The sequence below is a fragment of the Mastigoproctus giganteus genome, chromosome 3 (assembly GCF_048544385.1).
Source record: "Mastigoproctus giganteus isolate SK-2022 chromosome 3, ASM4854438v1, whole genome shotgun sequence".
NCBI lineage: Eukaryota > Metazoa > Arthropoda > Arachnida > Uropygi > Thelyphonidae > Mastigoproctus > Mastigoproctus giganteus.
Genome location: NC_143577.1, coordinates 39,648,657 through 39,937,014, shown reverse-complemented (window position 1 = coordinate 39,937,014; position 288,358 = coordinate 39,648,657). Strand labels below are relative to the sequence as shown.

The 288,358-nt window shown below is 37.1% G+C and overlaps 2 protein-coding genes across 4 annotated transcripts; both read right to left on the bottom strand.

Moving 5' to 3' along the window:
• Positions 1–129,463: 129,463 nt before the first annotated feature.
• On the bottom strand, positions 129,464–131,553 carry Prp3 (pre-mRNA processing factor 3). The gene has a single exon (XM_090369257.1). It carries the CDS (start codon positions 131,457–131,459, stop codon positions 129,516–129,518), a length of 1,944 nt encoding a protein of 647 aa, XP_090225383.1. The 5' UTR covers positions 131,460–131,553; the 3' UTR covers positions 129,464–129,515.
• Urm1 (Ubiquitin-related modifier 1) lies at positions 131,434–265,498 on the bottom strand. 3 transcript variants are annotated; one of them, XM_090369258.1, is made up of 5 exons: positions 265,376–265,498; positions 259,358–259,500; positions 154,767–154,848; positions 140,628–140,676; positions 131,434–131,618 (listed from the first exon to the last, which is right to left on the bottom strand). In XM_090369258.1, the coding sequence occupies exons 1-5, from the start codon at positions 265,396–265,398 to the stop codon at positions 131,550–131,552; spliced, it is 366 nt and encodes a 121-aa protein (XP_090225384.1). In that variant the 5' UTR covers positions 265,399–265,498; the 3' UTR covers positions 131,434–131,549. The 3 variants fall into 3 exon arrangements, with proteins under 3 accessions (XP_090225384.1, XP_090225385.1, XP_090225386.1); XM_090369259.1 differs by lacking the exon at positions 259,358–259,500 and adding an exon at positions 240,092–240,162 and having other exon boundaries at positions 131,440–131,618; XM_090369260.1 differs by lacking the exons at positions 131,434–131,618; positions 140,628–140,676 and adding an exon at positions 240,092–240,162 and having other exon boundaries at positions 154,807–154,848.
• Positions 265,499–288,358: the final 22,860 nt, after the last annotated feature.

Here is a 288,358-nt window from a genome sequence, read left to right as displayed (position 1 = left end):
GTGGCGTTACAGATTTCTCAAAGGACACGAGAAGAGAATTGTGATCTCCTCCTTGTGCAGGAGCCCTATACTGTTGGTGGGGTTGTTAAAGGCTACCCAATGAGTTACCGGATTGCGCAGAATGGAAATTGTAAGGCAGCGGTGATTATGTGCAACCCTGACTTAGTAATAACTCAGATGCAAGGTTTGTCCTTTACACATGGAGTATGTGTGAAAGTAATCGGCCGTATAGGGCGATTGTACCTAGGCAGTATGTATTGCCAGTTCGGTGAGACCTTAGACGTGTATTTACGATATGTGGATATGGTCACCAGCGAGTTTGGAGGAAAACCCTGGGTGCTGGGTGTAGACTCGAATGCAAATTCCAAGCTGTGGTTTAGCTCTGAGACTGATGTTAAGGGAATTCAGTTTGAGGATTGTCTCATCAGTAATGGTCTGGAGATTGCGAATCGTCCGCGTAACCCGAGCACCTTCTCCACTGTAAATGGAGAAGCCAACATTGATATTACTATATGTAGTTCTTCTGCCATTGATACAGTTAAGGAGTGGTGTGTGAGGGAAGGGTGGACGACAAGTGATCACCGGGCTATAACATTCTATATAGAGGGCAGATCCCGGAGTCAGATTACAGAGGCACCCAGCAGGTTAGTACGAAGGTCAGTGAACTGGCAACGATTTCAAACCTGTATCCACGAACGATTGCAGGCAGGGCAAAACGCACTTTTATATGGTGATGCAGTGCTTAAGGCACAGGTGTTGACAAAGGTCTTGAGAGGGGCCTCGTGCAGGTCAATGACCAGAAGACAGAAGTATGCCCGATCGGTCCCCTGGTGGAGCGAGGAACTTAGTCGGTTACGGCGAATGGTGAATGCTGCCAGACGAAAGTGGAGCAGGGCCAGAAGATTGGGATATGGAGATGAACTGATATACGAGAGAACCTATAAGAATATCAAAAATGGTTATGTAGGGAAGATCCGGGAATTGAAGAAGAAGTCCTGGGAAGATTTTGTCCGGACAGAAGGAGGACGAGACCCTTGGGGTCTTCCCTATAAAATGGTGATGGAGCGGCTCAAAGTAGAATCAGTTTCATTTTCCATTCGTGTTGCCGATGTGATGACTAAGACTTGGGAACAATCGGTAAGCGCAATACTGGATTCCCTGTTCCCACTGGATGATAAGCTTGAAGACACAGCTTTCCAGGCCGAGGTCCGAGAAGGTAATAGGGGTTATGATTGTCCTGAGATTGAGGAAGCGTTCACTCTAGGTGAGTTGGGAGTGGCTATTAAGGAGACGAAGAGCAATAAGGCACCAGGTGAGGATGAGATTTTTGCTGAGGTTGTAAAGGTGTTTTTCAAGCACCATAGTCAAGTGTTGATAACAACATACAACTCTTGTTTAAGTGAGGGAGTTTTCCCGGACTGTTGGAAGACTGCGCTATTGCGAATCCTATTGAAGCACAGGGATAAGGATGTTACTGACCCAAGGTCGTATAGGCCCATTGCATTATTGTCAGTGTTGGGAAAGATACTTGAGAGGCTGATAATAGCTCGAATTGAAATCAGGTATGCGGCCTTGGGGCTTGCTTCGCCAAGACAATTTGGTTTTCGGAAAGGAAAATCTACAGAGGATGCCATCTCTGAAGCCTTATGTAGAGTACGCCAAAGTGCAAGGAAATATGTGCTAGGTGTGTTTGTGGACTTCAGGGGGGCCTTCGACTCTCTCTGGTGGGATAGCATATTGGCAAGATTGAGGAAGATGAGATGCCCACAGAATCTCTATAAGCTGATGCAAAGCTATTTTAATGGCAGAAAGGTTATTGTCAAGACCAAATACGCCTCCGTAGAACGGGAGGTTCAAAGAGGAGCACCGCAGGGTTCGATTTTTGGCCCTGTGGTGTGGAATATGGTTCTGGACGATATCCTTAATGAAGATTGGGAAGACACATTGATACTAGCTTATGCAGATGATGTGCTCATAATGATAGAAGGAGACTCCAGACTTGAGCTGGAGAGAAAAGCAGAAAGAGCAATAGAGAAGTTGAGTCTGTGGGCAGATGGCAACAAGTTGAGTATCTCAACAAGTAAAACAGTTTTGATGTTGCTAAAAGGTAGGCTGAGTGCCAATAGAAATCCCGTCGTGAGGTTGAGGGGAAATACCCTGAAGTACCGGACACAAGTAAAGTATTTGGGAGTACTCTTGGATGAAAGGTTGAGCTTCGTACCACATGCCAAATATATCAGGGATAAAGTTAAGAAAGTATATGGACGAATAAGACGAGTGGTTCGACATGAGTGGGGTCTGAGGGGTAAAGCTCTCAGGCTCCTGTACCATTGCGTGTTTATTCCAATAGTGACATATGGCTGTGGTGCGTGGGGCGGAGCTATAGCACGTTGTTTTGTGCGAAGGCATTTATTTGCAGCTCAGAGATCGGCTATCCTAGCCCTATCGAGAGCATGTAGAACAGTGTCCAGTGATGCCCTGCAGGTGTTATCAGGGAAGATTCCCATAGATCTGGTGGTGGCGAAGCAACATTTATTGTATAAGACAAAGAATAATCAGCCTGCAGAGCTTTTTGGATTGAGATCTTGTCTTGATGTTGCTTATGAATATAGCAAAGTAGATGTGAAGAAAGAAGGGCGAAGACTTGCTGAAGAGATAACCCAGATCTGGCAGGATCGCTGGACGCATTCTGAAGCGGGGCGAGTGACTTATGGATTTATCCCAAGTGTTACGACACGTAGTAAACAGGAATCATGGCCAATGTTGGGAGTTCACCAGACAATGTTGGTAACAGGTCATGGTCTTAGGGTTCGATTGCGACAGTTTGGGTTGGCTGATAATGAATATTGTGCTTGTGGAGCCTCAGAAGATGTTGATCATGTTCTCTTGGTTTGCTCTTTGTATGATGGTCCTAGAAGTGAACTCAGGGCAAAGATGGGTGGAACTATTGACCGGCACGAGGTCTTTCGAGACTTGATGATGTATAAAGTATTTTTAAAATTTGTTGATGAAGTTTTTAGAATTAGAAATGTCTAGTTGGTAGTAGTGATTTTAAAAGATTTTATTGGCTTTATGGCTGAAATGATGTATATTTTTATTATTATTGTACATAGGTTAGATAGTAGAGGATCCACCTCCACGTGGTAGGGGTGGAAACCCCTATTACAAAGGCTAACTGTGTTAGCTAGTATAGGGGGCTAAGTGGTCCAAAAGATTGTAAAGTAAAAATAAGATTATTATGTTGATGAGCTTTTGCTCAAAAAACATTTTAGATTATATGATGATGATGATGATGATGAATGGTAGGGTAGTGTACACTTATCCCTTTAAATTTAGAAACTGTTTATATCTTAAGAAATCTATAACCATTTTTGGTTTCTTGCAAGGTAGAACGGATACAAAGATTTATAACTATTTAGACTAGATTGTGCGCAATTTTCTTTTAGCCAGTGAGATGCTATATGTACTAGTAGCACAAATTAAATAAAAATCAATAACAAAAACATTTTTTGAGTCCTTGAGATCCCGTTGTGGACTAGTGTTAAAATAATTAATTTCTCTCCACCTGAAATACTTTCCCACTCATACACTTCACCTCCAAAATGCAAGGAGGGTTAGATAAAAATTTTAACAACAGTTTAAAGATTCATCAGTGTACGTAGTCAAAAGCTGACCAAGTTTGCTATAATTAAATAAATAGCAATAAATAGAAAAATCATGTTTATATGAAGTGCATGACTGGGATTACTCGTAATGACTTGCTTTATAGCACGAGACTGTTGCAGCAAACTTAGTTTGCTTTAGGTTACTTACATAGATTAAATTTTCTTTACAAATTTCCAAAGTCTTTTAATAGGCCTTTATGTCAAAGAATTACTTCGATAATTGCAACAAATGCTACCATAAGTCTGAGTGCTAATTATATGTGCATAAATATGTATGCTTTTCGTTTGATACAACTGAATTTCATAATTATAAATTATAATCCGTACAATTTCTGTTATACGGATTATAATTATTTCAGCAAATCAAAGCTTCTAGCAATTGAGATTAAATGTCCGTTTTGCATAATCCATCACAATCACAGTTGCCACAACTCCTTGCCTACATCTAGCTAACAGCTTTCCTATGCACAATGAATTATCACCCAGTATGATCAGAATGAGGCATTATGAGAGTACAATGCAGGGATGGTAATCTATCTTAATACCGCCTTATAGATGGAATGGTACTGTGCGTTCATAGAAAATCAAAAGAAAAGAAAAGAGAAGGGAAAAAAAGCCGCAATAAAGAATACCGTGCTAAGGTAATGACCAGAACTGTTCCATCAACATCTCTATCTATCATTCAGTGAGTTATAAATCACCCTGACAGTATAGCCAGCTGCACATCTAAGCAACAACATTACTGTGTACATTAATTTAGATTTAGCTAACCACATTCTAGAAAAAAAAATTGACAAACACGACTGCTTTATCAGATGAAGCCCATTCCCACAATCTCTCTCCACTTTAGAATGTAGAATTAGAAGATTAGTGAGGAAATGATGTTATTTTCTATTTCTATCAAAAGGAAGGAAATTCTGTGGGTGGTGGGGAGATTGAGTTTGATCTTTAACTGCAAACATATGAAAGGAACTCAAAATGTACGCGATTTTATTGATGTTCATAAAAGAATGACTAGAAGATTATTTTAAACAATCTAAATCATAACAAGCGACAGGATTTCAAAGAAATATCTCATGAAGGAAGTGTGATTAAGCGCTTGTATCACTCAAATCAAATATTAGAATAGAATCAGATATCCTTATCGGTTTGGATCAGATATCATAAACTTGCACTTCAAATAAACAACTGTTCATTAAATATAATAATAATAAAAATATATAATAATGATAATTGCAGTCCCAGTGCTAACATACTCCTTCGGGATCATAGATTGGACTCACATCGAGCTGGAGGATATCGTGAGAAAGAAAAGGACAGTAACGACCAAGAGCCGCCAGCACCACTCGAAGTCACCCATGGAGAGACTGACAATATTTCTTCAACTTTTTTTTTTTTTACCTCAGCGCTTTATGCAATTTGAAACAAGGCTGACATAATATTCCTCTTTTACTATTGTTTTAGGTGCAAAGGTAATCTGTTAACAATAATCCTTTTGTGTCCCAACTCTTTTCCAGCTGATGGTTGGGTTCGAAACTTTTTTGGGGTTGGAGATCCCTTGTGGTTCCATTGCATACTTTCTGATTTGGACTCTAGATTACAAATTATAGCCAAGTTTCATCACCAGTCACCAAACGGGTAAAAATATGTGTGGATTAGCAAGAATGAATTAATTTTAAGTTCTCTTTTGATGACTTCGACCTCTGTTTTCCATGAATGGAAATGTTTCTGGGAGTCCATCTTGCACAAACTTTGGACATTCCCAAATGCTCATATATTATTGTTAAAATGTTTTCATGGACAATATTAAATACTTTTTCAAGTTCAGGTCCTTTTCAATATTCAACTTCAGGAGAATACATTGAAAAATAACAACAACAACAACAACAAATTTTGTATCTATGCCTTGTATGCTCTGTTCTCAGAACTTTTTAACAGCCTGTCGTACTTACCCCTTTATCCATGAATTAAATAATTTATTCCTTCTCCAATTTGCTAATGATTGCATTTTAAGTGCTGTGTAAAAGAAATATTTCATTACAAAATTATAGAGTTGGAAAGACTATTCAAGCAAATTAACTCCTTTTATGTACGCTCTCCTAGTTGAATGACATTTGGATCTTTTTTTTATATTTCAGCATTTATTCAGCTCTGATAGTCATTCTTAATTTTCTCAGCTCTTTATGCATTCAATTGCAATTTAAAATAATTCCAGAAAAGTTAATTAAATCTGTCTTCTACTGTCACGGAAATTTCAGGGTGCCATTTACACCTGGTTGATTAGCGACATCTGCGGACCAAAATGTGTAACTACATGGTCGTTTTGAGTTCAAATTAATCATTTAAATCATGCAGGGCTCATCGCCTAAGAAAAAAATGCAGAAATAAGAATGACATTTGTTTGTAAGTTTATCTAAATATTTATGTTCATAATTGAAGAAAATTTTCCATAGAATTTTATATAAATATTTATTTAAATAGATATTTTAGTGTGATATAATGTTTATTATTTATTATTTTTTTAGAGTATGTACTGCATTTGAAACACCGATCCGTTTTATAGCTTGACTTTTTCTGTGAGCACGAAATAAAGCATGGATATTTCATTGGAGAAGTACAAGATTTCTTCTTGACGAAAAGAAGCATGAATATCAGCTTCCTTTGGCAGATCATGATCTGCCTACAACAAATAGCTATTAACAAAAACATGCACACACATACACCAAGAATAGTGAAATAGAAATCGAAAAATTAAAGCAAGAATTTGAAAAAGAAAGAAGGGAAGAAAGAGCTTTTCTTATCGTAATTCAAAGTATTATTGCGCGTCACCATCTACTAGACAGCTCCCCAAAATTCTATCATTGAAAAACTCTTTTGTATTGTTCGCATCAATAAAAGTTGTTTACGTCAGAAATGTTTCTGACAAAATTGTAGTCCATGATGTTCTATATCATTTAATAAAGTGGTGTCAACAAACTCCATTATTTAGAGGAATAAAAGTTTCTTTGTTTAGAGTTTTAATATTTTATTTATTTGACTGAATGTTAATTGTGCTCTGCTCTCCTTCACTATCACTTCATGATTGCAAGAAATTTATGCTAAATATTTTCAAAATATTTAAAAAAAAATTAAAAACAAAAATATACAAAAAACAACAAATTTTCCTTCACATTTATTGATTATGGAGTGAATAAAGCAAAAAACCATGTATTTAATGTATAAGTAAACCACAAAAGTCTCTAGATAATAACTTTCTGGTACTCTTCAGTAGGAGAAGAGTTTGGTATTCTGGTATTGTTTAAACGTCAAGAAAAACTTTTAGAAATTCTAAATGCAAGAAGTGTTCTCAGCTAATGCCTGGAGGAATTTTTTACTTTTTGAAACCTGACTCTCCTTTCTGACCAAATTTAGCTGGGAATTGTTTTTAACTGCTGCTAGCAGAACTTCCCTATAATAAAAGTCAACTGAAGTCGTTTTGCTTTGTTTATAAAAGACAGTATGTGTCAAAGGCATTATCTATTTAATCCCACGATAGCAATAATTAGCTATTTTAAATTCATTGTGTGTAAAGTGATCTCATTTTCATGTTTATTCGTTTCAAAGTTTCATGAATCTTAGGGGGAAACTGCTTTGTTTCTGCGCCGTTCGCTCTTCTATGGCATATTAATGCCAATTTAAAATCCCACGAATAACTTTAATTTCTCTCTGTGTTCTAGAGAAAAAAAAGGCTTATCTCTTGCTGGCTTGCTCTGCTGTCTTCCACGACCAGTTCTATTTGCATAGCAAACTAAAACCTTTCCTTTAATTTATCATTAGAAACACTTAACAAAATGTGAGTATATTTTAGTTTCTTAAAAGGCGCGTATCACACCGGGGATTTCTTGTTTTTCGATCAAAGATGATAGTTAAGAGCTAAATTTTCTTAATGGTGGCGAAAATTGTTTGCTGGCTGTTTTTTTTAAATTTTCCATTTAACTTCTCTGAAGATTACAGCAGATAATCCATAGTAACGTATCAGACAATAGAGAAAACTTTGCAATAAAAATAGTCATGTAATCAAATAAGACCAGGGAATTATGGTGTTACAAATGACAGTCAGAAAAGAGAAGAGTGTAATATCACCATTAACCGGTTGGTTAGTTTTTATTTCTCCCATAAGCTTTAGACAATTGGTTTTAGGATGAAAACAGAAGTTGTTTTGAGAAAAATTTCCTTCACATAATTAAATAATCGGCTTACAGTAGACATTAATCTCCCAGAAACTATTTAGTCTTTTTTTAAATGCATTTCCTGGTGATTATTTACGTAAAAGAAATTTCAAAAACAGTCTTTGTGATAACCAACGAAAGTAACGAGCAATGATCGCTATAAATTCCATTAATAATATCAATAATTTTGTAGCTTTCTATCGACATAATAATAATGAATTTGTTTTCGGAGAAAATACCAATAAAAAGTAATTTGTTTTTATAGAAAACACAAAGTGGATGTTAAACTTTAAGAGAACTCGCGTAATAAACTTATTCTGAGAAACAAGATGAAAATTCGTCATTATTTATAAAGAAATCTTTCTAACTTTTGGGTCTATAATAATCCATAAAAAGGCTCATTAGTAGGCGTGAATAAATGAGAATTCTTACTTTATTTATAGTTAACTTTTATGGAATTTGATTTATAATAATAAAAAAGTATGGCTTTATAAATATATAAATAAAATAAATTAAAATATATATAGTATATGTAGTATATACTTTATATATATTGTACTATATATATAGTGTAATATATATAAAGAATTAAATATAAACATTAGAAGAATATAGTACATAATTTATTTTAGGTTTACGAATTAATTTTAAAAATTTTGGTTAAAATTTAATGCGTAGGTTGACCCGTTAACGTCTGGTTTTAAAAGATAATAATTACAAACTTCCATGAGCTTAAATATTACCAAAAAATTGTGGTAAAATTATTACAAGCTACCCATAGAAAAGCTCTTAGCGTTGTATGCTTAAAATTATTGAAAAATTATGACACGCTCCCATAATAAATCGAAAAAAATTATTAAAGCTGTCATGAGTTGAAAAAAATTGTTACAAGCGACCCATACAAATGCAATCATAATTTTGCTGCATAAGAAAGGAGATAAATCAGAAATTGGAAATTATAGATCAATTAGCTTGTTGTCCCACATCTACAAGTTGTTCACGGGTCATCACTAACAGATTAGAAAGAATACTTGATGAGAATCAACCGAGAGTAAGCTGGCTTTATGACAGGATTCTCAACTATGGATCACCGTCACGTAATACACTGGTGTGCAGAATTTAAGGACCAGTCAGGTTTTCACCTGTAGCTTTTCATAGGAGTAGCCTGGATATGGGAAAAGCATACCAAAGGAACCTCGTGAGGTACAGAAATCATGAAGGAAACAACACCGACACAACAACGGAAACAAAACGGTACAGAAGGACTTTATTCAAAAATGGCAACATAGCACTGGCTGCCATGATACAGATGCATCACTGCCAAAGATGGAATAAAGGGAAGAGGTGGTCCTCAGTAGGAGATATGGCCACCCCTAATGTCGATGCAGGCTTTGCACCGCCTGTCCATACTTAGAACAACGTTGTTGATAAGTTCTTGCGGTAAAATCATCCATTCCTCTGTCAGCGCCATATTCAGCTACTGAACATTTTCCGGTGGGTGTGAACGTGCCGCTAGGGGACTCCCCAGAGCGTCCCATATGTGTTCGATGGGATTTAGATCGGCGCGGAACGGGCAGGCCAACCCGTACGAACAATGTCCTCACTTTCCAAAAGCATATCAACAGCTGCAGTGCGATGGGGTGTGGCGTTATCATCCATAAACACGAACTCGAGGCCAAGCACCTCGGAACAGACGCACATGGGGAAGGATTACCTCAGTACAGTAGCGTGCACCGGTTACAGTACCGCCTTCCAGTATCTGGGGTTGTGTACGTATATCCAAGATAACGCCTTCCCAGACGAGAACACCTCGACCACCATATCGATCCCTTTCAGTGATGTTTGCGGGGTGATACCGTGTGCCAACCTTTCGCCAGATTAGCTGACGTCCAGAATCGCTGCTGAGGCCGAATCTACTCTCATCAGTAAAGAGTATCTTACCCCATTGCGCTACTGTCCAGTCCTTGTGTTCTATGCACCACAGTAAACGGCGTCTCCGATGGCCAGGTGTTAAAGGGACACCGGGTACTGGCCGTCAGGCAAACAGTCCACCTTTGTGGATTCGCTTGGCCACGATAAACCGCGATATCCTACGTCCTGTGCTCCTGTACAGCTGGTTTGCAACGGATCTCGCTGTCTGTTGTCGGTCCCTCTTGGCCTGTAGGAGTATATAGCGGGGTAATCATTGGGCGTGGTTTTTCGTGGACAACCACCACTGGTCCTTCGGACAGCTGTACCTGTCGTTCTGAAGGTTGACCACGCACGTGAGACGATGCTATGGGCGATACCGAACTCTGCAGCCCACTGCTAGCACTTCGACCTTCCTCGAGCTTCCCAATTATTCGACCCCAGGTAAGGTCGTCCAGATGTTGTCTACTGGCATTTCGTTGTCTGTAGCACTGTATGAAACCAATCGAACGTCTGTAACAATCGTGCTCACCATTCGGTAATTTGTATATAACTGCTGAACTGCTGCTTTTATTTGTTTATGTGAGCCCTCTCATTACAATTCAAATTTTTGCACGTACACCAGTTTTCTACTGAACGGCAACAGTTATGCAAATCGCCACAGGCTGTTTCGTTTGATTTTGTGGTTGTAAAATTTAGAAATAGTGTTGGTTCTTAAGTTTTGCACACTAGTGTATCACAGCTAATGGTGAAAGCAAATGAATATAAAACACCATTATGCCTGGAATTTGTGGATTATGAAAAGTCCTTTGATTCCATACATCATAAAAAGTAATGTTTCGAGCACTGGAAAGACAAGGCATGGACACCCCATACATTATGGTTTTGAAGAAACTATATGAGAACGCTACCTCCTTTATTAGATTAGACAAAGACAAAGCAAATTTGAAATTGAGAAGGGAGTTCGACAAGTAGACAATATCTCCGAAATTGTATACTGCTGCCCTTGAGAAAGCTTTCAGAAGATTGGACTGGTCGTAGAAAGGAGTCAATGTGAATGGAGAGTACCTAAACCATTGACGATTTGCAGATGACATTGTGACCATAAGCCGTGATCCCGAAGAATTAGAGGAAAATCTAAATCAGCTATGCAGAGTTAGAAAGGATTATGGACTAAAGATGAATATGGCTAAAACAAAAGTAATGATGAACAAGTATGCCACACGAAGGGATATAATCATTGATGGGACAGAAATTGAAAAGGTGGATTCATATACTTATCTTGGACAAGTCATTAGCTGTAATAATAATAAATGGCTGGAGTCAAGAGAAGAATAAATTTCGGATGGGCAGCATTCAGGAAATATAGTCACATACTGAGGAGCAATATCCCAATTTGATTGAAACGTAAAATAATGAACCAATGTATTATTCTTTTGGAGAGTGTCCAAGTTTTACTTTCATGACTTATGGAAGCAAAACTTGGACACTCTCCAAAAGAATGGAAGAGTAGCTGAAAACTACAAAGGGAAAAATGGAACGAATTATATCAGGAATCAGACTATTGGTTAAGAAGAGAAACACATGTATTAGGCAGAAAACAAACTCAAGTAAAGGACATTCTTATCAAAACTAAAGAACTGAAATGGACTTGGGCAGGACACAGCTCGAAGACATGATGACAGATGGACTAAGAAAATAACAGAATGGTACCCAAGAGGAGCTAGAAGAAAACCTGGAAGACAACAACGGAGATGGACAGATGAAATTCAAGAGTTCGTGGGCAGTAAATGGATGGCCATTACACAAAACAAAAGGAACCAGAAAGTTGCTGGAGAGGCATTCATCCTGCAGTGGATTGAAAATGACTGATGATGATAATGATAACCCGTACAAAGGTTCTAAACATTGTACGCTTAAAGTCATCGACATGAATATTGCTAGGATCAAAAATTTGTTTTTAAATAAGCAAATTCAGACGAGACCTTGTTTTTAATTACGGAAACTGCCGAAGATAACGCCATGGCAGAGAACAGGATCACTTCTTAGATTAGGCCGAAAACTACAAAGAAAATATTCATGTTGCTTTTTGATTTATTTATGGACTTTATTCACGTAAACTTAGAAATAAAACTGCATTATTATTGACTCAACTAAATAATTATTGACTCTACTTATAGTTATATCTGGAACAATGTTGCAAAGTACTTTATATGGGTTTATTGATTCATTTATTAAATAACACAAAGACAATTGATAGTTGTAAAGCAGGACTTTAAATGGAAAATTCTGAGAAAACGGAACGCTTGTTGTATAAATCGATGTGTAGGACGAATAGGACCGGCGTTTCGGGGTGTACCTTTCAATTTGGAATCTTGAGTGGACAAAAATAGATCGAAAATCTAAAGGCCATTTCTAAATAATGGAAACAAGCTGCTAAGGCAGCATATTAGAATTTTGTCGATGATATAACTTTATCATAGAGATAAAAGAGTGATTATTCCATTATGTAAATGGTATGTGAAGCATTATATAAAGCAATGCATACGGGCTTGGAGATACCACTTTAAGAAAGATGTGAGCTTTTTGGATAAGGTGCAGAAAAGAGCGACGAGATTGGTTAAGGGCGAAAAGGGGTATTTTTGTGAAACGGGAGTTGAGTTTTGTAAATCGGTGTTTAAGACCTTAAAAGGGTTTGAGAAAAACTAAATTCTGAGCGAATTTTTAAGCTCAGTCACGTGACATACCATTAGCTTCTAAAGGTCTTCTGAACAAGCGCTCCTCTTGTAGATTATCGACTATTTGTTGAAATTGGATAGCCCGTTTTCCCTCTGCCTGTTCAGTGTGGGCGATGGTAAATGGCGCTCTGTCTTTTAACTTCTCCAATAATCCTCGTGTGCCCAGGTTCAGTTCTTTCTCCTACTCTTTTCTTCTTGTATAATAATGGCCTTCTTCTACTGACTAGAAATCCTGGTTCTGCCGATGAACTACGCTACATTCCACTTCTTGTCCAACGTAAACAGCTTCCACTTCCAACAGCAATTCCTTATCAGATCCAGATAATTCGCCAATGGGGCGAGCGAAGTCAGGATAAAACAGGTGTGTTAACAGCATCTGACAAAACCACAAGAAAGCCATCGGAATATCCATATTTTATTAATAGGGTTACTTTGAAAATATATTACATTTTTTAATTAATTTGTTTTTAAAAAGAAAAATATATTTATCTATAACAAAAAATTATGGTAAGATTGTTGATCTGGAGGTATGATCCGCGTTGTTGTAATGAGGGGTAACGCATTTAAATCGAGACGAATCTACGTTTAGTTTTTTCCTTTTTTTAACATCATGTCTAGAATTTTCAGTTTTTGGAGAATTTATCTACTACAATAAACAAAAAATTTCTAAAAAACATTAAAATGGTATTTCTGATTAAATATTTTGAACAGCTTCCATTTCTTCAGGCCACGGAAATTTCCAAATATTCACCTCGATCATCCACCCGCCTCTGCTATGTTCCTATATTCGAGCTTTAATCATCCCTGTGACGCATCATTTTTAAATTTTTATCTCACTTTCTTTTTTTTTCCCCGTTCTCTGTTCTTCCCCTTTTTATGTAGTACAGATCACTTGACCAACGCTTTTATCTTCCCGCTATATGTCTCTGTGCTCCTCAATTACGTTATCCTTCCGACTGGCAGGAGTTAATTGGACTAGACTGTCCTCTTTTTTTGCTTCTGTATCCGCCTGTCGAAGTCTCTCATCACTTCTCATCATTTACCCATTTCTCGCCTGGCTAAAGCTACTGCATCAAATGCCTTGATGGCGAGGTCACGTTTGGCTATCTTCAGCTGGATATCTGAAGACCTGGCGGTAATAGAAGGCCATTGGTTTTTCGATTCCTGATGATAAACAGCCGTCTCATCAACTGCGTTGATTAGTTGAAGATATTAGTAAAAATATGTAGGAATTGTTCTGGTGGTTTCTCTAAAGAAGAAAAATGTTTAATAATTTTATGTGACAGAATCACTTTTGCCTTGTTCAAATAAAAATAAACATTAAGGGTATTTCAAGAGAACCTGCGATATAATTAAGTGGATTGATAAGTGTGTCTCATTAAATAATCATCATCTCAAAGAAGTTTGTAATTAGTGGCTGTTCGTGGAAGAAATTAATTGTACAATATTTTCCAAACGTGACGTTTATTCGTAATGATTATTTCGACTAATATCCATTTTATTTGGAATTAAATTAAGAAAATAAGAACATTATATGCATTAGGTTTTAAGCAAATATATGAGATGTCAAATGATTAGACATTACCAACGTGAACTGAGTGACTGTTGCGTCACCAGAGGGAGTCATATGCAAGTACAAGGTGTTACAAAAGTCGCTGTAAGAATATTTATTTACAGTTTAATAATTACAGTACTTATAATAGATTTTAACTTCATTATTTGTCATCTTTTACCCATTTTTCGTACGTCTGAGCTAAGAATTACTCTCTGATATTCCTTTGCAAAATTTTCTATATTTTGTTGTGATGTTATTTTTCGACTTGTTGATTTTCAGAGGCCTTTTTGTGATTTTAAATATCTCAATACCAAGAAATGGACAGGTGACAAATCGGGGGCCTCAGGGTGACTACTGAGCTTTACACTATATTGCCAAAAGTAACCGGACACTTACATGTTTCAAAGAGCTTTTTGTTGAGATAATATTTAATAAGCTACAGGCCCATCTTTGACATATGCGCTGTATCCTGTTCGTTACCAGAACCAACAGAAATGCGTTGTTTAGGTCCATTCCTGTTCAACACAGCAGTCAATTCAGCTACTGATTGTGGGCGTGATAGCCTGGCCCGAAGCGATGGTTAATTCATCTCCCAAAGGTGTCAAGAATGTCAATGTACCGCATGGTATTCATTGTTCCAGGAACAATGACCAAAGGTCCAAGCGCAAACCACGATAAGCAACCCCAGCACCACCGAAAAACTTTACAATTAGGACGATAGAATCTGGTAAATGAAGTACTTCGAGTATCCGCTAGACCCAAACACCCACCAGATCAGAAAACTGTGTACGCTTATTAATTACCCCATGGCACAGATTTCTAGAAAACAATTATGACGGGTTGTGCACCAGACAAGTCGAAGTCATGCATTGCATGCTGTTAAGTTTGGTTTGTGTGTGGCAGCAATCACTAAATTCCAGTACCATAGAGCTCCCTGTGCATTGTTCTTGTACTAATATAAATTCCTGTGCCCTTTCCGAATTCCTGGTTGATAGCATTCGATGAGAGAGAGATGATGGAATTTGCGTATCAAAGGTTTTAGATATCTTTCAAGAGACCAAATGTCATGTCCGGTGACAATAAGCCCACAGAAAATTCAGTAGGACGGTGAAAATTTCCGTAACGTAACCATTTAGTTGGAGGAAATAAGTCATGGTACCATTAACATACTACCAAAACTAAGTGCACGAACGCTCAATGGAAATATTGCCTCTATCCACTACAAATGATACCGCAGTCCATGCCAGGTGGCAAACAAAAACAATACAACGACAACCACTCCGACAGCAGTGGCTGTCAGTCTCAAAAACAAAGGTATCTTTATAAACTTGAATTTATTATCTTTTTTATTCTTCCAATCAGAGCACGGCGACAAAAAATACGATATATGGATAGCCTATGTGATATATATGAAGTAATCATTATTATTATTATAATCGGATTTCTATTGGTCTGATTTTAATGATATTTGGGAAAGATCTATAAATCGTTCTAAAAGTAACAAATATAAAATTTCATGAAAATTCATCCACAAGGAGCCGAGTCATTACATGCGTCTGGACGAACAGACACAATGAAGCTAACAGGCACATCATACGTATATGCTAACGTTCCTAAAAAAAGATATGCCTTTTATTTTTTGCATTTTTTCACAACGTGGCCCAGTTAGTCGGTCTCTGTCGAAGTGTCATGGTTTTTATTTCCAGGAAATTTGATTTTTTCTCGTTCAGAAGGCAAAATAAATCAACCGAACGATATACGTAATTATTGACTTAACACACACACACACACCTATCATAGAATAAATAAATGATATATGCGTCTTCGTTAGTTAACTGCTAGGCCTTTAAGGAACTGCATTATTAATTTCGAGATTTTAAAAGAAAAGTTATAGTTGTGGAACTTAATATAGTTAACTATTTATCTCTCTATCTAAGCACGAATGCGCATGGGATGCAAAGTATAAAAAAAGCATTCATCTACATATATTTAAGCAATGATCAGCTGGATCGTTGGTCTGTAAGTCTCAGTAGGCTACATCAAAGGACCACAAACTTTCCAAAAGGTTCTGCGTACATGAAACATTCACGGTAATTCTATTTAAGATCAATTTTGACATAAGTTGCTGGTGCACTTGATGCGCACGCTTTTATGGGTCATGAAGACTTTAAGAAATGAAAGAAAGTAATAAAACACTTGAAAGCGTTCTTGTAATCTATACTTCCCCTTTGCCGTAAGCCTAAATAAAACAGTAAAGCTTCTTCAAATGTTTCCGTAGTTTCTTAAGGGAAATTGAGCCAGTTTTCTCTAGATTAGCTGAAATGGCAAAAGGAACTGCTAGCTTTCTTCACGTCTTTTTTTACTACCTATAATGGTCTCGAGCTATACAGAAATTCCATATTAATTGTTCCTCTGAGGCTTGGAGTATGTTATTCAGTAACGAAAACTCAATCTTCAAAAAAAAAATGGCGCACTGTAAGTTGACTTTTTAAGCCTAACTTAACGAGATGGTGGTAATCATGTGAGTACGAAGCTGGCTCATTTTACTGAAAGAGGAAATATTTCATAATAAAAATAATGATAGAGTTTAGTGTTGTTATGCCTTTAGTGGTAAGAATAGAAGCATGGTTGTCCTGTGGTAGAGTGATGAAGTTAGGTTAGCTACGACTTGAGGTACACGTTTTTAATGAACTGAACAGTAGCAAAACTAGTTGATATCATCGAGGGATCACAAACATTATAACAATTTCCATATTCCAATTATTTTCATTTGGAAAAAACTACATAATTCATGCAATTAGCTAGTAAGTAATCAAACTAATCACTTTACAAGTAATGTTTCTGAAGGCAACTCGCGGTTAAGGAAGATGTATCTTAGAATCTTAAGGCTGCAGCGTTTAAGGCAAAGTAGTCCTCAATTTACTGGCTGACATCGCATTTTGTGTTATTTATATGAAAATTGTTATAATAGGGATTATGATTCCATAGCCCTCCACCTGCATCTCACATTACAGCCCCTTTTTCCATTTTTCAATATTTCTAATCTATCTCTTTCCTCTGTTTCTGTTCATTATTCAGAAAATTCAAATTTTTATATTTTTCTCCATCACACCACGATCACACCCTTAACGACAAAACCACATTTCTTTTTTTCCCTGTCTCTCACAATCCCGTATTAAATTTTTTATATTTTATTTTAAATAACCCCCCTCTCACTCCACAACCTTCAATACCACCACACCGCTTCATACAATCTGTCACTTCATGTTGCAACTGTATTAACTGCTTAGTTCCATGAATACAGACATATACCACCCTACCATTAATATCTGGATATCAAATAACTTTTATTTACAGGAAAACTAATAAAGTGTGGTGAAACCTTTAGCCTTTATGGCAGCCTTTCGTCTCCATAGAACACTTTCCACCAGTTTTTTTGTAAATGTCTTCCCATATTTTCCGTCACTTGGCCTTCAAAGCAGTTCATGGTTTCGTCCATATCAATAAGAGTTAAAGTTAACTGGTAAACCATGTAAAACAAGTCCGGACCATCACGCTGCCACCTTCAGATTTCATTGTCGGGACGATACTCTCCGGCAGGTAACTTTCTCCTTTCATCTAGTATACCCAAGCACGACCGTCGGACTGGTACACCACTTACACCATCACTAGCCATTCCAAAGCACAGCTTTCCATTGGCCTACAGTCCACGTACGGCGGGCCTTACACCAAGCTAGACGGCATCTGACATTAGTTGGGGGTGATCAGTGCTTGTAGACTGTTGCACGACCATTGTAATTCATACCATGCACCATCTAGCGCATTGCACTGGCACCGACATGTGCCCAATTGTCTTAATAAGGCAGTGTAGATACGCCTTACCATTTTTTCATGTGTGCGGATTACTTCTGGATTGGCCTTCGTGGGTAGCACAGTTGTCATGATCATCGTTCTCCCCCACACCGGGTGGAAAGCAGTTGAGTTGAAATTTTATGGATCTCTCAACGTGGCTGAGTTATTCGGTCATGGTACAGCAAATAGCAAATCGACCACAGAACACACGCAGTTTACAGACGCATTATATACGGCGCAATATAGCCTAAGTTGCTGATGTGCCTAAAACATTAAGACAATCAACCAGCTTCTGGCTTATGAGGAGTTCACCTAGTGTCTATTTATTCACTGCAAAGATCTTCACTACTGCAAATTACCACAATTGACAGATAACAAAATCCTTGCTCTTCGCTTCGTAAAAGTAAGAATTTTGAGATTTATATATGCAATTTATTTATTTCTGAGAAATTGAGCTGATTCTGCTGTTTGAAATCAAGGACAGAGAGATCATGGTCTAATGTGAAGATTCTAATAATGCTTAGGTTATTTTTAATTCACTGATAACATTAACAGAAATTTCCAAAGAGTATCCGATGAATATTTTGGACTTCCCGCAAATCAAGATGGCAAATGGAATCAATGGTGTCACAGTTGATACACATTATAGTAGGATAACGAGTGTGGTATTCATTTTGACACATCCTCTAATATTATGAAAACTAATTGAAATATATTTCGGTAAGTTAATATCAAAATATGTGGTATAATGTAAAATACCCCAAAATGCACGAATAAGGAAGTTTTTTTCAGCTTTGTTCCACTGTTACGATTTCTCAAAATATAAAGCTATCCTTCACCTTGCGTTAAGAGTGATTATCATTAAGCTTTGGATTTCTTGCTGTTGTCTTCCAGACATTTGTAATTGATGGTTGCTAGAAGAAACACAGAGACAGATAAAGGTAATTATAGTGATAGAAGACAACTCTCAGACAGCGACAATTGATAACTGATAACGCCATACTGAAGCAAATGTAATTTTTTTTAAAAAGAAAAAAAAATCATTAACTTTGCATTGTATTTTTTATTTTTTGATAAACTAAGATTGGGACCATCTTAGCCATTTATTTCACCATTATCCGAGCGGTACACTAGACATAAAAAAAAAAAAAAACTCCCTTAAACCTTCCCCATTTAGTTAAAAACATATACTGTACATAAACACCCAGTGATTCTGAGTTTCTTGCGCTATACAATAAATAAATTAATCATTAAATTCGAAAAAATCAGCCGTCTGGGGGCGCTGTTGTCCCTCCAGTGATGTCATCCGATTAAAAAATGATATTAGCTACTTCAGGTTGACTACGTGGATATATAGAATTAATATTACTACACTTTATGGAAAGGATTTTAATACAATGAATTAATTAAATAGTTTTATAAATCGAAATAATATTTTTAAATGGTTAAATATGCATCTTGTTTTCTTCTCTGTGCTATTTATACAGTATATAAAATGAAATGCAATTAAATAAAGATGTGAATACAGTCTTAAAATCCATAGGTTTAACTTTTAGTTCTACGCATGCGTGAAAATGACGTAATAGACATTGTGAACGCATGCGCACGTAATTTAGTGGTTTTTTTCCCTTAGACGTGTTGATATCCAACATTTCATTCAGAGCTGGTGTGCTAATGGATGCTATGACAAGATAAATGCTCGTATATATTCATAAATATATTTCATAGTGAAGCTTTAATTTTGTTATATATGCAGTAATGATAAAGTTGAAGCTTTATATCCATCCTAGCTTTAGCTGTGGCAGAAAATATGGCTATTTGAAACATCACACCACACTCTTGCTTTTATAGATATCTGCAAATATGTCCATCCAAAATTCTCTGATAATCAAACGCAAATATTTCGCACAGATTGACTACATTAAACATCTGGTGGAAGAAAGCTGTGATAAGGGATGGTGATGCTCATTCCTGGCAAATATAATAAAGAATGATAAAGTGTTTTGTATGCTAATGTATTCTCATTTTCACATCTTCAGCGCGAGTGTGTGGACACAGTCATGATTTAAAACGCACTGTCTACAGTCCTGTTTGTCTTCACCAAGTTGAATTCCTCTGTGTGTGTGTGTGTGTGTGTGTGTGTGTGTGTGTGTGTGTGTGTGTGTGTGTGTGTGTGTGTGTGTGTGTGTGTGTGCACAAACTCTTGCATCTCACATCATCTCCGTTGTTGATTTAAAGATCGCATTAAATGCTGGTGGCTCTACAAGAGCCAGGTAGCTATAGGACTAAGATTTATCATACTTATTATTCCGTTCTCACAACCGAGGATTTTTGTGTGTTGGAAGAAGGAAGAAGATATCGGCTAATCATGCCGGCTATAGATCGACACGTGTATGGCCTTCTACCTATCTTCTGGAGTTTTCTTTTGACACGTAAATGATGTTGTGATTCTCGAGAATATGGTTGATATGTGTTTTCGAAATAGCTTCAAATATTTCTCCTATGACTAACGTAGACGAAAAATAAGGCAAAATGACCAAAGTTTTCTTACTTTAGCATCTGTTACTGCTGATCTATTGAACAAACTCAAGTAGAGAAGACAGATTCCATACATTAATGTCTGAAGAATCACGGAGAAAGAAATCAATGATGAATACTGCAAAAGTTTTTTGCCCTCTGACATATATCAACGTTATATATATAGTAACAGAGTAAGAAAATAATTTTTAAATTGTTTCTTTTAGGTCGTTTAAGTCAGAAGGTTCACTACCATTAATATCTAACTATTTGAAGGAATAAAGAGATGTCAAATACTGGAATAAAAGAATTGTATGATAGATTATAAAGGGAAAAAGCTATGCTAGCGTTGCAATAGCAATAGATTTAAAGTCAGGCAATTTGAATTTTAATTGTTTGTGGAATAGGGGACCTCTCTCAGTGTCCAAAAGGAATTTCTCTATCCAGTAATGCTTGTTAGCATTTTCGTTTTGGAAATTAAGCAGTTTGATTCATTGTCTCAGAATAAACACCTCTAAACCACATATGAAGATTTTATACCTAGATGTCATTTTTGTTTTAAAGGTAGAATTGCACTTTGGATGGGCAACTGAAACAGATAAATGGATTTCTCAGGTATTTAATATTTAAAAAGATACATCTAGATGCAAATACTGTAGCTTCATATATACTGAGTGATCACTGAATTATGACCACCTACCTAATACTTCGTAGGTCCTCTTCTTGCACTCAGTACAGCAGCTATCCGACGTAGCATTGATTCAACAAGATGTCGGAAGCGTTTGGGAGGTATGGCCAACTAAGCTGTGTGTAATGCGGTCAGCAATACAGGTATGGAGGTGATTGGTGTATCCAGATGCCTGATATGCCTTTCCATAGTGTTACACAAGTGCTCTATGGGATTGATATCGGAGGAGTTCGAAGGCCAAACGATATGCTGAAAGTCAGAACTGTGTTCCTCAAACCATTCCTGCACAACAAGTGCCCGATGGCTCGGCGCATTGTCATCATAGAAGACACCATCGCCATTCGGGAAAGAGTGTAACATAGCGGGGTGTACACAGTCAGCAAGCAGTTGACGATAGCGGAGACCACTGATACGTTGTTCCACATCCACCAGGGGTACACGTTCCTGCCAGTGAAACATGCCCCACACCATACAACCGCCTCCACCGGCCTGCACTTTGATACCATGCATGATGGGTCAAGAGCCTCATGTTGTTGACGCCAAATCCGTCCACGACCATCCACGGTGTGGAGTAAATAACGTAACGTGACGAGTAAATACGTAGTTCTACATCCACCAGGGGTCCACGTTCCTGCCAGTGAAACATGCCCCAATCCATACAATCGCCTCCACCGGCCTGCACTTTTGATACCATGCATGATGGACGAAGGGCCTCATGTTGTTGACGCCAAATCCGTACATGGCCATCCACGGTGGGGAGTAAATAACGTGACTCATCCGACCAGTACACCTTCTTCCAGTCTTCTAACGTCCAATTTACATGCTCTTTGCACCAGTCTTTTACGCCGATGAACCTTGGTTAGGAGAGGATGCCGTAGGAGTCATCTGCTGGTATAGCCCATACGTGCGAGCGTGCGACGCATGGTCATGCCACATATTTCCTGGTTGGCCCATTTTGTATTGGGTAGTCAACTCTTCAACAGTGCTGCATCTGTTCGCCTATAAAAGTCGTCTATCAACCTTTCGCTAACCTTTGTAGTTTTGCCGTCGGGTCGTTGTTTGACCATTTTAACGCCAGTCCTGGTACACTTTAACTACGTAGGCTCTCGAACACCCCACCAGTTCCGCTGTTTGGGAAATTGAGGCACCAGCTTGTTGAGCACCCACAATCTATCCTTTATCAAAGTCCGATAAATCCTTCCTTTTACCCATCACGCTCGGAATTTTACTACCTACTGAACTACTGACACCTTTTTAATGCTACGTATTAGCATTAGCATTAGTAGAGGCATATGATGCAAGAAAGCAAGCCTATGCAGCATCAGTCAAAAAAAAAACCCGCTCCCATTTCACCCCTCCATTCGTTCCAAATACCTGTCCAGCTCAGCCTTAAATTTATTTTCGCTATCGACTTCCACAACAAAGGATGGAAGTCTGTTCCACCAACCAACTACTCGCTGGCTAAAGGCAAACTTCCGCACATCTGTCTTACAACTGTCTTTCCTCAATTTGAATCTATGGCCCCTCGCATTCTTAATCTGAGCAAGAGGAAGGATCCCATCAGCATTGAGCATGCTCAAACCATTCAAAGCTTTATACACCTCAATCAGATCACCTCGCAGGTGCCTAGTCTCCAGACACAGTAATTTGAAAAACTTAAGCCTTTCTTCGTAAGAGCAACCCTTTGTTCCATTCACCAATATTGTTGCCCTTCTCTGTACTCGTTCCAGCAGCTCTACATCCTTCTTGAAATGAGGCCTCCAGACCTGCATACAGTACTCAAGGTGTGGCCTGACCATTGCCTTATATAAGGGGATAATCACCTCCTTATCCCTGCTAGAAAAATTCCTGTATATCATAGACAAGACACCATGAGCTACTCTTGCAGACCGTCTAACTCCGCAGAGTTAGTCGACGTAGGTGGACGAGACTAACTCTGCACTCTCGTACCTCACGTGGTCAACGGGTCGCATTCAGTTTTTATAGGGATGGCCATAATTCAGTGATCACTCAGTGTACAGTGGTATGGTAGAATGTATAGTTCCGTAGACAGGATTTGGTGGTGCTCATGATCTTTGTTTTGGAGAGGACGTTGGTTGAACAACAGTACTTTTTAAGAAAATGGAGGTTTATTAAGGAAATTAATATGTATAGCCTACCTCTGACCTCAGCGAAAGTCATAACCCTTCCGGGAATATTTTCCATAATTTTTCATGATATTTTGCTTCGTTGTTCCTTTGAGACAATCATAAATTGGACATTCGAAGAGAGTTGTTGTTGTGGGGTTTTTTGGAGCATTAGCTCCAAAGACCATATTTCTCCGTATATACAGTCTGTAAATTGCGTGTGTTGTGTGGTCGATTTTCTTTTTATGGATGAAAAACCCGAGTTTCGGGGAGTAAAAACCATGCCACCCTCGCCTGAGACCGACTAAACAGCCACGTTCTGAAAAAGACCTATAAAAATTCCTCACGTCATCGACGGGACTCGAACTCAAGGTCTTTTCCACCCGGTGTGGGGAGGACGGCGATTCTACCAACTGTCCTACCCGCATTCGAAGATAGCATATGTTAGCTGATGCGAAGCTTCGGCTTTCCAAAAAGATTTTCGGAATGTAGGTCGCAATACTGTATTGATCTTCAATTTTGAAACGTGTTCTCCTTAAATAAAGTTCTTACATTTGATTATGCTGTAAAATAAAATTTCTTACCTAAATGTTTGATTACCAACAGTTGAAAGAAGCAATAAAACAATTAGAAGCCACACATTATTAGAAATAAAATGATTTTTATTATAGTTTTGTAGAAATTTAATTACATTTTTAACTTAAATTCTACTTTTTTACTCGGAGTTTAATTATTTATCTTTCTTTTTTTAATATTTTCATATCTCATTCCTGGTCTTATTTAAAAATTCACACTAATCGCTTATAGACTAAAAACACGGGTGGTATCCAGATAATGGCGATTTTTAAAACCAGCATTATTTTGAGTGAAAATAAATATTATTAACAATTTATAAACAAAAATTCTCTATAATGAAAAAGCAATAAAAATAACACGAGGTGTGGCAATAAAGTTCCCGGACTGATGTTTTTGGAGTCATGTTCAATGAGTTTCAAAATAAACGGAATTGGTATGTTGTAGTTCAAACTTCCTCAACAGATGGTGATACACAGATTGTCCAGTAGGCTTGATAGGTTGCTAGTAACAACCACATTAATGTGTTGTTAATTTTTGAACCGAAATACTATGGTAGGAATCATGTAACCAGTTTACCTTTTGGACTCTTACCAAACAAATCAAATCAAAATAAAATATCAACAATATTAAAGCATTTTTTATAACGATGTCAACAAAGGCAGAAATTCTAATCATGATTGTACATCGCTAGCCTCCTCATATTCTCCAAACTCAATTCCTTGCTAAAATCTTTAGAGGTTCCCCTAAAAATCAAAGAAATACAAATTTGTATCATCGCTAACCCTTCTCTAAGGTACCGAATTCCCACCAAAATATCTTCTACCCTACTTCGTCGGGACGTATTCCTCGAAGTCTCATTTGGTTCATCCCTGGTGAGCACAGGGGTGACATCTACTGGCAAGCCCTACTCACTCACAGATAGCCGATCAGTCTCTGGGAGCTATCATCTCCGTCTACGATCCCGCACTAACGGCGTCTGCATGCCGCCACCATGACGTCTTCGCATAGTTCAAGACAAATCTCGTGCTGCTAGGCTTCATCTCAAGTCAGCACATTTACTTGGAGGACAGGAAGCCACTCGCGTCACGTATATCCAGAGATGAGGATGCGATCTGGATGAAAGGTGATGGAAAGGTGGAAGAACGGGGCATTATGTTGTCAGTATTTCCTGTTTCTCTGGCGATAGATGGATAACGGTGACTGTTTTACTCTGTACTTTCTAAGTTTCTTTTTTTCGGATAGAGGGAATTTTTTAGACCAATGAAGTCCTTTTACGTCACTATTAGCTTCTGTCCTCATAAGTTTATAACAATTTCTTTTCGATCGTGTATTCATTGGAAATCTGGCATGCTAGCAACTTCTATCTGTCATCAGAAAGAGTGGACAGTATGGACAATGAGGATTCTACAAATTTACACATCACTCATGATTTAATAAACCGCATTCCGGAAGCTGACACCATCATTATGGTTTCCACCAAAACCTCACTGCCACAACAATTTCTAGCATTCCCAGAAACCTGCGAATACGAGAATTTTCATTAATCATAATTTAATAAATCTGTTGTGATTGATTTATTTTACTGCAGCGGGGAAAGTGAACGAACAACGCCACTAACTTATCCATTTAATGAAGAACCTTGTTAATGTTTCATAACTCTACCCAAATACGCAATTCGAAATGCTAAGCGAACATTTCACAGGTTTTAATGCAAATAAATGAGCATTTGGATATGGCGAGGACTGCAATCTACAGAGGTTTATGAAGCTGGAAGTAATTTAATTCCTTTATAAACATGTGTACCAGTTAGCATACGCCACTAACGGATTGAGGGATTATAAGTAGCTATAAAGCAGAACGCCGAAGCACTCTTATCATTATTACCAAACTAATAGAGTTTCCCTAAGCCTACCTTAACTTTGGTAACCGTAGATGTGATGAGAATTCTGCAAGTATCCATGAACTAGAAATTATTTTTAGGAAGACAACAGCTTCCATCAATGACCTTGAATGATTATGTTGCAAACAAATCACGTATAAGTACTGCCATAACAAAAGTACCAGACACTCTTTTTGAGAAGTACTACTGCAGGGTGATTCAAAATTTGCGCAACCCAAATAGCAATTAAACTTTATTCTTTTATTATCATATAATAAGCACTGAAAATGTCCACTTTCTTCTTGAATGCATGCATGGAGTCTATTCTTTTCATCATTTTGGACACCTCGGTTGAACCTGCTTTCTTAATTTCATTCTGTATATTGGCTTTCGGTTCCTCCAAAGTTTGGGGATTATTTATAAACGACCTTTTACCTTTCAAAATGCTTTACAAATAATAAGTAGGGGATCCTAAACTTTGGGGACCAGACAGAGAATACATTATAATGGCTTTGTCACGAACAAAAGATCTGGATGAGGATGTGGTTTAGTAAGAATTGCGTATGGGTCCTAAAATGAGACAGATCCTTCATTTTGGGTTGCGCAACTTTTGAATCATTAGAAAATGTTTTATACATAAACAGCAGAGTAATTACATCAGAGATTGAAGCAGAATTGCCATATTAATACTTCTTCTTCTTTATATTCAATTGTCAGTACACACGGCCATAAGACCCGACCCCCTCGCTTGATTCAAGTCACACAGAAAATACATCCAGCATCCCTGGCGTTAAACAGATCAATACCGCTTCACCGCTGCCGCTGCACTACTCCCTCTGTCCGCTTCTCCCTGATGCAGTTAGGATCCATTCTGATTGACAAGTTCCGGTTTGTCACCTAGTGGAACTGGCGCAGTCTTCCTCATTTGATCAGCCGGGGAACAGCTATAAGCACGCCTAGACGAAAAATAAACAAGATTGGTCTCTTTTTATCTCGTTCGATTTTTTTTTTTAAATGGTCTTTAAGAGTCTTAGTAAGGTTTCCATTGCTTCCAGAAAGTCTTTGAATCTTTATTTTGTAGATTTTTTTGTGTAATAAGAAAAAATCTCAGCGGTTTCCTTTCTGACGGGCGCTAATTAAAATCTCAAAAGATTTTCGCGGATTCTTATTTCACCAGAGTGAGCACAAGAAGCTAAAAATATCCTGTAACGTTGATATTTCTATTAAAAAAAAGTGTCTCGAGGGTGGGGGAGGGGATAAAGGGAAAATTAAAGTCTTTTAAAGATCAGTTGGTAGAACTTGCCGATGTTTTATGTTTTCCAAGAGATCACGATCCATATATGGATAAGTGCTGCCATCTACTTTTCGTGCATATTGACAAAAACTACAAAATATTGCTGACAAAAATAGAAATGGGTTTATCGGATCGGTTGTTGAATTTATGCATCGAAAGGGTATTACGCCACTGAATAAAGAAAAAAGGGAGTGATCCGATGGAGGCCAGTGGACAGTTGATTATTTCCTCTACTACAGCGCCCGTTATTTTTAATACTCGCAAGTATTGAGTTGGATCAATAGCAGTCCCTTTAACACCAGTGTACTGACAACAGAGCTGCCAATCCTAAGGAAGGTAAACTCTCAAAAAAAAGAAGAAAAGTTTAGAAATCATTTCAAGGAAATTTAATTTTCGGTACAGTTGTGAGTGACGCATATAATAAAAAGTCTATTTCTATGTTAAACAAGAGTTCCCACTGTGCGAGGAGATCGTTGTAGGAGCATCAAGGGCCGGCAAGACGTAGGAGAATTACACGCGGTCTATTATTACGAATTTTATGAGATCGTTTGGCATAGAAAGTGCTGACGTCTTATTATTCTACGTGGAAATAACTTCGAGAATTTTTAAGAACATTATGTCTTACGGAATTTATATGACACTGCGTGTATATTTTATAAAGTCGTTTCTCAGTGTGAATTTTCAAGTTTCTAGCAAAGCATGGGCGTTGGGTCTATTGCAACGGTTGCGTGAACAGCCCGGATGACCTTCGAGAAGTAAATAAGAAGTCTATCTTACTTAGGACTTTGATGAACATTTTATGAAGAGTTTATTCTTAGCAGACGAGAACTGGGTGATCAATCCAATTATGAATAACCACGAGATAATTACTGAGAACATTAAATTGAATCATCCATAATAATCATGGATTTAGAAAGTTTACAAGGTTTATAAGGCATTGAGAATATATTCTAATGTACGAAGTACGTAGTCTGTTAGTTAAGTACACAGAAGACACTTAATTCGCGGAATGGCAGCGCCACTGTACAACCTGTCGGGTTTTAGCAAACTGCTGATAGATGTCAGGAGAACGAATGTCCAACTGACACAGTTTATGCTTCTGTATGAGACTGACATGCTGCTCCTGCTTAGCAGAAGAAGTGTGACTCTCCTATCTTCATCTGGAACTTTCTAGACCTTTGCAATTTACTCTGGAGTGGTGGAAGTCCTCTGCGAGTCATCAGCCACTTCTCGACCTTTTTAATGGGCCTATGCCACTGTAAAAATTTCAGTTTTCTTCAACACATCTCTCTAAATCTCTGACATTTCTCTCTGTATCTGTAACACTCATACTAAGTAGAAATAGCGTACAAAAATCAATTTTCAATTATTCCATTATGCATTTCACAACCTTAATAGCACCTTAAAGCCACTTCGCATCTACCAGACAGCAATCAGAATAGTGTCAGTGTATTCTTGGATATATACTCTCCTGCTATCTACTGGTAGTTCGCTGAACCTTGAGTGGTTTTACGATGGCGCTGACATTCTGCGAAATGAATGATAAAACTGTGCATCTAAAAATAAGTTGCGCTCTGTTTCGATGTCTTTGAATACCCTTAGTGGGTGGAACTTAATATACTTTATTTTTCGATCACTTATGCTTAAAACATTGTTCAGTTGAAGACAGTTTATGTGTATGTATAAAAAGTTAAATAAAAATTAATCTTTCTGATCTGTTTTTAAAGAATCAGAAAACCATTAGATTTTAGGAAGTATCACACTAAAGGAGGAAAGCAAGAGGAAACCAAGATGAATGAAAAGGAATTTCAGGGAGTTTGATAGAACAGAATAATGCAGTTCTCTAAAGAATTGCCTTATTCTGCAGTCCTTATTAACTACATTTCTTCTGCAATTCTTATTAACCGGAAATGGTGGCGCTACACCTGTGAGGTCTATCGCGAAAATAACGAGCCCGCGTTAATTGGTGGTTGGTGATAAAAATCTATAATTTCTCTAGCTTTCTAAATATAGACACATTTTTAGTGAGTATATCTTTTGAACTGTTTTTATCGTTTGCTCAGAGTTAAAGATTTTTTTTTTACCCCCAACAGGTACAGCGCCACCGTTCTTGTTATAGTTTTTCACTGGAATACGAAATATTTCTCGCGTTTATTGCTGACTATTTGCGTTATTCTCTGTCTAGCTATAATGATGTTTATGTAAAATAATGATTTTTCAATTTTTCGTAATTTACTCTCGAGACATTTTTTTTTTCCTTTTGCAATCACAACTTTCTTTTTCACAGCGGGTTGGATGCTTTATCTTGTTCTTTCGGTTTCACGTTTACTTTGCTTCAGGCATTCATTTCAGACGGCTAGACGTTTCTCTAATGTAAATTAGAGTCTGTGTTTTCTTTTCTCCTTTATGATTATTATTATTTATGTATTTGAAAAATAAAATATGTATTACTTTTGGATGATCACTCAGTCACAGTGTGTGAGTACATTAGAGCATCATAGCCTAGAAGGAATCAAGTTAAGCAATAATCAAAAATTAGATATACACTATAAAACTAGAAAAATGGGAGAACCTATCAATTTCGTCTTTATATTTTATGTCTATAACGTTTTTTCTTTAATTTTCAACAGAATTAATACTTTCTTGTTTTTTTTTAAATAAAAGGTATAGAAAAGCGCATTTCTTTAAATGTTTAAATTTTTTAGTAACAACTAGAAAAATCATGCAATAAGTATTGTAATCCATTAAGGAAATATGATATTGGAAACTCCAAGCACAATTTTAAAAGTTTATAAACTTTTTTTTTCAGTCACCCCTAATTGTTACAAAACAATTGCAACAAAGGGGCGCAGGGGTGGCGCCACTAATAGTTACAAAAACTGCAACAATTAGGGGTATAACAATTAGTTATGACCCTAATTGTTGCAGAAGCCCCTAATTGTTACAAAAACGGCACCTAACAATTAGGGGCTTCTGCTCGTGACAAATAGCATAATCGTGGATAATCTAGCATATATCACTCGTGAGCTGAATAGATACTTTGTATTGATTTCAGAAAATGTCCCTTTTGGGATGGGAAATATTGTGCTAATACACCTGAGCACTGTTGGACATTTACCTTTACATTTATATTTCAAGTGAGCTTGCATCCTAGCTGCTCCCCCCCTAGGGGCTTTTGCCTATATGCAGCTGGTGACTCTCATCTGTTCATAACTCAGAACTTATCGGTCGGGTTAATTAATTCAACGCAAAACAGAGACCCCGTGTTCAACTTAAAATGCAAACATATATGTAATATGTCAAGCGACTTAAACAAGCAGTGACAGTTTGCCTCGTGGCTGGGAAGGTCCATCACACCCCACCGCAAGTTGATAAAGAGGAGGTTGGTCTCATTGCTGCTCTACTGTTAAAAATCACCCTTACAAAGCGACTAAAACATCCCAAATCACCCCCAATTTCTTTTAGCAATTAATTTACTACCTTTGTGTTTAGGGAGAAAGCGGTTATTATTCTTCCCTTAAGTGAATTGTGAAACCGTATTCGAAGTCTTACGTATCCACTAGAATTTTTACTAGAAGAAACTACTAACTTGTGAGTTATGGAGTTTTGAAACGATGCCACTCTGGGGAAAGGAGGAATCTGATAGAGATGTATAAGGCACTGAGGGAAAAGAGGAATACAAAATGAAGGTGGAATTTTCACATTGAAATGGGACACAAAACCAAGGAACATGATGCAAACTAAACCAATAAACTGGACTTCAACAAGTTATATTTGATCAGCATTTTTTCCACTAATGGAATAAATTGCTTTCCTGGGTTGACATTTTGTTAAAGTTTAATGGGTTGCTGTTTTTTGGTACCTGATCCAACAAAAAACTAGCGTCCTTTACTCTTTACTAATACCAATAACTAACAACTTGGTAATATAAATACGAGGAGGTGATCATTTAATTCGCGGACTGGCGCAAGATTTTATGTTTACCTCGTAATCTTTCTATAACTGCCACTACAGGCGCTCTCCCTGATCGCTACTGAGCAGACTTTGTGTGCGTGAAGAGAGTTTTTTTTAGCCCCGTGTCACTGGCAATCGTTTTGAGCAAGTATCATGTCGGACATACAGATTGAACAGCGATATGTGATTCGTTATTGTTTCATACGGGGCTTAAATGCATAGGAAACAGTTAAAGAAATGAATGAAGAGTATGGCAATGAGTGTCTTGGTAGGATGGCCATATTCCGGAGTCATTTGGGGAACTTTCCGGTGTGAATTGGCTTCTCCATCTGAAAATGCTAGTGAGCACTGCCATAAGTGTCGACGTTCTGCCACATCCCCCTTATTTATCGGATTTAGCCCCGTGTGATTTCTTCCTGTTTCCACGTTTGAAGAAAGCTCTGAAAGGCAAGCCTTTTGCATCCCACACAACGATGCTCGCAGAGTCACAACGGAAGCACTTTGCAGTCTTTTGAAAAATGGCTTGCAAGAAGCATTTAATGCGTGGGTACGACGGTGGCGAAAGGGTGTAAAGTTCAAGGGAGAGTATTTCGAGAAGGAGAAATCCACAGAAGATTCAGATGATGACAATAAAGATCTGCGAATTAAATGATTATCCCTCGTAGTATGCGTAACACCCTACAGTTGTAATCCTCCTACAAAATTGGAGTCTAAATCTTGGTCTTAGAAGTACGAGATTTAGGGAATATGCCAAGCAGACACAAATACAGTACCGCATATTTAGAAAGCTTCTATAACTAAGATTGTATGCCAGAATAGAAACTATCCATAATCGCTGGATTCTCATAGTGATTTTCTCACAGTTTTTAATATTAATGCTAAATTTCTTTAACCAGTATAACGCCATGTTTCTCTCTTTCAATGATTTTAACTTGCTGATGGCAGAATCTTGTTCACTTGTATTTACACCTGTAATAACATATTGTGCAATGAATTGCGCAATGTCCAACAACAAGTCTTCCCGATTTTAACTGTTTAATGATGCAGCTACCAATCGTGCGTAAAACATGGGCCAGACGTTCCTAAAAACGGAAGTTGTCCTTAAATTCCCCTTCACTCTTAAATTCCGTGGCACTTTTAAGATATAGTTGTACAGTGCTCATTCAGTATATAATGAACATCCAATGAGATAGAGAAACGTTTGATTTGTTCTGCATATTGGAAGGTATTAAGGCTGAGTTGATATGGAGTTTTTGTAGAATACGCCGTAATTTTATGCATATCACTAAACTTCAATAAAAAAGGCTGGCATCAATTTTTAAAAAATCGTTATATTCATCTATTTTTTCAAAAGATTTTCTGCATCATTCCTATTTGGAATTCTCATTTATCTTCGCTATCCTTTTAGAATCTCATGAACATTCCCGCATGACTTATGTAGTCGTCCTCCCGCTGCTAATGTCTCATTTGTTTTTACATCTTAACCGGCGGCATTACAAAAGTTTTCCTTTTACCAACGTAATCACTTCCAGGAGCCTCATAGTCGTAACTGGCAGTTTCGAAAATTCCTCGTGAATTCCCCGCCGACTGCTTGGCGTGTCATTAAGGCGCACGCGCTAATAATGACTTCTTAATTCTCCTTAATGGCTAGCCAAAGTTGTGCACCGAATTAATCAGATGCAAATGTAATGAGGATACAGCAATCAGAGGAGACAGAAAAATCGGGCAACAGTTGAAGAGATGTAATGGAACACGGGGATACCATGAGGTGAATAGGGGAAAGAATGGTTTGCCTGAAGTATTCTGTTGATTTAATAAGCACCCCAAGACCTTAGTAGACTATTTAAAGTAACTTCCTTTCGCTGCCATAGCATGATTAAATTGGGTATCATCTGATTTTGTGGCAAGGTAGTTTTTTTCTCCCGTCTCCAATGGTTTCAAACAGATCTAGACAGAGTTTTCTTTCAAGATTTTGTGTATTTATTTCCGAAAGAGTTTACTCAAAATACTGTCTTATACGGGATCATCAAGAGTCTCGGTTTTTAAGGATTTTTTTGCCGTTTTCATTATTTTATCCCGGTATTCCAAAATTTTAAAGGTAATCTCTCAAACTCAGAGTTTTCATCAATCCTACTTGCAGGATCTCATTCTCAATCTTAAACTATATCTGCTAAGTTCAACAAGAGTTGATTCCAAGGAAATAACAATAATAGCTGGATATATACTTTCCACCTTCCCTTCTATAGTCTTGATGGTGGATTTTGCATGTGACTGCTGTGCCATCCTTCAGAGAGTATCCATCCACGGGCTAAAATGCGAAGTTCAATGTGAACAGCAGTCAGAAAGTTTGGTCTGTGGTAGACCTTGCAACCTCCATTGATCTGGTTCAAGGATTCGATGTTATTTTCATTTCCAGTTCATCGGAATTTGTAATTTTGAGAATTTTATTTTTAGAAGTATGGTTTAATAAGTTAGTGAGCAATCCATGGAATATTAAAAATGTTCGATGTACTGAAGGTATTTTTTCTTGAAGAAGAAAAGCCTCCGTAAATTATTGTAAAGTTTTTTCAATTACCATTAAATGCAGCATACCTTTATGTTATGATAGAAGTACATTTTATAAACTTAAAAATTTTATGCATAACATGGAAATACGCTTCGAAATACATTTTAAAAACTTTGAACTTGAACTTTTTAGGTTTTAATTAAAAATTATTGAATGCGTACATACTTAGCATATTGAAAAGAAATTACTATAAACTGAACGATCCGGAAATTGCATAATAGAGGTCATGAGTTACTCGCATCGGACGATCGAAATTCTTAAATTACGCATCAAAGAATAATTTCTTCCCTTAATTGCTTGCGAAATTTTAATTTATCACAAATTGATCATCAAGCAACGCAGCGGCAACCCCCAAAGCAGAATACTCTGATCCCAAAGGAACTATTAGTTTTCGGTGGCTATATTGTCAAGAAAACGGGAAATATATTGTACAAAGGGGATAGGTGGAATAGGATCAGGGTATGTCTGCCAGGGGACAAAAGTTGATTTATGGATATTATCTTTTAAGGGCACAAAACGTGATATCGTTGCACATATTGGCACTGAATGCCACTAATGACATTAAGATTAGGAGAGCTGGGAACTTATTTAACAAGTACAGGCCAATGTTGAAAAAAAGGCAGGAGTTAGGGTTAAATTTGAAAGTGTCTGCAATTCTAGCCAGACACCATAGGAGGGGGTATATGATGAGAGCCTTGTCAATCAGTTCGGCCCTGAAGAGAGTGTACAAGGATCATGTGGTAGAGGTTTTCAAAGTGCCGAAGTGAGTACAGTCAGTAAGATATATTCTAGACTTTGATGGTTCACTAGTATCTCAAATTCTTAGCTCTGAATGCCACCGTCCTCCCAATACTGGGTAGAAAAGACCTGAGTTCCAATGCGGTCAATGCCGTGAGGAAAAATAAGCGATATAATTATCTGAGAGAAGCGTTTCATAGGAAAGCTATTGAGGTTAAAAGAGGACAAGACTCCACGGAAGGATGGTATATGTTTAGTTATACTTAAAATGCTGCATGTTAGTGTATGGTAATGTTGGAAATGTTGAGGGAGACGTGTTAATGTCTCCCCATTCAAAAGATAATACTAAAGAGGCGTTGAGTACCAATAGGCCAGTGAGTTTGACTTCTGTGGTAGAACAGATAACGTAGTCTGTGGCTAAGGAGGCCATTCAGGACCACTTCGACAAGAATGGTATCGTGATTAGATTCCAGCATGGGTTCATGCCTGGTCAATATGGTAAATTACTATGATGTAGTCATTAAGCAGTTGGAAATGCAGCTAACAGCCTTGACATTATATACCTAGACTTTAATAAAGTTGGTGATAGAGTCCCTGATGTAAGGCTGCTAGAAAAACAGGAATAAGTTGGAGTTACTGACGAAATCTTACGCTGGATTGCAAATGGCTAAAAAATAGGAGCCACGGGTTATAAATGCTTAGCCTTCAGCATAGACCAGTGTAATAATAGGTGGAAGTCCATTAGGGAACAATTTTGATTCCCTTCCCGTATAATTTTCATAAATGATGTTAACGAGGGCATCCGAGATAACCTGCCAAAGTTTGCTGATGATTTGAAGGTTGAAGAAGTGGTCCAAGCTAGGCCATGATGCATCAAAAACACTTCGATCGATTGTATATGGTCCCAAATATGGCAACTAAAGGTTAATGATTCTAAATTTGTTTAGAGAAAATGTTTAGAGAAAAAAAAATCCTAGAGTCACGTATAAGCTAGGAGTATGGGAGCTAAAAGTGGTTCACCACAAAAAAAAATATATATATATATTTATACTTAGGTGTTAATATTCAATCTGACATGATATTTTCCATTCAGTGTGAACAGGCGGTTAGGTAGGAACGCGATGTCCTATCCATCATATATAGGACCTTTGCTAGTGGAGAAAAACATATGAGGGTGTCATTATCCCTCGGTATAAGACGATATTGTATTCATGTTTGGAGACTGCAGTTGAAAAGAGAAGTAGAACTTCCGAAGAAGGTTCAAAGGAGGGCGAAGTTCTTTGAGCACTGCAAAGCATGAAGAATGGCTTAGAAAGTTTGACAACTGGACATCTAAAAAGTTGGTTGTTGTTGTAGGCATGTCAGCAACATAGGCCATGTTACACCGTGTATATAATGTCTGTAAATTGCGTGTATTCTTTCGTCGATTTGCCGTTTGCTGGACGAGAACCCGAATTTTCTGGAGAAAAACTATACTACCCTCTCATGAAATCGACTAACTCAGCTGCTTTGTGAAAAAGACTCAAAAAAAATTCCTCGCGTCACTGATGAGATTTGAATTCAGGTCTTCGGCAGCCAGAGTGAAGAGGACGGTGGTTCTACCAACTGTGCTACCCCACGAAGACATACCTAAGGCTGATCTAATTGAACTGGATCTCAGTTCACCTACGAGTAGTAGATTGCCAAACAGCGTAATAAGTTGCCTCCCAATGTGGTAGATGCAGTGACTCTGACTAAATTCAAGGCTCAATTGGATGGTTGGCTTATGGGACAGGGAATAGCATAAATATTGTATTTTGTTGATGCAGAAAAAGTCGGCTCTTGTATCATTTGACCTGACTAACACTAATACAGTATTAAATAGCAAACACGATCAATTTAAGAACAGGGATATTCATTTTTTTTCCCCTTTTGGTGTAATATGAAAATAGCGTTCATTTGGCACATTTGTTGTCATAATTCTCAAAGAATTTTTCCCAGTGAAGAACCTTCTTTCTGGGTTTGAATTTACTTATGCTGCGAAGTTTACGAAATTGTCAAAGTGTAAAGTGTTTTCGTGTCTAACGGCATCAGGGGTTTCCTCAATCTCCACTGCTAAATTGTCAAAATGGGTCACATCCTTAAAAAAAGGTTGAAAAGCGTTGGCATAAACGCTCTCTGTCTCAAATTTAATCTCCGAATAGGCAATGGTTCGCCACCTACAGGCAGCCAAAAATAAATAAATACAATATATACATATTTTATTTTAACATATCAATATAAAAGTCATATAACTTTAAAACTTTATTTCTTTCATGTCTCCTGCTTCTTTCACGCTGGTACTCTTTTGTGGAATCGAAATTTTTACAAGTACTCTTCTCATGCCGTAGCTCCACCATGGAAAGTGTAACCCAGATTGCCTTGAGATCACTAACCTGATTGCGTGGCCACTGGTAAGCAATCCTTAAGTAAAAGCACGATATTTGCATGTGCTTTTCGAAGGAAAATTTGTAATTTAATGACCAGATTTAACTTAAATTTAAATCGGGGCATTTTATAGCTTTGTTTTCCAAGATAGGCGTTTATCAGTCACTATCTGTGATGTGCTACTCCCACCGAAAATTCCAAAGAAAATAGTCTTGTGCACTAGACTTATCTCCTTATGTCATTATAATTCTTCTTTTTCTCTTCGTCCTTTTAGGAAGCACCAGTGGTGCATTTCCCTTTTTTATGTTGATACTTAACCAAAACGATTCTTAATCAAATCTTTTCTATTGCTAGCAGTAAAGTTTTTTATTGTACCTATTTTTATCATTTTTTGGTCACAGCAGTGCTTTCATTTTCATACATATGCATTTGTATTTTGCATATGCATTTTATCATTAAAACTACACCATTCGTATACAAGGTAATTCGAAAATAACTTCACTATTTCTAAGCCAATAACGTCTTATAATTTGAAATTAATAAAACTTACCAAGCACTGAGTGAAAGCAGTGTCTTTATTGGCCACCATAACATCATCTCAACATGACTTCCATCGCACATTATCATTAAGTCTAACAAAAGTCAATGTCAAACTTAAACCCCTCTGCCAACCTCCATCTACTGTTCTTTTCAAGCTTTAATCGTTTCCGATTTTGATCATGATTTTTGTCACGAGTAATGATGGAAGGAACAAACTGTGGGTCAGCAACATCATGTCGAAGATTCTGACACGAGAGAACTCGTCGCTCTCTGTGATCATCGGTAACCAAACATGTTGCGATTTGTCGCAACAATTCGACACTGAATGCAAACGTTAACCATATTTAGCAGTCACACGAACTCGAACTGGTTCATTCATCAAATTCGCTTGTTAATGCAGCCTTGCTCTTGACCACCCGACTATGTCGGGACTGTTTTCTTCGGAATCGAAAACCATTTGGAACGGCCAGAACGAGCAATGGTTTCGAACCCAATCTTCAAATCCCCTGGGGTATCGCAGGACAGCACAAAAGCACAAAGCATTGAGTTTGACATGAAGAAGAGAACAAAGCTTATTTTCACAAGTATGACGGTAGAGGAATAGCAAACGATTATGGTCGTTCAAAACGGGTTTTGTATTAGAGTAACCTTGGCCATGAGGTGTCATCATATTTTGTCTCTATGCGCCTATTCTCTGGTGAGTTCGTTTATTTCCTGCTGCTAACTATTGACGAATACCGAAACTGGATTTGCAATTCCACTTTTTGTCATTTATTTGGAAATTCGAAAATGATCAGCCATGAGAAGCTTGTATTCATTTAGTTAAAAAGAGCATATCGATTATGTACAACGCATAATTGTGGCACCTTTATTTTCAGACTGGAAAACAAGTACAATATACAGTACACTTGGTGGGGTTGAATTAAAAATGGAGGAGTAATGGAGAAGGAAAGGGATCTCGGAGTTACAATAAGGACAGATATGAAGTTTTCTGAACAGTGCAAACAGGCAGCCAGGAAAGCCCATGGTGTCCTGTTGATGATTTATCGAACGTTATGCTGTAGAGATAGGGAGGTCATAATCCCACTGTGTAAGGCAATTGTAAGAACATATTTGGAATACTGTGTTCAAATATGGGGACCTCATCTGAAAAAAGACATTGAGCTTCTTTAAAGCGCCCAAACATGGGCAACTCGAATAGTGAGATCAGCAGGACGACCGTACGAGGAAAGACTCCAAGTATGTGGGCCATAGGGCTTGGCAATCAGGCATCTCGGAGGTGACCGAGGCTTTGAGAGGGATTAGTAAAACGAACGAAGGTGGAATCCTCACTGTTACAAAGAATTCCAGAACTCATCAGCCATTTTCAATCCACTGCAGGATGAAGGCCTCTTCAGCAACTTTCCAGTTCCTTCTGTTTTGTGCAATGGCCAATTCCAGAACTAGGTATCATAAATTCAAATTACAGGGCTGGAGATTTAGATTAGATTGTAGGAAGTTTTATTTTAGCCAGTGAGTTGTTGATTGCTGGAACAACTTTCCCCTCGTACTGGTAGGTAGTTGAGGCTGACACTTTGAATAAATTCAAAGGTCAACTGGATAGTTACTTGTGTGAGAATGGAAGCATATAATTTATGTTTTTTAATCTACTTGGTGTTTTTTTTTTTTTTTTTTGTCAATGCAGCAAAAACCTGTGGCTTCCTTGCATTATATAGCGAATACTACACTACTCGACAAAATGAACAGAACACTTGATGTAACTCGTGCAGCTTGCAATGAAGCGGACAAAATTTGGTATGACGGTGTACCACAGAATAACGATGAAATGAGGAGACAGCGAGAAACTTCGGACAGGTATAAGGGACTTTTATAGGGGCTGGATACGAATTACCAAGAAGGCCGCATTACAGAAATCGATACAAGATGCTCGCAAATATGGTCACATGACATCAGTACTGCGTGTGATTCCCTCCAATGGCTAAACAGGCCTGATAGCGGTGAACCCTACTCGATACAAGGGTGTCTATAAGAGTCTGTGGCAACAAATCCCATTCTCCCACCAACGCACACTTCAGCTCACCAAGTAACCGAGCAGTTGGCTGTCGGCGTGCAATGCGACGCCCAAGGTCGATTGGATTTAAGTCTGATGATCGTGCTGGCCACGGCAGTCGTTGGATATCTTAAGTTTCAAGATATTCCTCCACCACTTGAGCTCTATGTACAGTGGCGTTGTCGTGCATGAAAAGAAAATCTGGGCCAACCACACTCCTAAAAAGTCGCGCAGGATCTGGTCTCGGTATCTTTGAGCAGTTACAGTATCCATATGGAAAACATGAAGAGAGGATACGGTCATTGATCATTATTCTGCCTCACACGAGAATACAGCAAGTGTCCCTTTTTCTGATGTTGGAGGGGTGGTAGCGCATTCCTCGTTGTCTCCAGATGAAATAACGTCTAGAATCTGTTTGTAGGCTAAAATGGGACTCATCAGAGAACAAAACTGTACCTCATTTGTCAGGGTCCCAAGTTACATGTTCCTGGGATCAGTTTCGACGAGCTCTGCGGTGGTTTGGGGATTAATGGGATTCATACCATTGGCTTCCTTGCGTAGAGTCCACTTAGTCCATTGAGCCTCCTTAATACAATCCGGTTTGAAGCGTTTTCACCCGTGGCTGTAGCAACCTGAAGAGACAGTTGATGACAGGACATCGTAGGTTCAGCCTTTCTGTTAGAGCCAGATAATGGCTGACAATGAAAACGTTAAACAAAAATTTTCTACTGGATCTATTACAATTTATTTTTCATCATTTTTAAGAATTGGTGCAACTTTAGCAGTCGCTAAACACTTTAGAATTTTTTTAAAATTTATGTAATTTATAAAATAATTTAGAACTTTTAACAATACAAACTATTGTATTTCATTTTAGAGCAAATATTTTTTCCATCCTCTGTATCGTATTTGTATCCAACCATCTCTGATATTCTTTTTCCTTCTTTTGGATTTGGGAATGAGTAATGGAAAATCCAATATTTCTCTCGTCTTGCTTTTAACACATTTATTTTACAAATGTTTTCTCTCGCCATTTTTTATTAACTAAAAAGCATTTGCAGAACTTGTTTGTCTTTCTTTAATTTGATTTTCTTTTCTTTCTTAAAATCTTCGCTAATTTATATAAATTATTTTGTCACAAAGTGCACAATTTTTATTTTTACCCGACAATGTTTCTAATTTCTTTTCAATGTTTTGTATGTTCTTCTTACTTAAGAGAAGTTGCTCTTAATAGTTATGTTTAACTTGTCTAACTGCTTTATTTATTACATTTATAATAATTCGTTTTAAGATGGGACAGTTTTTATAAATTATTTTATTTCATTAGTCGTCCAAACTTTACCACAGAAATGTTAATTGACAGTATTTTTTTCTTTTAATTTTTTTCCTGTAAAAAGCTAATATAAAACATTTACTTTAGAATTGGTATTCCTCTTTCTGTTAAATTTTTATTTCAGCTCTGAAAGCATTGACTCTAAAAGTAATCCAACTCTTTTTGTATAACGTTAACTTAACTTTGTACAAAAACTTAACGTTGTACACAAACGCTGAAAGGACAGAATTCATGGGATACCTGGTTCTTGGGCAACGCGACGCTGTCACCCCTCTCGCTAGTGGACAAACCCAACGCTTGGCAGGTATATAGGTTCACTGCATTAATGTAGATGGTAATTCGATGTCATTACGGATAAACGTCGTGAGTTCAACTGGTACACGTTTCGACCTCTGGTACGTCTAGACGCATCTCTGAACGATCCAGGTTACGTGTCCATCCTTGCAGACCATTGCATCCCTTCATGGTCATCGTACACCTACAGGGCAATGGACTTTTTCAGCAGGGAAATGCGCCTCCCACAGAGCCGTGGTGACTAGAATGGCTCGAAGAGCATTGCGCAGATTTTACCACCATGAAATGGCCTCCCCGTTCACCGGACATGAACCGTGTAGAGCATCTTTGGGATGCTGTGGAAGGGTCCTTTCGAACTTTGGATCCTCCACCCAGGAATGCGAAGGAATTATGGACAGCGTTGCAGCAAGCATGGATGGAAATACCTGTGGAACGCTTTCGTGAACTAGTGGACTCAATGCCTCGCCGTGTGACTGCCCTTATCCGGGCGAAAGGTGGGCCTACCCGTTACTAGGTAGGTATCCCATGATTTCTGTCCACTCAGCGTACTTTATTGTAAATCAAATGGAGCAAACAAAGAAATTAAGAAGGTGAATTTAATATTTCTAACACCAAAGAATTTCTTCATTTTAGAGACATCTCAAAGTGGAACTTCTTAAATGCTTTCTACTGTATAATCTTATTTAAGACTTTTGAAAGGACAATTAGACAGGCATTCTAACTCAGTACAGGGGAACAAGAACAACTTTTTTTTCTTGCGCGAGATATAATTTTATATTAATTTTTCCTAATTGTTTTTCATCCCGAGACTAACTGAGATTACATTTCAGAAAAGTCAAACGAACTTTGAGATGTTTAAGGCTAACAGAAGGCTAAATAAACGTTGATGTCTATGATAAATGTTGCTGGGATTTTAACAGCCGCTTTTGATTTTTGGATGCTGTGGTTGTGAAGGGAAAACGGATGACTGCGGCAAGTAATTTGATATCCTTCTTTTTTTCTTTTCTTTGACGGAAATAGAAATATTGTCATCTCTGAAAGGGCAAGAACAAGAAGAACTAAAAAAATAATAATAATCTATCGAAAAACAAACAACCTATCATAAAAACAGCGATTGCAGGAAAAGTGACATTTACAGTTGGTCCGGCTTCATTTAGAGCCAAGTTGTCTCTTAACTGTATCTGCTCAGAGTTACCGATGTGTGAGGATCGATCTGTTTGTCTTCTGTGATGGATTTTCCGCACCAGTTGTTTCTTTAAAGCTGTCGTTAGATGAGAGGCTTGCCCTAGCAACTACTCGACTCTGATACCCAGTTGTATAAGGCGTGTTTTCTTAAGGAATCTCATTATTTAACAAAGTGGTGGTGGTGGTACGTTTAAAAGTCTTGCCATTCCAAGACGGGGAGAAAAAAGAAAAGAAAAAAAGTAAAATAAACAAACATGGAAGCTGAGAACAGTTGATCGCACTCCGGAAATTAAGCGTTGAAAGAAAGTTGTCTTGTAAATTGTTCTGTTAACACTGAAAATAAAATAAAAATAGCAATCGTAGCTTAGAAATTGCAAGTTGGGTAGCAAAATTCGGACAGTGGCCAAAGCGCAATCTCCTTGAGATATTACTTCCATCTGGAGCAATTGTCGCCCATTAAGAACAGGGATTTAAGCCTTTACATCGATATCCAACTTAAACTGTTTACTAAGTCAATGTCCTCTTTTCTTCAACTGAATCTATGGTATAAAAATCACGAAAACTATTTGAATTTATATTTCGAAATGTTTCTCTTTATTTCACACCGTGGTTGAATTAATCGTTATCGGATAAGGGTTCTATGCTTTTATTTCTCGGTGATTTGGTTTTGATATTCCACAAAATGCAAACCTACCAGAGAAAACAATATACACTGAATTGGCTTTGCAGCAACACCTGCAGATTATCTCGTAAGGCTGGCTACCTTTTGTCCTCAAAACAGCCCATACACGTCTTGGCATGGACTCCACAAGGTGTTTCAGGGTGTCCTGTAGCAGTTCTATCTACGTGTTGCACAATGTGTCCAGTAATGCCTGTACCTTGTCAGGTGGATGGCGTAGCATCGAATGTCCTTTTCCAGCAGGTCCCAAACATGCTCAATTGAGATCGGCTGAGTTGGGAGGCCATGAGAGAACGAAGACTTCATTGTCATGTTCCTAAAACTAGTTACCAACATGCCGGCCTTGAGATATGGCGTGTTGTCTTGTTCATAGATGCAGGAATTGTCTGGATACACTGTCATCATGAAGGGATGTTTGGTTGTTCAGCGAAGACAGAAAAGTAGACTTTCCATCTAGCAGTTGATTGACGGTGATCAGAGGACCCAGAACACAAAAAGAGTTCCCAAACTATAACATCCTCCTTCTAGCCTGCAGAACACCAACGATACATCCAAGTACCAGGGCCTCACGTTGCTTTTTTCCAAATGCAGATAAGCTCATCAGCAAGATAGAGTTGGAAACAGGATTCATCAGACCAGGTGACAGATTTCCACATGTCAATGATCGAGTGTTGCTGCTGACGTTTCTTAAGTCTCGTAGTGAGCATAGGTACCTGTAACGGCCGTCAACTGCCATAGCCTATACGAGCTAAAACGGCTTATAGTCCATTATCTTACAAAGCGATTTAAATGCTTCCACTTCGGTCACACATCACATAAAATTATGTAACCCTAAGGACAGTACATGCAGATATTGCGCTGTCAGACGCCACGACCACTCAAAGTGCAAAAATAGATATACAGAGCTAACGTGTGCTAACTGCAAGTCGACGAGGCTGAAATTTCAACACTGTAAGAGGTTTCAAATTCACTGTATACCATGGGACAGTTAATCAAATATAAGGCAAAATTGAATTATTGCCCACAACCGTTTGCAGGGTAGCACAGTGGCATCGTCACCGTCCTTCCAACAACGGGTGGAAAAGGCCTGAATTCGAATCCCTCAATGACACGAGGAACTTTTATGGCTTTTTTCACTCCGTGGCTCAGTTAGTCAGTCAAATGCATAGAGAGCAAGGTTTCTGATTTTTCGTCCTGCAAAACAGGCAAATCGTCCAGAGAACACATGTAGTTAACGAACATAATACACATGGGTAGTTGAACTAATGTTCCGGGTGACTCTAATGTGACATTATTATTTATTATGGCCCACCACCATAATAGGGACAGGTGCCATGCTTTAAAGTTCGTTCAGATAACGCTCAGAGAACGTGTGCCGTTATCGACGAAATAAAACTCAAAATGGAGGAAGAGCATGGTGACATGCTAACTGTTCAAGAGTTTACAGTCCTATAGATGCAGCGTTACCCTTGAATCCTAACCCCGTGGGTGTAAGGCTCTTGAACAGTTAGTATGTCAATATGCTCTTCCTCCATTTTGATTTTTATTTGGTCGACGACGGCGCGCGTTCTCTGAACAAACTTTTAAGTTAGTTTAGTTATTCCTGTTAAATATGGCTGCACCCGCATAGCCATAGTTAACAGGTGCCATGGCGTGATGTGGGGTTGCTGACAGTGGCTCATGCCAGTGTAAGATAAAAACGGACCGGATGGACTGCTGACTCGATGTGGAATTGTTGTTGCTGACGCTGGCCACAGGGCCACTGTTGGATTGCCATTTGGCAAATGCTCACGATTGTTGCAAAGGGCAGAGCCCCCACCTGCTATCACCAGATCGTCGCTGCTAAACAGCACCCACCGATAATGACAGATGATAACACATTTGGTCTTCTTACCGCCTGGAGTGGGATTGTTGACGCTGGTCCCGTGAGACTGGTGTGGGAATTCTGAAACCGTGTTCCACCAATAACACCTTTCTAAAAATCGGAGAGATCACCTGTCTTCCCCATGACCAGATCAACCAAGAATCCCTAGGAAAAGCGTCTAGTATTTATCTGATACCACGGAACTTGTGGTAATACCACGTTGCAACTTTCATTTGCATGCAGTACGTTCAATTAACTGTTGATGCAAACTGCAAAAGTTTCTAATTATTTTGGCCAGTGTATGTACTTTTATTATTATACCTGCATGGTTTTGCTCTTCTTCTATTCTTATGACAATCCAACACGAATTGTTGAAATCTATAGTATCAAGGTACCATAGATGATGGCTTGAAGATTACCTTAGTCATATCTCAAACGGATTTAGATATTTGTCAGCGGTTGAGGAAAGGATAGAAATTTTAGAAAATAATTACTTCATCCCCACCTTCAATGTCGTGTACCCTCCATAATTGGACTCTTTATTCTCAATTCCAATATAAAAGAACCTTAATTCCGTTACGTTCCAGTATGCAGCTGAGGAAGTGGATTAAATTTCTATTTAGGAGTTGCACTTTAATGTCGTATAAAGTTCCAAAAGTTATTTTGCATCATAAAAGACAGATTTAAATGAGAAAAGAATTGATCTTCTTATCTGAGTTGTCTTTGATGATGTCTTTATGCGATCCGAGGTAGTTTTAAAAAACTACATCACTTTAAATGCATTGTTGATGGTTAGCGTGGAGTCGTTCACCAAATAAACTGGGTGACTACACAAAGGTCTGTTAATGGTGCCATGTTTCATCAAACATGATCTATATTTCCGGGCTTCTCAAAGAAAGCCACAAGAGATCACATTGCACAGTTTGTATTAAGAAAAAGATAGAGAGAAGAAAGTAAAACGATTTGGTGTGACAAATGTGTCATCAGTTTCTAAGTTACACACATATACTGCTACCCTCAGTGGCGAAAAAAGAAAAAGAAAAAGAAAACACTGACTGGACCATTTCCCTTTTATAGACTATAGGAACAAGTTATCAGTTAAGACCACAACGTACAGTTGGTCTTGCTTCGGTTATTTTAACTGCTGCAATTTATTATTTAACCACTTTTCCGAGCCAACTTGTAGAGGTGATGATTGAAAAAGAGAATAAATGGGCTCTTAAAAGGAAAATAAAAGTTATCGCTGAATACCGCCAGTAATTTGTAGTCTGGGTGCCTTCCTCAAACTCAGATGCACTCATAGAAAGTAGATGGTAATAAATGAGATGATTATTGAGTATTCTCAATTAATTGCAATTACACTGGTGCTCAAAATATAAGGAATAAACACAAAAACGCGAATACATTTTTAGGTAAAAATAGATATTGAGCTGGCCCTGTGCCACCGCCACTCAAGATGGCGGTCACACCGGGCTAGCTAGATTATGTACAGTATTTCAAAAGTAAATTTAAATAAAGTAGTGCATTTAAAAGAATGATATATACATCTGTATATAAATACAAGGTGTGGTTATTAAACAGCGAGACTGCAAGGTCAGCCACTATACATCAAGCTCCAACAAAGGCACAGAAATTGACCTTGAAGCTTTCTCTAATTGTCTACCAAGTTATGTTCCAACATGCTCATTCACTTTGCAGTGAGACAAGTTTTCATTACCTTGTGTTTTTGCAGTTTGCCAGAAAAATGATAGGCAAAAGAATCGAACAACGAATCAACGTCAAAAGTTTAACAAAATTTAAGAATCACCAACTGAGAGTTATGAGTTGTTACATCAAGTTTATGAGGAAGATACTGTTAAGAGCTCGAGCACTTGAAATCCATAAAAGAAGGAAGAGAGAATGTGGAAGATGATAATCGACCAGGCCGTTTGGCATCCATGAAAATGTGGACGGGATAAGGACATTGATTAGAAGTGATCGTCGTTTAAGCATTAGAATGGTTGCATGAGAACTCAGTATGGACAAAGAAACAGTTAGATAATTTTTAACAGAAAATTTAGGCATGAGAAAAGTGTGTGCCTAGATAGTGTCAAAAATTTTGAATGAGATCAAAGAATGAGAAAGACTCTGAGTTCGTGAAGACGTTTTGAAAAAAAATTGAAGATCCAAACTTTCTGAGTACGGTAATTACTTGCGATGAAAGCTGGCTGTTCCAGTATTACCCAGAAACTAAAATACCGTCAATACGATGAAAAACAAAACAGTCATCTATACCAAAAAAAGCAAGAATGTCAAAGCCAAAAATTAAAACCATGCTTCTTGTTTTCTTCGATATTAAAGGAATTATTATCTCTGAATACGTCTCACCAAATCAGATTGTTAATCCACCATACTAATTTGAAGTTCTGTCAAGGCTGCGTGAAAAAATTCGAAGGAAGATATCTGAGTTATGGAAGGATGGTTGGATGCTCCATCAAGCCAATGCTCCAACATACAAGGCGCTCTCTGTTCGCCAGTTTCTGGCCAAAAAACAAATTTCTGCATGTAAACTGCACCCTACTCGTCAAGCCATAGCCCCTTATTACTTTTTTACCTTCCCTAAATTGAAAAATGTACTTAAAAGAACCCATTTTCAGTCCACTGAAGACATTCACAAAAAAATGACCGAAGGGCTTACAGACGATGAGTTCTAGAAATGTTTCTGTGTTTGGAAGAAACGTATGGAACAGTGTGTGCAAGCCCAAGATAATTATTTTGATAACTTGTAAGGTACAAAATGTTTCATTCTATTTATTTTCTTTCAATGGTCTCATTATTTAATAGCCACATTGTACAGTCCTCCCAGTTTTGCCAATTGACGCACTCCAAGGATGTAGGTGACCTCGTTGGTCTGTCAAGAATGCTCATACACACCAAAGAAATTATCTCCCAACCAATCCAGAATTAAGCTGCAGTTCACGTGCTCTGGATAATGGGATTAAACCCAAACACCGCCATATGGAGACGTGGGCAATGAAAGTAATTATTGAGGTAGGGGAAAACACCCACTGAACAAAGAATAAGTAATAAAATCTGACCGCAAGTGTTAAGATTTTCGCCATGGACGAAACCTGCTCAAGCCAATCTTACGCTACGAAAGTGTCCACGTACGCTTCAGATTAATGCGTGTCCGTGAGCAGTTTTCGGATTATTTTTTGAGTGTATGGTCGGAATACCACCAACACTAATTAACAGTCTCCTCAGCATGAGGAGTTTATGTATTGTAATCTTTCCACGAATTATCAAAATGTTATTTTGATATACTGATTTGCATACAGTTGTAGCACTGCATAAGATAAAAGGAGCACACTTTGAGAAGAGAGGGTTTTCATCCTGATTGTTAGCGAGTATTCATTATTAATAAATAAATACTCCCTTTGGTTGAAATAATCATACCTTTCTAATTAATTGCCACATCTCCTGATTCAGTGGCAGTAAGGTGTAAGGTGTATTTAGTGTCAGACGGCACTAGGGGTTTCCCCCATCTTTCGCGTAGTTTTCATTGTGGGTGTACCAGTTCACTGGAAATGTCAGAGATTTAAAAGTGTATGGATATTGTATATGTGTAGTGCCGTGTACCGTTGTTCATTTGGTCGTTTAGCTGCTGGACCCCTGCTGAGGCCCAACCTTGCCCCACCTTCGCCCCGTGGAGGCAGACCAGGAACCCAGTAGACTTAAGTTACTCTGGCAGGTCCTGCCACCTAATTTCCTGAGATTTCAGTGGCCTGGACCTTAAAAAAAAAAAGAAAGTAAATAAAATAAAAATAAAAAAGATAAATAAATAAAATAATAATAAAAAAATAATAATTCTTATATTGTATTTATATTGCATGTATGTATGTGTGTATACAAGTACATGTATACACACAAATGTGCATACACATACCAGCGTCAATCGTGGGGTTGACGTCGCTTGAGTTGGGCTGGGACGTGGGCGAAGATATTTTGGATGTGTTCAAATTTAGGTGTGTGGGGCTTCGCTAGCATTAAGATAGAGAGGGGGGGGACAGAAGTATGGGGCCAATAGGGAAGACAGCCCCAAGTTTCAGTGTGGCATGCCCATGCCCCACCAGAGTAGAAATGAGGGTGTGGGACGAGAGAATCGTTTCCCCAGGGGAGTAGGGTTTAAAGGTGAAGGGGGCTAGGGTGCCCTCTTCAGGCTGCCGTGAGGCTTTGGGAGCTAGGCTGCAGTTTGTTGTCTCTATTCTTGTCCACTTGATTCAGGTTGGGACACTCATGGGGCAGATCCCTGTCCTTTTTTTTTTTTTTTTCGTTCATTCTCTTTTCTTCTTCTTTTCTTTATTCCTTTCTTTTCCGTTCATTTTCTTTTCTTCCACAGTTTTCTTTTCCAGGAGTTGTCTCTGTCTCGTGCGATTTGTTTATGTTACTGTGCTATCAGTCTCGATGTATGGCAATTAACACCCTTCTCCTTGCGAAGAGGTCCTGTACATACTGGGAAAGCGCGTACCCCTTTTCCGTGTCAATGAAGTGATGTTCAAGTCCTTTGGGGAGGTAATGGATTTTCGTGATGCGGGTGCATCTGAGATCTTCCTATTGTGGGCAGTTGTAAAGCAGGTGGTCCCAGCTTTCGACCTCCCCGCACGTGCAATTTCGATCATCGGCGAGGCCGAAGCCGAACAGTTTCTGGTTGTAGGGTCCATGTTCTGTGAGTAACGAGGTCAGGTGCAAGCCCGGGAAGAACCAGCCCGGTTGCCTTGGGTATAATTTGTTCAGTTCTGGAAAGAATTTACGAGTGATCTCGCCCTTTGTCGTCTCTGTCCATCTTTGCTGCCACTCCTGAAGGAGGTAGGTCTGTAGTCGGGCTTTTCCGTTTTTTGATTGCTTGCTGGGTTGACTGTGAAGTCCTGATGATTTGCGGGCACTCCCTTTGAGTACAGGTAGAGCAGTCCTGCTTTCACAGCTTCTAAATCCAGGGGTAGCGCTCCAGCAAGCACCTGCAGTGCACGTGTGCTTACCGTGCGGCAAGCTCGTGTGGTTGTCAATAGGATGGTCCTATGTGTCATGTCCAGGATTTTCTTGTTGGTTACCAGTGATGTTTTTGTGTACCATACTGCAGTTGCGTAGATTATTGCTGGGTTGAAGATTGACTTATAATATAGTATTAGGGTTCGTTTTTTCAATCCCCAATCCTTCCTCTTAATCCTAGCCACTAAGGCTGAGTATCTTCTTATTTTCATTCTTATGTGTTTTATGTGTGGTATAAGGTTGTCACCTAACTTTAAGGCGTAATATTTTATTTAGAGTAATAGGTGTAATCAGTTTTTGCCATTCAAATTAAATAACCGCTGTAATGTATTTTTTAAAAATTATCTCAGTGTTTATGCTTAAGTAAAATAAACTACGAAGAATATTTGAATTATCTAAGACTGTCACGCGTTGTGGATAAATCATTATAACGGCCTGCCCTCCCCTCGATAACTGTTAGTTTTTACCAGATATCAGGTCCCCTCAGGTGAGGGAGATTAGATTTCCCTAGATTAGTACGTAAGGAAATTATCTTGAGAGCATCCTAGGATTCAGGGGAGGTCCTCTGAATCCAAGGATGCACTGTAGATGTGCATATGTGCCCCAAATTCACAAAGGAGGTGGGGGGGGGTTCAAAGAGTAACATGAGTCTTCCATACATTTCTACCAAACATACACTTCTGTTCCGGTGAAAATAATGGAGTCACTGATTAAAGAAGCATTGCAGGATCATCTAGACAAGACTGCAGTAACGGTTCAGACACAGCATGGGTTTGTTAAGGGCAGATCTTGTCTGACCAATTTTATTAGATACTATGATGTGGTCACAAAGGAACTGGATATAAAAAATAATTTTGATATCATATTCTTGGATTTCAGGAAATATTTTGACACTGTTGCACATGGAAGACTGCTGTACAAATTGGAGAGGTATGGCATTAAGGGTAAGTTGCTACAATGGATAAAAGGGTGATTGAGTGGGAGACGACAGAGAGGGGTAATCAATGGACACTGCTCTTCATGGACTAATGTTATTAGTGGAATCCCCCAGGATTAGGTGCTGGGCCCATTGTTGTTTTGCGTATTTATCAATGATATTGATGAAGGTATATCAGGCTTAATGTCCAAGTTTTCAGATGATACAAAGGTTGGCAGGGTTGTTAATGACAGCAAAAGCAGTACGCTACTGCAACACGATCTAGAAATGTTGGGTAGATGGGCTGAGAAGTGGCAGCTCAGCCCATCTGCAACTACAGATGAGCTGAGAAGTAGCAACGTTGACAAATGCAAATTACTGCATAATGAAAGCAGAAACCGCAGAGTAATGTACCAATAGTATGGCACTACAATCGGGGAAGTAAGGAATTAAAAAGACCTGGGGGTAATTGTGCAGTCAGACATAAAGTTCTCTGAGCAGTGCAGACGGGCTCCCAGAGCAGGTCAAGGTGTATTGTCAATGATATATAGGAATTTTGCTAGCTGGGATAAGGAGGTGATTATCTCTTTGTATAATTGAGGTAAACTCTTCTTATTAATTTACTAATACTCTTTGTATAATGCAATGGTCAGGCTACGACTTGAGTACTGTACACAGATCTGGAGGCCTCATTTTTAAAAGGATGTAGAGTTGTCAGAACGAGTACAAAGAAGGGCAACAAGACTCGTGAGGGGAGAAAAGGGGGTGCTCTTACTAAGAAAGGCTTCAGTTCTGCAAATTGCGGCGTCTGGAGACTAGGAACCTGCGAGGTGATCTGATTGGGGCGTATAAGGCTTTGAATGGGTTGAACAAGCTCAGTGCTGATAGGATTCTTCCTCTTGCTCAGATTACGAACCTGAAGGGGCATAGATTCAAATTGAAGAAAAATAGTTGTAGGATAGATGTGCGGCAGTTTGCCTTTACCCAGCGGGTAGTTGATTGCTGGAACAAACTTCAATCTGTCGTTGTGGAAGTTGATAGCTTAGCCAAACATTTGGAGTGAATAGATGGGTGGGTAGGGTTTCTTTTGGCTGATGTTACATAAGCTTGCTTTCTTGCTTCAACTAATGCTAATGCTAATCTACCATGGTTTTCCAAAAGTGCAAAATACGGCACTAATCCTCTCTTCTCTAAGTTACTAAAAGTGAAGGAAAGGCAAAGTCTATTTCATTGACTAAGTTTCTACTGATTTAATCCAAGTTTTAACCACTAGACATTAAAATTCCGAAACTTTCCAGCTTAAACTTCACTTAGATACCGTCAAAGTTTTTCTGACTTCGTCCTTGATTATTTGGATGGTTTATTTTCCAACGGGGAATTCCACAACTGATAACTTCCAACTAGGCCGGAAATGCCGAATTAAGACACAGAGGATGTAATCATGCTCTACTTGCCAATAGCAGAAACTCTTCCGCTTAGTCACTGAAGTGCAAATATCCACTTAACTCGTGCAGAATATGTTAATAAAGGCCACGGAGTTAGTCGTATCTATAACGAAATGTTTCTACGCTCGCGATTCTGCTTCAGATATCAAAAGAGAAAACCTTTTCCATGATCATTAAAGTAAATCATTTAAACACTCGAGTAGGTACTTTGAAGCGATGGCTTTCTCCCTTTCTACTTCTCCTCCTGTCACGAGCTTGTGGAAGCAGAATGGATATACACAAACGGAAATTCCAGACACTAATGGTAGACCTCTGAAAAATCTTTCAGTTAAATCTGATCGTTGAATGTTCTATTCATTGTACATACAATCCTTCGATAGGCTTCTCATAGGTCTTTGAATTTCTCTTTATTTAAATTTAGGCACAAATGAGCAATTTATATAACGCGGTTCAGAAGGCTCTACAGTTAATTCTCAACCGATTAATAAATCCAAGAAGGCATTTCAGATTAAAAATATTGAAAGGAAAAGCCTCAGAATGCTAGGTTGTAATTTTGATTCGATTAGTCTGGAACTCTGCTTAAAATCGAGGTTTACTTAAAATTGAGATTTGATCCCGTTCTTTATAAAACGGTTGGTAAATGACAGATCGAATTCCCTCTACATCTTTTCCATTAATTTCTAACTCTCATTTGTTTGGAACTACAAAAATGAACTAATTTTTTAAAAAAATGCAAAGAGAGGTATGGAGAAAGGACGTGGTACAGCGCACTTTTTTGTTAGATTTTTGTAAACCTGCATTCGCATCGAGCATCGTGTTATGCAAACGCAAGAGTAGCAAATCGATGCAGTTTACCCGACTAGCGTTTTTTAATATGTTCCTCGCACGTACAAGTTCCCCCTGTTAGAATACACAAGCGTGTCCTTGTAATCCTCTTTCCTTTTCATTTTCTCTCCGTTTTCTTCCTGGCTGTCACCTCTTATAATTTCATTAATATTCTTCGCTCGTGTTGTGTAAGATATACGTAACCACGACAACATATAATCATAACTGTGTGTATGTGTGTGTGTGTGTGTGTTGCTCACGTCGATCCCTACAAGGTTAGGAACTCCATAAAGTAGGTCGACGTAGCGTCAGGGGACACAGACACAGAGCATACCAACAACCGATCTTTCTATTTAACAATCTGCGAAGGTTTCCTACTTTAGACACAAGTTTCTGACTTCTGATATACGTAGGCGTCGCCAGTCTGACACCGTCTTCACACTTTTCACATCTAATCTTCAGGAATAAGGAAGAGAGGTTTAAAAAATATATATATAAATTCCTTTGTTGTAAAAGTTAGGAGTAACATCTTTCGTCTTTTATTATTTATTAGAGGTGTCAGGCAGGAATTACTGGCTAATTGGAACTATCAAAAGAACAAAATACTTTAAATTAAAATACATTACATTAATCACGTTGGTAACTCAATTATAAATACGTCGTGAGCTCATGTTTCTAGTGATTCCATTTATTATAAGCGTTGCAATAGAAGTAAAACAACCATATTGGATCAGAAGTGGCATACATGAACTTAATTATATATTAAAATGATGTTTAAATGCTACATATATGCATTTTCCAGTTGATCAGACCCCTATTAGATTAATCACAAAGGACTTAGAAACGTGAAGATTCACAGCCCAGTTGGATTGGAAATTTCGAGAAAAATCTCTGGTAGCAGCTGCTTCTGAAACCTCACTAAGGCATCCGATACACTTGAGGATTCAAATAAATATTTTTATTTTCTTGGAGCGAGGACTTTTTTATCAATTCGACTCCGTTGAGAATCATTGTATTAGGTGGTCAAGACACTGAAGAAGAACGTGTCAAATATTTTCAAGAAAGCTAAGGCGAATATATTGTCCACAAAACCACCCATTTTGTGGGTAGCCTTCACTACGAATCAATTTAAAAAGCGCTTGATTGTGGATTGCCAAAAAAAAGGAACCCTGATGACAAGGCAAGGATTTCCTCATATTGGACAATTCCTTTGGCCACACAGAATCAATTGTTAATGTCTGTAGCAAGGTGAAATGATTTTTTGCTTCCAACTAATACTAGTTGCAAGTCACCAACTAAAGTTTGGTGACTTGCAATTAAATTAAATTTTAATTTAATTGCAACTGTCTGGAATGAAATTTAGTAAAGTATGATAGATTCTGTTTGGCGAGAGTTAACTTGGTTTCGAAAATATTGTTAGCAATATCAACAAGAGTAAAAGGGTATGGCATAGATGGAACTGATGGGGAGAGTAAGATATTCAAAGATGAATGGGATGAGGTCACTAGAAATCCTAGTCTGAAAGTTTTAAAAGATGTCTTCGAGAAGATGAGGAAAATACCAGAGATGTACCTTCCTTGTGCAGATATTCTAGCCTTTAAATGGTGTGTCATAAATTAGTACTCAAGAATTAATATTATATTACAATATGGATGTAATTAAATTTTAATCAAAGGTATTTTATTAATACAATTAATAAAAATTAAAATTATTAATAAATAAATCTATAAAGAAATTAATATTAATTAATCAATTTATAAATAATAAATAAAATTGAATTACACATTCATAATTATAAATAGAAAAAAATTTCTTTTATAATATTTTGGTATCGAATGTTTTAAGCCATGAAGGTTAAGTTATGGAGTAGATTGAAGGACAAGAAATCGTCCGTTTGCTGTCCTCAGCACTAAATTAGATCCTTTAGCCTTAATGTAACGGACGGAATTATCATATTAGTGCAATTAAAACAGAGAAAATAAAACAACTTTTATTTCATGGAATATTTTTGTTGTGCTCTAAATTACCCTGCCATAATACACATTAAAAATTGAACGATACAAGATGGTGGAGTGCAAAGATTCAGGCTTCGTCTCATCATAGAAGGTGGCAGACATTCTTTTTTAACTTTTCCTTTATAAGTTTAAACGCAAACAAATATATTGCCAAGTAATTTAAGCGAACTTTGGCCATCTATTTAAATGTTTGATATACGAATAACATTTTGAATTGAATTCATTCTTTTAATGTTTTTGCAGACTACAAATGGCAAACCGTTTTATTTCTACTTCGAAATAACGAAATCCCTCTAGATGTAGCCAGCCAAAACAACTTTTAATTTCTAACAATGTTTAATGATGGAATCCTTTTGAAAATCCGTGTAATTGCGATTATTTATCTGCATTAATTTTAATTTAATTAATATTTTGTTAACGATGAGTAGCTGTATGGGAGAGAGAGGAAAATTTACTTTTATTCATCCTTCCAATAGTCTCTGTAATGTAATCATTTCCTGCATAGAAAGTGTACTTTGTTGGAGAATTTATTTAACAGAAACGAAACCCTAAGTCACCTGTCCTCAACACTACACAAGCACAAAGTTAACTAAAAGCAATCTGTGAAAGAATTAACTTAGTAGCATGAAAGGAGGCGATGACAAAGTATCAAAGTGCAGCCACATGTTGCAGCCTTTATCTTTCGTGGTCTTTCACCAGAACAAAGAGCAACCGAATGGATACAAGTTAGACGATAAGGAACCCCCCAATGGAAGGAAACCCACTAAAACAAAGAGGAGTTCGGATCTCATTACTATCGTGTAGAGATGTCATTAACATCCCTCTCATTTTGATGTTCACCTCAGTTTTCCCTCTCTTAGCAGCAGCGAACTGTGTGAGTGTGCCGGAATAGGAAACTCAGACCCGGGCCTTCGTTATCAGTGTCATAATTCACTCCTTTCACTACACAAAAGGCAGATAGCACAAGTGGACGTTTATGAAAATTAAATAACTTGATAATTTCGCGTTACACCAGCGTAGAAACGAGCTGGCTCGCGTCTCGGCAAAGGCCCGCAGACAGCACGTGATCGATAACCTAAACAGCATTCTTTAAGAAGATTGGCGACGCTCCGGGAAAATAAAACTTCTATCTCGTGAAGCTACGAAATATTTCCTTCTTCCCGAATTCAAGAAGGGATGGACGATGCAGTAAATTTTAAGTCCAAGACAGATAGCTCTAGAAGGAAATGCAACATGGGGTGTTTGGGATATATCTCGCGACGTCCCCAACTACTCGGAGTGCAAGGGATAGTCAAAAAAATTCTCAATCTTCTGGTAGTGGAGACTATAGATGACAAGCTAGTAGACGTCTTAGAAAAACATTTATCCCATGCCACTTCACCGCCATTTTTTTCATTCATATATATACAAAAAAAAATCATCCAGAGGGATGTAAATATTTCCAAAGTTTATAAGAAGGCAAGTGAGTAAATAACCTTAATTTTAATTTAAATAGCAACATCCAATATATCTAAATTGGATTCATATCTAAAGAATTAGGCGACCAGGGTACATGTAAACCTTGGGAAGGTTACTTGAATCATTCAGATACAATTTTTGCATGGTGGATAGTGGTGTCGTCTTGAAAGAATCCATCTCAATCCGGGTAAAAAATGAAGCATTTATATTCTGAAGTGACCAACAGAACATACTCCATACCATGATACAACTCCAGCCGCTTGAGTATTGGACACGAGACAGTCTGGTTGCATGGCTTCATGAAGTTCACATCACACTGTCACCCTATGATTGGCACAATAAATGTAAATCGAGTTAAATGTAGAAAACGCAAGTCTTGATGTTGCTGGAAATGTCCAGTTGGCTCCATTGTTACCATTAAGACCAATCCACTAACTAAGCAGTTTAAATCGTGCTAGCTGAAAAGAAAATCAATAAAAAATACTAATCCTTCAAACTCCATATAATTTAGTAATTATTTTATAACTTAACTAATATTATAATTAAATACAAATTATTGATTAGTATTACAATTTTATTTGCTTAATTATTAATTCATATTTAATTTATTAATTTACTATTATTTTATAAGGACCCCATTACTTGTTGATAGAGTCATACGATGTTGGAGTTAACATTATATTCTTTATGTTAATAATTGTGACAATTAGCTAGACAAAAAAAAAAGAGTGACACTAACGTTTCGAAGTTGAGTATATATACCTCTTCTTCAGAGCGACTAATATACTATGCCTGGAGTTACATATTTGAATAAAATCAAATCATAAACGTCGCATGGTCATGGGAGACTCGTGCCCTAAGGATCGCGAAGTAGTTGATCGTCTTAAGACCACACTAATCTACCCTAATCTCATTAATATGACCTTCTCACTAATCTCACTGTGCACTGGCCATACGAGCAGCATACATAATGGAAAATACCGATTAGAAATCGTTAGATATTTTAAGAAAATTTTCTTATCTCACATCGTTCGTTAGCAATGTTTTTTGTTCAATTATTTAATGAGGAAATTCTGAAAAAAAAAACACAAAAAAAAAACTATTCTGCTAATAGTGTCTTGTACTTTAACGATAATTACCATTTAACATCGAAGGCACTGCGAAGGAAGGTGTTTTTATAGTTCTATGTATCAAAAGCGATGCTCTACCAGATACCTACCTGGGATTCCATTGGACTTGCAGAGTTTTTCAGTCATGATTAATGGACTTTATCTTGACTTTCTCCCCCTTAAATAGGAAATTCTGAGCTCAGTGTAACGAAGAAAACGAGATAAATCGATTGATAGTTTCTTGTTGAACTTCTTTAAGAGGAGAAGGCATAATTAATAGCTGGACTAAGCAAACTTTCAGTGTCCTTAACAGGATTATTTCTTAAAATAGCTAAAATTAAGTTTATTTTTTTAACGTTCAAGGGATCGTTCATTATTAACTTGTTCAGAATAGCGAGAAGGTAAACCAGCTAAATTATAAAAAAAGTTCTGATTCGATTGAGGAAAAAAAATGGGTCAACAGCTGTTTAGAAATAATTGGTTCTCCAACATGACAATGCTCCTGCACCACTACACTTTCCAGTGAAGAATTTTTGGCCCATTTCCTCGAAGAAATTCACATCTTTCAGCATACAGCTGCTTTGAATATCCACTAAAAATTTATTGGAAAACGGAAAACTGTTTTTTTTTTTGTATAAAATTCCCCTTAAATTATGTTAGTTTTCTATTTTTAAAAACTTTCTTCCAGTTATTCTACTTCTTTCTTATCTCTGCCAAATTCATTCTTTTTTCTTCAATCGGGGAACAATTGTAACATTGATCACGTGCTGAAACCATCCATTACAGTGACGCTGGTATCAGGAATATGTCCCCAGCGTGTTGTGAAACAGAGTTCTTAAAAGAAACGGATCTAAATCAAAAGAAATCCGACGTAGGCTTCATCGCTTGTGGTTTCATCCATTGGAAGAGTAACACAATAGAATTCGTAGAAACTATTATTTGGAAAAGTTGCTTAATTATCACCACCAATAGAAATGCTTATTTAATAAAAATAAATAAATAAATTGTCTGTACTGTACAGTACAAAGGTACACCATTGCCATACAAAAACCCTTTCAGGGTTAAACGTGCATCAAAGATAGCCCCTCACCGGAAGAATTATTATAATATTAAAAATAATTAATATTCATATAAGTATTAAAGCCTCAGATCATTCACGAACATACCACTAATCGTTTAGTTATGGTGTAAACAAATGAAGGCCTAAAGGAGAACCTTGTAGGGCTTAAAAGAATTAAAAGGATCTGTTTATTTAATCGCCTTCAGGCAATTAAATAAACAGCTGTTCAAGCGGATTCAGTAAATACGAGGGGTATCAAAACGTTCGTGCCCTGACCTAGATAAAACATCAGTAGAAGATGCCGTTTGGTTGACAAAGTGGAGTATTGAGCAATGATCAAGTTCCTGCATTTTCAGGGCAAGAAATCTCAAGCAATTGACGAAGAAATGAAAGCTGTGTATGGCAGAATTGTCCATCCTATGACACTGTAAAAAAGTGGAAAAGGGAGTTCCAGTGAGGTCGTACAAGTGTCTTTAACGAGCCAAGAGAAGGAAGGCCATCAACATTCACAGACAGTGAGACGGTTGTAAAAGATGAGCAGCTGGTGCTGAGTGACAGACGTGTGACATTTCATTTCATCGTAAATGCAGTAGGAATTAGTTTTGGATCTGCTCACAGCATTTTACATGACCATCTCCACATGTCTAAGGTCTCCGCACCTTAGATCACCAATCTTGGGTTCCAAGATTGGTGACGCCTTTGCAGAAGCAATATCGAATGCAATGTTCTCACAAACTGTTGGATTTGTGTAATGCAGATGTTGAGAACTTTTCTGATCGGCTGGTGACAAATGACGAATGTTGGGTGTACCAGTATGATTCGGAGCCTAAAGACATGTCAAAGCAGTGGAAGCACACCTCCTCCCAAAAAAGCAAAGACCACTCCATCTGCAAAGAAGGTGATGTTGTCCGTGTTTTAGAACAGAAAAGGGGTTATCCTGACAGATTACCTACCTCGTGGTTCCACACTTGCCGGAGAATACTACAGAAATCTTTGGAAAAAGTTAGGCGATGCTTTGAAGGTGAAAAGGCACGGAATATTAACCAAAGGTGTCCGTCTTCTGTCAGACAATGCACCGACTCACACGGTCGCTGCCCCCACCATCAATTTTGTTGCCCAGTGCGGCTTCGAACTACTGCAGCACCCACCATATTCTCCTGACCTAGCACCGTCACACTTCCTGATCCATAATCCATAGATGGGAGATATGTTACTATACATGGAGAGTACACAGAAAAGGATTAAATAAATAATAGCCCTTTCTAGGGATATTATTTCTAGATAAGGGTACGAACTTTTTGATATCCCCTCGTAGAGACAAACTACAGGTAGAGGGGAGGAATGTCACATCGAAAGAACCAAATTGCGGGAAACTGTGTCGAATTGTAATCGGAGAACACTCTGTGTAGCGATCATTTTGGCCACAGGAAAGGAAATTTCCCTAAAACATATCCTTACACATCACAGACCTTGTCCTAAGCTTTGGTAAGGATTGTACATTTTGTTCCGTTATTACTCTAATATGAAAATATATAAAAACAAGCCAGAAGTTACTTAGGAAAAAATAAAGTTGTGTGCAACGAACGAAGCTTTTATGTATGCATTAAAAGTATTGCACGGAAGGCCAAAAACGATCGAAGTTACCATGGGAACAAGTAGTTACTAGCCTTGGCATTCAAAAGAAATCAGCGAAGTTAGACACAGATGCGCCCCCTGAATAAAACAGGATTTCTAATCATGACAAGAGCCTTCATGAAGCTCAATCAGGTGGAATATGCGAATTCGGATATTCCGTAATGCGTTTGATTAAAACCTTGACTGCTGCCGTCAATTTTAGCCAATTTACGAGAAGCTTTTATTGGTCGTAACTTGGAGGCAATGAACAGCAGTTGCTAATCGCGAGTGATGACAACCTGAGGATGCTCTGTTTTTCTTTAGAAACCGCCTCTGCGCCTCTTTACGATATCTGCAATCATGTTTGCTTCTTTCCCACGTGGCCTGCCAGATTCCGAAACATCAGTATATTGGGAGTTGTTAGGTAATGATAGATGAGGGGAAGGTATCCCTTGTTTTCCATTAACAAAACCATCTCGCGTTCTGCCCATGTGGTAAAGCTTCAAATGCCGTTATTCGCTCATAACTCTTCTCTTTTATCGTAACATTAATTTTGCTTTTACGTAAACTAAAATTTCACATTACAGGTTGCTCATTCATCATTTGGTTATGGCGATATTATGGTAATTCCCTAAGAATGTCTAAAGTAGTTATTAGAATTCGCGAAAACTTGGGTTTTTAGTTCAGAAAAACAGAAAAGACAACTAAATGCGCGACACAACAAACACACCACTGAAAAACCCAAGATGACAGGTATAATAAAAGGAATATTTTATCAGTCAATGTAATTATTTATACTGAGTGGCCACTTTATTAGGTACACTTATTTTTTTTCATAGGTAGATGCAGTGTGCTAAGGAACACCAACACAAAACATTGGCAAATCTGACGAATCCCGATTTCTGCTGTTTCACGCTGGGCTGATGAGAGGACCAGAATATGGAGAAAACAGCATCAGTCCATGGACTCATCTTTCCAGGTATTAACAATACTGGCAGATGGTGACGTGTAATAGTGTTGAAGGAGCTTCCTGGTGCACATTTACCCTTCCCCCTTGACAGTAACTGAACAAAATTTGAATGCCACGGTTATTTGGATATTGGTTCCGATAAGACTCGTTCCTTCAAAGCTGCAGTGTGTCCATCTCTGGACGTGTTCTTTCAACAGGATAATTGGCCATGTCACAAGGCCATAATCTGTGCAGTTCTGGCCTTGTGACATGGCCAATTATCCTGTTGAAAGAACACATCCAGAGATGGACACACTGCAGTTATGAAGGAACGAGTCTTATCGGAACCAATATCCAGAACTGCACAGATTCTGACCTTGTGAATTGATATTATCTAAGAGTTTATAACTTTCAGATAATGAAGGAGAAAAAAGAAATCAGAAATGAATTACATTAAAAGTAAGTGAACAAAAAGAAAGCAGCTTACAACTTGTTAGTTGTTTTCTTTCTGTTGTACTAAATTAGTACTGTATTTCTATTGTATTAGTATACAGCAATATTCTACAGATACATGAAACAAATAGGTATTCAACCAGTCACAAAAATAGCAACATCAGTTGAGGTCAGTCAATTCAGATCAATTGTTAAGGCTGTTAAATATTTCTTGCTGAAAATCGCTGAAAAAATTCTTTTTAACAATCACCAATTGATCATGCTTAACAAGCCAGAGCAAATCCATTATGAAATTAAGAATAGATCGGCCACTACTTGTAATTGCCAATAATATCCCGGCTGCCTTCGATTAAAATGTCGAATTAGGGGTGAAATATCTGATTATCCAAGCGGTCTTTCACATAGTTGATATTATCATTTTGTACTATCTTTCTGAAGAATATTTTCACCTTAAAGGGGACATCCTCTGGTTCTTGACATCTCTCCTCCAAAAAGAATGCGTCTTCTCAAAACTCGTGATAAAACCCATACCTCTAAAGTTAACGTTGGAGTATTTCAAGGAGGGGGTTGTTCTCGGGAATTCCCTGCACGACTGTATTGGTGCTATTCGCTTTCGGCAGAAGAGACATTCTGTGCTATGCGGATGACATTAAGCTGATGATATACCTATCAGTAACAATGAAAACACCCAACATATTACGATTAAATAAACCAGATAATCATCTAGATGCCAGAGAACCTCGTCCAGTTCGGACTAAAAATCAATCCAGTCAAATTAGCTCTAGTATTATACTCAAGAACAATCCTACACAGATAACGCCCGTTCTACATGGTACTCGAATCTCAGTCTCCCAAAATAATATGGAAGTCAGCCTAACGTTTTTCACTCAAAGCTCCGTTTTCATAACCATATGGAAAGGCCTATACTTTAAGCTATATCGTTTGAAGTGGCAGATGAAGCAACATCTGCTGTACAATCGCAAACTTGCGCATACCAGGAATTATATTCTATAATATTGTATTCAGAAATTCTGTATTGGGTCGAAATCTGGATCGACAGCTTCTACTACCTTGAAATGCCTGTACCCTGGAGAACATTAGCTTCTCAGGCAAATGGCATACAAACTTCATGCCACAACCCCCATAATACTTCGGAACTTGCGTTAACACTTGAAATAACGAGACTTCCAGGCAAGTGCAGTATGCACAATGAAGATGCGCTCACGCTCTTCTGAAGACGATTATATGGGTTAAATCTAGTTGGAGAATTCCCCTTGGTTCCCTCAGAGATGGTCCATCACTTTGCACAATGAAAACAAGATTCCACCTAGCAGATGGGTTTCTACCGAATCAGAAAATACAAAGTGTCTAACCTCTCGATGCAGATTATAAAAAAAATGTCACAGATAAGGGCTATAAGTGACATGTGCTTAGAGAAACACGTCCATAACATGTCTGTTTAATGTACGCATATATAAGGTTTGCAAATATGTATAGTACAGAAATGTCGTCCTCTGCGTAAATGAGGAAAAAAACATTCTATTTCGAGCCCTTGAATCTGATTGCCACAGTGGATAATAGTGTATGAAGCCTCCACCCCTTCAGGCAACAAACATTTCTTACTAAACTTGAAGACGGTACCGCATCACTGCCTCACAGCACAGAAATACTGCAACCTCATTCGAAATTCAAATTGACACTAGAAACCTCTAAAACTAATAAAAGAAGATTGAAGTTGCTTAAGTAGCAGAAAAAAAATATTCTTCCTTCAAATTTTGCTGCTGTGGCTATTTCATTTATATCGCCCCTGACGACAGTGCAGCCATCGAAAGAGATTTTTCTGCAGCTGGATTTCTAATCCACAGAAGATGAACACAGCTTAGCGCGGAAAACTGTTGATCATATCTTGCTTCGGCACAGAAAACTGCTCCTAAAAATATTAAAATTAACTATATTTCGAAAATTTTACATTTTTTTTCTATTTAACTGTTTTTAAATTTGTGAATTACGTATAATAAAAATTAATAAAAATATTAATATCATTGGAGTAATTTATTTAAATTTAATACTATGTTTTAAATGTTGTTTGTTTTGTTTTTTAAAAGTTATGAGTCGGTGAACTCTGAACTCTGGGAAACAGAGTTCAGCAAGTTCATTACAATTTTTCTCTTTAAAAAAACTGAGAAAAACAGAAAAAAAATAAGTTTTTTTTGTCATCATACAAGAAACTGGTTATCGATTAATCCTTACTGGAAATACTTCGATTATCGATTAATCCTTACTGGAAATACTGGATGGATGTAAAATAAAACATGTTGAGGCAATTTTTCCACACCATTTTAACGCTTAATGAATTTATAATTTTATAGAATGTTTATTAGCGTTACAATTCAGCTTTTAGAAGAAAGAAGTTCATAATAAATTATGTAAAAGTATGAAAATTCATCAGAATATATTTTATTTGTTTCATTCTCGTATTATTTGATTTTACAGTATTCTGAAAATACTTTTCTAATTGGAAATTAGAAAGCTATTTTCAGATTTCAATAACGTTTTCAATAGCTGTTTTCAATAACGTGTTTAATAGCTATTTTCAGATTTCGGTGATGGAGATTCGGAATTGGTATTTTTGGACATTTTGTTGTTAATTAATACTGAGAAATGAGCTTTTTCTGATTATTCGTAGTTTAATAGAGGTGTGCCTCACTTAACGACAGAGTTAGAGTCCTTGAAAACGAGTATAAGCGAATATAAGTACAGTAATATAAATAGTTAGAAACAGAAGTATTCCAAATACTAAATTATTATCAGTATTTATGGCGACCTGTTTGGATTCTGTTATGAAATTCCATCGTAGTAGAATCCTGATATGTTCTCACAATTACAGTATTTGGACTGTACTAAGAGAACAGACTCCGGCAAACTTTTTCCTTTTGAGTGCCATTTTTGTTTATCAAAACAATAAAAATCTTGAATAAATGTATCCGAAATAAAATATTCGGAAAATTTATAAGAGATGCATTCCTTTAAAAAAAAAAATCAATAAATAAAATAGTCGAGAATTTTAAATATAACAATTGTTGCAGTGTGATACAGTAATATAAAAGGAGTAAGCATGCTTATTTTGCATACTCTAGCAGTAGCAAAAACCTAGCTTTTATTACAGAATAATAATAAAAGAGAAGATGGAAACCTTCGTGATTCATTGGCATATTGAGTTAATATCTAAGTGCTATTATAATTCTGTATAAAGAAAGTTATTCCATGTGAAGTATCGACTAAAAACTACATGTTTTAGAAGTACATCAGAAGTACAAACTACCATTTTACGATTCAAGGAGACTGGCAGTTTAAAGGACAAACCACGATCAGGATGACTGTGCCTAACAACGGAAGCACAAGATAATACCATAATACCAATGTATAAACGCAATCGACTACTTACTGCACCTGAAATTCGAGCTGAGTTCAACAGGAACAGAGAAACTCCTGTGTCTACATCCACTGTAAAACTTCGTCTTAAACAAGCAGAACTTCATGATGGTGTAACGGTCCAAAAACCCTTATTAAAACTGGAAAATCGAAAGAAACGGTTGGCTTGGATTAAGAGCCATCAACATTGGACAATTGAAGAGTGGTGGGAAAACGTACTGTGGACGGATGAATCCAAATTTGAGAATTTTGGATCCAAGCGTAGAGTTTATGTGAGACGATCAACTGAAGTAAAAATGGTGCTGAATTGTTTAGTGCCTACAAGTAAGCGCACTGGTTGTTCCTTCGTGATCTGGGGTTGCTTCTGTTTTTCCGGAGTGGGCAACATCATCAGAATTGAAGGGATTTTAAGAAAAGAAGGCTATAAAAACATTCTAGAACATAATACTATATCCTCTGGACTTCGACTTGGTGGAAGAAAATGCAGGGACTTTCTAGCAATTAAACAATAGGAAGGAGTGTTACAAATTATGGTGTGACCGCCCCAATCGCCTGACTTAATCCCAATGAGCTTTTATGTGTCATCTAGATCATGAAGCTGTGAAACGTATGGGAACCTTGCAGATCGCTTGGAATAATGTTAGTCAAGACACTATTATAAAATCAATTGCCAGAATGCCACGTCTGTGTAAGGCAGTGATAAAATCTCGTAGAGGATATTTTTATGAAAAATCAGTATAGTTGTTAATAATACTCATTTACATATATTTTTTCTGTAATTTTTTCAATTCTTAATAAAAATATTAAAATACTTTGCAATATGTTATTATAGCATGTAGTATGTATACTTTGTAGTATATTAGTTTGTTATTATGTTATTTGTTATATTAAACTTTAGACTGTCATAGCTAATTACAAAAAAAATTAACGAATACTGTTGTCATACGCTCAAATTTTAGACAGGAGTGTATATTCAGGGCATTGCTGGACATGATGATACACATTAAAAATGTTTGAAGCTCGCTCTTAAATCGCTAGAACATTTAAGATTACTAGAATATTAACAGTGATGCGGGCTTATCTGATGCCATTATCTTATCTCACGGAATTTCACGAGTTTGGTGAGATAACGCATTTACCGAAACACGGTCTCGCACCAGTTATTGCACTAATATCCTAATGGCTCCCAGGGCGCACCATGGTAAAGAAGTAGCAGTCAACAGAAAGTAACTCAAAGAAAATGCACGGCACAGTAACTTTATCAAAATACCTCGCCTACATTTCCATTAAGGGGGAAAATCCGAAAACTCGAAAGCATTCTCGAGGTTATCCATCACAAATATGAACTATCGTAAACCCTGTTATAGGAGCGCTCCAGTAATATGAGTTGTGAATGCAGTTCCATAATTGCTTATTTTTGGGGGCTTTTCTGCTGCCTTTAAAGTACGTTCCTATATATATTTATTTTGTATATTTTTTCTATTCTGTTTAATATAAAGTGTGGTTGAGAAAAGGAAATATCTTGAAATAAAGAAATAAAAATACATTCAATAATTAGTGCATAATTCAGTCAAATTCTATTAGGAATGTACTGTATTACGACTAAAGTTAGTCTAATCAGTCAAATTTATCAATATTTCAAGAATACTTGAAATTTGCCGACAACCCTTGCAATTTACAAACTTTCTTGCAAACAGCAACTCTAATAAACAAGTTGTCTGTTTTCTGGATGAAAAACCATTCAACTCTCTCTCTCGAGACCAACTAACTCAACCACCTTGTGAAAAAAAGCCTAAAAAAATTCTTGCATTCTTCATGGGATTCTAATCCAGATGTTTTCACCTAGTTCTGGGAGGGACGGTGATTATTTTAACTTCTGACTACTGATCTTTACTGCCCTTGAACAGCACACTTTGTATAATCGCTGTCCTCTGCACACCGAGTGGAAAAGACTTGAGTTCGAATTCCGTTAACGATGGGAGGAACTTTTATGGGTCGTTTTCACAAAGGGGCTGAGTTAGTCCGTCTTAGCCTTAAACGAGGGTAGGAAGGTTTTTATTCCTTTAACGAGTTTTTCATCCAGAAAATTAGCAAATCGACCATAGAGCACATACAATTTACAGATATTATATAGAGCGCAATATGATTCTAGTTGCTTATGCGCCTAAAAACAACTGATCATTACGCTACTACTATAAAATGAACGTATCGGTTTACATTAAACACATAAACCTAAGAAAATCCAAACAGTCATTGCTCTTCTGATTTTCATTATTAGAAAAACAAACCTGTCCAATTTTCCCAATTGGAGAGGTTTGCTTGTATGAGGGATAAAACCCGGGAATGGAGTCTATGACATTTTGCATGGAAATTCCAAATATAACAGGTCCTGCAGGTTGATTATTCTCACTACTTTTGATGTCATCGAACTTCTTAAACACCATCAAAATATTCTTTATTGGAGAACTGCGATCGTATTTGAGGCAGTTGGTAACATCGAAGTTGCACTACAAGTTAGTATGGAATTATTTAATAAAACTATTTCTTAAAATTTTAAATGCAATGCATGTGAACCACCAATCTCTTTTACCTCTTGTTTCTGTCTTTAAGATTTAGAATGGAAACTTACTTTAAACTATAGTTTTAAATTCAGAATCAAGGACTAACTTAGGCATATGCTTGTGAACTCGTTTTGCATACAGTGACTAATCGATATATTATCTTTACGTGCAAGATATCATAACCATCAAAAATACAATACAACAATCATTCAGCATCCTAACTTTTGATAGTTATGCAACAGTTCTTCTATCAACTATAGTTCTCTACTTTTTAATTCCCTAAAAGCCCGCTAATAACATCTCTGAAGGATTTCCACGCAGCTAATTCAGTGGCGTTAAGTTTAGTTTCAAAGATTCATCCTTTAAAAGCCATTTAATTCGTGGGCCAACGAATATACCCTCCTACAACTTTGCATCACTAATTTTTGGAAACTGACTTTTTAAGTACTCGAAACCTTCACTATTTTTATACAGAGCTTTTCAAAATTTTTCATGAGTGCCAACTTAATGTGCAAAGGTGGGAGAAGCACCATTTCAGGTTTCACTAAAGGCGTGCATTTGATGTTGAGTTTCCCGGGAACGTATTCTTCTCTGATGGGTGATTCCTTCATAATATAATGATGTTCTACTGCTCTACTATCCCATAAACACAGGAAACAACAATACTTAATAAAAGCACTTTGTAGGCTAAGACTCTAAGCAACAAAGCGATTACATGTACTTTTAAATCACCACAGATTTTCCAACAATATTTCTTATAGTTTAAGGCGTTTAATAGCATTGACATGCTATTATACGTTTCTTTCATAGCCGCAGAATGACCCACTGGGACCGAAGGTTTGAAATTACCATTGTTTAGTAAAACTGCTTTTAAACTAAGTTTAGAAGAATCGATGAATAATCTCTATTCTTCAGGACTGTGTTCAAACCCTAGTTCATCCATCAATCCGTTTACATCTTCGCAGACACCAAGAAAACCTTCCATTTGATAACCTGCAAACGTTTCATTCCGGTTTCTAAACACAGAATCCTCGTGGTTTTTGCCAGCAAATTCCACTGTTGCAACCTAGATCATAATAACTGAGCCTGTTGCTTTGAAAAATTTAAATCCCCAACCACATGTTTAAATTCACTTTGCTCAATTAAGTGTGGGGTTTTGTCATTTTCAGGGTTGTAACTAGGATCGGCAGACGTTGATGGGACTCTAGTGACTCTCGCTCTTCTTCCGGAATAGTTATTTCTTCACAACTAGGTGGAGGAATAGGAATAGGGAGTTCCGGTGTGTGTGTGTGTGTGTGGTACTGGTCTCATTGTGGATGGAAGGTTGGAGTATTTTATTTTAACTCTATTTTTCCTTGAAAACCCCTTAGTATTTGTGAGACAGAAATGACAATTTTCGAGGTGACTTGTTGGTTCTCGCCAGACCATTGGTACAGAAAAAGGCATTTTAGAATTTTCCTCCTTCATCCATTCAGTCAGATTTATATAGCATGTTATACAGCACATAAGTGGTGCCCACCTTTTATCCTGATCACCCACGTGACAACCAAAATAAAAATAATAAGCTTGTTTCACTTTGTCTGTGATTGATCGACGTTGCGACTTCACTGTAAAATTTCCACAAACAAAGTACAAACTGTTTGGCGAATTATCTCACGCACAGCATTTTCGCTCCATTTCACGAGTTTTCACAAGACCAAAACGGAACTTTAAAACACCACAACTAGATCTTACAAATTAAAACTAATCCTAAAAATGCACATTTAAGGGCTAAAGACAGCTTGTAAACAAGTTGTCTTTCACAGAGGCGCCTGGCCGCCGGAAATATAGTAGGGTCAAAATGTGCTACCGCATAATAAGGATTATAACAAATATAACTCAGAGCGGCCACTCCTCAGGGCCATAAAACTAAAAAGAGGTATTAGTATGCTATTAAACAACACAGATATGTCTCTTTCGTTACAATAAATTCGATCGGGAAAGGTACAAAGTGTGATGTTGGGTGATATCGTTGATTTTGAACCTATTCTACGTTTTTTTAAAACTGTTTTTGCATTTTTCTAAAAAAATGTGACGTGATAGAAACTTTTTACTGCCATATACGTAATCAGCACATACAAATTAACTTAAAGTGCTTACTTTCACCCACGTTAGCAAAACCTTGTTGACCAGTGTAATCTCATCCACCCAGCACTTCCGAGAGCAGAGTACACTTATTGGACACATATTTTTTAACATTTACCATTGTGCATATTGCTTTGCATTGTCTTTACATTTATGGTATAGATGATGCGATGTACAGGGCAGGAAAAAAAGTAAATCAGCCTGCACCACAGCTCACGACATTGAAGACCATCAAAACATGGAATGGAGCGGAAATTCAGTCGAGTACTGAATGACCTTTTACGCTGCTATAATGAAATGCATCAACAGAAGAAGACGCAAAATTCTGTTCATACTTGTATCCTAGGCTTCCTTGGTGCATGTTAAGCTTATGTAGTATTAGTATATTGTGTCTGTACTGTTTGGTCGGTTTGCTGTTTGCTGGACGAAAAACCCGAGTTTCCTTGAGGAAAACCATGCAATCGCAGCCTGAGACCAACTTACTCAACCACCTCGTGAAAAAAAAAAGGCCATATTAATTCCTGGAGTCAAGCAACATCAACCTTCATATTATTTCTCTTCTTAGCTATTTAATTAAAATATATAAAGTGCACACATAATAAAGAACTTATTGTTTTAAGATTAAATAAATAAAAAGAGAAAATTTATTAGGTTTATTCATTTTTTTTATTTGCGTTTATATTATCGGGCTGCATAAAATGGTACTGAGGAATTCCAGTCCCCATTTACTTTTATAAAATCTTGACTAGACACATGTGGAATCTTACCGTGCCTGATTTCTGCCCCTTCTTAACACTCCTACTCGTTTGTATCCGATGTTCCAATGTCGTTCGATGGGTTGTCATGAATCTATTTATTGAGCCAATACATTGGTTATTGAGTCAATAAATGGCTTGAATTACATAAGAAGATTTTTAGATAATGTTCGTAGAAGGCGTGGAAGTTGGTAGAGGGTGGATAGTAATGTTCTGTCCCTGTAGCTATGCGAATAATTAAAATACCGTGTGAAATAAGTTTGGCAATAGCACTTTAGACTTTTAATTGTTTTTTTTTTAAAGTAGGAGAGTATTTGTAGTCATTGTGAGGAATATTTTAGAAATTAGAGATATAAAAACAGATATAATTTAGAAATATAAAAGTTTAAAAGAGTTAAAATATTATTATTAAATTTTTAATGGTTGAATTAATTAATTTTTATGAGGGATGAAAGTCTAAATAACTCCCCATAAAAAACTAGTACTTTATATGAAAAAAAAAACATATAAGAACAGACAGGAAGTCAAATTTTCGAACTTCCGGTTATCGTGCGCTAGTTGAATTAGGATTCTGCTACTGATAATAATTATTATTATTATTTTTTAAATCAGTTTAGACCAGAAAGAAAATTGGTTTATTGATGTGCAATATTATAAAGTGGAATATTATAAAGAAAAGAAGTTACTAATTCATTTGTTTGTTAGTAAATTATTTAATTATAAATAATTTGTTTATTATTCTTCTACAAATTAATTTTTGCGAGTTTAGTTATATCAGTATTATACACCAGAGGTCGGCACTAGTGCACACCTGAGTGTTCCAATAACAGTTTTCACGGCACGTTTCTTTCCCCCATAGAAAAAAAGCGCGTAAACATTATTGAAGACCTAATTTACTTGCCCTAGTAATGACCTTCATTACGGGCGATAGACATCTAGACTCTCCGAATGTGATAAAAGATGCTTCTATTTTCTGGTGCAGAAAAGAGATTCACTCAGCTAGAAGGCTATTCAGAGAAAAGGCCTTTTCACTTTGGCAGAGAGATATCTGGAAGACTCGTCACTTCTGCTTGACTGGTTGGCGAAATTTGTTCTCATTGAACATGCCGCGTACATCCTCAGGGACATCACTCTAACGCTGCGCGTTCGTGGACACCTGTTGGGTTGTTGGAGGAACACTTGTTAAGGTTCCTTTAAACTGGTCCATTTCTGCTTTTTCACGCGTAAGTGTGAAAGGGGGTTTTTGATCACCTCTCTACTCCACGCCACATACTAATAGGCCTATTAATAACTTCCCACGCAGACTATGAACTGGCCTCACAGAGTGACAGCTGAAGAAGAAGGAAAAGTTTTGAGGAGTTTCTCCTATAGATGTCCTTCCAGTAGGGTATTTCACATTCATCGAGCGTCCTGTTTCAAAAAAAAAAAATAATAAAAAATGTCATTTGGAGTTAGATTACTTCCACATAATAATGGCGCTGTAAAATGACTGTGAATGGTGTTCCTTTACTTGATGCTATATATGGGGATAATAAATATTCGAACACATTGGACGGAATTCAAGCAGGTGTGGCTGCCACCCTTGCATGAGACATTTTGATCATAAGCCTAAATCATATCGGTCTACGAGGTTTATGGATGAAAGGGTACTTGAGAAATGATTCATTTTTCAAGCTCAGATCAACTGTTTCAATTCAAATGAATGCATTTCAACTCGACTGTTTCATTTCAAATGAACATCAATGAATGTTCTTCAGAGAAAAAAAAATGGCGGATGAAAAATAACTATTCTTCTAGTTATAAGGATTTAAATCTATTGTTTGTGTGTCAGTAAATCGCTGTTTATGGAAGAGATTAACCATAGATTTAATCGGGCACATATTTTTCTTGCTGTACCCACACTGGGCAGTTTGTATCTCTCTTTGCTTCCAAAATATAATTTTGAGCATCCTAAAGTAGCATCAATTTGCTGCATTGGTTTAGTAGTATTGGAGTTATAACCACTTTTGTCTTTATAGTAAAGTGAAATACTTTTATTTTAATTTCTGGCATTGATCACTGCCACAAGAGCAACCTTCGCCTCCAAACTCTTTCACAAAACCTATTTGTTAACAAAATTCTTTGACGAAATCTAGCAAATCTCTGTCTCCTTCGGTTTTCCCCTTTTCTTGCTTTGAACCTCTGAAACATGACACGATATTTCTGCATCTCAGCTAAAAATAAAGTCTAAATTGCTACTTTTAACCAAAAGAATGACATCTTCTGAAGTCGAGATTCTCTCATTCCTATGCCTTTCAAAATATGATATTCATCTCTTATTCTATTCTTTGAAGAATTTCTTCAACTTCTTGTATCCTTGTTTTTTTTATGATAACTCTAGACATGAAAGGTATAGCGCCAGTAGTACTTTAACACCATGTGTAGGTTGAAGGTTAGATTGTAACTTTTGGGAAGTACGTGTGAAGATTGTTCCAAAGAACAGAAGTGAAAAATAAGAAACAGAAAAAGTTAGTTAGGCTAGAGAAAAAGGACAGTGAATGCATGTTAACTGGTTGAGGCACGTGTTCGGACTGGTTTGGAAGAGAATACCAATTCAGAAGAACAGTGCCTATGGAAGTATCTATAGAGAAGGCACGCGGCAGGAACTGAAAGTCTATGAGACAAAGAGTGGAGTTGGTTAGTTGTTATAGGGTTTTGAGCATCAATAACTTAGGCTTTATTGAGCCGTATATAATGTGGCCGATTTTCTGTTTCCTGGACGAAAAACCCGAGTTTTCGGGAGAAAAAAACCATGCTATACTCTCCTGAGACCGACTAACTCGACCACGTTGTAAAATAGGCCCATAAAAATTCCTCACCCCATTGACGGGATTCGAACTGAGCTGTTTCCTACGTGATGGTGAGGTTGAAGGTGATTATACCAACTTCTACCCAAGATGACAAGAATGGAGAGAATTTGTAAGAGACGGATGGTTAATGAATTTGAATGTCTTCTTTTCAATGTCCTTCGTGACAGTACAGTCGTTTTATCACTTTTCACTAGTTTAGAGAGGTCTCAGTTTGATTCCCGCCTGACTGAATTTCTAAAGTCCTCTTCAATCGAGTCTTTAGCTAGCAGAACTCAGGCGAATGGAGTAGGATTCTCTCAAGCGAGCCTGCACAATACGCAAATCGACTCGTGAACACACACACTTGTACAGGCATAAATAATACACAATATGGTTTAAGTTGCTGATGCCCTTATAACCTTACACAACAAACTCTTTTGAGTGGAGTCTAGGAGCTTGAAGAGGTTGGGGATACCAACCTAGATGTGGGACAATTCGCCATGGTAAAGCGGATTTGGGATTTTTGTAGAGTCAGTGGCATTCGAGAAGAAAGCTAACTCCAAGAGGCGTTGTTTTTCTTCTAAAGAAAATGTTCCTAGAAGAGGACGTTTGACTGGCCTCCTGTTTAGACCATCCCAGAAGTGATCTATTCGAAGCGCCACTTGAAGGCTAGGTTCACTAGGAAAGCTTTGTGAGGACGTGCATTATCGTCTACTAAGAGAAAGTCTAGTACAATCGATCGTACAATAAAACGAACATAAGGATCAAGGATCCCATCTCGAAGCTTTACAACCGTGACAGTTCGTTTTGGTAACAAATGAAGGTTTGTAAGGTCACTGACATTGATCCCAGGCCATACCATTATACCAACACACTTTCAAACGTGTATCTTTCTTTTGGCAATGTTAGCTGAGTGGAATCTTGTTCTCTGTTCTGTGCAGATGGCAGTTCGTCAAGAATCTGATTGAAGACTGCATCTTGACTTATCGATGAAGGATATTTGGCTAATGTTGGTGGTACTAGTTCAATTTTTTTTTTTTTTTTTTTTTTTTTTTGGTATACAGGGAGCATGATGTGTTCCTTCAGATCCAGCAATCTTTAAAACAGGCTGCTATGCCTCGAGGTTTCCATGCTGGGGACAGACAGTAGCAGATAATGGATTTAAATCATGCCCAACAATGCGTCATAACAGGTTGTCCGTGGCTTTATTTATAAGATCAGAGGGATATATTTTTTTTTCATAAATAATGAATATTTGGTTCTATTCTTATTTGTATTTAAAAATGCATTCGTGTTTTCGTGTTTATTTCTCAACTTTTGAGCAGCATTATACACTCAGTGATTCACTGAATTGTGACCACCTACTTAATACTGTGTTGGGCCCCCGTTCCTATGGATAACAGCCGCTATTCGCCTAGGCATTGACTACACTAGATGTCTGAAGACGCCCATAGGGATCTGCAGCCATGCTACCTGCAAAGCTTTCCACAGTGTCGGAATAGATGGTTACATGTCCATACGCCTCACTTTCCCTTCCAAAACATCCACAGGCTTTCAATTAGATTGAAGTCAGGCGAATTTGGTGGCCTATCAAGATGGCTAATATCTTCACTACGTTCCTCAAACCACTCGTGCACAGTGTGGTCCCAATGTCACGACGCATGATCGTCTTGGAAAGATCGTGTTTCTGTCCGAAAAAAAAATGTAACATGTCAGGGTGTGCACGTGGTCTCCTAAGAGCTGCCTATAGACCTCACTAATGAAACATTCGTCCAAACACGCCAATGGTCCTAGTTCCTGCCAAAAATACGCCGTATGTTAAGTAAGCACCACCTGCCTGGACAGTGGGCACCACGCAAGATGGGGCTATGGACTCAAGTTGCTTGCGCCACTCACGAAGGCGTCCGTCGTCGTGTTGCACCAGATATTTTGGACTCATTCGTCCAGCACACTAGTTTCCAGTCCTCCAGTATCCAACCAGCGCGTCGTTGAAACCACAGCATTCGCCGTCGACGATGATCAGCGAGAAGGAAAATGTGTCTTTTAGATCGTTTGTTGTGCAACCCCAGACGTCTGAGTGTGCAGCGCATCGTTATTTAGGATATCGTTCTTGCGTTCCCCATATTGTATTGCGATGTCAACTATCGCACAGTGGTCTGCCGTTGAGCCCGTACAATGCACTGCACACGTCGCTTACCACGAACGTCCACCTTGCGTAATCCTTTACAATTATACAGGTGAGAGGTGGTTTGACCCCGTTCGATACCATTCTTTGTACATCTTAACAACAGTGGGCCGTGAACAACCGACAAGTCGTGCCGTTTCCGATATGGACCAACCCGACACACGAGTTCCCACAATCGTGCCCTTTTTTTTTTTTAAACTCCGTTATATCTTTACTGTGTCCCATAATTGCTACTTTATCACTTTGAATTGCACAACTAGATGCAAATTACCACTGCTCTAACGTAGGAAGCTGTTTGGCATTTTATACTGCGAGCTCTGCGATATAGTACATTGCAGATGGGGCGGTCATAATTCAGTGATCATTGAGTGTATATGCACGATGGGACATGAATATAACGTTATTCACACGGGAATTCTTGAGGAGTTAGCCTCGCCTATTGACCAGCTTTGTAGATGGATACTGAGAAGTCCATTCTCTTTTACTACGTCTCAATTGGTAACCAATTTCACTCTGCTAATACAAACAGGTCAATCACAAAGCCCCAGTTTCAAATATTGAACTATCGTAGAACCTGGATTCACTCGAAAGTTACACTCAGTGGAGACTGGATCGTTTGGTGACTGGAAGATTTCCCGATGTGAGGCCAGTTCAGCTTGGTTATCTGAGGCTGCTTATATATATCAGTCCGAACTGGCTTATCTTATGGCGAAAACATCAGAGCTTCAAAAGATGAGACTTGAAAAGCTGCCAAATTACAGAAGAAACACAAACATGATACACAAATGAGTACATGTTTTGTGTTTGCATGAGATCGAACTTAAGATTGCAAATACACTCACGTCTCTGTCCTAGACACTAATTTTAATATCAGAGAGTCTGTTCTGCTACTTCCACTTTCGAGTTTTTAGTCTAGATTTGAACCGAACGATTAATTCAGTACGCAAGTCTTGCACTGAACACTTCCGTTGAAAATTATTCTACAGTTATTAAATTACTCGCTCTTAAAGTTGCTCGTAGCAGTTGGATTAAATCTAAAGTTCTTAATACGTTCTGAGAGCAGTGTTGTTTATACTCGAAAAATAATAAATGCACTTAATGACTTAAAATGAAAAATTAGATTAATTTTAGTAAGATTTGCCGAATTTTATATGTAGTATCGAATCTAAAGAACAGATTCTTTCAATATTCAGCAGAATAATCCACGCTGTCTCAGAAGAAATCAATTACTAGACAGTTGAAACTGCTCGAGTATTTTTGATATTTTCTCTGCTCGTAGCAGTTGTATTAAATCTGAAGTTATTAAAATGTTCTGAGCGCATTGTTGTTTATGTTATACTCCAGAAAGTTTGGAAAACATAAACCAAAAGGAATATTATTATGTAGACGGTAGCATGTTCCTCCATCTTTATAAATTAACAACCAGGAGACACTATTGGAAGATATGTTTTAGTACAAGAATCTGTAAATCGCCTATGGTAGTGAATATATTTAAATTTTTAAGAAATAAAGTGTACCAGTGTTGATTTAAGGGACCAAACGGTTTACAGAAACGAAAATTATTTCTAGGATTAGAAATTCGTAAAAACTTAACGTGGAGCTTATCAACCGGGTGCATTTTTAAAATAAATTTTGAACCATGCTCAACGGTATGCGATGGTGTTTAAAGCAACAGCGATCCCTATTATAAAAATGGAGAAAATTATTTGACTTTCATATAAAAATCTTCTCAATCGAAGTTTATGATAGTTTTTATAAGCTTTAATCTTCTAAGGTATTTAAAATTTAAAAAACTGTATTTTTTGTGTTTTTATTTATATGGCAGTAAGATGTATCAAACAAGGGACCCTTTCGCTTGTATTCAGCTTCTGGAGCATCCCTTTTCACCATCCAACAATAATCGGCTAACATGGGGCACTCCATTTCCTTTTGTATCTTTGTTCCATCGCTGAGATGTCTTGATGGAAGCGCTCACCATGTTTGTCGCTGACGGCACCACAGTCTGGGGAAAGAAATTCAGGTGTGAGTGCAAGAAATGCATCTTCAATCACATGTTGCACCCCAGTTTTTGAGAAGTAATGAGATCTTTCACAAGCTGCCTGTAGTCGCCGCCGGCTTTAATATTTCCTAGAAAACCAGTCGAAACATTTCGAAACGCTTTCCACTCTGATTTCTCGATATCACTAAGGACATTTTGGAACTGTTCGTCTCTGAAAAGTTGCCTTATTTGTGGACCAATGAAAACGCCTGCCTTAATCTTCTCTGTACTAAGTCTTGGGAATTTCTCTTGAAAGTATGTGAATGCAGGACGGTTCACTTCCAAAGCCTTCACGAAATTTTTCATGAGTCCCAGTTTGATGTGGAGTGGTGGAAGCAAAACTTTATTTGGATCTACCAGAGGTTCAAATGCTACGTTCTTTGTTCCAGGTGTTAATGGTTTTCGTTGAGGCCAACTCCTCTTCTCGTAGTGCATATCCTTGGCACGACTATACTACTCGCATAGAAAACAATACAAGTGTAACCCTTCCGTAGTCCTAATAAAATGGCGATTACCTTTATATCACCAGGGATACTTCTGATAGTGTACACCTAAAACGTTGTTCTCCATGTTTGCATATGCTTCTTTTTTGTGGATGGCATACGAAAGAGGTATTGAAAGCAGCATATAACCATTCTGTAATAACACAGCCTTAAGACCAACCTTAGAAGTGTCTATAAATAGTCACCATTCTTCGGGAACGTGCCCCATGTTCATTGATGCTATTAGACCATCAACATCCTTACAAACAGCGATTTCACCTTCTGTTTGATAGAATTTATCATTGTATTTATTTTAAGTACGAAATGTTGTCACTTTCAGGGAATGATCTAGAAGATTCCACTGTTGTAGCTTCGAGGCTAAAAGCGCTGCCTTATTCTTCGGCAGTTCGAGATCCCCGATGAGGTAATTAAGCTCACTTTCTGTGGTCTTATGTGGTTAGAAGGATAAAGGTTTGGACAAAATGGTGGGCACCTTGACGTAGACAGCTGCTGTACTTCTTCGTGTATATCAAGTTGATGTTCATCAATGTCTTCATCTTCATCAGAGTGTAAAAAAAAACGGTCGGATGGTTCACCGTAAGACACGCAGATGGTATATTTGGGTACGTCACATGATAAGAGCGTTGTGGTACTGAAACTGCGATATTGCCATGCGTTTTGCCGAGAGCCGTAGTTGATAATGTAGAGTAACTCGCCAATATGAAGCCTCAACTGTAATTCGAAAACAAGAGCTAATCGACAAATTTTAATGTGATTTTCGTGTTCAGTAGCATGAAATTAGTCAAGATATTTTTGTTTTCGTAACATTTTACGTGTTGACCAGTATTATAAGTAAAATACCATAGCGATTACATTATTATGCACCCTACTCTACGTATATGCGAGAGAGAGAGATAATGTTATTAGGATGATCGTGAAAAAAGTCAAAGACAAACATCCGTTTGATGAGTTACATACTATGCAGTGGTATATAAGGTATAAGGTATGTTAGTGTCTAACGGCTCCTGGGATTTCTCCCATCTCCGCGGGTGTACATTGTATCGGGGCCAGAGATTTGAAGTGTGTGGGGGTCATGTGCTGTATATTGTGTTGTGCCCTTTGTTCCTCCGGTCTATTAGCCGCCGAGCCCCTAGTGGGACCCGACGTTACCACACCATGCCACGGGGAGGCTGACCGGGTGTACCACTGTAGCTAGAGTACTCTGGCGGGTCCTGCCACCTACTTTCCTGGGATTTCAGTGGCTAGGACCAGATTTAAGAATGAGATGATCGCTGTTTCTTGAGCAACGGTTGTAATTTTAACAGAGCGTAGGGTTGTTCGCTGATAACTTGTTCTAGGGGCAAATAGGTCGGGCAGTAATTTTGATGTTTTTAGATTTAGACCTGTGGGGGCATGAGTGTGTGTGTATATAAAAATATATATACACACACACCCACACACAAATATATATATATATATATATATATAAACTAAAAAAAAAAAAAAAAAAAAAAAACGTTGTGCAAGAGAAAAGTAAGGGAGGAAGGCAAAAAGACTGGAGGGTAGGAAACAGAAGAAAGGGGCCAATAGGGAAGATGGCCCCTGATGACAGTGTGGCATGCCCAACGCCTCACCAGAGAGAAGAGTGGGGTGGCGGGTGGACGAAAACCACCTCCCCACAAAAAAAAAATAAATAAAAATAAAAAATAATAATAATAAATAAAAAAAAAAAAAAAAAAATCATTCTGTAAGAGAAAAATAGGGGGGGGGGGGAGTAAAGAACGGATGGCAGGAAACAGAAGAAAGCCGGAAAAAAAAAAAAAAAAAAAAAATGAGAGAGAGATATACCCCGCAAGTTCAGGGTAGGTACAGCTAGCACGGCCAGTCAGTTGGAGCCGACAACTTGCTGGAAATCCAGCAGTGTGAGTGCTGCTATGGTGGATGGGTCATGTTCAGTAAGGTCTAGTTCAGGTGCCGTCATTGGGACTCCATTTGGTGAGTCTTTGTCGCATCCAGACTGAAGGCTGGTCCAGTAGTCCATCAGAACTAACAGTGGGGGTGGTCAAAACCGGGAGTCCAAGATTAATGGTCAAGTCCAGGGATCGATGCTAGGCCTCTTCTTGATGAGATGTGTCACGTCTGGTCGAGAAAAGTTTGTCCAGGAATCAATGATGAGGAATTTGTCAAAGTATGTGTGGACCCTGTCTTTGATTGCACTGCTGGTCAAGTCTTGTGCAAGTTGGTCCAAGGCATTAGCATTCATGGCTCAATGATGAATAGCAAGGCGCCTCCGTAGCCAGGTGGGAAGGAGCAGCAGTGCGTAGCACACGCTTCTTGATTAGACCGGGGTTCGAGCCCGTCACCACCAAATACGGAGGATGCGGAAAGGTCAGGGAATGACCACCGCATATCCCGGAGCAATATGGCCTTAGTTGCTAATGCTCCTAAAAACCGAATAACAAACAAACAAACAACGATGAATAGCAACAATTGGCAGTCATGGTTGTTATGACCTATTGATTCGGATACTAAGGTGGTGGTAGTGCTTTCTGCCTGGTAAATAAGTCCATTGCAAATTGAGTCAGAGCTCGGTAAGTTTCTTCATTCTGTAGGGTGAGGTGTTCTTGATTTTGGTAGTTGAAGCGTAGTTTTGTTATTAGGATCCTCCTGAAGTCCTCGTAGATTTCACAGCTGTGGACAAGGTGCTCCCACGTCTGATCCTCTCCACAGTGCCAGCGGGGTGAGTCTGAAATTTTGAAGTCATGTAGTTTTTTCTGGAAGGAGCCATGTCCAGTGAGGAGGTAGGTAGCATAGAGTCCTGGTGAAAACCAGACAGGTGTGAGGGGGTAGAAGGCCCTGACATCAGGGAGGAATCTTTTGGTGACAGCGCCTTTAGTTGATGTCTGCCATCTTTCTTGCCAGGTGTCTGTTAGATGTTCATTAAGTCTCATCTTTTCAGCGTTTCTATTATTTGCTGGGTCAGTGGTGAAACCTGCACAAGTAACTGCTCTTCCTTTGGCTATTTGGTAGAGCAACCCATGACGAACAATCTCCAGGTCCAGTGGAAGAGATCCAGTGAGGACCTGTAGCGCATGGGTGCTGACAGTGCGACAAGCACGCGAGGACAGAAGGAGAAGAGAGCGCTGGATAGTTCCTAGGCGCGATCTGTTTACTACGGTATTGGCCTTCTTGTACCAGACTCCAGAAGCATAGGTGATAACCGGGATGAAAACTGCCTTATAGAAGAGTGACAGCGTTCTCTTCTTTAAGCCCCAGTCCTTCCGGGCAACTCTTGAGACTTGGGCAGCATACTTCCTGATCTTAATCCTGAGTTGGTCTAGATGAGGAGTGAAGGAAAGGTTTTTGTCTAAGATCAAACCTAGATATTTAAGCTCTGTTTTTAGTTTTACTGTAACACCATTGACCTTGATTTGGGGTGGTCTTCTCAAATCAAGGGTGCCTTTTAGTAGGATCGAATTGGGTTTCTCTGGGGAGATCTTTAGGTTGTTATGCTCTGCCCAAGCTTGAAGGGTGGAGATGGCCTGGTTGGCAGTTGCTTCTAGTTGGGTTCTGTTATTGGCAGAAAAGAGCATGACCAGGTCATCTGCATAGGCCTGGGTTTGTACATTGTTGAGTTTGGTGTTCAGGAAATCATCCAGCACCAGATTCCAGAGGAGAGGCCCCAGGACAGATCCCTGAGGGCATCCCCTGAAGACTGGTCTGGAGACACTGCAGTGGGGAGCAGACACGACAACTCGCCGGTCCTGGAGATAGGTCTTGATGCATCTATATAAGTTTTCTGGGACATGCGCTCTTCGGAGTCTGCCCAGGACGCTGGGCCACCAGAGGGAATCGAAGGCACCAGCAAAGTCAAAGGAGATTAGTAGAAAGTATTTGGAGTTGCAGTTGGTAGCAGCTTCAATGATTGTTTCCAGTGCATCAATCGTGGAGCGTCCTTTCCGGAAACCGGACTGCTTAGGTGAGGAGAGACCAGCGTCATTGTAGTGGGCTTCTATTCTATGGGAGATCATCCTTTCGAGAAGTTTGCTGAAGACTGGCAGCAGTGCAATGGGCCGGTAAGATTGTGGCAGATCATGTGGTTTGGTTGCATTCTTCAATATAAGTCTAAGGATTGCAGTCCTCCATTGTGTGGGGAAGAATCCTTGGTGGAGACAGTGGTTTAACAGGTTGAGTATTGTAGTGGGAATAAGTTCAATGGCCTTCTGGACGATTTCTGGATCGAGCATGTCTCTGCCCGGAGCCTTCTTGTTTCTGATTCTAGATGCAGCTAAGTTGAGCTCGGTTGTGGTGAAGGGTTCTTCAATTGCAGTTGTGTGATATGTTTCATTTTCCATGCAGAGCTGTAGCTGTTCCGGTGTGTGTGGGTCAGCAGGCTGCTGAAATGTAGCGTCTAAAATATTATTGATAGTATCTTGCCACGATCTGGTATACAGTCCGTTCGGTAATTTTGTGGTTGATACGACCTCGCCTCTGGGAAGCTTGTTAGTGGTCACTTTGTACACAATCCCCCAGGGATCGGCGTTCCCTTCAGTGCTTACCAGGGCTTCCCATGAGCGCCTTTTGCGCTGTTTTATTGTTGTGGTATTATACAGAGGCGGATTTAACGGCGGGCGCACCGGGCGCGCGCCCTGGGCCCCGACATCTGAAGGGCCCACGCAAAACCTCAACAAATTAGTTGAACATATTAGTTCAACTAATAGTTAAACTAATATGTTCAACTATTAGTTCAAAACTTTGTGATTATTATTATGCTATCATTAATTATATTATACATATATTTTATTGGAAATAAAACATTAATAGTACATAATATTTTTTTATTTATTTAAAAAAATGGTTAACATGTATTTTTATTTTCCCTGTCTCTGTCTTTTTTTTAAGGGGCCCAATATTTTCTTCTGCGCCCGGGGCCTCAACCGACCTTAATCCGCTTCTGGTGGTATACTGGTTCCTGGTCACTCGATATTGCTGCAGTAAAGCCTCTGTTTCTTCTGTTTCTTCTAAATGACTTCGCGTCTAAGAGCCTGGAGTTCAGGTGACCACCAGGGGACAGCACCAGGTGTGAATCTCTTCTTTTTGATAGCCTTGTTTGCAGCATTACTGACGAGCTGTGTAATTGCACATTGATGCTGGTCTGGGCTGAGGCCGCTAGGATTGAAGCGGCTGGCTGCACTGGTCAATTCCTCCTTAAAAAGGTTCCAGTCAGCCTTATTCAGGGCATATCTTCTTTGTTGAGTTCAGTTGGTTGGTTGTGTGACTAGTGAACGGTGTAGTTGGAAGGTTAGTACCCTGTGGTCAGATGTGGTCCAGTCCTCACGGACTGTCCAGGAAGCAAGGTGCTGAGCAATGGAGCTTGAGGCTAAGGTGATATCTATTGTAGCTTCCCACAGGGTACTGGAGAAAGTTGGCAGGCAGTTAGGTTTGTTTAGAATGACCAGGTTGCTGTTAGACAAGTAGTCCTCAAGACGTTGGCCATTTCTATTTCCTCTGTGATTTTGAGTTCGGCTGTGCCAGGCTGGGGACCTGCAGTTAACATTAGCCCCTATAATGAGTTTAGCATTTGGCATTTGTAGCTGGATGGTCTGTAGATATCGGGTGGCAGGAAGAATATCTTCCCCCGGTCGACAGTATATCGAAACTAAGTAGAATTGCCCCAGTGGTGAAATTACATGGGCGCACACAGCCCAGCTAGTACACAGATCAGTGATTTTGGTGACAGTCAGTTCGGGATTGCGAACGACGATCGCGGCCCAGGGTGTGTCACCATCAACCTGGACCACTTTAAATCTTAAGGGGTAGCCTTTTACCTCCTTGTTATGAGTGTATGGCTCCTGAAGCAGCAGCACATCTAAGTTCTCTTCATCTGCCTTTTTGACCAGTTGTGCAGCAACAGCCTTGGACCTCTGAGCGTTATGTTGTGCTATTTTCACAGTGTGGGTATTTAGGTTTGGTCTGTTACTCCCCATATTCTATTCTTGATTGTTGAGCACTTCTGGCTTTGAGATAAACTGTTGTTGAACCTTTAAAAACTAGACAGCCTTCACTTGCCATTACAACATTTCTATCCTGTGGCGTTTTTGTGACCTACGAATCCTTTCGCTAGTCTTTCGAAACGTTATAATCACTAAATCTGTAAAATATGACCTACATAAAAAAAGCATACACAGAAAAGTACTTAAAGTAGGTTTAATGTATACTGAGAAAAGAACTTAAAGTAACTATTTCTACTAAAAGTCGGGGAAGTATCAAAACGTTTTTGTTAATATAGCTCCAGCTTTAAAAAAAAAAAAAAAAAAAAAACTCCAAAGATTGAAGGAAATGTAAAAACAATAAACCATTTAATTTTGGCCCTACGAAACCGCCATATCAGCTATACTTTAATCCATATACACACTGCAAAATTTCAGTTGCAGTCTCCCCCACATTTGTCCCATACCATCCTTTTCCATAGAGCTGCTTGATTCTTGATTGCCTTCATTTCTTTGGTATTAAACACGTGTTGGAGTTTGATGTTAATAAAAGTAAGAAATGAGAAAAGCAATATCATCCATGGACAAAAAAAAAAAAAAATCTTCAGCACATTATCTTAAATTAAAAATTCTTACAAGAGCAGAGAAACGGATGCCGCATCATGCATTAACATTTAAACGCTCTGTTGTTATTCGATTGTTCAAGTGTCAGTCGAAATTGTACCCTGCCTTCCTTCTTCATGACACGCATAAGAAAAGAAAAAAAATGGAACTTTTAACCAAGGAAAGTTTGATTCCAATCCCTTCATTACATAGATAGCTTCTATTAATATTTATTGATGGCGCAATATCTTAGAGAAGCAAAACAAAGTCCATCAGTCTGCCTAATCATAAAACACAAAGGAATCGATATGCAAGTATTAAAGGCTTTGTCACTTCTATTACTGTCGTCTAGAAAGAAACCTGTACTCAGCAAGCAGGATTTTTCAAAACCACAAATCTAAAAGAGAAATGCATAGAGAAAGATTAATTTCAGATTCAAATATAAAATTTTTGGTTTTCATATCGGCGAAATGGAATGCCATATTAATGTTTTTCCAAGTTGTGTGGCGTAACTGAATTCTTAATCGCTATAAAAGTACACTACAATTCGTTTCCACGATTGCCACTCATGAAATATTTATAAAACTATATATTAGGTCTCAAATGCTGAAGCTTTATGGCAATGAAAAACAAGTAATTGTGCAAAAAAAAAAAAAAAAAAAAAAAACCGATAAAATACACCACATAAAACTGTTAAAAAAATCATGAATCATTAGAAGTCATATTTAGTGGATGCATTTTAACCATCATGAAACTTTGACCTTCCTATAGGTTAAGAGAAAATAAAGGTGCCTAAATAAACTTTAATTTATTAATTGAAAAAAATTTTAAATTAAGTTTATTTTTTAAATGTAGAACTAAATTAAAGAATACAAACTTTTCTTATAAATAAAATAAATAATTCTTGTGATAATTAACAGAGGATTTTAATTGTGGGGAAAAAAATTCTCCTTCAACAAAATGCACCACAAAAAACTATTAAAAATATCCAAACAGTCTTTAGAAAATCACATTTTTATGACGGGTAAATACCTAAAACTTTGACTCTCCTACCAGTTAAAAAGCATAATATTGAGGAAAAAAGGTGTCTTACTAAACTTAAATTTATTAATCGATAATATTAAACATAAAGTTACGTTCTAAATATAAAATTAAATTAAATTAAAGAATAAAAACTTTTCTTATAAATAAAATCAATAATTCTTGAGATATCTCTAATTAAGAGCGGATTTTACACAACGTATTAGTAAAATGAAGTTAAAAAAAACTGTTTTTCCACAGTTTTGTGGCATAACTGAATTCTTAATCGCTAAAGTACACTACAATGCATTTTCACGATTGCCACTTATGAAATATAAAACTATATATTAGGTCTGAAATGTTGAAGCTTTAAAGTAACTATTCGACAAAATACACCACAAAAGAACTGTTTAAAAAATCATATCCAAGAAGTAGTTAGAAAATCACATTTAACTATCATGGTTAAATACATGAAAATTTTTCCTTCCTGTCGGTTAAAAGCATAATAATGAAGGGAAAAAAGGAGTCTATTTACACTTAAATTTATTAATTGAAAAAATTAAATTTAAGGCTCTCTGTACTCCATTCTGTCAAATTCATCTGTTGCCTCTTTCGTTCTCATAACTCCACTAATCACATGAAACTCTTTGATTTCCTTTCTTTGAGACTCGATTCCAACTTTCCTAACAATGAGGTAATTTTCCTTAGTGATTGTAATGTTCACAACCCCAGCTGATTTACGTTTTATAGTTAGACTGACCCAACTTGTGAAGATGCTCAGGCTTTTGCAATTACTAATGATCTCGCACAGACTGTTCATTTAACTACCAGAATAACAGACAATCCAGACTTGATCTTTTCTTACGAACAACCTTTCCAAGTACAAGGTCGGAATGAATGGTCCTATAAGCAACTTAAACCAAAACTTGGTGAAGTATCTTCTCCAATGGAATCTTTTTCTCGTGGCCATTCTCAGCCTCTTGTTGTTTAGCATTATAGGAATGCAAAATGGGATCATCTGCGAGATTTAGTGTTTTAAGCTGTTGATGTCAATGTTTCATCAGATTGTGTTAGTGAAATTATTATTGTATGGATGAAATATTTATTCCACATTCCACTTTAAAATCTCTTTATCTAAACCTTGGCTTCTAATAAATGTGACAATGCTGCTCAAGATAAGAACGTTGCATTTTGAAATTGGCATACATTGAAATCTTCAGGACCATTTTCTGCCAAATCAAAGCTCTCAACAATTGTAATGCAATTGTTAATCAGTCCAAACTAGATTTTGTACAGACTAAGAGTAGACAACTTGCTTCTTTTTCAAACGGTAGTCGAGCATTCTGGTCTCTTGCCAAAGCTATTGGCCACAACTTTTGCCTATTCTCTGTTCCCACCTCTGTCAAAACCAAATGGTTCTGTTGCCACTTCAGCCAAGGGTAAAGCTAGCCTGCTGGCATCCTGCTTTTCTTCTAGATTTTGGTAAACCATCTCCTACCATTTCCTCTACACTCCGCTCAATGCCTCCTGCGGTTTTCCGTCGAAAAGATGTCAGAAAAAAATTTGAAAAACCTTGATGCGCAGACAGCTCCAAGACCCGATGGCATTTCTCTATTTCTTCTCAAAACCTGTGCTCCTGAATTTACTCCTGTTCTGTGTCGTGGTTTTCCTGCTTCTTGGTAATTTTCTCATATCCAGCTAGTTCCTAAAAAGAGTGACAATTCCCTTTCATCCAGTTATTTCCCCACTGTTATTAATTCTACTTGTTCTAAAATAATGGAGAAATCCAGTAACTATCATCTTCTAAACTATCTAGAAACCTTTCATCTGATCAATGATCGCCAATATGGATTTCATCAATGTCCATCCACTGGTGATATACTCGCTTATGTTACCCATCTATGGACAAATTTAATGGAAAAGTATAGTGAAACTCAAGCAGGTGCTCTTGACATTTCAAATGTTTTTGATCGTGTTTGGCATAAAGTTCTTGTAAATAAACTTCCGTCTTCTGGATTATTGATTGTTTTCTCTAATTGGATATCCTGTTTCTCTCTTACCGCTCACTTGTGAAAGTAAATCTCTCTGTCTTCTAATTTCTCCTCTAATGCTGGTGTTCCTAAGTCTCAGTTCTTTCTCTTACTCTTTTCCTTCTCTTGTATATTAATGACCTTCTTCCATTGACTGGAAATCCTATTCATAGTTTTGCTGATGATGGCACATTGAGTTCCACCTTCCAGTTTCAGAAAACACCATCAACTTCTTTGATATCCATTTCCAATTTTTTTAAATGCTCATTGCCAGACAACTATCCAATGGGACAAATATAACTCAGTTAATTTCATTGCTTGCAAAACTCAGTCTTGTCTTATATCAACGACACTCAAATTTCTAGACATAATCACACACCTCTATTAGAGATTACCCTGACTTCTAATGTTTTTTGGCATAAGCACATCATAAATATTACTTTCTCTGCATCTAAAAAATTTTCTCTTTCGCTCTCGGCGTTTCTTTTCTTCAGAACAGCTCTTCACTTTGTAGAAATCTCACATTCCCCCTACCATGGAATGTTGTTCCCACATCTGGGGCGGTGTCCCTCCATAACCTCCCTCAGGCTTCTTCTGAATTGTTTTCTATAATTCCCTCTCTTTCTCTCTCTCTTCCAAACAAGTCCGAACACGTGCTGCAGCCAATCAGCATCATTTTACTGTCCAACTTCAAACTCACAGAGCCAACTTTTCTTCTTCATCATTAATTCCTTTTCTGAGACAACCTTCCTTCACACATATGTCCTGAAAATTACAGTCTAAAGAAATTCAAGTCTAATGTCAACAAGTATCTTCTTTCATCTTCTCAACCTTCATCTTACCCACGGTACTAAGTATTATAGGTTCTAATGCCTTTCGTGTTTAGGGTTTGCATAAAAAAAATAGATAACTACTTTAAAAATATAATTTTGCATTACTATTTCTAGTTAACCCAAACAACAGAAATCCGTTTTTTAAAGGTCATTATTTAATGAAAACAGTAACGTATTTCTTATCAAAAATAATTTTATGCAGTGACATGATAAAATTAGACAGATTGTAAACATGCTACTTAGAAAGTGCTGTTCAATGATTTTTTTTAATAATAAAAACAGTTGTATATGGCATTATATTTTTAACTGCTTTTAGAGTTCCTTTTTTGCCAAATTTTGGCACGTGCCTGCATTCTTTGTTAAATGTGACCATAATCGAGCTCAAATATTTATATTCTTGCTATTTTTCCTTTTATTTACAGCGGATGAGTTCACGCAACCATGCTAATACATTGAGAGTTTTTTTAAAATACTTTTTATGGAGCTTAAAAGAATGTAGAAGGTACAAAGCAAAGCAGAAAGAAAAGTAGTAGGAAATACCGCATTAGACCTGGAGAATAAGTAGTATTTTCGAAGTTATAATGAACAGGCGATCTCTATGCAGTTTCTTGATTACCATCATCATGAAATAATTTTCTCTAGCCCAAAATTTCTAAGCCGTTTATTAACCCGAAAATGAGAAGATTAATGGCGCTTTGTTAGCACTTCACATTACATCCGTTAGGTGGCGGTGCTGGTTTATTTTTTATTATTTTTTTTTTGTTTTTGGTTTTCTCTCTCTCTCTCTCTTTTCCCAGGAGCAAAAAATGAACATAAAATATTAAGATAAGAGCTTAATCATGAAAATAAATTTTCTTTTTATATCATTCTTTGGTCTAATATTACTTTAGTATTCTTTGTTCTAAGTCTTTTAAACTTTTGTTTTATTTCAATCATGTTTATTCATTGGTTTATTCATTCTGTTTTATCCATCATGTTTATGGACTTTGCTAAAATAAAGTATTGTTTGGATACACAATATCCAAAATTTAGGACAGCGATCGTTATTACTGTTTTTGAAGTTATTTAAATGTGTTTGATAAATTGATAATATTAAACTGACACAAAAATTTAATACATTAACACAAAAAGTGACACAAAAAATTAAAAAATTAAAGTTTAAAAATTTTAAATGTTTAAATCATAACAAAGTTTAAAAATGTAAATTAATACAAAATTTAAAAATTTTTAAATTGTTAAATACAAAATTTCCTCGTGATTTTAAATGTTGATATAAAATAGCTCCTGCTGACATGCGTTGTCTTTTAAATTCAAAATACAGAAAAAAAAAAAGAAATTTTAGATACGCTAAGTGAGGTTTTTTATTTAAATATACAAATTTTACATAAACTCCCGTCCCTTCTGTAGTAATATTGCAAAGGTCTTGTGCTCCTGATATTTCTGCCTTTCACAGTAGGCTATGAGGTTAAGGTGAAAAGAGTTGATAGACGATCGTACCCAATCAAATGAGCATGTAAATATCATGATTACACAGTATCATGATGCAATATTACTGTTGACAGCATCGATCATTACCCTCATCAGCAGGGCGGGTGAGGGTAATGATGAAAGGGGAGTAATGCCCCTGAGACCTCAATTGAAAGAGCCCCAAAATCCAAACACAGCGAGAGCCCTCGGTCTAGGCAAGGAAGACTGCGTAGTTTCAACGTAATTCTTACATCCGGGCTCTCTGAACTCTGGGATCGGCTCTACCTGTCACCTGTTTACACGCCTCTGGAAAAGAACTTGATGTTGCAGGTTTCGAGAGGCTCATGCACTTTTACAACCTAAGACATTGCCTTTTAAACCTGGAATCCTGGCTCCCATTCGGGGTCATAAATCATAACTGGAATCTTGAATCTGTCTGAATTTTTATTTATTTATTTTGTTTTTTACTTTCATGCTCATCAGTCCTGAACGTAAATGAGTAAGTAAAATACCAATCCGCATTTTTTGTGATAAAGTGGAAACAACATTTTAATTCTTAATACATCATGAATCTTTGCTTGTTATCCTTTTGATAGCAATTTCTATCTTTCGATATCTTTTAATGATAGCAATCCTTGATAGCAATTTTTTGATTCATCAGTTTAATTGAAGTACAAGGAAATTCACAGATTTCTTTGAATTCAGACTTCAAAACGTTTTAACTCTTTGGCAACCGCCGAATCCTAATATTGTTAGTCTTTGGACCTATTCTCCGAAATGTCAAACTTCGATCAGTTTATTACAGGGTGGAGACACCAGCGTAGTATTAATAATTAAGGTATGTCTCTTAGTTTTAAATGTATACCTGGAGCTAAAATTGATGATATAACAAACAAGTTGTCAGTTTTCAAGAAGTCTAAAGAGAGCATTATTATTCATGTGGGAGCTAACCACATTAATTGAACATGAACTAATAATTCTGTGGATAAATATAGCAGCATGCTGAAAAATATCAAGATTTAGGTCGGAATGTATTTGTGTCTGCAATTCTACTAGGCCGATAAAGAGGACTGTACCCGGAACAACTTTGTGAATTAATTCAAGGCTTCAGTCAATTCACAAGGCTTTTCGGGGAAAATTTTTCTCACTAAGACTTGCTCTAGTTGGTAGAATAAACTTATTAAGTAAACATGAAATTCATACGAACAGAGGAAGCGAAAAGGTTTTTGCTCGGTTGGTATGGTTTGGAGAGTCATTGGATGGTTCGGGTTAGTGGCCCATTAACCCGAATCATCCAATTATATTTGCATATTCACAAAAAATCCTGCGTGCAACGTCGAATTATGATATTTACCGAAAGAGGTATCATTATCAAGGATCCGGACAGCCTCCGGGATTGACAGGAACCGATGGTGGGTAATGACCACGATGTTTAATGAAATATATGAATCATCAGGAGGCAGTGGCCACAGAGAAAAACTTGCTTATGTAGCTATAAGGGATGTGTTAGACAGCAAACCATGATCGAATAAAAATGTAACCCCTCTATATAGTAGTGACAGAAGTATTATAAACAAAATAAAAGAATCTCAGTTCCTGGTTAAGTCAATTAACGTTGATATTATAGGAATAGCTCAGACATCCGGGGTTTCCGGGAGAAAACCAATGCTACCGACTGACTAATTCAACCACGTTGTGAAAAAGACCCATAAAAATTTCTCGCGTCAACGATGGGATTCCAACTGAGGTCTTTTCTACCCAGTGGGAGAAGGACCGTGATTATACCAACTGCCCACGAGGGTGATTATACCAACTGCTACCCATGAGGGCGAAATCCGCTCGTGAACGCACATTCCTACAGACATAGTACGCAATGGTGCAATATGACTTAAGTTGCTGATGCGCCTAAAAACCTACAACATGAGCAACGCGTAACAGAAGTCACTTCGACTAGTCTTATAAAGAGACCAAGAATTTTTTTCTCTTTTTGATAATGCTCGCTTGAAGTGCCAAATGCACCCAGATCGATGAATGCATCGCTTTCATAAATATAGATATGACAAACCTGTGTTATAAAACCAGACTTCGTTCATATTGAATCGATTTGTGACGCTTTTGACGGCTGCTATCCATTCCTTCTTTTCCAGTGAGCATCAGATCAACTTACAGAAAAGCGTACTGTGAAAAAAAGGAATAAATTTGAACACAGGTGCTCTCCTATAGCAGTAGAACTGCGAGAGTTGAAAGCAACGTTGGAAACCGTAGAACTCTGCATAAAGGAAAAATGAAACTTTGAGCGTACCAGAGAAAAATCTACCTTCAGACAGACTACCAATGAGCAAAAGTCTCTATAGGAAAATATAATTTAGAGTTAAAATATTAATAATTAACTTCGTCCTTTATGTGAGTTTATCTTGATTTTTATTTTCTTAAATTTATGCGACTTTATCTTGATTTTTATTTTAAAATTAATTTGATAATTAAATTTTATTTTTTTAATTTTATTAATTCATTTTATTTATTTATTTTTAATTATTTTTCCGAACAAATTAATCACAAAACCACTATACTGCTTCATAATTCGTATAATACCACTAGACAGATCGTAACTCGTATTATCCTACAAGTACACTGAAATTTATCGATAAATATTGCAATTTATTGATTACAGTTTAGTAATTAATGGTAAATATATTTATCATTAATTTACCATTAATAGTAATTAATGGTAAATATCGCAATTTTATGAATTACAGTTTAGTTCAGAGATAACAATTTTACAAGTTATTTGAAAATAACAAATAAATTAAAGCAGAAAATTTAACGTAAATGTTTATTTTGTGCTTCCTGACAAATTCGAAAAATTGGATAAGACTAATTTTGAAATGGGACGTCTCATTTTGAAAAGGGTTGTATTCTAGAGTACAGCAAAGATAGACAGATAAAGAATGAGACGCTGTTTGAGGGTCCAGGCACATCATATTTCACGAGGATTTTGATTCATAAACCATTCATGCTTTCTTTTAAGAAAACCCCAAACACGAAAGGCATCATTAGAAATCGAATGTACACGCGCATAAGGTGTCGGAAATAGCGGTGTAAAATCTAACCCCCCCATCCCAAGTTAATTCTCTGAGGATAATGTGAAATATATCACAGGGGTCTCTGCGTACTAATATCCAATGACCATCTCATAATTTATTGAAATGCTAACTTTAGTGAATTACGAGCTGGCCATTTCTCTCTTCTTCACTTTTGTTTCCAGCGATACTTCCTAAGAGGGAATTTCGCCTCCCACCGGTTGCCAAAAAGACGAAGGGAAAGTAGGGAGTGTGTGGAGGAATAGAAGCTGTGCGAACGAATGGAGAAGTGCTATAATGGTTTACACAGAAAACAGCGTCTTGTGGGCTTGTATAAAATTGCTCTCCAGGGTGGAATTTCTCTCCGTAACAATTTTAGCAGCTACAGTTATTGATTTCCCCCACCTCACTTTTCCAACACACTGCGTAGTCCATAACCAATAGCCATTAATGGCTACGGGGCTCGTGCACATTCGAAGTTCGCCAATATTTCAAACACTTCCTTCTCCCCCACTTTATTGGACTGAAGGGGCAAACGAATGCATCTGCAGAAAACTGAATAGAAAATCGCCATTCTTTTAGAATTAAGTTGCTTCCACATTAATCCAGAAACAATATTTAATCGCAAATTTAATAATTTCACTGTACAGTTATTGTCTACACTTTCATCTTGGAATGCTTGATTTCTGACCACAAAATAAATTATATTACACATCAAAATACTAAGTCCAGGCACATCATATGGGCGATTGATGTGCCTGGACATCTATCTATCTTTGTTGTCCGTTTGTTGTGCAAGTTTACAACCCCTGTTCAAAATGAGACGTCATATTTAAAAATTAGTCTTATCCAATTTTTGGAAATATCACTTTGATAACTTTGATATTTGGATTATCACTGATTTTGTTAAATAACAAAATCATTAATGCTTCAAAATAAATACATTATTTGCTATTCAAAAAAAAACCTCGGATAAATGTAACTTACAATAAATAAAAAATGGTGTGATTAAATTTTTATAATTTTTTAGAAAAATTTCCTAGTAATGTAAATTTTGCAAATTTTATAAAAGTTGCAAAATTTTTCTTTAATGCTTTTATCTGACTTTAAAAAAATTATCACTTTATTTTCCGTTTAATTTAATCCGATGCGATAGACAGCTTCAGGCACTTTGTGATCTTTGAAACCAATAAATTCATTACTATAGACAGATTTTATATTATAGTATTATATTATCATTAGCGTAATTTAAAAAATCAACATGTCATTAATTTTATTGCACAATTTTTGCCAACCCGCATCATATCCATCGCAAATTAGTAACACATACGACATACCTGATATCCATCCTGATAAGGTACAACATGCGTTGAAGAAAATGAAGTATCAGAAAGCCCCGGGGGAAGATGAAGTTACTGTAGAGTTGTTAAAATTGGGAGGAAGAGACATAACACAAAAACTGGCAAGGCTCTTTACAAAATGCATTAAAAAAGGTGTGATGTCTAAGGAGTGGAATAATGCAATTATACTTTTGCTGCATAAGAAAGGAGATAAATCAGAAATTGGAAATCATAGACCAAATAACATGTTATCCCACATCTACAAGTTGTTCACAAGGGTCATTACTAACAGATTAGAAAGAATACTTGATGAGAATCAACCGAAAGTGCAAGCTGGCTTTAGGACAGGATTCTCAACTATGGATCACCTTCACGTAATATCACAGCTAATGGAGAAAGCAAATGAAACACCATTATGCCTGGAACTTGTGGATTATGAAAAGGCATTTGACTCCATACAGCATAAGGCAATGTTTCGGGCACTGGAAAGATAAGGCATAGATACCCCATATATTATGATTTTGAAGAAAATATATGAGAACGCTACCTCCTTTATTAGACAAAGACAGTAGCAAATTTAAAATTGAGAAAGGAGTTCGACAAGGAGACACAATATCTCCGAAGCTGTTTACTGCTGCCCTTGAGGAAGCTTTCAGAAGATTAGATTGGTCGCAGAAAGGAGTCTATGTAAATAGACAGTACGTAAACCATTTACGATTTGAAGAGGACGTTGTGGTCATAAGCCACGTTCCCAAAGAATTAGAGGAAAATCTAAATCAGCTATGCAGAGTTAGAAAGGATTATGGACTAAAGATGAATATGGCTAAAACAAAAGTAATGATGAACAAGTATGCCACGGAAAGGGAAATAATGATTGAAGGAGCAGTAATTGGAAAGGTGGAGTCATATACTTATCTGGGACAAGTTATTAGCTGTATTAATGATAAATGGCTGGAAGTCAAGAGAAGAATAAATTTTGGATGGATAGCATTCAGGAAATATAGTCACATACTGAGGAGCAATATCACAATTTGTCTGAAACGTAAAATAATGAGCCAATGTTTACACCCCACCATGACTTATGGAAGTGAAACTTGGGCACTCACCAAAAGAATGGAAGAGAAGCTGAGAACTACACAGCGAAGAATGGAACGAATTATACTGGAATCAGACTGTTAGATAAGAAGAGAAATACATGGATTAGGCAGCAAACTCAAGTAAAGGACATTCTTATAAAAACTAAAGAACTAAAATGGTCTTGGGCAGGACACATAGCTTGAAGACATGATGACAGATGGACTAAGAAAATAACAGAATGGTACTCAAGAGGAGCTAGAAGAAAACCTGGAAGACAATGACGGAGATGGACAGATGAAATTCGTGAGTTTGTGGATAGTAAATGGATGGTCATTGCACAAAACAGAAGGAACTGGAAAGTTTCTGGAGAAGCCTTCATTCTGCAGTGGATTGAAAATGGCTGATTATGATGATGATCATCATATCCACGCATTTTTATGAATACAGAATTTCCCTTATTGTTCCATGAATATCGTTTCCTGACACTCAATAGGATGAAGACATGATATTTGAAGATATTAGATCTAACTATTTATATTCAATGCAAAAAAGTGTTGAATGAGGGTAATTATTGTGCTATATCCTTTATATTTTGTTATATGTTTTTCATGTGATGACTCATACTCGGTAAAAGCAGGATATTCCTAAAATATTAGCATTTTAGAGAAATAATAAAGTGCAAAAATTGTATCTGAATGGTTCGAGAAACATTCAGAAGAGGACGTTAAATATGTTGAAAAGGGCAGCCAACTTCGCAGTTCTCTATCGACCAAGATGACAAATATCCTGATGGAATAATAGTCACATTTGGAGCTGGAATCCTTTAGACACCTAATGGAATCCATGCCACTTGAAGCAAGTCATCTCAGGGGGAAACAGAGTTCTGATTGAAGCGTATATCATTGAGGTGGAGAAAAATGAATTATGGTGTAATATTCCATTGAAATGGGATACAAAAAACAATGAGAATAAATACAAACTTATAATAGACTGGACCTCAGCAAGTTTATGTTTGGTCAGCGCCTTATCTACCGTCGGAATAAACGCCTTTCTGCTTAGTAAGGTTCACAGTCTGATGAATTTAAGGGTTAGCCGGATCGGATCAGTGGCGGAAAGAGTAGATATACACTATCCTCTAAAATCACCGGGACACTGAATGAAAAAGAACATATAGTTAGAAAAGCGAAATGTTTAATAATGAATATGCTTTCCATGGACTTTAATTACATCAATTACCCTGTAAGGGACACTTTATACAATTTCTGGTATTTAAAATAATTAAATGCACGTGGCATAATACTTTAAGAGTTTAGTATCTATATAATATCGGTGTTTAGATACACCATAGACACTCTTAAAAAAACTACAAAGTAGTTGTTGTGGGCATCATTTGCTCTTTCTTTTTTTTTTTTACTTATTTATGACATCCCAACGTTGTAGTTTTTTTAAGAGTGTCTATGGTGTATCTAAACACCGATATTATATACAATTTCTGGTAGTATCTTGCTCCACTAATCCCGTAAGATTGCAGTTACTTTTATATATCAGTTGTTGTTCTAAACCATCTGACAGGTGTTCGGTTCGATTCAGATCTGGGGTAGGATCTGGAATTGGTAGGCTTTTCTCAGACTACTATTTTACTGACTGTGCTTTGTCATTCTTTCAGAATAACAATGCTCCGTGTTACAAGGAAAGAAAAATGAAATAAAAATACGCCTCACATCCAAAGAATTGCCACAATGCAGGTAAGCAAAGTTGTTCAGCATCTCACAACAGATAGTTGTTTTATCCCAGTTTTTTAACTGTCTTTCGGGTCAGCTCATTAACAAACAACGAAGTAGCTTACATAACTAAAGTTTTTTTACATTCGAATAACATTGCAGCAAGCTTTTCCAAACAGATAAATAGCTCTTGGCTAAAAACTGCAGCTTGAAATCTAATTTATTATTTACGTTTTGTTTTCTTTTTTTTTTTTTACTTATTTATGACATCCCAACGTTGTTTGTAAATAATAACATTATTAACTACGCTGTGGCTTCCTGAGTTCTAATTATTCCTTAACAATAAATTTTTTTTTTTGGATCCTCCAATGCGAAAGTATTTGTTACTTTGAAGCCCTCTGTACTCTGATACTGTTTGGACATGCATTTAAGAATAAACTTGAAACCCTGCATGCATCACACAGCATTCTTGGACCATGCAAGGCAATTCAAATTCACTCATTTAAATTATGCACCGATAAGAAATACAGGATTCTTGAAAATGCTTCGCTTAAGATGCTGTTTTAGGATATGCAAAACTGGTTACAGCTCTACCTTTCAATCATGATAATAAGGCCCATCCTGTTAATTTGGACCATGGAGCAATTTTGACGTCAGTTAATCCAAAACTAACTGAAAGTAATAACAGCTATTCTTAAATCTTTTGAACTGATTTGTCTGACGAAATATATCACCTTATATGAAACCAGCGTGTACATGTTGTTGTTGGATTTCCGTTCATACTGTCTGTAAATTGCATGTGTTCTGTGGTGAATTTTATGTTTGCCGGAAGAAAAACCCAAGTTTCCGGGAGAAAAAACCATGCTACCCTCGCCTCAGACCAACTAACTCAGCCATCTTATGAAAAAGGCCCATAGAAATTCCCCACGTCATCAAGGGACTCGAACTAAGGTCTTTTCCACCCGGTGTGGGGAAGACGGCGATTTTACCAACTGTGCTACTCACAAGGGGAGCATATACATCTTTCTTGTTCTATATATTCAGTTATTTGTATACCTTGCTAGTTAAATGCAGTCAAAGAGCAGGATATTTGCCTGAAATGCGTAAAACATACGTTTTAAGAGGGCTTATAGCCATGCAGGATGGCGTGGTCGATAAATTCATTCACACCGGTGTAAATAAACATTGGAAAATCTAAAGATCAAATACTTTCAAATAAATTGACTTTCCAGAACCTTTTGGTGTCGAAAAAGGCTAATTATTTGAAAATATAACATGGGTTAATGTGAAATAATCTAACAACAATATTTAGCAAAGGTAATTACTAGTGGCGATGGTTATTATTGAATGAAGGCTGAAGAATTCCTGTGAGTTTGTTTTTTGTCCTCAGACGAACCAGTTGACTGAGTTAATGAGCGAAAAACAGCGCTAAGTTGCTCTTGATGGGAATTTGAACACGGAGCAAGATTCATATTCATTAGAAGAACTCCTGAAGTAGCTGGATGGACACCTAATGACGGGAACGTTGATATCTTCAGAGGATGATAATGGACCGAACGCGATCACGAAGATGATTAATGCGAAGCGTCGAAATGATGTCAAAAATCGTGAAAACATAAGGGAAGTGGTGCACATCATTCAGAGGTGCTTATTACAGGAAATGGAGGGGCAAAACCAGAGAAATTCCTTTAATGGAGAGGTCATGAACGATTACGGAAAAAGCGGTGATCGTTCTCCGAGAAGAGATAGTAGCGGGGCTCGTCCCTATCGATTGGAAGTGCGAAAAGATTTTTAAGTAGAAGACGAGATACTGCGAAGACTATCAGAAGATAGGGGGAACGGCTTGGGAAATATCAAAAATGAGTGGCTCATTAAGGACATTTTCGTAGACTTAGTGTACAATGGCATTTGGCTAAGAAACAAAATCGGACAATCAAGAAGTACAGAAGTTTGGAAATTAGAGTAAAATATCGCGGCTGATAGCGAGACATTGATATTAGTTTGAACGTGGAGCAAGATTATGGGAATATGGAGTCGACATTGGCAGCTGGATTTTTGTTGTTTCGGCTACTGACAGAATGCGCTTCAGAACAGACAGGTAGATGCACAGAGGAATGAACTTAATATGGTAATATTAAAATAAATTTTTAGTCAGTTCGAATAGGCTCGCTAAAGGTTGGAATGAAGCTTTTTGGGACATTATTATATTCTATAGATCAATTTAATTCACGTTTATTTATTATTATTAATTCATTTGCATATTTAATTTATTTTTATTAATGATGTCCTTTCATTTTTTAATTCATAGCCATATTTTAATTTTTTGTAATACTATTTTATTAAAGGTATCAAAATTAATCAATCCAGCGTGGCTGGAGAGCTGAATAGAACTTTATATCGATCGTTCCAGCAGAAAGCTGGTGTATCAATGTACTATAGGATAAATGATACTGATATTAGAAAGGATAGCTTAATAGAAAACTGTTCATCTTGAAAGCAAGTCCTCGGGTGCCGATGACATTTACCCATTCATACTGAAATTGGCTTCGATTTTAAACTCTTTAAAATCCGGCACCCTCGGAGGTTGAATGGTGCCGAATTTTAGAGAGATATACCTTGTGGTTGAGAAATTTTTGAAAAGCACATTTCAATGAATATTAAGCACTAGTAACTGAACTTATTTGCATATTTAAATATTTATAACGTCAAAAATGCACTGCTAAGGTATTATTAAAATAAATGGAATGATCCTTTACTATTATTATGGTATGATTGCAGTTTTTATACGATTTGGGTGCAACCTCCTGAATGTTTTTAAGGCTCAAATGACACGTAAAAATTTCAAGTTATTTGTGAAATTATTGAAATGAATAGCGAACATGCTATAGCTTGTTTAATACATTGAGAAAATAGCATTCTTGGTAGAGATTTTCATTTTGTTATCCATTTATATACTATTTGACTCAATATAAGTTCTTTTTATAAACACTTGTGAAATTTGAAAATCACTTTGAAAAGAAAGAGACTTTTAACTCCTGTTTACAGCCCAGACATTGCATCTTTAAGGTTGGAGTGAAGGCTTTTTTGTCTGTGGTCATCACTTCCTTTCGTGATGACCACTGACGGGAGAGATTCAAAGAACTGATGAAGGGCAACAATTACAAGTCCAATCAAGTTTATTGAGATTATTTACTGCTCACCACACATTTCGTGTGACTGGTGTTCCCTGGAACACGACACGTAAAGCCTTAAAGTTAGGCCTCTATTTGTTTTCCCTATAAAAACAAACATCTGCACCAATTGAGCCACAACGCTATCAAAGCTGTACTGATTTCCATCAGGGTATGATTGACAAGACTTTGCAGGATCCAGATGATTATTTAACATTCCATAGACTAATGAAGCGCACTTTCACCTTGATCTATCTGTGATAGGCCCAAGTTATCGAATTTTGGACAGAGAAAAGCATCGTGTTTTATGGTGTGGATTTACGCTCTTATTGGTCCCTTTTTCTTTGAAAACCATTTACTATCTAGAACAGTTTGAGACATGCCGATTAAAATTATCCCACAGATTAATGAACTGATTTATATAGTAGCATAATTTTTAGGAATGTTGGTTTTACGCCCTATATTGATAATACCGTTAACAGCTCCTAAGGCTGATCAACTCTCTTCCCCACATTCACGGGAGAGCAAATAATCAGTCGCAATTTCCCACATCCCTGGCCTGCACGATCATCTGACCAATCTCCAGCAAACCATTGGTTGCATGGAAATCAGAAACACTGTGTTTACAGAGATTTCCTTTCAGCTCCTTCAGGTTTTTCCGGTAGTTGTTTTAGAGTTTTAGGAGCATCAGCAACTAAGGCCATATTACTCCGTGTATATTGTGTGTGTTCCGAGGTCGATTTTCTGTTTGCTGGAATAAAAACCCGAGTTTCCGGAAGAAAAAACCAAGCTACCCTCGCCTGAGACCGACTAACTTAGCAGTTAGTTGGTCTCAGGCGTTGTGCAAAAGGCCCATAAAAATTTCTCCCGTCATCGACGGGACTCGAACTGGTTTTTAAGTCTTTGAGGATTAACTTGTGCGGCTCTCGAGATTACTGAACTTGGTCACTCATGTGGCATACAATATGTACCAGCGAAAAACATGCGCACAGGATACTATATCGAATAAATGAAGCAATCGCTCAGGACTCCAAGCTTTAGAGGGCTCTGCAATTTGACTGAAGTTAAAATTCAATAACGTAATTCATGAAAAATATGCCTAAACATTGAAACTACCATAAACCTGGTGGTTTTGCCACCGCACAAAAACCTGTTGTCGAAGGGCTCAAATTTCGTTGCTCCCCTTATCTGTGGAAGGAGATCATTTTATGAATTCAGGAAGCAACCATATAAGTATCTCCTTGTCGCATGAGGATGAGTACAGGTGTTGACTTACAATTTCGCTTCAGTGCCGCAAAGAAAAGAGCTCAGATGAACAGCGATAAAGGCACTGTCATCAGGGAATTGTACAGTACTGTGTTTTTATAGAGGAAACTTGTTATGCTTTGGATGTTTGTGACAATGGTTGACACACACCTGTACAGCTCCACGGGGGCTTGAAAAGTTGTCCGAGTAAAATGAAAACAAGAATATCACACTTCCCACCTCCTACACGTTAAAGAATCGATCTGTATTCATAGAAGAGCGAAAAATCGAAGTCTGTTGTGGAAAATTCAAGTTTGAATTGAATCCTCAGGAAAAGCTTAGATTGGATCACAGATGACGTGAGTTATTCTTTCTTTGATGATACCAATAATCGATTTCCCATACAATGTTAAATTCCTTCACTTCAAATTTAGTTTTTTGAGTAACTAACTCGTTATTGGGACACATGAGAACTTCGACTCCTTAAAAAGCCAGGCAATTCTGTCGCAATCATTTTTTTCTTCCAACAAAAGAGATTTTTGTTATTTATTTTTGAATAGCAAATGTTTACCTTCTCACAGCATTGATATATGTTCATTTATCATCCTTTCCTTTCGCCATAAAAGGTTAAATGGTAGCTATCTAGAACTCAATCCACAGTTAAAATAGAACGAAAGCAATCCAACAATAGCAGAATATCCAGTTCACAGACATTGCATCTATTAAAATCATTCGTAATATGTACAAAAAAGTTTTAAAAATCATTCAAAAATTATTATTTATAATTATTTTTTAATTATAAAACATTTTGGGAGATGACATTAATTTTTTTTTAACTTACCAAGGTAATTTATTTATTTTAATAATTATAATATTCTAAATTTCTTAGACTCCTTTTCTTTTCATTAGGTTTATTTTTAAGAAAAAACTTGTTGAGTTATGCAAAATTTTTGAGATTGAAAACGCAAAGGAAGGTAAAAAATGATTTTTAAAATGTATACCGATAATATTATTTTAAAAAATAGGTTTTAGAGAACAGCAACAACACGTTTGATTAATGTACAGGAAAAGTAGGTTTCCACGAAACTTGAACTGCAAGTTTTGCGAGCTGTCAAAGATGGCGACTGGTCCCTGAGAGAATCATCAATCTCGCACACTTTTGGTGAAAAATCAGAAAGCGAAACAAAAAACATAACACTTGGCAATAGCCTAAAAATCGTGTAGCAAATATATGTTGATATTTTTGTTCGTTATTATATTTAATATATAGTACATGTATATTGTAAAAGAATACAATAAGTTAAAAAAAAAAAAAACATTTAAAGCTTTCCTTATACAGCTCTGAATTTCTAATATTAAAACTCAGGTCCTGCAGATTTGCACGCGAAAAATCATAAAAAATTCGATAGATGAGAAATTAATGAAAATTCTTGATTTAATTAATAAAATTAATTAAATCAATTAATCTTAGCTCCTTTTGGAAATGGTATCACAGAATCCCGGGTTGTGCATGTGCATACCCAAATAACAAACATATATCATTTGTGTACACTTGAAGTCCAGGACTTCTGTAAACAAAACTCTGTTGGCCTGAGCAATGATTTTGAAGTCAGCTGCATGCTCTGAAGCTGGATCCTACTGAAACATCCGTCTCTGGATCCTACTGAAACACTCGTCTCTGGATCCTACTGAAACACCCAACGCTCATCTCCAGTGACAATACAATCGAGGAAATTAGGATTGTCTTCACAAGTGTGGATAATTCTTCGCATGATGACATTCTTCATTGCTTCTGCTAATCCGTGAGGCTCTTCAGCGCAAATTTTGCACAAATTTTCCCCCCAAATCGTCATGCAGCATTTGACGAATCGTCCCCTTATTCACATCCAACTCATCAACCTCATTTTGACGGTCAAACAAAAATCTCTTGCCACAATTTCTTGAACTTTTGGAACTCTGTTCTCATTTAGAGAGTTTGATGGACGCCACTTCTTGGGTCATCCGAAACATCCTCACATCCACCTTTGAACCTTTTATATCATTCAAACACACTAGTAAGACTTAACACTTCATCATCATAAACAGTTTTAACATTTTAATACATTTCTGTTGCAGATTTTCTCAGTTTAAAGCAAATTTTGATATTCATTAGTTGCGCCATTTTAAAATCGTGACACGGAAAGTTAACGCTCCTAACGAAACTGGTTGTTACTAGCAACCTCTCAGCCTACTGGACAATCTCTGCATCACCATCTGTTGGAGGAAGTTTGAACTACAATATACAATTCTGTTTATTTCAAACTCGTCAAACGTGACCACAACAGCACCAGTCCAGGAACTTTATTCCCACACTTCGTATATTTGGTATAAACACTAAAGTTCATATAACAACAATACATAGAATGCATCAGCAATTAAATTTGCTTAGTAGCACCTGTAACGTTTATGTGATGAGAGGGATTATTATTATTATGTATTTATTATTATTTTTAATGATTAAAGCCATTGAAACTTATTGAAAGGTTATTCAGTACGTTTCGTGAATTGTCCTCAACTGGACAAGTGCTGCCATCTATCGATCTTAAATGAACTCTCAGAAAGAAAATTGAAAAACTGTTGATGTATTGCGATGGGTTGCTTGAATTGGACCACACTTTGGTTGGACCTACGAGAAACGCATATAATTTAAAAAGTCAGCAATTATCTGGTAATGAGGATGTGCCGCTTTTGGCTACCACAGTTTCACTTCTTAGTTTTATTTTAGTCTTAGAAGAAACTTTGTTACTTGATCTTCTTGATATCCTTGATCTCATTTTAACTAACTAATAACATAACTAATTCCGTGGTATATATGATGGAAATTGAATCAATAAAAAAAAAAGGTTCCAAAGTCAGCACCTGCAACGACATAATACTTTATATTGTAATGAGAAGTCGCAAAATACAATGCTTTTCAAACCGACTAGTTGTTTGCAATATTGAAAACAGAATTACGTGTTAAATCAAAACTCCTACTCCATCAGGCTGCCTAAGCCCACATGAGGGCTGATCTGAAGCTGAAATTGCTCTCCAAGCAACAGAAGAAGAATTTGTGCCAAGGAGGCGAGACAAAACAAATGCAGAACCCAACCCATTTTCTCTATGAGCAAACTGTGCCAATCAAGTTACTCAAAGTCTGAAAAATGTTTCTTGGCATGCACCCAACCTTTCTTAAAGAGTTCACAAGTTTAAAAAAGGAGCAAGCGCTGAGAAGAATTTCATCATTCCCCTCCCAACAATACTTTAGAACTACTTATTATGCCCTTCCTTATTCGGCTGTAAAAAGTGGAACTTTTATCTCAAATGCTAAGGCTAATCGTAATGGCATAGTTAGAAAAAGAAGTGTATACGAATAACAAAAAACAAAATGCTCAGAAAACACCATAGATGTCAGAAGTTGCCAGTATGAGTAGTGGTAAGATGCTTGTTTTTATTTTTAGTCCAGAAATTCTTCCAGACTTGGCAGGACTCGAACCTAGGCCTTTTGCATAAGATGCCGAAGGATAGCGATCGTAAGCACAGTGTTATCTGAGGTCCAAAAAGATATGATCATCAGTTGCAATGTTGGTAATCTGGTGGTACGTGCTACAGAAAATCCTTTGCTTTGAGTCTTTAAAACAACCTATAATGATTCAACAATGAAATGTATCATCCAATTGTAGTGATGATCGTTATCGTAGTAAAGATTAAAACCACCACCACCTCTGAAGAGCCTTTACGAAACCAGACATCGTCGCTCCAGATGTTAACAGCGAACTCAAGAGCATGCACTGTCTTGATTTCCACGGTAGGGTTGCAGCGATACATGTTGTACATACTCCAACAAATGCCAAACATCGTTATTAGCGGTGCACTGACCATCACTGGTGGATTCGGGAATAATTAAGAGTTCATGTGGAGCTAAGAGTGGTACTAAAGAACGTTCTAGTCTGGAGGTGGAGTTTTGCTTTAGAGAATGCCCGAAGAACACTACCTATTAATGCATTGTCTATTGTGCAGCTCCATGCCACAGTCATGTATGGTGCTGCTTCTCATGGTTCAGGCTGGAAACATTGGTCATGATACAGAATATCCTCAGGATTGCATTAATATACGCCATCCCGTATACTGATACGAGTTCTGCAGTATCTACACAATTTATCAAGGTCTGATCTGAATCCAATAAATGGCACGTTGGAGGCTGGCATCCCACCCTCTTGATCAGGGGAGTGTCATCACGGGCGAAATTTATATTAAAATTTTTTAAAGGAATCAATTCTCTTCCATATTGGTGATCGAACACTTCCGAAAGTATAGGGATATCAGAGGATATCAAGATATGAAGAGGTTAGATAATATCAAGATTTAATGGTGACACTTAAGTCAAACCAGGGGCTCACATCTGATAAGTATGGGCTTGGCACACCCAGGGTCCTGAGCTGGATATCATCATTCTTCTCTTTTTTGGTGATTCCCTCCTACTCTCTCTCTCTCTCTCTCTCTCTCTCTCTCTCTCTCTCTTCTCTCTCTCTCTCTCTCTCTCTCTCTCTCTCTCTCTCTCTCAGGGTACTCAATTTTTTTTTGGCTGGTGCAGCATAAGCCTCAGGCTTCCTTCACATATGGCTAATAATAATAATAAATTCAAATTCCCCTCCACGCGATGCAAATAATCAGCATCATCGCGGAATGCACTCAATAATAGATTTATAAGAATGGAAGTGCCTTGACAACGGATTGTCGAAATTCCTTACACAAAACTCCACTGGACTGCAGTTCGAAAAGTGAATTATGCTGCCTCTTTAGAAGCACAAGTTACTTTGGCTTTTATGTACTTGTTTCGTATGTGAGAAACGTGAATGTGTGACATTATTTAACACAGACGTCATTACTACTAATTCAGAAGAAGTTTTCCTTTTCAAATAATGTGAATTGTCCTTGGCCACTATCGAGGTATTTTCTTACTTGTTCTTCTCATTTAAAATGGAAGTTATGAAATCCCTTTCAAGTAAGGGTAGCGAATAACCGTATTAATTTGTTAGCATCATAACATGAAAGCATATACAGCATAGCACAAAATTTTAGACAGCTTATAGTTTTGTAAAGAAGACCTGCGCTGAAACAAGAATTATTATTATTGATATAATAATGATGAATATTCTTGAAGTACTTTAACGATACTCCACACATTAGTATCTGAGTAAATACGAGGTGTAATCAAAAATTTCGGGATATTTGGGAAATGAGGAAACTTATCGACTATTCGGATGGATCTCCTTCGATATAATCTCCTTGATTTAAACTTATTTCTCATTTTTAACATGTTTATCTACATTTATTCAGTCTCTGTATTCAAACACGGACATATCCAAAGTATTTTAAGAGGATAAATATTATATCAATCCACAAAGCCAACGAAAAGGATAAAGTAGAGAATTACCGACCTATCAGCCTTCTGAACTCCCTTGCAAAAATATTTGATGCCATGGCTCACAAACAGTTATCTAATTACTTTACTCCATTTTAATCACTCAGCATGGCTTTACAAAGGTAGATTTGTTTCTGCCAATCTGCAGAATTCTGACAATTTGCTTCCAACAGAGTCGATAACGGAAATCAGGTGGATGCTATTTACATAGATAAATCACATGCCAAGTATTATGGTATGCTTGATCCTTTACACTCATGGGTTATGGGCTACATCCGCAAAAGAAAACACAGGGTTATACATTAGGACCACCAATCTAATGTGTTCGGCCCACAGGGTGGAGTCTCACAAGGATCTTCACTCGGTGCACTCCCATTCACATTATTCACTAATGATCTCCGCAACATCGACATTGACCACAGCATGCAAATCTTAATATTTGCTGATGATATCAATTTCTTCTCGACTATTAGTAATTTCAATGATGTAGCAACCTAACAGGTCAAACCTAACTTAACATTGCAGAATGCCATCGAGGAATTTGTCACATGGGCAGCACACACAAAGGGTTGGAGGTGAATTCCACTAAATATAGCTAGATATTCAATCTACCAAAGAGAAAGAATTAGCAAGGAGAAAGCCATAATTATAAAATCAGAGAAAATCTCGTTAATCGAGTCTCCTAAACTAAAGAACTCGGAATTACCTCCACAAGCAATTGTATCCTCGAAAAACAAATGTCAGCCTGGCCGCTAAACTGAGAGAACTCATCAAAAGCAACACCGATTTCTTTCACGACCGAAGTATCGCTGTTCTTCTCTTCAAAGCTTTAGTGCACTCACTACTGGAGCTCTCCCTCGAAGATATGGAATCCGTACAAAGACATCTCAAACACTAGCCCTAAATGGTATAAAGAAGGTTCATCTGGTATTCGACTTCTCAGGAGGTCGATGTTTTATTACAGGTGTTCTACAATCCTTTAGCACTATTTCAGACTGAAAACTGTGGAAGCAAGAAGGAGAATTATGGATCTCAAACTTCTGCATAAGATTGCTACTAGCAGTATTTATGTTCCAATGCTTCTACACCAGATCTCCTCTCATATACCATCTACTTCTACCAGATTTCAATTTTAAATGCAAGTTTAAATCTGAAAAAAAAAAAAAAAAAAAAAAACGAAGAAATCAAAACTGGAAAGTACCAGAATAAGTTCAACGGGGCTTCAGCCTGTGAACAGCTTGAAAGATCAAGCCTTGAAACTTGATATTTTCCTGGAACCAAATCAGTTCCAAAGAAAAAAGAAAGAAAAACTGCACAGCATATTCAGTATTACTGAGAATACACACTTTAGTAGCCTATGTCGCTGTACGCCTTCTAACTTGACAGCATAAATATCATTCAAAATGGCAGTTTTTTTGTTTGTTTGTTTTTTATTACTATAAATACGATGCATATTCAAAACATCTGGATAACTTCTAGGTATAATTATATGTATAAACATGCCTTTTCCCAGAATGTGCACTGTATACTTATCTTTTATCTTGAATGTAAATTACCTCAGAATATACACCGATGAGCCAAAACATTATAACCAGCAGGTCGTTATGCAAATCGAAGAAACTGCAGGTGAATTACGGCGCGTTAGCGGGTCGGGACACGGTATGATGGTCAGCCGTTCTTCAGATGGGAAAGGCAGCGGACTTAAGCGAGTTTGACAAAGGCCAAATTGTAATGGCCAGACGACTGGGTCTGAGCATATCCGAAACGGCACGGCTGGTGGGATGCTCATGGTCAGCCGTGGTTAGTACCTACCGAAAGTGGCCCGAGGAGGGGAAACCCACTAACCGCCGGCGAAGTGTTGGACGACCACGGCTCATCGCTGCTCGAGGTGAGCGGAGGCTCTCCCGGATGGTACGTGGCAAACAGAAGGGCGACTGTGGCGCAAATCGCAAACTTTAGTGGGCTTTTTTCACTCCGTAGCTGAGTTAGTCGGTCTCAGGCGTAGATAGCAAGGTTTTTCCCTCAGAAACTGAGGTTTTTTCGTCCAGCAAAACAGGCAAATCGACCAGAGAACACACGCAATTTACAGACACGAATACGATACGGGTTAATGTAATCATTTACGGGTAACCCTAATATAGTAATTTGATTTTTGTGGCGCAGATCGCCGGTAATTGGAATGCTGGTGAGGGGAATAATGTGTCACAACACACAGTACATGGAACTCTGTTGAAAATGGGGTTGCGTAGCCGCAGGTCGCTCCGAGTGCTCAGCTAACCACCGTTCACTGGCAACAGCGCCTACAATGGGCACGCGAGCATCGAAAATAGACCTTGAGTGATTAGAAGAAGGTCGTCTGGTCCGATGAATCACATTTCCTGTTGCACCATGTGGACGGCCAGTGTGCGTGTCATCGTTTACCTGGAGAAGTGATGGCGCTTGGATGCACCGTGGGACGAAAACAAGCCGGTGGCGGCAGTATCATGCTTTGGGTGATGTTCTACTGGGATACCCTGGGTCCAGTCATCCCTGTCCCGGGCACTCTGACATCTACAGCCCTTGTAAAACACTGTACACATTCCACAGCAGTCTATGAGATGGCCATCTTTGTGGATTTTGAGGGTACCTTTGATACCCTTTGGTGGGAGAGTTCCCTCAGGTCTCTTAGACTGGCAAACTGCAATCAATATCTTTACAAAGTCATAAGATCCTACTTCAGTAACAGATCAATTCAGATCACTGCCCAACACCTGTCATATTCAAAATTTATAAACAGAGGTTGCCTACAGGGGTCAGTGCTAGGACCACTCCTTTGGAACTCTGTACTTGACCAGACCAGTGGCTCACCAGTAGCTTTGACAACTGCGTCAATTTCGCCTATGCAGACGACTTGGTTATTTGCATTGCAGGAAGATCCAGGAGAACCCCTTGGGACCAAGCAAAGATTGCCCTGGATGATCTGGTAAACTGGACCCTCACAAATAAATTAAAAATATCAAACACAAAAACAAAGCTAATGATGTTCAAAAACAGGTTGGATTACCGCAAACCCCCTAAACTCCTTATTCACGGGAAGCAAATTCCATATGTTGCACAAACTAAACACCTTGGCATAATATTGGATGACAGGCTCAGTTTCCAACCACAGGTGAACAATTTAGCAAACAAAACCAAAGCCTTCACTGCAGCCGTCATCAGGATCTCTTGTTCGAACTGAGGATTCACAAAAAGAACCCTATCTTTCTACTATAAAGTTTAGTTATTGCCAATTGCCTCCTATGCTGCTGGTGTTTGGTTCCATAGGGTCACTAACAGTAAAATCCGGGCCAAACTCCTTTCCATGCAAAGAACTATGCTGCTTGCGACACACCGAGTAACAAGAGCAACATGAACTAATGCACAGCAGGTTATATCTGGGGCCCTTCCCCTATAGGTCCAGGGGAAGGGCCCCAGATATAACCTGCTGTGCATTAGTTGATGTTGCTCTTGTTATAGTTGATTAAACCTCTATAGCTTATAGAGGTTTCATCTACAAACACAAAAAAGGCTTACCAACCTCACTTCTTGGAACAGATTGCAATTCTGCTACAAATAACAAACAGGAAAAAATAAACCTATGGAATAAACTCCTCTCCCTTTGGTAGGTTAGACGGGATGAAAGTCCCACTGGAGAGGTCACCAGACTGTTTGTCCCGGATGTCACCTTTGCCATGAATAAATCACATTGTAATTGGTTCTACCAATCCATGAGCACATCCTACATCCTAACAGGACATGGCGCTCTTAAAGCGAAGCTGTTCCAATTCGGACTGGCGACAAATCCTCATTGCTCCTGTGGGGAAGAGGAATCCTGGAACCACATCCTATTGTCCTGCCCCAACTACGAAGAACAACGAACAACACTTAAAAATAAGGTTCAGAACATCTCAGAAGTCAATCTTAAAGACTTAATTGAAAATGAGACTAACTTTCAAGCCCTTCAAATCTTCACCAACGACGTCTTCAGCAGAAGAATGCAGATGCTTCACCACACTGGATAATTCAACAAGCTCTTGCTGAGCTGTTCCCTGTGTCACCTACTAGTCATCCTGGACTTGAATTCTTTTGATCTCTGAGGTTCAGAGATGTCAACCACTGGTGTTTTTTATTTATTTATTTATTTATTATTATTAATTTATATATTTTATTTATTATTTTATCTTCATTATTTTTATTTCATTATTTTTTTTGTTATTATTATTATTTAATTTTATTTATTATTATATTATTTTATTTATTTATTTTTTTTTTTGCGGGATTTTAGTGGATGCGGGATTTTAGCGCACTACCGAAACGCAGATAGTAGATTATGTTCGAATCCACGTGCCTTGGGACGGGCATCAGGCAGCAGTTGCTCAGGTGTTGGCTGCTCACATATCGGCTACAGATTGTCCAACACCTAACGACACACCTGTAGAGGGAGGAAATGAGTCCTGCAGCGATTCAGAATGCGAAAAACCTAAAAGTCAAGTGCCTAAGCGTCAAGATCCCCCACTAACGGGTTCTCCGATTGATCAGATCAGGACAATCAGAGTGTCCTTAGAGAAATATATGACAAAGCAATCGAGCAGGATCACTGCTGCCATCAGGTCTGATTTAGTTAGTATCTTCAGCAAAATGGAGACAGTGGTTTTAAATCTCCATGTAGAACATGAAAGATTAGAAGCCAAAATTGACGTCCTTACACAGGAGCGAGGAAATCAAATGCAACAACGCCCCCGCTCCTTCGGAGAAGCGTTCAGGAATGGTGCAACACAATCAGCCACCAATTTACCTGAAAAAGTACAAGATAAAAGGATAGCCAAGAAGCCGAGTCGCATGCAATCATAATTAAACTAGCTGAAGATGCACAACTGGAAACTAGCGATGCAGTTAAAGACGCCTTAACAAAAAAATATGAAGAACCAGATGAAAACCGTCAAAATTGAGAACATCAGGAAAACCAGACACCCCGGAGTCATAATTGAAACTGGTACCAGGGAGGAGACATTAACCATCTTAAATAACACAGAAATGACCAATTATGGATTAAGAGCTGAAATCCCCCAAAAAATGGGCCGTCGATTATACTTTTCGATATAGACCAGAATATGACCACAGACGAACTCAAAGAAGAGATCTACCATAAAAACTTGAGTATGTATCTACTGGACGAGACTGCGATAGAAGACATCAGACCAAAATACAGAGCTAAAACGAAATCATGGACAAGGGTTAACTGGATAATTGAACTATCCCCAAGAGTGTGGCAGTTTGTTGAAAACCAAAATAGCATTTATACTGGCTGGGGCAGCCATAGGTTTAAAGAGCATATATCGGTTTCTAAGTGCTATAGGTGTCTTCGCTTTGGGCATACGTCCCATACCTGCAACCAGTGTGAGACCACCTGCGGCCACTGTGCTCAAAAGGGCCATATTTTTAAGGACTACCCTAACAAGGAACAGTCACCAATCTGCGCAAACTGTACAGCTGCTAGGGCACCACACGATCATTCGATTCGTGACACAAACTGCCCAGTATACAAAAAAGTGAAGTTACTGGAACTAAATGCGCAGAGAGCGAGAGTAGTCGCAGACCAGATAAAGATCAAAGCTGAGGAAAATCAAATTGATGCCATGATGTTGCAGGAACCCTACGTCCACTCTGAGAACGTCGTGGGATATCCCACTTCATATAAAATCATTCACTGCACTGAAAAGACAATCCATGGGCATCTGTTATTGTGAGGAGTCCAGAAATAACGGTGACCAAAATCGCGCCATTATGCACCTCCATCAGCTCTTGTGCGCAGATTATGACATCTCTCGGGTCCCTATATCTTCTCTCACTATATTCTCACCCGGGTGAGAATATTACTACTGCAATCTCCGTCATCCAGGAAGCACTCCATCTCCTCCCAGGTGGGCGGTTGCTGATAGGCATGGATGCTAACTGTCGATCAGCAGTCTGGCACAGCCTAACTTCAGAGAGAACACCAACCAGAAATGGTACAAGACTTGACGATTACATAATTTCGTCTGGTCTGCGGATCCTGAATCGTCCAGGTCACCTCTCCACCTTCAGCAGCTCCCTCTGGGAGAGCACAATTGATGTCACTATAGCAACACCTAACATTTAAAGTAAACTGATCAACTGGGCTGTTCAAGAGTCATGGACAACGTCAGACCACAGAGCGATCACCTTCTCTCTCGTTCGTTCTGTGGAACCTGCGCCACCAATTCCTAGAGACATAGTGAGATACAACACCAAAAAAGCAGATTGGCGCCGATTCCAAGAGGAATTGGTCAAGTTTCTCCCGGAAGACATTCCACTACCTATTACACTCACACCTGAAGAAAGCGTTACCAAGGTAACAACTGCCATCAGGAGTGCCTGCGATGCTTCCATCCCGCGTACAAGACAATACAGGTACGCGGTCCCCTGGTGGAATGCAAATTTTCGAGATCTGAGAATAAGAGTCCACCTAGCCAGGAAGAGATTTCAACGAGCCCGAGTACACCTTCCCCCCAGAGAAGTAGCTGCGGCATAGGAGGCTTACCATGTGATAAGAAATGCATACCCCAAAGAAATATGCAGATGTAAGAAGGAGTCATGGCAAACTCTAGTTTCCACAGTGGGAAACGGCGATTCATGGGGCATTGCATTTCGGATCATTGCAGACAGGCTACCCAGAGGTGAAGTTTTGGAAACCACACTCAGGTCGGATGGAACCTCGACATACTCTTGGTCTGATTCTCTCAACAACATACTGGACAATATCTACCCAACTGATGACTTGGCACCGACACTGGGGCAACAAGAAATTATTGACAGAAATAGGGCATACATATCAGATACTAGTGAACCGCTCTTCCCATCACTGAAAATGAATTTTGCCCTGGCCAAAACGAAGGAGGGTAAAACCCCAGGCTTGGACTTGCTGGAAGTCGACGAAGTAAAAAAGTTCGCAGAACACTATCCTATAACTCTCTTAAATTTATATATTTATTTAATAGATGCCTTGCTGAAGGAACATTTCCTGACTTCTGGAAAATTTCAACACTCAAGTTAATCCTAAAACACCCGAAAAAAATACCTCAAGTACCGATTTCTTACAGACCAATAGCCCTGCTTTCTGTTTTGGCCAAACTCCAAGAACGTCTTTTGCTCTCCCGTCTCACCGACTACTACACAGAACAACAATTACCATCTCCGCATCAATTTGCATTTAAAACAGGCTGCAGTACAGAAGATGCTATCCATAGATTAATCTCTCTAGCTACCCAGACAGAATCTAAATACTCACTAGCTATAATGCGGGACTTTGCGGGGGCGTTCGATCGACTATGGTGGCCCATCATACCCCAAAGACTTCGGCAGGCCAAGATGTCCAGCAGTCTATATAACAGTATAAAGTCCTACCTCAGCAATAGACAGTGCAGGTAACCAACAAATACCAAACAGTCACCAGGAATATACTGCGACGCTGTCTTCGGGGCTCTGTTCTTGGGCCATTTCTTTGGTCCATTGTCTTGGCTGAGATCCTGGGGATGGATCTCGGCGAGGTTAAGCCCCTGCTGATGATCTCCTACTGGTTGTTCATTCTGATATAAGAGCCACATTGGAAGCACAAGCCAACTTTGCACTGGGAAAACTTCAAGACTGGGCTGCCATGCAGAAATTAACAATCTGCAGTGAAAAAACAAAGTCAATCCTTCTAAAAGGAAAGCTCCAAATCCGACGGCCACCAGTGATGAAAATTAACAACATCCCGATCCGTCTCTACACAGAAATCAAGTATCTGGGCCTGTATCTAGACGCCAACTTATCCTTCCACCCCCACTTAAAATACCTGTCAGCTAAAATCCGAAAATACACTGCAATGATAAGGCGGATTAGTAGAGCGGACTGGGGCCTAAAGAATAAAGCTCTACCATTAATATATAAGACAGTATATGTCCCGATTGTGTGCTATGGAGCCTCCATCTGGTGTGAAAAGGCAATTCTGGAAAGGAACAAGCGCAAGCTAGATTCCATTCAAAGATTTGTGTTATTATCGGTTACCAGGGCGTGCTGTACTGTCAGCACCCCTGCATTACAAGTCATTGCAGGATACTTACCTCTCTATCTGGAAGTTGTCAGGAGGGGTCTCTTCCAGTGCCTGAAGAAGGGAATCCCAACGCAATTGTTAAATCTGCAGTTGAACAATGCAAATGACCCTAAGAAGGAAAGAAGAAAAATTGCAGACCACCTATAAAACCTCTGGCAAGAAACATGGGACACAACGCCGAAAGGTTTATTCCCTCAATAAGTCGGACTTCTCCAAAGCCTCCTCCCTGGTACTCGCCTGGATTGCAAGTCACCTTCCTACTTACAGGCCATGGACCGTTCCAGCAAAAATTAACAGCCATGGACCGTTCCAGCAAAAATTAACAGCCATGGGAACAGAAAATAATCTATACTGCCACTGTGGTGAAGAGGAGTCCTGGGAATACCTTATGTGCGAGTGTCTCACTTATGACAACGCTAGACTTCAATTCCTCACAGAGATTCGAGGAAACCCCCATCAACTTTACTTCAAGAAGAGACCACATACCTAGCCTTAACACGCTACACCCAGGCTGTTTTCAATTCTAGAAGAGCAATACTTGCAGAACTCAGGGCAGGACACAATAACGTGTCACTCCTGCGATCCCCGACTGGGTAGAATAATGCAAACACCCTGGGTGCAGGATTCACACAGGCGCACCTGCTCCTCTGATTTTCAACTCCCTTCTCCATCCTCTACCTTAAAGTGGACTGCCTTCCCTATTGGTCCACACCAACTACTCTTCCCCACATTCTGACCTCTTCTTCTTTTCTAACTCCCCCATATACTCTCTTCAGAAAAAAAAAAAAAAAAAAAACCTTTTATCTTTTTTATTTTATTTTTTTTTATTTATAGCCTCAACTTTTTTTTTCTTCTTTTTTTTTTTAATGGCCTCTGTCAGGAAGCTCAGGCAACCCTGGCAGAGGCAGCCAGAGTATAATGGGCAGCCTGGATCACCTCCCAGTGGTTGTGGCGGGCAACGTAGGGGCCCCGCGGCCAAGCAGCCAGACACAACAACAGAACAAAGCACAATACTACATTAATCAGATATTACACTTTTTTTCTGGCTGTGCAGTAGTTCTGCATTTCATCACAGAGTACATCCTGCTCTTCTGTTGTACGGCTGTGTGTCTTTGTTGCTCCAGTTAATCAGTTAAATTAACAGAATTATGGTTAGGTTTATATGATGATTTTGATGTTGGTGTATTCCTAATTTGACGCTGAACAAGAGGATATCCATTGTGTGGCGACCTGGACATCCAGGTATTTATTATTTATAGTTTTCTCATACTGCAAAATTTGCTGTTTTGCTACTCACGGCTGACCAGAGATATCTACCGCTTCCGGCTACAGGTCAAGGTCAGGCAAATGCGCTATGGGTTTGTACAGTACTTGGGGTCAGATGACCATGGCGACACGCGTCATTTACTGCCTCCTAGCAATTATCCACGCCTCCTATAAGCGGATTTACTACATCCAACAGTAACAAGTCTAGCCAACTAAAATAATGTAATTTTTGTCTTATTTTGTATCTTATCAGTAAACGTATCGGTTTCACTATTTCCCGTATTGCTGGGAATACGATACGTAGTTAAGGCAACAACTAAACACAATTGTAAACCCTTTTCCAGCCCACTCGTAATTCTTTTATCTGCGCCTGAAATCTGAAAATGCCTTTAAAGCAAGATCACCCAAATAATGAATACTGTGTAATTGTTCCGGACGTAGCTATAAAATGTACTTCCTGTCTCAAGACGTACGGAAGCGAATGTCTCGCGTTGGAAGCAGTGACGGAAAGTATGGCAGTGTCCCCCCTGTAAGGAAGAAAATTATATGCATTCACTAGGAACAACTGGTGAAACTTTTAACAACGACGTTAACCAAATTTCGGATTCACCTGAGCACAGGACCCAACCCGAACCTGAGGTAGACACGGCAAAACTGAGATCGTCAGATTCACATGTGGAATTGACCCCTGACTCATTACTGGCAGAACAAAATGGCCTTTCAGATCTCATTATGCAAAAATCTAGTAGTCCCCAACAGGATAACATCCTATCAACAGAGATCTCCGCAATAGTTAATCAAGCATCACTCGAACACAGTCCACTCTTTGTCTCGCTTCTCACAAATATCGAGACAACTCTATGTACGAAGCTATCCCCAATTCATAATATCCTCGCAGACCTACTACTTGAAAACAAGCGACTACGAGAACACAATGAATGCATACACAAAACATTGGAGGTGTTGGGGAAAAACTTTGATGACCTGAAGCAATCTGTTTGTGATCTTGCTGTTCAAACTAACCATCATGAGCAGCATCCTCCAGACGGACACTTTCACGCGAAACCCAGAGCTCCTACCCAAACCACTCCATCTTTATTACCGCATGACACCTCTCCATCCCCCATTCTTACAATATGTGAGTCTGAAGTTGTGTGCCCTGAACGCGGCACTAGACCAGTATATGCTGAAATCACAGCAAATGCCAACGGATACTCAGGAAATACTCCCTCCCAGAAGATCCAAAGAAGCATCAGGAGCAGAACCTGCGAAATTGCACCTATTCGCGATCACAAAACTCACATATGGGGCCCTCGCGCTCGAAACCGGATAATACTTTGGCTGCTGAAGTACATCGCAATTGTGGCTCCACCTCAAACAACGTGAGAGGTAACCATTATACAGGGACTACGATTGTATCTAATGTAAAGACCCATAGAGACACTACAACGTATGTAATGATTGCAAGCCAAGGAACAAAAGAACAAAGAACACTGACCCGTAATCCAACTCTTAAGGAACTGAGCCCCAATCTTAAAGTTATTGGAACCAATCTGCACTTCAGCAAGATGCAAATTGCGAACACTGGATCGATGGACAAGCGGATGAGTAATGTCTTCATTAGTAGGCTGTCCCCTGTCACCACAGCTGATGATGTGGAAAACCTTCTTGCTGCATTCAAAATGAATGGTAGAGTCACCAAGCTATCCACGAAATATCCCACCTACGCCTCCTTTAAGATCGATGTAGCTGATGCAGATTTTGAAGCACTCTTCAATCCTGAAATCTGGCCTGCTGGAGCTCTTGTTATGCCATATCTCGGGCATAAAGGGCAGCGATATAGAATTAACGGAAAGGACTCCCACCAATAGTACCTTGATTCATAGCAATCCCAGATCTCGTTACCGCAACCAGAACCACAGACACAGAACACCAATATGCCGATCCCTGTGCTCGTCAATCCTAGACACATCCCACTGAATCGAGTAGTGTCATGTCAGAGACCACCCGTCCGCATCAAAGTACCTAGAGTACCTGCCTGCACCATCTTTTATCAGAATGTGCTTAGTCTTAGGAACAAGCTTGACACTATGGAGCAAATTCTGCTTCCCAGATATTTTGACCTGCTCGCCATCACCGAAACCTGGCTCAATGATGATCAAGAGTTCCTAGCGACAGCTGCCCCAGCATGTCCCTAGGCGAGATGTAAATGGGGTCGTATTTACATCTCGGATTGCACGCAAGGGTGGAGGCATTGCAATATTTTACAAGAAATCCGCTTTCAAGCTATTGGATAATAAATCCAGTAACTCCCCCAATTATGAAGCAATCCTCATTATATTGGGATACAACTTCGTGACATTTGACGTGTGTGGTGTATATACCCCCAACGCCTTCCCAGCAAATCATCCTTGAAGTTTCCAACTGGTTAATCAATCAGCTGCATCCCACAGCTTCTCACTTGGTTTGTGGTGATTTCAATTTACCTCCTCAGCTATCTAATCTGAAAAAGGATCTTCTTGCACACATGGCATGTGCTGACCTATAACTTATTAATGAAGCTCCAACCAGGAGGAATAACCTCTTACATCTAGTTCTAGCCTCTATCCCTTGCATCCTTTGATTACATTGCAGAAACGTCATTTGACTCTGATCATGTCCCAATACATGTGACTGCATATCTGCCAGCCCACAAATTAGAAGCCAGGACAACAAAAAAGATTAACATTACAAGCCCCAACTTACTTGATGTAGATAAGTGCATCAGAGCCGCCTCTCTCATTCCCTGGGTGGCCTTAGAGACTTGTGACCCAGAACTAGCTGTGAACGTTCTCACAAACTGGATCAACACAGTTGCCAAATATGCTGCGTCTAAAAAAATCACAATCAGTCCATATACAAGACTTTGGTGGAATTCAGAACTCAAAATGAGTTTCCAGCTGAAGCAACAGCTCCATCGCACATGGAAACAGTCAACGATCGCATCGTTTATTCAAGGGCATGGGCTCAATTTAATCGTCTGAAATCTCAGGCAATCAAATTATACGTTAACCGTGATCTGGCTAAAGGAAAAATTCCATACAAGAAAGTGAACCTTCATTTTCCTTTGCAACTTGATCCTGAATTGTGGCTCGATTTCGTCAGAAAATTTAACCATAATGCTATGCCAAACTCAGATCTGGCTCTACTAACAGAGCCCACCCAGCAAGAAGTGTTGAACATCATTCAGATCACAAAACAACAGCTGATCGTAGCCATCAATTCTCTACCTGCTTCGTCAACCACCGGTGATGATGGAGTTCCACAATTCATGCTCAAATGCCTAAGTCTGTACATTATTCAGCCACTTTTAATTATCTTCAACCAGTTATACTTTCTGGTCATAGCAATAGACTTTCCTGGGGAATTTGACACTTTATAGTGGCCAAGTGTCCTGACCCAACTCCGGAGGGCCAACCTATCACCAAATTTGTACCAAGTCATAAAATCCTACTGGTCGAATAGGTTCGTGACAGTCAGAGCACCGTATTCTTCAGTAACAAGAGAAGTATCGAGAGGATGCCCACAGGGCTCAGTTCCAAGTCCACTCCTATGGAACTTGGTTTTAGACGGCTTTTTGACCCTGGAACTCGGCGATGTCGTTCTCCTAGCCTATGCAGATGATTTGGTACTGATGCTGCCTGGTGGGGTATAGGGCACAACTTGAGAACACCGCCACCAGAGCAACAGAAAATAGCTGGCCTAACAGCAATAACTTGAAGATCTCATCCTCGAAGACAAGATCTATATTAAAAGGAACCCTAGATACCAGACGTCTCCCTCAAATCAAGATACAAGGTAACACAGTTAATCTTTAAGCTTTCCACCGAATTAGTGCACCTTGGAGTCGTATCAATCAATCCTACCAACTGTGCTACCAGGCTAGAGTAAAGGCATTTTACATAATTATGCTATGGGTTTATCAGTTACCATCTTGGCTAGCACTAAATTGAAAAATAAAGATCATTTAAACAATGAGTGACACACTCCCATTTTACACTATGGTATCGTTTTTTCTCGCTGCTTACATTGTACGATGGTTCATGGCGAATTATCTTCGAACTTCTTTGCTAATGCAGATTCTAAAAGTTCTGTATATTAATTTAATGACAATTCACTGAATTAACGATGCAGTGATATCGCATAGGCTAACAAACATTGTTCGTGAATTTGCCACTCTGATTTATAATTAGTGATGGCTGTGCTTTCTTATCTGCTAAGTTTGTATGTGCTGTTCTTTTTATATCCGTTTATGTTGTTCACTTTGTATAAACTGAGGCCTGAGAAGGTAGGTGATAATTTCCCAGGGAGGATCCCACCTATTATTGGACAGCGGACCGAAACATAAAATACTCAGGGTCGTTGACCACAAGAACAATTCTTTGACAATAATCGTCAGACACTGGTGATATTGTAGACATGGCGTCACCAACTTAAGGGATGCAGAATTCGAATATGGGAGTATGTGTTTACAGAAAGAATAGGGGGGGTTATGCTTTTAGCAAAGAAATATTAAATCTAGGGAAGTGCATCCAGTCAAGGGTGGCCAGTGCAATGTTGCCAGCTTGGGGTGACATGGGCTGTTGGAAAACAAAACTGACAGGAGTGTATATCTCTGTAGAGTACAACAAACTGTATGGCATAGTACAGTGGGACAATAAGTCAAAATGTCTTGTTAATGGGGAATTTCAGACTTTCCAGATATTGACTGGTACATGTGGGTTGGACATTACACTACCGGTTGTTGATTAATTGAATACTTTTCTACGGCAGGAAGACTTAACAATACTCTTGAACCATCTGTAGCAATTCTTCATGCATTAGAATCTCCAAGTAAGACCCTGATTGGCAGTGGTCACTGTGCTGATGGGGATTTACTTAGACCTTACTGTCAAGGGCAAGGGCTTTTGCTTTCATAAGGGAGACTACAATTATTTTAAATTCTACAGTGCACCACTGATGTTACCAAAAGCAACTTCTAAATGGGACACATTCAGGGAAGTAACCGTAGAATCTACTAGGCTTCTCATACTAAGAAATACCATTCCAAGCTTTGACTAATTAGATAGATGTCAGATGATTGGTTGTTGAAGGGTTTTAAGTGCATCAGCAACTTATGCCTTACTGCAACGTATGTGTTTGTAAATTGTTCTTTGGTCAATTTGCTGGACAGAAACCAGTTTCTGAAATAAAAACAAACAAAAAAAAACAAAGCAACCTTTCCCTAAGTCCAACTAACTCAGTCACGTTGTGAAAAAGACCCACAAAAATTTCTGGCGTCATTGACGAAATTCTTATCTTTTCAAAACAGCACAGGGAGGGCAGCAATTACACCATCTACCCACAAGGGTTGTGATGTCAGATTGTGATGAGACGTTTTGTAGCAGGGTTTAGGAACATCAAGTGTCTACAGCCACATTTCTCCTTATACATGGTCTGTAAATTGTGTGTTCTGTGGTCGAATTTACTTGCTGGATGAAAAACCTGAGACCGACAAACTCAGCCACAAAAAAAAAAAAAAAAAAAAAAATCCTCCTGTCATTGACGGGCCTCAAGGTCTGTACTTTCCCACCTAGATTATCTCAGGTTATACATGAGGATGGTTGCAGGGCAGATGTATGGAAGTTTATACCTTCAGCCAAAGGATGTTTAGCATTAGTAAAGGCACATGATGCAAGAAAGCTTACACAGCAAAAAAAAAAAAAAATCACCATTTCACCCATTTGCTTAAAGTTTGTGTAAGCCTTCCTTAAGCTATCAACTTCCATAACAGATGGAAGTTTGTTCCAGCAATCAACCACCTACTGTCTAAAGGCAAATTTCCACACATTTATTCTACAACTGCCTTTCCTCAATTTGAATTTATGGCCCCTCAGGTGAGTAATCTGAGCAAGAGGAAGAATCCCATCAGCATCAAGCTTGCTCAAACTATTTGCCACCTCAATCAGATCACCTTGCAGGTACTTAATCTCCGACACAATTTGCAGAACTTCAGCCTTTCTTCATAACAGCAACCCTTTTGTTTCCCTCCTCTGTACTCACTCCAACAGCTCTGAATCTTTCCTAAAATGAGGCCTCAACCTGTACACAATACTCAAGGTGTGGCCTCATTGTCTTTTACAAAGGGACAATCACCTCCTTATCCCTGCTAGCAAAATTTCTGTATATCATTGACAAGACTCCATGAACTGTTCTGGCAGCCTGCCTGCACTGCTCAGAAAACTTATCTGACTGCACAATAACTCCCCAGGTATTTTTCATTCTCTACTACAGACTGCAGTACCACAGTCGGTACATTACTTTGGGGTTACTGCAAGCCACATGCAGTACTTTGCATTTGTCAATGCTAAACTTCAGCTTCCACCCTCAGCCTATCTACCCAACTTTTCTAGATCCTGTTGCAGTAGCATGCCGTCATTAACTACCTTGTCAACTTCTGTGTCATCCGCAAACTCCAACATTATACCTTCATCAATATTGATAAATGCAGAAAACAACAATGGGCCAAACATCAAATCCTAGTTTTCAGAATAAATTTGCATTTGGTGTTGTGAAAGCAGATAGTTTAAGGGAATTGAATGAACTGGACAAAATATTAGAAGAAATGAACAGGCGATTTTTATTTTTTGGCTGATGCAGTAATAAGTTTGCTTTCTTGCAATTACATTGTGGGCTGTGGAATTATTGATGAATAAAATTTTTAAAATTATTCAGCTGTTATCAGCACTACAATTTGCAACATAATGGAAATAATGGGCTTATACAGCAAATTTAAGAGTTAAAATGTTCTTTACCATGACAGAATTGCAGTCTTCCCTACTTTCAAGTCTTCAATGTCAGTTTTATCAGGAAAATAGTTGCAAAAAGTCTGTCTGCGTTAAATATGTAGTTAGAACTATAATTTTCGCTATATCAGTTTTTGCATCGTTCATGACATATTATCACTAGCGTTCAAACTTTCTCTGCAAATGTTTTTTTAAAATGATACATGTTTTACTGAAATTTGGTAGTCAACCGCTACTTGCCTTATATCCTAAAAGATTAAATGGATATTCTTTTCTTGGCACTGAAAAGCTGCTGTAACCCAGACTGGTGTATACTTGTTTCTTACTGCTAAAGGATCAGGAACATTCTGCAAGCTTTGAAATTGGATCCTTATTCACTTGATAACATGGAAATGTAATAGGTAGAATCCTAAATTCAGCAACATTTAGACTATTTGTCATCCTTTTCTACAGCTTGAATGAGTTTCAGTTTTAATTAATTACATAAAATAAAATTAGATAAATTTTAAACTTTATCTGCCAATGACGTGCTTAGGTTTCTTTGGTCCAGTCTTGGAAATTTCCTAATTGTATGTAAGTCTATTCTAAAAATAGATATCAGAATAGGCTGAAAAGGAAACATACTAGCAGCACTCATTTTACCAATAACACAACAAAATCATGTACCCTTCTCCAGAACGTATATACAGGTGGTCACATGAACTTATCAGCTACAGTACTGTAATTCTGATTTAATACTCAGAAATTGTCAAATGATTTAATCCCACACAAGCACAATTTTATCAATGCTGCAGTTATTAAGAGTACTGTATTTAACAATTTTCTGTGTTCTTCACATAGAGACCATGCAGTTAAGACAAATACAGTTTACTTTTAAATAACATAAATCCTGAAGTAACAATTTTTAAGGAAATGCACAATTTTAGCTTTCAGTGACTTCTATGATTAACGACAGAAAATTTTTTCCAATTTTTCCAATTTCTCAGTAGTTTGGATTACACTGTCATGGTGCCACTGAAATAGGAGATGAGGAATTCCATTTAGGTGAATATGGGATATCCAAGAGAGGTAGGGAGGGATGAGTCTGATCAAGGACATTCCTACCACCTGAAGGTGGCAAGGATATTATCAATGATCATGCTTAGGTAGCTGATAAATTGAATGAGTATTTTGCATTTACATTCACACATGAGGAGTCAATCAATGAGGGGAGTTACAGACGTTTATCAAACTCTAACAGGGAGTTAAGTGATTTTATAAAAACTGAGAGCAAAGTGGAGGGGAAATTGTTGAAGTTAAATATAAGGAAGGCACCTGGGGTGGATGGAATCTATCCAGTTATATTAAAGGAGGCAGCAAAGAAAGTAAGCAAAAACTTAGCTATAATTATGAAAGCTTCCTTAGACTCAGGGAAGGTCCCAATGGACTGGAGGTGTGCAAATGTATCACCAATTCACAAAGGGGGCTCAAAAGGTGACACAAGTAACTACAGACCTGTTAGTTTAACTTGTGTTCCAGGAAAAATAATGTAATCACTGGTTAAAAAAGCATTCAGGATCATCTAGACAAGATTGCAATAATAGTTAAGACACAGCATGGGTTTGTTAAAGGGAGGTCTTGTCTGACCAATCTGAATGGATACCATGATGTGATCACAAAGGAACTGAATGCCAAAAATAATTTTGATATCATATACTTGGATTTCAGGAAAGCTTTTGATACTGTTGCATACGGAAGACTGCTGTACAAATTGGAAAGGTATGGCATTAAGGGTAAGTTGCTACAATGGATAAAGGGACGGTTGAGTGGGAGATGACAGAGTAGTAATCAATGGACACTGCTCTTCGTGGACAAATGTTATTAGTGGAGTTTACCAGGGTTCGGTGTTGGGCCCATTGTTGTTTTGTATATTTATCAATGATATTGATGAAGGTATATCAGGTTTAATGTCCAAGTTTTCAGATGATACAAAGGTTGGCAGGGTTGTTAAAGACAGTAAAGCCAGTATGCTACTCCAACTGGATCTAGATAAGTTGGGCAAATGGGCTGAGAAGTGGCAACTGAAGTTTAATATTGACAAATGCAAAGTACTGCATATGGGTAGCAATAACCAAAGAGAAACGTACTGTGTGGTACTACACTCAGGGAAGTGGAAAGTGAAAAAGACCTGGGGGTAATTGTGCAGTCAAATACGAAGTTCACTGAGCAGTGCAGACGTGTTGCCAGGTCAGGTCACGGACTCTTGTAAATGATATATAGGAATTTTGCTAGCAGGGACATGTAGGTGACTATCCCATTATACAAGGCAATGGTCAGGCCACACCTAGAGTACTGTGTACAGGTCTGGAGGCATCATTTTAGGAAGGATGTAGAGTTGCTAGAATGAGTACAAAGAAGGGCAACAAGATTGGTGAGGGGAACAAAGGGGTGCTCTTACCAAGAAAGTCTTAAGTTCTGCAAATTGCAGCACCTGGAGAGTAGGCACTTGCAAGGTTATCTGATTGAGGTGTATAAGGCCTTGAATGGGTTCAACAAGCTGAATGCTGATGGGATTCTTCCTCTTGCTCAGAATAATCACCTGAGAGGGCACAGTTTCAAATTGAGGAAAGACAGTTGTAGAACAGAGGTGTGGAAATTTGCCTTTAGACAGCGGGTAGTTGATTGGTGGAACAGGTTTCCATCTTTTGTTGTCGAAGCTAATAGTCAAAATAAATTTAAGGCTGAGCTGGACAGGCATTTGCAACGAATGGAGGGGTGAAATGGGAGGTTTTTTTTTTTTTGGCTGATGCTGCGTAAGCTTGCTTTCTTGCATCATATGCCTCTACCAATGCTAATGCTGATATTCCCAAGTCGGTCAGATTGAGATAGAGCGGGTGTTGAATGTTGTGTGAAATGGCTTGCACTAAATGGAAGATGATGTCAGGTGTGTTTACAAGCCAAATGATAGGAGTGTGACAATTTCTTTGGGCTAGCAAGTACAACTGTCTCATTATAGGTGACTTCAACCTACCTCTTATTGAATGGAATATGTGGACAACAAATACACTACGTGGTAACAATTTTTTGAACAAAGTGGATGGCTGCTACTTAAGATTTAGCTAGGCATATCTGTGTGTGTGTGTGAGAGAGAGCAGGGACCTATAATATCCTAGATATGTTTCTTGCTAAGCCTAACTATATCAAAAAATTGACAATGGGAACCAATAGCATCGATAATATACCATAACATGGGTTATATCTTAAGAAACCTGTCGTGAAAGGTAGAGGTGAGAGCTTCAATTAAGAGGGGACTGTAATGGAGTAAGATATTTTATGGTCTTGATTAACTGGTAGGATTACTGTATGCTGTTGGATAAAAATAAGCTACTGGGAGCATTCATGGGATTTATCCTGAAAGCCACAAATATTTGCATCAGTGGTTAAGTTTTGTAAATGTAAGACACTAAAATGGATGAATGGAAAGATTAAGAGAGGCTGAACAAAAGAAAGAAGCACGAGGCAATTATGTGATTCCAATCTGAATGAGCATTATAGGAAAATGTAACAAAACCACTGATGGTGTAAGATGAGCAAAAGCTGATTACTAGAAAGCATTAGCAAAGAAAGCTAAGAATGGAGATGGACAAGTTTTTCCCATATATGAATACAGAATGAAGAGTAAATGATACAGGTCTCTTAATTATTTCCAATAGAAGGGCAGGCTCCTGGAGATGATAGTGTATATACTATTGGTTACAATTAAAAAGGCTGCATGAAAGTGTATCAAACTCTTCAGAATGTTAATAGGAAATTATCAGAACCTGGGAAAATCCCCCTTACATTAGAAAAAATTGTGATGTCTACTGAATCTGCAAAGGCAGTGTTAAAAAGGAATTGGGCAACTACAGGCCAGTGAGTTTGACTTCTGTGGTAGGGGAGATAATGGAGTCTATAGTTAAGGATGACTCAGGCACATCTTGACAAGGATATCTTAAAGAGAAGTCAGCATGGGTCTGTTAAGGGGATGTCATGTTTGAAAAACATTACTAAGATGTAGACATTAAATAGTTGGATACAGTCAGTTCTACTATAACACAGTACACATGTTCCTAAAAATCTCTGCGTTATGGCATTTTGCACATTAAAAACATGAGGCTTATGAGAAAAATGTGGATGGGGCAGAGCATTCCAAAAAAAAAAAAAAATAAATAAATAAAATGTTCAGTGTGGTAAGTAAAACACGAAAAAGAAAAGAAAAAAAAAACTAGAAACCCAATAAAATTGCTAACACAGGTTTAAACATCTTAAATTTCTAATAAATAAATATTACAGTAAATATATAGCACTGTAAATATACATGCTAATTAATATTTCTGTTCAAAGTTTTTTTTTTTTTTTTTTTGGATTGTAAAATTTAAAACAGTAAAACAGATAAGCAATCAATAACAACGAACATGGCACGCACAAATTACAGAAGTGAGATATGCAGTAACAATTTTGCACATTAAAAGTAGGAATGAAGAGAAGATTCTGAAAGTTTATTTATGTTTTTTATATGATTGAAGATTTCATGGAAGGGGAAACACATTTCACCATAACGTAAAAACCCACAGAATTCCAGCTATCGGTATTATCGCAAATGCAATAAGAACCGAGTTTACTACCCGTTTATAATCAGATTGAACTAACAGAAAAGCCCAATAAACTGGGACCTGCAAATTGTTTTTGTTTTATGGTGATCTCCAGAAATGTACTGCTCTGCTCACACCATCACCCTCACGAAATTTCTGTTCAAACTGACAAATGTGTGCTCCTGAAAACATGAGTAAGCCTACAATACTTAGAAATATAGCACTCGCAAATTTGACTTTGACATTTTTTAATCTTGGTAAACTTGTATGTGTTGTTGCACGGGTCGCTACGTTCAGCTTGGTGCCGGGTTTTGCTTTCACCTGGTGTTACTCGCAGACGAAATCGCACATGAGCCAAAGTGAAAATCGTGTTATACTCATATTGCTCCCTAATATATTAGTCGTGTTGCCAAAATGCACTTTATAGCAGAACTAACCGTACAAGTAACAATTTTGAAATTATATAGTTAGACTATTAAAGATTTACATACCACCCCACATAAATTTTAAATTATAAATTGAAATAATTATAATATAATATATAAATTGAAATAAGTTGGAGTTAATGATAAGATTTTATGCTGGATTGCAGGATGATTAAAAGGTAGAAGACAGAGGGCAATCTTCTGGGTAGATCAATGCAACAAGTAGTATCCCTCACAGCTCAATTGTTCAGACCCTTCTAATTTTTGCAAATGATATTGGTGGTATGGGTGATTAACAATCCAAGCCCATCCATGTCGCTTCAAAGACTTGGACTTGAAAGTTAGTCCATATAAAGTCTACAAAATGGCAACAAAAGTTTAATGCTTCTAAATGTAAGGTTATGCATTTGGGGAACAGAAATATTGGAATCACATATAAGCCAGAGGTGGAGGAGCTAAAAATGGTTCAAGAAAAAAAAAAAAAAAAAAAGCTTGGGTGTTATGGTTCAATTTGTCATGAAATTTTCTATGTATATATGTTACATTGATAATACTATCTCTCTATATGAAGACTGATTAGACCAAATTTGAAATATTGTATCTAGGTCTGGAGATCAGACCTAAAAAAGGCAGAACTTCTGGACAGTAATTAAAGGGTGACCAGATTTGTAATCAGTGCAAATCAATGCACATACAAAGGATGGCTACAAAAATTTGATGAGAAATCTAAGGGGAAACTTTATTCATGTGTACAAGGTGCTGAATGAGTTGAGGAGGGAGCACAAATATAAAATCTTGGGGAATAAGAGAAGATTAGAGTTAATGGAGTTTGACCATGAGCAGCAGGTTGCCAAACACTAGTATAAGTTGCTACCCAACACAGCAGAAGCAGTGAATCTGGCTAAGTTCTAAGGAAATTATAAGGTTACCGTGAGAGAATGGGAATTGCACAAATATACTGTTTTATTTTATTTCATTTCATTTTTTGGCTGATGCAGAAAGAGTTCCTGTCCTTGCAAATACTAAATAATCATTTCAAAATAATTTCTAAAGTTATATATGGTATTAGGGAGGAAAAACGAATTTTCACACACACTCCAAATTGTTTATATATATGTGTGTGCTTTAAAACTGTTGTCAATTAAAATATATAACTGCCACATTTTCAATATGATTATGGTTTTGATTAATTTAAATAAATATTTTTTTACAGAATTCAGACAGCCACATTAATTAATCTTTAGCTCTTTAATCAGAGATTACTTGTTTATAAGGTGTTATATATCACTATTTGAATTAACAACATAATATGCACACCACAAAATATGCATTGTATTTTGTCACCAATATGGTTTTAAATTTCTTCAGTAGCAGCTTCTAGAATAGATGTACTGTAAGCTAAGTCCCAATATTGTTCAACACCATGTTTCTTGAAATGTTCCCGAGCAAAGCTTTCAGTTGGGCATATCTTAAATTTAATGTCTCCAAAGCTACGAGCTTTTGTAGTACCTTCCCACACAAGAATACATTTATTTTCTTGCTTTCCCCCTTTATCAGTCCCATCTTTTGTAGCTTGTTCCTCTCCCCATTTTATCCGATGCAGCATTAATCGCTTAAATTTCTTTTGTTGTTTAGGTCCTCCTTCTACAACAACGACATTAACATTCCGGTATAAAACTACACAGCCAGTCATGTAAAGTTGCTTGGAATTCATTTCTACTTTAAATTTCTTTGCAGGATTAGTCAGATTTAACACTCTATAGACAGCAACATGTACACCCAAACTGGTATCCTCCTTAAGTTTCTTAATCTTTTTCTCTCTCCTCTGTTCCAATGTCAGTTTACGGGCAGCATTTGCCTCTTCATGTGCTTTTTGGCGCTTTGCCATTTGTTCCCTTACCATAGCTTCAATTTTTGAAGGATCTTGAACTGCTTGCGTGCCAAGGGCTCTCATTAAATTTGACATTCGAACTTTTGGTTCTGGTGGTGGTTCAAGCCCCAAACGAATCTTTTCTTGTTTTTCTTTCCAGGCTTCCCTTCTATTTTGTCTTCTTAATTTTTTTCTCTCTTTTTCTGTTAAATATACTGGTTGAAAAACAGGTTTTATGGGATCAGTTGGTGCTTTCAATTGTGCTGGATGCTCAACTAGCTTTGTTATTCCTTCAAATTTTTCATCTATAGATTTATCTGAATCTAATGCACTATCATAACCTCCTCCTTTACAAATAAAGGAATCCCACCATTCAATATCTGGTACATCTCCTTCCTGATATTCTTTCTTGGGAGCAACAAGAGCCAATTTTGTAGCAGATGAAATCCCAGTTTTCTTGGCTGCCTGAGCAATTTCTTGTTGCAATCTTTCCAGCTGAGCTTTTGTTCGTAACCTCTGTGCAAGTTGTTCAAATTTTCCTTTTTCGTGAAATTTAAATAATTTTTTAGTTCTCTGTGCTGGCTTCAAACTTACACGAGGATCATAAAACTTATGCTCAGTAATATCATCACTTATTTTTTCTTGGTTAAGTTTAAATTGCTCTCTTCTCTGTGCTCTAATATTTGCCTTTAATGTAGGCATACGATGAGTAAGCTGAATTTCCTTGCCTGTAATATCAACAGTTCGGCCTTCAGCATTCAGGATGAGGGGAGATGGCTTTGAATGTTTGTCTAAGACTTTCAGTGCTTGTGCAGTAAGCAATGTTGGTCTACTAGCAAGCCTTGCATGAATTTGTGCAGTTAGCTCAGCAATTTTTGCCCGGCTTTCGGAAAGATTATTTACTGTCTGATTCAGACTGGCTGTTGGAGATGATGATGCAAGCTGAGATAAAAGTGCAGAAGGAGGAGTAAACTGAGCATTTACTCTAGCAATGGCATCCTGAAACTGTAAAGCTTTCTTCCGTTCCTCTATCATTCTTTGAGCATTTGCCATAATTTCATTTACTTGAATAGCAGTTAATTGTCCAGGACTAGGTTGGCCAGCAGCAAGAATTACTTCTGTTTCTTCATCCATTGTTTTGGCTCTTTTATTTTCACCTCCTTCGTGACCTTCCTTATGCCTCTTCTTGCTCTTACTTTTTATTTTTAAATCATCTATAGTGATAAACAATTGATCAGTAAGTTTCACTGCTTTATTTTCATCCAGAAGTGAAGAAAGTTTATCTGCTGTCCTCCTCTTATCATAACCACTAGATAAACAACTGACAGCTGTATTTAGTAAAGTTGGTTCCCGAAAGCCTAAAAATTTTTGGATTGTTTTATCAATCCATGGCTTTAAATCATCCAAATCTCGCTTTGAAAGAGCCATTTGGAAAAGATTATATAAATCAGTTTCTGATATTTATATTAGAAATTTTGATTCTTCACAATTGTTTTGGACTGCTACAAATACTGTTAATCAACCACCATGCAGAGTAGATATAAACAGAATGTTATCACCTTCTTGAATTTCGTAGTCAAGTTCTCCCTAGAAAAGAAAAGAAAAGAAAACTTAGTTGAGATATTAAAAAATATGCAATAACGAAAAATGCAGTTACATTACTAGATCCCTCATATGGCACCCCTCAAAATCCAGCTACACAAAGATTACTGATTACTTTAGTTCTGAAACCTACTATAAATGCTTTCGATATACATATCATGTTTTCAAAAGTTTTTGCCTGAAATTTATTTGTAGGTTAAACAACTAATAAGTTCTTTATTTAACCAACTGGTATCACAAGCTCAGAAAGGACTGTATTCTGTATTAAGTCTGCCTCATTCCATCACTATTTTGGGTGCCCAAATTGCACAGTTTTATTATAGCATTTTTATTATACACTAATTAATTATCATTATGCTCTAATGATTTCTACTTGCTATGTAATTTACAACTTTTATCAGTTCAAACAAATTTAGGGTAAAGGCCTCATGCCATAAAACATTATTGTACAGGCACCGCATTGCTTCAATATGTATGTAATATTGAGTAAACTAAGTTTGCTATTGGGTACACTGATCTCACACTGGGGAGGCACTTCACCATAGCTGCCTCAGTATTGTGCTACACACTTTAAATAAGAAGCACTGCTCCAATGGAGAAATATGTTGCTGTTTATTTAAAGTGTATGACATTCCCTAATGTCATACACTTTAAATTAAGTGTATAGCAATGACCTGTATATTAAGTAATTAAGTGTATAGCAAAGACCTGAAATAGCAAATTCCCTGAATTTGCTATTTCAGGTCTTTTTAGGGCTTCACAAGTGGAAAAGCGGGCACTAAAAGTGAACAACCCAATACTGAGAAATATTCAAAACAAGATGCTTGATGGTGCAGAAGTTTTAAAACTTCAGTATTTTTATGCTACAAGAGCTTTAAAAAAATAATATTTCTCCACTGGTGCAGTTTTCTTTATTTAAAGTGCACAGTATAATACTGAGGCAACTTCTGGTGAAGTATCCCTCACAATATGAAACAAATGCACTATGTAACTTAATTTTGCTCAACAATTCTTTCTTAATTCTGCTTGTACAACTATGCCCTAGTTATACAAGTGTTATCATTGATTTATAACCCTTGTAAATGTTAATTTGCAATTTTTGACTTAACTTTTCTATAAAAGTGTCTCAAAACCTCTGTTTATAGTGATAGAATGATAGTAATCATTCTACAAATTCTATTCTATTAATTTCAATCACTGAAATATTCATCTGAGGATAATAAAGCACCCGATGTAGGTTTGGATACTTTACCATCTTTGATTGGAAAGATGTACATGATGGAGTCAAATGTTTCATTGCATTTTCTTACCACTTCTTCAGTGACTGAAAAGTGAATAAACTAAGGATTGTTATCATGGAATTCTTAAAATATTTAGTAGAATTAAAAATTTTAGTAAATCAAAATTAGATCCAATTTGACAAATTTTGTTTTAAGGTTAATTTTATACAAGTAAATAACAATAATGCTTAATCACTTACAGCTGTTTTGAAAATATCACCATCACAAAAGGTAACTTCGGTCACAAGAACGATTGATTTATTTATGGGTGAAATACATACATACATACATGCATGCACTGCCCTAGCATTAATATCAGGAAGCCCTCCTTGGATGGGGAAACAGGTCCTATGTATGCAACATGCCACAGAACCTGCTATAAATGTGCACTGGTTTCAAACAAACAACTGCAAAAGTGGGCATGCAAGGCGACACGACACGTTCAACAGAATTAATCGACTTCCAACGTGGGATGATAGTAGGATGACACATAAACAAGCTTTCTGTATGAGACATTGCAGTCACTCTGGTGACCCAGGGTCAACGGTTAGTGATGTCATATGCAAATGGAAGAGGAATGGGACTGAATCTGCTAAAAAAACAGCCTGGTAAACCTCGAAAACTAACAGAACAGGACAAAAGAAATCTGCGAAGATCTGTGTGCCAAAATCATAACTTGCCATTGTCTCAAGTCACACAAACCCTCTGTGAGAATATTGGGACTAATGTCAGCACTAGTACAATACCAAGGAAATGCCATGATATGGGTTACAATGGTCGTGCAGCTGTGCCACAAGCCACCTCAATGAATGCTAGAAGCCGATTAAGATGGTGTAAGGAATGCGAATCCTTGACTGTAAAGCAGTGGAAAACAGTCCTATGGACAGACAAGTCGAGGTTCGCACTCTACCAGTCTGATGGCTGTTCCTGGGTATGGCAAAAGCCCCATACCTGTATCAGCAAGACAATGTGCTGTGCCTACTGCTCGGGTCGTAACAGAGTGGTTTGAAGACACGGGTGTTGAGAAGTTGGATTGGCCAGCCCAGAGATTGCCCAAAGAACAAGGCCGAACTGGTGGCAGTGTTAAAGGCCGAGCGAAGGAACATATCACCTAACATTTATAAAAAGCTGGGTATGGCAAAAGCCCCATACCTGTATCAGCAAGACAATGCTGATACAAGTATGGGGCTTTTGAGAGTATGCCGTGAAGATTGAAGGCTATCATAAAAGCAAAAAGTTTCAGCACAAAATATTAAATGACACAATATAAGCTTTTTTTTGTCTAAAGGCAAGTGTCCAGATATTAATGGTAGGGCAGTGTATATACTGTAGCTTATTTAATCTTGTTGGCAGGCAGCTTTGATGGACGAGTCTAAGGGACTTTTATAGTCTCGATATCAAGGTTTACTTGTGCCTTGAGGGTAACATTACTGCAGGTATTGGCTTGGTGGATAAAGGAAGAGGTTAACGCACATTTAAGGATATGTGATAAAAAATTATTTTAAATCGAAATAGAATAACACAGAATTAAATATATAAGCTAAATAACATTGTCGGAAATTACCAATTAAGATCTTCAGTTTCTAGGGTGGTTGAACTAATAGGTAAAGTTTTCTGACAATATCATTTATTTTATCACATATCCTTAAATGTATATTAACCACCCCCATTATCCAATATCCTTCAGTAATGTTACCCCTCAGGGCACAAGTAAACCATGATATCGAGACTATAAAGGTAACCCCATAGACTTGTCCACCAAACCAACTGGAAACAAAATTAAGTAAACCACAGTATATATGTCCATGTTTCACCCATAAACAAATCAAGTTCTTGTGTGACCTTTTGTGACAACGATATTGTAAAGACAGCTGGTAAATGCTTACGTATCACTGTTATTTACTTATATAAAATTAACCATCGAACAAAATTCTTCAAATTAGATCTAAGTTTGATTCATAAAAAAATTTAACTCTACTAAAATTTTTAAGAATACCACAAAACATTCGACTCCACTATGCATATATTTCCAATTTGGAAATAAACAATTATATCAATATAAGCTTGGGGTGCTTTATTATTTTCAAACAACACAGTTTACCTATGTACCATGCCACTCATGGAATATCTGAAATATCAATTTCTTAAAAATCATCAAGTTCATTCAACATTTGAATGAGGGAGAAACTTCATCTGGTTTAGTAACATTTGTAGTGAAACGTATAAGATATTGTTTGATTACAGTCATTTTGTTTGTCGCAAAGCAAAGGTATTGCGTCAGATAACACTTCTATTGCATCAGACAGTAAATGCAAGGTATTGCATTTTGAACATTTCTGCAACCCACAATGCAGTGCAAAACATTATTTGCAAAATTCACAAGCGATGCAGTTTTTTGTCTACCACTGTAATATTTGAGTCAGTCTATAAGGCTAACCTTACATAAGGCTGACCTCAGAGTAGTGATGTCCAGGACAAATGACCTATGACATGTGCACAGGCACAAAATTGTGATAACTTTACAGGATTAAAATCCTGTCCAAAAAATATTTACATCTAAAATTTATACCTTTCAGTTTCAGCAATATCAGTTCTTTCCCAATTAGTTTTCTCCAAATTTGTGAAAATATTCAATTTTGAAATTTTGTACTTTTATTAAAAACATTTTGTACTTTTATCAAAAACTGCATATGGTGGAAAATTTCTTATGTATGTAAAATTGGTGGGGAGGTGGGGGAAGGGAAAAAAATGCTGTTTGATGTGCATATGGTAAACAAAAAATTAGTGATCAAAACTGAGTAACTAATGCCAGGGAAGCAAGCTTAAAGAACTTCAAGGGATGTGTCAGGGTAGTTAACTATGCAAGAACACTAAGTCTTAAATTGTTCGTACGGTAATGTGTAATGTCAGAAGTGTTGTCAATAAAATTAAGTGAATTCAAACTGCTGGTTAGGACAAGTAACGGTGACAAAATATGGCTTACGGAAACGTGCCGCCACATGAAAATAGGGGATAACGAGTTTCGGTATGGTATGTACAAGGCATTTAGGAATGATAGGTCAGACAGAAGGGGTGATGGGGTCATGCTTCTTATCAAAAGCAGCCAGAGCAACGAAAGCCTTCCCGGATTCAGACGTTTCGCATGCAAGTATACAATCTGTAGGGTGTGAGATAGTTGGAAGCAAAGGTATAATGAGAGTTGGAGTAATCTACATGCCAGGCGATTGCAAAGATTATGCTGAGAGCCTCTACATGCAATGAAATGGGCAAGTAAGTGTGAATGTCTTATTATGGGCGATTTTATTTGCCTCTAATCAATTGGAGCAAATAGGAAGGAAACTATATGGGGTACAAAATTTTTAAATCAACCAGATGATTGTTATTTCTACCAACATGTCAGGGAAAGTACTAGGGAAAAGAATATTATAGACCTGATCATCACCCATGAACCAGATGACATAATAGGGCCGACAATACAGGAACCAATAGAAGAAAGTCATCACGGAGTTCTACGGTGGACGATGAAGAGAGAAGTAGCAGTAGTTAAAGGCAAAGGAATGGGTTATAATTTCAGGAAAGCAAATTATGGCGGCTTAAGGTGGCCTTTATTAACTGAGTAGATATCTTACAGAGAGTGAAGTGAATAAAATTGAATTATGGTATACCTTTAAAACATTAATCATAGAAACCTTGAATGCATAAATACCATTAAAAAAATACTCCATAAGGAGGATTCCAAGTTGAATGAATAGTGAAGTTGCTAGATTTCTTGAGCAGAAAAAGACAGCATGGAAAAGTTAGAGCAATAAAAAGTACTGAAGCAGCTACAAATTGATCTGTAATAGTGCCACAGAAAAAGTCAGGCTGGCAAAGGCAGATTATGAGAAGTTGTTGGCAAAGAGTGGGGATAAGGAATTCTTCACATATATAAAATGCAAATAAGAGAAGGGCAAACCAGATTGGACCCTTATATAATGGACATGGGATAGAATTAGATACCCCAGCTGAATTTGCAGATGAACTCAACAATTACTTTACATCGATATTTACAGAAGAAAAACCCTTTATGTCAATGAAAAAGCATGGGAGTGAAGTTGAAAAATATGTAATTAATGATAATGAAATTTCACATGATTATGTAATGAAAAAACTACAGGCAAGTAAGGCTCCTGGGGTTGACGGCATATACCATATAATTTTAAGGGAGGTGGCAAGTCAGCGTACTGAACCATTAAGGCTAATTATGAGAGCATCACTGGACTCAGGAGAGATTCCACTGGATTGGAAAAGTGCCAGTATATCACCAATAAGAGAAGGGCAAACCAGATCGGACCCTTATGTAATGGACATGGGCTGGAATTGGTAAATTACCAACCAGTTAGTCTAACTTAGTAAGTAGGGAAAATCATGGAGGCAATGATCAAGGGTGGAATTCAGGATCATTTTGATAGAAATGGAATTCTGAAGGATACACAGCATGGTTCTGTAAAGGGAAAATCATGTTTGATAAATCTGGTTAGCTATTTTGACAGGGTCACTCATGAGCTGGATTTAGCGAATAATTTCGAGATTGTTTATTTAGATTTCAGCAAAGCATTTGACTCAGTCCCACATGAGCAGTTACTTTATAAGCTTGAACATGTTGGAATCACAGGGAAAATCCTTAGATTGATAGCAGGATGCAGAAGGTTGTGATAAATGGTTATTGATAATGGTAGTTAATGATCACTACCAAGCAGCTTCTTCGTAGTGACCTAGATAGACTTAAAAGATGGTCAGAAAAGTGGCAGTTACACAAGAAAGTTCTTGTGTAATGCTTTAATTCAGCAAAATGCAAGGTCTTACACCTGGGGAACAGCAACCACAAAATAACTTAAATGCTTGGCAAAGTTGAACTAAAGTCAGTAGTGGAGGAATGGGACTTGGGAGCTATTATACACTCACACATGAAGTTCTCCAAGCATTGTAGACAGGTTGTAAGGAAGGCCCATGGTGTCCAATCAATGATTTATCAAAAATTTGCTAGTAGAGATAAGGACGTCATAATCACATTATATAAGGCTATTGTTAGACCACACTTGGAATACTGTGTTCAAGTATGGATATCGCACCTAAAAAAAGACACTGGGCTTCTTGAAAGGGCCCAGAGACAGGTAACTTGCCTGGATAGATCAGCAAAATGGTGTCAACAGGAGGAAAGGCAGAATAAGTGGGTTGCACAGCTTGGAAACTAGGTGGGCTCCTTAGAGGAGACTTGACTGAGGTATTTAAGGCTCTGAGAGGCAAAAGTATAATGAATGAGGACAAAATTTTCATGGTTATAAATGATTCTAGAACCAGGGGCCATAAATTAAAGTTACAGGGGGGGAGATGTTTAGACTGGACTGCAGGAAGTTTTATTTTAGAAAGTGAGTTATAAATCAGTGGAATAAGTTTCCTATATGGGTGGTTGTGGCTGTCAATGTGGGGAAAAGGTCAGCTGGATAGTTGGGAGGAGGGAAATGCATAGGTTGTCTGTTTCCTTTTCTTTTATTATTTATTAATTATTATTTTATTATTTTTTTGGCTGGTGCAGCATAAGCCTTAGGCTTCTTTGCACCATATGGCCATTATTAATACTGTCTTCAAGTTTTTAATGAATAGATTTGCCTACTGGGTGATGTCATTCAATTGAAAATATTAATTACTTTAGGTTTGACTCTTGGATAAGATAGTCATTTCTAAAGGGCTGTAAGCTCAAGCTCTGTCACGGGAGAAGCAACATTTTCCCCTAGCATCAAGGATAGGAAAACGAATGGAGTGTGGGTATTCTCTCTCAAACTATTCCAATATCTGCATTGAAATAGTACCCTGCTTCTATATTTGAAGAGGCCATATGTCAGCCCTCCACTGAATACTCTCTACTGGGTGTTCAGAGAGGCCACAGGGAATGATATTAACACAAGGACAACATGTAGGGGAGCAATGTGGCATTGAATTTTATGGAAGAGAGGCAGTGCAACTGTTCCTGAAATGCTTAAAACCCTGTTAAGGAGTGAAAAGTCACTAAGTGGTTTTCCAATCTGTTGGAAAGTTTCAGACAGGCAGATGCCTGAGATGCACATGCCTGTGTTACTGTAGGCGTTGTGCTAACTTCATAGTTGGCATGACCATGATGTTTGGAATAAGTGTTCTCACTGCTTTGGGTTTTTTTCATGGTTCGAGTTTGAACCATTGGATGTCATTCCCGGAAGAATGAATGCCATGTGGTACACTGACATTCTGAATAATTCTGGTTTTCCTACACTGTGGCAGAAGTATGGAGTGGACCCTTTTCTGTTTCAGCAGAATAATACACTATGTCATACTGCAGAGCTTACAGTGATATGGTTTGAAGACATGGACTTGCAAAAGCTTCATTAGCTTGAAAAGAGCTCTAACATTAAACCCAAACAAAGCACACACACAATCAGTATCTGAACTGACCACTGCACTGAAAGAACCAAAATACCAACTTCTTGATCAAAAATTGGTTGTAAATTAAACTCCCCATTAAGGCAAAACACATCATTATATATTGTATCAATAAAACATTCTTTGAAAGATGCCTTTGCCTTTTGACAAAGCAATGTATTTACTACTTATTAATTGGTGGTTGTAACTCTTGCCTACTTTCCTAATTATACATCTTTTTTAATTTCAGATTTGTTTAAACAAGAAAGTTCTTGTGTAATGATTAATGTTATTACTATGAAAAGTTATATAAATGTTCATTTTATGTTTAAATTATTATATAAAACTGTTTACGTCTATCATTATCATTCATTATGTCAAAAAGCATATACTATGAAGGACATCGCTGATCACCGAATATCAGTACACATTAAATAGTAGGAAATAATTAAAGCAAATGCTGTAATGCAAGAAGTTAGATATAAAATATAGACACCAATAGGTATACATTCTAGGTTGAAATGTGTGTTCATGCCCTTAATTCTATACTCTGGAAATAGAAGACAGTAACATTATATCTTACCATGCACCACTGCTTCCAGGTTAACAATTTAATAACTTTCTAACTCACAGGAACTAAATCAGCTTTAGTTTAATTTTACGTTTAATATAAACTATACTTGCTACAATTTTTCCACTGAAATAGAACATACTAGTATTCCAATTTAATTTAATTTTATAATGTATGAAGAAATTAGTTTATTTTTTAGATTTCTGAATTAACTTGTAATTTTTATTTATTTTTTCATTCTACTTGTCATATCTTTGGTTATAGCACTTCCCTCAATCTGCTTAGGCTTTGGAACACATTCACTCTAGCAAGCACATTTTGATGACTTTGGCTGACCTTTTTGGTCACATTGTTTCCACAGTAATAACTGTGGAAACATTGGGTTGCACTCTGTTCAGAATAAAGTTCTTTTCATTTTTATGTGTAATGTGTTATTATTTAACAATTCTTCAGTTATACAAGGATTGAACTTGAGCTGCAGTATAAACTTTCTATATTTTAATAAAATTCTTTCTTGTAGGCTAATATAAATAACGAACCATGATGAAAATGAAAATATTAACACATTTTCATAACATATTAACATTATCTTGACCCTGGACTTCTGTAATGTAATAAACCATGTCTAAAACTTCATATAGGTGTTTTTTTTTTTTTTCTTTTTACAAAGAAATTTATCACAGGTTAAAAATTAGAGAGTAAGTAGCTTACCATTAATTCCCAATCAGAATCGTTCACTAGAACCAATATTCCTGGACGCCTAACAATACAAAAATTAAACAATACTAATTAAAATTAATAAGAAAATAAAAATGTTATTTACCAGAAGTAGTTTCAAATTAAAATCTCCATTAAACTCAAAACATTTTAATTTCTAACATCTAAACGAGCTGATAAACTGACAGTAAAATAAAAAATCTGCTGTCCAAGCTACGAAAGGTATGGTTCCCCAATTTGAGACTGCTTAATACAAATTCATGAAGACTAAATGATACAAATGTTACTCCTAGAAGCTATTTCATAAGAGTGAAAAAAAAAAATACCCCACAAAGCAAATTTAAATGGAAGATGTTTATAATATTGAAAATCATGACAACTGTTCATTTTAACATTACTTGTCAAAATGACCTGAAACAAAAAATGTTTTTCATACAGATCTAGTTTTCTCATTTTGGATGGAATGCTTTACAAGATGCCATGTTATTGTGCTACTTTCAAGTAAATGGCACCATACTTCTCAAAAGTAGAGCAAGTGTCATTTATTTAAAATGCTGGTATCACTCTCCTGGCAACTATTTCAATAATATTGCTTGTCTTGTTTGCAGATGACCAGATGTCGACCGGGCTAGCTGGGCAGGTAAAGCGCCTGCCTGGAAACCCAAAAGGTCACGGGTTCGAATCCCGCCTCGGGCTTGGATCAAAGTTCTGCAAAAACCTTGGGAGGTGCATTATGGCCACAGAAGCTGATGCGCCAACAACTACCAAAAAAAAAAAAAAAGATGACCAGATGCTACTTCATTCAAACTTTACAAAACAGTTGTAAAAGAAGCAATTATATGAGAAATGTAGCCACCAATCCTCTCTGGTGAGACTAGAGGATAGTACCTTTTTCTTTTTAAATAAATGGCTGATATTTCTCTTTTGAGAGGCACTGTTACTTGAAAGCAGTGCAATATTGAAGTAACTAAAAAATTCTCTGGTATGAGAGAAATAAATTCATGTGAAAAAAACTTGTTAGAAGAATCCCAGTTATTTGAAAAAAAAAATTTGGGATTGAGTATATTTCGAATTGCCAATTTTTTCAGATAATTTTAAATGCCCTTTACAGTATAAAGAAACAATTAATGAGAAAAAATCACAGTAATATGGTCTGATTTGGATTATTCTTTAATAATGTTACCATTTCCATAACTGTTAAAAAATTGCTAACCTAAATTGTTATGAAAATAATGTAAAGCTAATGTTCATGCATTATCTCAAATTTTCTGTATTGCTGTTAAAATGCCCAAACTTTTTAGTACAGAAATCAAAGTGTAAAAAAGAAAATCTGTTTATTGAAAGTTAAAATGAGGGACTATACAGATAAAAATTTAAAGAACAAAGCATGAATTAAAAAAAAAATAAATAAATAAGTTTGATGTGCCTGTGAAAAAAAAGACAGACAGGCTTTGTGAAGACTATCCATGTCGCGTCCACATAATATCCACCACAATGTGATGCATAAAAATTATGCTTAAAAAAAATAATAAAAAAATAGTAATAAGTAAATAAAATGTCTACAAATTGACTAATACATATATTGTTTTGCAGTAATTAATTTATGTAATGTAGGGTTTTTTTGGTTGTTTTTTTTTTTATGTATCACTATAGCTACAACTATGAATAAATGCATTTTATATAGAAGTGACATGATTTTTATTATATTGATGCACTAATTTTGTTTCTATATCAGTAAAATATTCTTGTATCTAGTGATTAATGCAAATATAAAATAATGAACTTTAAAGAATGGTAAAATACAATAACAAAAGGTGAAAAAAAAATAAACAGTTTAAACACTGATAAAATACAATGACTAACATGATAAAACACATGAAATAAAGGAGCAGCTTCCAAGATAGAACACCTCCATGGATTTCAATTGAGAATGAGGTACTTTGCCTTGGAAGCTACTTCTTTATTTCGTGGAATTTCTCTTTTAGCCATTACATTTTATTAGTTCTTAACTATTGTTTTACCAGTTTTATAATTTTTATTGAATTTTACATCTCTTGGATGTTATAATTTATTTCATACTTTTGCTGATCAATGGATGCAAGAATATTTTATTGATACGATTCCTGATTCTCAAGGAATCTTTTCTCTAGTTTTGTTTTCTACAGTAAATATTAAATGTGTCAATTTATTTGAGTAAAATTGTGGGAAAAGTACAAGCAAAAAATTTTTTTTTTTTTTGATAACTAGATAACTTTACCGCATTTCAATTCTACAGTTAATAAAAACAGCCAGGAATGTAACAGTACTGAGCTAATATCCTTCTTTAAAACGGCCGACCGGGCTAGCCGAGTGGGTAAAGTACCTGCCCGGCAACCCAAAGGTCGCGGGTTCGATTCCCGCCTCGGGCTTGGATCACTGTACTGCAAAAACCTTTGGAGGTGCAATATGGCCACAGAAGCCGATGCGCCAACAACTACCAAATCAAAAATCAAATCAATCTTTAAAACGCAACATGCCTTTTGTGTTTATTTATCTTTTATTATTTTTTAAAATAACGCTATAACTTTAATTAAACAACAATACTTCACAAGCTTAGAAAATAAAATGTTAAAATTGTCAATTTCTTATGACAATCCCATGCTTCCAAATGAGATGTTTACCTATTTATGTAAACTGAAAGAACAGAATTCATGGGATACCTGGTTCCTAGGAAACACGATGTCATCACCCCTCTCGCTAGTGCACGAACCCATCACTTGGTAGGTATATAGGAACACTGCATTCACGTAGATGGTAATTCGATGTCAGTATGGATAAATGCAGCAAGTTAACAGACTTTGAAAGAGGTACAGAAATTGCACCATCTCCGTTCGACAGTATCAAGGGTGTATCGGGAATATGACATTCCAGAATAACATCTCATCGTGGACAGAGAAAGGTGGTGGATGAATGAATGTGGCCATATGTCTCGCATTGTTTCAGCCAACCAAAGAGCGACAGTGGCACAAAGCACTGCTGACTTCAATGAGGGAGGTGCCAGAAACGTATCCACCAAGACCATCAAGTGATCTTTAGCCGCAATAGGTTATGAGAGCCGCTTTTGGTTTGGTCTGGATTTTATTGGTTATGGGAGCCGCCATAACCAAGATATCAACGATGAATTCAATTTTCTGAAAGTGATAAAAAAATTTTCTTGTTTATACTCTGGCACGACCACCAGGTCATTGGGGTTTACAATAAATCAATCAACACAAATTTTAATCGTATTTAGTAATCACGGGCTTGAAACCCAGTCTACTCAAAGAGCATGTGCTACTGTACTCACACTCCTGACCACTCAACTAATAGAAATAGAAATTCAAAGAAGAAAAAATTAGTCAAGAAACACTTGTGATGAACCGAAGATGACAAATGAAGAGCAAGGTAGACATTCACAAAGACAAAACTGAGTATACTGAGTTATGCAAAGCAATTAGAAAGAGACTCAGAGAGAACATAAGATCTATCACAAGAAAAGTAGAACCATTAAGGGAAAACAAAGGACTAAAATCAGTAGTCATGAGCAGTAATAATACAGAAAGACAAATGATACTGAAACTGAAGAATGGTGATGTGTACTTATAAATAGAAGAAGACTACTATAAAGAATTATACAAGGAGCAAGGAAATGATGCAAGCGGTGGGGAAGATGGATCACAAGTTAACAACACGTATGACATACCCGATATCCTTCCTGATGAAGTAGAACATGCACTGAAGAAAATGAAGAATCAGAGAGCCCCGGGTGAAGATGAAGTTACTGTAGAGTTGTTAAAATTGGGGGGAAGAGACATAACACAGAAACTGGCAAAACTCTTCACAAAATACATTAGGAAAGGCGTGATGCCTAAGGAGCGGAACAATGCAATCATAATTTTGCTGCGTAAGAAAGGAGATAAATCAGAAATTGGAAATTATAGAACAATTAGCTTGTTGTCACACATCTACAAGTTGTTCACAAGGGTCATTACTAACAGATTAGAAAGAATACTTGATGAGAATCAACTGAAAGTGCAAGCTGGCTTTAGGACAGGATTCTCAACTATGGATCACCTTCACATAATATCACAGCTAATGGAGAAAGCAAACGAATATAAAACACCATTATGCCTGGCATTTGTGGATTATGAAAAGGCATTTGACTCCATACAGTATAAGGAATGTTTCGAGCACTGTCAAGAAATAAGGCGACAACTTAGCGTTCTAATGGGCTTCTATGAGAGCGTGAGGTGTAGGGTAAATGCCCTCGAAGAAATTAATATGAGGAGCCCATGTTCTCAGCTGCCCATCTCAATGGCATGTGCATCAGCAATACAGAGGCGATCTCCAAGGCAGAATGTGCTGGTCCCAAAGGAACTAGTTATTGTTGGTGACTATTGTCAGGGAGACGGGGAATATACTACGCAAGTATAGGTGGAAGAGGACCATAGTATGTCTGCCAGTGGCAAACGGTGATGACATTGTAGAGCAGATATCATCTTTTAAGGTCACAAAAGGCGATACTGTTGTACACGTTGGAACTAATGACATTAAGAGTAAGAGATCTGCAGATTTACTCAACAAGTACAGGTAAATGTTGAAAAAAAGTCGTGAGTTAGGCCTGAATGTGAAAGTGTCTGCAATTCTGCCCAGATACGATAGGAGGGAGTATACGATGAGAGCCTTATCAATCAATTCAGCCCTAGAGAGACTGTGCAAGATTCAAGGTGTAGAATTATTTTCAGCCTGGTCTGTGCTTGTTGACAGGAGAGACTGCTTCTACAGGGATGGGGTACACTTAAATAGAAAGGGTGCAAGAATATTTGCTGATGCTATAAGCAGTGTTAGGTGGGTCGGAAAACTGCTAGCTTGGGGGGCATACACAGACTAAAAGGTTAACAGTGGCCACAGGCATACGCGGTGGAGATTTCCAGGACTGCTGGGAGTCATAAAGGAACAAATAAATACATGGACTGTGTTAGGGTAACAGAGTAGAAACAGGTGCATGTATACTTGCATGTACACCAATGCTAGGAGTATAGTTAATAAATTTGATTTTGTCATTATTTGGTTTTTAGGAGCATTAGCAACTAAGGCCACATTGCTCCGGGGATATGCTGTGGTCATTCCTTGACCTTTCCGCATCCTCTGTATTTGGTGGTCACGGGCTCGAACCCCGGTCTAATCAAGAAGCTTGTGCTATGCATTGCTGCTCCTGCCAACCTGGCTATGGAGGCGCCATAAATTTGATGAGCTTGAAGTGCTAGTCAAGACATCAAAGGCAGACACTGTTGGGATATCACAGACAAGCAGTACAGAATTGGAATTTGGGGAGTACAATGTGTACAGAAAGGACAGACAGGACAGGAAGGTAGGAGGGGTTATGCTGTTAGTTAAGAAACACAAAATTTAAGGAAGTGCATCCAATTGATGTTGGTGGACAATGCAATGTTGAGTCTGTTTGGTGTGACATAAGCACTGGAAAAGGAAAAATGAGAGTAGGTGTGTGTTAGAGGCCTAATGATTCTAATGAGTATAATGAGCTCTTCTGTAGAGAAAGAGAGTGGGCCAGTAAATTAGAATGTCTTACAATGGGGGATTTTAACCTTCCAGATATTGACTGGAACTTGTGGATTAGTCACTCGCACACTAGCAAGACTATTGTGGATTTATTCGATGACTGTTTTCCACAGCAAAACATGTTCGAGAGGCAACCTGAGGGAGTAATACTCTTGATCTGATTATCAGCAGTGATTATTCATGCATTAAGAATTTGCAGATAAAGGAACCACTGGGTGACATTGATCACAATGTACTGATGTGGGAATTACTTAAGGATGTAACTATTATCAAGGGCTTTTGGTTTCGTAAAGGCCTCAGGAGTCCAGAAGGTCTCTGGGTCTCAGACAGTTTTTCAATTCTGTACAATGGGATCAACTGATGTTACGAATGTTGAATTCTAAATGGGAAGCCTTCAGGGACTAAATTTTGGAGGCTACTGGGCTTTTCATTCCAACTAAGAAATACTGTTCAAGGTTTAGGCCTAAATGGATGCCAGATGAACTAATGAGGCTCACAGCAGAGAAGACAAATGTATGGGATGCATATAAAGTATCAGGTGAGGGGAACAAAGGAGTGCACTTACCAAGAAAGGCTTAAGTTCTGCAAATTGCCATGCCTGGAGAGTAGGCACCTGCGAGGTGATCTGATTGAGATGTACAAGGCCTTGAATGGGTCGAGAAAGCTGAATGCTGATGGGATTCTTCCTCTTGCTCAGATTAAGAATCTGAGGGGGCACAGATTGTAATTGAGGAAAGACAGTTGTAGAATAGATGTGCAGAAATTTGTCTTCAGCCAGTGGGTAGCTGATTGGTGGAACAGACTTCCATCTTTTGTTGTGGAAGTTGATAGCCTAAATAATTAAGGCTGAGCTGGACAGGCATTTGGAACAAATGGAGGGGTGAAATGGGAGGGTTTTTTTTTTTTTTTTTGGCTGATGCTGCATAAGCTTGCTTTCTTGCATCATATGCCTCTACTAATGCTAATCTCAGAAGTTGTTTACTGCTGCCCTTGAAGAAGTTTTCAGAAGATTGGACTAGTCGCATAAAGGAGTCATTGTGAATGGAGAGTATCTAAACCATTTACAATTTGCAGATAACATTGTGATCATAAGCCATGATCCCAAAGGATTAGAGGAAAATCTTAGAATCAGTTATGCAGAATTAGTAAGGATTTCGGATGAAAGATAAATATGGCTGAAACAAAAGTAACGATGAACCAGTATGCCAAAGAAAGGGATATAATCATTGAAGGAGCAGTAATTGAAAAGGTGGTTTGCTATTTTTTTAGGAGCATTAGCAACTAAGGCCATATTGCTCCGGGCTGGGGATATGCGGTGATCATTCCCTGACCTTTCTGCATCCTCCGTATTTGGTGGTCACGGGCTCGAACCCCGGTCTAATCAAGAAGCATGTGCTACGCACTGCTGCTGCTCCTGTCCACCTGGCTACAGAGGCGCCTTGAAAAGGTGGATTCATATAATTTATCTGGGACAAGTCATTAGCTGTAATAATGATAAATGGCTAGAAGTCAAGAGAACAATAAATTTCAGATGGATAGCATTCAGGAAATATAGTCACATACTGGGGAGCAATATCCCAATTTGTCTGAAACGCAAAATAATGAACCAATGTATACTCCCCACCATGACTTGTGGATGTGAAACTTGCGCACTCACCAAAAGAATGGAACGAATTATATTAGGAATCAAACTGTTGGATAAGAAGAGAAACACATGGATTAGACAGCAAACACAAATAAAGGACATTCTTATCAAAACTAAAGAACTGAAATGGTCTTGGGCAGGACACAACTCGAAGACATGATCGCAAATGGACTAAGAAAATAATAGAATGGTACCCAAGAGGAGCTAAAAGAAAACCTGGAAGACAACAACGGAGATGGACAGATGAAATTCATGAGTTTGTGCGTAGTAAATGGATGGCCATTGCACAAAACAGAAGGAACTGGAAAGTTGTTTTTTTTTGTATTTTTGTTTTTGTTAGTTGTTGGAGCATCGGCTTCTGTGGTCATAATGCACCTTCCAAAGTTTTTGCATTTTACTGTGATTCAAGCCCGAGGTGGGATTCAAACCCGCTGTTTGTTGTTGTTGTTTGTTTGTTATTTAGTTTTTAGGAGCATTAGCAACTAAGGCCATATTGTTCCGGGGATATGCGGTGGTCATTCCCTAACCTTTCCGCACCCTCCGTATTTGGTGGTCATGGGCTCGAACCCCGATCTAATCAAGAAGCAAGTGCTATGCACTGCTGCTCCTGCCCACCTGGCTAAGGAGGTGCCATTCATTCAAACCCGCAACCTCTGGATTGCTAGGCAGGCACTTTACCCCACCTGGCTAGTCCGGTCAGCAATGGAAAGTTGCTGGAGAGGCCTTCATGCTGCAGTGGACTGAAAATGACTGGGGATGATGATCCTTACAATCTCTGCACCAAACACATGCACATCCTTGATCGCATCATGTATCATGTCCCATTCCAGATAATCTGCAAACATCAAAGAAGCGGTACAGTTCATGAGGCCGCAGTTTGGACGGCAATCCCCCCCCCCACCCAAAGCCACAGCACTACTGCTACTTTGAGCCCCTTGTTCTGCTGTTCTGGTTTTATCTACACTAAATATACTTAAATGCAATAGCACTATACAGCATTATGCAACAATAATACATATTACACTATACCATTAGACTTGTAAAGTGATAAGTTAATTATAATAGATAATCAAATTATCTATTAATGCCAACCTAGGTTATTTGAACTATCCAGATACATGCCTATATTTACCGCAATTAAGTCACTAGAATTCTCCTACCATTCGCTACAGTACACGTTATGAGTTATGATAATCGCACAAAATCACCAGTATAAAGGTTCTGTCTATGAAGTTGTAACTTACAAAATCTCTAGCTAAATTTAAAAAACTAAATGAAAATGACTAGGACTATAAAGCTATTTACAGAATATGATTTAACACTTTAATTGGGTCAATAAAATGGCAAATTTTTCAAAAATATCTGTTTCCAGAAGCACAAGATTCTTCGCCTTTGTAGTTGATTTTTTAAGATAATGTAAAGCTCTTAAGTTAATGTTGAAGTATGTGAGTTAATCAGGATGTTAACCTATAAACCAGTATTGTTATATTTTTTTTTTCAATTCATAAATAAGCTAATTTTTTTTATTTTACAATTTAAAATTATAAGAATACCTTTTGCTGCTTGCTTAATCCTTTAATAAATCCTCCATCTATGACTCCTTAATGTAGAAAAGCTTAACTGTTCTAAACAATTACCTTTAATTTTTTTGTGATGTAGTCCTCATGAATTTAATTCAATTGATCTTCATTCTTTCAGAATTAAATTGCTTTTCTTTTATTTTTGCATTCAAGAATATATTAATTCTATCTAAAAACAAGTGTAAAATGGCAAACTGAAGTGTAATTAGAGTAAATTATGAAACAAAATTAGAAAGCTAATTTTGACATGTTAATTTCACAAACCTTGTTATTACGAAGTGTGAAAACAGATTCTTTAAGTTCGTGCTAACCCATTAGTGCCCACCATATGATTAATCATACAGTTTACCCAACTACAAAAAAATATTAATTAAAAATACAGTCGATTCAGGTTATTTGGGACACATCGGGACTAGTGCATTTTGGCCCAATTAAGCGGCTGCCCCAATTATCCGAAGTTTCACATAAAAAAAGTTAAAAATACAATGGACCCCTGCTTTACAATTGGTTCACTGTACAACCAAATCATGTTATGGTGGAGTCACCATAATAAAGTACTGTTCACTATACGATGTAAGTGCCGGTCATTGTGATCATGTTTGTGAATTGAATTTTAATTCTATTAAACAGTGATTCTAATTAGCGAAAATAGGAGGAATATTATCCACAGGCTATAAAAGTAAAGATATATTAAGCACAAATTTACCCTTTATTACCTTACCAATTAAAAAATTAAATGATACACTGAAAATTGGAAGAATATACGTGATAATCAGAATAATTAATATGTACTGTAATATGTACATACTAATTAGTTGACATTTCTGTTCACTGACATTTGTGGGTGGCGGTTAAAGTTTAAAACAGTAAAAAGATAAGCAATCAATAACAAAGAATACAGCACACACAAATTGCAAGTAACACGATATGCACAAGTGAGAACGGAGTAACAAGTTACGAAGCTTTAAAAATAGGAATGAAGAGAAGATTCTGAAATTTAATTTTTTATATGATTGAAGATTTCATGGAAGTGTAAACACATTTTACCATAATAACCCACAGAATTCCAGCTGTCGGTATTATCGCAAATTCAATAAGATCGAGTTTACTATCAGTTTATGATAGATTTCACTAACGGAAAAGCCCAATAAATGGGTGACTGCTAATTGTTTTATGGGTGTGACCTCCAGAAATCCGATCGAACTACGTGGTACGGTCGGAGACAATCATAGGGTAATCTTCAGTGCTGCAGTCTCCTGCTACGATTAAACAGCATGTTGTCCCAATTAAGCAAAGTAAACCCTGGCTATTTTCTCGATTCGGTTCTGTTTTTTAAGATTTGCCCCAAATAAACGGCTGCCCCGATTAACCGGTGGCCCAAATAACCAGAATCCATTGTACATGAATCTATTTTTCTTTTCAGATGGCATTTATTTCTTAAGATAAATAATTTCCTTAGTGATATTTGGCAACTTTATATTCACAAATTGCTAGAGGCATTTCTTTCAATAGTGATTTTGACACAGTGGTCTTAACGTGATCGACAGTAAATTTTTACCTTATATATTTTAAACGATATATTTGCTAAGGCTATTTTGCAAGTTTTTTTATTCCTTACTCATGCCTTTTGGCTATGAAATATGTTTCGTAGAATAATATTTTGATTGCTTTAGTTTATAGAGTTTTTTTCTTGCATATGATAAAACATATGCTGGGAAGTAGTGTGTACATTTCAGTATAATACATATGTTTTATCGTTTATAAAATTAGATGCAGATTTTTATTCTTTTTGAGTTTATCTCTTTATACTTTTAAAAGCTATTGACAGCATTAGACCGAGTCAGAAAAATAATATTTTTCAAAACATTTCTGAATAAATTTCTCTTTTTTTTTTCAGCTAAATCATGCCTAAGCAAAAGATTGTTGTTGAGAGGGATGCAGAAGAAATACTGAATATTTTTGAATCTCAACAGCATTCTGAATCTGTCACAGCTCAAATTGATGATACAGAAGAGCTTGAATTCATCCTCCATGCACCAAATGATGGTGAAGAGTCATCATCAAGTCTTAAGAGACATTGGTAGAGGTGTACTTTCACTAAGAGCAGACATTAAAGTTCTTAGTAAAGATGGTAAAAGAGATCTGGATGTAGACACTGAATTGGTTACAGATTCCAATTGTTTTTCAAAAAAAAAAAAAAAAAAAAATATATATATATATACACACAAGGGGAAAGAAAAAACCCCAAAAGTGGGTTCCTAAAACTTTAGAAACATACCCCCAAAAGTATGAGCACAATACCAATGAACTTGAGCCTGTCATTATAAACCCCATCAGAGAAAACAAGCGTAAGCCTAAGACATCGTCAAATTATGCTTTATTGAGGAAATAATGACTTGCATATGTAAAGAAACAAAAGTATGAGCACAATACCAATGAACTTGAGCCTGTCATTATAAACCCCATCAGAGAAAACAAGCGTAAGCCTAAGACATCGTCAAATTATGCTTTATTGAGGAAATAATGACTTGCATATGTAAAGAAACAGTCAAATACGCATCCCAGAAAGGTGATTCACAATTTTATTTATCTGTTGATCTCTATAAGTATTTTGGGATCCTTCTTTTGTCAGGATATAATAAAGTGCCATTCAGAAGAATGTACTGGGAGACTCGGCCTCATGCAAATAACTATTCAGTTAACCAAACCATGAGTAGATATAAATTTGAAAAAAAAAAATTCACCATTCATCATTTATACTTCAAGAATAACATGAAAATAGATTCTTGTGACAAGGTTTATAAAATTAGGCCTCTATTAGACTATTTGAATGACAAGTTCTGTCAATTCATTGGGCCAATGGGCAGCAATTTCTCTCTTGATGAGGCAATGGAGCCTTATTATGGGCACCATGGCATGAAACAATTTATAAGAGTGACACCTACTCACTATGAATTCAAGTTAAGGTAAAGGTGCGTTATACACCTGAAGGATATTTAGTGAAATTTCATCCCTACACTGGTGCAGGGTGGCAGGAAAACCTCTTCATTCTTCAGTAACAGAAAGACTTTACTTGGGCTTTGTACCTCTGGGAGCTTGTATTTATATGGATAATTAGTTCACTTCCCTTTCTCTGATGGAACCATTAGAAGTAATAGAATAGAGCAAGGTGCTTGTTGTGCAGTTGAAGAAAAAGCAAGCAGAATTACTCTTCTAAGGTGGAATGATAATAACCAAGTTACTTTAGTGATAAATTTGAAGGAAGAAAAGATTTCTGATGTAGGAAGCTGTAAGAGATGGAAGAAAGCAGAATGAAAGCAAGTAATTGTGCCTCAACCCAATATTGTGAAGTTGTACAGCAAAACTAATGGGAGGGGTTGATCTTTTTGACAAAGTGAGAGGTCATTACTGAATTAGATTAAAAAAAAAAAAAAAAAAAAAAAAAAAGTTATAGGTTTCGATTTTGTCTCAATGGAAGCATTATCTGTGGATTTTATATTGCCATATAGAAAAGAATATTCCTCTCTTGGAGTTTACTCGATAAATAGTCATTGCACTGCTTGCTGCTTAGAAAATAAACGAGGAGTTTGTCCTAAAACAAAGAAATAAATTCAAGAACTGACCTAATTTGATTGCAAAGAACATCTGGTCAACAGAAATAATACTCAGAGTCAGTGTGCAGCATGTAAAAAATGTGCCAAATGCAATGTTGGACTTCATCCTAATGCATTTTTGTACTTTATCATCAGTAAATGTTTTTGTGCTCTTTGTAATATCAATAATCAACGTTTAGTGTATGTTTTGATAAAGAAATGATAAAAGAAAATTTTCCTTTATCACTAATTTTTAGGAATTTGAAAACATTATTGCCCAAAAGTTAGTTTAGTTAAAATTTGTTTAAAAATATATAGTTTTCACTCTTTTTGCCCAATATATCATACGGGCAAAAAGATAGTGAAAACTATATATTTTTTAAAAAAAATTTAACTAAACTAACTTAAATATACTATACTAAATATAATATTTCAGTTTCAATAAAAAATTCAAACTTTTTTAATTTTGGACATTAATGGGTTAATGAAGTTTTTCTGTATATTACTAGGCTACCAGTATAAGATATACATAGAATTTGTCAAGTAAACATTTCATTTCACTGAAGTGAGGTTAATCAGAGAGATTCAAAGTGCACATGTCAGGGATGCTAGCATATGAAACTGTGCCAACCCCCCACCAAACAAACTGCAATTATAATCCCAAAATGCAGTTTCTGTAAGCTGACATACAAAAACCCCAGTGCAAGCCAGTGTTTTCAAGCCATGGAGTAAAAAAGTTGTACATTTCATAACTTGAAATAATATAAAATTATTCATTTTATAATTTAAACAAAATAGTTATTCTTTTATTTTAACTCTGAAGTGGGCACACCTTTCACCTCTTTGATCAAAGCACAATCACACAAAAGTTCTGTATTTAATAACCTTGAAATTATTCAAGAATAGTTTAAAGTTTCACTTTGTAATGTCATTATTTATTTTAGCACTATAGACAACTATGAATAATGAGATTTTTATATTTTTATATTTTGAAAAATTGATATTTTTAAATAATTGCAGGGAAGTCCTACAAACTTGTCAGCATCCTGCAGTACCCTCAAGCCATGTGGAGTGGGCTTCAGTAGTTGACTTGTGCACTGCTGGCTGGTAGTGTTGGTACTGTTATGCTTCCATTTCACAATAAATTCAGCAAACAGTCATTCTGGATGGTGTATGCATGAATCGACAAGCCAGCAATTTGACATCCAACAATAACACCCTTCTCAAAATCAGTCAGCTAGGCTCTCCATGCCATAATGAGAATAACTAACATGTGGCTTCATATGCCCTCTTTATATACCAGTCCAAATCATTTGTTTATCCAGGAAGTTCCAATGGACTATATCTGGATACATTTTTGGAGGGTAATGTATATTTCAATTAGTGGATGAATATGATAAAAAAAATGATATGCCAACTTCTTGATTACTGTTCAATTTTTTTTCCATTTTATATGGTTGTCTCAACTGTTTATATTCTCTACATTATCTCTTACCTCATATTGCTTTTAACCATATTAGTTATTTTTACACTAAAAAGTACACCAAGCCATCTGTGATATTTTATGATACGTATTGCTCCAGGTTCAGTTTGCACTATACAAGTAAGAAACATTCATAAAAAACAACTTCTATATATCACAAACTTAACTGAAAAATATAGAAAAGTTCTAGAAAATCCTTAGGGCATGGCTAAATGAAATCAGTTACAAACTTACACACTTTCTCCCTGAATAAAGAACTCTGGTCTTTCTGTCAGGACATTTTCTTTCATCCACTGAATAAGATTCCTAACTGTCCCTATCAATATACAGAAACAGTATTATATATTTAAATCTTTATTGCTTAAGAGAATTAAGAAAATACCTCATAAAATCAGAAAAGCAAAACAAGTTATCAATCAGTTAAAGTTTAACAATCAACTCTTAGACTTGCAAAGAATTTAATAAAAATATTAGCATATGTTTTTCAAGCCACAGTGCACACTAGTTTATATTAAATATTACACTGTGTTGCACATAGTAAAAATCGATGATGAAAGCAAGGTTACTGAAGTCGTGAGCCCCTTCTGGCTTCTGAGTGTCTATTTCGCTACACAAAACTTGGAATAAATGGAATAAGATGGGGCAGTACTAATTCATAAAAATTAAAAATAAATACATGAACAAAAAAAAAAATGCATATTGAGAGGACGGGGAGGTGGAATTGAAACTGAAGGAAACTCACAGTTATTTAGAGGTCTAAATGATTTTTAAAACAATTTTGTAACAAGCATAATTTGCTCAACTAAGAACACCTGAACTGTGACTCACCCATCAGGAATCTTAAAAATAAGTTCCCTGCTTAAAATAAATTGATCTTTCTATAAACATCAGTTACGAAGAATGCATTCAAAAATAAAAAAAAATCCAGCGCAACCTCAATATAATGCTGGTGTCAGAGGACAACTTTAACACCCACATTATATAAATTACATACATTATAGCCAAACCTACCCAGCTTTTTCTAATTTTTTTAACATGAATACACAATGAATAAAAGATGACCTACTAAGCAAATATTTTTATATATGAAAATTTCATTTTGCACATGTCTTTTTATATACCTTATATTAAGTCGCTGCCTCTGTCATCAAATCTGCTGATAACTTTTTCAGTCACTTCTAATATGAGAATAGAAGGCTGAAACTTTGTACATATTCCTAATTCACATGAAAATGCATTCTATCAAAATTTGAGCTAAATCTATCAAGTGGTGCACTGTGAAGCCATTGCATGTCATATATATGCTACCTGGATTTATATCTGACCCGGATTCGGACCTTGTTCCCACTTCTTATCTGGTTAGAACGGTGTAATTTTGTAAACAATCTCTTTTGAAGTAATAACATTTCCAATTAAATTTGAGCTAATCCATTGCATGGTCCACTGTGCAGCTATTAACATGCCTCATATCAGCTACCTGCTTTACATGGCTGTATGCACGTAATACATACATATACTGTAAAGTGTGCAAGATTTTAACGTCTATCCTTGCACTGTGTAAAGATTTTTTGTTGGCGAAAATATTTTCACATAAATTTTCAATCATACTTTATTTATAAAACATGTATGAAAATTTCTTTTCATAAAAAATAATATAAAAAACAAGTTTTTGAAAAGTATATCTGAATTCCGATAAAATATAAGGTATGGCCTTTATCGATTTTTAAAATGAGGCATTTTACATTGCAGGGCAAAACCTTATATTTTATTGAAATTAAGGTATATTTTTGAAAAACTTGTTTTTTTATATTATTTTTCTTTCTCTTCTTTTAGTTTTATCATTTTGGCATCAGTGAACGGAATGGGTTGAATGTTTTAAATGGCAAATGCACATAATACTTGTCTCTTTTTTTTTAATAATACTGTACTCGAAAATAAAAATTTTAAGCAATGCTTTATACTTAAAAAATAAAATTTCAAAATCATCAATTTCTTATGATTCCACACTTCCAAATAAGACATGCTTACAAGGGATCCTATTTACAGTACAGTGTATAAATCGGAAAGGAACAACTCAGCCATGTAATCATAGGCTACATAATCTAACAACCACTGCAGTTAAGTGGTCATATGCAAGGGTATTTAAAAAGTGCTTTTTTCTCCCCCACTAACAGGTGCCCCTTGATTTTCATGATTAAAGTATTTCTGGAAATTGTGTACACAAAAATTACATTTCAGAAATCATTTTCCACAGAAAGTGCAATACAGCTAGATTACATTCTATGTAATCAGACATACTAAGAGACCCCACCCTCAAGGATACACTTTGGGTTATAAATAGCACAAATGAATTTTACAATATTGCAGTATAATTACAAAGTCAGTACTGTTTGAACTGAAAAAGATTGCATAAATGGCAGTTTTTGCCATTCTAAATGCGATTTCATCCTTGAAAAAAAAAAAAAAAAAAAAAATGTTCACATGCTGTTTATAATTTATAACTGAATATATTGCAACGAAGAAATATGGTAGCAATTTCTCCTCTTCCCTCGACGATCTGAATGTTCAGTTTTGCAAGTACAGGAACTCCCTGATGTACACAATACTCGACTTTACATAAGTTTTTGCCGGCCGGTACAAACTTAAAATAATCGTGGAAACGTATTTTGCATGTGTAGGAATAAATGGAGGTATTGTGAAAATTTTGCTATATTACTAAGCTGTTTATCTCTTTAAAAGGTCACATTTATAATGGAAATTGCACTACTCTTTCATCGTTATCATATGTTCCGTTATAATGATCAATTTTGAATGCCTTTGCGATATTTTTTAAAAAAAACATTTCTGGAGGTGACTAGCATGAAACAATAAAAACAATTTGCACTTTCTGGTTTATTGGGCCTTTCTGTTAGTGCATCTAATTATAAACGGGTAGCAAACTTGATCTTATTGCATTTGCAATAATTCCGATAACTACAATTGTGTACTTTTTTACGCTGTTATGGAGAAATGTGTTCCCCATTCACTGAAATCTTCAATCATATAAAAAACAAATTTTCAGAATTCTCTTCATTCCTATGCAATCAACGAAAAGTGTAAGTGTTAGCAGTGCCAGGAAAAGAAACAAAATTGATTTAGAAATGAAGATGAAAATGATTAAGTATGAAGGACAAAGTTTGTCATCTATTGCATGGGAATTAGGTCTTGCTGTTTCAACAGTGAATACTATTTTAAAGGACAGTGCAAGTATAAAAGACCATGTCAAAGGAACAACGCACTTAAGATCAACAGTGATCACAAAACAGCTTTCAGGTGCTATATCGAAGATGGAACAGCTGTTAATAATATGGAATGGAAAATCAGATTCAGAAGCAAGTGCCCCTGAGTCCAATGGCCATTCAAGCAAAAGAAACAAGTATTTATAAAGATATTAAGGATAAGTACGGTGAACCCCAACCCAAGTTCATGGCAAGCAACGGGTGCTTTAATAGGTTCAAGCATCGCGCTGGTTTCCACAAAATTGATTTAGAAATGAAGATGAAAATGATTAAGTATGAAAGACAAAGTTTGTCATCTATTGCATGGGAATTAAGTCTTGCTGTTTCAACAGTGAATACTATTTTAAAGGACAGTGCAAGTATAAAAGACCATGTCAAAGGAACAACGCACTTAAGATCAACAGTGATCACAAAACAGCTTTAAGGTGCTATATCGAAGATGGAACAGCTGTTAATAATATGGATGGAAAATCAGATTCAGAAGCAAGTGCCCCTGAGTCCAATGGCCATTCAAGCAAAAGAAACAAGTATTTATAAAGATATTAAGGATAAGTACGGTGAACCCCAACCCAAGTTCATGGCAAGCAACAGGTGCTTTAATAGGTTCAAGCATCGCGCTGGTTTCCACAACGTTAAAAGTATGAGGTGAGGTCGCCAGTGCCAATTCTGCAGCTACAGAGAAATTTTGTGATGTGTTGTAAAAAATTATTGATGAAGGTGGCTATTCAATGCAGCACATTTTCATTGACGAGACTGCTCTGTATTGGAAAAAAATGCCAGATCGAACATGCATTGCCAAAGAGGAAAATACAATGCCAGGTTTCAAGGCATCAAATGATAGGGCCACGCTCTTGCTTGGTACTAATGCAGCGGGAGATTACAGATTAAAACCTCTACTTGTATACCATTCTGGAATTGTGTACTTTTTTACGCTGTTATGGAGAAATGTGTTCCCCATTCACTGAAATCTTCAATCATATAAAAAACAAATAAAAAACATTTAGGGGCATCAATAATGCCACCCTACCCATGCATTTCCAATCGAACCAGAGAGCATGGATAACAATATCTCTCTTTGAGGATTGGTTTAAATGCTACTTCATCTCCGAGGTTGAAAAATATTGTAAAGACAACGACGTTTGTTTCAAGATTTTGTTTCTATTAGATAATGCTCCTGGAAGTCCTACGCAACGAGATGATTTCAATTTGAATGCGAGTCATATTTCTACTGCCAAACATGACTTCACTCATCCAACCTACGGATCAGGGTGTTATTTCGAATTTAAAAGCATACTATTTATGCACAGCATTTGCTCAGGCATTGTCTGCAGTAGGTGTTAAGAAAAATTTTACGTTAAGAGACTTGGAAATCTTACAATATTTACCACGCCATCTTAAACATTAATAAGGTCTGGGCAGAAATTACTAAAAGTTGTTTAAATGGCACATGGAAGAAAATATGCCCATAGAAAATATGTAAAGGTTGCAGAGCTATTTCAGTTGGAGGGTGATGCCAAAGACATGGAGTTAATAGAGGAAGAAGAAGGAATTATCTAACAAAGAACTTATTGACTTGAAGGCAGTGATGGTGAAAGAAGAAAATGCTGACAAAGCTCAAGATGAATGCAATGAGGAGCTGAGATGCTTCATCACCAGAGAGATGGCAATGGTGAGGGTTAAGAAGATGGATCTTGACAGCGAATGATTCTTAAAAGTTAACAGAAGGGTGAATGATATGCTTGCTTGCTACAAAGAAATCCATGATGAAAATAAAAAAGCCACCATCAAGTCATCCATTAATATGTTCTTTCATAAGGTTGAGCAGTTGCCCATTCTAAATCTCCACAGCCCTCAACCTCTGCAGCAAGTGTACTTATCAGCTGAAGACATTGACAGGCATAATGTCAGTAAGAGTCAAAACTTACTGACATTATGCCTGTCTCCTCTCTTTTTTTTGTAATCTTATAATTTAAATTTTTTTTTAAAATTGCACGCTTTTATAATTTTTCCTGGGCATGAGATAAAAAATTTAAAATACAATAAATAATTCTATTTACATGTTCGTCAAACATTTCTTTTTTGATTCAATCAATTCAGCAAGCATAGTTGTGAGTGCTGCACAAGCACAGGGGAAATTCCCCGACTTACGTAGCATTCCACAACCCTTACGTAAGTCGGGGAGTTCCTGTATCCCGTGTGCAATCAATGTTTTATCGACATATTTTTTGTTGCATCTCTGAGCAAGAGAGGGAAGAAACTAAACATCTATAATTACTCTTAGATAACTACTGTTTATAAAAATTCAATGAGCTAATTGAGGCAATATACTTCAGTAGAGAATGCAGTAAGCCAAGTAGTCCACTTTGAAAACCATTGCAGTAGCTGGTTTTGCTCTGTGAGTTTTTTTTGCTATGTATACCTTGTTGTAAGAAACATTCTTACAGTGAAATTTCCCTATGATTTTCACCCTCTTTAATCATGCAATTTGTTCTCCAAAAACAGGCAAGTTAGAAATTATATAAGATATATTATAGCTGGGTCCATAAAGGATATCTAATCAAAACTCAGGATTATGGCAATTAATTCCACTCACATAGTGGTCTAGGAATTGCTACCAGAAAAATTATATTCCTTACTATTTTTATCAAATATTTCAAAACTAGTAACACTGTAATAATTACATCTATTTAATGGCCGACCGGGCTAGTCGAGTGGGTAAAGTACCTGCCCGGCAACCCAAAGGTCGCGGGTTCGATTCCCGCCTCGGGCTTGGATCAAAGTACTGCAAAAACCTTGGGCGGTGCAATATGGCCACAGAAGCCGATGCGCCAACAACTACCAAATCAAAAAAAAAAAAAAAAAAAAAACATCTATTTAACTTGGGTACTTCTTAAATCTAATGATGACTATAATCTGTAAATGAACAGAAATAAAAGTTAGAGTTGCCTAAAAAGGCAACCCTAACTTGGGAAGCCAGGATAAACTTACTGACACTGAACTTGAATTTTTGAATGTTGTAATTTTCAGGAAACATGCGCTGAGGAATGGTTACAAACTCTTTGAACTGACAAATCTCAATAAACTAGATATAATGTAACTGAGTACCACTACCTGATTGCAATGTTTTTTTTTTGTAATAATGTATTTGTGTAGGATATTTCTTTTAAACATATCTGAGCTTAAAGGATATTTTTGCCTAAACTGCAAAAGGAGTTTACTGACACATGGGTTAGTGCAATTTGCATAATTTTTATTTTTTATGTGTAGATATAAAATGATCATCTACCCAGGTAGATGAACTGGCATCATTTTAATTATATCTCATTGTGAATACCTTCACAATGAGTTTCCATGGTATTGCACTACCTTGAATAAGTAACGCTTCACCAATGGAGAAGACTATTGTTACTTATTCTCAATGGATACCACCACCCAGATGGCACCGTTTCAAGGCTTTTTGGCCTCTCTTTGATGGGTGGGTAGGTACCCTGGTGTTGCAATGAGATAAAATTAAAATTATGCTAATTCATCTAACTGGGTAGATGGTCATTTTATACCCACATATAAAAATGATGCAAAAGCACTAACCCATGTCAGTAAACTCCTTTGCTATTTGTTATTTGGTTTTTTAGGAGCATTAGCAACTAAGGACATATTGCTCCGGGAATATGCGGGGGTCATTCCCTGACCTTTCCGCATCCTCCGTATTTGGTGGTGACGGGCTCGAACCTTGGTCTAATCAAGAAGCGTGTGCTACGCACTGCTGCTCCTTCCCACCTGGCTACGGAGGTGACTATGTCAGTAAACTCCTTTGCAGTCAGCAAAAATATCCTTTAGTCTAAATCAGTGCACACCATTAGGCATCTTTCATATTGTGGAGTTATATTTCATAACTGGGTTGTCATTATTGAAACACCAGGGTATCTGCCCACCGAAAAAAGGCCAGTAAGCCTCGAAACGGTGCTGTCTGTGGGAGCTTGATGCTGCCTGAGTTACCGAGAATGGGTCACAACAGTCTTCTCTGATGGGGGAAGCGTTGCCTATTCAAGGGATTTATGAGTGAGGAGTAACTGCCTCCTTCAACAGCATTTCTTATTCCTCCTCTCCTACTATCACTTTCCTCTACCTTTTTGCTTTCCTAAGTCTAATAGGGACAGATATGTGGATAACACAGTTTTTTATCCCATACCATTTTACAAATAGTACTGTCTGGGTGGTGTTATCCACCAAGAATAAGTAAGAATAATCTTCTCTATTGGTGAAGAGTTACTTATTCGAGGTAGTGCAATACCATGGCAAATTGTTGTGAGATATAATTAAAATTATGCCAATTCATCTACCTGGGTAGATGGTCATTTTATACCTAAATGTATAAAAATTATGCAAATTGTAATAACTCACATGTTAGTAATATCAAAGTTTACAACTTGAATACTGTAAAACAACCCAACTCATCAATCACTAGTATTAAAAATTACATGGTATTAAACTTTGAAAATATCTGTTTTGAAATAACTGAAATGAATAAGCAAAACTGGAAGTTGTGGATAAATTAACCATATCTGTCCATTTTCCTGAAATACAAAGTTGGCAATACTGCACAGAAAAAAGTTATTTCAGAAAGCAGAAGTTGAAATAAATGAAGATTCAGTGAGGTCTGGATTGGTATAGAAGACAGAGGAATTACTGTTACCAATTTTTTGGATATAGAGGATGTGACATTTGCAATATGCTTATGCAAAGAAAGGCCAGAGGATTAAACCAAGTCAAGAAATATGGCCTCATCTAAAAATCTGAGTACTCTTCAAGATAAGAATGGGAAGAGTAGATTTCCTTTTTATACAAAATAAGACAGGATTGGTTTTAGAGGAATGGAAGTTGAGGAACTTGGGTTGGATATTTGAACAGTGGTAATCATTTGTGTGGAGTAAGATTTATCAAACTGGAACATACAATGTAGTATACTATCATCTAGAAAACTATGAATCAGATTTTTATTCAATGGAAGAAGGTCATTGGTATCCAAGAGAAAAATAGTGCGTTGAAAGACCTTGAGGTACTCCACTATCAGCTGGGAATCAAACAATAGACTGCTACATCAGAAGTTGATTAGAAGATCATTATGCCAAACCAAATCAAATAATTAAAACAATTCTTCATTTACATTGTACTGCCACTGCATCCAGAGGAATTTACAACTTGTAACATTTTATAGCATATAAAGCAATGCAACATTCAATCCATAACCGGACATGCCAGTGTTTTGCTGTTCCTTACATTTGCACTCAGCTAATGGGGTAAAAAGTTACCCCATTTATAATCTTAAAACTCAGAAAAAAATAATTCATAATTGCTCACTTTTTGATTTCACCTTAATTTTAAAAATATTATGAACAACTATGAAAAAACCCATTATTTACGATTAAAAACATATTTTTAATTATTTTTTGAAAATAAAACACCTCTGCAGTGCTGTAGATAAGTTTTTCTTTCCTCTGTTATATGGGAATTTTGAATATTATCTTGCTTATTATCTTTGACTGAAATGTCAACTTAAAAACTGATGTGCTTCAATTGTATGCCAGCTGTTATGCTACCTAGCTTCCATGACAGAAAGCCAGACGGAGTAACAAATGACTAGTATATACAAATGACTCTAGTACATTAGTACTAGAGTCATTTGTACTCTAGTACACAAGTGTAAAGAGTGTGTGCTTCAAGAATTGGGTGTGAGACATGCTACTAAATTCATGTTTTGCAGGATGTGCATACAGTTACTGAAAATAGATTTAACTTGACCCTGCATTTTTCCTAATTGTATGATAACAGAGATTTATGAAACTTAATGGTTAAATTAAGGAAAACACTTTTATTAAAAGTGTACTGGAGTTTAAGGCTGGACTGGGTAGACAAGGAGCACAACATTCCTAAGTTCATGTGGGGACTATGGGCATGGACTATCCATGCCCATACCATGGTTAAAGCAGGCATATCAAATTTCTAATAAACTGATGTAACCAATAAAAGTTAAAGAATTGGTCCATTAGAAGGAATGAAGAAAAAGAACGGCTTTTTTTTTAAGGTAAAATAAATCTTACGCACTGTTTTAAAAATATCCACTAATAATTTTATTTTTTATTTTTAGGAGCATTAGTAACTAAGGCCATATTGCTCCGGGGATATGTGGTTGTCATTTCCTGACTTTTCCGCATCCTCCATATTTGGTGGTCACAGGCTCGAACCCCGGTCTAATCAAGAAGCTTGTGCTATGCACTGTTGCTCCTGCCCACCTTTTTTACCTCCATAAGGTACCACCTTATGGAGGTACCTTTTTTATCCTGAATAAACTCTTGGATCTTTTAAATCCTAAACAAATGCCTTAAGGTTAACAATGTGCTGTGAATCTTGAGTTCTTCCAAACTTTTTTACTGAATTTATCCCAAGATGAGCAACAACAAGCCAAAAACATTATGTGATTGGTTCAACATCAGCAAACCCATATTGCCAAATTAATTCAACTGAAAGGTTTGAGATTGTGTAGGAGCTGGAACTTTGTGTGTTGTTTTAAAATGTCTTTTCATAAAAAGATCTGTTACTTTTTACACAGCCCTTACATATAACAATTTTTTTTTTTAACTTAATTTCATTATCTTTCATCAAAGAGCCTACTTTCCCCTTGATAAAATGCAAACTATGTTGAAATGACACTTGAGAAGTATTTTCTTTAAACTTCTTTGAACCAATCCATCTCGATACTAATTACACAGATCTGCCCCACAACAGGCCAGATTCATATAATTTGAATGATTTGTGTTTGAGATGAGAATAGCTGTCCCATAAGCAAATAAAATTATAATATTTTGTGAACCCTCCTTCCATATTTCCCTCTAATTGTTTTCCTCAGTGCATGGGAATGAATATCTTTTTGGATGCTTACCATACACTGTTGCATGGCAAGTAACCATACAAAAATAATTAACAATTAATCATTGATAATAATAGCTATTAGATTAAGTAGATTTTACAAATATAAACTTAAACTTTATGAAAGCCATTCTTGACAATTTTAACAAACTGAACTACGGAGTGAACATTTGGAAAATAATCCTTGTCTCCCATACATCCTTTACCGGCAGTAATACTATACAATCTCTTATCGCTGAGGGTTAGTAGGGAACAATTCACAGAAATTATTTTCAGGAAACATTTTCACTGAAAATAATTTCTATGAATTGTTTGGGTTGTAGTTCTAAGTTTTCCTGCACACACAATTCCTAACAGATATAAAGCATAATTTATATTCCAGTAATAGAAATACGCAAGCCCTTCGTGAGAAGGGAGTCTCTTGCAGGCTGGGACCCGGGTGTGGCCATGTTTGGCTGCATTCCAGAATGTAGTGCATACCCAAAAAGTTCAGTAAATAGCATTTTCAAATCTACTGCATGGTCATGAAGCTTAGAGAGAACCCTGTTTCCTTGCATGCCAATTAACATACCAGTGATACTGAGGTCATTGCAGATATTCCATTGATGAGTGCTGTATTGAATTGCACTGGGTAGTCTTTATTGTTATAGAATGTTTTCTTTAGGCAAAAACAGAGTGGGCAATGGGGATGGATAACTTTAAAGTTCCTTTTATGCAAGAGCAGCTTTCACACCTCATTGTGAGGAGGTACCATTCAGATATAATGTGCAGTTGTGACAATTCCCTAAAAGCTCCACTGATATCATGGCAGTAGCAGAGTAGTTCATTTAGTATAAAGAATGATGGCTAAACTTGGTTTCTTTTTTGACAGTGAGGCACTTTAATGTTCTTTTTAACCAAGTGTTTCTACTTTAGTCTTGAGGCAAAATATCTTTGGAGATAAAGAGAGGGCTAGATCTCTAATGAGGTAACTCAATTCATCTTGGGTAAACATGTCTGATGTCTCTTCGTCCAGTGTGTGATCAGGATTGGCTGAAGTTCTCAGGTCTTCACTAATTGCACCTTCAACCTATCCGTTTAGCCTTCTAAAGTTGCTGAATTCAGATTTGGATAAACAATCTTCTGTCTATCCAGTTACATTCACATTACGAAATGTAATAATCACCATTATGGTCTTATGGCTTCCTCCATATCATGGGTATGGAAAACAGCAACTTTTTTTTTTTTTTTTTTTTTGTTCACCATAATCCATTCGAACAAGGTAATGTCTATGCCTTATTCTGGTCACCTAAAGGACAGACAAAGTATAACTGGTAAAGTTTATGAATATCCACTGTGATTGTACACTATTATGATTTAGTTAGGAAGAGCTGCATACATAGCAGTATTTGTTGGGCTGATTTTTACACTTCTGAGGCATGACGATAAAAGTGTTTCAGTAATTCACCAGACCTTACTTGAAACAATTTATAATCAAATATTTAAATTATGAAATAACAGGAACAGATACATTTAAGCTTGGTAAATGTATAAAGAATAATAAATAAATAATAATTATATTCATATAGTCTGGATGAAGAGGTATAAAACTGGTATAATCATTTCATCACAAAAGCTACACACACTGTAGGAAAACTGAAAACAGATTTGGAATCAGCATTCAAAGATCTATCTAGTCCCATTTCTACAATTAAAAATATTTGCTACCCTGTGTTATTAGAAGGAATGGTCAATGGAAGTAATACAACAATATGGAGCATACTGCAATTAGCTTATATCCAAATCTCCAGCTTTGTTTTCTCCCTATGCTAAAGCCCACATCAATTATAAAACTATTATTAATCAATCCAAACTCAATTTTGAACAGTCAGAGAGTAATAAACTTGCTTCTTGTCTGAATCATAGCTGAGCCTTGCAGTCTCTTGCCAAAGCTACCAATGCAACTTCTGTCCATTTTTACTTCTACCATTCTTACAACCTGATGCTTCTATTGTACTGCCAGCTAAAGATAAAGCTAACTTATTAGCATCTACTTTTCTTCCAATTCTTATATCAACGACCTTGGTGAATCAACTCAACTCCTACCATACCAAATGCACTCTACTCAATGCATCCTGTGGCTTCAAACAAGAGCATGTTACAAGAATTCTGAACAAGCTCTAGGTTCTTATAGCATTTTCCCACTTATTCTCAAAACCTGTCTCTGAGATTGCTTGCGTTTTATACAGTCTTTACACTTGCTTTTTCCTTCTGCTTCAAAATGCTCATATTCAGCTAGTTCCATTGCACTTAACTCTTCCCAAAATTATACAATTCCTTCAACCACTAACTATTAACTATCTTGAACAATTCCATCTGATCAATAATCGCCAATACAGATTCTTCCAGAACTGACCCACTGTGATATACTGGCTTATATTACTAATCTTTGGACAAACTCTATGGGAAAAGATTAGTGAAGCTGTTCTTAGACATTTCCAGAGTTTTTGATTATGGATGGTATAAAGGTCTTCTAAACAAGCTCCATCTTATGGACTGACAACTGTGTTTTGCAAATGGATATACAGTTTTCTCTCTGATCTCACTGGATGATGGTAAAAGACTGTCTTCTAATTCATTAACTAATGCTGCAACCCCAAGATTCTGTTTTTTTTTCTGATTAAGATTTCAAGTCAGCAAAAGAAGGTAATATTAATGACCTTCTGATAACTTAAAATCTGAACCACTCAGCCACAATGAAATTCTCCAGATCTGATAAGACATTGGAAGAGGGCAGTAACTTTCAAGATTTGTTTAAATGCCAAAACAGGTGATGAGAACTGGATCTTCCATCATGACCCACATTTTAAATACCTGTCTATGGAATGAACACATCCATCATCTCCAGTGAAGAAAACCTCAAATTGCCAGATCAATACAAAAAAATAAATAAATAAATAAAATTTATGGGGAGACACAGAAGGCCAATTTTTGGTATGTTTTATGATAAAAGCAAAACCATAAATAAGGAAAGATATTGGCAAAAACGTGATAAACTTAATAGGGCTATAAAAAAAAAAAAAAAAAAGTGTGTGCTGAGCACACAGTGGAAGTTAAGTGAAACTTCTTCAGGCTAACATTTATCACTTGACTGAGGATCCCATATTGACTGTATGAATGCCACAGGCAATGAATCTGCACGAATAGGAGCCTCGAAAATATGAGACATTCCATTACCAAATCTAGTTTTGGCAAGTGCTGCGGCAACAGATGATATTTAAAACCATTTGATTTCAACAGAGCTGAAATCACTTTGTTCCTGAGAGAGCCAACTGCTGTTACAGGCTGACATTTGACTTGAATCCTCATTTGGAAATGCTATTTGAAGAAGAGCCTCATCTCGAGCTGCTACAATCTTCACATCATTCTTGAACCAAAGCCGTTCACACATGCACCAGACTGAACCGAAATCATTATGTGTTGAAGGATTTGATGGACTTCTGGCAGTCGGTTTTGGCTTCTTTGCCTTTCATTTACTTCCCGCTCCTTTGTTCAACTCCATGCTGTAATTTCTTTCACTGTCGAAATAGCTTAGATATCTCCTTTGTACTCAATGGAGGTGGTTTGGCGGCCGTATTGCACATATACGTGCTCTATATGCATTACAATGCTCACTATTAGTTTTCGGCATGTTGAATTATAAATTTTTTTCCATTAAATTTTTTTTTTATTAAATACAGTTGAGAATGATGAAAGAAATAGAATGATGCAATCAGGAGGGGTACTGATTGGGTCATGCATCGCTCGTGCCTGGTACGGAGTGATACAACAGTGAAGTGAGGGGATGAATCATTTTATGTTGCATTTTCTTGGCGATTTTTGTCAATTCATGGACGCATTGCATGTGTATGTTACACTATACACCTTACAACGTTCACTACAATGGATCCCAGCTTTATGATTGGTTCACTGTATGATGAAATCACTTGACGATGGACACTCCATAACAAAATACTGTTCACTATATGATACGTAGTAAGCACTGATCACTGTGATCACATTTACAAACTGAATTTTAATTCTATTAACAGAGATTCTAATAAGCGAAACAGGAGGAATATTATCCACAGGCTATAAAAGTAAAGATATAAAGCACTGATTTACATTTTATTACCTTACCAATTAACAAAATTAAAATACGTGAAAATTGGAAGAATCATTTTCACTGGTTAACAAAAGGGAAAAAAAAAAGAAAGGCAAAAAGTCAATTACATTGCATATTCCTAGGTGGGCACCTTAACTTTGGTGATCGCATGAGAACTGGGACATTTATTTAGCTAGTATGATAGTTAGCTGTTCAGAGTGCCTGTAATGCATTTACTTATGGCAATGGTCACATTTTCGTTGTGTTTTTTGTCAATCAACGAATGTAAGTTACTCCTATCTGAAAACTGCCTGGAGTGCACCTAAAGAAGTTTCACTTCAAAATTTAGGCTCTAAGAGGGCACCAAATCACAGTACACTATGATAATGTCAGACCACACACTGCCCATGACTCAGATGAAGACGACTGCACACCAATGGTAGAGAGTTTTGTCTCATTCTGCATGCAACCAGGACTTTGCTCTGTCTGATTTTTTTTATGTTTGGACCTATGAAGAGATATTTGTGAAAATCATTTTTTTGAGTGGTCAAGGACTGAAAAAAGAGTGACCTGCTGGCTTCGACAGCAGGGTCCATCCTTTTACCACAGTACATATGTGAGTTGGAAAGAACAATGGTAAACATGTATTAATAAACAAGGTGGATATATAGAATAATTTATGCATGCTTCCCAGTGTTTATTTAATAAATAATATAAATTTCAACTAACTTGGTATCTGTCTGTCAATTTTATAACCAAAGAGACATTACTTATGGATCAACTCTTGTATATAAGCTTGCCTCCTTGGCATAATTTTTCTAATGCTAATACAGCAAAGCCCTGATAATTATTTGGGGTAATGGGGAGGGCAAGAACTAAAACCCAGAAGATAACTGAGAAAAACAGTTTCTCGGTTATCTTTTGGTTAATTCAAGTTATATTAGGATTCTCATAGGTGGATTTCATGTAAAAGAAAATAACACGATGTAAACAAATGAATACAGCCACATCTCAAAACATCAATGAACTAAACATTTTTCAAGAGTGTCATTTTGGTAGAAAGCCTATAATATGCTTCATTAATAATGCTTTTTAAGAAATTAATTTCATTATTTGAGAACAAACAAGGCATTTCAAACATTTATATGCATGTAACCCAATTTGAATAAATCTTTAATATTATTATAATTTTCTTTAGGTTTAAGAAAGCCATGTGTACTAAAGAATAGGAAGGCAAAATCACAGCTACTATAGTAAACATCTCAGAATAGTAAATGTTAATAATGTCTGCATGAGGTCTTAGACACACAGGATCATATACTGAATGTGTTTTTGGCTTGAATAACAAACTCCTATATGGATCTTACAAGTTTAATGACACCAAACATCAAAAAATACAGGCATTCAAAACTTTTGCATCTCTTGATGATTTGTACATGACAAGTAACCTCAAAGAGAAGGATAGATGACCTTGCAGTTTTCCTTTAGTAAAATACTTTTTTTTTCTTTCTTTTTTAAGTATTGGCCTTTTCTCATTTGGATATAATTTTCACACTTGACAACTTTTTTAGAAATCTAAAATCAGAAGACTTTAATAGTTCTAGTTTTAGATGAAATGGCATTCCCAGACTTATCTTTAGAATTAATGATAACTGATTAACACTTGTAATATGCTGAAGTGAATAGGTTATGTTGCCACGAAATGGAATGATTATTTTAAAACTTTTTGCTTGCTTCCCCCTCCCTCACCTAATTTCTTCAACTACATAGTACCAGCTATTCAAACTATGTTCCATAACCTGGTTCTAAGATGATTACAAAGCATCACTAGGCAAATTGAATACCACAAAACTGTCACTTAAATTCAACATATTTTAATAGTCTTTTACAAATTCTCCTCACAAAAATGAAATCTCTATATATTTAACACTTATTTAAAGAAAGTAACCTCTCTTTTAACAACAAACACAGCTACAACACAGAACAAACTACCAAACAACCAATAACAATGATGTGCTAATTTCTGCCCTCAGTCATTAATACTATTAACAAAAAAAACAACATTGATTTTAAGCTATTAAAAGTTAAATCATTATTAAAAAAATAAAGGGGAAACATACCTGTCATAATTCATGATATAAGAATTCCAGATATATTTTCTTCACTTAATGATGTGATGCAGAACACTTAAAGACATGGCAGTAGGCCTTTTGAGCCTTTTCAGGGAAACCAGCACTGAAAGTCTGTTCATAGCAATGACTTAAATCTCTATATTTTATGCAAGATTTATTCCATTATTATAAAATATTAAAATGATGGGATAAATCTTGACACCTGCACCATTACTGCCATTGGCTGAAAACACTGCACAACTCTAGCAGTTATAACTGATGGTATTTCAATCAATAGAGTTCTTGCCTCCACCTTTCCTGAACTGTACTTTTTAGTGATTTCTGATTTAGGAAACCATTTCACTGGGGACCATTATGATCTACTAACCATGAGAAGATAATGCTCCAAGATGTGCAGTAAAAATACACTGCCTGTGTAACGTTAATACAAATCTATATTTCTACTTTCGACAAAAAAGAAAGAAAAAATAGTTTTCTTTTTTTTACCCCCTCTCTTGGCACTTAATGCTATGAATGTATTTTACACAATTAATATGGTGGACAACATCACTTTTCATGGCACATGATATACATTAAACTGTAAAATGTATTTACATCAACAGCAGGATTTGTCTTCAAGAATTCATGCAAAAAGGTGTAACATTTCTCTCTTTATAAGATGTTTGCAAGATTTAAACTACACATCTAATAATGTCTTAATATTTGACTTGCATCCTCATTTGGAAATGCTGTTTGAAGAAGAGCCTCAAACTTGCCTTGCAATGGTAAGTATTACACCACTTTCAAATAGATGTCCTTCCTAAACTTGTTTAAAATATGAGATTGCTATGACAGCCAGTTCCAAGACAGTTGTAAAGAAGTTGTTCAATGAGAGCTGTATGCAGAATACCAAATCAGTTTCTCAAAGTTGTAATATAGCTAAAGCTATTTGTTTTCTATCAGCATTGCCAGATTTGATGAGGGATAGTTAATCCCAAAATAATTTGTCATAGTAGAACCTTATTGTTTTAAACAAATGAACAGTTTAAACTTCTGCAAGACCATCTTTCTGAAAACAGTGCAATACTAGAACAACTCATTACAAATGCAAGACTGTTCTGCTGTGAGAATTAAGACCACTGCAGTTCAACATGCTCACTGTCTCAACACATGCATAAAACAACAGTAGGAGTGATGTGGCACAACGTACAACTGTGTACAAAATGCACCCAAGTGATGTGATGAAGCGTAAAGGAATGTGAAATTAACGAGTATTCAGTATTAGCACACTGATCAAACACTTTGCAGTAATGCTTAGCTTTTGTTTATAGACTTGGCACACAGTTTTATTTGTTTTTTTCTTCTGTTGATGTTAATTTATGTATATGAACAAACCTTTTATGAAATTAAGATTGTTCTGATTTACTCAGCTAGTTAGTTAGTTAGTTATTGGGTTTTTAGGAGCATTAGCAACTAAGGCCATATTGCTCCGGGATATGCGGTGGTCATTCCCTGACCTATCAGCATCCTCCGTATTTGGTGGTGACGGACTCGAACCCCGGTCTAATCAAGAAGCGTGTGCTACGCACTGCTGCTCCTTCCCACCTGGCTATGGAGGCACCTTGATTTACTCAGCACAAAAAGTGCCTCTTTTAGCAACAAATTCCAAAATTAATTTTCAACCATTATGTAGGAATTTTTGGAATGATTGGGTGCTGAAATATTGATTGATTTTTTTATGGCATGTTGAACAAGCTCTCTTACATTTAGAGAGTATTGCGTAGTACAGCTCTGATTCATACTATTTAGAGAGAGAGAAAAAAAAAAAAACACAGTACAGGCAAGGCTGGAAAAATGCATGCTTGACCCACACACAACAACAGATTTAATTCCAAGGTTTTTCCAACATTACAAATAATCACAGTTCATCAGCTGCATACTAAAATAAGGGAAAAACAACAGGCAGTCCTAGTCCACTCAATTGGCTGCCCTCTGTACAAACACTACAGAAGAGAAGACCAAATGAATGATTCTATTGTTTATCTCCTTGCTATAATTACTACATGCAGAAACTGATTGAATACTTCCACAGTACATTAATAAAATCAAAATGCAATGTAAATTGACCAAGACTCACATAACCTCATAATTATTGCTTAAGAATAGTTAATTTTTTTCTTATTCTCTGATGCAAAGTATTTTTTCTCTGAAGCACATTCATTGATATTCTGTCTGATGCTGTACTAGGCATGCATTCAAAACTTGCTTACAGTAAGTGGCAATATTTATTTTTTGTCATTTGTTTGCATTTAACAAATTGAACTGTTTACATTTTAACCACCAGTGTTGTCTTTATATCATTATAAATGTTTAGAGATATAAATAATTTCAGTTGTTAGCACCAATATTCATTGAAATGTGCTTCTCAGAAGCTTCTCATCCACTAGGTACACCCTTCTAAAATACAAAAAAATTTACAATCTGGCCTCTCTCAATAATATTAGTAGTAGTGGGAAATGATGCAGGAAAGCAAGCTTATATAGCATCAGCGCACACACGCTCTATAACCTCCAAGAATTTGTCTAGTTTTTCCTTGAATTTATTTGAACCATCCTCTCTTCCACAACAACAGATGAAAGTCTATTCCAACAATCAACCACCTGCTGGCTGAATGAAAACTTCCAGAGATCTATCCTGCAACCATCCTTTCTCAACTTAAATTTATGCCCCCTCACATGTGCAGTCTCAGCAAGGCAAAGAATGCCATTCACATTCAGTTTACTCAATCCGTTAAAAGCTTTAAACACCTCAATCAGATCTCGCCGCAGGTGTCTAGTCTTGCTCCCTTCACCAGTCTGGTTGCCCTACTCTGAACAACCCATTCCAGCAGATCTACATCCTTGCTAAAGCACTCAAGATGTGGCCAAACCATGGCCTTATACAAAGGGATAATCACTTCCTTATCCTTGATAGCAAAGTTTCTGTATATCATTGACAAACCACATGAACTATGCTGGCAGCATGTCTGCAGAGAATTTCACGTCTGACTGCACAATTACTCCCAAGTCTTTTTCGTTCTCCACTACCCTGAATGTAATACCACAGAGTTGATAAATTACTCTGGGGTTACTGTTACCCATATGTAGTACCTTGCATTTATCAATGTTAAACTACAACTGTCATTTTTTAGCACACTTACTCAATTTCCCTAGATCTTGTTGCAATAGCTCACCCTGATCATTTGCATTAACCATCTCATAAACTTTTGTATCATCTGCAAACTTTGACATTAAGCCTGATATACCTTCATCAATATCATTAATAAATACTGAAAACAATAATGGGCCCAGAAGTGAAACCTGGGGACTCCACTAATAACTTTAGTCCAAGAGGAGCAGTGACCATTGATAACACCCTGTCTTCTTCCATTTAATAATATCCCGTTGTATCAAACAGTATCAAGAGCCTTCCTAAAATCCAAGTATATGATATCAAAATTATTTTTTGAATCCAGGTCACTGCACGATATTAACTTATGAGATTGGTTAGAAAAGACCATCCCTTAACAAATTCATGCTATAATTGCAGTATAATTGCATTCCTGTTCAGATGATCCTGCATTACTTCTTTAACCAGTGATTCCACTATTTTCCCTGGAACAGATGTTAAGCTAACAATACAATATCTATACACCTGTAATCAATATCCCTAAATTCTTGAAACTAATATTTGCTTTTCTCACCCTACATCACTGTTTGTATTTGAAGTAACTGTAACAATATGATACAGAAGAGTGAGAAACATAAAATCTGTTTGATTTTAATCGTGACAATGTTTCTCATATTAAATGTTGACATTTACAGGCTAGACATATGCTTATTTCATAACTCACAAAGTAACAATAATGAACATTAAATGCAGTGAACAAATGGCAAGGCAATATATGGTGAAGAACACAGATTAAAAAAAAAGTGTTGTTCCAAAGATAATAAAAGCACTCAAATCTACATTTGTATAATTATGTTTTTAATTCTGAATTGGAAATATGTAAATAATGACATCAAACATTTCATGGTATTTTCTTACCACTTCTTCAGTAGCTGCAAACTAAGGGTTATTATTATGGTTGTTGTTTTTGTTGTTATCAGGAGCATTAGCAACTAAGGCCATATTGCTCAGGGATATGCGGTGGTCATTCCCTGACCTTTCCGCATCCTCCGTATTTGGTGGCCACGGGCTCGAACCTTGGTCTAATCAAAAAGCATGTGCTACACACTGCTGCTCCTGCCCACCTTAATTCCATTAAATTTCATAATAATAGGAGGCACCTATTATTATGGAATTCTTAATTTTTTAGTAGAACTAAAAAAGGTTTAGTAAATCAAACATAGATCTAATTCAAAGAATTTTGTTTCAAGTTTTATTTTATATAAATAAATAATAATACATAAGCTTTTAACAGCTATCTATGTAATACAACTGTCACAAAAGGTCACTTTGGTCACAATAACTCACTGATACGCTAATAGTTAGTCACACAAATCCCGCCCTTCTGATAACACAGGATTCTCCAATATAGGTAATGTAACCTGCAGACCCCTTACCACCACAGAATATGAGACACTAAGTTTAGGCTTAAACTTTGCTCCAGCACTCCAACAAATCTCACACCTCAATTTTCTAGTGCAACTTAATACTATCTTTCAAAACACTGAAAACAAACATCAGGAACATAAGTTAGAAGTCATAGATACCCTGCATAAAAATAAAAATGAATGAGCTTACAAAAAAATATAATAACCCATCATCCAACCACAGGAAAGCACTAAAACAACTTAGGCTAGATGGCAACGTACACATAACCAAAGCTGACAAAGGAAATGCAGTAGTATTATAAACACTGAATATTAATACTATAAAATCCCATTCCAATTAGCAGATGAAAAATCTATAAAACCATCAAAAGGGGCCCTATCAATTCCAGAGCTAAAAAGACAAAAACAAAATTTCCTGTCAGACCCATAGTTAATGCTAGAAACCATCCAGGGCAAAATGTATCCCAATGGCATGTAGAAACCATCAACATCAGCCTTACCTACAAACTATAGAATGATATATATACAGGGTGTCTCAAAAATACACAGCATAACTTCAGGAATGAGTTTCTCATATGTAGACAATAAAAATCAACATAGTTCCGGAAATGCTTGGTTCCCGAGTTATTAACTGGAATGTCTTATCCCCCATGGTACTGACAGAATCTGGTGGTTTTCCATTCCAACCATGTACTCAAATCAGGAGCAAGCAGATATGCACTTTATGTACAGTTTGGCAGACGGCAATGCTCTGGAGGGTCGTCGTTTGTACCTCAAAAGGTTCCCAGAATGATGATGTCCAGACAGGAAAATGTTTGAGAGTATCCATCGCCGCCTATGTGAACATGGGACCTTGACACCTCATGCTGCCGACAGAGGACAACCAAGATCTACGACTCCTGAAGTAGAGGAGGAGATTTTGGATGTTGTGCATGCCACTCCTGGAATCAGCACACGCAGAATAGAAATGCAACTGGCTGTTCAATGTTCGACTAACTACTTGGAGAGTGTTGCGAGAACACCAACTGTATCTTTACCATCTGCAACAGATACAGGCTTTGTCACCAGCAGATTACCTTGCACGAGTAATCGTCTTTGCGAGTCCATAAGATGTCGATGTGAAGCCTGTATTCAGGCAGAAGGTGTACATTTTGAACAATTACTATAAGGTGATGTCAACAGAGTGTTATAGACAGATCTTCAAAACTCGGAAACCTATGTTTCCGGAACTATGTTGATATAAAATATTTTTATTGTCTACATAACTCATTCCTGAAGTTATGCCTGTATTTTTGAGACACCCTGAATATATATATATTTAAAAAAAAAAAAAACTTCAAAACATTTACTCAACTGGCTAAAAAACACTAACATCAGTAACAAAGATTTTCTAGTCTTCTTTGACATTGATAACATATTTACTAATGTCCCACCAGAAGAGACTAGGACCATCCTACAAATAATACCAGGCAACCAAATACATACTACCTCCCTTCACCAACAACTAGATATTTCAGGCATTCTTAAGATTTGCCAATAGAAGATTACTTCAACTTTAAAAATAGCCTATATAAACAAAAATAAGGTCTAAGCATGGGCAATCCACTCTTCTCCCCCTCCCCACAACCCACTGACAGAGATTTTTATAAATTTCTTTGAAAACAAGGCCATTGTAAAAGCTGGCTTCAAACCTAAAGTGTAGATTAGATATGTAGATGATGCCCTTACCATTTGGCCACAATGCATTGAGGAACTCAACTTTCATTTACATATCAAGAGCCTACATCCACACATTTTGTTGAAAATCAAAACAGAAGATTAAACTACTGTTTCTTGACCTACTACTCAGCAAAATCCAACAACACCATTACAACACTTTACAGAAAACCTACTAACACAGGATCTATTCTCCAATTCTTGTCCAACCATCTCTTTATCCTCCAGATAGAACACATCTTCAGTAATTGTGAATACCTACATTAAACTAATATCAAAAATGATAAAAAGTACAATAGAAAAATTCTCCAACAATATTCCTGACAAAGATAAACAATTCGTCACCATCCTCTGTGCACCAACCATCAGCAAGAAAATAGCTCAAATAGCAAAAAAAAAAAAAAACCCCAACTTTTATCAGGTATACAAAAACCACAACAATAAAAGACATTAAAAACACCCAACTTCAACCTGACCCCTCTACAAGACCTTAACCACTAAAAATACTATATAGAAATTGTTCTGAAGCGTACACAGGCCAACACAACAGAAAACTCAGAGTAAAAAGAATAGAAGGACTTTGCCAAAAAACAGGCAGAGTACAATTCCAGACCCACCTTTCCATACGTGGATAGAGGACCACAAATGAGCATTTTCTGAAACCTCAGTACTGGCCATAGATAGATACCACAACCATAGACTCTAAAAAGAAGCTTTTTTTTAATTAGAGCCACAGATTAACATTAACTGCAACAGAGAAATTCGGACTGAACACATTGACACATACATCTTTAAGAACAGATATCCAAACCCAAATTAAAAATAAGTTTAAACTTCTTAACCGGAACCAACTCGCCAACTACACCCCTTACCCCCACAACTAACAAGTAGTACTATTACCTGGTTCAATAGGTACAATATGACCTATTGAACAATGCCAATGACCCTAGAAACAGATCTTAACTGGTAAAGTTTTCTGACAATATTATTCACGAGGGGTGATCATTTAATTCGAGGACTGGTGCAAGATCTTATCTTAATTGTCATCACTTGAATTGTCTGTAGATTTCTCCCTTGAACTTCACCCACTTTTTTCACTGTTGTACCCATGCACTGAATGCTTCTTGCAAGCCATTTTCGAAAGACTGAGAAGTGCTTCTGTTGTAGTTCTGCAAGCATAGTTGTCTCGGACGCGAAACTTGTCATTCCAGAGGCTTTCTTCAGAAGTGTAAACAGGAAGAAATCACACAGGGCTAAGTCCAATGAATAATAGGGATGTAGCAGAATCTCAGCATCTATGGCAGTGATCACTGCTTGCACAATATTAGCTGTATGGGACCTGGCATTGTCTTGATAGAGAAACCTCTTCTCACTGGAAAGTTTGGTCACACTGGAATATGGCCATCCCACTAAGACAATCATTACCATATGCTTCATTCATCTCTAACTCTTTCTGATGCACTTAAGCCCTGTCTGACACCATAATGAATCATATATCGCTATTCAGTCTGTAGGTCAGACATACCTGCTTCAAAATGATTGTCAGTCACACACGGCTAAAAAAAACTCATCATGCAACACTAGCTCGACAAGTACTGGCATGTGCACACAAAGTCAGCTCAGTAGCGATCAGGGAGAGCACTCCTAGCAGGAGTTATGAAAAATGCACGAGGTAAACATAAAATTTTGAACCAGTCTGTGAATTAAATGATCACCCCTCATAGTTTATATAATTTAGTTTATTTATTTAATTTTGGCATATTCTATTTTAATTTAAAACAATTTATTTATTTTTTATCACATATCTTTAAATGTGTATTAACCTTCCCCATTATCCACTAAGTCAATACCAGCAGTACTGTTACCCTCAGGGCACAAGTAAACCCTGATATCAAGAGTATAAAGATAATCCTCTAGACTCAACCATCAAACCACATGACAACAAGATTAAATAAACCACAATATATACATGTCTCACCTATAAACAAATCAATAAATTTGTGTGACCGAAGTGGCCTTTTGCAGCAGTGACACTGCAAAGATAGCTGGTAAGCACTTATTTATTATTATTTACTTATATACAATAAACTTTAAGACAAAATTGTTTGAATTAGATCTAAGTTTGATTTACTAAACCCTTTAATTCTACTAAAAATTTTTAAGGATTGCATAATAATAACCCTTCATTACTGTCTTGGCAGTCACTGAAGAAATGGTAAGAAAATACCACGAAACATTTGACTCCATTATGTACATATTTACGATTTAGAAATAAACATAATTAGCTAACATAGGTTTGAGTGCTTTGTTATCTTCAAATAAAAATAACATTTTTTCCAGATATTAAAATGATTCCCACACCTTACAATAAACGACTGAATACTCACATAGAACATTACTCTGCTACAATCGAAAACAAAACTAAAAACATACCCACACATGATAGTTTTTCCCAAGATCAATAAACACGAGCAGAGTCATTTAACATTTGCTTTTTAGCACGTATTAAGTTCTGCGAGTCCGTAATTGAAAAAAATACATAAAATAACATATCCACATATTTGCAAAATGACACAAGCACAATTAAAAATTGGAAGACCTAAATTTATTGTGAAATCAGAAACATCTGTTTATTGGAAAAGGTCTGACTAAATTGGAACAGCAGGCAGGTACTGGATTTTGTATGTCATTCAGTACTTTTAAAATTGGCAAGAATGAAAACAACAAAACAGTTTTTAAATTATAAATATATCGTATTTTACAACTCATTGCCTAAAATTGTTGTGTCTTAGGGTTCAAAGGTATACATGATTTTACCTCTTGCTGTGACTAGAGGTAAAATGTCCAAAAATGTGTCAAAATGTCCAGTTCAGATCACATATAGCAGAGGCAATAAAAAGGATGCTTGCTCTTTTAAATATGGAGTTCGCTGTATTTCTCAGGATGCCTCAGGCAACTTCAGCCACTGGAGATTTAAAGCATTAATTCAGGAGGAACAGACCAGAATATGCAATAAAATAATTTTCTCAAATTTTGCCTTCTAAACCTTAGGTGTGTCTTATCATTCAAAAAGAGTATATCTTAAAAAAAAATTTTATACAAGGTGTGACCAAAAAGTTTTGATGATAACTTTGTATCTTGAAGCTTAGTAGTGAGTTGCAGATAGTTGCAACACATTTAATGAGACATAGTAATGCACAAATCACCAGTTTACCTGCAATTAGTATGAATTAGTGTGCAGTGAATAAAAGGTGTTTCATGTAATTTGTTACATTATAAAATTAATGATTGCACTGAGCAGTGAAAGTGCATCAAAGTTTGTTTCAAATTATTGTTATCCAACACACACTTCTCCATGCTAAAAACAGCTTTTGGAGAATAACTGTCTCATTCAAAGTGGTTCAGCGGTTCAAAAAACTTAAATATTGTTGCTTGACTGTTGAAGATTATCCTCACTCTGATCTAAAAAACCAATGATTCAATCGCTTGCATTCATGACCTGATTGACATTTAATTATTTGTAAAGTTGAAGGAGAAACTGATATTTCTTATGGTATGTATTAATTAATTGTAGCACAAAATTTGGGAATGCAACAAGTTTCTACAATGTCTGTGCCAAGCATCCTCACTTATTATTACAGAGAGCAGAGAGTTCTCACTTGTCAGGATATTTACCAGTATGCTTGCTGCTGTCCTAAACACCATTCCTTCCATCAAGGCTAGTAATGAATTGTGGGTTGGAAAAAAAAAAAAAAAAAAAAAAATCCTTTAAAGGATTGAACAGTTTGAATTCGGAGACTAATTTTTCCTTTTCCTTAATTTTTTTAATATTTTTAAAGTTAATTTTGATTGGCATGAACTCAAAGGCTAATCTTGTTCCTAATAACTGAACTGACAATTCTTTACTTTGTTCAAAATGTAAGGAGTATGAATTTCAAATTAAAATTTGGTGCATTATTAGAAAAATTTACGTCACTGAAGAAATGGGTGCATGTCCTAGAGACAGATATAACTGGGATATTGCAAGCACTCAAATTTAGTAACCTGCCAAATGATGCCTTCAAATTAGGCCACAGAACAGAATAATCAAGTACAAAATAATTTAGTTCGAAAGGGTTTATGTCTATTGACAGAATCCATTGTTGGAAAAACAAGTAACAATTTTTATGATAAGGTTAGGTGGACTAGAGCCAGCAATGCATTTTTGCCCAGAGCAACAATTAATTATGCATTAGGAATCAGAAAATAAAGAACCAGTAGGCTGCAGTGATCTCAGTGTAATGATGTGGGAATTAAAGATGCAACTACTGTAAATCAAATGGAAGGCCTTTTGCTTTCAGTAAGACTACTAAGTCTCACCATGACTAAAACGGTGTCTGACTTTAAATTCTACACAGTGGTACCATGCAACCATGTTAGCAACATCAAACTCTAAATGGAAAGCATTCAGGGAAGTATTCATAGAAGCTACCAGGACTTTATATATCAATTAAAAGATACTGTTCAAGGCTTAAGCCTAAATAGATATCAGATAAACTGATATCTATTTGTTTTGTGGCAGAGAAGAAACATACATGGGATGTATATAAAGTATGAAGTGATTGAGAGGCATACAGTAGATAAAATTTAGTCTAAAATCAAGTCACAAAGGATAATAGGCAAGCAAAGGCAGATTATGAAAAGACTGGCAAAAATTTCAAAGAAAACCCACAAAGACTTCTTTACTTAGGTAAACCATAGAAGGGGATCAATCACACTGGTATGCTAGATAAGAATGCATTAACTGCTGATGATTTGATATTTTGAGTTGAATTTTGTGATAACCAAGCGCAAAATGGAAGAGAAATAGTTGAAGCTAAATACTAGGCAATACTAGGTGGTAGATGACTCTCAGATCAACTGGTGCAATACCACCACTTTACTTATTGGAGGCTTGAAGTGGTGAAACCCATGTTTATTCTCCAGAGTTAAGTTCTGATCAACCCTTCGCCATCTCTTCCATCATGCAGTATGACTGATGACTTTTGAGGTTATGATGAACATCATGGCGAGATCCAATCTTCCTTACATTTCGAGGGTACAGCTCTAAAACAGTGTTCGCAGGCCGGCTGCTAGTTAGTACAACAGACCAAACCTATTGATAACTCTTTAGGAGGCTTCCAGATCACCTAGTGTATAATCTTGCTACCTCTACACTGCCAGATAGTGACTGGAGGGAGTCTGAGTAGTGTGTATGCGGGGGGCATCATCAAGGATCTGGGTATATTCTTACCATGTGTACGCCATATCCAAAAATTTCATAACTTCATATAGCATGTCCCCCAACTTTTTTTCTTACTATTCAATACACCATGAATTGTCAAACTAATAGAGTAAGCTTATCTACAAAAAGATCTAAACCTCCCAAACAGTTCCTAGTTCATTTCACAAATATACATGGTCTCAATTCTAATCTCAATGAATTCCATTTCCACTTGCAGTCTGCCAAACCCCATGTACTTTTTCTGACAGAATCTCAGTTATCGGTTGATTCAACTACTGCTCATCTCAGTTGCCCAAATTATTCGCTGTATGATTCCTTTTGCTTCAGAGGTGGTACTTGTGCATATGTCCATTCCGATATTCCCTGTCAGACTTTAATTTGGAATCTTCTCTTTTCGATATTCTCTGGCTTAAAATCCCTCTACCTCATTGTGTCAAATTCATCTGTTGTCTCTACCATTCTCCCAACTCCACTAATCACTTGCAGCTCTTTGACTTTCTCTCTTTGCAACTTGACTTACTCCAATCCAACTTTCCTAATAGTGAGGTAATTTTCCTTGGTGATTTAATGTTCACAACTCCAGCTATCTTCTGTTTTCTAGTCACACTGACCCAGCTGGTCGAGATACTGAGGCTTTTGCAATTATTAATGGCGTTGCACAGATTGTTCATTTACCTATAAGAATACTGGATAATCCTAACCATACAGCCAACATGCTTGATCTTTTTTTTCACAAACAACCCTTCTAAGTACACGGTCGAAGTGAGTGGTCCTTTAGGCACCTCAGATCACAACTTAGTGATTGTCTCTTCTCCAATTGGAGCCTTTGTCAAACTAATAGAGTAAGCTCATCTGCGAAAAGATCTAAACCTCCTAAATCGCATGGCTATTCACAACATCACATTATTTTGCATTACAAGAATGCAAAATGGGATGACCTGCGAGATTTATTTTCTTCTTTTCCTTGGTTGGATTACTGTTTCAAAACTTCTGATGTCAACGTTTGCTCAGATCACGTCGGTGAAATTATTCTTGTAGGAATGGAATCATTTATTCCACACTCCACTTTAAAATCTCTTCCTTTATCTAAACCTTGGTTTTCCAATAAATGTGCTAAGGCTGTTCAAGAGAAGAACATTGCATATCGTAATTAGCTTGTTTCCAATTCTTCAGTTTCATTATTTGCCTACACCAAAGCTCGCAACAATTGCAAAGCAGTTATTAATCAGTCCAAAGTAGATTTTGAACAGGCTAAGAGTAGAAAACTTGCTTCTTGCCCTAATGGTAGCCGAGCATTCTGGTCTCTTGCTAAAGCTATTGGCCGCAACTTTTTCCCATCTCTGCTCCCACCTCTGTCAAAACCAGATGGTTCTGTTGCCACTTCGGCAAAGGATAAAGCTGACCTGCTGGCATCCCATTTTCCTTCCAACTCACATAATGATTTTGGCAAAACACTTCCCACCATTCCTATCACACTCCATTCAATGCCTCCTGTGGTCTTCCATCAAAAGGATGTCAGAAGGATTTTGACAAATCTTGATGCTAAGAAAGCTCCAGGTCCTGATGGTATTTCTCCACTTGTTCTCAAAACCTTTTTTCACTTTATTCCAAAGGTATTTTTCCTTCTGCTTGGAAATTTGCTCATATCCAGCCAGTTCCTAAAAAGGGTGACAAATCCCTCCCATCCAATTATCGTCCCATTGCAATTAACCACCAACTCTTCAACTACCTAGAAACCGTCCATCGTCTGATCAATGATCGCCAGTGTCGATCCACTGGTGATATTCTGGCTTATGTTACTCATTTATGGACAAATTCAATGGAAAAGTTTGGTGAAACACAATCAATTGCTCTTGACATCTCAAAGGCTTTTGATCATGTTTGGCATAAAGGTCTTCTAAACAAGCTTCCATCTTATGGTTTGCCAACTGTTTTTTATAATTGGTTATCAAATTTTCTCTCTGACCACTCACTGAGGGTGATGGTAGATGGCTCTGTCTTCTAACTTCTCCACTAATGCTGGTGTCCCCCCAAGGTTCAGTTCTTTCCCTTACTCTTTTCCTCTTGTATATTAATGACTCTCCTCCATTGACTGGAATTCCTATCCATAGTTTTGCCGATGATAGCACATTGCATTCCACTTTACATTTTGAGAAACCTTGCCCTGCTCAATCAGCTTCAACTTCTCGAATATCCACTACCAATTCCTTAAATGCCGATCTCCACGTAATTTTCCAGGGGGGCAAAAACAACTTAGTTGATTTCAATACTTCTAAAACTCAGTCTTGTCTTATAACTCGCAAAAAGAATTCTTCTGCTCCTATGATTATCTTTGGTGACACTCCGATTTCTAGGCAAAAATGATATATCTCTTTTGGGGATTACCCTGACTTCTAACCTCTCTTGGCACAAGCACATTACAAATATTGCTTCCTCTACATCTAAAAAACTTGGTTTTTTCTTTTGCTCTTGGCATTACTTTTCTTCCAAACAGCTGTTCACTCTATACAAATCGCAAATCTGCCCCACCATGGAATTTTGTTCTCACATCTGGGGCAGTGTCCCCAAAACCTCTCTCAGGCTCCTAGATTCCCTTCAGAAGAAGGCGGTTAGGTTAATTAATGACTCCTCTCTAACAGAGTCTCTCCACTCGCTGTCTCATAGACGTACTGTTTCTGCTCCATGCCTTTTCTACAGATATTTCCGTGGGCACTGTTCTTCTGAATTGGCTTCTATAATTCCCACTGTCTTTCAAAACAGTCCAAACACGTGCCGTCACCAGCCAACATTGATTTACTGTCCAACTTCAAACTCACAGAACCAACTTTTCATCTTCCTCAGTTATTCATTCAACTGCTGTTTTCTGGAACAACCTTCCTTCATAGGTATTTCCCAAAAATTACAGTCTACAGAAGTTCAAGTCTAATGTCAACAAATATCTTCTTTGGCCTTCTCAACCTCCAACCCAAGCACGGTACTAAGTACTATAAGGTTCCAATACCTCTTGTGTTTGGGGTTTTCATAAAAAAAAAAAAAAACCCATGCTGTGTCCGAGCTATAACTGAGATCTTGTCTAGATGATCTTGCAATGCTTCTTTAACCAGTGCCTCCATTAATTTCCCTGGAACAGAAGTTAAACTAAGAGGTTTGTAATTACCTGTGTCTCCCTTTGATTCTCCTTTGTGGGTTGGGGTCACATCTGCTGCACATTTCCAGTCCATGGGTACCTCCCCTGAGTCCAAGGAAGCTCTCATAATTATGGCTAAGGGTTTGTTTACTGCCTCCTTTAATATAACTGGATATATTCCATCCATCGCACGTGACCCTCTTATGTTTATCTTCTTCAAATTCTCCTAAAATTTACTCTCAGTTATTACAAGGTTATCTAGCTTCTGCTAGAGTTTAATACACCTCTGGCATTCCCCTCCCTGAATAACTCCTCATGTGTGAATGTAGATGCAAAATATTCATTTAGTTTGTAAGCTACCTGAGCAGGATCATCAACAGTTGAACCATCGATATCAAGTGGACCAATCTGATTCATCCCTTCCTTCTAGAGCTTACATAAGGAACACTTTGCTGTTTTTCTTTGCATCCTTTGCCAAAGATTTCTCGTAATCTGCCTTTCCTTGCCTAGCCTCCTTTGTGACTTGGTTACAGACCAGCTTATATCTATCATAGGCTTCTGCCTACAAGTGCAGGATATGCACTTGTAGGCAGAAGGAATCTATTTTGTAGGGATGGAATATGTTTGAACAAAGGTGATGCAAGGGTTTTTGCTAGTATCATTGAGAATACATAAAACCATGTTTTTTCCTGCCAGAATGGTGTTCAGGAAGTTAAAAATAAATAAATAAATTTTAAAAAATCATACATTTAAAACAAAAAAAATTTTAATATAAAAATTATTTATTATTACTAATGCTGTTGGACAACATACAAGTTAGTGAAAATGCCTCATATTAGTACACAGCTAAACCCTGAATTAGCACAAATATGCAAAGGCAGCATCGTTTTAAGTTATATCTCATATTGTGAATGACTTCACAACGAGTTGTCTTGATATTGCACTACTTCGAATAAGTAACGCTTCACCAAAGGAGAAAACTATTGTTACTTATTCTCAGCGGATACTACTGCCCAGACGGCGCTGTTTCAGGACTATTTAGTCCTTCAGTGGGTGGGTAGGTACCCTAGTGATGAAACAATGACAAAACTGTTAAGTATAACTCCACAATATGAGAGATGCCTGATGGTGTATAATATAAATTAAGACTGAAATGTGTTAAGGGCTTTAGCCTCAGGCTGCAAGAGATTTAGACAACGTACAAGTTAGTGCAAACGCATTATATTAATACACAGCTAAACTCTGAATTAGCACAAATATGCAAAGGCGGCATCGTTTTAATTATATCTCATATTGTGAATGCCTTCACGAGTTGTTATGATATTGCACTGCTTTGAATAAGTAATGCTTCACCAAAGGTGAAGACAGCTGTTACTTATTCTCATCGGATACCACCACTCAGATGGCAAAGTTTCAGGGCTATTTGGCCCTTCTTCGGTGGGTGGGTAGGTACCCTAGTGATGCCTGATGGTGTATAATATAAAATAAGACTGAAATGTGTTAAGGGCTTTTTTTTTTTTTTTTCTTTTGTTAGTTGTTGGCACATCGGCTTCTGTTGCCATAATACCCTCCCAAAGTTTTTGCATTTCACTCCCAGGGGCTCACATCTGGTGAGTATGGGCTTGGCAAACCCAGGGTCCCCAGCTGGATATCATCATTTTTCTCTTTCTTGGTGATTCCTTTCTACTTCTTCTCTCTCTCTCTCTCTCTCTCTCTCTCTCTCTCTCTCTCTCTCTCTCTCTCTCTCTCTCTCTCTCTCTCTCTCTCTCTCTCAGGGTAACTCGGGAATATTTTTTTTTTTTTGGCTGGTGCAGCATAAGCCTCAGGCTTCCTTGCACCATAGGACTAATAATAATAATAAGCCAGAGGCAGGATTCGAACCCGCAACCTTTGGGTTGCCAGGCAGGCACTTTACCCACCTGGCTAGCCTGGTCAGCGAGCCTCAGGCTGCGAGAGATTTAGACAACGTACAAGTTAGTGCAAACACATCATATTAGTATGCAGCTAAACTCTGAATTAGCACAAATATGCAAAGGCGGCATTGTTTAAGCTATATCTCACATTGTGAATGCCTTCACGAGTTGCCATGATATTACACTACCTTGAAACGGTGCTGTCTGGGTGGTGATATCCGCTGAGAATAAGTAACAACAGTCTTCTACTTTGGTGAAGTGTTACTTATTCGAAGTAGTGTAATATCATGGCAACTCGTTGTGAAGACATTCACAATATGAGATATAACTTAAACGATGTCACCTTTGCATATTTGTGCTAATTCAGAGTTCAGCTGCATACTAATATGATGCGTTTGCACTAACTTGTACGTTGTCTAAATCTCTCGTGGCCTGAGGCTAAAGCCCTTAACACATCTCAGTCTTAATGCTGTTGGAGCATTGTGCACTGGTGGAGAGCCAAGCTAGAGAAACAAGCTTATACAACTTCAAGGGGTATGTCAGGGTAGTAAACTATACAAGAACACTTAGTTTTAACTGTGTTTACAGTAATGTCAGGAGTTCTCTCAGTAAAGTAGGTGAATTCGCACTCCTGGTTAGGACAACTATGGCTGACATAATAGGGCTAACAGAAATGTGGTGTTATCAGGGGAATAAGGGATGATGAGTTTCACTATGGTAGGTATAATGTATTTTGGAAGGACAGGGAAGACAGGAGTGGTGGCTCATGTTTCTTATCAAAGGCAGCCTTAAGAACAATGAAAACTTTCCAGGATTCAAAAGTTATGCATGCTAGTATATAGTCTGTAGTGTGAGATAGCTGGAAGCAAAGGTATAATGAGAAGGAGTAATCTACAGACCGATTATGATGGGAGCTTCTATATGCAAATAGAATGAGCTAGCAAGTGTGAGTGTCTGTTTATGGGCGATTTTAATTTTTTCATAATTGAATGAACAAATAAGAAGGAAATTCATCACAGGGGAACAAAATTTTTCAATCAAGTAGATGATTGTTATCTGTATCAGCACAACACAACGGAAAGTATTAGGCACCCGTGAAAACGACATCTTGTTGTTTGTTAAAACCTGAACCATTAGTTCCGGTACTAACAACTAGCAGGGAGTGATTGCTGGATTCTAAGTTGGTTGATGAGGAGACAGAGAGAGCAGTTGTTAGAAGCGAGGGAATGGGCTATAATTTCAGGAAAGGAGATTATAACTTAAGGAACTGAATGGCCTCTATCAACTGAGAAGATAGGTCTGTGCGCAATTTCCCGATTAAGAAAGTACAGCAGAAGGAGGATTCTGCAATTAATAAATAATGAATTAGCCAGTTTAATAGAGCAATAAAAGATGGAATGGAAGATACAGGGCTATAAAAAGTACTAAAGCTTACAACAGCTAGGAAAAGGTTAATATATTAAAAAATCGCTGGTTAAGAGAGCAAAGAATGGAGACAAGAAGATTTTACATATCTGACTACAAAGAAAAGAACAAATCAGATGTGACCCTTGTGTAACAAGTGCGGAAAAAGCCTTAGCATTAGCAGGGCATACGATGAAAGAAAGCAAGATTATACATCAGCCAAATAAAAAAAAAAAAACACCCTTCCCATTTCACCAATCCATTCATTCTGCTTTGAACTTAATATCCATAGTTCTGCTTTGAACTTAAAGTTGCTGACCTCCACTACAACAGAGGGAAGTTTGTTCCAACTATCACCCACTGATAATTGGTGATAACTATCTCACCAGTCTGTAAGATAGGCTAAAAGCAAATTTCCGCACATCTATTCTACAATTCTTTCCTTAATTTGAATTTATACCTCCTCAGGTCAGTAATCTGAACAAGAGGAAGGATCCCATTAGCACTGAGCTTTCTCAATCCATTCAGGGCATTATACATCTCAATTAGATCACCTCGCAGGTGCCTAGTGTCCAGAAGCTGCAATTTGTAGAACTTAAGCCTTTCTTGGTAACACCAACCTTTTGTTCTACTCACCAATCTCGTTGCCTTTCTCTGTAGAAAGCATGTAGAGCCAGCAGCTCTACATGCTTTCTAAAATGAGGCCTCCAGATCTGTATACAGTATTCAAGGTGTAGCCTGACGATTGATTATACAAGGGAACAATCACCTATTTATTTCTACTATCAAAATTCCTGTATATCATTAACAAGACACCATGAACTACCCCTGCAGCCTTTTTGCACTGTTCAGAAAACTTCATATCTGACTGCACAATTACCCCCAGATCCTTTTCATTCCCCACTACCCTGAGTGTAGTACTGGGGTTACTATGGGGTTACTGCTACCCATATGCAGTACTTTACATTTGTCAATGTTAAACTTCAGTTGCCACCTCTCAGCCTATCTGCTCTGCTCAGAAAACTTCATATCTGACTGCACAATTACCCCCAGATCCTTTTCATTCCCCACTACCCTGAGTGTAGTACTGGGGTTACTGCCACCTCTCAGCCTATCTGCTCAACTTTCCCAGATCCTGTTGCAGTAGAGTGCTATCATTACTGTCATTAACACCCTGCCAACCATCGTATCATCTGCAAACTTAGACACTGACATTGATAAATACAGAAAACAACAATGGGTCCAACACCAAACCCTGGAGGACTCCACTAATAACATTAGTCCATGAAGAGCAGTGTCCATTGATAACCACTCTGTCTTCTCCGACTCAACCATCCTTTTATCCACTGTAGCAATTTGCCCTTAATGCCAAGCTGCTCCAATTCGTACAGTAGTCTTCCATGTGTCATGGTATCAAAAGCTTTCCTAAAATCAAAGTATATGATATCAAAATTATTCTTTACATCCAATTCCTTCATAACAACATTATAGTATCCAGTCAAATTTGTCAGACAAGACCTCCCTTTAACAAACCCATGCTGTCTTTTAACTATACAACAGTCTTGTCTAGATGATCCTGCATCGCTTCTTTAACCAGTGAGTCCATTATTTTCCCTGGAACAGAAGTAAAACTAACAGGTCTGTAATTACTCATGTCACCCTTTGATCCCCTTTGTGAATTGGGGATACATTTTCACATCTCCAGTCCATGGGGACCTCCCCAGAGTCCAAGGAAGCTTTCATAATTATGGCTAAGGGTTTGCTTACTTCCTTTGCTGCCTCCTTTAATATATCTGGATGGATCCCATCCACCCCAGGTGCCTTCCTTATGTTTAACTTTAACAATTTCTCCTCCACTTTGCTCTCAGTTATTACAAAATCATGTAGCTCCCTGTTAGAGTTTGATAAACATCTGGCCCTCTCCTTCTTGAATAACTCCTCATGTGTGGATGTAGGTGCAAAATACTCATTCAGTTTACCAGCTACCTGAGCATGATCAATAGTCAAACCATCTATGTTAAGTGGACCAATCTGATTCATCCCTTTCCTTCAAGAGTTTACGTAAGTAAAGAACTCTTTGCTGTTTTTCTTTGCATCCTTTGCCAAAGGTTTCTCGTAATCTGCCTTCGCTTGCCCAATCTCTTTTGTGGCTTGATTACAGACTAGCTTATATCTGCCATAGACTTCTGTGTCGCCTGATAATTTATATGCATCGCATGTATTTTTCTTTTCTGACACGAGTCACATTAATTCATCTGATATCCATTTAGGCCTAAACCTTGAACGGTATTTTTTAGTTGGTATGAAAATCCTAGTACCCTCCAAGTTTAATTCCCTGAAGGCCTCCCATTTAGAATTCACCGTTGGTAACATCATCAGTTGATCCCACTGTATAGCAAAAACCCTTCCCCTTACCCCTGATGGTAGTTACATCTTTAAGTAAATCACATCATGAGTACACTGTGATCACTGCCAACTAGTGGTCCCTTTATCTGCAGATTCTTAATGCCAGAAGAATCACTGCTGATAATCAGATCAAGAGTATTACTCCCTCTGGTTGCTTCTCGGACATGTTAATGTTAGCATTAGTAATGGTCACATGGTGTAAGAAAGCCTACGGCTTATGCTGCACCAGCAACAAAAAAAAAAAAAAACAAAAAAAAAAAACACCCTGAATAAAACAATGATAAAAAAAAAAAATAAAAATAAATATATATATATATAATAATAATTAATAAAAGAAAAGGAAATTAAACCTATCATCCTATGCGTTTCCCCAACCCGAAGGTACTATCCAGATGACCTTTGAATTTCCCCAAACTGTCAGCCTCTACCACCCATGTAGGCAACTTATTCCAGTAATTTATAACTTTCTGGCTAAAATAAAACTCCCTGCAGTCCAATCTAAACATTTCCCCCTGTAACTTGAATTTATGTCCCCTAGTTCTAGCATAATTTATAATCTTGAAAATTTCGTCCTCATTCATTTTACTGATGCCTCTCAGAGCCTTAAACACCACAATCAAATCTCCTCTAAGGTGTCTAGTTTCCAAACTCTGCAACCCACATATTCGAAGTCTTTCTTCATAAGGACGCCCTTTTGCCAATCTCACCAGGCGAGTTACCTGTCTTTGCACCCTTTCAAGAAGCTCGATGTCTTTCTTTAGGTGCGTTCTCCATACTTGAACACAGTATTCCAAGTGTGGTCTAACAAAAGCCTTATATAATGGGATTATCACGTCCCTATCTCTACTTGAAAAAGTTCAATAGGACACCATGGGCCTTCCTTGCAACCTGTTTATAATGCTCAGAGAATTTCATGTCTGACCGTATCTTAACACCCAAGTCCCTTTCCTCCAGTACTGGGTTTAGTTGAACTCCACCAAGTGAATAAGTTATTTTGGGATTACTGTTTCCCAGATGTAATACCTTACACTTTGTTGGATTAAAGCATAGCTGCCATTTTTCTGACCATTCCTGAAGTCTATCTAGGTCTCTCTGAAGAAGCTTAGCTTGACAGTGATCATTAACTACTCTACCAATTTTAACATCATCTGCAAATTTAGACATCACTCCCTTTATCCCTTCCTTGATGTCGTTTATGAAAATTAAAAACAGCAGTGGTCCTAATACTGATCCTTGGGGAACCCCACTTCTTACATCAACCCAATCTGAGGAACAGCAATTTATCACAACCTTCTGCCTCCTGCCCTGAAGCCATCCTGCTATCCATCTAAGGATTTTCCCAGTAATTCCAACCTGTTCCAGCTTATAAAGCAACCGCTCATGTGGGACTGAGTCAAAAGCTTTGCTGAAATCTAAATAAACGATGTCGAAATTATTCCCTAAATCCAGCTCGTGAGTGACCCTTTCAAAATAGCGAACCAGATTTGTTAAATATGATTTTCCCTTTACAAAACCATGCTGAGTATCCTTTAGAATTTCAATTCTATCCAAATGATCCTGAATTCCACTCTTGATCATTGCCTCCATGATTTTCCCTACCACCGAAGTCAGACTGACAGATCGATAATTTCCCACTTCACTCTTAGAGCCACCCTTATGTAAGGTAGATACATTGGCACTTTTCCAATCCAACGGAATCTCTCCAGAGTCTAGTGATGCTCGCATAATTAGCCTCAATGGTTCAATGCACTCACTTGCTGCCTCCCTTAAGATTATAGAGTATATTCCATCAACTCCAGGAGTCTTACTGGCCTGTAGGCTCGCAAGGTTTTTTCATTAAATAATCTTGCGAAATTTCAATATCATTAATTACATATTTTTCAACTTCGCTCCCACAATTTCCCATTGCCACAAAAGGTTTTTCATTTGTAAATATCGATGCAAAATAACTGTTGAGTTCATCTGCAACGTCAGCTAGTGTATTTAATACTATCCCCTTTCCCTTACGTAAAGGTCCGATCTGGTTTGTCCTGCTCTTCTTAGCATTTATATATTGTGAAGAATTCCTTGTTCTCCCTCTTTGCTCTGTTTCCTAGTGATTTCTCATAAACTGCCTTTGCCTGTCGAACCTTTTCTGTGGCTCTATTACAGATCATCTTGTAGCTGTTATAGGCTTCAGTACTTTTTATTGCTCTGTAACCTTTCCATGCCACCTTTTTCTGCTCAAGATGTTGCTGAAGAAAATAGTCATCCAATAAATTCCCAAAAGCCTTGCAAGTGACCAACTCACAAATCAGATTCATTAGGCCTATAACACACACCTACTCTCATTTTCCCTTTCCCAGTGCTTATGTAACACCACACTGACTCTTTGTTGCATTGTCCACCAATGTCAATTGGATGCACTTCTTTAGATTTTGTGTTTCTTTACTAACAGCTGATTCTGCCAACAAATTAAACATGTACTTTGCATCAATATTTACAGAAGAAAGATGACTCGTGACAAGGAGGAATTCTGGAGTAAAGCCAGATAGTGTAAAATTAGCAACATTGAAAGTTCAGATTATTTATTAGAAAAATTGAGCCTAAAGGTGGGTAAAACTCCTGGATTTTATGACATATATACCCAATAATTTTGAAGAAGACAGCAACAGTGCATTAACCCATTAAAGGTAACTATGACAGCATCACTGGAGAGGTTTTCTTGGATTGGAGAAGTGTTAATGCATCACAAATACATAAAACGGTGGTTTCATGAGTGAAGTGGGTAACTACTATCCAGTCAGTTGACTCCACTAGTAGGAAAAAATCAATGATCAAAAGTGCAATACAGGATCATTTAGGTAGAAATGGAATTCTGAATAAAACCTAGAATGGTTTTTCAAGTGGAAAATCATGTTTAAGTAACCATGTTGGCTCCTTTGACACTGTGTACTTTTACAATGGGATGGGGGTCAATAAGGAATGCACTATAAGCTGTAACATCTTTATTATCTGAGATATTAAAAACCACACTTGACATACATAACATGCAATCTTTCAAATCTACGAAGATATCACTCAATATAAGAACCACCACACCAGCTGCATTTTCTCCAGTGTTCTTTCCAGGCAATGAATGCACTTTGGTAAATATAAGGAGGCTGTCATTTACATCAATGTTTAATGTCAGAGGATGCACATCTGGTGAGTATGGGCTTGGCACACCCAGGGTTCGGAGCTGGATATCATCATTCTTCTCTTTCTTGGCAATTCCCTTCTAGTTCTAGTTCTGACTCTCTCTCTCTCTCAGGGTAATTCAGATTTTTTTTTTTTTTTTTTTCCGCTGGTGCAGCATAAGCCTCAGGCTTCCTTGCACCATATGGCTAATAATGAGTTCCATATCGCTCTCAAACACCTTACCATAGGTATGCCTTCCATCTACCAAACAAAAAAACAAACAAACAAAAAAAAAGAAGAAAGAAAAAAAAAAAAGCTGATGGGGTAGATCAGGGATATAGGGTGGGTGAGGCATTAGTTTCACCATAGCTGGGCAATCTTTGACAGTGTAATCTGTGCTGCAGTCATGCATTACCCTGATGAAACTATGTCCTGCTGATTCAGTTCGGGTCTTCTGTCTTTCAGAGTTTGATAAGCTTTTCCAGGGACAAGCAGTATCTTCCTTTGTTGCCAGCTGCTCCTCTTTTCAAGAAATAAATAAAAATGATGCCATTCTAATCCCAAAAGAAGGTGGCCATAAGTTTTAGAAATGATTTGGAAAGTTTTGGCTTTTTGTTTACAGGTGATGTCAAGTATGCCCATTTCATGGATTACTGTTTGGTCAGCTAAAGCTTATTGAAGTGTTGTTTACAAAACTTCTCTTTAGAAACTATCTGTTACTGATGGAGTTGCTTTGAACTGTACCATGCTCAGAATTGCTGTTGTCAGTTTGGTTCTGGTTTATGTATTGTTTATGTACATTTTGTATCCGAGTGATTGATTTTAGCCTACTGTGTATGAAATTTCAACTTTTCTTTTTGTTTTAGAATGGTCTCAGGGTTCAAGAGAGCCAGCTAATGCTAATAATTCACAGAAGATGAAAAACTGTTCTTTGAAACTAAATTGGACATTTTAAAAAAGAATAAAGGTTTCAGGATAGTGCTAAATTTACACATTTAGTGGTTTTGAGTGATATGAAAATCAACTGTAACACAAGCTGTTATTCTAAATAATGTAAATGAAGTAAGCAGGACAGGTATGAAAGTAATGCACCCTAATTTTTTTCTTTCAAAATGTGCTGCTGTAGATCATTTTGCGTGTCACTGAGTGATGACTAGAGGTTTCCAGTTTCAACATACTGAGAGCCGGTGTGAGTCTTGTGAGTGCAGCACATGGATAGTTCAAAATGGTGGATGTTACAGATATACGTATCAAGAAAAGAGTGGTGAATGAATTTCTTACCAAGGAAGAAGTGACACCTATTGAAATCTACACAGTCTCAAAAATGTTTATGGTGACAATACTGTAGATGTTAGTAGAGTTAGAAGTTGGGAAGTGACATTGGACATGTGTTGTGTCTTACAAAATGCGGCCCATAAACATTAGTTCATCTCTGCTATGGTTCTCTGTGATGATATACAGAACCCTGTACAATGGCCAGAAATGAGTGTAGTGCTATATTTGCATACTGTGTATGTTGTGTTGTATCTTGGTGCTTTGCTACCAAGAAGCAGTGATCACTAGGAATGCTGCTTCCGAGTACCCCTCCATGCCATGAGGAGGTGGGCACAACTATACATGTGCTAAACAAAATGTAATACAGAAATTCCCTAACTTGCATAATACTCGACTTACAGAAATTCGACTTTCCGTAAGTTTTTGCCAGCCGGTGCAATTTTAAAAAAATTGTAGATATAAAAAATGGTCATATTTATAATGGAAATTGCACTACCCTTTCATCGTTATCATATGTTCCCGTTATAAGAATCAATTCTGAAAAGACTGTGATATTTTTCTAAAACACATTTCTAGAGGTCACTACCAACAAAACAAAAACAATTTGCACTTTCTGGTTTACTGGGCATTTCTGTTAGTGCATCTAATTATAAACAGGTAGCAAACTCACCTTATTGGATTTGCAATAATACCGGTAACTGCAATTGTGTGGGTTTTTACACTATTATGGTGAAATAACGCGAGGTGCTCATATCTGGTGAGTATGGGGTTGTGACACCCAGTGACCTGAGCTGGATACCGTCATTCTTCTCTTTCCTGGTGATTCCTTTCTACTTCTGATTCTCTCTCTCTCTCTCTCTCTCTCTCTCTCTCTCTCTCTCTCTCTCTCAGGGTTACTTGCAAACTTTTTTTTGGCTAGTGCAGCATAAGCCTCAGGCTTCCTTGCACCATATGGCTAATAATTTGGAACAGGACCAGGGTATGTCTGCCAGGGGCAAAGGTTGATGACGTTGTAGAGCGGATATCATCTTTTAAGGGCACAAAAGGTGATATAGTTGTACACGTTGGCTCTAATGATATTAAGAGTAGGAGACCGGCAGAATTACTTAAGTACAGGTCACCGTTGAAAAAAAGCCATGAACTAGGGTTGAATTTGGAAGTGTCTGCAATTCTGCCCAGACACGATAGGAGGGAGTATATGATGAGAGCCCTGTCGATCAATTCGGCCCTGGAAAGATTGTGCAAGGCTCAAGGGATAGAATTTTTTTCAGCCTGGTCTGTAATTGTTAACAGGAGAGACTGCTTCTACAGAAATGGGATACACTTAAGTAGAAAGGGTGCAAGAATATTTGCTGATGCTATCGAGGCAGTGTTAGGTGGGTTGGAAAACGGCTAGCTTTGGGGGGGGAATACAAGGACTAATAGATTAACAGTAGCCACTGGCAGAGGTGAAAGTGATTCTTGCACTGTTTCTATTGGAATGAGCAGCAGCCTGGAAAACAAGATGCAGGATATTTCAGAGACTGCTGGGAGTCATTGAGGTACAAGTAAACACATGGGTTGTGTTAGGGTAGTTAAGAATAGGAACAGGTGCATGTATACTTGTGTGCACACCAAATGCTAGGGGTTTGGTAAATAAATTTGATGAATTTGAAGTATTGCTCAAAACATCAAAGGCAGATATTGTTGGGATATCAGAGACGTGGTGTCACACAGATATAAGGAATGCAGAACTGGAATTTGGGAAGTACAATGTGTACAGAAAGGATAGACAGTATAGGAGGGGAGGAGGGGTTATGCTATTAGTTAAGAAACACAAAATCCAAGGAAGTGAAGCCAGTCGACATTGCTGGACAGTGCAGTGTCGAGTCAGTTTGGTGTGACATAAGCATTGGGAGATCAGAGAGTAGGAGTGTGCTAGAGTGGGCCAGTAAATTAGAGAGCCTTATAATGGGGGATTTTAATTTCCAAGATACTGACTGGAATTTGTGGGTTGGTCACCCACACACTAGCAAGGCTTTTGTGGATTTATTGGATGATTGTTTTCTACATCAGCATGTTCAGGAGGCAACTCGAGGAAGTAATACTCTTGATCTGATTATCAGTAGTGATTCTTCATGCATTAAGAATCTGCAGATAAAGGAACCACTAGGTGGCAGTGATCACAGTGTGCTGAAGTGGGACCAACTGATGATGTTACCAACAGCAAATTCAAAATGGAAAGCATTCAAAGAATTTACCTTGGAAGCTACTAGGCTTTACATACCAACTAGGAAATATTGTTCAAGGTTTAGGCCTAAATGGATGTCAGATGAATTAACGAGACATATGGCAGAGAAGAAAAATGCATGGGAGACATAAATTAATGGGTGACATGGAAGCCTATGATAGATATAAGCGATCTGTAACCAAGTCACAAAGGAGATTAGGCAGGCAAAGGCAAATTATGAGAAATCCTTGGCAAAGGATGCAAAGAAAAACAGAAAAGAGTTCTTTACCTATGTAAACTCTAGAAGGAAAGGGATGAATCAGATTGGTCGATTGGATATTGATGGCTCAACAGTTGAGGATCCTGCTCAGGTGGCTAAAAAACTAAACGAGTATTTTGCATCTACATTCACACATGAGGAGTTATTCAGGAAGGGGAATGCCAGAGGTGAAGTAAACTCTGGCAGTGAGCTAGATGATTTTGCAATAACTGAGAGGAAGGTGGAGGAGAAATTGTTGAGGATAAACATAAAAAGGCACCCGGGGTGGATGGGATCTATCCAGTTATATTAAAGGAGGCAGCAAAGGAAATAAGCAAACCGTTAGCCATAATTATGAGAGCTTCTTTGGACTCAGGGGAGGTACCCATAGATTGGAGATGTGCAAATGTGACCCCAATTCAGAAAGGAGGATCAAAGGCTGACACAAGTAATTATAGACCTGTGAGTTTAACTTCTGTTCCAAGAAAATTAATGGAGGCACTGGTTAAAGAAGCAATGCAGAATCATTTAGACAAGACTTCAGTTATTCTCGGACACAGCATGGTTTTTCTAATGGAAAGTCTTGGCTGACCAATTTGATTGGATACTATGATGCAGTCACAAAAAAACTGGATGCAGGGAATAACTTTGATGTTATATATTTGGATCTTAGAAATGCTTTTGATACTGTTGCAAAAATTGGAGCAGAGTGGCATTGGAGGCAAACTGCTGCTATGGATAAAGGGATGGTTGAGTGGGAGAAGACAGAGAGTGGTAATCAATGGACACTGCTCTTCGTGGACTAATGTTATTAGTGGAGTTCCTCAGGGTTCAGTGTTGGGTCCATTATTGTTTTCTGTATTTATAAATGATATTGATGATATTATATCAAGCTTAATGTCCAAATTTGCAGACGATACAAAGGTTGGCAGGGTTGTTAAGGACACTATTGACGCTATGCTGCTGCAACAGGATCTGGAAAGGTTGAGCAGATGGGCTGAGAGGTGGCAAATGAAGTTTAACATTGACAAATGTAAAGTACTACATATGGGAAACAGTAACCCCAGAGCAATGTATCAACTCTGTGGTACTACACTGACAGTGTTAGAGAATGAAAAGGACCTGGGGTAATTGTGAAGGCAGATATGAAGTTCCCAATTGGGACCTGTAGTTACCATGTATTAAGATGGAGAGATCATCATAAAGGCAATCATTTGCGCATCAGCCGTGTCGGAGGGAGAAGACGGCCAATCATCAAAGACGAGGTTCCACACAAGGGAGCCAAGAATGGAACCATGGTGACACCATCAAGAAACAGCTTTAGATACCGACTAATGTTTGGTTTGGATGTAGATAGTACATTCGGCAAAGTAACTTTTGAACAGAAGGAAGAGATGTCTAGAACAACGAGCGATTCTAAGGCGCTGTAGGACACTTTCCCACCAAACATCGTCGAAGGTGCCTTCGAAATCAATAAAGACTACCAGTGTATATTTCTAAGTGGAGCTATCAATTAATTTTTTCAATTCAAAAAGTGGATCTTCACAACTACAACCAGGCTTAAATCCATACTGAAGAGAGGAAGGTAAATCACTTTCCAAAAGAAGCTGATTACATCTGTATGCCACAAGTTTTTCTAGTAACATGCCTAAGTGGGATAATAAAGCAAAGGCCTGTATGATTCAGGATCACTTGGTGTTAGGATTATTTTAATGAGAGCACACTTTCAAATAACAGGGAAATTCCCAGCTTCAAGACACTTATTGTAGAGTTTCAAAAGATGGCATTGTTGACAAGCACCAAAGCAGCCAACCTGTAACGTCAGTGACAACACCCAAGAGCCAGATCAATGTGCTGATCAAAGAGGGCACCACATCACAACACATGAATTGTGTGACACAGTAGGAAATCTGCTGTGATAACCATCATAAAGGGACTAGGCTACAACAAGGGGTGGGTCCCATTTATGGGACCCACCAGCATTTTTGGTGGGTACCAAAAATGCTGACACGAGCACAAAGCTGGGAGTACGACTGAACAAAAACCTTATTGAGATGGTTCTTCTTTTTGGTACCCACCAGCATTTTTGGTGGGTACCAAAAATGCTGACACGAGCACAAAGCTGGGAGTACGACTGAACAAAAACCTTATTGAGATGGTTCTTCTCCGTGACAACGCACAACGCCACACCAGTCTGCACACGATGGAGGCCATTGCAAAACTGGGGTGCACTGATTTTCCTCACCACTCTCATAGTCCAGATCTTGCACCTTCCTACTATCACCTCTTCAGTCCGCTGAAAGGCGCCTCTGTAGCCAGGTGGGAAGGAGCAGCAGTGCGTAGCACACGCTTCTTGATTAGACCGGGGTTCGAGCCCGTCACCACCAAATACGGAAGATGCGGAAAGGTCAGGGAATGACTACCGCATATCACGGAGCAATATGGCCTTAGTTGCTAATGCTCCTAAAAACCAAATAACAAACAAACAAGTCCGCTGAAGGATGCACTCCATGGAACCCATTTTGCAGCAATGACCAACTGAAGCAGTATTCCGGAAGTCCTCCAGAGCAAGAATAAGCACTTTTACATGTGCAAAAGGCATAATGTAAAAGGCATAGTTGTAGGAATTAAATTTTCTGAGGAAAAAAATAAGAAGCATTACTTTCACACCACTCCTCATACATATAAAGTTGCATAATTTTAATCTAAACTTCCTTGCATTTCATGGAACAGTGTATTTATGTTTTATTGAATAATTTATATAAATTACTTTATATAATTAAAGCTTTAAATACATCTACTACATTTAATGTTGTTATACAGGGTGTCTCAAAAATATTGGTACAAACGTTTAGGGGAGGTAGGTAACATCTAAAGGAATGTGAATCGCATAGGAACCCATAACTGGAAACGTCACGGGAAAGTAGTAGCAGAGGCACAAGAAGCAGAAATGACACAAGACAGTAATTACTGGCAAACATTTATTTGACATAATATTAACAATGGAGTATGAGATGGATGCATTTCATGATGTTACAACAGATGCTCGAAGATTCCACCATTTGATGCGATGCATGCGTGCCACCGATGCATGCGTGCAGCATGGATTGGCGGACATGGTCGAACACATCTGGAGTTTCTTTGACAGTAGCAGCAGTGCAGATGAGTCTCGCCAAGTGATCCATTTCCATCTCCACAGACAATTCATACACGATAGATTTGAGGCCCCCTCCCCACAGAAATAAATCAAGACTCGATAAATCAGGTGAGTGTGGGGGCCAGGCAACGGGTCCACCATGGGCAATCCATCGACGCCCAAAATGCCTGTTCAAATGGTCACGAACATACCTTCCATAATGGGCAGGCGCCCCGTCATGTTGAAACCAAATGTTGCATCTCACATTTGCTGGAACATCGTCAAGTAACCATGGTAGAACTTGTTCAAGAAAGATCCGATATTTAGCAGAGTTCATGCGGGATAAGGTATGGACCAACTAAGCAGTCACCGATCATACCTGCCCACACATTTATTGCAAAGCAATGTTGTGCAGCATGGGGGTGCACACCGTGTGGGTTGTCATGTGCCCACACATGAGCATTGTGCTGATTGAATAAGCCTCATCCGTGAACAAAACATAGGATGGAAAATTCAAGTCTTGAAAACTTTCTTGGAGAAACCACTGTGCAAAAGCCACACATGCAGGATGATCTTGGGGGAGCAGTAACTGAACCCTTTGGAGATGAAAGGGGGTGTAAGGAATCGTCGTGCCAGACACGTTGTACACTGCAACGAGACACTCCTAAGGCAGAGGCAACGGCACGTGTTCTGGTAGTAGGATTATTCTGGACGGCATTCAACACACTTTCTTCAATGGCGGGAGTTCACGTTGAACGTGGTCTGCCTGCACTACTCCTGTTACCTCTAAATGACCCATAATCGCACAAAGTTTGATGCACACGCGCAAACAAACGGTGGTCCGGTACATGTCTGTCTGGGAAGCCTTCTCCATAAATTCGTTGAGCAGCTCGTCCATTGCCCTCTGCTAATCCATACACTAGGTGCATGTCTGCCAGCTCACAGTTCGTATATCGATGCATGCTCTTTGTGTGGCGACTACCGCGCCGTCTACCGACTTACGGTGACGTTTCCGCTTATGGGTTCCTATGCGATTCACATTCCTTTAGATGTTACCTACCTCCCCTAAACGTTTGTACCAATATTTTTGAGACACCCTGTATAAAAAATGGTTCCTTAAAATCGACCATAAACACCCATCATGACAACTAAATGAAATTATTTACACTATAGTCTATGGCAGTGGTGTCTAACCTACGGCCCACGAATAAATTTAATTCGGCCTGCACGGAAAGTGAACTGAAACAATATTTCAGAGTCATGCTACTGCGTGTACAGGCATGTGAGCGTTGAGCTCAACTGTATCAAACGTGTACATGTGGTTCAGTGCAGTCATATGTACGCTAAATACAGTTATGTACATATCAATCTTTTCATATTGGGAAATTCTACTATTTTGATATAACTTGTTCATTGTATTGAATAATTATTAATCTGTATTGAATTAAAACAACATCCTTAAAAATGTTCCAAAAGAGAAAAATCGATTTGGAGTGTCATGTTTTTTGATCAAAAGGTGGACTGAAGACTATTTCTTCATTGAGTACCAAGAAAAAGCAGTGTTTGGTGTGTAAGGAGACTGTGTGAGTTTTCAAAGAATATAATTTAAAACGACACTATGATTCCAAGCATAAATCTTATGATCAATACAAAGGAGCATTGCGAAAAGAAAAGTGTTCAAAGTTACAAAATAAATTAAGAAAACAACAAACCAGATTGAAAATGCATGTCAAGAAATTTATCTGCTTCTAAGTGCCAGTTATCAAGTTGCACACTTGATCACTTTTTAAAGTAAACTATTCAGTGATGGTGAATTTGTTAAGCATTGTTTGTTAAAAGTTGTGGAAAAATGGGTACAAAGAAAGGAACAAATGACACAGACATCAGTTTGTCTGGTCAAACAATTATGCGAGGAGTAGAAGATATTGTAAAGAATTTGTTTGAACAACTTTTGGAAAACAAAACAAATGAAATATTTTAGTGTAGCACGGGATGACACTACTGATGTAAATGACACAGCCCAACTACTTTTCTTCATACCTGGAATTAATGATAATTTTGTACCAGTTACAGATTTAGCTGATCTATAGAGTATGTGCAGAACAACTACAGGTGAAAATCTTTTTGAAAATTTTTGCCAATCTATTGAAAAGTTAGGATTAAATATTAAAAATCTGTTAGGAGTCACAACTGGTGGTGAAAGAAATATGATTGGAAAAAACATTGGGCTTATGTGTAGAAAAACCAAAAAAATTATAGTTATCGGAGCTGAAACTCCAACTGGAATTCGCTGCATTGTGTATCAAGAAGCTCTTTATGGGAAAGTATTGGATCTCCAACACGTTATGAACGTGGTTATTTCGACTGTAAAGTTTATAAGATCACATGGCCATGAAATAGGGAAGAATGTTTCAACAGTTTCTTCCAGAAATTGAAGCTGAATACGAAGATGTAATTTTATATTGTGCAGTTTTAGTCGTGGCAAAGTATTCAATGGTTCTTTAAACTATGTCGTGAAATTGATATATTTTTATGACAGAAAAAGGGAAACCAATAAAACAACTATCAAATATGGAGTGGCTGTTTGATCTTGAAATTCATACATATTTCTAATCATTTAAATGCACTTAATTTACAACTACAGGGGAAAGGAAAATTAGTTTGATTTGCTTGGTGTCATCAAATCATTTCAAAATAAGTTATTTTAATCCCAAATTGAGCAAGACAATTTAGTTCACTTTGAATGCTGAACCGAGCTAAAGGAGAAACGCATTTTCAAAGAATCACTGCGTCTCGTTATTACAAATTACTTTTGGACAAGTCTGAAAGTTGATTTGCTGAAATAACAGCGCATGAAAAAGACATAAGTTTGTTTTAGAATCCATTTACTTCTACAGCTGAAAACTACAATCCCAGCTTGAACTTAAAATTATTGATCTTCAGGCCAAAACATGGTTTAAAAATAAGTACCCCCGCATAACACGGTACTTCTATGACACGATTTTTCTCCAACACAACTGATAAAGTGCAGCAATCTTCACACAACACGGTTAGAAAACTGTGTCAAACCTTGTATAACATGGTATTTTTCAGCTTTTGTGCAGGGATAACTCTACTCTGCATTATGTTGGATGTAATTTTTGAACATTTCCATTCTTTTTTGTGAATTTCCATTTTTGGCTCACTAATCATTATGCAAAAAAAAGAAAAAAAAAAAAAAAAAAAAACAAAGAACAAAAATTATTGGGAAATCTCTGTCTTTTACTTTGTTCTTTGTTGGGAAATCCCGTGTTAGGTTCTGTGCTATTGAACTTGTGCTTGTCGAAAAGTTTCAAAGTTTTATTACTATTGGATAATGTGCCAGACCATCCAATAGATTTAAGTCACCCAAATGTTGAAGTAATGTTCCTACCCCCTGATACAGCTTCTTTAATTCAGCCTTTAGATCAAAACATTATATCTACACTGAAGTTCAAAGAAAGTGCATCAACATAGGAGGCGCCTCCATAGCCAGGTGGGAAGGAGCAGCAGTGCAAAGCACATGCTTCTTGATTAGACTGGGGTTCGAGCCCGTCACTATCAAACACGGAGGATGCAGAAAGGTCAAGGGAATGACCACCGCATATTCCTGGAGCAATATGGCCTTAGTTGCTAATGCTCCTAAAAACCAAAAAACAAACATCAACATAGAAATTTCACATTTCTAACCCTTTTTTGTGGTATGTTACATTAATAACTAGCATCACAAATAGAAATATAAACAAAAGATATTTATTAATAGTTAAGGCAAAGCTAAGTAATATCTGACAGGTTCTCTCAAATATTCCGAAATGAGCATTTGCAACCTTTATACAAGGGTTTTTGGTAAACTTGACAATTATGGCTGAAATATTATTAGAAGCCCTCAAAAATTTGCTTCAGTTTATCATTTTAAATGGAAAACAAAAAGAAAAGTTCACCAGGTGCAAACTAATATTTAGTTGAACCACCTCTGGCCCTGATGACAGCAGCACACCGTTGAGGCATTGACAAGATCAATTTCCAAAGGTAATCAACTGATAGTTTGCGGTTCCAAACATGAATTATGGCTTCTTGAAGTTCACGAAGGGTCTTTGGTTTCTTTCTGGCAACTGCAGATTCCACACGATTTGAACAGTTCTCTATAGGATTCAGGTCTGGGCTGTTTCCTGGCTAGCTAAGAGTTGTAATGGACCATTCTTCCAACCATTTTTTCACCTGTAACAAATGTAAACACATTACTATTGAACCTCTAATGCAGAAATGAAGCTAAAGTAACTACATAAGTGCTTAATTACACTTTTCGCCCGATTACAAGGAGCAGAGTCTTCCTGAAAGATGCAGCTATTTGGCAGGTTGAAATGGTCTCTAATGGTTGGCAGCAATTTTCCTTCCAATATAGCCAGGTATCCATTGGCATTTATGGAACCTTTTATAAACTGCAGGTGACCTACTCCACAATACGAAATGCAACCCCATATCATTTGGCTGGTAGGGAATTTCACTGTAGACGCCATACAGTCTGGGTGGTATTCTTCACCACATCTACAGCAAATCATTTGTCACTAATCAGAGCCATGCATTTCTTCTCATTTGAAAGAAGGTTGAATTTCTTCTCATTCAAGAAAATAACTGCCTTCCACTGCTTGGGGATCCATTTGACATGCTCCTTACACCAAATTAATTGGGCCCTTTTCATTTTTTGTGTGAGGAGGGGCTTCTTCTTAGGATGACAGGCTACAAGTCCATTTTTGAAGAGGCATCTTCTGACTGTTACTGCACTTGCTACCACTCCTGTATGTTTTTCCCATTCTCATTTCAGCTCAGACGAAGAAGCTTTACGGTTTTTAAGGCATAAATGCTTCAAAACGAGGTCCTGTTTAGGCACAGAGACTTGTTTGCATCCAGTTCCTTTTTTCCTATCAGCAGAACCAGTATTCTTGAGTTTGGAAAGAAATCTACTCACTGTCGACTTATTACAAGACACTATAAGCAATATGACTGGAAGAACATCCTTCCTCACGCAAAGCAACAATAGCACTCTTTTTTCGTGGCGTCAACAGCACGTAACTCGCCATCCTGACACAAGCAAGGAATGACTGCAACTCTTGCAAAGCGTGCATATACAGCTGAAAGTAACAGCTGATGCAATATTACGTCATCACCTACACATGTCAATCTTATCTGATGCAATCTGTAAGAAATATTGCCATATACTTACGTTATTCGGACGACAATTACAATTTTAAGGGGTGATGCACTTTCTTTGAACACCAGTGTATTTTTGAAACTCATTACATTAGAAATTCGTTAGAATAGATTTTGGAAAAAATTTATTCCGAATTGAATTGATAGAGGCATGTGATAGAGGCATGGAAACATTTTTCAATTGTGGACTATATCAGAATCATAGCTTTATTGTTCAAAGAAGTAAAACCATCAACATTAAATGCATGTTGGAAAACTGCACAGCCAGAGTCAGTTCATTCAGGAAATATGATCAAACCAGCAAAAAACGAATTAGCGCAATAGTAGAACTTGCTAAGTTGGTAGGAGGGGAAGGTTTTGACCATATGACTACTGAAGCCCTTGTGGGTAGCACAGTTGATAGAGCTGCCATCTTCCCCACACTACGTGGAAAAGTCCTAGGTTCGAATCCTGTCGATGACTGGAGAAATTTTTATAGGTCTTTGTCACAACATGGCTGAATTAGTCGGTCGTATGATTACTGAAGACATTCAAGAATTACTGGTAGAAAAAGAGGCTGGAAAAGCATATTTGGTGGAAATGGTATCGGAGGAAAATCAAATCAAATTCAGAGGATGATAGCGCAGATGAAAATTCTGAAGTCCCAAATTTTACATTAAGAAGTATATGGGAAGTTAGCCCAGCAATTAGAATCCTATTTTTTGAATGCAGATGCTATGACTGAAAGGACCCCAAAGTTCAAAACGGAGCTTCAAAAATACTTAGTTCCATACGATGAAATTTACAAAGATCTATCAAGCAAAAACAAACCCAGATTAATGATTTTTTAAAGAGAGCAGAAGATACACGAAATCTAGAATGCTGTATTTTTGTTAACATTGTTGTAGAGTATTTTTGTTAGCTTTTGGAATGCAACCCCCCTTTTCATACTAGTTCTTAGTCCCATATAACACCGTTTTGCACTACACGAGATTTTATAGGAACCTGACTACCGTGTTATACAAAGGTTTACTGTATATTGACTGTGAAAATAAACTACTTGAATTGCACAAGGCTCTCCCATCTGAAGATTTTCCACTAGTAACAATAAAATGCCATGGAAATGGCTACTTTGTTTGGATCAATGTATGTTTGCAAGCAAGTTTTTTCATGCATGAAATCAAATAAATATTTAAAAAGAAACAATAACAGATAAGCATCTTCATTCCATATTGTAAATTGGCATATCAAATTCTCGACCAAATTCTGAACAATTATTTAAAAATATCAGCTATTTGATGGCTGCTGTAGTGAAGGTGTGACAGGAAGTTTGAAGAGGGACACAAACACTCAACGTGCCATGATGGGGAAACTAGTTGACAGTCAAGGTGAATGGTAATTGGAATTTCTATCCTCAATTATCTCATTAAATGTTGTTTTGTTCAGTAAATGTTATGTATTGTACTTAAAATTTTCGAATATTTTCAATTTTAAGTGTATCATTATATTTATTTATTTACCTTAATATTGAAAAGCAATGATCCATTTCAGGTTCTAAATTTTCTGAAGTGACCATTTAAAATCAAAACGTATTTTTTTAAAACAAAAGTAAAGTATTTAAAGAAAAATAACAAAAGTAAGTCATTTTTATTATAATTTTAATAAAATCTAAAAAATAAATCATGACAGATTTGTTGCACATAAGTGTTGGGATTTTGCATTTTTTAATTATAGCCTGAAAATAAAAGATGGTAACATGAAAATAGAAACTTTCCTTTTACAAGTAACAAGATATGGAAAATGTAGAACAATTTTTTCTCGAATCAATCAGTGCGGCCCATGAAACAAATCTAACTTTGAATATGGCCCCCATACGGGAAAACGCTGGATGCAACTGGTTTATGGTAAATCACCCCACTTTAACGTGGATTCACTAAGCACTCTGTTTTAATGATTAAGAGTGCCAAACAGGGAATGCCTGTATTTACAATCATGAGCAAAAACATTATGACCACCCAACTCCACGAATGGATACATCCCACACCTAAGAATGGCATCACCAACCAGTGCAGCATATATAGTGATGGTATGGGTGGTGCTTGTCAGTTGGGAGCCCATGCAATGGGGACAGGGAAGGACTTGACAGAGTGAACAGGGGAATGAACAGGGCTAGGAAGCAGAGGCCAGCATCTTTGCAGCTATCAGCTATTTGATGGCTGCTGTAGTGAAGGTATGACAGGAAGTTTGAAGAGGGACACAAACACTCAACGTGCCAGGATGGGGAAACTAGTTGAAAGTCAAGGTGAATGGTAATTGGAATTTCTATCCAAGACAACAGATGATTCAAAATCCCTCAATTAATGGCAGACTACAATCAGGGTGCACAGAGAAACATTTCTGAGCACACCACCTAGTGGACATTCTTGTGGGTAGGCCTATGAAGTAGGCAACCTGTTCATGTGCCCATGATGATCAACAGTCATTGACACCTCTACCCTGGTGGGCACAGGAGCACTGTTCCTGGCATTGGACTGGAAAACAACTTCATGGTCTGATGACTCCGGTTCCAGCTACTTTGTGCCAATGGAGAGGTGTGTATTTGACAGCAAGCAGGAGAAGGCTGCAACTAGACTGAATTAGGTTGGACAAAAGGGACAACTAGGTTGGACAAAAATAGGCTGGTAGTGGTGGTATTGTGGTTTAGGGGAATGTTTTCATGGACATCACCAGGTTTCACCATCCCTATTGAATGTACATTCAGTGCTAGATCCCAATTTTTAGGCAGATTACGAGAAATCTTTGGCAAAGGATGCAAAGAAAGCAGCAAAGAGGTCTTTACTTATGTAAACTCTAGAAGGAAGGGGATGAATCAGATTGGTCCACTTAACATAAGCGGTTTGACTATTAATGATCCTGCTCAAGTAGCTGATAAACTGAATGAGTACTTTACATCTACATTCACACATGAGGAGTTATTCAAGGAGGGGAATGTCAGAAGTTTATCAAACTAACAGGGAGTTAACATGATTTTGTAATAACTGAGAGCAAATTGGAGGAGAAATTGTTGAAGTTAAACATAAAAAAGGCACCTGGGGCGGATGGAATCTATCCAGTTATATTGAAGGGGACAGCGAGGGAAGTAAGCACACCCTTAGCCATAATTATGAAAGCTTCCTTAGACTCTGTAGAGGTCCCCATGAACTGGAAATGTGCAAATGTATCCCCAATTCACAAAGGGGGTTCAAAGGGTGACACAAATAATTATAGACCCGTTAGTTTAACTTCTGTTCCGGGGAAAATAATGGATTCACTGGTTAAAGAGGTGATACAGGATCACCTACACAAGGCTGCAATAATAGTTCAGAAACAGCTTGGATTTATTAAGGGGAAGTCTTGTCTGACCAATTTGATTGGATACTACGATGTGGTCACAAGGAACTGGATGCAAAAAATAATTTTGATATCGTATACTTGAATTTCAGGAAAGCTTTTGATACTGTTGCACCTGGAAGACTGCTGTACAAACTGGAGCAGTAAGGGGAAGTTGCTGCAATGGATAAAGGAATAGTTGAGTGGGAGACGGCAGCGAGTGGTAATAAATGGACACTGCTCTACGTGGACTAAATGTTATTAGTGGGGTCCCCCAGGGTTTGGTGCTGGGCCCATTGTTATTTTGTGTATTTATCAATGATATCGATGAAGTTATATCAGGCTTAATGACAAAGTTTGCAGATGATACAAAGGTTGGCAGGGTCGTTAATGACACTAAAGACAGTACGCTACTGAAACAGGATCTAGAATTTTTTGATTTTTTTGATTTGGTAGTTGTTGGCGCATCGGCTTCTGTGGCCATATTGCACCTCCCAAGGTTTTTGCAGTACTTTGATCCAAGCCCGAGGCGGGAATCGAACCCGCGACCTTTGGGTTGCCGGGCAGGTACTTTACCCACTCGGCTAGCCCGGTCGGCCAGGATCTAGAAAGTTAGGCAGATGGGATGAGAAGTGGCAACTGAAGTTTAATGTTGACAAATACAAAGTACTGCATATGGGTAGCATAGAGAGAAACGTACAAACTGTGTGGTACTATACTCAGGGAGGTGGAGAATGAAAAAGACCTGGGGAGGGGTATTTGTGCAGTTAGATATGAAGTTCTCTGAACAGGGCAGACAGGCTGCCAGAGCAGGTCATGGGGTTTTGTCAATGCTATATACAAACTTTGCTGGTAGAGACAAGGAGGTGATTATCCCTTTGTATAAGGCAATGGTCGGGACAAACCTTGAGTATTGCGTACAGGTCTGGAGGTCTCATTTTAGGAAGGATGTTGAGTTGCTAGAATGAGTACAGAGAAGGGCAACAAAATTGGTGAGAGAAACAAACAGGTGTGCTTACGAAGAAAGGCTTAAGTTCTACAAGTTGCAGCACCTGGAGACTAGGCACCTGCGAGGTTGTTTGTTTGTTTGTTATTTGATTTTTAGGAGCATTAGCAACTAAGGCCATATTGCTCCGGGATATGCGGTGGTCATTCCCTGACCTTTCCGCATCCTCCGTATTTGGTGGTGACGGGCTCGAACCCTGGTCTAGTCAAGAAGCGTGTGCTATGCATTGCTGCTCCTTCCCACCTGGCTACGGAGGTGCCTACCTGCGAGGTGATCTGATTGAGGCATATAAGGACTTGAATGGTTTGAGCAGGCTGAATGCTGACAGGATACTTCCGCTTGCTCAGACTAAGAACATGAGGGGGCATAGATTGAAATTGAGGAAAGTCAGTTTGATTGCTGGAACAGACTTCCATCTGTTGTTGTGGAAGTTAATAGCTTAAATAAATTTAAGGCTGAACTAGACAAACATTTGGAGTGACCAACAGATGGGCAAAATGGAAAGGTTTTTTTTTTGGCTGATGCTGTATAAGCTTGCTTTCTTGCATCATATGCCTCAACCAATGCTAATGTACTGGCTTGTGAGTATATATATTGGAATATTATTCTGTTGCAATAATAATTGAGGAAATCTTAGGAATATTTATTATGCTCTGACCAGCAACAAGTAACTAAAGTTGAGATGGGTATATATGCATTTGAAAGAGTTTGTAAGGGCTGTGGGCTCAACCTATGGGGAATTCACTTGAAGTAATGGTTAGTGCAATAGCATCACTGTTATATGTAAGTGAATCACCGAAATGGCATTGTTTTTATCATATCTAATTTTGTTAATACCTTCACAACTTGTTGCCTGATATTTCCCTATCTCGATTATGTAATGCTTCACCAGTGAAGACTACTGTTATGTATTCAAAGTGGATACCACCACCCAGACAACTGTTTCAAGGCTGTTTGGCCTTTCATCGGTGGGTGGGTAGGTACCCTGGGTACCTGGTTGCAATTGGTCTGGGTGGTGGTATCCAGTGAGAATAAGTAATAACAGTTTCTGCACTCCTTATATCTGTGTGGTACCATGTCTCTGATATCCCAGCAATATCTGCCTTTGATGTCTTGATCAGCACTTCATCACCAAATTTATTTACAATACTCCTAGCATTGGTGTACATGCAAGTATACATGCACCCGTTCTTACTCTTAGTTACCCAAACACAGTCCATGTATTTACTTGTTCCACGATGACTCCCGCAGTTCTAGAAATCCCTAGCATCCTGCTTCCCAGGCTGCTGCTCAATCCAATAGAAGCAGTGCAAGAATCACTTTCATCTCTGTCTGCAGTCATTGTTACTCTATTAAAGTGTGTATCCTCCCAAGCTAGCAGTTTTGTGAACCACCTAACACTGCCTTGATAGCATCAGCAAAAATATTCTTGCACTCTTTCGATTTTAGTGTATCCCATCCATGTAGAAGCAGTCTCTCCTGTTAACAAGCACAGACCACGCTGAGAAATATTCTACCCCATGAGCCTTGCACAATCTCTCCAGGGCTGGACTGATTGGCTGCTATCTATGTCTTTTAACTCACCAAGGTTCAATTCTTTTTCCCACCCATTTCCTCCTGTATATTAATAACCTTCTTCCATCGACTGAAAATATCCATAGTTCTGCTGACAATAGCACATTGCATTGCACCCTCCAGTTTGAGAAATCATACCTTGCACAAACAGCTTCAACTTTATGAATATCTACTACCAATTAGTTAAATGCTGATCTTCAGTTAATTCTCCAGTGGGGAAAAGAAAATTTGAGTCAATTTTAATCCTTCTAAAACTGAGTCCTGTCTTATTTCTTGCACAAAGGATTCTTCTGCTCCTGTGCTTATCTTCAACGACACCTAGATTTCTGGACAGGATCAGATATTTCTATTACAGATTACCCTGACTTCTAAACTCTCGGCATTACTTTAAATTCAAAACAGCTGCTCAACATGTACACAAATCTCATATCCACTCTATCATGGAATACTGTTCCCCCATCTGGGGCAGTGCCCCATAATCTCTCTGTCTTCTAGACTCCATTCAAAAGATGGCAGTTAGGTTAATTAATTACCCATTTCTTAAAAAATCTCTCCACTCTGTCACAGACATTCCATTTCTGCTGCATGCCTTTTCTATAGATATTTACATGTGCACTGTTCTTCTGAATTGGCTTCTATAACTCTTCCAAACCAGTACGAACATAAGCCTCAATCAGTGTTTGTTTGGGAATTTTTTTTGCCACATCAGCATCTATGGCCATAGTGCACCAACTGCAATCAGCCAGGATCCTTTTATTGTCCAACTTCAAACTCACAGAACCAACTTTTCTTCTTTCTCATTTATTCCTTCAACTTCCCTTTTCTGGAACAGCCACCCTTCACATGCATTTCCTGAAAATTGCAATCTACAGAAAGTGATGTCTAATGTCCACAATATCCTCTCATCTTAACCTTCAACCCAAGCATGCTACTAAGTATTATAGGTTTCTAATATCTTTCATGTATATAGTTTCATAAAATAAAAAAATAATGTAAATATTTAAGAAATATTTAAATTTTTTTTATACAATAGGGCCTTTATTCAACAGAAAACTTGCAATTTCTTCTAAAAGACAGTGCAATTAGAAGAATTCCGATGGAAAAAAGTTCTATTGTATTGCTGTTTCATAATGTTGTTAATTTCCCTTATTGTGAAAAAATATTATTTGAATTAGCAAATTTTATAAGGGTATGAAGGAAACTTCTGAATTTGTATAATTTAACTTTGTCCCTCTACTTTCTTCTTTTTCTTCAATTCCCCTATAGATTTTAACTTGAAATGCCACTGCTACTTCTCCTCCCATTGCCATACAATATACAACCTCATTTTCATCTAGCCGTGTTATTACGCATCATTTAATATCTTTGCTACAGGTCAACATATTTCACACTCTTCACCTCTAATTCAGTCTAAAAACATTAACAGCGTTTAATGGTGTTTTTTTTTTTTTTTAATGTGCTTACTATTGTTCTCTACTATACTTCATTCCAACTTGCAACTCAGTTGAAAAGAACACTTATGTTATAATTTTTAAAATTAGCTGATGTCTTTTCTCTTTTTGTGTCCTCCCCACTAATGAAACATCTAAAGTTATTTTTTAAACAGTTTGATTCAAATTTTTCCTTCAATACAAACTTTAACAACTGACCAGTTCCCTGATCCATATTGTTCGAGGGCTTGGAAACTGGTAGACAAAAAAAGAATACTTAGTACTGTCATCATCCCTGGAAAAAATTTCACTGAAAGGACATCCTGGTGCATTAGGTAACAATACATAATATTTTTATATTTCCTTCTGAATGGCTTTTTTTTCTTTTGCAAATTGATTGTGAAACCATTCTAGAAAAAAAAAAAAAAAAAAAATTGCTATTCTATCATTAAATTCTCATTTAAGAAAAAATTCCATCCCGCATAAATAAAATATATGCTTTTTTATGAAAGGGCAGTCTGAATTAGTGAGGTTTTACTGTGTACTGATATAATTGGTGGATGCTGCCCAAATTTTTATCTTTTTTTACAGTACAATATTATACTATGATGTGTATACCAGTTTTTATTATACAGTATGTATACAATTTAGTATATTAAAAGAGGAAACAGACTATACTGAAAAATAGCAGAAAAGTGGAGTAGAGTTTTTATGTTATGCAATGTGCTTGAATTAGGCCAAACAGCATTTTGGTATATAAGCTTACTTTTTACTATCATAGTGAAAGTTTATAAGTTGTTAAAAATTTTTCCAATAATGTTTTCTTAAATGAGGATAGCCACTGTAAATTATAAGTTTGAGTACAGTCATAATTAACAGTGGCATTGGAATGCCAAACCAATAAGAACTAGTGTTTGCACATTTTGGGTAAAATTTGACAAAAAAATATTTCATCTTGATTTTGTTACCATATAATAACAATATGGTTCTTAATATTTTCCAATTTGAGCAATGAATACAAAGTTGATAAGCCTTCATTCTGAAATTCAGTAGTGCTCTAGCCCTCAAGGTGAAAATGTATTTGTACATTGGTACTATATTTATTGCCTTTAAATTTTTTTCTGAAATTTCCTGTTTGTAGTAATGATGTGCCTTACAATAAATATCAGGAAAATATTTTTCTATAGTAAAAGAACTGTTTACTACAATATAACAAAGGCATTTTTACAGTAAAAAATATAAAAAAAAGTCTTCCCCTCCCCCACCTACAATAAATGTTCAAATTGGATCCTGTGAGTTGGGCATTATGTACATAAGAACACAATGATTCTCTAATAGAGGTAGGTGTGTGTGTGTGTGTGTGTGTGTGTGTGTGTGTGTGTGTGTGTGTGTGTGTGTGTGTGTGTGTGTGTGTTATAATTCCTACACATTAAATGTGGACAAGTGTTTTAATTCATCCAAAGTTTTAGGTCAATTTTTGTATGCACAAGCTTATAAATATCTCCATAAAATAGAAAATCCAGCAGGGTAATATCAGATTTTGGAAGCCATTCTACAGGACCTTGCCAAACAATCCATTTCCCTGGAATGATAGAATTCAACCAACTGTGCACACTTCCTGCAAAATGTACTGGAGTTCTGTCATGCTGGCAGATTATCTACGAATACGCACGCAGAAGCAAGCCAGCGATTTAAGCTGTATTTATTGGGGTATTAATCGTGGAATTCCACACATGCCTCAATTTTGCTTTGTACCAGTGATATGAAGCAGCACTAATTATACTTTCTCCTGAGAGTGCAATACTTGATCATCCTTAATTCTCAATGTGGTACAAAGCAAAAAAAGAATCACATGTTTTGTACTTTGCATTTCTTTGCAACAGTGTAGTGAACATTTTTTTTTTTTTTTTTGCAAAAGTAACAACTAAACAAGTTATCCTATTGGGCAACTTTTAAATTTCCTTAAATGTACTGCTGGATGAGCATAATTTAAATTCATTATGCTGATTACAATTTACGAAGAACAGTGAATTTGAAGCAAGCATGCACAATACAGATGATGATGAAGAGAAATTTACCAATATCTTTAAACTTTTCCAATTACTACCACCAGGAGGAAATGTCGTGCCAGCATTGCATAAGCTATTTAAAGCCACATAAGCAACCCTAAAGCCAACACCATGGTTTATTTACCCTTTAGTCAGAGAATTTAATCCTTGGAATCTGTATCACAGGTCTAGCACTATTGCTAGACCTGTTTATGCACAAACACAGTGGTCTGAAGAATTTTGCACTATTTTCAGTTTTGCAATGAATTGGCAAAAAATGAACAACAGTAATGTCCATTCATAGACAATATCACAGGCCTGTTTGGGTATTTTCTTCAAAGAAAAAAAAAAGAAAAGTGGACATGTCAAAAGTACAGCCAATTTATGCCATTTTTGTACCCATAGAATGTCCAATGGGATGTCTTATGGACAGACAAAGTACATGGCCTGTAAAGTGTTGCAAAACATACCAAAACATTGTGCAGTAGCACATGTACTGCTGAATCCACCCCCTTGGCATCCTCCTTAACTGCATACACAGGAACAGGTTTCATTCCTTGTCCGTAAAGCAAATCTAGATGCTCAGAACCGTCAAATTTTTGGATAATTTTTCTAATGGCATTAGCTGTTATAGTGAGGGAAAAAAACAGGCAGCTCAAGGTCATTCACTAGCCCCACTGTTCCATATCATACTAGGAAGTAACAAAGAAGTTCAGTTGGTCATCATGAGAAACCTATTGCTTTTCTCCTTGCCACAGCATATCCCTCCTCAAATCTTTCAGCCAAAACTCCCTCGGTGCTGTTGGTGCACTGTTGTTCTGGTAAAACAGTTTTACAAGTAATGCCCAATCTTTACAGAAACAGTCATTGAGTCACTCTTCAGTCCACATTCATGAATTCCCTAGTTGCCATGCTCTTCATTTTCATAGAGATTTGCATGCAATTAGCACATATTTACTTACTGGTCAGTCCATCAGTTTCATTCCTTTGCATATCACTTGACCTGGATTTAGCAACAAGTTAGTTAATGTATGCAGGCATGTTAAATTTTTATGTCTTATATTAACTGAATTTTCTGTGGTTAAGAGAAGTGAAAGTAACTAATGACCTTGTTACTATTAATTACTAATTAACTAATAATATATAAAAGTAATTGTTTTCATTTACTAGACATAACTCACAATATAATATTAACTTCACACATATTTCAGGCTCTGATTTAATAAATTAAATCACTTGTAGTATGCTGTCAATAATTTAATAATGCAATTAGTTTGCTTATTTGTTCCTGGATTTTAATAATTGAAATATAACATGCAGTTAACATTTCTGCTGTAATTAATATAACAAGCAAAAAGAATTTATATTTAATAACTTGATAACAAAAACACAACTTTTGCAAAACAGTAAAAGCTTTTATGAAGAAAATTAGAATATTTTGTTTCTGCAACTCTACCAGTTGTTCACTCATTCCTCCAATCAGTGCATGGCAATAAACAATAGTGTTATTTAACTACAATATATGATATGTGGATAACCTATATGATATTAAATCAGTGAAGAAACAAGTGCTTGCCCTAGAAACAAATGTAACTGGGGGCTCATCAGGGACTCAAGTATCTCGTGACCTATCAAGTGATTACCCCTGATTTGGGTCCCAGATAAGAATAGTTGTGCATGCTGCTCTGGTTGAAGGTGATATAGTTTTACTGGGAGAGTACTGTCAGGGAAACGGGTAATATTTTTTTCTAATAAAGATAGGTGGACCAGAACCATGGTGTGTTTGCCGGGAGCAACAACTGATGTTACCAAAATATGGTCGGGGGTAAAGCGAGCATAATTATTTATGTGGGGACTAACAATATTAAACAAATACAATCTGATCATTTGTTGGGTAAATATAGGACCATGATGCAAAAATACTGTGAGTTATGTCAGAATGTGCATTTGTCTGCAATTCTGCCCAGACAAGATAGGCGGGATTATATGCTGAAAACATTGCGGATTAACTCAAGACTTGAAGTAATTTGCAAGACTCTACTGGGGGGGGGGGGGATTTTTTTTTATCATCAGTGTGGCCCACACTTATTAGCAGAAGGAATCTATTTTGTACAGATGGTATTTATTTGAACAAAGGTAGTGCAAAGATTTTTGCTCGTATCATTGAGGATACCTTAAGGATTTGGGGAAACTGCTAGTTAGGAGGGAGAGAAGGGCAATATAGATCCAAATTTATTTGATGTTATCCAAATACAAAATTTTATGAAAAATCTATCCATTTGGAGTGAATTATTACATGCAGATGGAAGAAGGTGGTGGAAACAATAGGTGCTTAAGAATATATATATGCAAATGTCTCTAACAAGGCATTCTGTGTGCTAGTGCCACATTTTCTCCTGATGATATTACTTGGAAACTTTTCTTCTGGTGAATTTTACTTCCTTACTATTTATTTTGTGTAAATTTTGAATTTCACTATTCTCAAACTTATAGTTCCAGCTATAGAGCTGTTGGAATAAGTGAATGCCAATTATGCTTATTCTATACGTATACATACTGAGTGTTTTTGGAACAGGCTGAGTCATTGGGACGTGGGCTATACGAGGTGCCATAAATGAATGTTTATGGGGATGACCCACCCGTGCCATGAACAGCTCATTTAACCTCGATACCACACAAGCTTAATTTGGTTGAATTCTAGACTAACCAGGCCAATGAAATATGGTAAAGTCAATGTCATGCTCCTAGAACTATCCCCAACAATTCATAGTTTGTAACACAGTTCATTATCCTGCTGGAAGTTTATTCAGATGGATAAACTGCAAATAAGAAGGAATGCACCTGCTTCACAATGATATTCGTGTGGGCTATGACACTGAAATGTTGATCCACTAGTATCAAAGGACCTAATGTGCTGTGACATGTTCTCAACACTACACTTCCACCACCAATCTGCAGTTGACACTGACACAATTGATCCACTGATTCATCTTGCTACTGCCATACCTTGATCCTGCCATTAGTTTGTAATAACAGAACCAGGATTCAGACCAAGTAATGTTTTTGCATTTTACAAACATCCAGTGCAAGTTCCTGTGCTTGTTTTTATTGACAACAGCGGAGCCTATTAAGGTCATCTGCTACAATATGCCTTCAGTGACAGAGTAAGATGCAGTGTGCATTCTGATACACATTCATTGCACACCACTTGTACTATGTTGTCATTTGACCAACTGTGGCCTGTTTATCAGCCTACATCAGCAGTTCCCAACCTTTTTTGATTCATGAATACCTTTCAACATAATATTTTTATTGCAAACCACTAAGTCTATATTCTCTGAAATCTTATAATAGTTCTGAACTTTTATTATTAAATATTTCCAGTACATTTTTATAAGTGATATTGCGTAATAATATAAAATTATTATTAAGTGCCTCCTATACATAACAATGGCCTTTGAGAATGAAAAAAATTTAGTGTGGAAAACATATTTAACATGATATACTGTAAAATAGTAACTAATTATAAGGAATTGTGGGAGATATTGTTTCTTTCATTGGCAATTCTTTGCTTTATATTTAATTTTATTTTACTTTATTCTATCTTTGTTTAGGGGCTTAGAGGGGAACAGGTATCCTGTGTGTTATCAGACACTCAGCCTAAAACACTGATGGATCCAATATCTCTCTATTACAGAAGATTTAGGAGAAGTCCGGTTGGCCTGCCTCCCTAAAATCCACTCATGCACACCTTCTCGATGGTAAGCCCCGTTACATCACTTAGGTGGCAACGAACGTGTGGAGTGGTTCTCTTCAAGACGCCTGGTCAGCGTGAAGAGGAAACGACCAAACCCTCCAGCAATGAGAGCACAACAATACAAATGGCCCTCAGTCCCCAGCAGCTTTCACTCTCCCTCTTACGGCAGCGAGAGGATCAGAGTGGAAGCAGAGGGTGCTAAGAATCTCTGGGTACGACCAGGCTGCCATGCACGGAAATTGAACTTGGCCTGTTATAACGTACGATCACTCATCGGTGAAGACAGGATATTAGAGCTGGAAAAGGAATTAGAAAATGTGAATTGGAATATCATCGGTTTGGCTGAAACAAGAAGAAGAAATGAATCACTTATAAGTTTATCAAGTGGAAATCTGCTGTACACCAATGGAAACAGTGAAAGGAGTGAAGGTGCAGTTGGGTTTCTGGTCCATAAAGATTTTAAAAACAACATTTTGGAATTCAAAAGTACATCACCAAGGGTGTCAAGACTAATATTCAAGATTTCTAAGAGGTACAAGCTAAAGATTATAATGATTTATGCACCAACATCGAGCCATGATGATGAAGAGGTTGAAGAAATGTACACTGAAATTGAGAGTATTCTAGATGAGCAGAAAACCCACTACACTATTATTATGGGGGACTTCAATGCTAAGGTTGGAAAAAGGCAAAACAGCGCAGAAAGAGGAACTATAGGAAATTTTGGAATTGGTGAAAGAAATAAAAGAGGTGAAAGACTTGTGGAATTTGCAGAATCTCAAGGACTGTCAGTAAGGAACACTTTTTTCAAGAAAAGGGTGAACAGAAAGTGGACATGGAAGAGTCCAAATGGATTAACAACTAATGAAATCGACTTCATCCTCACTAACAGAAGATATATTGTGAATGATGTTATTGTCCTGAATAAGGTAAATGTTGGAAGTGTTCACAGGATGGTAAGATGTACACTTGATATAGATGTAGGAAAGGAAAGGAAAAAACTGACTCGAGTAAATAATACAAAGGTCTTTGAAATAACAGAGGAGGAGAAAAAGCAGTATGTACTGGAACTTAAGAACAAGTTTGAGCTTCTGCAGACTGCTCAGGACCAAGATATCGACGAGGAATATTACAACTTTCTGAAAGTGATAAAGCCCAAGAAACCTATAGGGAAACAGAAATCCAAAGAAGAAAAAATTAGTCAAGAAACACTTGTCATGATGAACCAAAGACGACAAATGAAGAGCAAGAAAAACACTGACAGGGAGAAAATTGAGTATACTGAGTTATGCAAAGCCATTAGAAAGAGACTCAGAGAGGACATAAGAAGATTTAACACAAGAAAAGTAGAACAAGCATTAAGGGAAAACAAAGGATTTAAATCAGCAGCCATGAGCAGTAATACAGAAAGACAAATGATACTGAAACTGAAGAATAGCGATGGTGTACTTATAAACAGCAGAAAAGGCATAATTCAAATAGCAGAAGACTACTATAGAGAATTATACAAGGAGCGAGGGAATGATACCAGCAGTGGGGAAGATGGATTGCAAAGTAGCAACACATACGACATACCCAATATTCTTCCTGATGAGGTAGAACATGCATTGAAGAAAATAAAGAATCGGAAAGCCCCGGGGGAAGATGAAGTTACTGTAGAGTTTTTAAAATTGAGAGGAAGAGACATAGCACAAAAACTGGCAAGGCTCTTCACAAAGTGCATTAGAAAAGGTGTGATGCCTAAGCAGTGGAATAATGCAATCATAGTTTTGCTGCATAAGAAAGGAGATAAATCAGAAATTGGAAATTATAGACCAATTAGCTTGTTATCCCATATCTACAAGTTGTTCACAAGGGTCATTACTAACAGATTAGAAAGAATACTTGATGAGAATCAACCGAAAGAGCAAGCTGGCTTTAGGACAGGATTCTCAACTATGGATCACCTCACGTAATATCACAGCTAATGGAGAAAGCAAATGAATATAAAACACCATTATGCCTGGCATTTGTGGATTATGAAAAGGCGTTTGACTCCATACAGCATAAGGCAATGTTTCGGGCACTGGAAAGACAAGGCATAGATACTCCATATATTATGATTTTGAAGAAAATATATGAGAATGCTACATCCTTTATTAGACTAGACAAAGACAGTATCAAATTTAAAATCGAGAAAGGAGTTCGACAAGGAGACAATATCTCCGAAGCTGTTTACTGCTGCCCTTGAGGAAGCTTTCAGAAGATTAAATTGGTCGCAGAAAGGAGTCTATGTAAATAGAGAGTACGTAAACCATTTACGATTTGAAGAGGACGTTGTGGTCATAAGCCACGTTCCCAAAGAATTAGAGGAAAATCTTAATCAGTTATGCACAGTTAGTAAGGATTTTGGACTAAAGACGAATATGGCTAAAACAAAAGTAATGATGAACAAGTATGCCAGAGAAAGGGAAATAATGATTGAAGGAGCAGTAATTGAAAAGGTGGAGTCATATACTTATCTGGGACAAGTTATTAGCTGTAATAATGATAAATTGCTGGAAGTCAAGAGAAGAATAAATTTTGGATGGATAGCATTCAGGAAATATAGTCACATACTGAAGAGCAATATCCCAGTTTGTCTGAAACGTAAAATAATGAGCCAATGTATACTCCCCACCATGACTTATGGAAGTGAAACTTGAGCACTCACCAAAAGAATGGAAGAGAAGCTGAGAACTACACAGCGAAGAATGGAACGAATTATATTGGGAATCAGACTGTTAGATAAGAAGAGAAACACATGGATTAGGCAGCAAACTCAAGTAAAGGACATTCTTATCAAAACTAAAGAACTAAAATGGTATTGGGCAGGACACATAGCTCGAAGACATGATGACAGATGGACTAAGAAAATAACAGAATGGTATCCAAGAGGAGCTAGAAGAAAACCTGGAAGACAAAGGCGGAGATGGATAGATGAAATTCATGAGTTTTTGAGTAGTAAATGGATGGCCAGTGCTCAAAACAGAAGGAACTGGAAAGTTGCTGGAGAGGCCTTCATCCTGCAGTGGATTGAAAATGGCTGATGATGATGATCTTTGTTTATTATTAGTTAAAATTTTTTATAACCCTTTTACCACAGCCAAAAGGTGCGATACATAAACGTGTTCGCACCAAACCCCCTCACTAACATGCCGTTGCACTTGCTCGCTATGTAACAGTGCGTGACCCAAACCACAACTAAGTATAAATTTTGAGTCGACCGCATAAATAATATTAAACTAGTTTGCAGTTTACAAAAATATACTTATGTAAACCTAGGCAGACACCATTACAGAATTTTTAGTGCGAACCCCCTGGAACACTTTTGCAACCTCTAGCCACTCATTATTTTTTGCACTCTGCTGGCCTCTCATATCAAATAGCTGTCTCCAGCCCCAGGACTGCTGTTGGCTGGAGGTTTTCTGGTTGTTGGACAATTCTTAATATACTCTAGACATCGTTGTGTATGAACAACCCAGCAGGGTGGCAGAACCTATCATGCCATGCACCAAGTCACTCAAGCTGTTAGCCCATTCTCTTGCTAAATTCTGTACACTCACACACACTGTTCCTCAATATCACACTGCTTGCTTAATATAGCCTGGAACACATACATGGCTGTCTCTGGTGGAATGAACCCAATACACTAGCCATTCATTCTACATGCTATATGGGTTTTTCAACAAAGAAATAAAGTTACCTTGTTTCTACACAATGACTTTTCAAGTTCATATCAATTATATAAATTACGTGTTTTACTGCATCTTCCCAAACCGTTCCACATAGTCCAATATATATGTTGTACCTCAAGACAGTCTATTTGCATCTTGAACTACAGGAATACTTTGCATAGCGCAGTTAATTTGTGCCAAAAAGAAACCGCGCTGATCGAGGTATTATTAGTGTGTATTTTAATGTAATGCATTCCGACAATTTGATTATATGGGTCGAGCTGCAAAAATATATAGGTGTTTGTGTACTATAAATTGATGCACACAAAGTTCTTGCAAAAAAAGAAACTAAAATGATAAAAATGAAAAATACTAGTAAGTACAGCACAAATGATTTTTATTGCAGTATGTACATACCAAAAGAATATAAGTGAAGTTTCTACTGTATTTTTATTTTGAAAAATAACTGATCAGCTTAGTTTGCACAGTTTTTTTCTTCTTTTTATCTGCATACATCCCTTTATAACATCGAATGTCATTTTGCAATGCCTGCCTTACTTTCGAACCTTGTTCGATGTTCAGATATAGAAGAACACTCGGTGCTATTACATTTCTTCTTTCCACTCATATTTGCGTATAAAGGTGTAACGTTTTTAAAAAATAATCTTTAATAAAAATACACAGCGAAAAATATTTGTACAGCTTACGCACAGTTAACGACCTCACCGCTTGGAATCTAGAGTGTTTACTAATGTATGAATTCTAGCAGAGTCCGTATATAATGGGAGTTGAGACAACATTCAGCGTGCTGGCATTATAATACATACATATACAGTATATCAAATGTATTGGTGCGTAATGCGCCAACCGGGCTAGCCGGGTGGGTAAAGTGCCTGCCTGGCAACCCAAAGGTCGTGGGTTTGAATCCCGCCTTGGGCTTGGATCAAAGTACTGCAAAAACCTTGGGAGGCGCATTATGGCCACAGAAGCCGATGTGCCAACAACTACAAAAAAAAAAAAAAAAAAAAAAAAGGTGCTTAACGCAGTTAATTTTTTTCAATTTGTAAACCGTGCTATAGTGAAACCTGCGCTGTTCGAAACCGCGCTATGCGAGGTATTCCTGTAATTTGTACAATAATACGTAAGCACAAGTATTGTTATGAGCGAAGAGTTTTATTTCATGGTCTTATCATATTTAAATAATTTAACAGACAGTTAAAAATTTAAGGGTGATTATGCTTTCATGATCTTGATAAAAATTTAACTCTTACAACAATGCTATATGCCTATTAACCTACCAGCAACCCATTGAGGGATGAGAGGCTGCTGATAGATTAATAATACAGTAGTGCAGGATTGCATTTAGGCCAAATATTAGACACTAGACCAAGAGCAGTCAACCTTTCAGTGATGATGTGTGCTACACTCACTAGTGTGGAGACTCGGGTGCTAGTGGTAAATTTTTGAAATAAGAGGGACTTTGTGTAAGTAAACTATTGCTGTTTAACTATCAAAATAAAATTCGAACATAGGTATGTGTGAGCCTTTGTGTTTTGTGAGAATAATAAAAAAAAGGACAATTTATTTTCAGTGAACAGATTTCTAATATAAATACTGGGATAACAAAAAAAAAAAAAAAAAGTCAGGGTAATATGTATTTTAACTATAAATCCGAGTTTTATTGATGATACAGGTGCAGCACACTTTTTGTAGTAGACTGTACTTATACTATTTTTGTGGTAGACTATATTTTTTAAAAAAATATATTAAATATTTAAAAATGTTATTTTTACACATTATTAAAAAAATAATTGTGATAAATATAAACATGAAGCTAACAGTGATTTCCATTTTTTGATTCAGAGAACTTTGAAAGAGTGCAAAATTTACAATTTACAGTTGTGCAAATATTAATGTGCTTTTTCCAAACAAGTAAAGGAATGAACAAACAAATAATACTACTGGAACCAAAAAAAAAAAAAAAAAAAACATTCTATATAAAATAAACAAAACAAAGAGGAATTACTTTCTGTAGTAGGTACTCTGCGACATGTTAGTTGATGAGTCAATTTCAAATTAATGTGTGAGCCATACATTCATGAGATGCTGAAAGCAAAACTAGCACATTAACTAAGAAAATGTTTTCGTTAGAAAATTAGAGCAGGGCATTACTGGCAGGTAACCTTGAGCAAGAACAGCAACTGTTCCACATGCAATTGGAACATAACCTGTCAGGTTCTTTCATTTCTATTTCTCTGTGAAAAACAAATATATTATTTCAAAAACCAACTTAAGTAAGAGTAGACCTATATTTAGGAAGGTATAGAAAGTTTCGGTCATTAATCTTGAACCAACAATTAATGCAAAAAACATTTTCTTGCAAAGCACCCAACAGGTCCTACATGACAACTGCCAGGTTACTTCTCCCTGTTGGAGAAGTTCATATTAATCTGTCAGGAAATCAGCATTTAATGAAATGGAAACTGGAACATAGTGTACTACCATTACCAAAGCTATGTATAGGATTTCTAGTAAATAGAAAAGATGATTAATATGCAGGATAAAAAGACTTGATATTATGGAAGACAGAGCAAACAATCAGACAGGAATAGCCTACACTATGCAATTAATGGAAAGCAGACCATAAGATAGAAAGAAGGCATTTAAGCCAATTCTGATTGAATGCTTTAGTAATATGAAGTGCCTACACAACAGCAAACAATAAACATGTATTTTGAAAAGCTGATGGCAAAAGAGAGGTTGAGTTGGGAGTTTGGATAAAATTTTCTAGGTTTCAAAACTGTGAATAAATATAAGTAATAAGCAAGAGACATCTTAACTAATTGGATCCATACAATTAAATAAATTAAATACAATTAAAGAAAGAAAATCAAAAAGTTCAGAGTGATTTGCTGAGCTGGGATTTTAGATTTCCGGACTGGGAAGTTTCTAATAAGAAAAACTAGAGTAGAAATAATCACATACTTCTACATATAAGTACCACCTTTAAAGTAGACAGTAGAACAAATAATTAGTAAAATAAGTTAGTTGTCAAGGAAATTTAGTTTCAATTCTGTCAAGAAAACATAAATAAGTGGGTCTTAGATCACTGTAGATGGAAACTAATCATCAGACATTACAACTGTATATTTATATAAATCATGTATATTAGAGAAACAAATTAAAAATTTCTTCAAGATTGATCTTTTCAAGGATAAGCTTATTCCATTAATACCTCAATCCTCACCAATTCATTGTGAACGAACTGGTGAAGATAAGGTAAAGTTGGCAGAATATGATTTAAACAATTTTCACGTGCTATATAAAAAACTAACTAAAATCAGTAGTCTTTACTGATACAGGAACTCCCCGACTTACATAGGGGTTGTGTTCTGCGGAACGCTACATAAGTCTGAATTCCCTCCATGCTTGTGCAGCACTCGCAATTGACTGTGACTGTGATTGCTGAATTGACTGAATCAAAAAAGAAATGTTCGACGAACATGTAAATAGAATTATTTATTGTATTTATTCAATTTTTTATCTCATGCGCATGGAAAATTACAAATGCATGCAATTTAAAAAAATTTCAAAATTATAAAATTACAAAAAAAGAGAGGAGACAAGCATAACGTCAGTAAGTTTTATCCCTCGAGCATCGTTGTCAGAATCGACGTCTTCAGCTGATAAGTACGCCACTGCGGAGATTTAGAAGGGGTTGACTGCTCAACCTTACAAAAGAATATATTAAGGGATGATTGGACGGTGGCTTTTTTCTTTTCATTGTAGATTTCTTTGTAGCACGCAAGCATATCATTCACCTCTCTGTTAACTTTTAAGAATCGTTCGCTGTCAGGATCCATCTTCTCAAACCTTGCCATTGCCATCTCTCTGGTGATGAAATGTCTCGGTTCCTCATTTGGTTCAACTTGAACTTCATCAGCATTTTCGTCTTTCACTATCGCTGCCTGCAAGTCAATAAGTTCTTTGTTAGATAATTCCATCTCTTCTTCCTCTATTAACTCCTCCACGTCTTTGGCATCAACCTCCAACTGAAGTAACCCTGCAACCTTTACAATCTTATCTGTAACCTCTTTATATGATTGGTCTTTCCAAATCCTTCGAAGCCTTTTCTGCTCAGGCCTTTATTAATGTTTAAGATGGCGTGGTAAATACTGTAAGATTTCGAAAAGTCTCTTAGCGTAAAATTTTTCTCATAGTCTACTGCAGACAATGCCTGAGCAAATGTTGTGCGTAAATAATACGCTTTTAAATTCGAAATAACACCCTGATCCATAGGTTGCATGAGTGAAGTCATGTTTGGCGGCAGAAATGTGACTCTCAACGTTCGAATTAAAATCATCTAGATGTGTAGGATGTCCAGGAACATTAACTTATAGAAGAAAAATCTTGGAAAGGAATGTCGTTGTTTTACAATATTTTTCAACCTCGGGAATGAAGCAGCATTTAAACCAATCCTCAAAAAGAGATATTGTTATCCATGCTCTCTAGTTCAATCGGAAGTACACGGGTAGGGCAGCTTTATTGATGCCCTTAAATGCACGAGGATTTCCAGAATCGTACACAAGCAGTAGTTTTAATCTGTAATCTCCTGCTGCATTAGCCTCAAGCAAGAGCATGGCCCTATCTTTTGAAGCTTTGAAACCTAGCACTGTATTTTCTTCTTTGGCTATTTATGTTCAATCCGGCATTTTTTTCCAATTTAGAGCAGGCTCGTGAATGTTAAAAATTTGCTGTGCTGAATAGCCACCTTCATCAATAATTTTTTCCAACTTATCACAAAATTTCTCTGCAGATGCAGAATCGGCACTGGCGACTTCACCGCATACTTTAACGTTGTGGAAACCAGCACAATGCTTGAACCTATTAAACCACCCGTTGCTTGCCATGAACTTGAGTTGGGGTTCACCGTACTTATCCTTAATATCTTTATAAATACTTGTTGCTTTTGCTTGAACGGTCATTAGACTCAGGGCACTCACTTCTGAATCTGATTTTCCATCCATATTATTAACAGCTGTCCCATCTTCGATATAGCACCTAAACGCTGTTTTGCGATCACTGTTGATATTTTCACATGTTCTTTTATACAGGCACTGTCCTTTAAAATAGTATTCACTGTTGAAGCAGTGAGACCCAATTCCCTTGCAATAGATAACAAACTTTGTCCTATTTCGTACTACTTAATCATTTTCATCTTCATTTCTAAATCAATTTTGTTTCATTTCCCGGCACTACCACCACCTGCATTCATTGGTCACTTTCCCTTCACTGTAACACGTAAATAGGAATGAAGAGAAAATTTGTTTTTTTATATGATTGAAGATTTCGGTGAAGGGGAATACATTTCACCATAATGGTGTAAAAACCCACACAATTGCAGTTATCAGTATTATTGCAAATGCAATAAGATCGAGTTGACTACCCGTTTGTAATATAATTAGATGCACTAACAGAAAAACCCAATAAACCGGAAAGAGCAAATTGTTTTTATTTTTATAGTCATGACCTCCAGAAAAGTGCTTTAGAAAAATATCAGAAAGGCATTCAAAATTGATTCTTATAACGGGAACGTGTGATAACAATGAAAGGGTGGTGCAATTTTCATTATAAATATGACCTTTTAGAAAGACTTGGAACGAATTACAAAAAAAAAAAAAAAAAACCCCCACAATGTGTTATTGGCTTCACATTACGATATTTTCACAATACCTCCATTTATTCCTACAGGATGCAAAATGGGTTTCCACGATATTTTTTAAATTTGCACCAGCAGGCAAAAACTATATTAAACTATGTTAAATGTGCCACTGGTTTGCTACTGCCAGCCTATGAATTACTCCTCCCCATACACTATTTGGACTCCCTCCTCTAGTCACAACCAGAAGAATAGAGGCTACAAGATTACACACTAGCCAATCTGGACCCTTCTGGAGTGTTATCAACAGGCTGAGTCCAATGGCCAAAAAAGTATTTTGAATATGTACCATCGTAATGTAATATAAGTAATGCTGGATCCTGCCCTGATGACTGTCATAACCCTAAAATATGACACATACTGCATGATAGAAGTGAGGTGGGAAAAACAAAATAAATACAACATTCCCCCCACCCAACCCCCAGTTAGATGGAATACAATCACATTAGGGTGGTGCCCTATCAATGGATGCAACAGATGAGCCCTCAGTTATGTCACCATGTATTCCATTTCAGTATCAGAAAAACTTTTGTTTCAATCGAGATTTGGTACTTACGAACAGTGACTACCACTATGGACTTTATGAGATAATGTGGTCGGAAGAAAAAGCATTCAATATGCACATTGCTTTGACAAGTTCCTCATGGTTGCAACAACATTTAATTTAAAACTGACAAATTTTATGTAAGTGAGCATATGGTACATAAAATGTACTTGTAATTAATGCACGCTAGTTATCCGACTTTTTGACTGCCATACTTTTCTTCAGTTCTAACACAATCAGTGATGTCCTCCAAAAACCAAAATTTCAAAAAGGAATACTAAAATTTACATTAACTTCACTCTCAGAGATACAAGCATCTTAATTTTTAAACGTATTTGCAACATCAGCAGCACTCATTTTTTGGTTGTGAAAATATTGTATACAACTACTCATTTATCACTTTTACAAAGTTTAATTAACCGAATGTATATTTCATATGATAGAAAAAAACTACATCAAACCAATTACAAACTGACAATAACACTATAAAATGAATTATATAGAAAAAAAGCAGAAATTTCGCTATAATAGTTTACACACCATCATAACGAAAGTTGAATCTTATTGATTGTAGAGCTGCTATTCTTCAATTTATCACTACACTACCAATATAAAGTTCATGCCATAAGAATGCTGTTGACAACTAACTGCTGCTGTAACAGTCAACAGTTTATCAAATAATACAAACACCAATGAAGATATTTGTTAGTATAAATAAACATCAGACGTGTGAATAGAAAATAACTTCAGAACAATACTGTAATTACTAGAAGCCATTATAACAAATTTTGGCACCATGACAACCACCAAGTGCCCAAATCTGTTGTGCTAGAGCTAAAGTTTCATATAGTTCTTAACTATATGTTTTTAAATCTGAATATTATACCATACAGAAAGAATGTTTATAGGCCTGTCTGTTCCTTTATGCATTCAGACCCCGCATGAGCCAGGATACTCAAACTCTACATGGCCTTATCTTTCATACAAATGAAAGCTGAGGGTTATATTTGATCCAAAATTTTTGCTCCGTATTTCTTAATACTGAACTGCTTACTAGAATATTGTTTACTAGCAGCACAGCTAGTAAACAATGTTCTTTCAATCAAGAGTTCAAACATTTTTCAAAATTATACAAAAAAATAAAAAAAAAAACCTGGTAAAATATTTTAACTGCAAACTAATTATTCAGTGCTCATTAAAATGATTTAGTATTAGTACAAGACAATACAAATAAATTATGCCTAAAAAAACTGTGTAACTTATATTCACTATTTTCATACTCTTCCCACTGCCAGAAGGTACTGATGCAGGTTTATTTCAGCATTTGACAACACACTGACAAAATGTGAGCCTCCTAAGGTACAGTCTATTAATTTCCACAATAGTTTTAGTTATGCTTCCTACTCTTTTTGTCTCATTTCAATGAGAATGTCTTTTATTTTGTTCCACCACCTGATTGAAACATAGAAAGCATTTAGTCTGCCTTCTACATATCAATAAAATAGCTCCCCGCCCACACCAAGTCCCATAGCTTATCTTTTGCAGTCTCTCCTCATATAGACATCCCTTTGCTATTCTTACCAGATGAGTCATCCATCTTGGAACACTTTCAAGAAATTCAGCACCATCTTTTAGGTGCAGCCTCAGTACAATATTCCAAATGTGGTCTTACCAATCATTGAAAAAACACTAACCTTCTTTCTAGACACAAAGGTATGGTAAATCACTGATAAGACAGTCTTTCTGGTCGCCTGCTTACAACAAACGAGAGCCCTCATATCTGGCACAGTATCATGATGTCCAAATCTCTCCCTCACACCCAACACATCCACTTCTCCCCCACTGTATAAGGTATTGTCAGAATGTTATCTCCAAAATGCAGAACCTTACATCTGGAAGTATTAAAAAATGCTTAATGTTTAAAAATTTTTCTGCATTGCAATTCTTGTCTAAATAATTCTGAAGAAGCTTGGCTTGACTTGTATAATTAACCCTTTTATTAGGAGTTTGCCAAATGGGTGCTCACAGTAATAAGGTTTCTACTACTGTGAGCACTATGGTTTTAATTTTGAAAAAAAAAATTTAATTGTAAAAATGTACCTAAGTGCTTTATATATTAATTTCGTATTATTTTGACTTGATTTCCCAACATTAGATTTAAATTATTTCCAAGAGTAAAATCAGAAACTTTTTAAAATTTGTAAAAAAGTAAAAAATAAAATTTTCTTAAATGTTAAAAACTTATGGTTATTGTTTTTTAATGCAGTTGATTTATTTAACATTTGATTCAATTTAATCAATCTAAAGTTTTTTTTTTTTTTAACCCAAAATCAGATGACAGCTGACAGATGCAATTTCTTCCTCCTGCTCTGATTTTCAGATATTTTTGTGCTGCCATCTATTAAAACTGTGGCTACAATTAGTTCTAAACAAAAATAAGTGATGGCAGCATGTACTGGAAAAGTTCAAAACAATTTACATTATATGAATTATATAGGAGACATCCATTGAAAATTTAAATTTATGTATGTACTCAAAGCCCACAACATCACATGCAAAACAAATATATGTATGTACTCCCGAAAAGATTAACCACACTCCTAATATGCACATCAACGAACTGCAGATTTTAAGATTATATTTATCAGAGTGATTTACATAGCAATCTGATTCTATACCATCAAATTGTTTTCAACTGTGACTTAGAAAATCTAAATGCTGGATTGCTAAAATAAGTAATAAATTTAAGAGATATAATAATAAAATAAATTTTAAAAAGTAAAAAATAAATAAAATTAAAAAAATATAATAATAAAATAAATTTAAAAAAGGGGTGGATAAGTTCTGAGTGTATTATTGTGTGACATTCAAAACTGGTAACAATTTAAACCCAAGTCCTACATTCTCCACTGAGTGTTTTCTCCTTCTGCTTGGAAATTTGCTGATATCTAGGCAGCTGCTAAAAATTGTGATAAATTCCTCCCATCCAATTATAGTCCTATTGCACTTACTTCTACTCTTTCTAGAGCAATGGAGAAATCTATTAACCCCCAACTCTTAAACTAGCTAGAAACCTTCCATCTGATCAACGTTCACCAGTATGGATTCCATCAGTGTCGATCCACTTGTGATATTCTGGCTTATGTTACCCATCTATAGACAAATTCAATGGAAAAGTTTGATGAAATTCAAGCAGTTGCTCTTGACATTTCAAAGGATTTTGATTGTGTTTGGCATAAAGATCTTCTAAGCCAGCTTCCATCTTATGGTTTGCCAACTGTTTTTTGTAATTGGGTATCCAGTTATTTTTCTGACTCTCACTCTGGGTAGCGGTAGATGGCTCTCTGTCTTTTAACTTCGTCACTAATTCAGCTGTTACCCAAAGTTCAGTTCTTTCTCCCATTCTTTTGCCTTTTTGTATATTAAAAACCTTCTTCCACTGACCGTAAATCCTATCCATAGTTTTGCTGATGATAGCACATTGCATTCCACCTACCAGTGTGGGAAACCTTTCCCTGCACAAACAGCTTCAACTTCTTGAATATCCACTAATTTGTTAAATGCTAACCTCCAGGTAATTCTATAGTGGGGGGGGGGGGCAAATATACAGCGGCGGATAAAAAAACTGCATCACCTTAAAAAAAGTAACATTTGTAGCAAAATGTATAAGATATTGTTTGATAAGTCATTTTGTTTGTCGCAAAGCAAAGGTATTGCATCAGTTGTTTCTATAAATACAGTGTTGGAAGGGTATACACGTTCATTAGTACCTTGTTTTGCAGAGGTGCAAGCACGGCTCCATATGTTCAGTTGACAGCAAGTAAGAAAAAGTGTAGCTGTTGCACCGTCCCAGGAAGGGCTTTCTGTGTGTGCTATCGCTGATAAAATAGGCTGCTACCAGCTAACAGTATCCCGGGTGCTGAAATTAAAGCATGAAACTAGCAATGTGAAGGGAAGACCTGTATCAGGCTGTAAGAGAGTGACTACGCCTTGTCAAGATTGATATTTGAAACGGTTCTGCCTTTGTAATCACCATGCTAGTGCTCCTGATCTAAAACTGGACTTTGAGATGGCCTCTGGTGTTGAAACAAGTGCACCAACTATCCAAAGACAGCTTTCGGAATGTGGTCTGCATGCCTATCAGCCCAAGAAGAAGCCTTTGTTGACCCAACAAATGAGGAAGAAGCGACTTGCTTGGGCTAAAACGCATGTTCCATGGACAAAAGAGCAAATGGACACTGTCATTTTTTCTGGCAAATCGAAATTCAACCTGCATGGCTCGGATGTGTCACAAGACGAAAATCAGAGGCATACCACCCTGACTGTAAAGTTCCCTGCCGGTCAGATGGTCTGGGGATGCATATCAAGCAAAGGGGTGGGGCAAATTAAGTTTATTAACAGAACATATTCATAACTGCACAATCATACACCAACCGTTATTAAAAATATAAATAGTGTTATGTTATATTAAAATAATGATGTAGATAAATGAAATAAATAGAATGATAAAATTCCGTAAAACTAAAACACCGTAGCTTTCAGAGGAATCCACCACCTTTTTCAACAGTGTTGAAAAAGGAGGCAGATGCCTCTGAAAGCTACGGTGTTTTAGCATTTTTATCATCCTGTTTTTTATTTACATTGTTTTATTGTAAATAATTCTTTGCAGTTTAAAATTTCATATTTTATTGTACAGACAGTTACCTTTTTATCAGTTTTATCCGGTGGAATTTTATCATTCTATTTATTTCATTTATCTACATCATTATTTTAATATAACATAACACTATTTATATTTTTAATAACAGTTGATGTATGATTGTGCAGTTATTATGCCACACAGCAAAATTGGTTAAGTTTTATGCTATTTAGATTTAATGATCAGTTTGTCTTCTTGTCTCACACGGCTTAAAACATATTTACACCAATGTTTTCCTCCCTTAAGATGCAGTCATACCTCAGAAATGCTGGCATTACAGTGCTCGACTGGCTCGGCAACGGTCTAGATATGAACCCTACTCAAAATTGCTGGTGCATAACGTTGTTTAAAATTGCTCAGAAGAAGCCAACAAGTAAGGTTCGGTTGCAGGAGAGTATTGTAAGGGTGTGGTACTATGAAAATGGGCAACCGTATATTCAGAAGTTGATTAACTCTATGCCAGATCGTTGCAAGGCTGTAATTGCACCTCAAGGAGGAACAACAAAATATTGAGGACTTATTTTGCTGATTTACAGTACATAATACTATTACGTTAACTTGTCATTTCAGTTTGTACATGTAAATGCAATAAAATGTAGGTTTGTTTGTCATGACTGCCATTTGCATGATTTCTCATATTTCCATTAATTACGTATTTTACCCTTTGGGAAGATATTTATGGCAATATCAGGTGGAGTCTTTTTAATGGATTTCATTCACAGAAATATATATCCCATCTAACAAATGCATTTCAAACATGTCCGCAACCCACAATGCAGCACAAAACACATTATTTGCAAAATTCACAAGTGATGCAGTTTTTATTTGTCTGCCACTGTAACTTAGTTGATTTCAATCCTTCTAAAACTCAATCCTCTCTTATATCTCAAAAAAAAAAGGGTGCTTCTGCTTCTATGCTTATCTTCGATAACACTCAGATTTCTAGACAAGATCACATATGTGGTTTTAGGAATTACCTTCACTTCTAATCTCTCTTGGCATAAGCAGATCACAAATATTGCCTTCTCTGCATCTAAAAAATTTGTTTTTCTCTTTCAGTCTTGGCATTACTTTTTTTCCAAACAGCTATTCACTCTGTACAAATTACAAATCTGCATTACCATGGAATATTGTTACAACATCTGGGGCAGTGTCCCCAAAACCTCTCTCAGACTTATAGATTCTAATCAAAAGAAGGTAGTTAGGTTAATTAATGACCCATCTGTAAAATATCTCTGTCTCATAGACGTTCTGTTTCTGCTGCATGCCTTTCTATAAATACACCCCTCCCTGACTTACGTAATACTCAAACTTATGGAAATTTGACTTTACGTAAGTTTTTGCCGGCCGGTGCAAACTTTAAAAAATTGTGGAAACATATTTTGCATCCTGTAGGAATAAATGGAGGTATCGTGAAAATATCATAATGTGAACCCAATAACACATTTTTTTTTTTTTTTTGGTAATTCGTTTCAAGACCTCAGAAGTTGAAATTTTTGCTATATACAAAGGGTACTAGGAAAGTTTTGCAATATGACGCAACAATGAATCACAGGAAGCTGCTTGTTGCTGCATGTTGAGACATGTTCATACGTGCATAGTAGCCGCTGCGCCAAGTCGATGGGCGCAGTTATTCATTAGTAGTGAGAGTGTAAAGTGCTTGCGATGGCATCGTGGTCACGAAATGAGATAAGGACAGTTTTGCGGTATAATTTCGTGCGTGGTTTAACCATAGACCAGTGCTTAGAAGAAATGACTCTTGCACTAGATGATGATTGTCCACATCGTACAACGATATTCAGGTGGTATAGAGAATTCCAAAGGGGAAATTTCACTCTGGAGGATTCTGAGAGGCCGGGAAGGCCACGAACGTCAGTTATGGAGGAAAACGTTACTGCTGCGAGGAAAATGCTTGACGAAAACAGGCGAGTGACCTACCAACAGATAGAGGATACTTTGGGCCTAAATGCACCAGCAATTCGTTCGATTCTGCAAGATCATTTGCACGTGAAGAAACTTTGTTCTCTCTGGGTGCCGCATCAACTGACTGAAGAGCAGATGACACGACGTGTGACTTGGTGCCGGGAGATGTTAAAAAATTTGATAAGGGACAATCTCGGTATGTGAACAACATCGTGACGAGTGACGAGACTTGGCTGTACTATTACGATCTGCCGACCAAGGCTCAAAACAAAGTTTGGGTCTTTGATGATGACGACACACCCGTAATTGTCAGAAAATCCCGATCTGTAAAGAAGAAAATGATAGCTGTATTTTTCAAATCGAGTGGAATTGTGGAACATGTCATTTTGCACACGCAGAAGACAGTCACAGCTAAGTGGTATACTGAACAATGCCTGCCTAAAGTCATTGGATCTATGAAGAACCTACGGCCAAAGTCAAGAATGGACACCTGGTACCTCCATCACGATAATGCTGCAGCTCACCGCGCCAAAGCCTGCACCGAATATTTGACCACGACAGGACTGAAACTTCTCGAGCACCCTCCCTACAGCCCAGACCTTGCTCCCTGCGACTTTGCACTGTTCCCGCATGTGAAAATGAAGCTAAAAGGGAGGCGGTTTTCCAGTGATGAGGACCTTCTACGGGCTTGGGACAACGAGTGTGCTTTACTCCCTAGTGAAACTTGGCAGAACTGGTTTAAAGATTGGTTTCGGAGGATGGAGAGGTGTATTGAATGTAGAGGAAATTATTTTGAAAAAATTAAATAAACAAAGCTGTATTGCAAAACTTTCCTAGTACCCTTTGTAACTAAGCTATTTATCTCTCTAAAAGGTCATATTTAATAATGGAAATTGCACTACCCTTTAATCGTTATCATATGTTCCATTATAAGAATCAATTTTGAATGCCTTTGTGATATTTTTCGAAAACACATTTCTGGAGGTCGCTACCATAAAACAAAAACAATTTGCACTTTCCGGTTTATTGGGCTTTTCTGTTAGTGCATCTAATTATAAATGGGCAGTTAACTTGATTATTGCATTTGCAATAATCCGGATAACTGGAATTTTGTAGGTTTTTACGTTATGGTATTATGGTGAAATACGTTCCCCCCTTCACTGAAATCTTCAATCATATAAAAAACATTAATAAATTTTCAGAATCTTTTCTTCATTCCTATTTACTTATTACAATGGTGAAGGGACCAACGGAAAGTGCAAGTGCTGGCAGTGCTACGAAAAGAAACAAAATTGATTTAGAAATGAAGATGATAAATCAAGAAGTTATGAAGATGATTGTTGATTAATTAAGATCAATTAAAAGGCCACCATAGCCTAGTGGTCAGGCACGTGGGTGCATAAGTACACGTGCCTTGAGTGACCAGGATTCAAGCCCGTGACTGTTGAATACGGTGCTGTTTCTTGTATTCTGTCTATTTTGTGAACTCCTCTGGGCATTTCGTCGTCCGGGAGTATAAACAGAAAATTTATTTTTATTTTAAGTACGAAGCAGGACAAAGTTTGTCATCTATTGCACGGATTTAGGTCTCGCTGCTTCAACAGTGAATACTAATTTAAGGGACAGTGCGCGTATAAAAGAACATGTTAAAGGATCAACGTATTTCACACCAGGGCCAGTCCACCCCAACAGTGACCACAAAACAGTGAAGATGAAAAAGCTATTAATAATAAGGATGGAAAATCAGATTCAGAAGCAAGTGTCCCTGAATCTAATGGCCATTCAAGCAAGAAGTAATTATGAAGATAACGATAAGTACGGCAAACCCCAAGTCAAGTTCATGGCAAGTAACGTGTGGTTTAATAGGTTCACGCATTGCGCTGGTTTCCAAAACATTAAAGTATGCGGTGAAGTCGCCAGTGCCGATTCTGCAGCTGCAGAGAAATTTTGTGATGTGTTGGAAAAAAACCACTTTTAAATCTCCAACAGCCCTCACCTCAACTTCTGCAGTGGCGTGCTTATCAGCTGAAGAGTTAATTCTGGCAATGATACTCAAAAGGTAAAACTTGCTGATGTTATGCCTGTCTCCTCTCTCTTTTTGTAATTTTATAATTTTGAAAATTTTGTACACTTTTGTAATTTTTCCTGCACATGAGATAAAAAAAAATTTAACATGTAAATAATTCTTTTTACATGTTCATCGAACATTTCTTTTCCACTTCTATCGAATTCAGCACGCATAGTTGTGAGTGCAGAATTTCCCTAAATGCTTATTTACGGAAATTGTGACACATAAAATTCGACTTACGTGGCATTTCGTGGAACGCAACCCTTACATTACATTAATCGAGGAGTGGCTGTACTTCCATGGGCACTGTTCTTCTATAATTCCTGCTCTCTCTGCCAAACAAGTCAGAACACATGCCGCAACCAATCAGCACCCTTTTACTGTACAACTTCAACCTCACAGAACGAACGTTTCTTCGTCCTCATTTATTACTTCAACTTCTGTTTTCTGGAACATATTTCCTTTAAATTACAATCTACAGAAATTCAAGTCTAATATCAACAGGTATCTTCTTTCATCTTTTCAACCATGCATGGCATTAAGCACTATAGGTTCTAATACCTCTCGTGCTTGAAGTTTTCATTAAAAAAACACGAAAAAAACCTCTTACTTATAGTATAAATTTTGTTTGAATCAAACACAAGTTTTTAGAGATTTGCATGTGGTCTTAAGACACCCTTCCATTTTTGGAAAGTAGGCTGGAGGGGGAAAGACAACAACAACCAGATGAAAAGAGACAGTAAACAAGAGTTCTGCAAGAATAAAATAAAATTTTGTAGGAATAAGGCAAATAAGCAACTTGAGCAAAATAATATTAGGCCAGTTTCATGAGGGAAGTAAACGTTTCTTCCTGGAGAATTTTTTTCCTTGATAAAACTTTTCATATCATCATAGATTAATTGAAAACTGTGACTCGATGACCTAATCAAAATAGATTAAAAGTGCAGCTGTAATTTCATATACAAAATTTTAATCCTAATTTTGTCCCTTTTTTTAATATCTGGTTATAATAACTATTAATAATAAGAAAACTGAACAGATATTAAAGGAGAGGAAAAAAAAAAAAAAAAACACAGCACAAAGATGAAATGCAGGATTCATCAAAAGTCCCAATTCAGTGGCATCAGATTATTTTATTTGTTTATGGGGGGAAAGGCTTAGGAGAACATGCATAAATATTCATGCAATTTATAATATAAATATTTAGTATGAATCTGGACTCTGAATACACCCTGCAGAAAGTAAAAACTTTGTACAGGGTATATCCTACAACTACTATAAAACAAAACGTACAAAAAAAAAAAAAAAAAAAACTGATACAAAACAACAATTGAACTAAAAATATTTAATTTTTTTAAAGGAATACTATATAACTGATGCAATAATTTTTTTTTTACAAATTTTTCATTTGTAGTTTTTTTTTAAACAATATATTCTACATTTTGAAGTATTTTGGCATATTAACTGATTTGCACACAATGTTATCACAATTTTTTTATGAATTACAGACTGTACTATTTTTTTCAGTGGGCAATTCAAAATTTATAATCTAGTCTCTGTAAAGAACTTTGTCCTTGTTTTTTTTTTTATAACATAAAAGCTCATTTACTAAAATCTACTTACATATTTTGTGGCTATGGGGCAGGGTGATGTCATGTTTCTTTTGGTTGTTGAACAGCAGCTCAAGACCACCTCTACAAACCAGCAAACATCCAAAAATAATACTCTTTCAGAAAGCAAGGGTAATTCTATATTACTAATATTATAGTACAATACGAGTTAAATTTACTGATATAATTAATGTCAATAAAGCGGTAATTTTTCTGGGATTATAAATCACAACTCATTCACAGATATAATGCTATTCAACTGATACTATGAGTTAATCACAAGTGATAATGAACACGATATATCAAAGTTACAATAGTTTTCATATAAATGATAGTTTGGTGAAAATCTGAAATTTTAAAATATTTTCTCAGTATTCAATAAACCACTTCTGGTAACTGCATTTTCTTTTAATAAATAGCTAAAATAAAATAATAAAAAAAACAAAAAAAAACAGCCAATATCAAAGTTATATCATCAAAAAACAACCCAAGCACCTTTCATCAAATATGTGCTCTATTCCAAAACTACAGCGTGTAATTTGACTTATCCCTCACAAGCTACCAGAGTGAACACACACAAAAAGGGTATCTCAAATATACCAAACAAATCAGTTTTAAAAATAAAATGCAATTGTCATTTAAAGTAATTCATATAACACACTATCAGAGAAGCAGTTGGAAGTCTAATCATGAAAAACCAAAATGAACACTCAGCACAAACTTCCCACAGCCAATATATAAAAGCAGTTGTGTATGGGTGTGGGTGTGTGTGTGCACGCGCACGCATGCAAATAATTTCACTGTAAGAAACTGTACAATTTGGAAATGGTGGCAAAACTGCTGGATAATGCTAATAAATTAATTAAATAAATTAAAGCAGAAGTTCTAAAACTGTTCTCCATAATTCTCCAAAATTTAATTTAGAGAATTAACCAGTTCTCATAAAGTGATATTTTTCACAAGGAGCAAAAATCACTAAATTGCAGGTTAACACATTTATATTTTCACACGTATGAACATTATACATACATTTTAAAAGTTCAATGTAGTATCAACAAACTACATCTGTACATGTACATATTCTCTTAAAACTCTACAGAGAACTTCTATCAACTGTGTTTAGAACTAATATAGCAATTTTTATATTTAGGACAGTTTCAAAAATCAGCATAAGAGGGCAAAGCTGTTCAACAAGACCAGAAACAATGTGGGCTTACATGGCTGATTTTGAAGAAATTCTCTGAAACTCAGATCCAAACGTTGGTGGAAACTAAACCAAATAATACATATATAAACAAAGAGGATATTCAATGTTCTTTTAGTAGTATGGTGCATAGTAACCAGGAAATGGAAATCACTTCAACCTGCATAGAGTGTAAATCTGCCTTTACAGATTAGTCAGACATTTCTGTGAGACTTCCTGTACCACTTCTCCCGTGACTGGAAAAATAGAACAGGCTTGTGTAACTTAATTATACATAGCTGAAAATATGTACTTTAGTCAAAGCTTAAATAAAACCGGCAGTCACCTCATGATCCGTTTAGTTGCATGAATTATGGTGGGTTTGTGCAAGCGTGTCCCATTTCCTAGAATGCTTCTGGTTAACAAAATTAATTGCCGCATTGATACGAGCGCTGTTTAATTCGACAAACCTGATCCATTCAGCTGAGGTCATACTCCTTTTTAAATTAAATTTTAGATAATGTATGTGGTGTAGAAATTTGTATTTGTTATGGAACCTATTCCATAACTCTTCTTGAATAATAGCTAAGGAAAATGTGAGTGAAGTGCAGATATTTACTACAAACAAATCTAGTATTGGCATCAAACTCCATAAACCTGACCACCCCTTACACCCAATTATTTCTTACAGCAAATCTGTCTTTGCAAATTTATCTTTCTTCCTGGTAAAGATTATCTCCCCTCTCGTGAAGCTTTCTAAATTTCAAGTTTATAATACACGTCAAGCTTTTGAATGCATAAACCCCATTAATATCTCTGATAATGATTTGTTAGCCTCCTTTGATGTAGTGTCCTTATATACTAATGGTGACCTAAGTTCGCCTTACAAGCCTTATGCAATCTTCTAACTTCAGATAATACTTTAACCAGCCACAGCTCACTTAATATCGACAGCATTTTAGATCTTGTTACTGTTGATCAAAGCTAGACATTTCCATTTCCAAGATCAGGTGTATGAACAAATATTCAGACTCCCTATGGGTTTCAGAATATCAGCCCCCTATCTGAAATATATCTCGCCACTGTAGAACATCAAACTCTTCAACCATTTCCAGTAGGTATTAAACTCTACATCCATTATGCTGATGACGTTCTATTAATTGGGGACAAAATTACCATCGACAATCTCTTTATTAAGTTTAATTCAATACATCCCGGATTAAAATATACCTTGGAATTAGAAACGAATAACAAAATTAATTTCCTCAACTTAATCATATATAAAATGGGCAATAGACTAGGTACAAAAATCTACAGAAAAACAAAAAAAAAAAAAAAAAAACACAGGCAAATACCTACACTTTCATTCACATCACCCCCCTTTGTATAAAAAAATCCGTTCTTTATAATCAAATGTTTAATGCTGTAAAATATTGCCATTTGCAAGATAATTTGGCTTTTGAGTTAAAATACCCTACGGAAAAGTTTACAGCTAGGAAATATCCAGTCAAATTAATTCAACAAACTATTCTAGCAGTCCAGGATAAAATTCATAACCCTAACAATCCTGTTATAAAAAAGCCTAACATTTCAAATACTCGTGTTGCCCTCCCTTACATTGTCAAATTGCTAGATGTTTATGTCAAGTCTTCACTAACACAGATATTTCCTTAATTTTCTCCACTTATAACAAATTAGGAACTCCCTTTAACAAATACAAAGAAACCCACGTATACGACATGGGAGATATTAATAATATATTTTATCTAGTCAATTGCCAGTCAGATTGCAAAGCGTGTCACATCAGGAGCACTACCAACAAATTTGGATCATCCACTACCGCAAATACACACACATACTACCACGTTAATAGTTTCTGAACATGTCATGGAAACACAGAGCTCTCTGAACATGTGCATACTCACAACCATAACCCTCAATTGATGCTGCAATTACCATTATTAAATTAAATTAAATTCAAGCTACAAGCTTCTTCAATATGAAACTCTCATAATAGAATGGTGCCGGCTTAACACCAACCTTGACATACTCAACACCAAACTTCTGGCTTACCTTTCCCCAATTTGGAATCTCGCGTGCATTAAAATCCCACGTGTTCAGCAAAACATTTCGGGTACTTATAAAGTTCACGCCGATTCTCTATCTTTCATTTCCTCAGTGCCAACTGAAGATGTTTTTAATGAAAGTCCATCATGATTATTGGCCTTATTCTCATTTAAACATAATTTTACAGTTTTATGTTTTAAAAATGACAACTAGAGGATGATGCAGTGCACCTCTTCCTCCTCTGAGCTTAATTTTTAATCTGAGACCATCTCATACCCCCTTTTTTAATACAGGGTGTCTCAAAAATACATGGCATAACTTCAGGAATGAGTTCCTCATATGTAGACAATAAAAATATTTTATATCAACATAGTTCCGGAAATGCTTGGTTCCCGAGTTATTAACCGGAATGTCTTACTCCCGCAGGTGATTTCCTTCATCACAAGGTACTGACAGAATCTGGTGGTTTTCCGTTCCGACCACATACTCAAATCAGGAGCAAGCGGATATGCACTTTATGTATGGTTTGGCGGATGGCAATGTTCTGGAGGCTTGTCGTTTGTACCATGAAGGGTTCCCAGAACGAAGATGTCCAGATGAGAAAATGTTTGAACGTATCCATCGACACCTTTGTGAACATGGGACCATTATACCTCGTGCTGCCGACAGAGGACGACCAAGTTCTACGACTCCTGAAGTAGAGGAGGAGATTTTGGATGTTGTCCTCTGTCGGCAGCACGAGGTGTAAAGGTCCCATGTTCACAAAGGCGGCGATGGATACCTTCAAACGTTTTCCTGTCTGGACATCTTCGTTCTGGGAACCCTTGATGGTACAAACGACGAGCCCCCAGAGCATTGCCATCTGCCAAGCCATACAAAGTGCATATCCGCTTGCTCCTGATTTGAGTACATAGTCAGAATGGAAAAACCACCAGATTCTGTCAGTACCTTGTGATGAAGGAAATCGCCTGCGGGAGATAAGACATTCCGGTTAATAACTCGGGAACCAAGCATTTCCGGAACTATGTTGATATAAAATATTTTTATTGTCTACATATGAGGAACTCATTCCTGAAGTTATGCTTTATATTTTTGAGACACCCTGTATAATTCATGCAACTAAATGGATCACGAGGTGAGTGCCGGTTTTATTTAAGCTTTGACTAAAGTGCATATTTTCCCTCTTAACTTTCAGCATTTTAAGCTCTTGCTATTTTTAATTATAGTTATACATAGCTGTCACTTTAATTACATTTCTTACTTTTTAATATTTAAGATTATTTACTGTTTCTGAATTGGACAATTAAAAATTAACCATTAGGTAAATTCCATATTAATTTTAACTTATTTAGTAATAAATTAATAAAAATAAATAATTATTATTTATATGATTTTTTTTTTTTTTTTTTTTTGTTAGTTGTTGGCACATCGGCTTCTGTGGCCATAATGCACCTCCCAAAGTTTTTGCATTTTACACTGATCCAAGCCCAAGGCGGGATTCGAACCCGCAACCTTTGGGTTGCCAGGCAGGCACTTTACCCACCTGGCTAGCCCAGTCGGCATTTATATAGATACTCACATGCTTGAAATGCTGTTCTTATTACACTATCAGCTTTACATACCAATACACTGGTTAAAAAATTTGCTTTTTTTTTTTTTTTTTATAAAAACCCCAAAAACGAAAGGTATCAAAACCTATAGTACTTAGTACCGTGCATGGATTGAAGAAGTATGTTGGGGGGGGGAGATGCCGGAAACTTTGCTCTAGAGACTAAACATGAGTTTCACCACTTCAAGCCTCCAATAAGCAAAGTGGTCGTATTTCACCGGTTGATGAAAGTCATCTACCACCTGATAACATAAGAACAGTATTTCAAGCATGTGAGCATCCACTGTTATTTATTTTTATTAAATGATTATTGAATAATTAAGTTACCATCCAAAGTACAGTCCTATCATTTAACTATTAGAACTGTCTATTATATTAAACTTAATAAGAACTTTAATGGATAACTATTAATGATCTGATAATGATCAACTATAAATTGTCCAATTCAGAAATAGTAAAAAACCTTAAATATTAAAAGAAATATGTAATTAAAGTAACAACTGTGCAAAATTAAGTGCCTGTTCTGCTGTCTTTACAATTACTGAAGGGAGTACAGGAAGTACCTCAAAACATCTCAGAATAATCTGCAATCCTTTAATAAATTAAAGACAGATTACACTTTATACAGGTTGAAGTGCTTATTTTCTCACTAATTTCTATTTCTAAGAAGACATTACTGCAAAATTAAAATTAAGTAATGTTTTTATTATTTGGTTATTTTTTTTTTTTTTTTACAATATTTTAAATGAAATTTTGACTTTGATTTTATTTTTGACAATATATCACTGTAACTTTAGACTTTTTTTTTTTTTTCTGTCCTCGCCTTTTCCCATTATATATGGGGTCAGCGTTTTTATTGTTTTGGCATGCAATTTTTACAGCCAGATGCCCTTCCTGACTCCAACCCTCACCCTTTATCCAGGATGGGGATATGCGGTGGTCATTCACTGACCTTCCACATCCTCCGTATTTGGTGGTCATGGGCTCGAACCCCGGTCTAATCAAGAAGCATGTGCTACGCACTACTGCTCCTGCCCACCTGGCTACGGAGGCGCCTGAATACCACTGTAACTTTAGACTATAAAATTAAAATAGAAAAAAAATTAATACAAACTTCCAAATCGTTTAAAAAAAATTAACTCCAGGTTGAATTGCATATTGTCTAGAAACCCACTCACATTAATGATCAAGTATAATGTTATGATAAATTTTCAAAAATCATTTTTCCTATATTTCATTTTATTCTCCAAGATGGGCCATGTGGCTGAAACAGATTTTATATGAACAAGCTAACAAGACACAGCACATTACAATAATACAGAGCTCATTACAAAAGAACTGAATACCTCAAAAAATTTATTATGAGTAACCTAATGTGAGCTACAAAAACCAACCTTTATTAAAATAATAATTCAAAAACTTTTTTCTTAGCCTATAAGTGTTCAATGTAGGTCCCACAGGTAATCCTGATCCTAAATGACAGTTAGGGCTTTACAGACGAGCACCTGAAGCAGGGCGTCACCTTCCAACGTCCAGTTTTACATGAAGCAGAGGGTAAAGGCACGCAAACTAGACAGGCACTTTGAATGCCGCATAGGATGCCATAAGCTGGCATAAAATGTCTGTCAATGCCTTTGGACACGTAACAAGCACATACGCCTTGACGTTTGCATAGCCTGAAGAGAGATTCTCTCCATGCATGGGGTGGTTGGCCTTAATTGGTTTGTTTATTATACTTTGGGGATGACTATGTTTCACACAGAGGAGTTTATTTGTGAGGTGGAAAGGAGGCCTCCCTTGAACAACATGCCATTAAAAGACTACTCCAACAAAGAAATAAAGGAAAAGTGTATTGAAATTATCTGTCTTCTTCCAAAACAAATTTTGAAAGCCTTTCGTTTCAAACATAACTTCGGTGTCTTTCTTTTTTGAAAAGCAATGAAAGCACACAGTAAGCAGCAAATTATGGAGTCGTTGCCGGCATGATAAAAGGAAAAAAAATTCATACGACTGTTTCTTGGCATAAAAAACATGATCAAAAGAATTGCAATGGATTGTTTTTGAAAAACGAAAATATCGTACTTCATTTCTTCAATATGTATTGCATCTACTAACACAAAATCGAGGAAATTCTTTTATTGGAAGCCACACTGGAAATGGAGAAAAACTGGTGTAAAACTGATAACACTGCAATGTGCATTTGATTAAAAAAAAATTTGCTTTATTGTAATTGTTTTTAGGGATCAATATCGATATGGCACCTTTTCTGGATGTAATTTGATCTTCTAACGAAATTTTAAGAAAATATTTCTATTGATAGCTGCGTTACAAACTTCGAAAAGTTGTGTATTCTCATGAAGATTCGCAAAATCAAACAATCTTTTATTATACGAAAAGTATTCCGTTGCAGTGTGGGTAATGGTGAATGTTTTCTGCTTCAAAAGGATGGAAAGTACTCATCAATATTCCATCTGGAAATAATGTTGAGTGGTGGACAGACAGGAATATAAGCGTTTTATTCTGAGAAGTTCCGTGCGGTAAAATCAAACAGGAAGTTACCCTTCATGTTACCAAAAGTAATTCTGTAAGACACTGAGCCTTACAAATATCTTAATCTCTGAATAAGAATAGCAGGTAGAAATCAAATAATTTTACAAACAAAGAAAACAACATTTCAGAAATATTTCAATTAGTGGGAGCTGGCCTGTTGGTATAACACAAAAAGCATAGATGCAAACATTGGTATTAATTTCTGCATCACAGTATAAAATTTTTAACTAATTAACATTAGAAGTTAATCAAAACTTTGTATCAACATTCTGTAAAATAAAAAAAATCCTCGGGAGACTTTCTGTGCGCTTCAAACATAATATAACCCCCCGCCTTTTTTTAACCTATTTGAATTTGATGGATGAATTCACCAGCGTCGTTTTCTCTTTGTACTCCCAATCAACTGTATACATAAATGCACATTACATCCAACTAGAACAAAATCCATCTTCAAACTGGGAATAGAAAGAGTGAGGTGCTGGTGATATCCAATGAAATGTTAGAAGCACCCCGTCTAGTTTGAAACTATTTGATGTTAGGAGCGCTACGTGTAGTTTGCTGTTTTGGAGGCATTCACGGTGCCAGCTTACACTCGCGCTTCAAGCACTCGTCTATTATAGCCCTTAAACTCATATTTTACACTTCAAACAAGTTCTCTGTGTTACCAGAGACCTCGTATAAAAAGTGTAAAACGAGTTAAATTTATACAACGTAAAGTTTTTCAGTTTATTAAGTTTTTGTAGTTCAGATATCTATGAAAGGATTATCATCCTCTCATAGATATCTGAACTACATATACTAACCCTAAGAAATAGTCTAATATGGATAAAACATCAATCAAAAATAAAATATCACACAGTTACTACCATTTATGAAGTGCTTTCTATATGATTACGGCTATTTACAAGTTTAGTTTATTTTAAATACATAAAAATGTAGCAAAGTCTCTGTGTTAACAGAGACCTTGTATAAAGTGTAAAACGAGTTTAACTGTCGTTTAAAGTGTAAAACTTTATATATATAAAGAGATTTCACAACTAGATGAAAACTTTTAGTTTTTCTAGTAACAAAACTTGGTTTTTGTAAATCAACTCATTTACTTTACTCATAATAAATATTGGGTTCGTAATAAATCATAATAAAAAAGGGTTCGATTCTTTTATAATAGTCATATATAATACTACAATATACACAATGTTGAGCTCTGAAATCAGTTTGAATGTGGAAAAACCACTTCCTGTATGAAAAGATTTTTCAACACGATAGTGACTAATTCAAATCCTGCTTGGGAGAACAAAACATTTCTCCTGTAGGTGATGAGAATTAAAACCTAATCTTTTTCAAAACTGGTAGCAGACGATAATCCTTTCATAGATATCTGAACTACATATACTGACTAAGAAAGTCTAATATGCATAAAAACATCAATCAAAAATAAAATTCTTAAATATCACACAGCGTTACTACCATTTATGAAGGATTAAGGTGATTTCCAAGTTTAGTTTATTTTCAATACATAAAAATGCAGGAAATCTTTTTTTTTTTTTTTTTAATATGAGAGATTATTTACTGGCCAGATTTTTCTTAAAAGTCTTTTGAAATAGTTTGTGCAGTGTTCACAGAGGCTCCACATTTGAAAAACTCATGAAAAACGTTAGGTTTTTTTTTTTTTACTTGAACAACACTGATGAAATCTGCTAGACTAACTAAATTTTGTACTGAACATGCTTAATAAAATTCACTCACTTTCAACTTTGGTAGATAGTGGACAATCTGAACTACCATTTTATAAATCCTTTTTACAACATGAATTCATTTTGCCTTAGTATTTTATAAATACACAATTTCTAATCAATTAACACTGACAGCGGCAATGGTTCAATGCAAAGCTGAAACTGATCAGAGTAACTGCTGTGATCCAGGCACAGCATGTGACTACTGGTATGATTTTATGAAATCAAATCCATGTCGCCACAAAAAATTGCATATCCCCTGTTAACTGTGACAGTGTTAAATTTGTCTACCATAACCAGTTTTAATGGCAATACAAGTTCCTCTGGCCCTTGAGAGACAGGAAAATACTGAATTTTAAAATAATAATAATACTGATAAAACTTCTGTTTAATTGATCCTGTTCACTTCTACCTTACTTATTAAAAAAAAAAGAAAAAAAAAAGTTGGATATTTCTAAAACTGATTCGCAAGGGAGTAAAAGCATGAAGTGCGCAGCTGTCAGTCACCAGAGCAATTGAAGCATAAAAATTCTTACTGTGCTTACATTTTTTCCATAGTAAAATTATCAATTTTTTTACTATAGAAAAAAATGTTATAATTTTATGCTGAAAAATCAGAAAGCATATTTTATATGTGGAAAATTTTATTTTTATAACTTTAGTAATATTATACATTTATAGTCCTCTCTTTTACAAATTACAAAGTTATTATTTGATATCATATTAAGCATTCATTTTTGTGTAGGTAAGGAAAAACTACTTCCCTATATACATAAGAGATGCAAAAATTAATTTTTATCAAATGCTCATATAATGAAATTCTAACCAAAATTCATATTAACTACAGTTTACTTTTAATGTAGTTAGACCAGAATGTTTGAAATTGTTTTCATTGTTTTCTCCAACTCAAATTTATTATGTATACAGCAAATCCCATATAACACGGTTTTGCTCTAACGTGACTGATAAAGTGCAGCAATCCTCGCATAACACGGTATTTTTGAGCTTTTGTGTGGGGAAAAACCCTACTATTATGTTGGATGTAATTTTTCAACATTTCCATTCTTTTTTTGTGAATCCCCACTTTTGGCTCGCTAATCGTTATGCAAAGAAAAAAAAAATATATTGGGAAATCCCCATGTTAGGTTCTGTGCTACTGAACTTGTGCTTGTTTAACTTGTAGAAAAATCTATATTTCAAAGTTTTATTACTATTGGATAACGTGCCAGGCCATCCAAAAGATTTAAGTTATCCAAACGTTGAAGTGATGTTCCTACCACGTAGTACAACTTCTTTAATTAGATCAAGGCATCATATCTACCTTTGAAACTCATTGCATCAGAAAATAATTACGACGGATTTTGGAAAAAATTGATTCCGAATTGAACTGATGGAAAGTTGAAGTGATTGAGGCATGGAAACATTTTTCAATTGTGGACTGTATCAGAATCATAGCTATATCGCTCAAAGAAGTAAAGCTGTCAACATTAAATGCATGTTGGAAAATCTATGGCCAGAGTCAGTTCATTCAGGAAATATAGTTTAACCAACAGAAAACGGAATCCGTGCAATAGCAGAACTTGCTAAGTTAGTAGGAGGGGAAGATTTTGATGGACTACTGAAAGACTACAGTACTGAAGCTCTCGTGAGTAGCACAGTTGGTAGAATTGGCGTCATCCCCACCCTGGGTGGAAAAGATCTAAGTTCAAATCCTGTCAATGACGGGAGGAATTTTTATGGGTCTTTTTCACAACTTGGCTGAGTTAGTCAGTCTCGGGAGAGAATTGCGTGGTTTTTTCTACTGGAAACTCGGATTTTTTGTCCAGAAAAATAGAAAATCAACCTCACACGCGCAATTTGAACACACAGGGCAACATAGTCGCCGATGCTCCTAAAAAAAAAGCAAAGATATGATTACTGAAGACATTCAAGAATTACTGGTAGAAAAAGAGGATGGCAAAGCAGATTTGGTGGAAATGGCATCGGAGGCAAATCAAATCAATTCAGAGGATGATATCGCAGTTGAAAATTCTGAACTTCCAAATTTTACACCAAAAAGTATACGGAACAGCATAAAGTTAGCCGAGCAATTAGAATCTTATTTTTTGAATTCAGATTCTTCAACCGAAAGGAGCTCAAAGTTTAAAAGGGAGCTTCAAAAATGTTTAGTTCTATGTTGAAATTACAAAGATCTATCAAGCAGAAGCAAATAAAACCAGATTAATGATTTTTTAAAGAGAGCAGAAGATACACAAAATCAAAATGATGTATTTTTGTCAGTTTTGTTAACATTTTGTTAACAAAATGGTGTATTTTTGTTAGTTCTTGGAACATAACCCCACTTTTCGTACTGGTTCTTTGTCCTATGTAAGACAGTTTTGCACTACACGAGATTTTATAGAAACCTAACTACCGTGTTATACGAGGGTTACCTGTAATACAGATTTAATCAGATTGGTTAAGCAGAAGACAGAGTGGTTATCAATGGGCACTGCTCTTCATGGACTAATGTTATCGGTGGAGTTCCCCAGGGCTCAGTGCTGGCCCCATTGTTGTTTCCAATATTTATTAACGATACTGATGAAGGTAAAAAAAAAAAAAAAAAAAAATGCGTAAACTGCAGCCACACCCCCGCTCCTCACCACTTGGCTATGGAGGCCACCTTGATGAAGGTATATCAGGTTTAATATCAAAGTTTGCAGATGATACAAAAGTTAACAGGGTGGTTAATGACAGTAATGATGGCATGCTACTGCAACAAGATTTTGAAAAATTAGGTTGATGGGCTAAAAAATGGCAGCTGAAGTTGCCAGGTGCAAGGTACTGCATATGGGTAGCAGTAATCCCAAAGTAACATACCAACTGTGTAGTACTACACTCAGAGTAGTGGAAAATGAAAAAGACCTACAGGTAGCTGTGCAGTCAGATATGAAATTCTCTGAGCAGTGCAGACAGGCTGGCAGGGCAGCTCATGGGGTTTTGTCAATGATATACAGGCCTTTTGCTAGTAGTGATAAGGAGGTGATTATCCCATTGTATAATGCAATGGTCAGTCCACATCTTGATTATGGCATACAGGTCTGGAGACCTCTCATTTTAGGAATGCTGTGGAGCTGCTGGAAGGTGTACAGAGAAGGGCAATGAGACTGGCAAGAGGAACAAAGGGTACTCTTACCAAGAAAGGCTTAAGTTCTGAAAATTGCAACATCTGGAGACCAAACACCTGCAAGGTGATCTTATTGCAGTGTTTAAGGTTTTGAATGGATTGAGCAAGTTCAATACTGATGGGATTCTTCCTCTTGCTCAGCCACACACATGAGGGGGCACAAATACAAACTGAGGAAGGATGATTGCAGAATAGATGTGTGGAAGTTTGCCTTTAGCCAGAAGGTGGTTGATTGCTGGAACAAACTTCCATCTGTTGATGTGGAAGTTGATAGCTTAAATGGGAAGGTTTTTTTTTTCTTCTGTTTTTGGCTATTGCTGTATAAGCTTGCTTTCTTGCATCATCTGCCACTGCTAATATATCAGGGAGAATGAAATGGTCTAGTCAAAATAATAAACTACAATTACATTTTCTTCTACAAATTTTGATGGTAATCTTTCCTAAAAACCAGTCTTATTCTATCTTCTGGGAGTTTCATCCAATAAATATAACTTAATACCACTTCCCAGTTACTAGATTGCAGAAAAAACATACACCAAGTTAAAGCCAAGGGTATAACAAATGGATACTGGATATTTTAATTTAAACCAGACAGAGTGTAGAGTGTGTTAGTGTCAAACGGCACCAGGGGTTCCCCCCATCTCCACGTAGTATACATTGTGGGTGTGAAACAGAACACTGTCGATGCCAGAGGTTTAAAAGTATATGGATTTTGTATAAGTGTAGTGTCATGTACCGTTGTTCCTCTACAGTTGGAATTTAATTATTTTCTGTATTCACTTTCATTTGCTCTTTTCTGGAGAGTAGCTGTGTTGGAAGGTTCTATGTGATTTGGCCACTTTAAATGTAAATTTTATAGGTAGTTCTTCAATCAAAGCAATAAATATTATTAAAGATATAAAAATTATCTTCCACAGCCTTCATCCTTCTCTTCATGTTGTCATCTATCACACTCCAAACTTATGAAGACAAACAGCATTTACCATCTGCCTTACTAGTGATAATGTGATTATCATTATCTACTATCGGAAACAAAAAGTTCAGTGTGGGGGGGGGTGAAAAAAAGATTTGTATTCATCCAGAAGTAGTTGAAAAAGAAAGACGAAACAAACAAACACCGTGTATTATACTTTTTCAACACAGTAACCAGATAACATGACACATTTTTGCCACCTCTCAAATACACTTCTGCCGGCCAGTTTTGTAGTAGTTCTTCAAACCATGACTTGGCAGCAGAAATCATCTCAACATAAGCAGCAAAGTGTTTTCCACAAAGAAAGGACTTCAGGGCAGGAAAGAGAAAGAAATCCAATAGTGCAAGGTTGGGGAAATAAACAGGATACAGCAATATTTCAATCCAACATTCATGGCACGCCTCTCTGCAGCGTGAAAGGAATGCACAGAGGCATTATCATGGAGCAGCATGCACCTTTTGACAGCTTTCCTCATCATTTTTCTTTTATAGCAGCAAGTAGCTTTATGAGGAGATTGGAAAAATATTTCAGTCACAGTACAGCCCTTTAGAAGGTAATCTGTTAGTACTACACTATGCTGATCCCAAAAAACTGATACCATCACCTTGGCAGAACTTGGTTCCACCTTTGCCTTTTTGTGGGGAAAGGGGTGATTCTGCATGCTTCCATTGTTTTGATGTTTGTTTAGTTTTAGGATCATAGTGATGGATCCAAGTTTTAGTCATGATGTTCTCCACAGATCCAACACTAATTTGGAGCTCTGCAACTAGTTCTTTGACACTAATACGATGATCTTCCAAGATTAATGCCTCAATTTTTGCAACACTCTCCTGTTGCAGTAGTTGCCGGACATCCTGGGATTTCTTCATCGTGCACTGAGTTTCTTCCACATTTGATTTGTTTATACCAATTGTAATAACAGCATAACCTGGGTAGCCTTCTCCACACAGAGCAACCATTTCTTCTAGATTATTTTGGGTATTTTCACTTGCAGAATGAGGTACTGAATCACTGATCTGTATTCTATTTATACTTTATCCATTGTGACACTTCACTTCATTCAGCACTGCAAAGGAAAAAAAAATGAACTGCCAAATCAAGACCAAAATTTGTGTGGTTGCTATAGAGATTTCAAGGTATCAAACAAAAAAAAATTTATCTTTCTATCACAACTACTGGGTGAAAACTTCTTTGAACCCTCCTTGTAAAAGCAAATTATTACTTCGTTTCTGACTGCTATGATGTGATCTCTCTCTCTCTCTCTCTTCCCCACCAACATATTCAAATCATATTTTTTAGATTTTTATATATGGATTATGCAATAATCTACCATCAATATTACTATAATTTTTTCTGGTGTCATTTCAGACTTTCCCCTTTACATTCCAGGAGATTATAATATGATATCCTTTTGGTTTACAATGTCATCCAATTTTTCCAAATTATTTCCAGTATATATTTTCCACTACTTCTTGAAAAAATTGCTTTCACAGTATAATACATTTTAATATTAGGCATTAATCTCATTTCTCTCTAGCTGTTCTCACAAATCATTTTGCAATTAGTCCCTTGTTCCACTTTTTACAGGTTGTAAATGAGTCCTATATTGATCTCACGCTAGAAATCTTTAAGAAATTATTTTTTGCATAACATTTCTGACCGTTATGTTTATGTATCATTAATCTCATTCAAAGTGTTCTTTGCCACCACAAACTGTTCATTATATTACTTTAATGGACAGTAATTTGTTATTCTGCTTGTGAAAAGTTGCACTAACAATATTTAACAACAGTCAATTTGTATATGGAATGAGTTAGCCTAATTACTTTTTTCTGCGGAGTAAAAAATATATAATCCAATGTAAAACTCATAAGAACTGTTTCTTTAAAATTCAACTTTTAAAATGATCAAATTCAAATCCACTTCACTTGTGTGATCTTTTCAAATAAATTTCTATTTTACTGAAATAACATGGTGTGTTTCTACAAAGATGTATAAAAATATAAGATGTATGACAGTTTGATTAAAACAAAAATAAGGAAGACAAAACAGATATGGTTGGAGGAGAGATGTAAAAGGATTGAATATCTACAAAATGAGAATAAGCAACGTCTAGTCCACAAAGAAGTGAAGGAACTATGCAACATCAGGAAAGACTGCAAGAGGCCATATTCTGAATAAAAACAACAGAGAAATTGTGGACAAGCAACAGAAAAAGGATAGATGGCAAGAATATCTGAGGGAACCATATTGCGAGGACAACAGACAATTACGAAATGACAACATCTAAACAGAAGGCGAACATCAAGACTTTCTGATGGAACTGGAGCAAGCGATTATGTCAATGAAAAATAACATGACTGGCATTGATAACATCCCAGCCGAAAACGCTCAAATACCTCAGCACAAGAAGAAAACAACAGCTCCTCAATATTTTCAACAATATCCTAAATGCAGGGAAACTACCAGTTGACTTTCTGAGATACATCTTTATTCCCATACCAAAAAAAGGCAAGAGAAGCAAAATGTGAAGACCGCTGCACAATAAGCCTTATATGCCACTACATGAAAGTCCTCTTAAAGATGATTCTACACAGAACCGAAGGCAAGATTCTAGAACAAATTGGAAAAGACCAGATGGTTTTTATAAAGGGAGTTGGCACAAGAGAAGTAATATTCGATCTGAATATACTGGCAGAAAGAGCAATTGAACACCAGCAGAACCTATTTGTCTGCTTCATTGACTTTAACAAAGCCTTCGATTGCTTGAAACATGGTATCCTCTTCCAGCTCTTGAAAAATTTAAACATCATTCCCAAGGAACTGAGGATACTACAGTTACTATATCTTGAGCAAGAAGTGGCAATCACCGTAGAGAAAGAAAACAGACTGGGTACAAATCCAGATAGGAGCGTGGCAAGGATGTGTGTTGTCTCCTATGCTGTATAATCTCAATGCTGAAACCATTATAGATCTAATACAAGATTCTAAAGAAGGAATTACTGTTAGTGGTTCAGTTATCAGTAACCTGCAATATGCAAATGATACTGCCCTCATTGCAACATCAGAGGAAAAGCTACAAACATTTCTTAACAAAGTGATAACAGCTAGTTTTTTTTTTTTTTTTTATGAAAACCCCAAACACGAAAGGTGTCAAAACCTATAGTACTTAGTACCGTGCATGGGTTGAAGGAGAAGTATGGGGGGGGGGGGGGATGCCGGGAACTTGAGCAGATAGGCTTAACAAGTAATGCCAAAAATATCAAAACTATGGTTATAAGCAAAAACACCTTTCCTGGAATCAAAACATGCTGTGGCAACTCCCACATCGAACAAGCGAGTAGCTTTAAATATCTAGAGAGGATCTTTACAAATAATAATGACCAAGGCACAAAAATTAGAAGCAGAATTTGTATGGCCAAAGAGGTATTTAAGAACTTCCTTTGTGACACGAAACTAGATTTCCAGAAGAGATATCGAATGGCCAACTGCTACACATGGAGCACTCTCCTATATGGATGCGAGACCTGGGTCATGCGGAAAGCAGAAATCAGGAAACTGGGAGTCTTCGAGGTGTGGGCACTCAGAAGAATGCTCAAATTTTTGTGGACATATCGGGTGACCAATGAGCAGGTCCTTAAGATAGCAAGAACCACAAGGGCACTGCAAAGAGAAAGACTGCTTACCTCGGGCATATTATAAGAGGCCCACAATATGACCTGCAGAGACTAATCCTGCAAGGGAAGATTAAAGGCAAAAGAGCAAAATAAAAAGAAAAAAGTGGATTGATAACATCAAAGAATGGACAGGGGGGTCTTACGACACAAGAACTATTTCACAAAACAAGACAGAATTGGCTGGAAATATTGGTCTCCAACGTTCAAATTGAACAAGGAACCTGAAGAAGAATATGGTGTGGGTGTGCATACCAACCATTAATGCATGAATAAATTATTTCTCATAGCTTTAATCTTATCACCCTTACATTACAGCCAGGTAGAGCAGCAGCAAATCATCTATTTACTATTGTTTTTAATTTCTCTATTAATACAATTAATGTAACCTGATGATTATGCCTAACGTATTCTAAAACACATAGCAAGGTTCATTAAAATACTCATTCAAAGAAACTTTTTGCACTTTCCAGTTTTTCCCAGCTGAAAGCTAAATTAAATATAGAGCATACAACCAAAATACAAAATTCCAGAAAATTACAGTTGAAGATTAAAGACAAACAGTTTGTCTAATTAAACACAAATTATTTTTCTTAAAATCTAACTGCAGCTTTCTAGAATTTTACATTTTGGTTTTGTTATGTCACAAAAGATGTAGCAATAAAGTTCCCAGACTGGTGCAATAAAAAAAAAAAAAAAAAAAAAACATAAAGGAGCTCAAAATTGGTTTTATTTTCATCAAACGTAATCACCACCTGATTGAATGCAATTATTACACCATTATAAAAGTTTCTGAAAAGAGTCAACAAAAGCATTCAAAGAGATGATGTTCAGTTCTGCAATTACATTTTTCTTTATGGCCTCAATATCCCGAAATCTCTTTCCTTTGAAGGCACCTTGGGAAAGAGGAAGAAATCTGAAGTGGATGGTTGATCTGTACAATGCCATATTTCATCAGAAACTTCTTCACAAGTATGTAATGGGCAGGGGGCATTATCATGCAACAAGAACCAGCTACATTTCTCTCAAAATTGTGACTTCACCCAGGAAATGCACTTCAGTAGTCTTTGAAGTACCTCTATGTAGAATGCAGCATTGATTCTCCCCTTTGGGTACAAATTCCTTTGTGAATCACACAGTTTGCCAACTTCTGTAAACAAAACTTTTTGGGCCTTGGCAATGATTTTTACGTCCACTGCACGCTCTGACACTTTGTCTCTGGATCATACTGAAATGCCCAATGCTCATCCCCAGTGCCAATGCAGTCCAGGAAATTAGGACTGTACTGACAAGTCTGGATGAGGTCTTTGCATGATGATGCTCTTCATTGCTTCTGCTCATCCGATATATCACAAGACTGTGGTATAAACTTTGCACAGACTTTCTTTATTCTGAAATCTTCATGCAGAATTTGACAAATTCTCCTTATTTTATATCCAACTCATCAACCATCATTCTGACGGATAAAGAGAGTTATCTCTTGCAACAATTTCTCAAACTTTTGCAACTCTGCCTTCATTCCAATAGGTTCGTGGACGCCCACTTTTGGGTCATCATGAGCATTCTCACACTCACCTTTGAACTGTTAATACCATTCAAGCATACTGATACAACTTAACATTTCATCACCATAAACAATTTTCAACATATACATTCCTGTTACAGATTTTCCTAATTTAAATAAAATTTGATATTCATTTGTTGCTCCGTTGCAAAATCATGACATGGAACATTAATGCTACAGATGAAAGTGGTTGTTACTTACAAACAGGCAGCCTACTGGGCTGGGCAATTTCAGTATAACCATTTGTTGGAGGAAGTTTGAATGACAATATACAATTCAGTTTATTTCAAAAACTCTTTGAACATGAACACAACAGCACCAGTACAGGAACTCTGTCATACCTCATATGTTATTTCTCCATATTTTCTATTTTATGCAAAAATACCACCAATGAGAAAGAAAATAATACTCAGAAAAATTAAGCATCGGGCATTTTCATAAAATTAATTTATGACATTTCTTTGTTTAATATATGGAGAGGAGGAAAGGGTAATGATATTAGTTTTAGATAAATATATTCTTCAGTTAAGAGGATTCTTACAGGCTCCAACTACATGATTACTATAATTATATATCAAATAATATCAGCTTAAGCTTACCCCAAAATACCTCTTGGATATCATTAAATTACTTCATTCTTATGAGATGCATCACATCAACTGCAATTAACATCTTACAAACATATTCACATGAAATAATGAAAAATAAAGAGGCAGAATGGAAATCAAGGTGGTTGGAAGTTTAGCAAATTTCACTAACCATTTTTGGTTCTTTTTTTCCCATAGTTTCCAATTATGCAGCACATCAACAGCAAAAATAGATAATGCGCAGAGATATAAAAACTTGATTCTTGTAGTAGGAAGATCATGACATCTATGACTAGCTGCTGAACCTGAAAGATTCTAAAACCAGTCCATAAATTATTTGTATATGTTAGTTAACTAACAGGTGACAATTGTATGAAGTATACTGCAACTATATGCTACGCTCACAATGTTCAGATTGGCTATAACAGATTGAATTGAATATCACATAATGAAATCCATCACACTGAACAACTGTTTTACTAGAATTGTACAGCATATATCATTTGCTTAATAATATCTTAAACTCTTTAAACATGCTCATATGAACATGCTTAGAACTGCAAAATACTGTTTATTACAGTTGAAAAGATGCACCAAGAAGATGAAGATAATTTACACAATATATTCTAATTATAAGTAAACCAAAACAGAAATAATTAATACACATTAACCCAATTTTAATAAGGAATTTATCCTACAACAAAGGTCTATTCTCTTTAGTATTAACTCTAATTTTAATAGTTTCAGTAAGAACGGAAGTATAAATAAGCAAACAAAATTAAATTTCTACATAAAGCTGTTCTTAATATTCATTTATTCACACTACTGAAATAACTTTTCATCATTTTAATTAATTACAAAAAACTGTTTTTCCGAAGGTGGGTCACTGACCATTTAAGAACGAATTTAACAAATTTCCTTACTCTGTGCTAAAACAGATATTTGAATAGGTTCAGAATATAAAAGTAAAAACCAATCAATTAAAAATAAACGCTACCTGTTTCCCCAATGAAGAAAATAATGAAATATACCTGATTTCCATTTCTCCCTTGGCATAGACTATAAACAATGTATACAATTAACTGCTAACAACAGTGTCAGATAGATTTTATATATAGAAAGACAATGGTTTCACACCTTGGTATAGCACAATAATAGGAACTGGATACAAAGAATAATTTTGACATCATATACATAGATTTCGGCAAAAATTTTGGTACTGTTTTACATGAACAGTATGCTATATAAATTGGGGGCAGCATGGCATTAGATGCAAATTATTGCTATGAAGAGATAGCTGGGTGGCAGGATGTGTACAACGGCACAACACTGAACCCTGAAGGGGTTCAGTGTTGGGCCTTTATTGTTTTCAATGTTAATTAATGATATTGATAAAGGGATATCAAGTTTAATGTCTGTTTGCTGATGAAAGGTAGACATGGTGATAAATGACAGTAATCAGGACATGCAACAACAAGATCAGGATAAATTACACAGAATGGTTGAAAAGTGGCAGTTGAATTTAACATTGATAAACAGAAGGTACTACATCTGAGTAGCAATACTCCCAGAATAACATAATCATTCGGTATGTTATTCTGCGATTCTGGCATCAAGGACCTAGGAATAATTATACAGTCTGACATGAAATGAAATTCTCTGATTAGTGCAGACAGGCTGCTACAACAGCCCATTGGGATGTCAATGATACACAGGAATTTTGCCAGCAGGAACAGAGGTTATTACCCCATTGTATAAGGAAATGGTTAGGCTGCATCTTCAGTACTGCACAAATGTTTGGAAACCTTTCAGGAAGGATGTAGATCTGTTGGAATAGGTTCAGAGAAGGGCAATAAGGTTAGACAGACAAAAGGGTACACTTACTAAGAAATGCTTTATTTTTATTTTTTTGTGTGCCTGATATACCATATAAGCTTACTTCTTTGCATCATTTTGCCACTAACTCAACATGGCAAATGAAGCAAACAAAGAGACCATTGTTATACCTGAAATTAAATTACATTTACAGCAAAACTTTTTTTTTAATGTAAAAGTAAATGTTTGGAATTTATTGATTCAGCAAGCTAAATTGGTCATTTTTTTGTTCTCATTCTGTTCTGATCGAAACTATTTGCACAAGCAGAAGTAACAATTTATTAACAAATATATTTTCTTGTTACATCAGCATAACTACTTTTAATAAATAGAACAGCAATACAAACTTATGAAATTATTATGAAAAGGAGGCTCTTCTCATTCTATCATGTTTTTACTACCAGCAGGTTTCAGCCAGTTAAATGCAGTGAGACTATGACAGTCATGTCTCAGCTTTTTTGATTTGACAGGCCTCGACACCCTCCTACCTCGAGACAGCAGCCATTTCTCACTGTGCACCATCTTGAATGAATGTCTCAAGTAGGTGCCCTAGGGAACTCAAATGTGAGTTCATTCCATAATTATATAAAACTAAACTGATAATTAAGCTGTTTTATTGAACATTGCTCTTATCAATAAATAATACATGTTACTCTAGTCAATGTCCTTGTAAAATTTGTGGTTTATATTTATCACAAGAAGCCCATTTATTTATCAAGGAAAACATTTCCATTGCTGTTTATCAGTTTACGTTCTGAAATAAGACTTGCAGCTCTCGCTGGCTAAAGTAACCTGGGGAGCTCAAATATTACCTTATACTGCAATTACATTGTCATTCTTTAAGTTAGCATAATTACTATTCATATAATGCCAAACAATTTCACAAATGCATATACTAGAGAAATAAAAATAAGCAATATAGTCCATGTCTTGTGGCCAAAAGTGAATCTTTTTACAATTGAACCTCATGACACAATCCCACAAATTAAAATAATAATAATAATAAATAAGAAAAATTGATTTTTCCCTTTTTTTGTCAATGATAAGTTAAGTACATAGGTTAGAGGGTATAATAAGAAAATTTGGCAGCCACATGTTAAACTGCCTAGTAAATACAACAGTTAATGTTCACATCCAAATGAATTTTGCCTTCGTATCATCACAGTAATTCTAAGGGCATTGCCAAATGGTTAATCTGCCATTTAAAATATGCACCTTTATCAGTTGAGGGATCGGTATTTGCCAAAACAAGCTGCCATAGCAGTGTCTCATCTTTTGATTTTATGGAAAATTAACCTTTCAGCAATTCCATTTGTTTAAAAGAAGTGCAACAGTTAGGCAACTCATGTAACAGAAAATCTGTTCTGATGTGAACATTTATAAGGCAGTTATAGTCTATACTAATGCTAGTCACATTTATCTGAAGAGATAAAACTATTTTATATTTAGCTACTAGAACTATATGGGATTTGTCATCATTAGTATGAGCTATAATTAAAGAAATTGAAGAACTTCTCTCTCCATAGGTTAAAATATCCTTATTTCACAAAAGAACAGACTGATATGTACATTTTGAATCTATCAATATCTTTAACTTAAAAGTATATCTTTGTGAGATATACTTTTAAGTTAAAGTCTCAAAGGAAACTACCTGCTTGCTATATTTGCTTTCACTATCAAAACCTTTCACAAATAAAATGTTTTTGTGTTAATCACTAGTATTATTTAGAGGTCAAACCTTCATGAGCCAATCAAATATCAATGTTAAATACTTGATTAGCTCATGAAGATTTTTTTTAATATAGCTTATTTAAAACATCTTTTGAAACCAGATCTTGAAATTTTTTTATAGCTTAAAACTTCCACAAATGAATGGTGAGATATTGTAAAGAGAATTGGAGTTAAAAAAAAAAAAAAAAAGGTTCTCTGCACAAGTTATACTTTTACTTATTTGATTTGCTAATTCGGAGTTTTTTGTATATTGTACTTTTATTTATTTTATTCGTATCAAAGGGGCTTTGTAATATCACATCAATATACAATTAGTATCAGTATTAGTAGTGGTAAATGATGCAAGGAAGCAAGCTTATACAGAATCAGTCAAATCTCAGACAATGTTACTGGTTCATTTAGTGGTGGCTTCTTTTAAGTGAGTCATTATCAATACGGCTAACTGAGCTGAAGTCAACTTCAGCTTAAATACTGTTAAAATTATATATCTAAATAACCAAAAGTAGATAGTGTTTGGGGGTGTGAGGCACCACCTGTGGTTCCCACAACTGCACAACCAAAAGTACAATGTACAAAACCTTTTTCTCTGGTAAATCAAATAAACAAAAGTGAAAATAAGAAACAGATTCTTTCAACTCTACTTATAACACCCCACCATTGACTGGTGGGGTATTATACTCTGTGTACAGAGTACTGTCTATAGAAAATAAAAATGAATAGTAATAATTATGATTTTGCAATAAAAGTATAATGTAATAAATTTCCTAATATATATATCTTAGAATTCCTGTTCTGTTGTTTTTGCAGAACATGCTCATAACTGACATGAGCATGAAAGGCAGATTAATCAAGAAGTGCTTCAGTTTCTTCAATTATAATTGCAGTTTTACCTGCCCAGCATATTCCAGCTAAAGAACTAAGTGTCTCAGATACTTTAACAAATGAAGCAGATTTTTTTTTTTTTTTTTTTTGTTTTTTTTTTAGGAGCATTAGCAACTAAGGCCATATTGCTCCGGGATATGCGGTGGTCATTCCCTGACCTTTCCGCATCCTCCATATTTGGTGGTGACGGGCTCGAACCCCGGTCTAATCAAGAAGCGTGTGCTACGCACTGCTGCTCCTTCCCACCTGGCTACGGAGGCGCCAATGAAGCAGATATGGGTTTTGTATCTTGTATGACAAAAACTAATCTGTACATAACTGTGTACAACCCATGTTATATAACTGAATGCCCATGCAAGCACAGAAGGCTTGTTCAATAATAATTTGAGAGGTTGTATTTAATCAAATAAAATTACAAATTAAACAATGAATGCAAATAACTTAACTAGGTGCTTAAATGCACTTTCATAAGAAGTGTTGGAATAAGCTGTGCCACTCAATATACCCCCAATTTGGTGTTCATTTAGAATTGAATTCTTTGGCAGAATGAATGTTCTGCTGGAAAATCACTGAACACTTCAACATCAGTGTCTCTGTACTTTAAACATGACTTAAAATTCCAACTTCCATTAATTTGTTTGTTATGGATAACTCTACTTTATCCTTTAATTACCAATAAATAATACACTTTTATAATGGTTAATAAATACTGTGGACCACAGTGCACAATGAAAAGCTATCTGGAATTCATTACATAATTCCATTTATTAATCAGAATAGCATGTTTACATTTTAACATTAGACCACCATTTCTGAAATTAACCGATCTAACTGCCAGTAATACACATTTACCCCAAATAGTTAATATTTTCTTCCAAAAGAAGAAAAAATAAAATAAAAAAAGGTCTCTTAGAAAGGATGACAAAAGTATACCATAATGGTAAACGTTTCAAAAAAATATCTTAATAATAAATCTCACGTGGTAGATTAGAGTGTTTTTAATTATTTTCAATTAATTATAATCATCCGAAGGAGACGTATAGTACTTTTGATACTATGAATAGTGGGGCGTTACTATATGAGAAATGAAGTTGTCAATAGGAAACGAACATGGGAAGCTAAGAAGTTAAACTTCTCGGATGGAGAGGTGGCAGCTTCAGTTTTACTGGAGTTCACGCAGCTCGGATGATTAATATATGCAATAATAATCCCTACAACTTTTCAGGATGGGGGGGATGCAAATTCAGCTTCGGAACTACTGTTGTATAGACTCAACTTCAAAGCCTCTTCCAAAATCACCCACTGAGAACTGAATGTAAACAAAAAAAAAAAACAAAAAAACTTTCAAATGAATGGTTGGCGAATATCGAGAAATACAAATACCAACAAGTGACTAACTCATAGAAATACAGTATCTGATGTTGCTTTTCATTTTACTACTCTGCCAGATATTTATACGATATAATTTTATAGTCCAGTCTCATGCAATTTTACTTCTTTTATAAAATGCTACCTATTCGATTCATTAAATAGAATAATATCAGTTGTGTAAAAATGGAACTACTTTCAGCACACTAAAAAAAAGTTTTTAAATTAAACTCGCAGATGTTATGGTCTTCTAAAATGGAGGATCCCAATTGCAATAGTCTGAACAATGAAATTTAATACTTCTACAATTATAACATAAAATTTCAACACTCACCCAACTTCCACAGTTAGACGCATGGCAAGGGCGTAACAAATCAAGTAAATGTTACAAACGATACAAAATACAATCTTCTCCAAAATCAAATACCTTATTAAAACGTTATGCTTCCTCTGCCGACGATATAGATGGCGCTCAATGACATAAACGTTTCACTAACGTTCCCGTGGAAGACATTGCTTAAAAAAAGAATTTAAAAAAATATATTATATTATTTTCATTAAATATCAAACTAAAGATTACAATTCCATTTAATTACAGTACAGTATAATTATAATTATTGTTAGTCATAGGGTGCAAAGAAGCCTGAGGCTTATGCTGCATCAGCCAAAAAAAAAAAAAATTCCCGAGTTACCCTGAGAGAGAGAGAGAGAAGTAGAAAGGAATCAATAAAAAAAGAGAAGAATGATGATATCCAGCTCAGAACCCGGGGTTTGCCTAGCCCATACTCATCAGTTGAGCCCCTGGCATTCATCAATATACTCAAAAAACGCAATAATAAATAAATATCTAACCAAATACTATATGAATAAAAGTTCGGAAAAAAGATTTAGGAGATAGAGAAATCATAAAAGGTTATTAATTTTATTAGATGTTAGAGTCGCGAAACTATCCTACAAATTTACTTTCATTTAAGGTAATTCCTATATATAAAAAGGGATCACCAGATGACTTTTACAATTATAGACCAATAACAATACAGTCAGTTATAAATAAGATAATAGAAAATTATATATTTTTTTCCATATAAGCAAATATTTACATCAATATGGACTGTTAAACAACTCTCTATTCTCATATCAGAAGGGCAAGAGCACACAGACATTATTAGAGAATTTAGTAGACTCTTTTAACTTACATTCAAACAACAATAACTTCATAATGATTTTATTTATAGATTTGACCAAAGCATATTATTATTATTATTATTATTATTATTATTATTATTATTATTAGCCATATGGTGCGTGCAAGGAAGCCTGAGGCTTATGCTGCACCAGCAAAAAAAATTCCCAAGTTACCCTGAGAGAGTTGACTTAATTGATATCCCAATATTGCAAGAAAATTACTGAAATATGGTGTAAGGGGAAGAATCAATCAACTCTTAGCATGTTATTTAACCAAAAGAAAATTATCAGTTGAAGATACAAAGGGAAAATCATATAATGATTTTAGGAAGATCATTAAGAAAATCATATAATGATTTTAGGCCTCATTTTAGGAAGGATGTAGATTTACTTGAGCGTGTACAGAGAAGGACAACAAGATTGGTGAGGGGAATGAAGGGATCCTCTTACCAAGAGAGGCTTAAGTTCTGCAAATTGCAGTGGCTGGAGACTAGGCACCTGTGCGGTGATCTGATTCAGGTGTATAAGGCCTTGAATGGGTTGAGCACACTGAATTCTGATGGGATCCTTCCACTTGTTCAGATTACGAACCTAAGGGGGCATAAATTCAAATTAAGAAAAGACAGATGTAGAATAGATGTGCGGAAATTTGCCTTTAGCCAGCGGGTGATTAAGAGCTGGAGCAAACTACCATCTGTCGTTGTGGAAGTTTATAGGTTGAATAAATTTAAGGAGGAACTGGACAGGCATTTGGAGGGAATGGTGTGATTTTTTTTTTTTTTTTTTTTTTTTGGCTGATGCTGCATAAGCTCATATACTTGCTTTCTTGCATCACATGCCACTACTACTAATACTACTAATGTAAAGAGAGGAGTACCTCAGGGCATTCATGCAGGGCCAATCGTGTTCAACATTTATAAAAATAACATATTCTAAGTAATAAAGAACTCCTTTATAAAAATATATGCAGATGATATAATCTTATATACAATTGAAAGATCCTGACAAAAAATGGATAAAGATTTACAGCAGGATGTAATATACGTATTTACAAACTTGGTTGCATGATAATAAATTAGCACTCAGCTTTGAAAAAACAAAATTTTTGGTAATTAGACCTCCTCATCAAACCTTGGACATTCATCCCACTATTAAGTTACATAAACATGAATGCCTACATGATCAGAATTTCCAGAAATGCAAATATCTAACTGTGGAAGAAGTTTCAAATCATTGTTACCTTGGGTTATGGATTGACTACAGTCTAAGTTGGGCAATGCATATAACAAATTTGTACAAAATAATTAGATTTTATGTGTATTTTTTTTACTACATTAAGAATAAGTTGAATCTTAGAACAAAAGTTACCTTATATTATGCATTAGTGGACTTCCAACTCAATTATTTAGAAAATGTATAGGCCCGATCAAATATAACTGAAATAATGGTAATAAACAAATTAATTAACAGGATTTTGAGACTTTTAATGGAGACAAACTCTTGGAATGACCTGATGAAGTTTTCTGAGCAATGCAGACAGGCTGCCAGGGCAGGTCATGGGGTTTGTCAATGATATATAGGAATTTTGCTAGCAGGGAAAAGGAGGTGATTGTCCCTCTGTACAAGGCAATGGTCAGGCCAAGCCTTGAGTAAAGCGTACAGGCTTTCACTCAAGGCGTGGTCAGGCCACGCCTTGAGTACTGCGTACAGGTCTGGAGGCCTCATTTTAGGAAGGATGTAGATTTACTTGAGCGTGTACAGAGAAGGGCAACAAGATTGGTGAGTGGAATGAAGGGATCCTCTTACCAAGAGAGGCTTAAGTTCTGCAAATTGCAGTGGCTGGAGACTAGGCACCTGTGCGGTGATCTGATTGAGGTGTATAAGGCCTTCAATGGGTTGAGCTCGCTGAATTCTGATGGAATCCTTCCACTTGTTCAGATTACGAACCTAAGGGGGCATAAATTCAAATTAAGAAAAGGCAGATTTAGAATAGATGTGCGGAAATTTGCCTTTAGCCAGCGGGTGGTTAATTGCTGGAACAAACTTCCATCTGTCGTTTTGGAAGTTGATAGGTTGAGTAAATTTAAGGAGGAACTGGACAGGCATTTGGAGGGAATGGTGTGATTTTTTTTTTTTTTTTTTTTTGGCTGATGCTGCATAAGCTCATACACTTGCTTTCTTGCATCACATGCCACTACTACTACTACTACTACTACTACTATAAGAGAAGGTAATTTTTGTTGAAATATAAAATACTTTATCCGGTTCAAAAACTGAAGTTAAATTTAATCTTGAAAAATCTTAACGCTATTTTTGAAGAGTCGAATCTGCAAAGAAATGTCTCACATAATTTAAGGAACCCAAAAGCAATTGTTTTGCCTCACCCTAGAGCACTAAATAGATTTGGAGATAGGCATACAATGAATATAATAAACAACTTGTTGGCTAGTGTAGATTTAAGCCTCAGGTGAAGTTATTCTAGCTCCAAATTAAAATTCTTAATAAGAAAATTTTTGATACTCAATGATACAGTAGATTAGAATTGCTATGCAGATAAATTGCTATCTCTGTTTGCAGTGCGGAATGTACTATGTGTTGTGATTAAATTATCTTTTCTGTAAGATAAATAATTTGTATGCAAAAACTGTTGTAAATGAAGAATTACAACTTGTCAAGAAATTTACTTTTCTTAACAAGTTCATTTATTGTAAACAAATTGTATTGTATTGTATTATTTTTTATTATTATTACTGCTCTTATATTATTTCTCCTGATTGGGGGTTCCACCTCTTGACGGGTATTTCTACTAAGTACACAGGGTGGTTGTTGTTATGTCTGATGTTACTATTGGTCAAGGAACTCTCTGACAATCCTACAGGTGTTCAGGATTGCGACTTTCTGAAGTTCCTTGTAGGCGTTCACTGGGGGATCTATTGCTGCTAGGCTGTTATGTAGGGTCTTTGACACCATACCTGTGGTTGACACGGTGATCGGGATGATCGCTACTTGTTGCATATGCCACATCTCTTTAATCTCCTGTCTTAGGTTCCTGTACTTCCTGATTTTTTCCCCATGGGATTTCTGCAGGTTGCCAGTGTTAGGTAGCGCTATGTCAATCAGGTAGTTAGCCTTTTCCTTCTTGTCCACAAGGGTTATGTCCGGTATGTTGTGCAGGATTGTCCTATAAGTTATTACGTCGCGGTCCCAGTACAGCTTGTAGGTTGAGGTCTCTAGTATTGCCTGGGATTCGTATTTGTAGTACGGTACATTTTCTTCGATCAACTGGTATTATTATCAGTCTGCGCGGTAGTACAGTGGTATCGTCACCGTCCTCCCCACACCGGGTGGAAAAGGCCTGGGTTCGAATCCCGTCGATTACGCCAGGAACTTTAATGGGTTTTTTTCACTCCGTGGCTGAGTTAGTTGGTCTCAGGCGTACATAGCAAGGTTTTTCTCCCCAGTTACTGGGGTTTTTTCGTCCAGCAAAACAGGCAAATCAACCATAGAACATACGCAATTTACAGACACAAGTACCGGTTAATGTATTTAATTACGGGTAACCCTAAAAAAAAAAAATAATAATTTTTTTGGTATTATTATTATTATTATTATTGCTCTTATATTATTTCTCCCTGATTGGGGGGGGGGGGAACCACTCCGTGACAGGTACTGCTACCAAGTACACAGGGTGGTTGTAATGTCTGGTGATACTGTCGGTCGAGGAAATCTCTGACTATCGTACAGGTGTTCAGGAACTTTCTGGAGTTCCTTGTAGGTGTTCTCTGGGAGACCTATTGCTGCTAGGCTGCTATGTAGAGTCTTTGGTACCATACCGGTGGTTGACACGATGATTGGGATGGTTGATACTTTTTTGCATATATCACATTTCCTTGATCTCTTATCTCAGGTTCGTGTACTTCCTAATTTTTTCCTCATGGGTTTTCTGGACATTGCTAGTGTTCGGCACCACTATGTCAATCAGGTAGATAGCCTTTTCCATCTTGTCCACAAGGGTTATGTCTGGGCTGTTGTGCGGGATGCTGTCTTGAGGATGCTCTTCACCTTTCCAATCAATTTCTTACTTCTATTACCCTGTTGGTACTGGGTCAACTGACCTATCTTAACTCTTAATTCTTCTATCTTCTAATGAAGTCTTCTTTCCCAAGCTGGCGGTTCCTTCTGTGTTTTCGTTCTTCTGCTGCTGGTCTCTCGTTTCTTTTCCATTAATCCTAGTGGCTGCTATGGCAGCACAGTATACGGCTGCGTGGATAGACTCCAGCGTTGCACCGTTGTTGTCAAGGTAATGTGGCATTATTTGCCGATTGAGGTGGTCTGTTACTCTCCACAGGATTTTATTTGGCCTCTGCTTAGGTATCACATGGGTTCTTATGGGGTCCAATCCTTCGAATTCTGTAAGGGCTTTCTTCCACTCGACTTCTATTCTGGATAGCATGACGTCGTCTCTTTGCATTTCAGTTACTTTTGGTTGTATTTCTTCTTGCTGTTCCTCCTCTGGTTCCATATTGACCATATTCTTTGTGCTTTGTAGCAGATCGCTACATCCTGCTTGATTTTTTCCAAGATTGCAGGAGCTATTAGGGTCTTCGTGGTGATGGTCCTTCTTTGGTCTGCTAATCGCTGTTCGGTGACCTGAATATCCGGGTATCGTTCCAAACACTTGGTATGTAGTGGCGATCTGTACTTTGTCATATCGGTCTCTAGCCTGGTTATTTCATAGTATGCTGGCACGATGTATGTATTCATTTCAATGCCCCACTTCATGCGTTAGCGTGTTCTACCTTCCTTGGTGGTCATTAGTGCAGTTGCGCAGGAAACACTTCCAGTTGATGTGGCTGGATGGTCTTGCCCTTCTCTTGTTGTAGCTTTACGGAGAACAGTGTAACTTGCTCCACTGTCTTGCTCAGGAGATTGTCTCCAACTTTTCCAACCGGCCCCTGTGCCTAAGGCCTGAACGCGAGTAACTTTATCATGCGTCACACTCGATACAGAGCAGGCGCCTCCATAGCCACGTGGGAAGGAGCAGCAGTGCGTAGCACACGCTTCTTGATTAGACCGGGGTTCGAGCTCGTCACTACCAAATACGGAGGATGCGGAAAGGTCAGAGAATGACCACCGCATATCCCGGAGCAATATGGCCTTAGTTGCTAATGCTCCTAAAAAAATCCCAAATAACTCGATACAGTATGAATAATATTTATCTGCGACTTCATCCAGCTATGGAGGTGGACTTCTTTAACTTCGGCTTATGTCCACTGGTTTATTTATTTATTTGTTTAGTTAGTTCTCGCTAGTGACACCAGATGATGCCACTATCTGCCTCAGCCGTCACTCCGACCTTACGGAAGGTAAGTCCAATGTGGTAACTTTCGCAATATATTTTTTTTTTATCATTTTAATATTATTATTATTATATCGGTCTCCCAGCGTAATAGAGCCGCGCTCGCTTCCACCAACGCGGGATTCGAACCCTGGTCCATCAGACTGGTAGTCCAGTGTCTTTAACCACCAGGCCATCACGCCCATTCTTCTTCTTATTATTATTATTATTATTGTTGTTGCTCTTATATATTATTTCTCCCTTATTGGGGGATTCCACTCCGTGATATGTACTACTACCAAGTACACAGGGTGGTTGTAATGTCTGGTGTTACTGTTGGTCGAGGAACTCTCTCACAATCCTGCTGGTGTTCAGGATTGCGACTTTCTGGAGTTCCTTGTAGGTGTTATTGGGGAGACCTATTGCTGCTAGGCTGCTATGTAGAGGCTTTGGTACCATACCAGTGGTTGACATGATGATTGGGATGCTTGATACTTCTTGCATATGCCACATCTCCTTGATCTCATGTCTCAGCTTCGTGTCCTCCCTAATTTTTTTCCCCATGGGTTTTCTGGTCATTGCTAGTGTTCGACACCGCTTTGTCAATCAGGTAGGTAGCCTTTTCCATCTTGTCCACAAGGGTTATATTTGGTATGTTGTGCGGGATGGTCTTATCTGTTATTATGGCGCGATCCAAGTACAGCTTGTGGGTTCGGTCTCTAGTACTGCCTCGGGTTCGTACTTGTAGTATGGTACATTTTCTTTGGTCAACTGGTATTTCCTCGCTAGCTTTTGATGTATTATCTTGGCTACTTGGTCGTGTCAGTGTCTTCTTTGCCCATTTTTCTAACTTCGTTTCTTTTCTTGTCTGGGCGGGAGAAGTTTCCTTGCTTAGCTTGAGTGGGGTATACCACTTATCTATCTTCCTCATGGCCTGGTGGAGTGGTGCTGTGTTGTTCTCGAAGTAATCCTTTAGGTTAACTATTGCTGCTTTCTCTTGGTCTATCAGGTCTATCAGGCCCCTTCCTCCCTCTTTCCGAGGTACTGTTATTCTCTCCACTGCTGACTTCGGGTGGTGTTGGCGACTCTTGGTCATCATTGTCCTTGCCTGTCGCATGAAAGACAAGGACAATGATGACCAAGATCAGTGTTAGTCCAATCTGTGACCCCGAATGTGTATGTTAATACTGGAACTGCATAGGTGTTTATGGCTTTAACTGTGTTCCCTCCGTTCAATTTTGCTTTCAGCAAGCTTCTGAGTCAATGATGATATTTTTCGGTCAGGCACTTTTTGATTTCCTTGTGCTCTAACTGCTCAGCCTGATCATTCGTAGGTATTTGTAGGTCTCTCCTTCTGTCATAGCTTCGATCTCTTTACCAGTCAGCAGCTGGTAGTTTCGGCCAACTAATTTTCCATGGTGCAGTGTGCGGGTCTTGCATTTGTCTAGACAAAATTCCATCCTGATGTCCTTGCTGAATTCTTCGGTGATCCGGAGTAGTTGCTGGAGTTGCTTCTCGGTTGCCGCGTAGAGCTTGATGTCATCCATGTACATCAGATGAGTGAGGGTGTACAGGTTCTTTCTTCCTTCTTTGAGGTTATATCCATACTTGCTGCCGTTGAGCATGATGCTATCCACCATGCTCAACGGCAGCAAGTATGGATATAACCTTATTATTATTATTATTATTATTATTATTATTATTATTATTATTATTAGCCATATGGTGCAAGGAAGCCTTAGGCACCAGCCAAAAAAAATTCCCGAGTTACCCTGAGAGAAAGAGAATTTGTTTGTTTGGATTTTTTGGAGCATTAGCAACTAAGGCTACAATGCGCCCGAGTGAGAGAGAGAGAGAGAGAGAGAGAGAGAATCACAAGTAGAAAGGAATCATCAAGAAAAAGAAGAATGATGATATCCAGCTCAGGACCTTGGGTGTGCCAAGCCCATACTCACTAGATGTGAGCCCCTGAGGTTGATTGGTTCGTTGGGTATACTTAAACTGTATCACATCCTGCATAAAGAACACCAATACATTCTTTTCATGAACTGACTTCATTTTTTTTTATTTTTTCACAAATTCAACTAAATTTATCATAATATTCGCCTGTATATTCGCCGTATAAGCGCATCTTGAGTAGTGGCATGTTATATCAAAATCTACATTAAGAAATATCTGCTTGCTTTCTGCTCTTTCTTTTAAAAGTTCACTCATGAAGCCGTACAGAAAATTATTCGTTGATTGTTGTTGGGTTCTAGGAATCGGCGAACTAGAATTGCTCGTCGAAAAGACCGAGTTTCTGGGAGAAGAAACTATACTACCCTCGCCTGATGGTAGTATAGTTTTTTAAACAATACACCAGAGGTGTATTGTTTAAAAAAAATAATACCGGAACGCTCGTCGCAAAAAAAAAAAAATAGTACCGGAACCCTCGTTCTCCACAGGACTATATGATAACGCCACATAAACTGTACAATAACTGAATCAGACCAGATTCACGGTTCATAGAACAATCAGTTCTAGCGGTCAGCTCATGGAGAATCAAAATGCAGCGTTCGCACGCATCTAACACTTTGTACTTTAGTAAGAAACGTTCAAGTTTCATTGCGAGATTTATATTTTTGTTTTTAAAGAAATCTATTAATTTTAAAGATTGCTATTAATATATATTTTTAGTAGTAATGGGTAATAAAACAGATATTTCTCCCTTCCCTTTGATTATGCTGTTGTTTCGTAATATTACGCGTATAAATTTAAGGATTTTCTATTATGATATTTAGAAAAAAAATGTGGAACGTCGTTCCGGCCCGAATACACCACTGCCTGAGACTGACTAACTCAGCCACGTTGTGAAAAATACCCATAAAAATTTCTCCTGTCATCAATGGGATTCGAACTCAGGTATTTTATATCTGGTGGGGAAAGGACGGCGATCCTACCAACTATGTTCTCCACGAGAGCCAGAAAACTATTTTTAAAAATAATGATTATAAAGCAGTCCCTTATGTAGACCACTAAACTAAAACTAACAAGCATGGGCAAGAACGTGACATCGCTCTTATTGACGTTGTATAGTATATGTGCATGGGACGCTTTGATTACGTAACTGACCCACTCCTTCATAGGCGAACCTATAAATTCTGGATCCTCCCTCCAGATCGCAGAATAGCCCCTTGTGATCTTTAACAGTCATGCGAAACCAGAGTCGGGCCTTCAGATTCCCGGCGATGGCCCACCTAACAGTATTGTAGTTTCGTGGCTACTTGTTCAGCACTATGCTGTAAATAGGTTTCTATGTAAACAGTCAATGACTCAGTATGGGAGAACGTTTACTATAAGAAACTAGTAATCTCGAAAGTTTGCGTTTTTGAGAACTTCAAAAACATAACTCCGACAATTATGAACAATTTTCATCTTACGAAGAACATGTCCAAATTTTTGGGCTATAAAAGGTAACTATGTGTATGTGTGGAAAATATACAGTATGTGTGCATGTGTGTAAAAATATATGTATGTATGTACACAGAATGAATTAGCAACACCTCTTTATGTAGGAAGGGACTGGTCTGTGACCTGGTGAAGGTTTAAAGTCCGTAAAAAAGGTTGTTATAAGATTCTAGTTCTCACACATGGCCATCAATTTTGAGTGTCTACAAGGAAGAATGAGTTGGCTTATTATTGGGGCAACCAGCCAAATTAGTCAAGTTCTGCCGTTCTGTGGTGTCACTAGTCAACCGTGACTGGCTCAACAGTGGTCGCCCAGTCAGCCAGGGTGATACATTGGCCATTCATGTGTGGTCCAACCCCGTGGTGAGCGTCTTGGGTCTCGTCTCTTGACAAAACGGCGACGCAGCGCAGTGGCCCAGCTAACCACGCAGTGCATTTAAGACGAGATATACCAATATTCTACTCATACGTCTAATTTGCACCCATATTCTACTCATACATCTAATTTGCAGTTTGTTATCTCCCAATCGCGAACCGATTCAAATATTCTTGACGGGCCCAGCTGGTTGCGGAAAAACGTTTATGATTCACCTCTTAATGGAAAAATACAACCTCTTCAGAAATACAGACAGGTACTGTAACTCATACATTACATGCGCTTCAACTGGTAAGGCTAAAGCGCTTGTAATGTAATGATCTTGGATGTGCTCAGAGCTGGCATAAACCAGCTCTGAGCACATCCAAGATCACTGCCTTCAAGATATCGATTTTTCTGTTTACCAAAAGGTTTCTGCCATGGGGGGGGGGGCAATGGTTAGCCCAAAGCGACCTAAGTAGTTTTCCCCTAATCATAAACGTTTTTCCGCAACCAGCTGGTTTATGCAAGCTCTGAGCACACCCAAGATCACCTCCCATAATCCTTTTTGCCAACTCCTCTCGCGACTCCGTTCTTTATAGCTGTCCCTCGATGCTTTCCGTTGGCCGAACCATGTTATTTATTTTTTGAGGTGTAAACAGCTTTGGAGGCATCTACTAAATTTCGCGCGGTAGCAAACTCAATTGTCACGATATTGCGACGCGAAAATGGCATAATTTGATGGCATTTCCGTTTCATAACAAGGAAAAATGGAATCAGGAGAGAAGATCACGCAAAGGATCATGGGAGGTGATATTGGATGTGCTCAGAGCTGGCATAAACCAACTGCTGGCGGAAAAACGTTTATGATTAGGAGAATACACTTAGGTGGCTTTGGGCTGACCATTGCCACCCGTGGCAGAAACCTTTTAGTAACCAGAGAAATGGATATCTTGCAAAATTAAAGTAAAGTAAAACTTTTAAACTAAAGCAAAATTAAAAAAAAAAAAAGAAAAAGTAATATGGTTCGACCAGCGCAAAGCATCGTGGGAAAGGCAAAAAGAGCGGAGTCGGAAGAGGAAATCGCGCAAAGAATCATGGGAAGTGATCTGAGATGTCCTCAGAGCTGGCATAAACCAACTGGTGGTGGAAAAACGTTTATGATTAGGGGAATGCCACTTAGGTGGCTTTGGGCTAACCATTGTCACCCGTGGCAAAAACCTTTTGGTAACCCAAGAAATGGATACCTTGCAAATTTTAAATTAAAGTAAAATTTTAAATAAAAAATAAATAAAATAAAATGGTACGACCAGCGGATAGCACATTGCGAAAGGCAAAAAGAACGGAGTCGGAAGAGGAGATCGCGCAATGGACCATGGGAGGTGATCTTGGATGTACTTGGAGCTGGTATAAACCAGCTGGTTGCGGGAAAACGTTTATGATTCGCGGCATACCACTTAAGTGGCTTTGGGCTCATCACTGCCACCTGTGGCAGAAACCTTTTGGTAACCAGAGAAATAGATATTTTGAGGGCAGTGATCGTGGCTGTGCTCAGAGCTGGCATAAACTAACTCTGATCACATCCAAAATCATTATATTACAAGCGCTTCAGCCTTACCAGTTGAAAGTGCATGTAATGTAAACGTTACTGTACCCGTCTGTATTACTGAAGCGGTTGTTTATTTCCATCAAGAGCCTAATCATAAAAGTTTTTCCACAACCAGCTGGCCCGATCAAGAATATTTGAATTGGTTCACGACTGGGAGATAACAGACTGCATATTAGATGTATGAGTAAAATATTTTGCTTGTCATTGGCCATTCTCATTAAAGTTGCAGAAGTCCTCGTTGGTCATAAGTTTTCGAGCTTCTTTGCAAATGGTCTGAATCGGTTAAGCGTGACTAGTTTTAGATCCTCATTCATCTCACTGTTTGGATGACTGTAAAATTTTCGAAAGGGATCTTCTTCTCGCAGTCGCGTTACAAGGCTATGCAGGTTATTACCTCATGCTTTGTCAGGGTCACCGTCGTCGTTGTCTTGACACATCGTCTTACATATTTCAATCGTTTTGCGAATGTTCAAGTCCGATTCATACAATTTACGATCTAGTATGAGCTCTTTATTGCCATCGTAGACCTTGATATATTTCATCTCTGACAGTATCTTTGTTTCCTCATTGCGAAATGGAATGTGGAGCGTTACCATCTCGCGCTTGTACTTGTTGAGATCCTGAGCCAAGTCATAGTTTCGATAGCATATTATGCGTGGATACTGTCGTTTCTTGCAGATCTCGTTAGCGCTGCATGTGTGATTTGTGACAAAGCATGACAGACTAACATGGTCCAACATGATAGTATGATTGTAACAAAACAAATATTTGTATTGTTGCAATCATAATATTCAACAAAAATCTACAATCAAATGGATAATTAGGCTATTGGCCTAATCTCTTCCAAACGTTGATTCGGTAGAGTAAGCAGCGGGCGTTAGCATGAATTGCATCGCTCATAATTTCGATTCTAGCAGTTCGAAATTCAGTAGGTGTCGTCAAAGATGTTTACATGAAAAACATCTTTCGTGCGTACAGGGTACAAAAGCAATTTTAAAATTTGCTTTACTTTATTTTAAATTTTGCAAGATATCCATTTTGGCAGATGGATATCTTGCAAAATTTAGGCTAACCATTTGGGCTAACCATTGCAAATCGTGGCAGAAACCTTTTGGTTTCTGCCACGATTTGCAATGGTTAGCCCAAAGCCACCTAAGGGGTATGCCCCGAATCATAAACGTTTTTCCGAAACCAGCTGGTTTATGCCAGCTCTGAGCACATCCAATATCATCTCCCATGATCCTTGGCGCGACTCCTCACCTGACTCCATTTTTATTTGTAATGAAACGAAAATGACGTCATTTCCGCGTCGCAAAACCGTGACAATTGATTTTACTACCGTCCGAAATGTAGAAAGTGCCAGCAAAGGTGTTTAGACATCAATAATCTTTAAACGCAATACTTCAAATACTTCAAACTTCGAATACTTCGAATTCATACTTCGAATACTTCAAACGTATTCCTAAACGCAAAAGATTCAGGTTTCGACGTTAATAATCTTTCATTTCGGGAAAGAGATCAAAATCATAAGCGCTAAATTTGCGGTTAATATTTAAGAGATAATAGGGTTTATCAATATCCGTCATTCATAAAGTTCCTAGCGCCAGTGGCGAAAGTGCTGTCAGCATTGTAGTGCAAGAGTTAGCAGCATAGTAGTAGTAATGGCATGTGATGAGAGAAAGCAAGCTTATGCAGCATCATCCGCAAAAAAAAAAAAAAAAAAACCCTTCCATACATTCATTTCCTCTAAACTTTTGTTCAGTTTCTCCTTGAATTTATTTAAGCTATCAACTTCCACAACAACAGATGAGAGTTTGTTTCAGCAAGCAACTACCCGCTGGCTAACGGGAAATTTCCGCATATCTATTCTATAACCGTCTTTCCTCAATTTGAATTTGTCCCATCAGGTTCGTAATCTGAGCAAGAGGAAGAATCAGAATTGAGCCTGCTCAACCCATTCAAGGCCTCATACACTTCAATCATATCACCTCACAGGTGTCTAGTCTCCAGTCTCCAGATGCTGCAATTTTCAGAACTTCAGCCTTTCTTGGTAAACCACCCATTCGTTTCCCTTACCAATCTAGTTGCACTTTTCTGTACTCCTTCAAGCAATTCTACATTCTTCCTGAAATTAGGCCTCCAGACCTGTACGCAGTACTCAAGGCTGGCGTGACCATTGCCTTATACAAAGAGATAATCACCCCCTTTTCCTTACTAGCAAAATACCTCTATGTCATTGATAAAAACCCTATGACCTACCTTGGCAGCCTGGCTGCACGCTCTGAAATTTTAATATCTGACTGCACAATTACTCCGAGGTCTATTAAATTTTATACCACCCTAAGTGTAATACCACACAGTTGGTATGTTTCACTGTCGTTCTGTATATTGATAAATATATAGAACAACAGTGGGCCCAACATCGAACATTGGGAGACTCCACTAATGACAGTAGTCCACGAAGAGCGGCGTCCATTGATTACTACTCTCTGTCTTCTCCTGCTCGACCACATCTTTATCCATTGTAGAAACTTGCCCTTAACACCATCCTGCTCCAATTTGTACCGTAGTCTTCCTTGCGCTAACAGTGTCAAAAGCTTTCCTGAAATCCAAGTATATGATATCAAAATTATTTTTTGCATCCAGTTCCTTTGTAACCACATCATAGTATCCAATGAAATTTGTCACACAAAAGACTTTCCCTTAACAAACGTATGCTCTGTCTGAATTATTACTGCTGCATTGTCTAGATGATCCTGCAATGCATCTTTAACCAGCGGTCCATTATTTTTCCCGGAACAAAAGTTAAACTAACTGGTCTGTAATTGCTCGTCTCACCCTTAGATTCCGTTTTGGTGAATTGGCAATACATTTGCACACCTCCAGTCCGTGGGGACTTCCCCTGAGTTCAAGGATAATTTCATTATTATGGTTATGGGTTTGCTTACCTCCTTTGCAGCCTCCTTTAATACAACTGGATAGATCCCATTCACCCCCGGTACATTTCTTATGTTTAACTTGTACAATTTCTCCTCCACTTTGCTCTCAGTTATTACAAAATCATTTAGCATCCTGTTGCAGTTTGATAAATGTCTGGCATTTTCCTCCTTTAATAACTACTCATGTATGAATTTAGATGCAAAATACTCATTCAGATTGTCAGCTATCTGACAGCATCATCAACAACCCCAGGGTCTCACATATGATGAGTATGGGCTTGGCACACCCAGGGTCCTGACCTGGATATCATCATTCTTCTCTTTCTTGGCGATTCCTTTCTACTTCTGACACTCTCTCTCTCTCTCTCTCTCTCTCTCTTGGGTAATTAAGAATTTTTTTTTTTTTTTGCTGGTGCAGTATAAGCCTCAGGCTTCCTTACACAATACAGCTAAAACAGTCGAACCCTCGATATCAAGTCGACAAATCTGATTCAACCCCTTTCTTCTAGAATTTATATAACTAAAGAAGTTCTTGTTCTTTCTCTTAGCATCCTTTGCCAAAGAGTTCTCGTAATCTGTCTTCGCTTGCCTGACCTCCTTCATGACTTGATTACAGACTAGCTTATATCTACCATACGCTTCTGTGTCGCCTGATAATTTACATGCATCCCATGCATTTTTATTCTCTGCCACTAGTCTCATTAGTTCATCTAAAATCCATTTAGGCCTAAACCTTGAACAATATTTCTTAATCGGTATGAAAAGCTTAGTAGCTTTCACAATTACTTCCTTGAATGCTTCCCATTTAGAATTTGCTGTTGGAAACATCATCAGTTGGCCCACTATACAGAAATTTAAAAACTGATTGAGACCACTGTAGTTACCTCTACGAAAGCAAAAACCGTTCCCTTTACCCCTGATGGTAGTTATGTCTTTAAGTAAATCCCACATCAATATACTGTGATCACTACTACCTAGCGGTTCCTTTATCTGCAAGTTTTTAATGCCCGAATAATTACTACTTATAACCAGATCAAGAGTTCAGTATTAGGCTCTCTGGTTGCCTCTCTAGCGTGATGCTGTAGAAAACAATCATCCAGTAAATCCACAAAAGTCTTTCTGGTGTGCGAGTGAGGAATTCACAAGTTCCAGTCAATATCTGGGAATTTAAAATTCCCCATTAGAAGACAATCTGATTTACTGACCCACTCTATTGCTCTCTACAGTTGTTCGTTAAACTCGTTAAACTAATCAGAGTTATTAGGCCTATAATACAGTCCTACTCTCATTTTTGCTTTCCTAGTGCTTACATCACACCAAACTGACTCAACGTTGCACAGACCATCTATGTCTGGATCCACTTTCTTAGATTTTATGTGTTTCTTAACTAACGGTATTATCCTTCCTGTACACATTGTACTCTCCAAATTCTAATTCTGCACTTCTTATATCTGGGTCACGACGTCTCTGATATCACAACAATATCCGCCTTTGATGTCCTGACCAGCACTTCAATTTCATCAACTTTATTACTATACCTTTAGCATTGGTATACATGCACTTGTTCTTAATCTTAGTTGCTCTAACACAGCCTATGTATTTACTTTTTCAGCAATGACTCTCCGCAGTCCCTGAAAACCCCGGTACCCCCGCCTTTCATTTTAATAGAAGCAGTGCCACAATCACTTTCACCTCTGCCTGCGGCTACTGTTAATCTTTTAGTCTGTGAATCACCCAAGTTAGCATTTTTCCGACCCACATAACACTGCCTCGATAGCAACAGCAAGTAATCTTGGATCAGTTCTATTTAAGTGTACCCCATCCCTGTAGAAGCAGTTATTATTTATTTATTATATATATATATATATATATATATATATATATATATAGAATATCATTAGAAAAAGTAAATCAATCCAATAATAAGAATACCATCAAGGACTTAAGAAAACGCAAAAAAAAAAAAAAAAAAATTATTATCGCTTTTTACCGACAATCTAGATGACTTCAACTGGGGCCAACCACCCAGAATGAAGGCAAAAAACGACAAGAAGTTCTCTGTTTCTGTGATGATCAATATATGCTAAGTAATTTAAATCTAAACCAAATATAAACCAGTATAGGCCGAACATAAATCGAATATAAATAAATCGAATGAAGATAATTAATTAAGAAAAATTTTGAAATATTAGAATCAAAGGTAAGAAATATAAGTAAAATATAAATGTAAGCATATATTAATCATCGTTGACCCGACAGAGAACGTAATTTAAGGATTAAAACAAGATTAAATATATAATACATACTACATTTGACCGTATCTAGGACATAATGTAATAGTCGTCAAAATAATATGTGGTGCCCCCTATGTGATGGATACGGTAAAAATAAATAATTAAATTAAATTAACGCAAAGAGAAACATGCAGATAGTAAGAAGAAAAACTAAAGGAGTAGGAAAAATAGAACCTGAACTCCACAAAGGCGAAAAATAGTGGTATAGATAAGAAATAGTTTCTCCTACGTCCTCGGATTGCCCTAATAATTTCGGAGAAATAAAAATAAAGAGTGTAGGACAGCTTAAAGGCATTACAAGATATAAGTTGTGGCTCGGGTATGCCCGGGATCGCAAACCCGTTCCTATAGTAGGACCCTGAGCTGAATTTGCATGTTATCTCAGCGTGAATTTAAGTAAATTTAAATGAAATTAACTATATGAATTAAAAAAAAAAAAAAAAAAAAATGATACGCTGTAATTTGCAAGCCGGTGGGTACAAGTTTTCTACGCCGTAAGACACCAAGAATGCAAAGTGTATCCTATTTACATATATACATGGCACTAAATATAACGATTTTATTGAAAAATATTGAAACGATAGGTTCAGAAAACAAATTTTTGAAATTAATTATGCTAATAATTAACAAATATATATATATATATTTGTTAGTTGTTGGCGCATCGGCTTCTGTGGCATAATGCACCTCCCAAAGCTTTTTGTTTTTGCATTTTACTCTGATCCACGCTCTAGGCGGGATTCGAACCGGCGACCTTTGGGTTGCCAGGCTGGCACTTTACCCACCTGGCTAGCCCGGTCGGCTGAGAGCTGAGAGAAGCAGTTATGAAGCACAGACCAATCTGTGAAAAATTCTACCCTATGAGGCTTGCACAATCTCTCCAGTTCTGACAATCTTATGCAATGGGATAATCACCTCTGTCGACAAAATTCCTGTATGTCATTAACAAAAACGCCATTAGTGTAATAAAAAAGGAAATTTATTAATTATTTACTTTTTTAATTTATGAACAATTTCCATGACGACTAGTGTGTACTTTTCGAAAATTATAAGCATTGTTATTCAAAAGAAATATCATTGTTGTGATTAATGACATCTTCATTATGATGTGTATATTCATTCTTGTGCTATATTTTATTGTCAAGTTATGGGTAGTTCATTGTTACACTAAGTATTACTAAGTGAAGTCACTCTTATATATCCAACACTTAGATTTTCTTTCCCATTAAAGAAAAGATTTCGACAGCAGTTCAAGATCCAGTTCGATAAAAATACGTAGACAGAAAGTCTTCTGGGGGAACAGAATAAATGCTGCTGAAGCTTTAATGGAAATGGGAGGGCTGACACCACCTGTATGGAGTGATTTCGTAACATGCTTTCGATTTCTGTTTATAAGGTAAATATATCCATGACGCTATGTTTGTATATGAGCACACTCACGAATTAGCATATCGTCAGGTCAACTTGTGTAATATAACTTTTTATGAAGTATCATTTTCAGCTCTTCAGCATATCAAAAATTGAAGGTTTAACATTATCCTGAAAAAGGCCTCTGAGGTTGGGAAAATTCATATTTTAGCATTAAATCAGATCACACACCAACCATAAGAGTAAGTATTTACTGTAACTAAAATATTTACATATTAAAATAAAATAAAATAAATAAATATTTACAAAAACTGCTATTATATTAAATTAAATTATATACATATAAAACATTAAAACTGTAATAAAATTCTTGAGATAAAATACACTAAAATAAACCGGATTAAAAGCGATAAAAACGATAAAAATCTCTGGAGCTTTCGGAGGCATCCGCCTCCTTCTTCAGCAGTAACAAAACTTCCTGCAGCACGTCCATATATAACAGGCTCACGGTACCTATACACGTGGTGCAGTCGGCGCATGGTCTGAACTGGAAGCGGAAATAGCTCGGGAACGTGTTAAGCAAAACCGTTCATCCGTACTTAGGATGATAGTTTCAAACAGAGGATGCATACGCATACCTCTGTCCCTATTCATAATATTGTGGTCGGATGAACAGATTCGTAGGTTCTCGAGCCATTTACAGTTCCAGAACCCATGCGCTCGATCCACGATAACCGCATCCTGTGGGGAAATTTGATGCTGCTTCTCCCAAAAATGCTCGGCCACAGCAGACTTATTGTAATCAGCGGTTTTTATAGCATTTGCATGCTCCCCCAGACGATCCTTGAGCCGTCGTTTTGTCTCGCCCACATAACATTCCCCACAATCCGGGCATTTTATCCTGTATACTACTCCACTACTCAGGTCCTTTGCTATTGGGTCTTTTACCTGAGACAACACTGTGTGCAACCTCCGCCCTGGAAGCTGCACACAGCGTGTTTTATAACCCCGCAAAACTCTAGCGAGATGCTCAGTAACGCCCGGATAGTAAGGAATGTATGCGGTAGCCACAGGAACAAACGGTTCCTGACGGTTAGACTCTATTCCTTTACTAAATCTGTCTATGATCCTCTGGGGGTACCCGCATTTTCCGTTATGTGGAAAATAACGGAAAATGCGGCTCAAGAATCGTCTGGGGGAGCATGCAAATGCTATAAAAACCGCTGATTACAATAAGTCTGCTGTGGCCGAGCATTTTTGGGAGAAGCAGCATCAAATTTCCCCACAGGATGCGGTTATCGTGGATCGAGCGCATGGGTTCTGGAACCGTAAATGGCTCGAGAACCTACGAATCTGTTCATCCGACCACAATATTATGAATAGGGACAGAGGTATGCGTATGCATCCTCTGTTTGAAACTATCATCCTAAGTACGGATGAACGGTTTTGCTTAACACGTTCCCGAGCTATTTCCGCTTCCAGTTCAGACCATGCGCCGACTGCACCACGTGTATAGGTACCGTGAGCCTGTTATATATGGACGTGCTGCAGGAAGTTTTGTTACTGCTGAAGAAGGAGGCGGATGCCTCCGAAAGCTCCAGAGATTTTTATCGTTTTTATCGCTTTTAATCCGGTTTATTTTAGTGTATTTTATCTCAAGAATTTTATTACAGTTTTAATGTTTTATATGTATATAATTTAATTTAATATAATAGCAGTTTTTGTAAATATTTATTTATTTTATTTTATTTTAATATGTAAATATTTTAGTTACAGTAAATACTTACTCTTATGGTTGGTGTGTGATCTGATTTAATGCTAAAATATTGGTTTAACATTATATTACAAATAAGTTTTAATTTTTTTAATCCATATTCCAAATTCAAACTGTTGTTGATTTATTCATTACCAATCGCTATCGAATCTGCAGCGGAATTTGTTAGGTAGTAGTAGTAATATTAGTAGCGGCATGTGATGCAAGAAAGCAAATATATGAGCTTAAGCAGCATCAGCCAAAAAAAAAAAAAAAAAAATCACACCATTTCCTCCAAATGCCTGTCCAGTTCCTCCTTAAATTTATTTAACCTATCAATTTCCACGACGACAGATGGAAGTTTGTTCCAGCAATTAACCACCCGCTGGCTAAAGGCAAATTTCCGCACATCTATCTTTTCTTAATTTGAATTTATGTCCCCTTAGGTTCGTAATCTGAACAAGTGGAAGAATCGCATCAGAATTCAGCGTGCTCAACCCATTCAAGGCCTTATACACCTCACTCAGATCACCGCGCAGGTGCCTAGTCTCCAGCCACTGCAATTTGCAGAACTTAAGCCTCTCTTGGTAAGAGGAGCCCTTCATTCCCTTCACCATTCTTGTTGCCCTTCTCTGTACACGCACAAGCAAATCTACATCCTTCCAAAAATGAGGCCTCCAGACCTGTACGCAGTACTCAAGGCGTGGCCTGACCATTGCCTTATACAGAGGGACAATCACCTCCTTTTTCCTGCTAGCAAAATTCCTATATATCATTGACAAAACCCCATGACCTGCCCTGACAACCTGTCTGCATTGCTCAGAAAACTTCATATCTGACTGCACAATTACTCCCAGGTCTTTTTCATTTTCTACCACCTAAAGTGTAGTACCACACAGTTGGTACGTTACTCTGGGGTTACTTCTATCCATATGCAGTACCTTGCATTTGTCAAGGTTAAACTTCAGTTGCCACTTCTTAGTCCATCTGCCCAAATTATCTAGATCCTGTTGCAGTAGCACACTGCCATTACTGTCATTAACAGCCATGCCAACCTTTGTATCATCTGCAAACTTCGACACTAAGCCTGATATACCTTCATCAATATCATTGATAAATATATAAAACAACAGAGGACCCAGCACCGAACCCTGTGGGACTCCACTAATAACATTAGTCCTCGAAGAGCAGCACCCATTCATTACCACCCTCTGTCTTCTCCCACTCAACCATCCTTTTATCCACTCTAGCAACTTACCCTTAACACCATTCTACCCCAATTTGTACAATAGTCTTCCATGTGCAACAGTGTCAAAAGCTTTCCTGAAATCCAAATATATGATATCAAAATTATTTTTTGCATCCAGTTCCTTTGTAACCACATCATAATATCCTATCAAATTTGTCAGACAAGACTTTCCCATAACAAACCCATGCTGTGTGTGAATTATTGCTGCAGTCTTGTCTAGATGATCCTGCAATGCATCTTTAACCAGCGACTCCATTATTTTACCCGGAACAGAAGTTAAACTAACTGGTCTGTAATTACTCGTGTCACCCTTCGATCCCCCTTTGTGAACTGGGGATACATTTGCACATCTCCAGTCCGTAGGGACTTCCCCTGAGTCCAAGGATGCTCTCATAATTATGGCTAAGGGTTTGCTTAGTTGCTTTGCCGCCTCCTTTAATATAACTGGATAGATCCCATCCACCCCGGGTGCCTTTCTTATGTTTAACTTCAACAATTTCTCCTCCACTTTGCTCTCAGTTATTACAAAATCATTAAGCACCCTGCTACAATTTGATAACCTTCTGCCATTTTTAAACCTTAATAACTCCTCATGTGTGAATGTAGATGCAAAATACTCATTCAGTTTGTTTGCTATATAGTGCTAGTTTATCATTTAAATTAAAAATAAAAAGAGTTGTAAAGCCTCTTCTTTAAGAAAAAAGTAATCGGGATATTCCAAATGACTGTCTGCGCGGTAGAACAGTGGTATGGTAACTATATCCTCCCAACAATGGGTGGTAAAGGCCCGGATTCGAATCCCGTCGATGACACGAGGAACCTTAATAGGCTTTTTTCACTCCGAGGCTGAGTTAGTCTGTCTCAGATGTAGATAACAAGATTTTTTTTTTCCAGCAAAACAGGCAAATAGACCAGAGAACACACAATTTACAGACATAATACATATACAGGCATATGTAAGAAATTATGGGTGGCCCTAATATAATAATTTGAATTTTTTTTTTTTTTTTTTAAATTCCGAATGACTGTTAGTATTTGCTACTTGTCTTCGAGAGACTGTTTAGAATAATTTCGTTCAATCAAATTCAAATTGTAAACATATTAAAACTTTCATTTACTATTTGGTTGCTTGACATAGCCGAGGTCAGGAGCATGAGTACTGTAGCACACGCCCTTTGAGAAGACCGGGGTTCGAGCCCGTGACATTTGTATTGATGATTTATTGTAAACTCCACTGACCCGGTGGTTGTGAACAAGAACATTTTTTTTTTTTATTAACGAAATACGTCAATATACATCATATAATAATACTGTATATAATTGTCAACAACATTATTTTTCTTATATTCTTTAGTGCGCGCGCGCACACACATACACACATGTATATTCTTTTTTAAGGTATGTTTGCAAATGCATAAATCGTTGGGCTCGGTCACATCTTGCATAGTAGGACCGTAGTTCCTGGGAAGATGGTAGGATCAGTTTCGATTCGAAAGCTCCCCCACCCAGAAGCTTCTATTAATTTCGGGCATTATTCGAGAAGGGAAAAGTCCTATCGACACTAAGTTCTGAGTATATGTTTTATTGGTTCTTGGTAAGCTTTAAAAATCATTTACGATTCTGTAGCTTCTATCCCGTCTTCCCTCCATAAAAATAAAAATATACAAATGAAAGTATGTTTCGGGAATTGCCTTTGAAGGAAAAGTTGGATGGACATTAAATTTTCATGGCGTCTGATCCTTTTCAAAATTTCAGGACTTATTTAAAATACTCTTGTAGG

Coding starts and splice junctions, on each gene's coding strand:
- Urm1 (XM_090369258.1), bottom strand. CDS start 265,398: ATGCGTCTAACTGTGGAAGTTGG. Junction 154,849..259,357: donor GAAAAAAAGAACCAAAAATG/GTTAGTGAAATT, acceptor GTATATTGATAG/GGACAGTTAGGAATCTTATT. Junction 140,677..154,766: donor TTTATTCAGGGAGAAAGTGT/GTAAGTTTGTAA, acceptor TTGTATTGTTAG/GCGTCCAGGAATATTGGTTC.
- Prp3 (XM_090369257.1), bottom strand. CDS start 131,459: ATGGCTCTTTCAAAGCGAGATTTGGATGATTTAAAGCCATGGATTGAT.